The sequence below is a fragment of the Oncorhynchus tshawytscha genome, linkage group LG09 (genome assembly GCF_018296145.1).
Source record: "Oncorhynchus tshawytscha isolate Ot180627B linkage group LG09, Otsh_v2.0, whole genome shotgun sequence".
NCBI classification, from domain to species: domain Eukaryota; kingdom Metazoa; phylum Chordata; class Actinopteri; order Salmoniformes; family Salmonidae; genus Oncorhynchus; species Oncorhynchus tshawytscha.
The window spans coordinates 18,483,009-18,771,214 of NC_056437.1; the positions used below are offsets into that span (position 1 = coordinate 18,483,009).

Below are 288,206 nucleotides of genomic sequence, written 5' to 3' on the forward strand. Positions count from 1 at the left end.
TCATCCTTGAGATGTTTCTACAACTTGATTAGAGTCCACCTGTGGTAATTTCAATTGATTGGACATGATTTGAAAAGGCACATACCTGTCTATATAAGGTCCCACAGTTGACAGTGCATGTCAGAGCAAAAACCAAGCCATGAGGTCCAGAGCTCTTCTGTGGAGATGGTAGAACCTTCCAGAAGAACAATCATCTCTGCAGCACTCCACCATTCAGGCCTTTATGGTAGAGGGGCCAGATGGAAGCCACTCCTCAGTAAAAATCACATGACAGCCTGCTTGGAGTTTGCCAAAAGCCACCTAAAGGACTCTCAGACTGTGAGAAACAAGATTATCTGATCTGATGAAACCATGATTGAACTCTGTCCTGAATGCCAAGCGTCACGTCTGGAGGAAAACTGGCACCAACGGGGAAGCATTGTGGTGGAAGCATCATGTTGTGGGGATGTTATTCAGTGGCAGGGACTGGGAGACTAGTCAGGATCGAGGGAAAGATGAACTGAGCAAAGTACAGAGATCCTTGATGAAAACCTGCTCCAGAGCTCTCAGGACCTTAGACTGGGGTTCACCTTCAAACAGGACAACGACCCTAAACACACAGCCAAGACAACGCAGGAGTGGCTTTGGGACAAGTCTCTAAATTTCCTTGAGTGGCCCAACCAGAGCCATCATCTCTGGAGAGACTTGAAAATAGCTGTGCACCGACGCTCCCCATCCAACCTGACAGAACTTTAGAGCATCTGCAGAGAAGTATGAGAGAAACTCCCCAAATACAGTTTTGCCAAGTTTGTAGAGCCATACACAAGAAGACTTGAGGCTGTAATCATTGCAAAAGGTGCTTCAACAAAGTACTGAGTAAAGGTTCTAAATAGTTATGTAAATGTGATATTTCAGTGTTTTATTTTTTAATACATTTCTAAAATTTCTAAACGGTTTTTGCTTTGTCATTATGGGGTATTGTGTGTAGATTGATGAGGGGAAAAAACCATTTAGTACGTTTTAGAATAAGAGTGTAACGTAGCAAAATGTGGATAAAGTGAAGGGGTCTGAATATTTTCCGAATGCACTGTATATATAATGGTGTGTATAGACTATGGACAGTATATGAATAGAAAAGGTGTGTACAGCAGTAGTTTTTTAAGATGAGCCTTGACTAGAATACATGACTAGATACTCATAATGGATACCTGGCTACAGCTCCATGCTGTGATGTCCAGCATATTCAAAACATCCCAGTTCTCCCAGAAAGTAAGCTTCCTGGGAATACTGTAGAATAATTTGTGTAGAGGGATTTATTTTGGGATCTGTGAGGGATTCCACAGTGAGATTCCAGTTCTTTGTATTCCCACATCACAGCAGTGTACTGTAGGTTGTAATTATGGCTATTGTGTGAGCAGTTAGCGTTCAATGACTCCTGATTCTCATTCACCCCTGGCTGTGTTGCCACTGTTGTGGCGTAGTACCTCTGCATCCTGTCCCTGTCTGCTTCAGAAGGAATGCAATGACATTTTGATTTTAATTGATTTCCGTGAGGGTGTGATGATAATGATAATCGAGACAATGATGCATATTAAAATTCAAATGAAGCTTTCACAAAGTTTGTCTCCCTCTCAAGTCCCTCTTCTTTATGGCCTCTTTTTCCTTTTAATTAAAGTGGCTCCGACTCTTCCTCCCTGGATAATTCTCTGCCTGACTGAGCGGTGCTGTTCCACTGGCGTGGCAGTGTTTATCGCTGGGCTGTGTTGGCCAGAGTCAGACCTCCGTGTTTATGAACAGAGGGAATGTCTTCTCTTTTACAGTCTCTCTGTGCTAATCAGATGCTGTGTGCCAATACAGCATGTGGATACAGAGATGCTGTTCTAATGCCGATGAGAGGGTTGCTCCTACTAGTTACATTGCTTTGTGTTGTTGAGTCCTCAGACTCTGTCTGTTCGGTTAGTCCTTTGTGCTGGACTGGGATTCCTTGGTCACCTAAGGCCACCGCTCTCTGTTTCCCTGCTACTATATAGCCCTTTAATTGACTGTCCAGTGATCACAGGTATTTTACCTAGGAGGGAGACCCAGGAGTTATAGAGGAGATTATGGGAAAGTGAAAGTTCAGCGTAATTCACGAGGCTCTTACATATTTCCAAGGGGACTTTTTTTTAGGTGTTTAGGCTACATCTACAGTCTGTCAGGTGTAGTCTAGTTATTCGTGGATTATAATTACCTGGATCTCAGTTCCAGCTTGGCCATAAAAAGGGTGAGGACACCTGACCTTAATGTTAATATAAAAAACATGGTTTGAGAGAAACATTGAGTGAGTGCGTGAGAGAGCCTGTGCGTGATCTCTGTGCAAGATGCAAATAAGTGGGGCTACTGATTACCATGGTAATGATATTCTGTTCTGAGGATTCTCCTTCCTCATATACCATTCCACTTATAATTTCTGTTGTCAAAGCTGATAAAGAAATGAACGATTCAACTGGAATGGAATTAAAGGCTCGCTTTGCGAGAGATGAGCAAACTTCAAAATATGCAAAGCTTGCTGAGGTTTTGGTTGTGTATTTTATTGAGGTATGTGCCATTCATGTTGTAGTTAAAGAAGTCAGTTTGTGACACAGGTGATTCCATAGAGATTCTACTGCTCGGGGCCAGTGAGTGTTACTTTAACGCCCCTGAAGAGACTTGGCCTATATCTACAGTCAGTTCATCCTCAATGCTCTCACCTGTCTAGTTTAATTCCATATCCAGCTAATCTCTCCCTCTATACTTTGCTAAATAAATCAAGTAAATAGTAAATCACACTTGGTCCTTGAACTCATTCTGTTCGCTTAATATATTTCCCAGGCTTTTCTCTCCATCTCTAAGATCTGCTTGTTTTTGTTTCCTTAGTGATCTGTCTGTACAGTGGCTTCAGAAAGTATTCACACCCCTTGACTTTCTCCAAATATTTTGCTACAGCCTAAATTTCAAATTGATCAAGTGTATATTGTGTGTCACAGGCCTATACACAATACCCCATAATGTCAGTCAGTGGAATTGTTTTTTTAGAAATGTTTACTAATTTATTAAAAATTAAAAGCTGAAATGTCTTGAGTCGGTAAGTATTCTACTCCCTTTTTTATGGCAAGTTCATGAGTAAAGATGTGCTTACAAGTATACTAATAAGTTGCATGGACTCACTCTGTGTGCAGTAATAGTGTTTAACGTGCTTTTTTAATGACTACCTCATCTCTGTAATGCCACATACAGATGAAGTCGGAAGTTTACATACACCTTAGCCAAATACATTTAAACTCAGTTTTTCACAATTCCTGACATTTAATTCCAGTAAAAGTTCCCTGTCTTAGGTCAGTTAGGATCACCACTTTATTTTAAGAATGTGAATTGTCAGAATAATAGTAGAGAATGATCTATTTCAGCTTTTATTGCTTTCATCACATTCCCAGTGGGTCAGAAGTTTACATACTCTCAATTTCTATTTGGTAGCATTGCCTTTAAATTGTTTAACTTGGGTGAATCATTTCGGGTAGCCTTCCACAAGCTTCCCACAATAAGTTGGGTGAATTTTGGCCCATTCCTCCTGACAGAGCTGGTGTAACTGAGTCAGGTTTGTAGGCCTCCTTGCTCGCACACACTTTTTCAGTTCTGCCCACAAATTTCTATAGGTTTGAGGTCAGGGCATTGTGATGGCCACTCCAATATCTTGACTTTGTTGTCCTTAAGCCATTTTGCCACAACTTTGGAAGAATACTCGGGGTCATTGTCCATTTGGAAGACCCATTTGCGACCAAGCTTTAACTTCCTGACTGATGTCTTGAGATGTTGCTTCAATATATCCACATAATTTTCTTACCTCATGATGCCATCTATTTTGTGAAGTGCACCAGTCCCTCCTGCAGCAAAGCACCCTCACAACATGATGCTGCCACCCCTGTACTTCACGGTTGGGATGCTGTTCTTCGGCCTGCACGCCTCTTCCTTTTTCCTCCGAACATAACGATGTTCATTATGACCAAACAGTCCTATTTTTGTTTCATCAGACCAGAGGACATTTCTCCAAAAAGTATGATCTTTGTTCCCATGTGCAGTTGCAAACCGTAGTCTGGCTTTTTTATGGCGGTTTTGGAGCAGTGGCTTCTTCCTTGCTGAGTGGCCTTTCAGGTTATGTTGATATAGGACTCGTTTTACTGTGGATATTGATACTTTTGTACCTGTTTCCTCAAGCATCTTCACAAGGTCCTTTGCTATTGTTCTGGGATTGATTTGCAATTTGTGCACCAAATTACATTAATCTCTAGGAGACAGAATGCGTCTCCTTCCTGAGCGGTATGATTGCTGCGTAGTCCCATTGTGTTTATACTTGCATACTATTGCTTGTACAGATGAACGTGGTACCTTCAGGCATTTGGAAACTGCTCCCAAGGATGAACCAGACTTGTGGAGGTCTACCATTTGTTTTCTGAGGTCTTGGCTGATTTCTTTTGATTTTCCCATGATGTCAAGCAAAGAGGCACTGAGTTTGAAGGTTGGCCTTGAAATACATCCACAGGTACACCTCCAATTGATTCTAATGATGTCAATTAGCCTATCAGAAGCTTCTAAAGCCATGACACAATTTTCTGGAATTTTCCAAGCTGTTTAAAGGCACAGTCAAGTTAGTGTATGTAAACTTCCTACCCACCGGAATTGTGATACAGTGAAATAATCTGTCTGTATACAATTGTTGGAAAAATTACTTGTGTCATGCACAATGTAGATGTCCTAACCGACTTGCCAAAACTATAGTTGGTTAACAAGAAATTTGTGGAGTGGTTGAAAAACAAGTTTTAATGACTCCAACCTAAGTGTATGTAAACTTCCGACTTCAACTGTATACAATTATCTGTAACGTTCCTCATTCCAGCAGTACATTTCAAACACAGATTCAACCACAAGGACCAGTGAGGTTTTCCAATGCTTCGCAAAGAAGGGCACCTATTATTGGTAGAAGGGCACCTATTATTGGGTAAAAAAAGAAGGCATTGAATACCCCTTTGAGCATGGGGAAGTTATTAATTACACTTTGGATTGTGTATCAATACACCCAGTCATTACCAATATACAGGCGTCCTTCCTAACTCAGTTGCTGGAGAAGGAAACCGCTCAGGGATTTCATCGAGGCCAATGGTGACTTTAAAACAGTTAGAGTTGAATGGATGTGATAGGAGAAAACTGAGGATGGATAAACATTGTAGTTACTCCACAATACTAACCTAATTGACAGAGTGAAATGAAGGAAGCCTGTACATAATAAAAATACTCCAAAACATGCAATAAGGCACTAAAGTAAAACTGCATAAAGTATTCAAGAATCTGAATATAAGCACAGGCAAACTCATAGAGGAAAACCTGGTTCAGTCTGCTTTCCAACAGACACTAGGATACAAATTCACTGTCTATTTGGCCAAATATACACTGGAGTTGCATACCCAGATTACATTGAATGTTCTTGAGGGCCTAGTTAGTTTTGACTTAAGTTGGCATTAAAATCTATGATTACTTGAAAATGGCTGTCTAGCAATGATCAACAACCAATTTGGCAGAGCTTGAAGAATTTTCTAAAGAATAATGAGCAAATATTGTACAATCCAGGTGTGGAAAGCTCTTAGAGACTTACTCAGAAAGACTCACAGCTGTAATGGCTTCCAAAGGTGACTATAACATGTCTTGAATCAGGGCTGGGAACAGTTCTGCATAATTACTGACATTTCTGTATTTAATTTTCAATATTTTGAAAAATATCTATAAGCATGTTTTGATTTGGCATTATGGGGTATTGTGTGTGTAGATGTGGGAGAAAAAAAAAACATATTTAATCAATTTGAATTAAGGCTGTAACACAGCAAAATGTGGAGTAAGTCAAGGGCCATGAATACTTTCTGAAGTCACTGTATGTTAATGATCCCTGCCTCCGCCTCTTCGTCAGTCCACCTGCCTCGCCTCCATACCCCAGGGAAATAATTGAAGAGAAGCTTGTCCTTGGCTGCTCAAGTCTTCCATTTTCCATTTGTCATAAAATTCTGTCTTACTAGTTCATTCTTTTGTTGATGTAACGCTATATAATGGAATACTTAAGCGCTTGCCGAGCGGCACCGTTTGTCATCGGATTCTGTGTTGCTCTGCCTGTCTCTTTTTTTATTACTTTTTTTGCTGAATTCACACCGCAAAAAAGCAGCAAGGGGTTGTGATCGTCCTCAGATTCCTTCATGGCCTGAAACACAGAGTTTCTCCGTAAAATCTTTTGTCACATTTTGTTTATATAATGAGTATTGCAGCAGCCCGGGACAGAAAAGGCTCTTGGCAATGATGGGTTGATCAGGGAAATAGGAAATTGAGAATTCTCTGTCCCTGACCATGTGTCATCTTGCAGCAGTTTTAGGCTATTTCCATGGCTACTATAAGCAGGAGAAGTGTAGCAGTTAGGGTATGGTTACCATAACCCTTACCTAACCATAATGCTTACCTAACCATAACCCTAACGCTTACATAACCATAACATAACACTTTCATAACCCTTACCTAACCATACCCTTACCTAACCATAACCCTTACCAAACCATAACCCTTACCTAACCATAACCCTTACCTTAACCGTTTAAAATGTCAACTTCAATGGGGTGACGACATCAGAGTTGCGATCCCGTTTTCCAATGTGTCATCTTTCAGCAGTGTTAGGCTATTTCCATGGCTACTTTTAAGGAGGAGCAGTATAGGTGAAAATAGAGTGTGGTAAAGTAATGAATCCACTCTGGACCTGTGATAACAGCCATGTATGACCCTCTGCCCATAGATAAGCTTTTAATCTAGGGTACTGCTGTGTCTGCAGCACTGGTTATAATGAGTTGTTAGAAAGTAGGTTCTGGTTCAAGACATGAACAATAGGCCTAGTTGTTTTTGTATCATCCTATTTGTAGCAGGATGAATTAGATTACTTTAGGTGCGTCAGAACGTCAGAATGTCTTCTTTCCAAAGCTGTCAATTATATGCATAGTCTTGCATCTTTTCGTGACAAAATATCTTGTTTAAAACGGGAACGTTTTTCATCCAAAAATTAAAATAGCGCCCCCTAAATCCAACTGGTTAACAAAAGGTCTGAATACGGGGGATCACGTGACCCTTGAACGAGATAGCCGCATGAACTAAGAACTCCGCTCAAGTAGTTTCCCATTCTTAATCTTACCTCCACTTCAAGTTTAAACTCCTTTAACTTTAGTCAAAAAGTAATGGCGGCTACAAAAGGCGACATTACTGGTAACATTTTTACCCGGACTCGAGCATTAGCGGCAGAAATAGCCTCCAAGAAGTAACTAGCTTCAGAAAAAGCGAGCGCCAACAAATGCTAACCTCGCACTCTGAGCTGAGATCCCAATGTACAGAACTCAACATCAAATTAGATGGCATTAACTCTCAGCTCAGTGCGATAGGGGGCAAGGTGACAACCCTTGAAAATGCTTTGCCTGACATCAACAACAAGATGTCCAGGCTCCCCGCGTTGATGGTTAAGGCAGAGAGGCAAATCCTATCCATGGAAAACTTACTGACAGGCGCCATGGAAACAATAGTATATGCTAAAAAGAAAATAGAGTATCTGGAAGAGAAAACAAGAGGACCTAGAAAACGGGGGGCGAAGGAATAATTGTGTTCTATTAAATCTGGGGGAAACATGCCACTGATCCGCTACCTGCAAGACAAACTTCACGAGTGGCTCCACCTGTCCACCGACAGGCCCATAGAACTCGAGAGAGCTCACCGAGCACTGAGGCCCCCACCAGCAGCCAGACAACCACGAGCCCAATCACCATACGTTTCCTGAGATTCACCGACAAGGAACGAGTCCTACAGGCGGCGAAAATCAACACCATTACAGTGGGAAATGCCAAACTCCCTTTACAACAGGACCTGTCAGCTGGAAGGATCCGAAAGCGGCGAGAGATTGACGAGGTGAAGAAATACTCCATTGACAGAGGCATCTTTAGGGGATTCAAATACCCAAACGAGCTCAGGATTCTTCACCAAGGAGCCCTGTGACACTTCAAAACTCCCAAAGAGGAAAAACGTTTTTTGAAAGACAATCCTGGTCACTGAGAAATAGACGAATGACTAAAAGCGATTACTGTTATTACTAAAGAAGGTAAGACAACATATATCTACCATCCAAAGACCCACCCGCCCCGCTAAATGTCATTATAGCCGTCTAATCTATATTTATGTTCCTTTAGCTGAGAGGGATAGGTATATATAGCCTAACCTAGGCCTAACGTTTCAGCCTACTTTTATTTCCCTTTTTTTGTATTACTATTATTTGTAGTTATCATTTTCACATAGGCCTCCACCATTTATAGGCTGTCGATTACTTTATTATTCTTTTTTTTTCACCTTTATTTAACCAGGTATGCTAGTTGAGAACAAGTTCTCATTTGCAACTGCGACCTGGCCAAGATAAAGCATAGCAGTGTGAACAGACAACACCGAGTTACACATGGAGTAAACAATTAACAAGTCAATAACACAATAGAAAAAAAGGGGGAGTCTATATACATTGTGTGCAAAAGGCATGAGGAGGTAGGCGAATAATTACAATTTTGGAGATTAACACTGGAGTGATAAATGATCAGATGGTCATGTACAGGTAGAGATATTGGTGTGCAAAAGAGCAGAGAAGTAAATAAATAAAAACAGTATGGGGATGAGGTAGGTGAAAATGGGTGGGCTATTTACCGATAGACTATGTACAGCTGCAGCGATCGGATAGCTGCTCAGATAGCAGATGTTTGAAGTTGGTGAGGGAGATGAAAGTCTCCAACTTCAGCGATTTTTGCAATTCGTTCCAGTCACAGGCAGCAGAGAACTGGAACGAAAGGCGGCCAAATGAGGTGTTGGCTTTAGGGATGATCAGTGAGATACACCTGCTGGAGCGCGTGCTACGGATGGGTGTTGCCATCGTGACACATTACGGCACATTTGCAGACCTAACGAGAAGCTCAATGTGTCAATTTTATGCCTATGGCCTTATCCTGTTGATATTACGTTTTAATAAAAACAAACAACTTATCCTATAGATCCCTCTTAAGGATTTGCCCCAACATTTCTGTTTTATTTGGTCCAAACGATTAGCCCTATGTCCCTTGTGGGAGGTATATGTAGACTGGGCTATTGATTTTATTTTCTCCCCTTTTTTAATGTGGTCTGGACGGGGGCTACGTTGTCATTTACTTAATGCGGAGCGGAGAGGATGAGGCATTTCTTTGGTGGGGAGGGGGAGACGTTGTGCGTTGCTAACTGTTCCTGTTTTTTTTTTTTTTCGAAACACAATTGAGACTGAGCGGGGGGGTAATAGATCCAACGGGATGTGTTGAGTTGTTTGGGAGTTCAGCTGGAGTGTTCAGAGATAATTTTATGTACACCATTTATTTTTATTTTATGTGATCACAGCTGTAACTATTATCACCTTTACCCAGAGATGACTTGCGCTAGAGTTTGATTACGTTGACTAGTACCTTAAATCTATTGACATGGAACTGCCAGGGTCTAGGTCATGCGATAAAATGGAAAAAGATTCTATGTGCTCTAAAAAAGGAAAAAATATTGCCCTATTACAAGAGAGACACCTCTGTGATGCTGAACATGCCAAACTCCTCTAAGCTTGGGTGTGACTGGTGTATTTCTTTCAAATCAAACAGTAGAGGTACAGCCATACTTATCCATAAGAATGTTCCATTCATAATTGACAAACATATCTGATCCGGAGGGGAGATTTATTCTGATAACTGGGTCACTGTATGGGCAACCAATTACTATCTTAAACATATTTGCCCCTAACACTGATTAATACTCCTGCTTTCATGTCAAAAATGATAACCCTGTTCAATGAGCATTGTGTTTCCTTTGGAGTGGTGGCCGGAGATTTTAATTGTACATTCAACCAAACCCTGGACAAATCATCTCAAGTCCCCACCACAAACCCTCGATCTGCAAAGATGTTGATCTCTCTTACTAAAGAGATGGGACTGATAGTTATCTGGAGAGAGACTAATAGCTCATCTAGGGACTATACATACTACTCTAATGGCCATAACACCTACTCCCGTATAGATTACATTTTTATCCCAAAGGTTTTCATAAATTCAGCCACATGTACAATCGGACCCATAGCACTTTCAGATCACGCCTTTGTCCACCTCCGCTATGACCTCTGCAAAAACATTCCGAGGTCAAAGAGCTGGAAATTCAACACCTCCATGTTATCAAACAAAGCTTTCCATACATTGGTAACTACATGGATAGCTAACAACACACGAGACAACAAAGATTCTCCTGTTTCTCCGGCCACAATGTGGGACGCTGCTAAAGCCACACTAAGAGGCCATCTAATTGCATATGTTTCCTCTCAGAAAAAAGCAATGGAAGCACACAGGCTAGATCTTGAGGGGGAGCTGGAAAGCTGTGAAAAAGTACATAAACAATCCCCAGACAGCACCTCCTGGAGTCAACTTAAAGCAGCCAAAGCCAAACTGAATTTGGACTATACTCGGGAGATAAAAAAATACGTTTTCTTTACTAAACAGAAATACCATGAGTATAGCAATAGGCCTAGTAGATTGCTTGCTTGCCAATTTAAAAAAAGAGCAGCCAGAGCGTACAATCATGGCTTTCCGAACAGCAGAGGACAGGGTCACATATGACCCAAAAAAGATCAATTTAACTTTTCATGATTTTTACTGCAAACTATATACCTCTGAGAGAAAACACACAGAGGCAGAACTCCACTACTTCCTAGAGGGAATCTCGCTACCTAAACTATCAGAGACCGACCAAGAAGATCTCAACTCCCCCACTCCTGAGGAGATCCTGGAGGCAATTACCTCCATGCCACCTAATAAGTCCCCAGGCCCAGATGGATTCCCCAGAGAGTTCTACAAAGCTTTTTGGCCCCAGCTCAGCCCTATCTTCATGCCAATGCTGGAGGATTTTTGCGAAAACGGCGTTCTCCCAGACTCAATGCACACAGCTCGCATTACAGTGTTGCTCAAAAAAGACAAGGACCCGCTATCCTGCTCCTCCTTCCGGGCCCATAAGCTTGTTGGATTTCGACTATAAAATAATTACCACATTGCTTGCTGAAAGACTAAACACTCTTCTTCCCAAAAGAATAAAAGGGAACCAAACTGGATTATTAGAGACAGGTGCTCTTCTGATAACATCTGCCGTCTTCTTGATATTATTGATCAAGTAAACGCACAGAAGACCCCTGTCCTGCTGACTTCACTGGAAGCTGAGAAGGTGTTTGACAGGATGGAGTGGAGCTTTCTGTTCTCAGTCTTAGAAAAGTTCAATGTGGGCCCAAACTTTATTAAATGGTTGAAGTCCCTGTACTCTCATCCAAATGCCATGGTGACTATTAACGGACGGAACTCTGACAAATTCCCGTTGGGACGGGTCACAAGACAAGGGTGCTCGCTGTCCCCCCTGCTCTACTTGTTGGGGGCGGAGCCTCTGGCAGAGCTGATAAGGAGCAATCCATGTATTATGAGTGTTTCTGCAGGTGACCTGCAGCACAAGATTTCGCTCTACGCGGATGATGTCTTGCTCTACGTATCCAACCCTGAGAAATGCCTCCCATTTTAGACACAATTGCTCAGTATGGCAAATTTTCTGGATGGGGCAATAAAAAACCTAGGATCAAGTACTCCACTCTATCGAAACCTGAATCTAAGGGTGGTCTTGCCCTTCCCTCCCTTCAATTGTACTACTGGTCTGCCCAAATCCGCAACATGCTAACATGGATCACAAACAGGCAAGAGTCCACATGGATTCAGATAGAAGCCCAATCCTGTGGTTCATTGCCCCTAAGCTCAATTATATTCATTAATACCTTTAGTGAAGTGGGCAACATAGCCAAAACCTTTGTGCTTTACAGCACCATACTAGCGTGGAGAGGGACTGTAAGAAATACCTGGGCACCTCCTCCCAAATATGTTCTCACTCGCCTATAGTAGGCAACCCAGACTTGGCAAATGCCCAGAGGGTTGCCAACTTTAATCTTTGGCATACTCTAGGAATCAGGACCTTTTCAGACCTATTTCATCAGAAAACCACTACACTGAAATCCTTTCAACAGCTCTGCAGTGAATTCAATGTGCCAAGATCCCATTTATTTTTATATCTTCAAATTAGACATGTCATTTCGTCATTTACTTCCAAGAGGAGGTTTAGAACTCAGCTGAATGAAGTTGAAACCCTTCTTGCTACAGCACAATCCATTAAAGGTAAAATCTCCTATATCTATAGGCCCCTTTCTGAGGAGGCGGCTCCTCCTTTACTCCTTTGAAAATAATCTGGGAAAAGGACCTTGGTCTGACTATCAGTGATGAGTTATGGGCGGAGGTTTGCGACAGGGTATACTGCTTCTCTACTAATGTAAAAATGAAAGAATCTAATTACACATTTCTGTACAAATTTTATTACACTCCAATGAGACTCCATAGAATGAAAACAGAAATTTCTCCGAACTGTAAAAGATGTACCTCTGAAAGTGGAACCTATTTGCATGTATTTCGGAGCTGTAGAGAGATTTCCAGATTTTGGCAATCTATACATACTGCTGCACAGAAAATACTAGATGTACAGTTTGATATGACCCCATGTATCTATCTTCTTAATGGACTTTGTTCTTGATCCTGACAGAGAATATTTGTTTAGAACTATTACATACTTTGCTAAGAAATGTATTATTCTATTGTGGGCCTCTAATACTTCTCCAACATTAAAATGTGGATTTGACCAGATTGTTGACTTTCTCCCTCTTGATAAGGTCACTTATGACCTCCACAAGAGACAGCCCAAGTTTGATAGACTCTGGTCCCCACTACTCAACTATATTTCAAATTGGACAGAGTGAATGGGGAGATTAGGGAAATGAGCAGATGCATTTTGTGTAAGGTGCTGTAAAATGTAAAAACTAATTATTTGCTCGTCATCTCAGCTAAGGCTGGAATTTTTCATTATGTTTATTATATTTTTATTGTTATTTTATTTGTATTTCTTTTTTTAAGTCTGTCACATCTGTGAATGTGGAATGTGTTTTGTTGGTTGATTGAAAAACAAGAACTTAATAATAACTTTAAATTGAAAAAAGGTCTTATGTCTTAATACTTATGTAAATAAGGTATTTCTATTTTCTGCAAATTTGCAAACATTTCTAAAAACTTGTTTTCGCTTTATCATGGGATATTGTGTGTAGATTGGTGAGGAACATTTTTTGTTTAATCCATTTTAGAATAAGGCTGTAACGTAACAATGTGGAACACTGGCTTCTTAATTTACCTCAACAACCTGCTTCCAACCAGTCCCTTCAAGGCCCCTGGGAAAAGTGGGATGCGCTGAGGCTGAATGAACCGGTCCCGTCTCCAACCTCACCTTCTTTTCTGTGTCATCATGACCATCGTGGCTTTTCATAACCGTCATGACCATCAGGGCTTTTCATAAACGTCATGACCATCAGGGCTTTTCATAACCGTCATGACCATCGGCTTTTCATAAACGTGACCATCGTCAGGGACCATCAGGGCTTTTCATAAACGCGACCATCAGGGCTTTTCATAACCGACCATCAGGGCTTTTCATAACCGGCTCAGGGCTTTTCATAACCGTCATGACCATCGTGGCTTTTCATAACCGTCATGACCATCAGGGCTTTTCATAACCGTCATGACCATCAGGGCTTTTCATAACCGTCATGACCAAGGCTTTTCATAACTGTCATGAACATCAGGGCTTGTAATATTTTTTACTTTTTTATTTAAAAAACATTATTTAACCATTATTTAACTAGGCAAGTCAGTTAAGAACAAATTCTTATTTACAATGACTGCCAAACCCGGACGACGCTGGGCCACTTGTGAGTCCCATAGGGCGGCGCACAATCACGGCCGGATGTGATACAGCCTGGATTCGAACCAGGGACTCTAGTGACGCCACTTGACCGATGCCCCACTCGGGAGCCCATAACCATCAGAGACCTCATTTATAAACCATCTGTACCTACAAAATAGACCCCAAAACATGCGTGCGTCATTCTTCACGCAAAAGTTGATGTGAAAATGACGTGAAAATGTGCTCAACTTCTCACAAACTTTAGACCATACGTACACAGTTTCTAGTAGGTGAAATATTGCATTGCAAGAAGGCAAGTAGATTAGTATTTTGGGCAAATGGGGTATATGAGGGACACATTTATTCATAACAATAAACAGGTTAATAACAAGATGCAATTATTTGCCGTTAGTGAGAAACTAAATAGATTTTTTCTCTCGTCTTTGCATTTAAAAAAAAATTGAAATAGGCTTCTATTTCCTAGGATATTATTTAGTTAATTTTCATGATCTCTGCATAATACATTCCTCACCTTTTTCTGTAATGGTTTCGTACTCCTGAGGTAGCAAAGGCCCACAACAAGTATACCATTAGTCCCCGCTCTCATTTAATTGGACCCATTTCACAGTCGTAAATAGATAAGCTATTTCAAGTATTTTGCTCTCTACCTTCCGATCTGGAGCGCAGTTTATTACCGGGGGAACAGACGGTTGGAGGTGACTTCTGTAGCTTACGTCTGAATACTGCATTTTCAATTTTTGGGGGTAGACTATTGCATTTATACAGAATCCATCTGTTCTATAACCATTGCAGAATAAATTATTCACCTTTTCTGGCCGTGATTGGTTCATATTCCCTAAGTAGCCTACAACACATTACCATATGCATCACCTCATTTAATTGGGCTTATTAGATAGGCTATTTCAAGTATTTTGTTCTATGAATAAGATAGGGAACGTGGTTTATAACATACAGTAGAATTTAACAGGTGAACCGACTTTTGATCTTTTGCCTTGAAGTGTGTATGGCTACCACGGTAACTAGACAATATTTTAGAATTCGGGCAGTGCAGCGTATAGGTTTGAGGAAAAGTGAATGCAAAACATTAGGCCCTTTTTTAAATTCCAACTATCAGTTTACAGGTCCACATCAATTTGAAAATGTTGTTCTTTTCATAATCTTTTTGTGTCAGATAGCATAGGCCTACAACAAGTGTCACTGCAAAAGTGACATTTTACAAAGACATTTAATCAAGTCTGCTGTTTCCTTTAGAACTGCCTTGGCCTAGCTTCAGGATGGGGTTGATTTGTAACAGGGAACATGCATATATATATGTATGGCGTGTGCCAAGTAAAAAAATATAAATATATATTTTTGTACGTGCGGCCTTTTCAGAAATGGCGCACGTGGATATTTAGTGTGTAATTTATGCAACGGTTAGAAATGATGCCCCGGGGCTTGTCATAACCATCACACCCTCTGCATTCTGGGGCTGCCTTGGAAGTGACATCCTCCTCCGCATATTGTACCGCAGGGGGAATGATAGAGAGAGCGTCTAGAAGAAATGCTTTGGTTAAGTGGGCTTTAGAATTTAGATGGATGGATGAATCACTGAATGAGGATCTCTGCATGTCTCTGCGTGACACCAGCTGGACTACGCAGGCACACAGGCTCTTGTTACTGATTCAGTCAGTTAATCAACTGGTTTACGCTGTCCTATAAAATATGTTTGTCAGATTGTCATTTCTCTGATGGCACTTATGCTTCATACGTTACCCTAGCGGGGCATGCAGCCTGGCGGGGGATGCAGCCTAGCGGGGGATGCAGCCTAGCGGGGCATGCAGCCTAGCGGGGCATGCAGCCTAGCGGGGCATGCAGCCTAGCGGGGGATGCAGCCTGGCGGGGGATGCAGCCTAGCGGGGGATGCAGCCTGGCGGGGGATGCAGCCTAGCGGGGGATGCAGCCTGGCGGGGGATGCAGCCTAGCGGGGGATGCAGCCTAGCGGGGGATGCAGCCTAGCGGGGGGTGCAGCCTGGCGGGGGATGCAGCCTGGCGGGGGATGCAGCCTAGGGGGGATTTAGCCTGGCGGGGGATGCAGCCTGGCGGGGGATGCAGCCTGGCGGGGCATGCAGCCTGGCGGGGCATGCAGCCTGGCGGGGATGCAGCCTAGCGGGGCATGCAGCCTGGCGGGGCATGCAGCGGGGCATGCAGCCTAGCGGGGGATGCAGCCTGGCGGGGCATGCAGCCTGGCGGGGGATGCAGCCTGGCGGGGGATGCAGCCTGGCGGGGGATGCAGCCTGGGGGGCATGCAGCCTGGCGGGGGATGCAGCCTGGCGGGGGATGCAGCCTGCGGGGGATGCAGCCTGGCGGGGGATGCAGCCTGGCGGGGGATGCAGCCTGGCGGGGGATGCAGCCTGGCGGGGCATGCAGCCTGGCGGGGCATGCAGCCTAGCGGGGGATGCAGCCTGGCGGGGGCATGCAGCCTAGCGGGGCATGCAGCCTAGCGGGGCATGCATCCTAGCAGCCTAGCGGGGGATGCAGCCTGGCGGGGCATGCAGCCTGGCGGGGCATGCAGCCTGGCGGGTCATGCAGACTGGCGGGTCCTGCAGCCTAGCGGTGGATGCAGCCTGGCGGGGGATGCAGCCTAGCGGGGCATGCAGCCTAGCGGGGGATGCAGGGGGGGATGCAGCCTAGCGGGGGATGCAGCCTAGCGGGTCCTGCAGCCTAGCGGGGGATGCAGCCTAGCGGGTCCTGCAGCCTAGCGGGGGATGCAGCCTAGCGGGGCATGCAGCCTGGCGGGGGATGCAGCCTAGCGGGGCATGCAGCCTAGCGGGGGATTGGAATGTCACCAGTTTTACCGTGTAGATTGGAATGTCACCAGTTTTACTGTGTAGATTGGAATGTCACCAGTTTTACTGTGTAGATTGGAATGTCACCAGTTTTACTGTGTAGATTGGAATGTCACCAGTTTTACCATGTAGATTGGAATGTCACCAGTTTTACTGTGTAGATTGGAATGTCACCAGTTTTACCGTGTAGATTGGAATGTCACCAGTTTTACCGTGTAGATTGGAATGTCACCAGTTTTACTGTGTAGATTGGAATGTCACCAGTTTTACCGTGTAGATTGGAATGTCACCAGTTTTACTGTGTAGATTGGAATGTCACCAGTTTTACCATGTAGATTGGAATGTCACCAGTTTTACTGTGTAGATTGGAATGTCACCAGTTTTACTGTGTAGATTGGAATGTCACCAGTTTTACCGTGTAGATTGGAATGTCACCAGTTTTACCGTGTAGATTGGAATGTCACCAGTTTTACCATGTAGATTGGAATGTCACCAGTTTTACCGTGTAGATTGGAATGTCACCAGTTTTACCATGTAGATTGGAATGTCACCAGTTTTACCATGTAGATTGGAATGTCACCAGTTTTACCGTGTAGATTGGAATGTCACCAGTTTTACCGTGTAGATTGGAATGTCACCAGTTTTACCGTGTAGATTGGAATGTCACCAGTTTTACCGTGTAGATTGGAATGTCACCAGTTTTACTGTGTAGATTGGAATGTCACCAGTTTTACTGTCATATTTCACAACCACCATCAATACCTGTGGAGGGAGTAAGAATACAAAACCACCAGCCGAGGATCAATACTTCTGCCCGTAATTCACATCAAAGCTGAAAGGTGTGTGTGGACACGTTTTACAATACTTGTGAGTACCAGAAGACCTCACAAGAATAGTAAACCAACTACAATTCAGAGAAGTGAGGACATTTTGACAGTACTGACTTGTAAAAAGGCTTTTTTAGGCAGGTTCCTTCTCGACAAAGGATCAATACTGCTGCCCGTGATTCACATCAAAGCTGAAAGGAGAGTGTGTGTGTGTGGACACATTTTACTATACTTGTGTGTACCAAAAAGCCTCACTAGAATTGTAAACCAGAGGAGTAAGGACATTTTACCAGTCCTCACTTGTAAAAAGGCCTATTTTAGGGTTAGAATTAGGGTTAGGGGAAAATAGGATTTTGAATGGGAATCAATTGTTGGTCCCCAAAAAGTCCTCAAGTATACTAAAACATAGGTGTGCAAATCTTCAAAAGCAGTCTCCCTCATTACGCTATCCTGCCTGCTTTACCAGGATTTAATTTGGAAGTTTGGATTAAGAGAGAGCGTGTGTGTACGAGAGAGATGCTGAGTGCATGTATGTGTGTGAGGCAAGAGGCTGAGAGTGTGTGTTTGATTAGGAGCGATGGGTGCATGGTGTCGGGTGGGTCAGGATGATGGAGAGGCCAGGAGTGCAGGACGTTATTAACGCGGAACAGCTCAACGTGGCAGCTCGCTGGGGAGCATTAATAACACGGCTCTGCACGGCAGCTCGCTGGGGAGCATTAATAACACAGCTCTGCACGGCAGCTCGATGGGGAGCATTAATAACACGGCTCTGCACGGTAGCTCACTGGGGAGCATTAATAACACGGCTCTGCATGGCAGCTCGATGGGGAGCATTAATAACACGGCTCTGCACGGCAGCTCACTGGGGAGCATTAATAACACGGCTCTGCACGGCAGCTCGATGGGGAGCATTAATAACACGGCTCTGTACGGCAGCTCGATGGGGAGCATTAATAACACGGCTCTGTACGGCAGCTCACTGGGGAGCATTAATAACACGGCTCTGTACGGCAGCTCGATGGGGAGCATTAATAACACGGCTCTGCACGGCAGCTCGATGGGGAGCATTAATAACACGGCAAAGCTCGACGCGGCAGCTCGCTGGACAGCATTATCAAGATTCAAAAAGATTCAGATTCATCAAGATTCAGAAAAAATATCACTTATGGAGTTTTCACCACACCGCAGTGAATCAAACCTCAAATGTTTCACTGAGCCACAAATGTTTCCCCTTTTTATTTATTCCTCGTTCGTACGTTCTGAAAGAAAGAAGGAATGTGATAGAGTGCTAATGTAGTGGTATGTGTACTGCATGTCCTCCCTGAGACGGGGTCGTTAATATGGAGTTTTTTGACTCATTTGAACCATCTGCGAAAGTAGTCAGGCAAGCAAATGGAGGGTTGTTTTTGTTGTGGTTCATAGATAGTTGGTATCACCACTACTGATAAATAAAGTCCATCTTATTTTACTGAGCTGATTTTTCCAGCCATATAGTTTCCAATTAGTACACTCTGTACCAGGGGGAGACTATGCACTTCTCAGTTCTCTCTGTGTACTTTGTACAGACTGCCTGTTAGCATCCGACTCACTGAACATACATTTTCCTATTAACATTTTATCACAATAATTACCACTTCCACTCTGCTATCACATCAGCGCAGGTAGGCTCTGATTTTTCTGTTGTGGTAATATTTACTTGACATATGGCGTAAACATAAAGATTATATATAGCTGGTGTGAGTGTTAGAATTGGACTGGGAATAGTCTGCGGCCAAAGCTGAAAGTGTTATTTTCAACCCAATACACACTAGCAACTTGTTTTCTACTTGGGGATTCTGAAATTCTTTTGACATTTGTGTGGTTCAAATCAGGCACTGATGTCATCGAGCCTCCTCAAGATTCTAAAGAGCAGCTGCTCCGCAGGCGGATGTGATTTCTAGAGCTTCATTTCTGAAATGCTCTCAATCCATGTTTTGATCATATGATTTTGTAGCGAATTTAGACTGCCTGCTCAGCTCTCTCCGACTACTTCCTGGCCGTGTCTTCTGAGTCCAGCAGTAATGGGAATGGAAGGTGGCAGAGAAGTAGCGTCTGGCACAGCTAATTACAACATCAAAGACCTAAGGATTAGGGAGTCGCTGTGTAGCCGTCATCAAAGACCCTTGTTTAAATGTTGATCATATTTCCAGATCAAAAGCTGTCTTGGTGTGGGAAGACTACCTTCGCCCATGGTTAGAATGTCTCTGTCGGTTTACAATGGGAAAACTGACAGTTTTAATGTGGTTATATTATGTTGATGTTTTCTGAATATAAATGTATCACAATTCCAGTGGGTCAAAAGTTTACATACATACACTAAGTTGACTGCCTTTAAACAGCTTGGAAAATTCCAGAAAATGATGTCATGGCTTTAGAAGCTTCTGATAGGTGAATTGACATCATTTGAGTCAATTGGAGGTGTACCTGTGGATGTATTTCAAGGCCTACCTTCAAACTCAGTGCCTCTTTGCTTGACATCATGGGAAAATCAAAATAAATCAGCCAAGACCTCAGAAAACAAATTGTAGACCTCCACAAGTCTGGTTCATCCTTGGGAGCAATTTCCAAACGCCTGAAGGTACCACGTTCATCTGTACAAACAATAGTACGCAAGAATAAACACCATGGGACCACATAGCCGTCATACCGCTCAGGAAGTAGGCGCATTCTGTCTTCTCGAGATGAACGTACTTTGGTGTGAAAAGTGCAAATCAATCCCAGAACAGCAGCAAAGGACCTTGTGAAGATGCTGGAGGAAACCGGTACAAAAGTATCTATATCCACAGTAAAACGAGTCCTATATCGACATAACCTGAAAGGCCGCTCAGCAAGGAAGAAGCCACTGCTCCAAAACCGCCATAAAAATGCCAGACTATGGTGATACAGTGAATTTTAAGTGAAATAATCTGTCTGTAAACAATTATTGGAAAAATTACTTGTCATGCACAATGTAGATGTCCTAACCGAATGACTCCAACCTAAGTGTATGTAAACTTCCGACTTCAACTGTGTGTGTGTGTGTGTATGTATATATATATATATATATATATATATATATATATATATATATATATATATATATATATGGAGGCCCATTATCAGCAACCATCACTCATGTGTTTGCTAATCCAAGTTTATCATTTTAAAAGGCACTTTAATGTGCTTGTCCTCTTGCTCAGTTGTACTCCGGGGGCTCCCACTCCTCTTTCTATTCCAGTTAGAGCCAGTTTGCGCTGTTCTGTGAAGGGAGTAGTACACAGCGTTGTACGAGATCTTCGGTTTCTTGGCAATTTCTTGCATGAAATAGTCTTAATTTCTCAGAATTAGAATAGACTGACGAGTTTCAGAAGAAAGGTCTTTGTTTCTGGCCATTTTGAGCCTGTAATCGAACCCACAAATGCTGATTCTCCAGATACTCAACTCATCTAAAGGCCAATTTATTGCTTCTTTAATCAAAACAACAGTTTTCAGCTGTGCTAACATAATTGCAAAAGGGTATTCTAATGATCAATTAGCCTTTCAAAATTATAAACTTGGATTAGCTATCACAACGTGCCATTGGAACACAGGAGTGATGGTTTTATTTATTTTATTTTATTTTACCTTTATTTAACCAGGTAGGCAAGTTGAGAACAAGCTCTCATTTACAATTGCGACCTGGCCAAGATAAAGCAAAGCAGTTCGATAGATACAACGACACAGAGTTACACATGGAGTAAAACAAACATACAGTCAATAATACAGTATAAACAAGTCTATATACAATGTGAGCAAATGAGGTGAGAAGAGAGGTAAAGGCAAAAAAAGGCCATGGTGGCAAAGTAAATACAATATAGCAAGTAAAACACTGGAATGGTAGTTTTGCAATGGAAGAATGTGCAAAGTAGAAATAAAAATAATGGGGTGCAAAGGAGCAAAATAAATAAATTAAAATTAAATACAGTTGGGAAAGAGGTAGTTGTTTGGGCTAAATTATAGGTGGGCTATGTACAGGTGCAGTAATCTGTGAGCTGCTCTGACAGTTGGTGCTTAAAGCTAGTGAGGGAGATAAGTGTTTCCAGTTTCAGAGATTTTTGTAGTTCGTTCCAGTCATTGGCAGCAGAGAACTGGAAGGGGAGGCGGCCAAAGAAAGAATTGGTTTTGGGGGTGACTATAGATATAGAGATATACCTGCTGGAGCGTGTGCTACAGGTGGGAGATGCTATGGTGACCAGCGAGCTGAGATAAGGGGGGACTTTACCTAGCAGGGTCTTGTAGATGACATGGAGCCAGTGGGTTTGGCGACGAATATGAAGCGAGGGCCAGCCAACGAGAGCGTACAGGTCGCAATGGTGGGTAGTATAAGGGTCTTTAGTGACAAAACGGATTGCACTGTGATAGACTGCATCCAATTTGTTGAGTAGGGTATTGGAGGCTATTTTGTAAATGACATCGCCAAAGTCGAGGATTGGTAGGATGGTCAGTTTTACAAGGGTATGTTTGGCAGCATGAGTGAAGGATGCTTTGTTGCGAAATAGGAAGCCAATTCTAGATTGGTTGCTGATCATGGGCCTCTACGCCAATGTAGATATTGTATTAAAAATCTGCCTTTTCTAAGGGCACCCTAAACTTTTGAACGGTAGTGTATATATAGGCCTAGGTACCAAGGTGGATTCGTTGTGGCAACTGAAAACAGACAACAATCAAGACAATGAACTATAATGGTTGAGAAACACAGCAGCACAGTAAAGGTGTATGTAGCCTTTACTATGTAGAAGGCAGAAGAACACAGTCCATAGCAAGTATATAAAGGACGATACAAAACATTAGGAACACCTTTCTAATGGTGCTTCATTTGGGACTCAAAGTACAATCTGTTCGGGAACAGAGATACTAACGTGTTTTCGCAACGAAACATATTTCATTAAACTGTTAACAGCCCCTATGCGCGCTGGAGAAAGGAATGAAACGGAGCAAGAAGGAGATGGAAGCACATGGTTGTTAGATATTGTGTATAGCTAAATGTTGTGTCATCCAATTCATTATGAAAATATAATCAATTCCCTTTTACTAGGCTATTTAAAATCGCCCTGCATGATCGATGAACCAACTGCATGGCCTAGGGCTTTACGTTCTCTCCCAGTATCGTGGACAGATAGCATAAGATAACCAGTCCATCCAGTATGCATAATAATACAGTCCACACTCAATGGCAGTGACTCCAATTTGTTTCATTTTGGAGTATAGTCTAGACCAATTATGTACCAAAAATATCTTTAATCAGTTTAGTTTTTTTGCCATGCGTAATATGCAGTAGGTTATTTATGGTATAATGGCACAATCCTCATTTTAAATCAGGTTATTTTTGGGGCTTTATCTCATAAGCCTATGCATATGGGTGTTTTGAATAAATCATCACCTTAGAAAGCTGTCCATTTCGTTTGAAACATAATCCACAATGACAAACCTGCTGTTGAACTTCTTTCTTCAAACTGAGCATCACGTTGAGTTTTAAAAGCATGATACTGTTTTGTTTGATGGGATTTTCAATTGCATTTGGCATCAATGCCAGTGGTAGAGGCACACTAGAACCCTGACTACCAGGCCATTAGGACCTGATGGTTGTTAGCAAGTTGGGTACTACCAAAGCACATCCAACTGTTCCGTGGAATTTTACTGCAGTCATGACTCTTGACCGCCGGTGTGGCGGTAATACGGTCACCACAACAGCCCTAGTCAAAGCTTTCACCTGGAATCACCTGGTCAGGCTATCACGGACAGAGCAGGTGTTCCTAATGGTTTGTATACTCGTTGTGTATTGTGTGAGTCTTCTCTATGTATAGGGGTAGGTAGTGTTGTGTTCTGCCTCATTACCACAGTGTCCTGTGTATATGCAGTAGAAGCACCACCTCCCATAGGCCTAGAGTCACTGTAGTAATGCCCCTTTAAGGATGTTTACATACCTTGCACTGCTCATCCCAGATGTATATACTGTATTTTATACCATATATTGAATCCTATCTATGCCGGTCGGTCATGTCCCATCCATATATTTATATGTACATATTCTTTTTCCATCCCTTTACTTAGATTTGTGTATTAGGTAGTTTTGTGGAATTGTTAGATTACTTGTTAGATATTACCACACTGTCAGAACGAGAAGCACAAGCATTTCACTACTCTCGCAATAACATCTGCTATCCATGTGTATGTGACCAATACAATTTAATTTGTTTTAGAGTGAGGGCCTGGGCCGTATATCTCCCCCAGCAGTCAGCCGTCGGCAGAGGAGAGGCCTAATGTCCTATTGATCCAGCCCGCCTGCTGCCAGGCAGGGGAAGAGTGGGTTCTCCTCCGATTTGTTTGGCCAACGTTTGTGTTCACTCTCTTTCTCTCTGTTTGACCAACGTTTGTGTTCACTCTCTTTCTCTCTGTTTGACCAATGTTTGTGTTCACACTCTCTTTCTCTCTGTTTGACCAATGTTTGTGTTCACTCTCTCTTTCTCTCTGTTTGACCAACGTTTGTGTTCACTCTCTCTTTCTCTCTGTTTGACCAATGTTTGTGTTCACTCTCTTTCTCTCTGTTTGACCAATGTTTGTGTTCACTCTCTCTTTCTCTCTGTTTGACCAACGTTTGTGTTCACTCTCTCTTTCTCTCTGTTTGACCAATGTTTGTGTTCACACTCTCTTTCTCTCTGTTTGACCAATGTTTGTGTTCACTCTCTCTTTCTCTCTGTTTGACCAACGTTTGTGTTCACTCTCTTTCTCTCTGTTTGACCAACGTTTGTGTTCACTCTCTTTCTCTCTGTTTGACCAGCGTTTGTGTTCACTCTCTCTTTCTCTCTGTTTGACCAATGTTTGTGTTCACTCTCTTTCTCTCTGTTTGACCAACGTTTGTGTTCACTCTCTTTCTCTCTGTTTGACCAACGTTTGTGTTCACTCTCTTTCTCTGTTTGACCAACGTTTGTTTTCGCTCTCTCTTTCTCTCTGTTTGACCAACGTTTGTTTTCGCTCTCTCTTTCTCTCTGTTTGACCAACGTTTGTGTTCGCTCTCTCTTTCTCTCTGTTTGACCAACGTTTGTGTTCACTCTCTTTCTCTCTGTTTGACCAACGTTTGTGTTCACTCTCTTTCTCTCAGTTTGACCAACGTTTGTGTTCACTCTCTTTCTCTGTTTGACCAACGTTTGTGTTCACTCTCTCTTTCTCTCTGTTTGACCAACGTTTGTGTTCACTCTCTCTTTCTCTCTGTTTGACCAACGTTTGTGTTCACTCTCTCTTTCTCTCTGTTTGACCAACGTTTGTGTTCACTCTTTCTCTGTTTGACCAGCGTTTGTGTTCACTCTCTCTTTCTCTCTGTTTGACCAACGTTTGTGTTCACTCTCTTTCTCTCTGTTTGACCAGCGTTTGTGTTCACTCTCTCTTTCTCTCTGTTTGACCAATGTTTGTGTTCACTCTCTTTTCTCTCTGTTTGACCAACGTTTGTGTTCACTCTCTTTTCTCTCTGTTTGACCAACGTTTGTGTTCACTCTCTTTCTCTCTGTTTGACCAATGTTTGTGTTCACTCTCTTTCACTCTGTTTGACCAACGTTTGTTTTCACTCTCTTTCTCTCTGTTTGACCAACGTTTGTTTTCACTCTCTTTCTCTCTGTTTGACCAACGTTTGTTTTCACTCTCTTTCTCTCTGTTTGACCAACGTTTGTTTTCACTCTCTTTCTCTCTGTTTGACCAACGTTTGTGTTCACTCTCTTTCTCTCTGTTTGACCAACGTTTGTTTTCACTCTCTTTCTCTCTGTTTGACCAACGTTTGTTTTCACTCTCTTTCTCTCTGTTTGACCAACGTTTGTGTTCACTCTCTCTTTCTCTCTGTTTGACCAACGTTTGTGTTCACTCTCTTTCTCTCTGTTTGACCAACGTTTGTGTTCACTCTCTTTCTCTCTGTTTGACCAATGATTGTGTTCACTCTCTTTCTCTCTGTTTGACCAATGTTTGTGTTCACTCTCTTTCTCTCTGTTTGACCAACGTTTGTGTTCACTCTCTTTCTCTCTGTTTGACCAACATTTGTGTTCACTCTCTTTCTCTCTGTTTGACCAACGTTTGTGTTCACTCTCTTTCTCTCTGTTTGACCAACGTTTGTGTTCACTCTCTTTCTCTCTGTTTGACCAACATTTGTGTTCACTCTCTTTCTCTCTGTTTGACCAACATTTGTGTTCACTCTCTTTCTCTCTGTTTGACCAACGTTTGTGTTCACTCTCTTTCACTCTGTTTGACCAACGTTTGTGTTCACTCTCTTTCTCTCTGTTTGACCAACGTTTGTGTTCACTCTCTTTCACACTGTTTGACCAACGTTTGTGTTCACTCTCTTTCTCTCTGTTTGACCAATGTTTGTGTTCACTCTCTTTCACTCTGTTTGACCAACGTTTGTGTTCACTCTCTTTCTCTCTGTTTGACCAACGTTTGTGTTCACTCTCTTTCACACTGTTTGACCAGCGTTTGTGTTCACTCTCTTTCTCTCTGTTTGACCAACGTTTGTGTTCACTCTCTTTCTCTCAGTTTGACCAACGTTTGTGTTCACTCTCTTTCTCTGTTTGACCAACGTTTGTGTTCACTCTCTCTTTCTCTCTGTTTGACCAACGTTTGTGTTCACTCTCTCTTTCTCTCTGTTTGACCAACGTTTGTGTTCACTCTCTCTTTCTCTCTGTTTGACCAACGTTTGTGTTCACTCTCTCTTTCTCTCTGTTTGACCAACGTTTGTGTTCACTCTCTTTCTCTCTGTTTGACCAATGTTTGTGTTCACTCTCTTTCTCTCTGTTTGACCAATGTTTGTGTTCACTCTCTCTTTCTCTCTGTTTGGCCAATGTTTGTGTTCACTCTCTCTTTCTCTCTGTTTGACCAACGTTTGTGTTCACTCTTTCTCTGTTTGACCAGCGTTTGTGTTCACTCTCTCTTTCTCTCTGTTTGACCAACGTTTGTGTTCACTCTCTTTCTCTCTGTTTGACCAACGTTTGTGTTCACTCTCTTTCTCTCTCTGTTTGACCAATGTTTGTGTTCACTCTCTTTTCTCTCTGTTTGACCAATGTTTGTGTTCACTCTCTTTCTCTCTGTTTGACCAACGTTTGTGTTCACTCTCTTTCTCTCTGTTTGACCAACGTTTGTTTGTTTGACCAACGTTTGTTTTCGCTCTCTCTTTCTCTCTGTTTGACCAACGTTTGTTTTCGCTCTCTCTTTCTCTCTGTTTGACCAACGTTTGTGTTCACTCTCTTTTCTCTCTGTTTGACCAACGTTTGTGTTCACTCTCTTTCTCTCTGTTTGACCAACGTTTGTGTTCACTCTCTTTCTCTCAGTTTGACCAACGTTTGTGTTCACTCTCTTTCTCTGTTTGACCAACGTTTGTGTTCACTCTCTTTCTCTCTGTTTGACCAACGTTTGTGTTCACTCTCTCTTTCTCTCTGTTTGACCAACGTTTGTGTTCACTCTCTCTTTCTCTCTGTTTGACCAACGTTTGTGTTCACTCTCTTTCTCTGTTTGACCAACGTTTGTGTTCACTCTCTTTTTCTCTGTTTGACCAACGTTTGTGTTCACTCTCTTTCTCTCTGTTTGACCAACGTTTGTGTTCACTCTCTCTTTTGACTCTCTGTTTGACCAACGTTTGTGTTCACTCTCTCTTTCTCTCTGTTTGACCAACGTTTGTGTTCACTCTCTTTTCTCTCTGTTTGACCAACGTTTGTGTTCACTCTCTTTCTCTCTGTTTGACCAATGTTTGTGTTCACTCTCTTTCACTCTGTTTGACCAACGTTTGTTTTCACTCTCTTTCTCTCTGTTTGACCAACGTTTGTTTTCACTCTCTTTCTCTCTGTTTGACCAACGTTTGTTTTCACTCTCTTTCTCTCTGTTTGACCAACGTTTGTTTTCACTCTCTTTCTCTCTGTTTGACCAACGTTTGTGTTCACTCTCTTTCTCTCTGTTTGACCAACGTTTGTTTTCACTCTCTTTCTCTCTGTTTGACCAACGTTTGTTTTCACTCTCTTTCTCTCTGTTTGACCAACGTTTGTGTTCACTCTCTCTTTCTCTCTGTTTGACCAACGTTTGTGTTCACTCTCTTTCTCTCTGTTTGACCAACGTTTGTGTTCACTCTCTTTCTCTCTGTTTGACCAATGATTGTGTTCACTCTCTTTCTCTCTGTTTGACCAATGTTTGTGTTCACTCTCTTTCTCTCTGTTTGACCAATGTTTGTGTTCACTCTCTTTCTCTCTGTTTGACCAACATTTGTGTTCACTCTCTTTCTCTCTGTTTGACCAACATTTGTGTTCACTCTCTTTCTCTCTGTTTGACCAACGTTTGTGTTCACTCTCTTTCTCTCTGTTTGACCAACGTTTGTGTTCACTCTCTTTCTCTCTGTTTGACCAACGTTTGTGTTCACTCTCTTTCTCTCTGTTTGACCAATGTTTGTGTTCACTCTCTTTCACTCTGTTTGACCAACGTTTGTGTTCACTCTCTTTCTCTCTGTTTGACCAACGTTTGTGTTCACTCTCTTTCACACTGTTTGACCAACGTTTGTGTTCACTCTCTTTCTCTCTGTTTGACCAATGTTTGTGTTCACTCTCTTTCACTCTGTTTGACCAACGTTTGTGTTCACTCTCTTTCTCTCTGTTTGACCAACGTTTGTGTTCACTCTCTTTCACACTGTTTGACCAGCGTTTGTGTTCACTCTCTTTCTCTCTGTTTGACCAACGTTTGTGTTCACTCTCTTTCTCTCTGTTTGACCAACGTTTGTGTTCACTCTCTTTCTCTGTTTGACCAACGTTTGTGTTCACTCTCTTTCTCTCTGTTTGACCAACGTTTGTGTTCACTCTCTCTTTCTCTCTGTTTGACCAACGTTTGTGTTCACTCTCTCTTTCTCTCTGTTTGACCAACGTTTGTGTTCACTCTCTTTCTCTCTGTTTGACCAATGTTTGTGTTCACTCTCTTTCTCTCTGTTTGACCAATGTTTGTGTTCACTCTCTTTCACTCTGTTTGACCAACGTTTGTTTTCACTCTCTTTCTCTCTGTTTGACCAACGTTTGTTTTCACTCTCTTTCTCTCTGTTTGACCAACGTTTGTTTTCACTCTCTTTCTCTCTGTTTGACCAACGTTTGTGTTCACTCTCTTTCTCTCTGTTTGACCAACGTTTGTTTTCACTCTCTTTCTCTCTGTTTGACCAACGTTTGTGTTCACTCTCTTTCTCTCTGTTTGACCAACGTTTGTGTTCACTCTCTCTTTCTCTCTGTTTGACCAACGTTTGTGTTCACTCTCTTTCTCTCTGTTTGACCAACGTTTGTGTTCACTCTCTCTTTCTCTCTGTTTGACCAACGTTTGTGTTCACTCTCTCTTTCTCTCTGTTTGACCAACGTTTGTGTTCACTCTCTTTCTCTCTGTTTGACCAATGTTTGTGTTCACTCTCTTTCACTCTGTTTGACCAACGTTTGTTTTCACTCTCTTTCTCTCTGTTTGACCAACGTTTGTTTTCACTCTCTTTCTCTCTGTTTGACCAACGTTTGTTTTCACTCTCTTTCTCTCTGTTTGACCAACGTTTGTTTTCACTCTCTTTCTCTCTGTTTGACCAACGTTTGTGTTCACTCTCTTTCTCTCTGTTTGACCAATGATTGTGTTCACTCTCTTTCTCTCTGTTTGACCAACATTTGTTTTCACTCTCTTTCTCTCTGTTTGACCAACGTTTGTGTTCACTCTCTCTTTCTCTCTGTTTGACCAATGATTGTGTTCACTCTCTTTCTCTCTGTTTGACCAATGTTTGTGTTCACTCTCTTTCTCTCTGTTTGACCAACGTTTGTGTTCACTCTCTTTCTCTCTGTTTGACCAACATTTGTGTTCACTCTCTTTCTCTCTGTTTGACCAACGTTTGTGTTCACTCTCTTTCTCTCTGTTTGACCAATGATTGTGTTCACTCTCTTTCTCGGCATACAATGATTGTGTTCACTCTCTTTCTCGGCATACACATCACAGACAAACTGAATTGGTCCACTCACACAGACAGCATCGTGAGGAAGGCGCAGCAGCGCCTCTTCAACCTCAGGAGGCTGAAGAAATTCGGCTTGTCACCAAAAGCACTCTGTTCTGATGCACAATCGAGAGCATCCTGGCGGGCTGTATCACCGCCTGGTATGGCAACTGCACCGCCCTCAACCGTAAGGCTCTCCAGAGGGTAGTGAGGTCTGCACAACGCATCACCGGGGGCAAACTACCTGCCCTCCAGGACACCTACACCACCCGATGCTACAGGAAGGCCATAAAGATCATCAAGGACATCAACCACCCGAGCCACTGCCTGTTCACCCCGCTGTCATCCAGAAGGCGAGGTCAGTACAGGTGCATCAAAGCTGGGACCGAGAGACTGAAAAACAGCTTCTATCTCAAGGCCATCAGACTGTTAAACAGCCACCACTAACATTGAGTGGCTACTGCCAACACACTGTCAATGACACTGACTCTACTCCAGCCACTTTAATCATGGGAATTGATGGGAAATGATGTAAATATATCACTAGCCACTTTAAACAATGCTACCTTATATAATGTTACTTACCCTACATTGTTCATCTCATATGCATACGTTGATACTGTACTCTATATCATCGACTGCATCCTTATGTAATACATGTATCACTAGCCACTTTAACTATGCCACTTGGTTTACATACTTATCTCATATGTATATACTGTACTCGATATCATCTACTGTATCTTGCCTATGCTGCTCTGTACCATCACTCATTCATATATCCTTATGTACATATTCTTTATCCCCTTACACTGTGTATAAGACAGTAGTTTTTTTTGGAATTGTTAGTTAGATTACTTGCTCGTTATTACTGCATTGTCGGAACTAGAAGCACAAGCATTTCGCTACACTCGCATTAACATCTGCTAACCATGTGTATGTGACAAATAAAATTTGATTTGATTTGATTTGATTTGATTTGATTTGATCTCTGTTTGACCAATGTTTGTGTTCACTCTCTTTCTCTCTGTTTGACCAATGTTTGTGTTCACTCTCTTTCTCTCTGTTTGACCAACATTTGTGTTCACTCTCTTTCTCTCTGTTTGACCAACGTTTGTGTTCACTCTCTTTCTCTCTGTTTGACCAACGTTTGTGTTCACTCTCTTTCTCTCTGTTTGACCAACGTTTGTGTTCACTCTCTTTCTCTCTGTTTGACCAACGTTTGTGTTCACTCTCTTTCTCTCTGTTTGACCAATGTTTGTGTTCACTCTCTTTCTCTCTGTTTGACCAACGTTTGTGTTCACTCTCTTTCTCTCTGTTTGACCAACGTTTGTGTTCACTCTCTTTCACACTGTTTGACCAGCGTTTGTGTTCACTCTCTTTCTCTCTGTTTGACCAACGTTTGTGTTCACTCTCTTTCTCTCTGTTTGACCAACGTTTGTGTTCACTCTCTTTCACACTGTTTAACCAGCGTTTGTGTTCACTCTCTTTCTCTCTGTTTGACCAACGTTTGTGTTCACTCTCTTTCTCTCTGTTTGACCAACGTTTGTGTTCACTCTCTTTCACACTGTTTGACCAACGTTTGTGTTCACTCTCTTTCTCTCTGTTTGACCAACGTTTGTGTTCACTCTCTTTCTCTCTGTTTGACCAACGTTTGTGTTCACTCTCTTTCTCTCAGTTTGACCAACGTTTGTGTTCACTCTCTTTCTCTCTGTTTGACCAATGTTTGTGTTCACTCTCTTTCACTCTGTTTGACCAACGTTTGTGTTCACTCTCTTTCTCTCTGTTTGACCAATGTTTGTGTTCACTCTCTTTCACTCTGTTTGACCAACGTTTGTGTTCACTCTCTTTCTCTCTGTTTGACCAACGTTTGTGTTCACTCTCTTTCTCTCTGTTTGACCAACGTTTGTGTTCACTCTCTTTCTCTCAGTTTGACCAACGTTTGTGTTCACTCTCTTTCTCTCTGTTTGACCAACGTTTGTGTTCACTCTCTTTCTCTCTGTTTGACCAACGTTTGTGTTCACTCTCTTTCTCTCTGTTTGACCAACGTTTGTGTTCACTCTCTTTCTCTCAGTTTGACCAACGTTTGTGTTCACTCTCTTTCTCTCTGTTTGACCAACGTTTGTGTTCACTCTCTTTCTCTCTGTTTGACCAACGTTTGTGTTCACTCTCTTTCTCTCAGTTTGACCAACGTTTGTGTTCACTCTCTTTCTCTCTGTTTGACCAATGTTTGTGTTCACTCTCTTTCTCTCTGTTTGACCAACGTTTGTGTTCACTCTCTCTTTCTCTCTGTTTGGCCAATGTTTGTGTTCACTCTCTTTCTCTCTGTTTGGCCAATGTTTGTGTTCACTCTCTTTCTCTCTGTTTGACCAACGTTTGTGTTCACTCTCTCTTTCTCTCTGTTTGGCCAACGTTTGTGTTCACTCTCTCTTTCACTCTGTTTGACCAACGTTTGTGTTCACTCTCTTTCTCTCTGTTTGACCAACGTTTGTGTTCACTCTCTTTCTCTCAGTTTGACCAACGTTTGTGTTCACTCTCTCTTTCTCTCAGTTTGACCAATGTTTGTGTTCACTCTCTCTTTCTCTCAGTTTGACCAATGTTTGTGTTCGCCTGCCTCCCCTCGGACTAGGCTGTTTACTCTATCCAGGACATAAAGACAGTGTCCCTCCCAAGCAGGTGGTGTCCTCCCTCCCTGGGGTTAAGCCTAATGATGCATGGTTATATGAATGGAGAGAGAGGTTCACTCAGGAAAGCACAGTGCCTCGGCCAAACCTCCAACTGTACCGTTTTCATGGTAGTTATAGCATGCACTGCCGCCATGGCAACGACTTACCAGTCACTGTTGGCATGGTTACAGGTTACAATTCTGTGAAAGGAGAGTAAAAGGAATGGAGCTGCTAGGTGCTTACTAATGAAAGTAATATCATAAGTATGTAGTCAGAGCTTTCCTTCAACCCCAGTCCCTCCCCTCCCCTCTCACCCTCTCCTGTCTGACCCCCTCATCTCTCCTCTCACCCCCGTCCTCCCCTCCTCTCACCCCCGTCCTCCCCCTCCTCTCTCCGCTCACCCCAGTCCCCCCTCCTCTCTCCGCTCACCCCAGTCCCTCTCCCCTCCGTCCTCCCATCCGCTCACCCCAGTCCCTCTCCTCTCCGTCCTCCCATCCGCTCACTCCAGTCCCTCTTCTCCCCGCTCACTCCAGTCCCTCTTCTCCCCGCTCACTCCAGTCCCTCTTCTCCCCGCTCACTCCAGTCCCTCTTCTCCCCGCTCACCCCAGTCCCTCTCCCCTCTCACCCCCGCCCTCCTCTCACCCCCTCCCTCCTCCCCCTCACCCTAGTCCCTCCTCTCATCCCTCCCTCTCTCTCTCCCCCCCCTCCTCTCCTCTTCCCAGTCCCTCCTCTCCTCTTCCCTCTGTGAAGCTCTTTGTGACCCTGTGCTGTAGAGAGGTGTGTTTACAGGTGCCTGATGTAGTCACACATTACAGATACTTGCTGGTGATCTGAGACCTCCCAGTGTGCAGGAGGTGGACTAATTTAACCCTATCAGTCCTGAGACCCCAGCAAAAACCTGCTTTTCATTTACCTGCTTGTTCAGCCTTCCTATTTAGCCTCACAATGAAGTGTTTTACCATGTTGTTTTCAGGACAACCAGGGCTACAACACATAACTATTTGACATAAAGTTGCATTCATGAGTTGTATTGACAAATGTCAATGAAAAAAGGTCTGCCAGTGCAGAAACCCCTCTAAAAATGAATTTATATGAATGGTGTAAGTACAGTAATTGTTTGTCCGGTGGGAAATGAATATCCAACTAGTCAGTGACAGCAATTATGTGATCTTTATTACAGCATCAAAGCCACTGTCCTCGGATTACTGTGATCTTGTAATTAGGAGCAAAACATGTATGTGCTCATGAGTCATCTTTTCATAGAGAGATTTTAATAGTTTGAAGCTGAAACCATTCAGACGTTTTTGTAAAAAGACCCGGCCCCTTCGGGATCTGCCGTTAATCACAGACAAAATGGTTGGTACCAGAACAAATAGACTAATGAAAAGGTACAACCCAGACGTCTGTAGCTCATACACACCATTTTTAAAAGGGGTTAGAAGTCCAAATCATGCTGGCGAGGCGCTGGGGCTAACTGGGCTGACTGGGCTAACTGGGCTGACTGGACTAACTGGGCTAACTGGGCTGACTGGGCTAACTGGGCTGACTGCCAGGTAACAATTCAAAGGACATGGACATATAGTACACACAGATACGTATTCGCCAGGTAGCCTAGTGGTTAGAGCACTGTTCCCCGGGCGTCCAATACGTGGATGTTGATTATGGCAGCCCCCCGCACCTCTGATTCAGAGGGGTTGGGTTAAATGCAGAAGACACATTTCTGTTGAATGCATTCAGTTGTACAACTGACTAGGTATCCCCTTTCTAACCCAGCGGTTCCCAACCTTATTTCAACCGTGGCACGCCTTGATGGCATGATACATTCTGCCTCACACCTAAAATGTCCCCATTTATTTAGTGGTGGTGTCCTCCATCTGATCCATACTGCAAATCATCTGTTTTCTGTGACACATTTTTTTTTAGCTCCAGTAAAATAGGTTTTTTGTTTTTTTGTTTTGAACTGAGCTTGAGACGGGCGGTTTTCTGCATTGTAAAGGTGCAACCATGGACAGAAAGCTCTGTTGTTTTCCACGGCAGAGGCTGTGGTTCAGCTGAGCCTTATCAGACTTGCGTGTGCTAGTGGTTCTCACATGCAAAGTAAAATAATGCTAATTATTTTGCTCGCGTACTGGACGTGAAACAATGACACAGATGCAACCATGTGCCATCCAATGTATTATCTGAGCGCCACTGGTGCTGCCAATTCCATCTGCATTCCACAGGTCACGTTTATAAGTGAGTTTAAAAAAAAAATCAAGATTAGGAAAGGTTCCGCGGCACACTTGAAAATCTCTCTTCTCTCCCTGATTCACTACAGTACCCATCCCCAAGGGCTGGGAGACAAAAGGTCATCCTGCCACATCCATTTTCTCTCGCGCTCTCTCTTTATTTCTTTCTCCAGGTCTACTGGGAAATGGAACAGTGCTTTTATACCATCACAGATGTCCCCTTCAAACACTTAAGATTCGGTTTTAAAATGGAAATGCTCTGTGTTATCACAGTGGGGCCTCCGAGACAATATGCTCCAGCAGTTCCTCTAACTATCTGTATCACTTCAGTACATCATGTTCTGAATTCAAACGGTCCCCTATATCCGTAGGGGCAGTACATTATTTGAGGAAGGGAGAGGGTATTGAGTGGACTGTGGTAGTGGACTAGACTCTCTAAATGGAAGCCGGTTTATAATCATTTCCAGTCCGTTGTTTAACAGAGAGAAGCTTTGTGTCTGAAAGCAGATGGAACATTACCCTGTCTTGTCCATGAGCTATGTTAGTGATTGCAAAGGGAGCGAGAGGGACCAGTACCTAGTTATTTTTAACAGGATTTGTTATTGTTTATTTCGCAGTAGTGATTGGGTATAAAGCCGGTGGGATGCTCTATCTCTCACTAGGCTGACTCCCCCTCCTCCCTACCTCCCCCTCTCCTTATCTCCTCCTCCCCCTCTCCTTTCCTCCCGCCCCTCTGGGGTGACAGATTGATGGGCGGAGCCTAAGCGATTGAGCCCAACCTCAGCTACAGCTGTGTCGCCATGGCGATGCAGCCCTGTGCTGCATTGCATTTGTAATATTCCTGGGGCGAGACACACAACCCAATAAAAACAAACTGGCAGACAAGGGAAAACTGTTTGTGAATAATGCAGCTTTTAGTGCAGACGAAACAGAGTGAAAGAAAGCATTCTGTCAGCATGGTGTGTGAATCCTACCAACACGTTATAGATTAATGGCATGTTGTTACTGGGATAAATAGTCTCTGGTCAAGACAGTGGTATGGGATGCATGTCAAATACTCACATCATAAACTGTGTTTTGGGTGAATTTCAGTCAGTTTATTTTGTAGATAACTGTTTTGTTATCAGGCTTTCATATAATAGCTGATTTTTTTTCCCTTGTAAATTAAGGACGTGCCTGATACTGGTTTCCAGTTCTGAGGTTCTACAATGGCTTTTGTTGTTCTATAGCAGTTTTGTACTGAGATCCACAAAATGACTGTAAGCGTCTGGTAAAGGGCATATTAATACGAATGATTCACAGCTGTCATGTTGAAGAGAGGTCTAGTGTTGCATCCTATGATTACTAACATACAACAGCTCTGCTTTGCCACGTTTGACAGGGATTTGACAGCCCCCCTGGCCCAGCCCCCTTTCCTCCGTCCCATCCCAGCCCCCTGGCCCAGCCCCTTTCCTCCGTCCCATCCCAGCCCCCTGGCCCAGCCCCCTTTCCTCTGTCCCATCCCAGCCCCCTGTCCCAGCCCCCTGTCCCAGCCCCCTTTCCCCCCGTCCCATCCCAGCCCCCTGGCCCAGCCCCCTTTCCCCCGTCCCATCCCAGCCCCCTGTCCCAGCCCCCTTTCCCCCGTCCCATCCCAGCCCCCTGGCCCAGCCCCTTTCCTCCGTCCCATCCCAGCCCCCTGGCCCAGCCCCCTTTCCTCCGTCCCATCCCAGCCCCCTGGCCCAGCCCCTTTCCCCCGTCCCATCCCAGCCCCCTGGCCCAGCCCCCTTTCCCCCGTCCCATCCCAGCCCCCTGTCCCAGCCCCCTTTCCTCCGTCCCATCCCAGCCCCCTGGCCCGTCCGGCTCACGTAGCCTAGGTTATCTATCTGGGGGTAGAACAGAACAGGGCTGTCTGGTGCCCGGATGCCAGGCCCAACCTTCCCACTGCCCAAATGGGCTGGACCGAGTCTCCCTCCTTATATTGCTCAAATGTCATAGAAATGTTATGCTAATGTCAGTCTCCTGCACCTCTCACCTGACCTTCTGTCTCGAAAGGTTCTAGTGCAGACGCGCTGTTCTGTTCCCAACAACTTATTCAGATGATTAGAAACACCTAAAATAAAACACCTGCTCAATTGAATTTGACATTTTAGATTGAAATCTGCAATGACTTCTTCTAGCTTGGAATACCGACATGATGCTATCATTTTTGTGTTTTTGTGTTCCTTTTTTTTGTTCTGTTTTACTTGTGGTTCTGGCGACATTGTCTATCAGTCGACATCTCAAAAAATGCTGGTAAGTTATTTTCAAACAGCTCTAAGATTGATGCACTCCTTTTGATTACTTTTCTGGGGGATTTTGGTTTATCTTTTTTTTTTTTTTTTTAGCTGACTCCTTGTGCATATTTTGGGACCTTGGCCTTCTTGTTGGTCACATTTCATCCACCCACCAAACCTCACATTGCTGGGTTACGGTTATGATTTGGGGTGGAGGGGAGTTTGGGTCAGGATAAAGAACACTGGGATACGAACCCTCTTCTGTGGGTGTTCCTGATTTCACCTTATTGCCTGCTTATTACCGGGTCAACATACTTCCCCTATCTGCATCTGCTCCTGTAATGCCATACTATGACCTCACCCTGCCATCCTGTAGCTTGTCACACCTTTTATCCTTGTTTTGGACTTGGGTCATTGTCTACTTTTGCTGTTGTAATTATAATGTGCATGTTACGAAAGCTTTTTTTTTTTTTTTTTGCATTTTGGTACTATTGTCCAGACCAAATAAGAGTTGTAAATTATCTATGGGTGGACAATTTACACAGTTCCTTATTAATTGTGTAATCAGTGGAAAGCAGGAAAATCTTTGTTGTGCACTCTTCATTGGCACTTTTGTCCCGTTATTTTGTTCACTATTCTCCAGTCACATACTTTTTCCTCACCTAGAAAGTACATCTGAAAGGGGCTACGGTCCAGCCTTTTTCGTGCTACCTCTTTATTCACTGTCTGGCTGTGACAATTTGATTTAGTCTCTGATACCCACTCAACGCATGGTCGCTAGACTAACTCCTGTCTCTGAGTTACAGTGATGCTCCACTAGTCATCTGTGTGTTCTGTTGATACAACTCCACTGCTGCTGTCTCTTCCATGATGCTTCCTTTTCTTTTCAGCTCCTCCTTAGGTTTGTTGTTTTGTCTGCGTTTGCTCGAAATCAGTCACTGCCTCTTCACAACAAACGTAGCAAGCTAAATTTCATGATTTTCCAGAATCACAGTTGTAGGACATTCCAACAAACTGGCACCAAAGCACCAATTTCCTGTGTTGTGTTGGCAGCAGCCATTGTTCTAGCGCTTCACTACTTGACTGTTGACTAACGTGTCGAGCACTCTGCTCAAAGCAGAAACAGCTGAGAGAGGCTTTCACATGGCTGCTACGAGGGAAGCCATTGATTCACATTTTTGGTCCAGCTTGAGTTGGCAGTTCCCTAATTGCACTAATTATTTTAAATGAGGTGATGTAAGCTATTTGACTATTCAGTGGGAAGACAGAGTCTGGGAGATGAGATTAACATAATTTAGGTTATACCACACACACACACACACACACACACACACACACACACACACACACACACACACACACACACACACACAGCCTCCGTCTGGAAGACAATAACAAAAGACAAGCGAGTAGATGTGAAAGGATATGTAAGCAGTGCAGTCATATAGCCAAGGCTAGCCCGCTGGGGTTTCACCTGAAGTGTTAACTATAATGATCACAATGATATTTTCCTCCCAGATCAGCTCTTTGTATTGCTGATTCTGGTTCTGAGCTCATTGTAGTTCTGTTTCAGTGAACCACCTCCTGGTAAACGTTCCATCCTCCTGAGTCCATTCCTCCCTCTCTGAGATCTCCCATCAACCTCTCTCCCCAGAGACACACACTCATATATAGGCTACCACTGAGGAGCAGTGCTAACGCTCTAAAGGTGTGATCATGGGCATCCACCTCCTGCTCTTGCCCAGTGTTTTGTTAGGTAGAAAGTGTCGTCTCAGATTTCCTTGTCTTATTCTGATTATTCTCTCTCTCTTTTCTCCTCTGTAGTCCACCCCTCTCCACCTGGCTGCAGGGTACAACCGGGTCAGAATAGTCCAGCTCCTACTACAGCACGGTGCCGACGTACATGCAAAGGACAAAGGGTAAGTGTGTGTGTTGTTTGTTATGTGTCGTGTCCCCCCCAATGTTTTTGAAATGTTGAGTTCACACTTCATTGACCTCATTACCTAACTAACTGAGCTGTTCATTACACAGATATACAAAGTCTGTTTCGTATGTGAATGAATGTTGTCTATGTGTGCCTCTCACCCTCAGGGGTCTGGTTCCTCTCCATAATGCCTGTTCCTATGGTCACTACGAAGTGACAGAGCTGCTGCTGAAGGTAAGAAATGCAGCATTTCTACTCCCCTCTGCTGCTTTGTGTGTGTCCTGGCATGCTTGTTATGGTGTGGCTGTGGAACTCAGTTGGTAGAGCATGATGCTAGCAACGCCAGGACAGTGGGTTTGGTTCCTGGGACCACCCATACTTAAAATGTATGCACGCTTGACTGTAAGTTGCTTTGGATAAAAGCCTCTGTTAAATGGCATATATTATGAAAGTGCGAATCCTTTAGCTCAGAGGCTATAGAGCCCTCAAATTAAACTCTGGACCACGAAGCCAGTTCCACTGATTTTTTTCTCCATTGTTCCCCTCAAACCAGGGACTGATTTTAGCCCTCATAATCAGGTTGAACAGGAAACCAGCAGGCTCCGGACCTCGTAGGGTCAGAGTTGAATAGCTCTTGTATAGTGGGTCCTCAGAAAGACGTTATTTTATCAGGTGTTTTCAGAGGGATTCGTAGCAGCTCTGTCACTGTCTGAAAAACCTGTCTGGGTTCCTTTGACAGAACACTCAGACTTTTTTCACTTCTTGTCTGAGTTGGTCTTTAAGTCTCAAGACTGACTGGCTAGTCTACGGGAAGCCCTCATCACTCACCTGATGTTTGATGTCAGTGCTGCGGTAACACCTGAGCCGTAACGCCTCAATGAAAAGTTCAGCGAAATCTTTGCTCTTATTGGACTAGTTTCAAAAAACATTTTCACCTACCTGCCACTTTCTTTCCTTTACAATATCGATTGTGTCTAACACCCCTCTCTGTTTCCTGTAGCACGGAGCGTGTGTTAATGCCATGGACCTGTGGCAGTTCACCCCTCTCCACGAAGCTGCCTCGAAGAACCGCGTGGAGGTGTGTTCTCTGCTGCTGAGCCACGGGGCTGACCCCTCCCTGGTCAACTGTCACGGGAAGAGTGCTGTGGACATGGCCCCCACCCCAGAGCTCAAAGAGAGACTCACCTGTGAGAACAGCATCTTCTCTCACACACTAACACACAAACACACACACTGTCACACAGGCCCACACAATACACTCACATGCATACCAACATGGTCACACTGGTATTATAGTTTGTCCCTCCAATAAAATGTTTTGGGTTGTGTGTGTAACTGTTTGGATGACATCATCTTTCTCTCCGCCCTGTGTGTGTTCTGTAGATGAGTTTAAGGGTCACTCTCTGCTCCAGGCAGCGCGGGAGGCAGACATGGCCAAGGCCAAGAAGACCCTTGCTCTAGAGATTATCAACTTCAAACACCCACAGACCCACGAGACGGCACTGGTAAGACACACACACTACACACACTACACACACCACACAGGGCTACAGTGTTAAATGAACTCCTCTTGTGTTGCAGCACTGTTCAGTGGCCTCTCCTCACCCCAAGCGGAAGCAGGTCACAGAGCTGCTGTTACGTAAAGGTGCCAACGTCAACGAGAAGAACAAGGAGTGAGTGTCTTCCTGTTTACCTGACCTCTGTCTGACCTCATCCCCTAACCACTTATGTCATGACTACGTGGACTCAAACCTGTGGGTGCGTTTTGTCGCTGCAGCTTCATGACTCCTCTACATGTGGCTGCTGAGAGGGCACACAATGACATCATGGAGGTGTTGCAGAAACATGGAGCAAAGGTACAGTATTTACCTCACCCATCCATCCATCCATCCCTTCACCCATCCTCACCCATCTATCCATCCCTTCACCCATCCATCCCTTCACCCATCCTCATCCATCCCTTCACCCATCCTCACCCATCCATCCATCCCTTCACCCATCCTCACCCATCCATCCATCCCTTCACCCATCCTCACCCATCCATCCCTTCACCCATCCATCCATCCCTTCACCCATCCTCACCCATCCATCCATCCCTTCACCCATCCTCACCCATTCATCCATCCCTTCACCCATCCTCACCCATCCATCCATCCCTTCACCCATCCTCACCCATCCATCCATCCCTTCACCCATCCTCACCCATTCATCCATCCCTTCACCCATCCTCACCCATTCATCCATCCCTTCACCCATCCTCACCCATCCATCCACCCATCCTCACCCATCCATCCATCCCTTCACCCATCCTCACCCATCCATCCCTTCACCCATCCTCACCCATCCATCCCTTCACCCATCCTCACCCATCCATTCCTTCACCCATCCTCACCCATCCATCTCTTCACCCATCCTCACCCATCCATCCATCCCTTCGCCCATCCTCATCCATCCATCCCTTCGCCCATCCTCATCCATCCATCCCTTCACCCATCCTCACCCATCCCTTCACCCATCCTCAACCATCCCTTCACCCATCCTCACCCATCCATCCCTTCACCCAGACGGGCAGGTTCAATGGAAACACCTAATCCGAGTGTAAATCTGAGCCATTTGATTGAACCCAAACCCTGGGAGGCATGATGTTTCTCTAACTAACTACCCAAAGACAGAGAGTTTTGTCTTCCCAGTGTCGGGTGGCAATCTGAAGTCACCTGTTTTGGAGCTGAATCGCGTATAGTATTACTTAACGCACCAACAGTCCGGACAGTGGGAAAAGACTGTCTGGATCTGAGAGCTCCATCAGATAAGAATGACCTAATGGATGGAGTGTTCAGAGCCTGCCATTCCCCCTGAAGATCTCACCTTAACAGGCTGTCCTCTGATGCAGGCCTGGGGCAAGACACACACCAGGTGTACACTGTTTAAAGCCAGACAGCCACTAAAGAGAATCCTCTTGATATCTTTCCTTGATAGATTTATTTCAATAGTGTCAGTGTTGTATGTTTTCTATTGCTTTCTAAAGAAACACGGCCGAGACAGACATGAGAGGCTCTGTGGTGCTTTTGACAGCAGCGTTCGTTGAGCAGATATCCAGAAAAGAGAAGCCTCTACACACAGTGGTCCTTTAACTGTCATGTCTGGCTTGTCCTTCCAAAGTCATGAGTGCAGGTAGCTATCCCCCACAGAGACCCAGCACTAGTTAGCTGGGTAGGGAGCATGACAGAGGGAACAGACATCCAAAGTAAACAGTATTCACCTCAGCCATCCATCCCTTCAGCCACCCATCCTTAGCAATCCATCCCTTCAGCCACCCGTCCTTAGCAATCCAGCACTTCAGCCATCCATCCCTTCAGCCACCCATCCTTAGCAATCCAGCCCTTCAGCCATCCATCCCTTCAGCCATTCACCCATCCTCAGCCATCCATCCCTTCAGCCACCCATCCTTAGCAATCCAGCCCTTCAGCCATCCATCCCTTCAGCCACCCATCCTCAGCAATCCAGCCCTTCAGCCATCCATCCCTTCACCCATCCTCAGCCATACATCCCTTCAGCCATCCATCCCTTCAGCCATCCTCAGCCATACATACCTTCACCCATCCTCAGCCATACATCTTCACCCATCCTCAGCCATACATCCCTTCAGCCATCCATCCCTTCAGCCATCCTCAGCCATACATACCTTCACCCATCCTCAGCCATACATCCCAGCCATTCCCTTCAGCCATCCATCAGACCTTCACCCATCCTCAGCCCATCCCTTCAGCCATCCATCCCTTCACCCATCTTCAGCCATCCATCCCTTCAGCCATCCTCAGCCATACATCCTCAGCCATCCTCAGCCACCCATCTTCAGCCATCCTCAGCCATCCATCCCTTCAGCCATCCTCAGCCATACATCCTCAGCCATCCATAAACAGCAGCACGTGCCTGACTGCCTGCCTGGCTGGCTGAGCAGTTAACACAGTCAAGCAGTGCCTAGTATTGGAGTTTTGCTACTGTGCTCAGATCAGTGTGTCTGTGGGGAGCAGGGCTGTGCTGTGTTGTTCTAAGCAGAGCCTCCCCTTTCATTGGAGTTGAATCAAATGAGGACATCCCAGGAGCTAAGAGAAACGGAGATGGTGCTGAATAAATAAGTCTGTCAGGAAGCAAACTTAGACATGCATGCTCTTATAGACACATATACATTTTCATATGCAGTAGACCTCCCAAAAATGCTCACACACACACACACACAAAATGGATGTGCACGCAAACACACTCCCAGTTCCTGCTCGGGGCTGATAGTCTCTGAAGAGCTCTAGCAGCCTTAGGGCTCAGCTGGGGAAAATTCACTCACAGCACAGCTCAATCCCCACAACCCCTCTCCTCACTCATTCCCTGTCTCCCAGATGAATGCACTGGACACCCTGGGGCAGACAGCCCTGCACCGTGCTGCCATGGCAGGACATCTCCAGACCTGCAGACTGCTGCTGAGCTACGGCGCAGACGCCTCCATCCTCTCACTACAGGGATTCACCGCCTCACAGATGGGCAACGAGGCCGTGCAGCAGATACTCAGTGGTACGGAGAGACAACAGAGAGAGAAGGAGAGAGACAGCAAGAGAGAGAATATATGTGTGGGTCAGTGGAGGCTGCAGAGGGGAGGACGGCTCATAATAATGTCTGGAAAGGAACTAATGGAACGGCATCAAACACATAGAACCCACATGTTTGATGTATTTGATACCATTTCACTGATTTCTCCAGTCATTACCACTAGCCTGCCCTCCCCAATTATGGTGCCACCAACCTCCTGTGGTGTGGGTTTGTGTTTATTTACCTTTATCTCCTCTCCATTCTATTCAGGCAGTCTTTGTCGGTTCCATCGCTGTGTCTTCCATGGAAAGCGACTGTGCAGTGACAGAGTGACCTTTCTGCTGGCTGGGGTTGTGTTGTTACACTGAGACACTGGTTGGTGATTATGTGATGTTCTTTTTTCTTGCCCAGAAAATGTACCTGTGAGGAACTCTGATGTAGACTATCAACTCCTGGAGGCAGCTAAAGCTGGAGATCTGGACACTGTGAAGGTAGGATTTTCATTTAAGTGTGTGTGCGTGCGTCTGTGTGGTCCTTACTCGCTGGCATAGCTAGCTGACTCACAAGAAAAAGAAGGCTAATACATGACATGCACAGGACCCATTGATATGGAAACTGTTATTGGATTTCTACTACTCTTTCTCTTGGTATGTGAACTCACTGGACTGCATCACCTTCAACTCCCAACCTGCACTCAGGGGTAGACGTAACATAGTAAATGGACATCTGGGACACTCCATTAGTATATGTTATGTTTCTTATGGTATGTATTAATTTATGGATGTCCATCATTTCGTATATGTTAAGAATTGCCATTCGTACAATATGTTACAAATTATTTTGTATTTTATAAATTACAATTATTTTGATATGTTACAAATTATGTGGTATTTTACGAATTACAATTCTTATATGTTACGAATTGTAATTCATACAGCGAATTATATGTTACGAATCCAATTTGATGTGGCTAACAATAGCTTGGTGGCTAATGTTAGCTAGGCTAGGAGTTAGGATATATGGTTAGGGTTAAGAGTTAGGTTAAAGGGTTAAGGGAAGGGTTGGCTAACATGCTAAGTAGTTGCAATGTAGCTAAAAAGTAGTAAGTATTTGCATTAGCTTGAATGCTAATGTTGTCTGTGATTAAGTTTTGAACGCGCAAACTTTGGGTTGATACCCCACTTCTGTTTTTGCCTTAAGTAACCTTCAGTCATATGTAACCACACCAAACATAACATATGACTGTATCATACTAATTTGAGTGTCCCGGATTTATGTTTACCATGTTACGTCTAGTCTATGAGACCAGGCTGCAACTCAAGATATTGTGAGAATGTTTTGAAAACGTGCCATTTTCACCTCTGCTGCTTTTTCAGGTTTGATTTGATCTGCCTGTGCTGCTGTTAACTGAATGTTAGAATGGAAACGGAGTGTGTTTCTCTTTTTCCACTCTCACTCTCTCTGCAGACTGCTTTGCTGCTGTAATGTAAACGTTTCTCTCTCTCTCTCTCCTTGCAGTCATTGTGCTCTCCACAGAATGTGAATTGTCGGGACCTGGAGGGTCGTCACTCCACTCCACTGCACTTCGCCGCCGGCTACAACCGTGTGGCGGTGGTGGAGTACCTGCTGCATCATGGGGCCGACGTCCACGCTAAAGACAAGGGGTGAGTCTTTGGCTGACTTGATGGCTAGCTGGCTGACTGACTATCTGTCTGGCTGGTTGGCTGCCTGGCTGACTGACTATCTGTCTTGCTGGTTGGCTACCTGGCTGGCTTACTATGTGTCTGGATGGTGGTTGGCTGGCTATCGGTCTTTCTTTCTCCCTATCTGTCTGTGTGTCACTGTCTATTAGCTCAGAAATCTGCATGTGTCTGTCTATCTCCTATCTCTACAGTGCTTTCATCTTCTCTGCTCCACCACTCCCCTGATGATATAGAATGTTATGTCTGTCTATGGTAGAAAATGACAAGATTATGTTGTAAAATACTGTTTGTGCATCGAATAAGGATTCTCTGTACTCATCTTTGTCTGTGTGGACTGAGTTGGGCCTCTGGGGCTTGGCGCTGGAAATTGATTTATGTTGGCTTGGTGATAAAACCTACAGCCTGCATCCCATAGATTGAATTGGTATTTGTGTACTATGAGGTACCAGGGAGGAGATGTCTCTGGTCTGGATAGCTGATAACAATAACCTTGTCTTGGGGGCTAAACCCTGGTTTCTATACAATTAGAACAGTCTTCACTGCAGATACTATCTGATGTGAATTATTCATTTCTTTAATACAAATCCTAACCTTTTGACCCGTTCCACACATCTGTTGTTTGTCACGTATTCAGGAGCACGTGTCTTAACTATAAAATGCCGTGGCTCAGTTCTGCTCATTGGGTTCTCAGCGATCACCTCCGGGCGATTGTTGACCAGCTCCATTATTGCAATAATGAATCTCTCTCTCTCTCTCTCTCTCTCTCTCTCTCTCTCTCTCTCTCTCTCTCTCTCTCTCTCTCTCTCTCTCTCCGCCCCTTCTCTCTCTCTCTCTCTCTCCGCCCTTCTCTCTCTCTCTCTCTCTCCGCCCTTCTCTCTCTCTCTCTCTCTCCGCCCTTCTCTCTCTCTCTCTCTCTCTCGCCCTTCTCTCTCTCTCTCTCTCTCCGCCCTTCTCTCTCTCTCTCTCTCTCCCGCCCTTCTCTCTCTCTCTCTCTCTCCGCCCTTCTCTCTCTCTCTCTCCGCCCTTCTCTCTCTCTCTCCGCCCTTCTCTCTCTCTCTCTCTGCCTCCCCATCTGTCTCTCTCCATTGATGTATCTCTCTCCGTCTCTTTCATCCATCTCTTTCTCTGTCTCTCTCTACAGAGGTCTGGTGCCCCTGCACAACGCCTGTTCTTATGGTCACTATGAGGTAGCTGAGTTGCTGGTGAGACATGGGGCGTCGGTGAACGTGGCAGACCTATGGAAGTTCACTCCTCTCCACGAGGCTGCAGCCAAGGGCAAATACGAGATCTGCAAGCTGCTCCTCAAGGTACTGTACACAACTGAACTCAGGCCTGTGGGACTCTACAACAGAGTTTGTCATTCAAAATATCTCTGGAGGCTATCACGTGTTCTCAACCCCTGTCTCTGTCTCTCTCTCGGTCTCTCTGCGTCTGTGTCTCTCTTTTTTTGAGGGCTTTATTGGCATGGGAAACATAAGTTAACATTTCCTTTTCAAGTGAAGTAGATAATCAACAATACAAATTAACAGATAACATTGCACTCACAAAAGTTCCAAAAGAATAAAGACATTTCCAATGGCATTATGTTGAAATAGTTAAAGTACCAAAGGGAAAATATATAAACATAAATACGGGTTGTATTTACAATGGTGTTTGTTCTTCACTGGTTGACCTTTTCTTGTGGCAACAGGTCACAAATCTTGCTGCTGTGGTGGCACACTGTGGTATTTCATCCAATAGATATGGGAGTTTATCAAAATTGGGTTTGTTTTCAAATTCTTTATGGGTCTGTGTAATCTGAGGGAAATATGTGTCTCTAATATGGTCATACATTTGGCAGGAGGTTAGGAAGTGCTCAAATTTTATTTGTCACATACACATGGTTAGCAGATGTTAATGCGAGTGTAGCGAAATGCTTGTGCTTCTAGTTCCGACAATGCAGTAATAACGAGCAAGTAATCTAACTAACAATTCCAAAAAAAACTACTGTCATACACAGTGTAAGGGGATAAAGAATATGTACATAAGGATATATGAATATGATATCGAGTACAGTATATACATATGAGATAAGTATGTAAACCAAGTGGCATAGTTAAAGTGGCTAGTGATACATGTATTACATAAGGATGCAGTCGATGATATAGAGTACAGTATCAACGTATGCATATGAGATGAACAATGTAGGGTAAGTAACATTATATAAGGTAGCATTGTTTAAAGTGGCTAGTGATATATTTACATCATTTCCCATCAATTCCCATGATTAAAGTGGCTGGAGTAGAGTCAGTGTCATTGACAGTGTGTTGGCAGTAGCCACTCAATGTTAGTGGTGGCTGTTTAACAGTCTGATGGCCTTGAGATAGAAGCTGTTTTTCAGTCTCTCGGTCCCAGCTTTGATGCACCTGTACTGACCTCGCCTTCTGGATGGCAGCGGGGTGAACAGGCAGTGGCTCGGTGGTTGATGTCCTTGATGATCTTTATGGCCTTCCTGTAGCATCGGGTGGTGTAGGTGTCCTGAGGGCAGGTAGTTTGCCCCGGTGATGCGTTGTGCAGACCTCACTACCCTCTGGAGAGCCTTACGGTTGAGGGCGGTGCAGTTGCCATACCAGGCGGTGATACAGCCCGCCAGGATGCTCTCGATTGTGCATCTGTAGAAGTTTGTGAGTGCTTTTGGTGACAAGCCGAATTTCTTCAGCCTCCTGAGGTTGAAGAGGCGCTGCTGCGCCTTCCTCACGATGCTGTCTGTGTGAGTGGACCAATTCAGTTTGTCTGTGATGTGTATGCCGAGGAACTTAAAACTTGCTACCCTCTCCACTACTGTTCCATCGATGTGGATGGGGGTGTTCCCTCTGCTGTTTCCTGAAGTCCACAATCATCTCCTTAGTTTTGTTGACGTTGAGTGTGAGGTTATTTTCCTGACACCACACTCCGAGGGCCCTCACCTCCTCCCTGTAGGCCGTCTCGTCGTTGTTGGTAATCAAGCCTACCACTGTTGTGTCGTCCGCAAACTTGATGATTGAGTTGGAGGCGTGCATGGCCACGCAGTCGGGGTGAACAGGGAGTACAGGAGAGGGCTCAGAACGCACCCTTGTGGGGCCCCAGTGTTGAGGATCAGCGGGGAGGAGATGTTGTTGCCTACCCTCACCACCTGGGGCGGCCCGTCAGGAAGTCCAGTACCCAGTTGCACAGGGCGGGGTCGAGACCCAGGGTCTCGAGCTTGATGACGAGCTTGGAGGGTACTATGGTGTTGAATGCCGAGCTGTAGTCGATGAACAGCATTCTCACATAGGTATTCCTCTTGTCCAGATGGGTTAGGGCAGTGTGCAGTGTGGTTGAGATTGCATCGTCTGTGGACCTATTTGGGCGGTAAGCAAATTGGAGTGGGTCAAGGGTGTCAGGTAGGGTGGAGGTGATATGGTCCTTGACTAGTCTCTCAAAGCACTTCATGATGACGGATGTGAGTGCTACGGGGCGGTAGTCGCTTAGCTCAGTTACCTTAGCTTTCTTGGGAACAGGAACAATGGTGGCCCTCTTGAAGCATGTGGGAACAGCTGCATGCTCTGAGGGCGCGCGGCTGGGGATGCCGTCTGGGCCTGCAGCCTTGCGAGGGTTAACACGTTTAAATGTCTTACTCACTTCGGCTGCAGTGAAGGAGAGACCGCATGTTTCCGTTGCAGGCCGTGTCAGTGGCACTGTATTGTCCTCAAAGCGGGCAAAAAGTTATTTAGTCTGCCTGGGAGCAAGACATCCTGGTCCGTGACTGGGCTGGGTTTCTTCCTGTAGTCCGTGATTGACTGTAGACCCTGCCACATACCTCTTGTGTCTGAGCCGTTGAATTGAGATTCTAGCTTGCTTAAGGGGCAGTTCTCCAGGTTCATCTCTCTGTAGGTGATGACTTTGTTTTGGAAGGTTTGGGTTTCTCTCTCTCCTTAAATACCTTTTACAGAGGTACTGTAGAAAGTTTAGTAATTTAATTTTATCACATGCTGATGCCCATTGGTAGTTAAAGACTGTTTATTACGGCTGAATAATAGACAGGAAAAACACTTGTGTTTTATGGCTTATTTTCATTACACCTCTGGTCATGATTTGATCACTGGAGAGAGAGAGAATGGGGAGAGAGCAGGATGTGTTCCTTCTCATCGGCGTTAAGCAGGGCCAGTTTATGTCTTATCAAATATGTGAAACATGTGTATCTGGCTGTAAACTGAGGAGTTATTTTTGATCGCATTAGCATATAAAAATGCTAAGAGCTGCTGGAGCATCTAACTTCCCACCTCATAGTTAGTGTTCCATTAAACTTGATGCACATCACAAGAATAACCCTGCTGAATAAATCACTTTTTTTTAGATTCTGAGTTATTTCAGAAGTTCTTATCACACGCTTTCTCAACCCGTCTCCCTCTGTTTCTCACTTTGGCATTCAAGAAACCAGCAACCATGTGTTCACCAGCCCATATTCACTGCAGCAGCCAAGAGGCACAGATTTCCTAGGTTTCATGTCAATTAAAGCTATACTCACTGCTGTCTCTTAGCAATACATGACAAGCCCCTCTGCTGGTTCCCTCAGCATGGGGCAGACCCGACCAAGAAGAACCGTGATGGAAACACTCCTCTGGACATGGTGAAGGAGGGGGACACGGACATCCAGGACCTGCTGAGAGGAGACGCTGCCCTGCTGGATGCTGCGAAGAAGGGCTGTCTGGCCCGTGTCCAGAAGCTCTGCAGCCCAGAGAACATCAACTGTAGAGACACACAGGGACGCAACTCCACCCCCCTGCACCTTGCAGGTGAGACTGGTCACCAAGACATAGCCAGGGGTACATACAGACCCACCCAGTTTGACTTCTGTTTCTAAATATCAAGTTCTGTTAACAAATAACAGCTGGGTGAAAGGAACTAACAGTCACAGTAGGGAATAGGGAACAGCCCCAGCCTGGGACAACAGATGGGTGAAAGGAGCTAACAGTCACAGTAGGGAATAGGGAACAGCCCCAGCCTGGGACAACAGATGGGTGAAAGGAACTAACAGTCACAGTAGGGAATAGGGAACAGCCCCAGCCTGGGACAACAGATGGGTGAAAGGAACTAACAGTCACAGTAGGGAATAGGGAACAGCCCCAGCCTGGGACAACAGATGGGTGAAAGGAACTAACAGTCACAGTAGGGAATAGGGAACAGCCCCAGCCTGGGACAACAGATGGGTGAAAGGAACTAACAGTCACAGTAGGGAATAGGGAACAGCCCCAGCCTGGGACAACAGATGGGTGAAAGGAACTAACAGTCACAGTAGGGAATAGGGAACAGCCCCAGCCTGGGACAACAGATGGGTGAAAGCCCCAGCCTGGGAACAGATGGGTGAACAGTCACAGTAGGGAATAGGGAACAGCCCCAGCCTGGGACAACAGATGGGTGAAAGGAACTAACAGTCACAGTAGGGAATAGGGAACAGCCCCAGCCTGGGACAACAGATGACCTGACACCATGTTTTACTATAATATAAAGAAAAAGTGCCAGTGCTCTGTCAACAGCACTAAGTGCATATTATGGGATGTATTTGGTTACAAAATCCAACTTTTTAGATATAATGTTAATAATATGGTAGAGAAAGACCCCACGGAACGATTCAGAACATGAACGATCATATTTGTCTTGGTAAAATGTATTTTATAACAAAAGGATGAGATGTGAAAGTACGTCACTAAAGAGCGTTTTCACCCAGTCTGGGCAGAGTGGATGGACACCCTACAGTATGACCTCTCTAGGTGGCAGAGGAGCAGCATAGACTCCCCTCATCTCACACACACACAATCTATTTTTATTTATTTATTTCACCTTTATTTAACTAGGCAAGTCAGTTAAAAACTCATTCTTATTTACAATGATTGCCTACCCCGTCCAAACCCTCCCCTAACCTGGATGACGCTGGGCCAATTGTGAGCTGCCCCATGGGACTCCCGATCACGGCCGGGATCAAACTCGGGTCTGTAGTGACGCCTCTAGCAGTGCCTTAGACCGCTGCGCCACTCAATTTCTGCCACAGCTTGTTTTCATAGTTAACTTTCAGACAGCACAGGAGAAATGAAGATGGGATGTATGGTGACTCAGTGGTGGTTCCTGCTTGTATGGCTCCCTGCACAAACTCTCTTTTTTTATCCAGACATTTGGAACAACACATAAATAATCATAACATTTAAAACTCTATAAATATGAATACAAAAATAAGACTCATAAATATCAAAAAGAAGTAACAAAGACCAATAGAAACAAATTGTAGTATGTACAGTGCCTTGCGAAAGTATTCGGCCCCCTTGAACTTTGCGACCTTTTGCCAAATTTCAGGCTTCAAACATAAAGATATAAAACTGTATTTTTTTGTGAAGAATCAACAACAAGTGGGACACAATCATGAAGTGGAACGACATTCATTGGATATTTCAAACTTTTTTAACAAATCAAAAACTGAAAAATTGGGCGTGCAAAATTATTCAGCCCCTTTACTTTCAGTGCAGCAAACTCTCTCCAGAAGTTCAGTGAGGATCTCTGAATGATCCAATGTTGACCTAAATGACTAATGATGATAAATACAATCCACCTGTGTGTAATCAAGTCTCCGTATAAATGCACCTGCACTGTGATAGTCTCAGAGGTCCGTTAAAAGCGCAGAGAGCATCATGAAGAACAAGGAACACACCAGGCAGGTCCGAGATACTGTTGTGAAGAAGTTTAAAGCCGGATTTGGATACAAAAAGATTTCCCAAGCTTTAAACATCCCAAGGAGCACTGTGCAAGCGATAATATTGAAATGGAAGGAGTATCAGACCACTGCAAATCTACCAAGACCTGGCCGTCCCTCTAAACTTTCAGCTCATACAAGGAGAAGACTGATCAGAGATGCAGCCAAGAGGCCCATGATCACTCTGGATGAACTGCAGAGATCTACAGCTGAGGTGGGAGACTCTGTCCATAGGACAACAATCAGTCGTATATTGCACAAATCTGGCCTTTATGGAAGAGTGGCAAGAAGAAAGCCATTTCTTAAAGATATCCATAAAAAGTGTTGTTTAAAGTTTGCCACAAGCCACCTGGGAGACACACCAAACATGTGGAAGAAGGTGCTCTGGTCAGATGAAACCAAAATTGAACTTTTTGGCAACAATGCAAAACGTTATGTTTGGCGTAAAAGCAACACAGCTCATCACCCTGAACACACCATCCCCACTGTCAAACATGGTGGTGGCAGCATCATGGTTTGGGCCTGCTTTTCTTCAGCAGGGACAGGGAAGATGGTTCAAATTGATGGGAAGATGGATGGAGCCAAATACAGGACCATTCTGGAAGAAAACCTGATGGACTCTGCAAAAGACCTGAGACTGGGACGGAGATTTGTCTTCCAACAAGACAATGATCCAAAACATAAAGCAAAATCTACAATGGAATGGTTCAAAAATAAACATATCCAGGTGTTAGAATGGCCAAGTCAAAGTCCAGACCTGAATCTAATCGAGAATCTGTGGAAAGAACTGAAAACTGCTGTTCACAAATGCTCTCCATCCAACCTCACTGAGCTCGAGCTGTTTTGCAAGGAGGAATGGGAAAAAATGTCAGTCTCTCGATGTGCAAAACTGATAGAGACATACCCCAAGCGACTTACAGCTGTAATCGCAGCAAAAGGTGGCGCTACAAAGTATTAACTTAAGGGGGCTGAATAATTTTGCACGCCCAATTTTTCAGTTTTTGATTTGTTAAAAAAGTTTGAAATATCCAATAAATGTTGTTCCACTTCAGGATTGTGTCCCACTTGTTGTTGATTCTTGACAAAAAAATACAGTTTTATATCTTTATGTTTGAAGCCTGAAATGTGGCAAAAGGTCGCAAAGTTCAAGGGGGCCGAGAGGAGCAGTGCAGAGAGGAGCGGGGCAGAGAGGAGTTGAGCCGAGAGGAGCGGTGCAGAGAGGAGCGGTGCAGAGGGGCAGAGAGGAGCAGTGCAGAGGGGCAGAGAGGAGCAGTGCAGAGGGGCAGAGAGGAGCGGTGCAGAGGGGCAGAGAGGAGCGGGGCAGAGAGGAGTTGAGCAGAGAGGGGCGGTGCAGAAGGGGGCAGAGAGGAGCGGTGCAGAAGGGCAGAGAGGAGCGGTGCAGAGAGGAGCGGTGCAGAGAGGAGCGGTGCAGAGGGGCAGAGAGGAGCGGTGCAGAAGGGCAGAGAGGAGCGGTGCAGAAGGGCAGAGAGGAGCGGTGCAGAAGGGCAGAGGGGAGCGGTGCAGAAGGGCAGAGGGGAGCGGTGCAGAGGGGAGCGGTGCAGAGAGGACCCGGGAGGGGCAGAGGTGACCGGAGGGGCTCAGGGTGGAGAAGAGGCCTCATCACACAACGGCATCTCTATTTCTGCTCAATTTCTTACACAATAAATGACTGCAGTGGCATAGGGTCACTCTATGAAGCTGAGCTTGTTTAAGACCTTGAAAGAATAGTGAAAAGAAAAGAGGGAGAAAGAGGCAGAGAGGGATTGAGATGGAACACCAGCCATATGGTGCCACGCTATATTAGCCCATTGTGTGTTTGCTTCCACCCCCACCAGCTGGCTACAATAACCTGGAGGTAGCAGAATACCTGCTGGAGCATGGAGCTGATGTCAACGCCCAGGACAAGGGGGGTCTCATCCCCCTCCACAACGCTGCCTCTTATGGCGTGAGTAACTCTCTTCTCCATCCCATGGAGCCCAACAAGTATTGACTACTTTATTATTTCTAACGCCAGAATAGTTTACTGAGCCAATCAGAGCTCCTCTCTACTCCTGTTCCCCCACATAGCCTCTCTGTGCTTCCTCCTTATGACAAACACAATTTGTTGTGTTCCTGAGTGTGAGGCATTGTGGCGTGTGTGTAAATGGTGTGATGTAGAGGTCCCTCCAAGGCTGAAGGAGCTCATGAAATTTTCATGTAACACTACGTTTCATAGTTGATTTTGTAAGGAACCCTGGCGTCTCCTAGTGAGGGAGACTTAGTGGAAACACTGGCTGATATGGAGATGATACTGAGTGGTCACAAAGGAGTTGAGAGAGACAGAGCACAGCAGCACTGACAGTAAACACTATCTAGTCTACAGTAAATCAAATAGGCCAAGTAACTGTTCAAGCCACAACCAAGCCCTCTCCCAACCTAACCAAGCCCTCTCCCAACCTAACCAAGCCCTCTCCCAACCTAACCAAGCCCTCTCCCAACCTAACCAAGCCCTCTCCCAACCTGACCAAGCCCTCTCCCAACCTGACCAAGCCCTCTCCCAACCTGACCAAGCCCTCTCCCAACCTAACCAAGCCCTCTCCTAACCTGACCAAGCCCTCGTTCAACCTAACCAACTCCTCTCCTCTCCCAACCTAACCAAACCCTCTCCCAACCTAACCAAACCCTCTCCCAACCTAACCAAGCCCTCTCCCAACCTGACCAAGCCCTCGTCCAACCTAACCAACTCCTCTCCCAACCTGACCAAGCCCTCGTCCAACCTAACCAAGCCCTCGTCCAACCTAACCAACTCCTCTCCCAACCTAACCCAACCTGCTCCTCCTCCTCTTGCTGCTGCTGACATAACAGTCCTGGGTTCAGTCCAGCGCCCACCCTGCTGCCCCTTGGCATGGTTCCTGCTCCTCCTCCTCTTGCTGCTGACATAACAGTCCTGGGTTCAGTCCAGCGCCCACCCTGCTGCCCCTTGGCATGGTTCCTGCTCCTCCTCCTCTTGCTGCTGACATAACAGTCCTGGGTTCAGTCCAGCGCCCACCCTGCTGCCCCAACCTAACCAAACCTTCTCCCAACCCAACCAAGCCCTCTCCCAACCAAACCCTCTCCCAACCCGACCAAACCCTCTCCCAACCCGACCAAACCCTCTCCCAACCCAACCAAACCCTCTCCCAACCCAACCAAACCCTCTCCCAACCCGACCAAACCCTCTCCAACCCAAAAACCTCTCCCAACCCAACCAAGCCCTCTCCCAACCCAACCAAACCCTCTCCCAACCCGACCAAGCCCTCTCCCAACCCGACCAAGCCCTCTCCCAACCCGACCAAGCCCTCTTCCAACCCAACCAAACTCTCTCCCAACCCAACCAAACTCTCCCAATCAAACACAATCTCAGGGACAGTTCTGACCATTGAGACAACACAGATGGGAAACTGGGCCATTTGTTAAGCTAATAAGCATCAGGAATGGCCGTTGTTTGTTTTGTTTATGCCATTGTTTAGTCCAGCAGTGGTGTGTGGCCCCTGGGGGCATGATTAGTCCCAAACAGGAATCTCAGAGCAGGCTGCTGCTTACATAACAGTCCTGGGTTCAGTCCAGCACCCACCCTGCTGCCCCTTGGCATGGTTCCTGCTCCTCCTCCTCTTGCTGCTGACATAACAGTCCTGGGTTCAGTCCAGCGCCCACCCTGCTGCCCCTTGGCATGGTTCCTGCTCCTCCTCCTCTTGCTGCTGACATAACAGTCCTGGGTTCAGTCCAGCGCCCACCCTGCTGCCCCTTGGCATGGTTCCTGCTCCTCCTCCTCTTGCTGCTGCTTCAGCCCAAGTATCGGCCAATGTGCTGCTTTGACTGCCTGTGTGCCAGTGTGCTCTTAAGGCCCGTGGGTCGGCTGGGAGGTCTTGGCTGACCTTGACTGAGCCTTACCATCTGTATTCCGTAGGGTCACTGTGAGTGGTGATGAATGTCATTGGGCTCGGCTCATTACAACATAGTGTGTTGGAGGAGTGCGGAGCACAGAGGCCAGTCTGGCTAGCCGGCTGAGTGGGCCACGTCCACCCGGCTGAGTGGGCCACGTCCAGCCGGCTGAGTGGGCCACGTCCAGCCGGCTAGCTCAGTGAATTGTGACTCCTGAGAGTGAGTCAGAGCACAGCATATTGCTGCGATCTTAAAACGCATTGGCGCTTTCTGTAGAAACAAAATGCACTATAGTTGTCAGAATGATAGATGATATGGAGGGTTGATATGGAGGGATGATATGGAGGGATGATATGGAGGGATGATATGGAGGGATGATATGGAGGGATGATATGGAGGGATGATATGGAGGGATGATATGGAGGGTTGATATGGAGGGTTGATATGGAGGGTTGATATGGAGGGTTGATATGGAGGGATGATATGGAGGGATGATATGGAGGGATGATATGGAGGGATGTGTAAATTCTATGATTCTATGATAATATGATGAGCCATGGATTTAACTGATTCACTCTTTAGTTCATTGAATGACACATTTTTCATTCATACATTCAGATTTAGCCTAACACGTTCCTGTTTCTCCCTCAGCATGTGGATATAGCTGCTCTCCTGATCAAGTACAACACGTGTGTGAACGCTACAGATAAGTGGGCCTTCACCCCGCTCCACGAGGCGGCTCAGAAAGGCCGGACCCAGCTATGTGCTCTGCTACTGGCCCACGGAGCTGACCCTAGCATGAAGAACCAGGAGGGACAGGCGCCACTGGACCTGGCTACGGTATACACACACACACAGATATACACACACATGGATATACACACGGATGCACACTCACACATTTGTAATTACCTCAAGGAATGACCTCACTCTGCCATGTAATACTGTAATACACAACCATAGCTTGTTATGAGGTCCTCACTGATTTTAACCATGTTCTGATTATCAGAAGCTTCGGCGATTGACCTTCCATCTGATTAATGTGCTACAGTGCATTCGGAAAATATTCAAACCCCTTCACTTTTTATTACATTACAGTCTTATTCTAAAATGTTTTTATTTTAAACATGAATCAATCTACACACAGTACCCCATAATGACAAAGCAAAAACATATGAATTCAGACCCTTTACTCAATACATCTCCACAGAACAACTCTGAAGCTCTAGGAAGTCTTGGTGGTTCCAAACTTCTTCCATTTAAGAATGATGGAGGCCACTGGGTTCTTGGGGACCTTCAATGATGCAGACATTTTTTGGTACCCTTCCCCAGATCTGTCCCTCGACACAGTCCTGTCTCGGAGCTCTACAGATAATTCCTTCGACCTCATGGCTTGGTTTTTTTCTCTGACATGCACTGTCAACAGTGGGACCTTAGATAGACAGGTGTGTGCCTTTCCAAATCATGTCCAATCAATTTAATTTACCACAGGTGGACTCTAATCAAGTTGTTGAAACATCTCAAGGATGATCAATGGAAACAGGATGCACCTGAGTTCAATTTCGAGTCTCATAGCAAAGGGTCTTAATACTTATGCAAATAAGGTATTTCTGTTTTTTTTAAACCTCTTTTCGCTCTGTCATTATGGGGTATTGTGTGTAGATTGAGGGAAAAAATGTATTTCATCCATTTTGGAATAAGGCTGTAATGTAACAAAATGTGGAAAGAGTGAAGGGGTCTGAAAACATTCAGAATGGCCTGTATATGGATTACTGTGTAAATCAATGAATATCTTTACTATAGAATCCTCATTACATTGTGTCTGTTTCTTGTCTCCTCTGTCTCAGGCTGATGACATCAGAGCGCTGCTGATAGATGCCATGCCTCCAGACGCCCTGCCCAGCTGCTTCAAGCCTCAGGCCACGGTGGTCAGCGCCTCAGTGGTCAGTACAGCGGTCATCTCTCCAGCCTCCACGCCCTCCTGCTTGTCTGCAGCCAGCAGCATAGACAACCTGGCCGGGTCCCTCAGCGAGCTCACTGTGGCTGGAGCCACTGGGCCTGCAGATGGAGCCACCGGCTCCGACAGGAAGGACAAAGAGAGTACGTAAACCCTCCGACTTTTATATACAGTATATTATAATATTATACAACTTTGTCAAGCCAAGGATGGACATTTTTCTTTGACATCAACAATGATTAAAATGACCTCGCATCATACTCTTATACATATGAGAAACAGTTAGCCTGATTTGTCTCACGGTATTTAAGCAGTCTTGTCTGTTTTGTGTTTCATTCAACAGCTGTTGTAGACATGAACATCAGCCAGTTCCTGAAGAGCTTGGGGTTGGAGCACCTGCGTGACATCTTCCAGAGGGAACAGGTAAATGCACGTATCCTTGTGGTCCCTGTACGAGCCAATCACTTTCATGTTTACTGTTGCCCAATCGTACACCTCTTGTCACTCACGCCACAAACCTAAAAAGCTCAACTCTCAATCTACCTGTCATCCATGCTTTTCTGTCTACAGCTGGTCTTTTTACTGGAGCTTTCCACAGTCAGTCAGTAGTATTGACTGCCTGATCATCTCAGACTTTACCATGCTGCATGGCCAGACACTGAAATGACCCTCATCCTGTAGAGTAGACTGCCCCCACTCTTCTCTATCACCTGCTCTTCCTTTCCCTTCCTCCCTCCCCTCTCTGCATGTACCTGCAGCAGCTCCAAGTGCCCTGTATCTCCTTGTCTCCAGCAGGATAGTTTAGGCTGACCTCTTCATCCCACTGCTGATTGGTTTTAGGGGGAATGTTGGGTTCCACGCAGAGCGTTGAGAGTGTGGAGTTCCATGCCAGGTGAAAACAGGCTGGGGACACAGTAGGGATGCTGGGACGGAGAGGGCTTTCATTTTCACATAGATGAGCAGATGAATCCCTAGAGTGGGGAGCAGAGGGAGGAGGTCTGGAGAGCGGAAAAAATCAGACAGGTTTCTTTTCCTGATTGTTTAGACCGGGTCAATAGTTTGAGGCTCTTTGAGATAGCCAAGGAAAAAGATCAAATCAAATCAAATCAAATTTTATTTGACAGGTTTCTTTTTGTGCCTGATTGTTTAGACCGGGTCAGTTTGAGGCTCTTTGAGATAGTGAGGCTCTTTGGGTTTGTGAGAGAGAGATCAAATCAACATAGTTTGAGTTCCGACAATGCAGTAATAACGAGCTAATCTAACTAACAATTCCAAAAAAAAACTACTGTCTTATACACAGTGTAAGGGGATAAAGAATATGTACATTTGATACAGAGATGATATCGAGTACCATATGAGATAAGTATGTAAACCAAGTGGCATAGTTAAAGTGATACATGGGATGCAGTCTCAATGTAGGGTAAGTAACATTATATAAGGTAGCATTGTTTAAAGTGGCTAGTGATATATTTACATAATTTCCCATCAATTCCCATGATTAAAGTGGCTGGAGTAGAGTCAGTGTCATTGACAGTGTGTTGGCAGTAGCCACTCAATGTTAGTGGTGGCTGTTTAACAGTCTGATGGCCTTGAGATAGAAGCTGTTTTTCAGTCTCTCGGTCCCAGCTTTGATGCACCTGTACTGACCTCGCCTTCTGGATGACAACGGGGTGAACAGGCAGTGGCTCGGGTGGTTGATGTCCTTGATGATCTTTATGGCCTTCCTGTAGCATCGGGTGGTGTAGGTGTCCTGGAGGGCAGGTAGTTTGCCCCCGGTGATGCGTTGTGCAGACCTCACTACCCTCTGGAGAGCCTTACGGTTGAGGGCGGTGCAGTTGCCATACCAGGCGGTGATACAGCCCGCCAGGATGCTCTCGATTGTGCATCTGTAGAAGTTTGTGAGTGCTTTTGGTGACAAGCCGAATTTCTTCAGCCTCCTGAGGTTGAAGAGGCGCTGCTGCGCCTTCCTCACGATGCTGTCTGTGTGAGTGGACCAATTCAGTTTGTCTGTGATGTGTATGCCGAGGAACTTAAAACTTGCTACCCTCTCCACTACTGTTCCATCGATGTGGATGGGGGGTGTTCCCTCTGCTGTTTCAAGTCCACAATCATCTCCTTAGTTTTGTTGACGTTGAGTGTGAGGTTATTTTCCTGACACCACACTCCGAGGGCCCTCACCTCCTCCCTGTAGGCCGTCTCGTCGTTGTTGGTAATCAAGCCTACCACTGTTGTGTCGTCCGCAAACTTGATGATTGAGTTGGAGGTGAGTGTGGGTGAACAGGGAGTACAGGAGGGGGCTCAGAACGCACCCTTGTGGGGCCCCAGTGTTGAGGATCAGCGGGAGGAGATGTTGTTGCCTACCCTCACCACCTGGGGGCGGCCCGTCAGGAAGTCCAGTACCCAGTTGCACAGGGGGGGTCGAGACCCAGGGTCTCGAGCTTGATGACGAGCTTGGAGGGTACTATGGTGTTGAATGCCGAGCTGTAGTCGATGAACAGCATTCTCACATAGGTATTCCTCTTGTCCAGATGGGTTAGGGCAGTGTGCAGTGTGGTTGAGATTGCGTCTGTCTGTGGACCTATTTGGGCGGTAAGCAAATTGGAGTGGGTCAAGGGTGTTAGGGTGGAGGTGATATGGTCCTTGACTAGTCTCTCAAAGCACTTCATGATGACGGATGTGAGTGCTACGGGGCGGTAGTCGTTTAGCTCAGTTACCTTAGTTTCTTGGGAACAGGAACAATGGTGGCCCTCTTGAAGCATGTGGGAACAGCAGACTGGTATAGGGATTGGTTGAATATGTCCGTAAACACACCGGCCAGCTGGTCTGCGCATGCTCTGAGGCGGCTGGGGATGCCGTCTGGGCCTGCAGCCTTGCCGAGGTTTTAAATGTCTTACTCACTTCGCCGCATGATTCAGGCCGTGTCAGTGGCACTGTATTGTCCTCAAAGCGGGCAAAAAAGTTATTTAGTCTGCCTGGGAGCAAGACATCCTGGTCCGTGACTGGGCTGAAATTGTCCCTGCCACATACCTCTTGTGTCTTGAAAAAGCCTGTTTGGGTTGAAGGAGAGACCGCATTTCCGTTGCCTGTACACTGTTTGTCCTCAAAGCGGGCAAAAAAGTTATTTAGTCTGCCTGGGAGCAAGACATCCTGGTCCGTGACTGGGCTGTATTTGCTCAGTGACTGGCGCTTAAAAGGGAATAGCTGCACTGTTTGTATTCAATGTTACCAGACACCTTGCCCTCAGTGGTTCTGCCTTCAGTTTCACACAGTGCCACAATCCAAGGGAATGTTTTAATCATGGGAACACATCTTCCACGTTCTAATGAACTCGCACACTGAATCAGCGTATTCGTCAATGTTGTTGTCTGACCAATACGGTCCACGTGATGGAAGCAGTCTTGGAGTGTGGAGTCAGCTTGGTCGGACCAGCGTTGGACAGACCTCAGCGTGGGAGCTTCTTGTTTTTTTGTCAGGGGGATATTTGCTCAGTGAATAAAAAAATCAAGGGTCCTCCATACACAGTCACTAACACACCCCACACTCACACCACGGCCTCTACATACAGTCTCAACGTTATACTCTCTATATGCGATTGTGTGAGCGTTTGTTTATTTGTCCATATCTGAAGGTTTGTGTTTGTGTGTGGGCTGGATGATGATGATGATGATGATGATGCATGCTGCTGTGAAAAAGGATTCTCCAGTGTTGTTGATCAGTGAACATGCAGTTTAGTAGTAAATCCCTCTCTTCTCCCCATCGTCTTCTCCTCCACATGCTAAGTTTATCCCCTCAGTGGGTGGAGAGATTTGAAACAACTCACTGCAGTGTCCGGATGACTGAGGGTGGCCGAGAGAGAGGGAGAGCTCTGAACCTGACTCATGTCTTGGTACAATGGGTCATGGTAGGCTGCAAAAAGGGATAGAAGAAGGGCCCCAGCGACAAGGGTTGGAAACTTTCCGGTAAATTTCCAGAATTTTTCCGGACATTTTCCATGGGAAGTTAAGGCCGTGAATGTTGGGAATTTTGCTTAAATTCATCAAAAAGGATAGCTTATAACAGTGAACCTTTTTTGTGGGATATCGACATTTAAATGGTATTAATATTAATTTGCATATATTCCCGTTAATTCCCTCGGAAAGTTTCCACCCCAGAATATTCAGCCAAAATGCGCAACCCTACCAGCGACTACAATTTAATAAGAGATGAGAGAGAAATTAAAATGAAAAATAAATCCAAAATAGACATTTTTAATGGAATTTTAAGTGTTCTGATTTGTCATTCCAAATATCACATTAGCAGTAGACGGTGACTTGCTGTTCTCTGCACTGTTAGTGTCCCTTGGTTCTAATGATATTATGATTGGATGTGTTTGGACTGTCCGACTCCTCCCCCAATCTGATTGGCTATGTTTAGAGCAGGCTGTCCCCTGCCCCTACTCTGGTTGGCTGAATGTGCTCTGTTTCCATGTAGATTTCGCTGGATGTCCTGGCTGATATGGGCCACGAGGAGCTGAAGGAGATTGGGATCAACGCCTACGGTCACCGCCACAAACTCGTCAAAGGCGTGGAGAGACTCCTGAGAGGACAGCAAGGTCAGAGAGCCAGAGCTCAGCCAAGATTCTGCATGCTGGATCACATCCATATTCCATTCATCTTATTCCTTATTGATTTATTATTTAAGCACTTTCTTATAAAACTGCCTTATTGGCCACACTGGCTGAAGAGATTTGAATGTTTTTCAGGAGGACTGTTTTACCGCTTATGAAACAACAGATGACACTGCTGCTAACTCATACCTGATGTCTCTCAGCACAACCTCCTACTTATAGAACATCACTTGTTAGCGCTGTTACCATGGTTTCTCATTTGTTGTTATTGTGTTATTGTCTCTCTGCTCCAGGTGCTAACCCGTACCTGACGTTCCACTGTGCCAGTCAGGGTACGGTGCTCATAGACCTGGCCACGGACGATAAGGAGTTCCAGTCTGTAGAAGAGGAAGTATGTACTCTACATCATTATCTGTTTCTACAATGAAAACAATGTTGATCCACTGATGGGGCCAGCAGATTTTGGTCTTCAGACTGATCTAGGTGCCCTGTGCAGTACTCTCCTCTTTCTGACCCTAGCTGTGTGTATCTGCTTGCAGTTGCAAAGTACGATCCGAGAGCACCGGGACGGGGGCAACGCAGGTGGGGTCTTCAGCAGGTACAACATTCTAAAGGTGAGTCATAGGCACCTGGAGAGGAGACAACCTCCCAACATCTTTTTTGTCCTCAACAAACACCACTCTGTGAAAGATTTTAGTATATAGGTCATTCTATTGTCTCTGTATCTGTGAATGAGTCTGGCTGTGTGTGGTCTGTCTGTCTGTAGATCCAGAAGGTGGTGAATAAGAAGTTGAGGGAGAGATACTCACACAGACAGAAAGAGATCGCTGATGAAAACCACAACCATCACAACGAACGCATGCTCTTCCACGGTAAGATACCAGTACCTCTGCAGGCTTACCTGTCAATTCTGGTGAAGAAACACAGTGGGTTCTCTGTTATAACATCTATGCTGAATGAGAGTTGATTTTGACATCGATTTTCCTCTTCTCTTTCCTCCCCTTCTCTTCCTCTCCTCTGTCAGGTTCTCCATTCATCAACGCTATCATCCATAAGGGCTTTGACGAGCGGCATGCCTACATCGGAGGCATGTTCGGAGCAGGCATCTATTTTGCAGAGAACTCCTCCAAGAGTAACCAGTACGTGTACGGGATAGGAGGGGGCACAGGCTGCCCCACTCACAAAGACCGTTCCTGCTACCTCTGCCACAGGTCAGACTCACTCCAGACGTTCATAAATAATATGTGTGATGTATGCTGGTGTTATAATCTGTGTGGTGACGTTGTGTATTGCAAGCCGTTGTATATGGTGTTATGATTGAATTCAAGTTGCGTGTAGTATTCTGATGTGTGTTACTAGGTTGTTTATTACAGGTGTGTGTGTGTTGGGTTGTTGTGTGTTGCAGGCAGATGTTGTTCTGCAGAGTGACCCTGGGCAAGTCCTTCCTCCAGTTCAGTGCCATGAAGATGGCCCACGCCCCCCCTGGACACCACTCAGTAATCGGCCGGCCCAGCGTCAACGGACTGGCGTACGCAGAATATGTCATCTACAGAGGAGAACAGGTCAGTCTAAAAGGCCTCAGCATGCTTCAGTTCAGCTGGCGCTTAGCCAGCAAAACAACTGTTTGTCCATGTTGAGATGCTGTAGAACAGAATAGTCAGAATATATCTAAAATAACTCAAGAAGTCTGTCATTAATTGTTGTTTTTGTCGAGGAGATCTAATTCACGCAATTTTACATCTAAGATGGTGCAGTATTTCTCAAGTGAAAAAATGTGGGTGAAATTGATTCGTCGCTCGTTGAATGACAAATACTTAATTGAAGAATCCATACTGTTGACCAATCACTGACGAAGGGGCGTAGACTTCGGCTTGCCTCAAGAAAAATGTTGTGTGCACGAACAGCTGGAAAAACCCTTGCCAAAGACCAAAACTAACAAAAACGTCTCAAAATGTCGTCATAATATATGCACAAACTGTTCCAAGCTGTTTCGGATGCGAAGCCTGCAGACGCGCACACACACACCACAAACAGACCCATGACAATGACTCGTCTGTCCTGTCCCACTGTATTCCTCAGGCGTACCCAGAATACCTCATCACGTATCAGATCCTGAAACCAGAGAGCACACCCTCCCCCACAGCTGGAGCAGAACAGAAGACCTAATCCAGACTCAACCAGACTAACACACACCCACCTTTGCTGAGAGAGAACGAATCACAGAGACTGTTACCCAAATCACTACTTCACACATTCTGGGCTGAGCCGGGATGAACATCAGCCCCTTAAATGAACTCTACACCCCTGGAAGGATTTCCTCCACTACGTTTTTGTTCTATTTCACTCACTATAAATGACCGGTTCCTCATAACCACCACCATTTATTTTCCCAAATGTTTGGTTTTTATTTTTTCCTTCGTCCTTCTTTAGTGTTTACTTGAAAATGTTGCCTTCACTGGGAATTGTCTAATGTTGTCGCCTGTCTCAGAGCTCATGCTCCCGGGTCTCTCGCTCATGGTTGCCACTGGTGATTGTTGACACTGGTTACGGCCAAATAGAGAGAACCAAGCGGATAAAGTTCAGGTTAGGTTAGAGATGGGGACTCAAAGCTCATTGGTTAGCGGTAAGGCTCAGAGATAAGGACTCTTGCCAGTCTGCCTTTACCTGAATGATAGCTTCCCCAGTGAAGCATGGCTGAGACTCCTCTACTGTACCTATCACTCAGATGGATATGTAGGTAGAAATCAGGGTGGATGTACTAGTATGCAGTATACCAGCCTCAATCCCAGCCCTGTTTCTTCATCAAGCCTGGCAAGGGAAGATGTGGTACACAGACCCCAGACCCAGATCATGCGTGACTGAAAACAACCAATAACCTCTCCCTTTCCGTTGCAGCACACAAATATCAATTCTTTAGCTCATCAAACATTATACTTCATTTATCCTATTAGCTCTGTATTATTTTATTGTGATATTTCCATGATTGTTTTAAAAGATGATGTATAATGGGACCATGTCACAATGGGGACCAGACCTGGAGGTTTTTGACCCCTTTGTTTTTTTAAAGTTGAGATGATATAAGATATCCCTCTCTGGGACCATTAGGGGTTCCCTCTCTGGGACCATTAGGGGTTCCCTCTCTGGGACCATTAGGGGTTCCCTCTCTGGGACCAGTAGGGGTTCCCTCTCTGGGACCAGTAGGGGTTTCTTTTCTGTTACTGGAACTGATGGGAAATCCCTAAAGGTTTCAGATTGTGAAATTGAGTTATGTGAGAAAGTAAAGCAAGCTATGAGACATTACTATTATTAATATAACATTACTTTGCACAAGAAAACACTGAGCATCTGACTTTTCATTACCATTTCCCATCCAGTCAAACTCATCTTTTAATGGATTTGCACTTTTAAACGGGAATGATTTTTAAGTTATTTGAAAATGTAATTGAAAATAACGTTGAAAAAAAGATGTCCAGTATTGTAGTGTGTAGCAGACGATGCCTTTGTAAAGCTCACCATGTTGTTAACGGATGAAGAGTGGGCTGTATTAGTACTGTAAATTATTTTTTTGTTTTTTGGTGGGGATGAAAGGGATTTTTGTAGCTGTTTTTCCCGATCTCTTTCATGGTCACTTCCACATTCATCCCTCTACTCTGTATCCTCTTTGAGAAGTAAACAATAACTTGTCTTGCTTCCTACTGGTTTTGTCAATCATTCTCTGGGAAATAACAGTTTGAAGCAATGGCTGGTTTGATTGTCACATCCTGTAGTCTGTATTGGAGGACACTGTCTCCCTGTGTCTCCTCACTCTCACTAGCTGGGCTCTATCTGCATCTGCTGGTGTGGTACTCTGCCATCCTTGCTGTTTCAGATACCAGCTCCAGAACTGTCTGCGCTTTGACCGGGATGTTAACCTATCCATTTACTACAACCTGTGTAAGTCCCAAATACCACCCTATTCCCTATATAGTGCACTACTTTTGACGGGTTCCCTACTGGTCCTGGTCAAAAGTAATGCACTATATAGGGAATAGGGGGCTATTTGGGACTGAACCCTGGTCTTAAAGGAAAACACCACTCAAACTATATTTTGGTATTTGTTTCATTAGTCTGCTGTTGATAGTTTTGCATGTCAGCAATCAAGTTTTCAAGATATAGAACTTTCAAAATACAGAATGTGTCCCAGTATGAAGCGACTAATGAAACAGTACCAAAAGATAGTTTGAGTGGAATTTTCATTTAATCTCCACTCTTCTCTTCAGACCAACACCTGGAGAGAGCCTCGATGCCTCTTACTTACTTCCTACTACAGTTCTTATCTTGTTTTTTTCACTGTTTTATTTAGTTTTTCTGGTGCTGAAAAGATGCAGTAATGAATGAAACACTGACTATCATGTACCACAGCTGATTTGGAGACTAATGTAACACTCCTCAGTGTTGTAAAGAAGCATTAATAAAGTACATAACTGTCCAATGCCTCTTCCCTGCTACTTTTCTCACAATGAAAGTAGTTCACTGAAGATTGTTTTGTCTGAATGGCTTTTGTTGAAGTTAAATGTACATAATGTACAGTGCCTTGCGCAAGTATTCGGCCCCCTTGAACTTTGCGACCTTTTGCCACATTTCAGGCTTCAAACATAAAGATATAAAACTGTATTTTTTTGTGAAGAATCAACAAGTGGGACACACTCATGAAGTGGAACAACATTTATTGGATATTTCAAACATTTTAAACAAATCAAAAACTGAAAAATTGGGCGTGCAAAATTATTCAGCCCCTTTACTTTCAGTGCAGCAAACTCTCTCCAGAAGTTCGGTGAGGATCTCTGAATGATCTAATGTTGACCTAAATGACTAATGATGATAAATACAATCCACCTGTGTGTAATCAAGTCTCCGTATAAATGCACCTGCACTGTGATAGTCTCAGAGGTCCGTTAAAAGCGCAGAGAGCATCATGAAGAACAAGGAACACACCAGGCAGGTCCGAGATACTGTTGTGAAGAAGTTTAAAGCCGGATTTGGATACAAAAAGATTTCCCAAGCTTTAAACATCCCAAGGAGCACTGTTGCAAGCGATAATATTGAAATGGAAGGAGTATCAGACCACTGCAAATCTACCAAGACCTGGCCGTCCCTCTAAACTTTCAGCTCATACAAGGAGAAGACTGATCAGAGATGCAGCCAAGAGGCCCATGATCACTCTGGATGAACTGCAGAGATCTACAGCTGAGGTGGGAGACTCTGTCCATAGGACAACAATCAGTCGTATATTGCACAAATCTGGCCTTTATGGAAGAGTGGCAAGAAGAAAGCCATTTCTTAAAGATATCCATAAAAAGTGTTGTTTAAAGTTTGCCACAAGCCACCTGGGAGACACACCAAACATGTGGAAGAAGGTGCTCTGGTCAGATGAAACCAAAATTGAACTTTTTGGCAACAATGCAAAACGTTATGTTTGGCGTAAAAGCAACACAGCTCATCACCCTGAACACACCATCCCCACTGTCAAACATGGTGGTGGCAGCATCATGGTTTGGGCCTGCTTTTCTTCAGCAGGGACAGGGAAGATGGTTCAAATTGATGGGAAGATGGATGGAGCCAAATACAGGACCATTCTGGAAGAAAACCTGATGGAGTCTGCAAAAGACCTGAGACTGGGATGGAGATTTGTCTTCCAACAAGACAATGATCCAAAACATAAAGCAAAATCTACAATGGAATGGTTCAAAAATAAACATATCCAGGTGTTAGAATGGCCAAGTCAAAGTCCAGACCTGAATCCAATCGAGAATCTGTGGAAAGAACTGAAAACTGCTGTTCACAAATGCTCTCCATCCAACCTCACTGAGCTCGAGCTGTTTTGCAAGGAGGAATGGGAAAAAATTTCAGTCTCTCGATGTGCAAAACTGATAGAGACATACCCCAAGCAACTTACAGCTGTAATCGCAGCAAAAGGTGGCGCTACAAAGTATTAACTTAAGGGGGCTGAATAATTTTGCACGCCCAATTTTTCAGTTTTTGATTTTAAAAAGTTTGGAATATCCAATAAATGTCGTTCCACTTCATGATTGTGTCCCACTTGTTGTTGATTCTTCACAAAAAAAATACAGTTTTATATCTTTATGTTTGAAGCCTGAAATGTGGCAAAAGGTCGCAAAGTTCAAGGGGGCCGAATACTTTCGCAAGGCACTGTAAGTGTTCCTCAAAAGAAGCATGGCCTTGTATTGACTACAGCTCATTTTTCTTTCAACCCAACACTACATACTGATACTGTGCGGAACATTCATGGAAATGTCCAGAGGAAAAATGTACTCAACACTGTGAAATAGTATTGGCTGTGCTATGCTTTCCTGTAGAGGGGGAGATGAATAGCTGTGAGGACAGAGTTGACCATTACTTCAGCGATCACCAGCAGGAAAAGATGTCAGTCAAACTTCTCATTCAGGAAGCCGATTAGAAATTAGTTGATCAAAACAAACAATCTATCCACCTGTTTGTCACACAGAGCTATTGTGTTCTCTCCTAGATGATGTGGATGGCACTAGAATAGGGCCCAGTTTCCCGATAGCCATGGAATTTAGGCTTACGAGTGTTTAACGACGGACCTTTCCTACAATGGCCGAAGATGTAACATGCATTTCCCATTAGGCCTGGCTCGTAGTCGGCATTCCAATTCATCCAGAAGGTGTTTGATGGGGTTGAGGTCAGGACTCTGTGCAGGCCAGTCAAGTTCTTCCACACCGATCTCGACAAACCATTTCTGTATGGACCTCACTTTGTGCACGGGTCATTGTCATGCTGAAGCAGGAAAGGGCCTTCCCAAAGTTGGAAGCACAGAATTGTCTAGAATGTCATTGTATGCTGTAGCATTAAGATTTCCCTTCACTGGAACTAAGGGGCCTAGCCCGAACCATGAAAAAACAGCCCCAGACCATTATGCCTCCTCCACCAAACTTTATAGTTGGCACTATGTATTGGGGCAGGTAGCGTTCTCCTAGCATCCGCCAAACACAGATTCGTCCGTCGGACTGCCAGATGGTGAAGAGTGATTCATCACTCCAGAGAATGCATTTCCACTGCTCCAGAGTCCAATGGCGGCAAGCTTTACACCACTCCAGCCGACGCTTGGCATTGCGCATGGTGAGTTTTGGCTTGTGTGCAACTGCTCAGGCATGGAGACCCATTTCATGAAGCTCCTGACTAACAGTTATTGTGCTGATGTTGCTTCCAGAGGCAGTTTGGAACTCTGTAGTGAGTGTTGCAATCGAGGACAGAATTGTTATATGCCGTTAGTTCGTAGCCTAACTGTAGTCCTTCAGCACTCGGCGGTCTCGTTCTGTGAACTTGTGCGGCCTACCACTTCGCGGCTAAGCCGTTGTTGCTCCTAGATGTTGCCAATTCACAATAACAGTACTTACAGTTGACCGGGGAAGCTCTTGCAGGGCAGAAATTTGATTAACTGACTTGTTGGAAAGGTGCCATTCTATGACAGTGCTACGTTGAAAGTCACAGAGCACTTCAGTAAGGCCATTCTACTGCCAATGTTTCCTTTGGAGATTGCATGGTTGTAGGCTCGATTTTATACACCTGTAAGCAACGGGTGTGGCCGAAATAGCCGAATCCACTCATTTGAAGGGGTGTCCACATACTTTGGTATATATAGTGTATTACCATCTACGGCTGCAAAAATTGAGGAGGCTTATTCTAATGCTTACCCAATAAAAATGCACTAAAGCCTAGTGTCATCTTGGTTTTCTTTTGAAGCCAAATTGTATACTCGCTTGTTGTATCAAATGCAAAGACCTTGGCTATTTTGTATTTGTAGTCAACTTTGTTCTGAAGTTATAGGCAGTCGCAGAGAGATGGAAAAACCATGTGATTCTTCTATGTTAATAAGAAGCCGTGGTACGGCAAAAAGCAGGCGTCTCACATGCTGACTACACCCGGCACGGCACGCGTGTTCCATCCCGCGCGTGTTAATTTTGTCCATCCACACCAGTCGCGATCAGGACAAGCAGGTTGAAATATCAAAACAAACTCAGAATTAAGAGCGTTTTCAAGTGCAATGTTACAAACGATGGTTTTTGGAATGCTCCTACGAAGGTTCTGACGATGAATTTAACATTAAAATGTTTTTAATGTTGCCCTGGGGACATATACCAATGGTATGACAAAACGTTTGTTTTTTTCTGCTCTAATTACGTTGGTAACCAGTCTATAATAGCAATAAGGCACCTCGGGGGTTTGTGATATGTGGCCAATATACCATGGCTAAGGTCTGTATCAAGGCACTCCGCGTTGCGCATAAGAACAGCCGTTAAGCCATAGTATATTGGCCCTATACCACACCCCCTCGGGCCTTATTGCTTAATTATAAACTGGGTGGTTCGAGCCCTGAATGCTGATTGGCTGACGTGGTACCACGGTATGACAAAATATTTATTTTTACTGCTCTAATTACATTGGTAACCAGTTTAACAGCAATAAGGCACATCGGGTTTTGTGGTATATGGCCAATATACCACAGCAAAGGGCTGTATCCAGGCACTCCGCGTTGCGCAAAAGAACAGTATATTGGCCATATACCACACCTCCTCATGCCTTATTCCTTTCATTTAAACTAGAGCTTGCTGTAGCTCTTAAATGATTTCTGGCTATTCAGTCATCTTTTTTCATTCGTGTTTGTATTATATGTTTGCCATTAGGTATGCTCACTGTTTTCTCCTGCTTTTTTGAATGAAATGTTTGATTATGTTAATTCTGCATTTCTTCAGTTTGTAAACTGTGAGAAATAATAAATAATGTCAGTTGCTCGTTTTTTCGTTAGCTATAGAAAATATCAATGTGACCTAAAAATAGGATATGATGACAATGGTTTTCGTAATTGCTCAACAAATCAGTGTAGCCTAAAGGCAGGCAGGAATTGAGCTTCAAGTAGGCCTACAGATATTATGCAATTAAAAAATTTAAATAGGCTAATTAACCATGAAGTGGCAAATTAAGTGACGTTGCCATAGACCTAATATGTTGACCTTTATTCGTTAGGCTACAGTGAAATGCCTAAGATTTTAGATAATATAGCCTATAGGCCTAATAGATACGAAAATTGAAGCAGCTCAGATATAATGATCTAACCGGTTAATAATACTAGGTAGGTCTATCGATTGTACATAAATGAATGTTATGTTAATATTTTTGCCTAAATCGAACTATTATGTAATTCGGTTATCTCGGTTTTCTTTTCTTTAATGTATCCTTGATTCACTTGTTTATAATAACATTGCGAACCATATATTAAACTATGAAGTTTTCGGTGGTCAGAGAGACAGATAAACGTCTTGATCCTATGTTTAGCGGATATTTGATATCTAAAGTGACGCGGGTGGGCAGACGGTGATCTAACCACGCATTTAACTGTTCTTACTAGTGGTCTGAGGCAGGCGTTAGATTACGAGCGATTTCAAGTGCAACGTTAATAAAGTATTTTGGGAAAGGCTCAGAAATGTCAATATGCTCTTAGGTCCTTTTATGATGTTCTAACGATTCATTTAGCATTAGGATGATTTTGGGAAACAGGTCCCAAATGCTCTAGTTGCCGCCCTAATAATGATAAAGAAACGTCTTCAAAAATGGAAGGCAGTTGGGAGGAGGTGAGATCAGATGGAACCATTTTAGCCAATGAGAGGGCAGATATGCGTGTGAACAACAGGCACAACGGTTTCCACTAGTTACAACAAACGCAGTCAAAATTGTCTTCAAAATTAATGAAAACAAAAAATGGTTTTAATTTAAGGTTAGTATTAGGCATACGGTTAGCAGTGTGGTTAAGGTCGGGGATAGGTTTAAAATCACATTTTAAGAAGATCAATAGTATATGACTTTGTGGCTGTGGGAACTAGTGACGACCAGGGGAAACTCCGATTGATTTATTTCACCTTTATACTTATTGGGAGCGGATTTGCTCACGTCTGAAGTGGCATTTGATTAATACTTATAGTCTGACAGAATGGATAACAATAATGGAATCAATGTGTTATAGCTTGTTTTTTGTGTCATCTAAATAGCTAGGTTCCGGGTATAATCCTCGTGTCATAATTTTACCCAACAAACACCTACAATGTGATTTCTATGGAGAGAATAATGAGGACGTGGAGTATTAAAATCACCCACTAGGGGATGCTATAACCATACAGTTATGTTGTGATATGCAACCCAGCTCCTCGAGCCTTATTCTTGTCATTGCAGACAGGACCGGACCTACTGTATACCAGTGATGAACAGACCATCACAATCCAATAAACTTTGCGGCAAAGATCGCTGCATAGTCTAAAGCTGGCTACATCTAAAGACCAGCCTTTTACCTTAGTGTAATGACTTAGAAATAAGTAGGCCTTTGATTATTTTGACATCATGATCTGTGCTTGCATTTAGGAGTTTGTGATTAGAATTAACAACATTTTTTAAACCCAAGGTTGTATTTAACTAGGCAAGTCAGTTAAGAACAAATGTGTATTTACAACGACACCTACCCCGGACCAACCCTAACAACCCTGGGCCAATTGTGCGCCACCCTGTGGAACTCCCAGTCACGGCTGGTTGTGATTCAGCCATCTGTAATGACGCCTCTAGCACTGAGTTGCAGTGCCCTAGACTGCTGTGCCACTCGGGAGCCCCAAGAGCTTTGCACACCTGGATTGTACAGTATTTGCCCTTATTATTGAAAAAATTATTCAAGCTCTAACAAGTTGGTTATTGATCATTGCTAAACAGCAATTTTCATGTATTGCCATAGATTTTCAAGCTGATTTAAGTAAAAACACTCAGGAACATTCAATGTTGTCTTAGTAAGCAACTCCAGTGTAGATTTGGTCTTGTATTTTAGGTTATTTTCTTGCTGGAAGGTGAATTTGTCTCCCAGTGTCTGTTGGAAAGCAGACTGAACCAGGTTTTCTCCAGGATTTTTCCTGTTCTTAGATCTATTCTGTTTCTTTTTATTTAAAAAAATCCTCCCTAGTCCTTGCCAATGACAAGCATACCCATGACATTATGCAGCCACCACCATACTTGAAAATATCAAGAGTGGTACTCAGTGATTGTATTGGATTAGCCCCAAACATACCGCTTTGCATTCAGGAATAAAGTACATTTCTGTGCCACATTTTTTGCAGTTTTACTTTAGTGCCTTATTGCAAACAGGATGCCGGTTTGGAATGTCTTTATTCTGTACTGGCTTCCTTCTTTACCCTCTATTATTTCGGTTCGTATTGTGGAGTAACTACAATGTTGTTGATCCATCCTCAGTTTTCTCCTATCGCAGCCATTAAACTCTGTTTTAAAGTCACCATTGGCCATTTGTTTCCTTGCTCTCCGGCAACTGAGTTAGAAAGGACACCTGTATCTTTGTAGTGACTGGGTGCATTTATATACCATGCTTAAATGGATATTCAATGTCTGCTTTATTTTTAAATTTTTACCAATCTACCAATAGGTGCCCTTCTTTGTGAGGCATTGGAAAACCTCGCTGGTCTTTGTGTTTGAATTTGTTTTTGAAATTCACTGCTTGTTTGAAGAACCATACAGATAATTGTATGTGCGGGGTACAGTGATGAGGTAGTCATGTAAAAAAAATATGTTAAACTATTATTGTACACAGAGTGGATCCATGCAACCTATTATGTGACTTGTTAAGCAAATGTTTACTCCTGAACATATTTAGGCTTGCCATAACAAAAGGGTTTAAACACTTATTGACTCAAGACATTTCAGCTTTTCATTTTTTATTAATTTGTAAAACTCTCGAAAAACATAATTCCATGTCGACATTATAGGGTATTGTGTGTAGGCTGGGGTGTCTAGGGGTGTGAATCCTTTCTGTAGTCCCTCCCAGATACCATGTATGATGTTTCATGCAAGTAAGACAGAGATTTTCTTTTTTTAAGAACATTGTTGTATTTCACAATGGAATTTTAGGAATAAATAAAGCATATACAATTCAACAAAAACATAGGGAAAAGTTTTTTAAAAAGTCAACCTGATGAATGATATTGCCATGATGCGACAACAGCATTTCACTTGACACAGGTAGAAAGTATTGCATTGTTCAATGATTGTGGACCAGAGAACGCCTCTCATCTTCATATCATTTACATACATACCCTCGTTCAAGAACAAAAGCACATTATGGGTGTCATCAGTTACCACCTGGTATCATAGTAATAATAATGTGCAAATTAATTCAAAGTTATAATACGGTATTGCATCACTAAAAAGTGCTCTATAAAAGGTGCCAGCATTCTTCAAAAAGAGGAGGGGAGTAAAATCCTGTTTTCCCAAAAGCCTTTGCTCCTGGCTCTGATCGTCGCCTGGGCCAGCACTTCCAGGCAATATTTTCACTCAGAGAATGAAATGAGAAGAAAAACTAACCATTTCACATGAATCAGTTCAGTGGCAGCACACACTAGCAGTTTTCTACCATCTCATATATATTTTTTCCCAGTGATGTCAGACATTCCAGTGTGCCTGTTTTTTTTAGGGGTGTTTGTGCGTAGCCAGGAAATTGTCCCTTGGTTATTGTGCATTTGGCAAGTTTAGAAAGTAGTCTGGATCTACTAGACATTGGTGGAGTAACAGTGATAAGACAAAGAAACAAGCCATAGGTCTGTTCCCAACTAACTCCCTCCTCCAACAAGCATTAGACCAATCAGCATCCATGGTCTGAACAGAAATAGTACCTATGTAACAGACAACAATATGCCTCCATACAGGAATGAAAAATAACAACATTCTTATCTGGTGAATTAGAAAAAAATCATTATTGGTAAGGCAAACAGCACTTCTCAATGATCCGGTCTATCGATTAGTGAATACACACATATGAAGCTAAAAACATGATTATAAATACACAACACAATGTAGTACTTTGGTGGAAACTGGGAAGAGAGAGAAACGCATTATTGCTCTACTTGGGGGAGAGGAACGGATCGGATTACATTGTCTGTATTGCCGTGCTGACTTGAAATGGTTTGTTGTTGCTGTTTAGAGATTTGCCAGTTTATCTGCCACAGTCTGTTTGGAAAGAAAAGGCGCTGGGGCACTTGAGCACATCCAAAAGCGCTGGGAAAAACATCCTATACCTTCTCTGAACAAGGCACTGAACAAAAAAAACAGAAATGACTAGACCCCCTTTCCCCTCAAAAGCATATCTGTCCTTCCGACCGAGCTTATTACATGGAACACCAGGGGTTGCCCGGGTAGTGTAGCAGGGGTTCAGACGTTCATTTGGCACTGTCTCAGAAAGCTAGTCTCTCCATCTCAGCGGCCTCTCCTCCTCCGTAGGGGTGACTCTTTTATTCAGTCATTCATCAGCAGTCCTGCTCCAGAAGAGGAGGGGGCGTGTGGGAGAGAGGATGGGGATGTCAGGGACAGGAAGCCGGACAGGACGCTAGCAAGCACCTGTCACAACTGAAGAGCCTCCTGCGCTCCATCAGGAAGCCACTAAATGACTGAGCACTCTCTTTCTCCCCCCTCCCCTCTTTGCGCTTTCGTTTTCTCTGCATCTCTGCTCACGGCCATTCAGCCCTCTCAACAGGACCGGAGTGGCTTTGGAAAACTCCACAGGAAATGGAAAAGGTGGACAACAACTTAGAATTCTGCCGCCCCGTCCTTCCTGTGTCCACCTTCACACTAAAACACAGGAACTGCATCTGTTCTTTAGCCTGTTTTATGAAAGAGTGTATTTATTAGTCACCATATAGTGATGAAGGTGTACGTGTGAGTGCCATATTCTATACAGTCTTTTGTGTCAGGCAGCAGGATAGGCGCCCTCAGTTTTTCATTGTCAATGGACATTTCAGCTTATACCAGGTAGGAGAAGATAACCTCTCTCTCTCTGGTCTGGATAGTGAGAGGAATGGGGCAGTGGGTCTTTGTGGGGGCGGGGCATCAGCAGCTGGGTGAGGTTGTGATTGGACTTTGCAGGTAGGCCAGGCTGCTGGGCTGGCCATGTGCTACCACGGAGACGGGAAAGCTAAAGATGAAGGGCGACGTAGGGCTGGAGGAAGACTTGGGGCCCAGGCTGGCTGCCGAGGGGCTGGCAGCCTCCACCGCGCATGATGTGGCCAGCACCTGGGACTCGAACTGCAGCAGCTGACCCATGAAGCTGAAATTGGGGGAGATGATACTGCGGCGCTGCTTGACGAACTCAAAGGCTTCGTCTAGCCGAACACGCTTCTTCTTCATCAGGTATGCGAGGCAGATGGTGGCAGAGCGAGAGATGCCCGCCTGGCAGTGCACCAGCACACGTCTGTTGGAGTCTTTCACCGAGTCTGAAGAGAGAGACACAGAGAGATAGGGGGTCCAGAATTGACTCAGGGTATACTATAGATATGCACAGGATAGGTAATACATAGTGCTCAGGATCATCTGTAAGCTTTCTTGATAGACACGTATAACTTCACTGATTTGGCACACGACAGGTTCTTCCACGACAGGCTCTTACACCTCAGTGTCTCATAAGCAATATATTAGTCTTTAGCCCTATAAAATACAAACAGAAAAACTATGCGCCCCAAAGCAAAGACATGCAAATGTTGATCCTGCACCCAACACACCTACAGCCCTTTCCATACAGAAGCATTTTTCACCATGAGAAATAGCAACCACGGGGGAGTTGCCCTTATCACAGGGAGGCCATTATGAGTAGTGTCCACACAACAAAATGTGTGTCCTAATACCCAAATATTTATATGTGAGTAGAATGTCATAAATACTCATTAAAACACAGAAATGTAACATCCCATTCTATAGTGCAGTCGTATTCTCTGGTGTGAACATACACAGCTATTAAGGTAACTCCAACTAACGCAGCACCGCACCCAAGAACAGTGCATGAGTCATACTCTGGTCCCTAAGCAGCTAACTATGATGCATTCAAGCCCATAGATGCTTACAAACACACACACACACCCATCCAAACATATTGGGGTCTCCACACACCAGTGCAGCAGGCTTCCATGTGGAATATGACACTAGGCCCAGCCTATCCTCCCTCATGGTAATCCCTAACCATGGAAATCCTTAACCATGGAAATCCCTAACCATAATAATCACTAACCATGGAAATCCCTAACCATGATAATCTCTAACCATGGAAATCCCTAACCATGATAATCCCTAACCATGATAATCCCTAACCATGGAAATCCCTAACCATGATAATCCCTAACCATGATAATCCCTAACCATGGAAATCCCTAACCATGATAACCTCTAACCATGATAATCCCTAACCATGGAAATCCCTAACCATGATCATCTCTAACTATGATAATCTCTAACCATGATAATCTCTAACCATGGAACTCCCTAACCATGGAAATCCCTAACCATGATAATCCCTAACCATGATCATCTCTAACCATGATCATCTCTAACCATGGAAATCCCTAACCATGATAATCTCTAACCATGATAATCTCTAACCATGATCAGCTCTAACCATGATAATCTCTAACCATGATAATCTCTAACCATGAAATCTCTAACCATGATCATCTCTAACCATGATAATCTCTAACCATGATAATCTCTAACCATGATAATCTCTAACCATGATAATATCTAACCATGATCATCTCTAACCATGGAAATCCCTCTAACCATGATAATCTCTAACCATGGAAATCCCTAACCATGATAATCTCTAACCATGATCATCTCTAACCATGATCATCTCTAACCATGGAAATCCCTAACCATGATAATCTCTAACCATGATAATCTCTAACCATGATCATCTCTAACCATGATAATCTCTAACCATGGAAATCCCTAACCATGATAATCCCTAACCATGATCATCTCTAACTATGATAATCTCTAACCATGATAATCTCTAACCATGGAACTCCCTAACCATGGAACTCCCTAACCATGGAAATCCCTAACCATGATAATCCCTAACCATGATCATCTCTAACCATGATCATCTCTAACCATGGAAATCCCTAACCATGATAATCTCTAACCATGATAATCTCTAACCATGATCAGCTCTAACCATGATAATCTCTAACCATGGAAATCCCTAACCATGATAATCTCTAACCATGATCATCTCTAACCATGATCATCCCTAACCATGATCATCTCTAACCATGATAATATCTAACCATGATCATCTCTAACCATGGAAATCCCTAACCATGATAATCTCTAACCATGGAAATCTCTAACCATGATAATCTCTAACCATGATCATCTCTAACCATGATCATCTCTAACCATGGAAATCCCTAACCATGATAATCTCTAACCATGATAATCTCTAACCATGATCATCTCTAACCATGATAATCTCTAACCATGGAAATCCCTAACCATGATAATCTTTAACCATGATCATCTCTAACCATGATCATCTCTAACCATGATAATATCTAACCATGATCATCTCTAACCATGATAATCTCTAACCATGGAAATCCCTAACCATGATAATCTCTAACCATGATCATCTCTAACCATGATAATATCTAACCATGATCATCTCTAACCATGGAAATCCCTAACCATGATAATCTCTAACCATGGAAATCCCTAACCATGATAATCTCTAACCATGGAAATCCCTAACCATGGAAATCCCTAACCATGGAAATCCCTAACCATGATAATCTCTAACCATGGAAATCCCTAACTATGGAAATCTCTAACCATCGTAGGTCCACAATGACTATAATTGAACTCTCCTCTCCCTCCATCATCCATATCAACTGAGCACACTGAGCATGGGTAAACCTCACACTGAGATTCTGCATGAGCACACTATTTATTGTATATTTAATACCAATGATTTATTCTAAAATCTTCTCATTTCACTTAGGCTAGTACCTGACCAGGACTGAAAATGTTATCTTAAATACATTTTGTCACCGTGGTTAGAAAAATACTGCCACCCATTACTCATACACTCAGAGTAATCTTAAATACATTTTGTCACCGTGGTTAGAAAAATACTGCCACCCATTACTCATACACTCAGAGTAATTATCAAAAGAACCATATGTTTGTTCTTGAAGAGCAATCAATTGAAGTGACACTCTCTTCCCTGCAAAAAGAAGACCTTTAATCACATGATCAAATTAACATTCTACTAAACTATGCTGCAGCTACAGGGACCATCATAAACCATGTCATTCTCCTCCTGCTCATCATGATGATGATGATGTATTAGCCTAAGTCCCAAATTGCACCCTATTCCCTTTATAGTGCACTACAGGGTGTAATTTGGGACGCATCCCATGTATTCTTCTAAGAAAATGTAATTTACCGATAAACTCAATGGCTTCTATGAACCAGGAGCTGATGTCCTCTTTGTGGTTGTCCTCCACAGGAATGCACTTGTACTGGTAAACCCCCTCGAAGTGGTTGGGACAGTTAGAGGACACGTTGAGTAAGGCAGAGATGCCCATGCCGTCCAGCATGTCCTTTTTGGAGGCATGGAAGGCACTGCCAAGGTACAGGAAGGGAAGAATCTCCACTGGACCAGCCTGGAACATATAGAAGACAAAGTGGGCATTAATACAGAGTCAAAAGAGAATACAGGCAAATGTAGTCAGAATGTCTCTTTCAAACATCACAAAGTAACACAATTAAGAAGACTGGAGAAAGAGCCTATTTGCAATCTGCAATCAATAAAAAAAAGGTTCTGATAATAAAAATGTATGGTATGCACTTTCTTTTAATTTATTTAATTTTAAGTTAGCAGCAATATGGTCTGAAATTGGATCATAAAATATAGGCCAATGACAACTCAAGAAATTAATATACTGTATCTTCAGCCAGTTTGTTGATTTGTGCCCTGTTATGGCATTGCTGCTATGGGCCCGCTTCAAACAGCAGAAAAGTATCGATAACGCCTGCTTAAAACAGATAGTGAAGGAAGGCCGGGCAATGTTGGTCACACATGCCTACCCTACCACCCCCTGCACCAGTGAGAGAGATAAAAAGGAGTCACAACTGGTGCTCTTATCGAGACAAAAAACAACAGTAGGCCTAAACCTAGATAACTGGAATTTACGAGTCCCCTGGTATTTCACTCAATGCCACACATTCAGTCAAACTCGGTCACAACTCGGTCACCGATATAAACATGTCCCCTTCTTTACCTGGTCATGGTGGGAAGTCTGTGGAGTTCCACAGGAAGAACACGCGTCCAAGCTGGACTGGATAGAGAACGAAGATAACGTTTTGGTCTTCAAACAGAACTCGGGATACTCCGTGAAAAATCTGTCGTAGCCCCCTGTGAAAAAGGATTAACCTTAGACATTAGGATATTTTAATCACAGGCCACACTCAAGTCAAAACTGCTTAATTAATAGCTCACCATGTGCGTATATCATTTACACATTAGCCTACCTAGCGTAATACACATATTTTTCTCTATAAAAACGAAATAAAATATCTTTGAATATTTATATAAAACATTATAGAACAGCAATTATAATTTGATTTCCATTTAATAAAAAGAGGCTTATAATTTGGGCATGCTTAGTGGTTTTCGCCTAAATTAAATGTGACAATTGAAAAACCTAGTCAAATTTATGAGAAAAAAAATTGCATTTCCTCATATACTTATAATAATTTATTGAGAAATAGGGTATAGTCTTGTGATTATCTGGCAACACTTAATGTTTAAATGTTCAATGCCTGTATGTAATTTTGATCTCATAATAAGCAATTGGCAACAAAAGCCATTCTAAAATTACTTTTTTAAATTAATACATTTGCTGAAGTGAAATCTTGAAGATGATCCAATTGTTGGGGCTCACACAAGACACTCGCTGCACACATCCTCGTGCACCCAGACGTGGCTCTTCTGCATTACCTCATTGTTAGCGCCTAGTGCCTATTTGTGGGTTGAATTGTGCAGCAATACAAAACCGCACTAGATGTACCATTTTAAGCTGGTTAAGAAATACTTGTAATAATTCTGATAATAAAATTATAACATTGTAATAATACATTTGTCAGATATAATGAAAAGTATAAGCTATTAATTTATTATTCATGCTTTTGTGTTATTTATGCTTGTAAACAAAACTAATTGGGAATGTTTTTATTCTGATAACCTGTTAAGTGCATTGTGATCATTTACCTTTTAGTAGAAATATTTCAGTTCCAAATGTGTCTCTGTACACTGCATTGAGCACCAGAGTGATTGTGCTATCGTCTTTAACAGTGTCTATGTCGGGCGTCCTCTCGTCGTAGAGGATCACAGCGGAGTACAGTCCTGATTTCAGCCGGGCTTTGACCTCTTCATCACTCGACAGAATCTGGTCTAAACTCACCGAGCCCTTCGCTCGCCTTCTCACAATGGTGTTACAGCGAATATTCACTGCGCTCCGAATGTGTCCAGCGCTAAACGCCAAAAATGATCGGCAGTCCAGCACCAGGCATTTCGCACTGTCGTCCTTCAACAACCTTTTCAAAACGTTGCAATCCATTTCGCAAAGTTCATCCATAATAACCATATTTTCCTCCATAATGAAGGTAATTCTCTTTTTCCTGTTGAAGAACACGAAGAGTGCAGGATGTGTGTTAATGCTGAGCAGCTCCTGCGCAATGTTGTGCTCTTATTCTCCTGAGAGCATTACTATCACGAGCAGTCCGCCTCTTTCCGTTTTATGAATGGGGCCTCTGCCGCCAGACCCAATAAAAAGGGTGGTGGCGTCACGCTGGAGGTGACGTCAACCTCTAGTAAAATTCTCTTCTCTCTTTTCATTCATAAAAAGCCAACGATCAATGCCAACAGAATATGAGGTTGCCTCTGCCGAAGCTCGAAAATGTTGACTCTCTTGTTAATGACAAAGTCAAATGCAATACTATATTTATTTTCCCAAGGCAAATTTTCAGTAACAATATTAGTAGGCTATCATTCCTACTACTATTTTATATTCCTCCATAGGAAGATCAATTTGTCAAATGTTATGAATGTGTCATATGCTTATGTCATTCTTGATTGTCGATTCTAAGTAATATTCCTTTGAATGTGAATATGCTATGATCCCCCTCCCCAGTCCCTTTCTCTCATCTGGGTGCCAGAGGGTCGGGATACCTCTCTTGTTTGCTCACAAAGCCTTTACAGGATCCTACAGGATCAGGCCAACGATATGCCCTCCGTACTGTCCTCATCCCATCAAACATCACAAACAAGCTATTTAATACTAGCAATTGATGGAATTATGTAAACCTGGACAAATGTAGGCTACTGTTACTGTCCTCTGATAATGTTTTAGAAATATAGGTAGGTTTATCCTTTATTAGAATTTCTTAGAAAACTTGCATTATAGGCTTGCATCACTTATATGGATAAATTAACACATTTATTGTAGCCCATAGTAGAATAATAAATATATTGCAAGGAATTTCTGATACTTGTTTTTATCAACAGGATCAGAGTGTTGAAAGCAGGACATATACTATATATTTCCTCAGTTTCAGGCAATCACATTTTGTTGTTCCACTTCAGGTTTAACTGTCTTCTAGAACATTCACACATCATCATTAGGCTAAGGTAATGTCAAGCTCCAAAGAATGTTTTTAAATAATACAATGTTTCACAGTTTATTTTTACCTACAGTGGTTCACCATTGTCCATAACCTAAAACCCATTCTATATGAAGACCCTGCAAAATGTAGGCTAATAGTTCTAGTTCTTCGTAGACTGCTCCAGAGCCCACAAAATTGCAGCAAGCAAGTTTAGAGGATGTGCCTCAGTAATGGAGTGTTGTGCCAGAAACCCCAGAGTGTTTTCAATTGGTTTTGTTTTCCTATCCTATATAATAATAGCTTGCAGCATTGTTGCCCTCCCTATCAGTGAAAATCTCATTATAATCCGCCATTTTTTTTTTTACTGAAACCATTATTAATGATGTTTCAGTTTATTGTTATGGTGGAAAATGTAATCCCTCTTTTTTCTAAAAGTTATATTTCTGTCAAACATCACCACATTTGGTTACTTCACAGTCTTATTCTAAATTTGATTGATTTTGCTATTATATACAATATACACACAATACCCCATCATCACAAAGCAAAAACGTAGTTTTAGAAAATGCTGCTAATTTGTTAAAAATGAAAAAATTAAATATCACATTTATTTAAGTATTCAGACCCTTTACCCAGTACTTTGTTTAAGCGCCTTTGGTAGTGATTACAGCCTCAAGTCTTCTTGGGTATGACGCTACAAGCCTGACACACCTGTATTTGGGGAGTTTCTCCCATTCTTCTCTGCCGATTCTCTGAAGCTCTGTCAGGTTGCATGGGGAGCATCGCTGCACAGCAATTTTCAGGTCTCTCCAGAGATGTTCGATCAGGTTCATCCCGGGCTTTGGCTGGGCCATTCAAGGACATTCAGATACTTGTCCCGAAGCCACTCTTGCTTTGTCTTCGCTGTGTGCTTAGGGTCGTTGTTCTGTTGGAAGGTAAACCTTTGCCCCAGTCTGAGGTCCTCTGGAGCAGGTTTTCATCAAAGATCTCTCTGTACTTTGTTCAGTTCATCTTTCCCTCAATCCTGACTAGTCCACCAGTCCCTGCTGCTGAAAAACATCCCCACAGCATGATGCTGCATAGAGATGGTGCCAGGTTTCCTCCAGATGTGACACTTGGCATTCAGGCCAAAGAGTTCAATCTTGGTTTCATCAGACCAGAGAATCTTGTTTCTCATGGTCTGAGAGTCCTTTAGGTGCCTTTTTGCAAACTCCAAGCGGGCTGTCATGAGCCTTTTACTGAGGAGTGGCGTCCGCCTGGCCCCTCTACCATAAAGGCCTCATTGGTGGAGTGCTGCAGAGATGGTTGTCCTGGAAGCTTCCCCACAGAGGAACTCTGGAGCTCTGTCATAGTGACCATCGGGTTCTTGGTCACCTCCTGACCAAGGCCCTTCTTCCATGATTGCTCAGTTTGGATGTGCGACCAGCTCTAGGTAGAGTCTTGGTTGTTCCAAACTTCTTCCATTTAAGAATGATGGAGGCCACTGTGTTCTTGGGGACCTTCAATGCTGCAGACATTTTTTGGTACCCTTCCCTAGATCTGTGCCTCGACACAATCCTGTCTCTGAGCTCTACGGACAATTCCTTCGACCTCATGGCTTGGTTTTTGCTCTGACATGCACTGCCAACTGTGGGACCCTATATAGATATCAGGTATCAAGGTAAGACCCAGATGCAGACCGTGTCAAAGTAACAGTGTTTATTACAGCAACATGGGCAAAGGTACAGGACTGCGGGCAGGCTCAGGGTCTGATCAAGCAGAGGTCGGTAATCCAGAGGTGGGGCAAAGGTACAGGACCGCGGGCAGGCTCAGGGTCTGATCAAGCAGAGGTCGGTAATCCAGAGGTGGGGCAAAGGTACAGGACCGCAGGCAGGCGCAGGGTCAGGTCAAGCAGAGGTCGGTAATCCAGAGGTGGGGCAAAGGTACAGGACCGCAGGCAGGCGCAGGGTCAGGTCAAGCAGAGGTCGGTAATCCAGAGGTGGGGCAAAGGTACAGAACGGCGGGCAGGCTCAGGGTCTGATCAAGCAGAGGTCGGTAATCCAGAGGTGGGGCAAAGGTACAGGACCGCAGGCAGGCTCAGGGTCTGGTCAAGCAGAGGTCGGTAATCCAGAGGTGGGGCAAAGGTACAGGACCGCAGGCAGGCGCAGGGTCTGGTCAAGCAGAGGTCGGTAATCCAGAGGTGGGGCAAAGGTACAGAACGGCGGGCAGGCTCAGGGTCTGATCAAGCAGAGGTCGGTAATCCAGAGGTGGGGCAAAGGTACAGGACCGCAGGCAGGGTCAGGTCAAGCAGAGGTCGGTAATCCAGAGGTGGGGCAAAGGTACAGGACCGCAGGCAGGGTCAGGTCAAGCAGAGGTCGGTAGTCCAGAGGTGGGGCAAAGGTACAGGACGGTAGGCAGGCTCAAGGTCAGGGGCAGCCAGAGTGGTCAGGCAGGTGGGTACAGGGTCAGGACGGGTAAGGGTCAAAAACCAGGAGGTTGAGAAAAGAGAGACTGGGGAAAAGTAGGAGCTGACACAAAAAACGCTGGTTGGCTTGACAAACAAGACAAACTGAGAACACAGCTATAAATACACAGGGGAAGATGGGCGACACCTGGAGGGGGGTGGAGACAATCACAAAGACAGGTGAAACAGATCAGGGTGTGACAATAGACAGGTGTGTGCCTTTCAAATAATGTCAAATCGATTTAATTTATCCCAGGTGGACTCCATCAAGTTGAAGAAACATCTCTGTGGTCGACCGGTCTTCCAAGGCCGCCCAATTCATTCCTCTCCCCAAACTACCCTCGGCCAAGGAGACGTCCCAGCTCATGGTGCAGCACGTCATCCAGATCCATGGACTGCCCATGGACATGGTCTCTGTCCGAGGTCCTCAGTTCTCCTCCCAGTTCTGGAAGGCGTTCTGTATCCTCATTGGGTAACCGAAAGGTTGCAAGATTGAATCTGTCCTTCTGCCCCTGAACAAGGCAGTTAACCCACTGTTCCTAGGCCGTCATTGAAAATAAGAATTTGTTCTTAACTGACTTGCCTAGTTAAATAAAGGTAAAATTAAAAATTAAAAAATAAACTCTGTGCTGCCTTGTTTCTGCAAACCCCACCACCTGGAGCCAGCAGCTTGTGTGGGTGGAATACGCACGCAACACCCTTCCATGCTCTGCCATGGGCTTATCGCCCTTTGAGTGTTCCATGGGGTATCAACCCCTGCTCTTCCCAGAGCAGGAGGAAGAGGTCGGCGTACCTTCTGCCCAGATGTTTGACCGCCGCTGTCGTCATGCCTGGAGAAGAGCCCGGTCGGGCCTCCTCAAGACCACCTCCAGGTATCAACGACAAGCGGATTGCCATTGGACCCCGGCTCCCCGGTATAGTCTCGGGCAGAAGGTATGGCTATCCACACTGGATCTACCCCTCCGGGTGGATTCTCGCAAACTATGCCCCCAGTTTATTGGCCCGTTTCCCATCTCTAAAATGATTAGTCCCTCTGCTGTTCGTCTTCTGTTTCCCCGTACCCTTCGTATTCATCCTACATTCTATGTGTCTAAAATTAAGCCTGTGTCTCACATCCTTTGTCTTCTATTTTCAGGCCCACCCTGCCATCCATTGTACACGGTGAGACTCCTCCTGAGGGTTCGACCACAGGGCAGGGGAGGTGCTAGGTTCCCGCTAGAGACACCTGGACCCAGCCCACATCGCCGACTGTACCCACCCGCCTGACCACTCTGCCTGCTCCTGACCCTGCATGCAGTCCTGTACCTTTGCCCCACCCCTGGATTACCGACCTCTGCCTGACCTGACCCTGAGCCTGCCTGCCTTCCGTCCTGTACCTTTGCCCCTGTTGCTGTAATAAACATTGTTACTTCGACACGGTCTGCATCTGGGTGTTACCTTGATTCCTAATACTGTCTGTGATTAACTTACAATTCACGGCACACTTAACCAGCATAGCTACCACAGCATTCTGCAGCTATTCGCCGTCCCATCTGGTTTGTGCTTAGTGGGACTATCATTTGTTTTTCAACAGGACAATGACCCAAAACACACATCCAGGCTGTGTAAGGGCTGGGTCAAGGGTGTCACTCCAATTTGCTTACCGCCCAAATAGGTCCACAGATGATGAAATCTCAACCACACTGCACACTGCCCTAACCCATCTGGACAAGAGGAATACCTATGTGAGAATGCTGTTCATCGACTACAGCTCGGCATTCAACACCATAGTACCCTCCAAGCTCGTCATCAAGCTCGAGACCCTGGGTCTCGACCCCGCCCTGTGCAACTGGGTACTGGACTTCCTGACGGGCCGCCCCCAGGTGGTGAGGGTAGGCAACAACATCTCCTCCCCGCTGATCCTCAACACTGGGGCCCCACAAGGGTGCGTTCTGAGCCCTCTCCTGTACTCCCTGTTCACCCACGACTGCGTGGCCATGCACGCCTCCAACTCAATCATCAAGTTTGCGGACGACACAACAGTGGTAGGCTTGATTACCAACAACGACGAGACGGCCTACAGGGAGGAGGTGAGGGCCCTCGGAGTGTGGTGTCAGGAAAATAACCTCACACTCAACGTCAACAAAACTAAGGAGATGATTGTGGACTTCAGGAAACAGCAGAGGGAACACCCCCATCCACATCGATGGAACAGTAGTGGAGAGGGTAGCAAGTTTTAAGTTCCTCGGCATACACATCACAGACAAACTGAATTGGTCCACTCACACAGACAGCATCGTGAGGAAGGCGCAGCAGCGCCTCTTCAACCTCAGGAGGCTGAAGAAATTTGGCTTGTCACCAAAAGCACTCACAAACTTCTACAGATGCACAATCAAGAGCATCCTGGCGGGCTGTATCACCGCCTGGTATGGCAACTGCACCGCCCTCAACCGTAAGGCTCTCCAGAGGGTAGTGAGGTCTGCACAACGCATCACCGGGGGCAAACTACCTGCCCTCCAGGACACCTACACCACCCGATGCTACAGGAAGGCCATAAAGATCATCAAGGACATCAACCACCCGAGCCACTGCCTGTTCACCCCGCTGTCATCCAGAAGGCGAGGTCAGTACAGGTGCATCAAAGCTGGGACCGAGAGACTGAAAAACAGCTTCTATCTCAAGGCCATCAGACTGTTAAACAGCCACCACTAACATTGAGTGGCTACTGCCAACACACTGTCAATGACACTGACTCTACTCCAGCCACTTTAATCATGGGAATTGATGGGAAATTATGTAAATATATCACTAGCCACTTTAAACAATGCTACCTTATATAATGTTACTTACCCTACATTGTTCATCTCATATGCATACGTTGATACTGTACTCTATATCATCGACTGCATCCTTATGTAATACATGTATCACTAGCCACTTTAACTATGCCACTTGGTTTACATACTTATCTCATATGTATATACTGTACTCGATATCATCTACTGTATCTTGCCTATGCTGCTCTGTACCATCACTCATTCATATATCCTTATGTACATATTCTTTATCCCCTTACACTGTGTATAAGACAGTAGTTTTTTTGGAATTGTTAGTTAGATTACTTGTTCGTTATTACTGCATTGTCGGAACTAGAAGCACAAGCATTTCGCTACACTCACATTAACATCTGCTAACCATGTGTATGTGACAAATAAAATTTGATTTGATTTGATTTGATAAGGGCTATTTGACCAAGAAGGAGAGTGATGGAGTGCTGCATCAGATGACCTGGCTTCAACAATCACCCGACCTCAACCCAATTGAGATGGATTGGGACGAGTTGGACCGCAGAGTGAAGGAAAATCAGCCAACACTTGCTCAGCATATATGGGAACTCCTTCAATACTGTTGGAAAAGCATTACTCATGAAGCTGGTTGAGAGAATGCCAAGAGTTTGCAAAGCTGTCTTCAAGGCAAAGGGTGGCTACTTTGAAGAATCTCAAATATAAATATATTTTGATTTGTTTAACACATTTTTGCTTACTACAATGTTTCATATGTGTTATTTCATAGTTTTGATCCCTTCACTATTATTCTACAATGTAGAAAATAGTAAAAATAATGAAAAGCCCTTGAATGAGCAGGTGTGTCCAAACTTTTGACTGGTTCTGTAGGTCAAGGTAAAATTGTAGGTACAGTATCAGAAATAATGTCCATGTGACAGTAAGACAGCCTACCTGAAGACCAATAGTAAATAAGAATGAATTCCAATAGCTATCATTTTCTGTGAATTTCCTGTGTGTATCCGGAAGTATTTCATTCAAAGGGACTTTTAGTGTAGTGTGAAGGGAAAGTGTCAGGCGGACTGGCAGTGTTGCATTACGGTACCAGCTGAATAATGGAAGGAAGGCCTTCAATGTTTCAGAGCAGAGAAGAAGAAAGAGATAGAGGTGACAGGTGGTATGTGTGAGTGTGTGTGTCTAGTACGATGACATTCTGTGACTGAACACTCAGACCAGTGTGACAGCATGTGCGCAGTGGACAGCAGTGTCGGAATGGAATGACATGTGTCCTGCGGTCACCGTGGCTCCCAGCGCCAACCATGCATGCAGCAAAACAAAGCTTCAGCTCGCAGGGAGCTGCAATGATTCTCAGCCATCACGCCAATAATGGAGAGGTGCATGAGGAGGGTGTAGCGAGAGAACTGCATGCGGCTGTCGTTAGATGTGTGTGTGTGGCCATTTCCTGTTCTGAGTGTTTGACGTCATCATACCCCCCCCCCCAGTCCTCATCACATCACACCCCAGGAGAGGCCGCCCAAGCAGGCACACAATACTGGCTGGGATCCCTACCTCCACATCCTCCCAAACACACACTACTCCAAATTCAAGCTTAATTTCCCTCTCTCTCACACTCCTCGCGTGATCCCTCTCTCAATGCCATGATAAACAGCCAGAACTTTGCATGCCGGTGGTTGAAGCCATGGGAATAGACCTCACTCAGTTGCTCTCCTCTCTGCTCTCTCCTCTGCTCTCTCCTCTGCTCTCTCCTCTGCTCTCTCCTCTGCTCTCCTCTGCTCTCCTCTCCTCTCCTCTCCTCTCCTCTCCTCTCCTCTCCTCTCCTCTCCTCTCCTCTCCTCTCCTCTCCTCTCCTCTGCTCTGCTCTGCTCTGCTCTGCTCTGCTCTGCTCTGCTCTGCTCTGCTCTGCTCTGCTCTCAGGGTAGATGCATGTGTCTCCCTCCCTAACTCCAGCAGTATGTTTGTCTGCCTCAGTTCCACCGCTATCTCTCCTTCTCTCCCTCGCTTTACCCTGCACTCTACATCTTTTCTCCATAAACCCTTTTAATCCGGTATTTAAACTGAGAATGGTGTGTTTTTATGAACGCGTATGTGGTGTTTTGGTTTCTGTGTTTAGGTATGTCTCTATAGGACAGAAATAGAGATGGTTGAGAAGGTTGAATGTGTGCCCTATGGACAGGTTGCATACAGATGTAATTTGATCACCCTGTCGCAAGAGTACTTTCCTCTAATGCAGGAAATGTAAAACTAGTAGTGTGTTTGATGTTTAAAAAGACTTCTGAAGTTTGTAACTTCTGCTTAGAAATTTCAGACTTCATTTTCCCTTATATAAAATATAGAAACCAATACAAAAATCGACGTCGATGTCCACGGTCCCGCATAAATCTAATGAGCATAATAAACATTTCCCATCAAAATCTGTCTGTTTAAGCTTGAGATATGTTTTTTCATGGGCTGTGTCTCTATCCACCTCATCCACCATAATTCACATTTCATGTTGCTGCAGAATTATTGTCCTGTTGTATGTTTTTGTCACACAGCGTGCTATTTGTCACAGGCTTTAGATTAGATTGAAACTCCAGACAGCCTGATTTCTCCTAGGATTGCTGCACTGGGCTGAGGGAGCAGGGAGTTGACTCTATGTTTGGATCGAGAACCATTCAAAAAGCCCAGACGGTCAATTCATCTAAACCTCCTCAAGTGGAAAGACCTCAGGGTTTTGTTTGGGTCATAGAGGGGTTGCCCTCTCATCATGGCCAAATATGTATTAGCCAGGGTAGGGCGGCAGGGTAGCCTAGTGGTTAGATTGTTGGACTAGTAACCGGAAGGTTGCAAGTTCAAACCCCCGAGCTGACAAGGTACAAATCTGTTGTTCTGCAAATCTGTTCTGCCAATCTGTTGTTCTGCCCCTGAACAGGCAGTTAACCCACTGTTCCTAGGCCGTCATTGAAAATAAGAATTTGTTCTTAACTGACTTGCCTAGTTAAATAAAGAATAAATGTTCTCTAGATTAGGTTATGGAAAAGGAAGGAGATACCTAGTCAATTGCACAACTGAATGCTTTTAACCGAAATGTGTCGTCCACATTTAACCCCTCTGAATCAGAGTGGTGCAGGGGGCTGCCTTAATCGACACCAATGTTATCAGCGCCCAGGCAGCAGTTGTTGTTGGAGGTTAACTACCTTGGTCAAGGGTAGAACAGCAGATATTTCCACTTTGCCGGCTCAGGGATTAAAACTAGCAACCTTTTGGTTACAGTCCCAATGCTCTTAACAACTAGGCTACCTGCGGCTAGAAGTAGATTCAAATGAAACCCAACATTTGGGAATATTGTACACATCTAGTGTATGACCTTTAACGTCAATACACGACAGGAGCAGCAGTGGTGTAAAGTACTTATGTAAAAAGTAGTTTTTTGGGGTATCTGTATTTTTCTTTACTATTTATATTTTGACTACTTTTACTTTTACTTCACTACATTCCTAAAAAAAATGTTTTTACTTTTTACTCCATACATTTTCCCTGACTCCCAAAAGTAATCGTTACATTTTGAATGCTTTGCAGGACAGGAAAAGGGTCCAATTAACACGCTTATCATGGCAACATCCCTGGTCATCCCTACTGCCTCTGATCTGGTGGTCTCACTAAACACACATGCTTTGTTTGTAAATTATGTCTGAGTGTTTGGAGTGTGCCCCTGGCTTTCCGTGAATTTAAAAAAAATGTAACATGGCGCCATCTGGTTTGCTTAATATAAAGAATTTGAAATTATTTGTTCTTTTACTTTTGATACTTAAGTATATTTTAGCAATTACATTCACTTTTGATACTTAAGTATATTTAAAACCAAATACTTTTATACTTTTACTTAAGTATTATTTTACTGGGTGACTCACTTTTACTTGAGTCATTTTCTATTAAGGTATCTTTACTTTTACTCAAGTATGACAACTGGGCACTTTTTTCACCACTGCAGAGCAGCAAAATACTGTGTGTTTTTGGAAAGTCTGTGAGTTAATCAATGACAGTTTGTGTGTCAATAACCCCAACCCGTCTGTTGACTTCTCATCCATTTGCTGGTGCTGGATCTGTATAAGATAGTATTGGTTGGGCAGCAGGCTTAATTCCCGGCATGGAAAGTTCACCCTAGCCTCAGTGTTTGTTGACTTATTGAGGTTGTGACTCTGGAATCTACAGCTCCAGCTCTATTGTGGATGTTATGTGACTTGACAACTTCCATCTCTTTATGTACCATGCATTCATGCAGGTTTTGAATTGTTGAGGTACGTTCAATGCACAATAACAAGCAAAAATGGAATTCGCAACTCGCTGGTTTGAAAGAACATATTTTATGTGTCTGAGACCTTGAGATGAGTGTAAGAATAGAATAGGAAGGCAGGCATTGTGCTTCTATAGCCTGTAAAGGCAAGCCAGGGAACTCTCACTCTTGATGGAACCAGCTCAGACTCAGAGCAGAGGTCATTTCATTAAAATGGTGTATAAAGGGGATCGGAGCATGACAATTGAAGAGATCATGCATTCCCTACTCTGCTCAATGTCGAACAAATGTTGAGTCCTGTAGTATAGGGAGTCAGGACTATTTTCTTGTAAAGCTTTCCCCTATAGCTGTATTGCTCAGCCTCAGACATGCCAGTTGTGTTCTGCCCACAGATGCCAGGCATTGTGGTAGAGACACAATGAGAAACCGCAGGCTCAGTTAAGGCTGAGTAATATTTTCCTAATCAGTCATCTAGTCCTGAGGAACAGTCTCTCTTGTTCACTCTTATCCTCTCCAGTTATTCCTGATGGCCTGTATGTTTCTGCTGACTGTTACAACAATTACAGACAACACAGATTATTTGTGCTCAGGCTATTTATTCAAACTGAGGGTTTAAATAAATAAAACAGCCAAAGCCTTTGTCCAGCCTCTGTCCCTAGCTTTCTCCCCACAACCAAAGCCTTTGTCCAGCCTCTGTCCCTAGCTTTCTCCCCACAACCAAAGCCTTTGTCCAGCCTCTGTCCCTAGCTTTCTCCCCACAACCAAAGCCTTTGTCCTGCCTCTGTCCCTAGCTTTCTCCCCACAACCAAAGCCTTTGTCCAGCCTCTGTCCCTAGCTTTCTCCCCACAGCCAAAGCCTTTGTCCTGCCTCTGTCCCTAGCTTTCTCCCCACAACCAAAGCCTTTGTCCAGCCTCTGTCCCTAGCTTTCTCCCCACAACCAAAGCCTTTGTCCTGCCTCTGTCCCTAGCTTTCTCCCCACAACCAAAGCCTTTGTCCAGCCTCTGTCCCTAGCTTTCTCCCCACAGCCAAAGCCTTTGTCCTGCCTCTGTCCCTAGCTTTCTCCCCACAACCAAAGCCTTTGTCCAGCCTCTGTCCCTAGCTTTCTCCCCACAGCCAAAGCCTTTGTCCTGCCTCTGTCCCTAGCTTTCTCCCCACAACCAAAGCCTTTGTCCAGCCTCTGTCCCTAGCTTTCTCCCCACAGCCAAAGCCTTTGTCCTGCCTCTGTCCCTAGCTTTCTCCCCACAACCAAAGCCTTTGTCCAGCCTCTGTCCCTAGCTTTCTCCCCACAGCCAAAGCCATTCTGAGAAATGAATCCTGGGATCTTTGCCAAGTGGCTGTATTAACTGATAATGTCCAGACATGGTAAATATAAATGTTATCACAATGTTGCATTCTTTGATGGAGCACAAAAAGTTCAAGCTCATCTAGGTAGAATAGCGAAGCTGGTGGTTTATGATGTGATAGGTCACAGAACCACAGCCTCGTTGTATCCTCATTCAATTTCCCTGTTTCGAATAGTCAAATCTGTCAGAGCATATGGCAAGACCTGTTCGTGTCAGGCCACTGACAACATATAATTGGATGATATTACTGGATAAAGCTCTTGGATAAAACACGAACCAATTCATTCTTCAGTGATCTGTAACCATGGGAGATTGGAATGTTCACAGAGTGGATTGCAGAACCTCATACTTTACCTAATAAAGTTTATACAGCAATCCCCAACATAAATAGTGCTGTGTAGTTCAGTCTTCAGAGGATTCCAAGCAACTTTTCAAGACATCCAAAGACTGTGTCCAGTCTCTCTCCGTAACTTTCTCCCCACAGCCAAAGCCTTTGTCCAGCCTCTGTCCCTAGCTTTCTCCCCACACAGGTACATTCAATGCACAATAACAAATAAAAACAGTGTCCGCATCTAGCTGGTTTGAAAGAACATATTTATGTGGCTGAGACCAGCCTCTGTCCCTAACTTTCTTCCCACAGCCAAGGCCTTTGTCCATAATAAAGCGCTGTTCTGCCTTATTAACAGCATTATCAACAAGGCAGGTTCTACAGGCCCTAATTTTGTCGCACCTGGACTTCTGTTCAGTCGTGTTGTCAGGTGCCACAAAGAGGGACTTAGGATAATTGCAGTTGGCTGAGAACAGGGCAGTACGGCTGGCCAATGGATATACATAGAGAGCTAACATTAATAATATGCATGTCAATCTCTCCTGGCTCAAAATGGAGGAGAGATTGACTTCATCACTGCCTGTATTTGTGAGAGGTATCGACATGTTGAACGCACCGAGCTGTCTGTTTGAACTACTGGCACACAGCTCAGACACCCATGCATACCCTACAAGACATGCCACCAGAGGTCTCTTCACAGTCCCCAAGTCAAGAACAGACTATGGGACGTGCACAGTACTACATAGAGCCATGACTACATGGAATTATATTCTACATCAGATGCAAGCAGTAAGATTAGATTTAAAAAACAGATACAAATACACCTTATGGAAGACACAAACACATGCATACAAACACACACAATAACATATGCACTATACACACATGGATTTTGTGCGGTAGATATGTGGTAGTAGAGTAGGGGCCTCAGGGCACACACTTAATGTGTTGTTGTCTAGGCTGAGGCTCTCTTTCCTCTATCCCTCCATCTCTAGTCTGTCCAGATTCAGGCTGTCTGCTCTGCTGTGCTATGGGTGGATGAACAGGGATTATCCCCGGCCCCGACCAGCCCACCAGGTCAGCCAGAGTGGGAGGCATGGAGAGAAACAGTGCTAAAGATTGGCTGTGGCACATGGCAGGCGAGCGGGGCGAACACTCAGGGATTAGGGAGTGGAAAAATACTTATATCAAACAACATGTGTGAGAGCTGACCCCCCTGGATCCAGGAAGCTGTAGAGAGGCCAAGAACACGTGGGCTCCTCTGTCCAACACTGCTGCTGCTGCTGCTCAGGTTTTTCCATGCCCCTCTTTGACTCACTCCTGTGAGTAGGCTATGTCTGACGCTTACCACATACCCCACCCTCGGAGCAAAGGGGTGGTTGGATCAAGATGGTTATTTCAACTTGTTATGACCGTTATCATGTTGCATCAACATGGCCAGTTGGTTGAATTAGGTTTGGTTGGTATTGTCTTATGGCTCTCTCAACTAACATTTGTTTCCATGGTTACCCTGCAATTGCGTTTGCATACGTAGGCTACTAATATACTGCTCACTTTTAGATACCTCTTTCATATAACGTTTGACAAAATTATGCAGATTTCCTTTGAACAGTGAAGGCTGGTGGGGGGAGTTACAGAAGGACGGGCTCATTGTAATGGCTGGTATGGAATTAATGGAACTGAGTCAAACATGTGGTTTGATATAATTTGATACCGTTCCATTTATTCCATTCCAGCCATTACAATGAGCCTGTCCTCCTATAGCTCCTCCCACCACCCTCCACTGCCTTTGAAGCAGGGACAATGTGAGTGTGTGAGCATGTGTATGCTGTGTGCTTGTGTGCATGTACTGTGTGTCTTTCTTCAGATGTTCAGACTCATATAGGCTATTTTACAACACACAACAGTGACTTACATTGATTTGTTTTGATGAGAAATATTTCAGATTTATCTTTATACTGTGAGGGATCCTGTGCTCCTGGAAGTATTACATCTAATGTTGCATTTCCTGGGTAGAAGCTCTCAAGGGTGCTTAACAATAATATTTTATTCATACACATATTTATTTTCATAGCCAAGGTATCTTAACTAACAGGAAAGCAGGAAACTGACGTTAATCGCTAATGACATAGGCAGGAAGTGGGTTCTAACTAACAGCTCAGTACCTTGACCTTATCATATCTCTCTCTCTCTCTCTCTCTCTTTCTCTCCCTCCCTCCCTCCCTCTCTCTCTCTCTCTCTATTTCTCTCTCTCTCTCTCTTTCTCTCTCTCTTTCTCAGTGGATAAGGAGGTTACAGTACAGCACCCCATTCAGTCACGCCACAGCCATTTTCTCCATAATAAGCAGGATATTGGAAATGAAGAAGTTTGATTTGTTGCTAAGCAACTGGAGATCTATGCACCAGACTCACCTATCTCTGATGGTAAGTATCTTCAGAAGGGTGAGTGGCGAAGTTACAAAATGGCTTCAGCATCTCAGCAGAAAAAATGAATCATACCTTGATGAATACTGATTCTGCTACAATACAATCTTTGTACGTGTCAAAAGATGTCCTTCCAAATACAGGAAATTGTGTGCTTAGGACCCAAAGCCTCATAAAATTAGGTGGAATGTTTTGGACAGATACATTATAAAATTAAAGATGAATTGAAATAAAAATGAAATCTCCGCCCTTTAATGCTCTGGCTTGAATGTGTAGTACAGACACTCACAGAACCAGCACCCAGAGATGTGTCATGAATCACATGCATAATACTGTCTGGCTGTTTTCTAACATTGACATCCTTGCCTTCACCGTGACCATGGATGGGATTCTATACTGCTTCTGGGAGGGGTTAAGATATTACAGCACCTGTCATGTTTTCTATCTTTGCATTTTTTGAAATAGCTAGGAACACAGTAACCAAGGCGAAGCAGTCTGTCTGATGATGGCACATCCACTCCTACAGAAAATATGGTTAGCAACAGGAAATGATTAGAGATTATAATGAATGGATACATTTTTCATTAGGGCAAATCAAAATGGAAATTACAAACTTTAGAAGTTTTTTAATCCTCAAATACACAACAAGTTTGCATTTCCTTCTGGTAGGAAAATTATCTGTTATGAAAGAGTGATCAAATTAAGATCCTACATCTGTAGCTGCAACGCCTGCTTGTAGACTTTAGAAAAGCAAGCAATAACTAAATATACTGAATAAGACTCGCATTCCTTTCAATCTTTTACCCAGATTTTAGGAGAGATGCAGAGAAGCATATTTGGTTTTTAGAACCACCAGCCAGGTGGATACAGACAGCTCAAGAGGTATGCTTAGATATGTAGAAAAATATACTGATTTATTTTTTACGTAGAATTAAGCTTAATGATTATGGCTCTAGAATGCAGGAAAATGCAGTTACAGATGTTTGAAAAATGCTAAATTCTCCAACAACCCCCCCCCCAGCCATCCTCACATACTTTGTGATTCGTCAGATTTTTGGGGTGTATTATGCCCCTGCTCAAGATCTTGACACCTCCAGCACTACAGCACTAGGCATTCATATTTTAGAATAATGTCAAAGATAGATTATGCTCAGTATTCACTTGCACTGATATGCACTAAGGTGTCCTCCCTTTTATGCTTCACTAGACTACAAAGCGAGAATGGCCAGACACAGGAAGCCTCCCTCTCCTGTCAGTGAACGTTAGAAGGGAGGAGGCAGACTTCAACGTGCAGACTTTTGGCACCTGGTCCCCTCCCTAGCAGGCTGGGGGTGAGAGTGTGGACAGGAGGGGTGATAGAGAGGGAGGAGCAAAGGAGCTCTTGCCAATGTGACAGTGGTACTTCCAAGTGATTGAATTTCCTTTCCTCACTGTTAATTGATTGGCGGGCCAAGACAGCTAAACACTTTGGAATGAATAATCAAACACCTGGGTGTGTACTATTGGCCAATAATTAAATGACACTTATACAGTCAGCTGACATAAATCAAAATATGTTGTAATAGATTCCAAGGGAATATTAGCTCAGACACACCGGTAGGGTTGACAAACATTTGCCTGCCGACAGTACTTAGCACCTCTGAACAGATTGTCGGCAGTCAATCTCTTTTGTGTTCACACAGCGAAGACCTTGAAGTCGTCAGCCACTCAGCCTTGTTAAAATACTCCAAACCAGAAGGTGGCAGTAGCATTGTTTGGCAATGCATGTCTGTGTGTGTTGCTTAGTTTATGGTCTAGATTCCAATGTAAGCTAGCTAGTTAGCTGCTGTAATGTTGCTATTTTGTAGAAGGCTCTGGTTGATATTAGCCAAATGGCCACAGCTAGATAACTACCTAGCAAGATGAAACAATTTAATTCACTCTCCGTAATCACATACTGCCAGTTAGCATATTCGCTAGCTAGCACAACGTAGCTAGCTAGCTAAAGACACTGCACTAACTCTGCAGCTAACACAGGCAGCTGATTTATGATTTAATTAAAATGTCAATACTAGCTACAGTGGTTAGCTAGCTTGGAGGAAGTATTTTGTTTTGTGCATTGTCTGTGCACTTAGCTAACTACCATCCCATAGCCTACATTGCATATGAAGTGTGACTGGCTCATGACATTCAACCGTGATGTTATTGCCACTCATGTTGGCTCCCCACGTGGGGGTTCGTGCTCTCTAATTGGCTCAAAGTCAAGTTGTTGGCCACTGACATGATTTGCGATTCTACAAGTAGAAACGTCAGGTTTGTTACTATTGGGTCGGCACACAGCAGGTGCCGCTTTTGTTTTAGTAAGAGAAGGAACGGCCTCCCACTGTGACAAGTACCTATCGGCAGTCAATTAAATGTATTTATAAAAACCTGTTCCACCCAGCCAACACCAAAATGGGGCTGAACACAAAAGCTGGTAGCTGTGTGAGTGAGAACATTTTTCAGAATTTTTTTCTTACTTGTGAGCTATATTCCTCATTACTGGGTTGCATCCACTCAGCTGTGAATAGGGTGAATCATTCTCTGACCTTGTAGAGGTTTGACTTAACTAGCTAGGCCTACTGGGCTATGCTGCAAGTTTCACACAGAGGGAATCATTTTATGGTTTATATTTACCATGTCGGGATGATCCCCACTCACCCAGAATGAGTCAGGTAACTGACGACTGAGGAGTAATGAAAATGGAAGGAGACGTGCATGTAGGGTGTGTGCGTGCATGTGTGTGTGTGTGTATCTGTGAAGGGACTAGCTGTGACCTTGAGTGGCACTGTTTCACATGGGAAACGACAAGCTGCTAAAGCAAACACATCTGGCTCTGTTGGTCTAACTGCCACAGTGGGCTGAAACCGCTGTAAAAATGTGTGACAAATATCTGACAACCATCTGAGAACCTGGGAGTGTTGGATCAGGAAGGGACGGCAGGGGTTCTGGCCGACTGACAGTCAGGCAGTAGGTATAGGGACGATGCGATGTGTGATTCAAACCCACTCACACAGGGACCATGTGATCACATAGACCAGTGACCATCAACTAGATTCAGCCACGGGACAATTTGTTTCTTGAGCGGATGGTCAGAACATAATTACAAATAATTTGACTGCAAAATGACTTCAAGAATCCCAAACAGATATAATAGTAGACTAAAACGTAATAATTTCTAAACTCCTGGTGTTTTTACAGTCTTTAATGTAACATTTTTTAATTAAATTAAAAATGTTTTATTTATTTTGCTCAGACAACTTGGGGGACCAAATAAAACCACCTGGAGAAAAATTTGGCTCCGGGCCACCAGTTGGGGAACCCTGATATGGACACTTCCTCTACTGATGTGTGTATTGGGAAATAAAATAAAATAAAAACAAAAAGTAAAAGCAGCCAAATATTGGTGGAGGTGCCAATGTTCCTGTTCAAGCTTTATCTAGTCAGTACCCTTCACTGCCTCTTATTCATATAATTTTTAGGCTGTAGGCCCATGGATGAATCCATTGACTGTTAGAAAGATTGAAATTCAAATCTCTACAGAACAAATAGGACCATAGGACAGGGGTGTGGCTTGGTGGGATTTTAGAGAGAAGAGAGAGGTGATGCATCAAAGATGTCCGTTCTTGACAAGAAGACAAGTTGCTGTGGTAACACCTCAGTGGAAATGTGAATGCCCTGGCAATATGTTTGCAAGATAGACTAAATAAAGAATAAAATAACAAGTGAAGACAACAAATTCAGGGTACAATGTAGCCTTCAGAAGAGAGGTTCTCTTCATGCTGTATAATTACTTTTAATTACTGCATATACCTGTAATCACAATGCAGAGAGAAATGATGACCTCTACACAGAATCACCTTCATTCAGTCCTTTCATTTTCACTAACTATTCCTGTCCAGCTTGTCTGAAAGATTATAAAAGTTTGCAATATAATGTTCTTAGACTAATCTGGCTGGAATGAAGGGTAATTTGGAAGGTTAATATGCGGTGATCATTTCAAGTGAAGAATAGTGAAGTTGTTTGAGTGGGCTGTTCATGACCACATGACCATCTCTGTGTGGATCTATCTAGGCTATAATGGTACCTTGTGGGGAATGACAGTTACTCACAGTTTTCCAGGTGATATGCTGCCTATTTATACTGTTGAGGAAGGAAGAATAGGCAATTGCCTAACCATGACTCCAATATGTATTCTACTCAGGGATCACAGTAACCCACAAACTTCCCATGAAAGGCTTAATTATGCAAACAGCTCAACGTGAATTCCTAACTCGCCCACGCTACCAACTACTCAGATCGTACCATCAGGAAGCAAAATTCAAAATTCCCTGGTACTTTTCCCAACTCATACTTGGCTATACTTGTAGGCCTATTGCAACAAACTGCCTTTCACTTTACAAGAAAAATGCGAATATCCAAGGAGCCGTGTGAATGTTGTGCCACATGGTGTTAGTGGTACAGTCATGTTTGTAACAGGCAACCAATAACATTAATAGTCAAAATAATAAAAACTATTATTTTTGTTAATTTAACCTAATCACAAACTATGAGGTTTATAAGGACAAATACTAGCTTGGCAACTGACCTCCTTGATCTGAAAGGAACATCAGAAACGTGTCTGACCCCTTTAACTGTGCCCTGGTCTGGTCTGGCCTGCTGCAACGGTAAAAGCAAGGCCACAAAAACAAGTGGCCTTTTGTTGGGTCTTTCTCAGTGAGTGTTTATAAACCCTATTTCTCAACCAGGATAAAGATACTTATTTCCTGGGCCCTCTGACCCAATTAAGGTCATAATGAAGCTTTGGTATAAATGAAGTAGAACATACAGCAGAACAAACACATTGCAGAACACACAGTAGAACACACAGTAGAACAAAAAGTAGAACACACAGTAGAACAAACACACAGCTGAACACACAGTAGAACAAACACACAGTAAAACAAACACACAGTAGAACAAACACACAGTAAAACAAACACACAGTAAAACAAACACACAGTAGAACACACACACAGTAGAACAAACACACAGTAGAACACAAAGTAGAACACACAGTAGAACAAACACACAGTAAAACAAACACACAGTAGAACAAACACACAGCAAACACACAGAAAACAAACAACAGTAGAACACACAGTAGAACAAACACACAGTAGAACACAAAGTAGAACACACAGTAGAACAAACACACAGTAGAACAAACACACAGTAGAACACACAGTAGAACAAACACACAGTAGAACACACGGCAGACCAAACAGCAGAACACAAAGTAGAACACACAGTAGAACAAACACACAGTAGAACACAAAGTAGAACACACAGTAGAACAAACACACAGTAGAACAAACACACAGTAGAACACACAGTAGAACAAACACACAGTAGAATACACAGCAGAACACACAGTAGAACACACAGTAGTCTTCACCCTTATGAATGAGGCCAGCCATATGCTTTCTATTCTTGATTGGATAAGGCTGACAACTGTATAGTCAGTTCCAAATCAGATGATAATGACCATTGGTATAGACTAGGCTTCTGTTAGAAGTACTATTATGATATATATTATATTATGAAGTACTACTAGGCTGGAGAGTCTGATGCGTATGTTTGTCACATAGTTCCCTTTTAAATAGTTTGCCTGCTGATTCTGAGAACCCTTTGCTTCCGCAGAATCTGACCGAATCGGACGACCATTTATTATTTACATGTCTAATGGGGGGCAGGTAGACTAGCAGTTATAACATTGGGCCAGCAACCAAAATATCTGTTGATGTGCCCTTGAGGAAGACACTTACAGTGCCTTCAGAAAGTATTCACACCCCTTGACTTATGGTTTGGAGTTTTTTCTCTCAGCCATCTCCACACAATACCCCAATAATGACAAAGTGAAAACATGTTTTTAGACATGTTAGCACATTTTTTGAAAATGTAATACCGAAATATCTAATTTACATAGGTATTCATACCCCTGAGTCAATACTTTGAAAAAGCACCTTTGGCAGCGATTACAGCTGTGTCTTTCTGTGTAAGTCTCGAAGATGGGCGACATTGCCCATTATTTCTTCAAGCTCTGTCAAATTGGTTGTTGATCATTGCTAGATCATTGCTACAACCATTTTCAGGTTTTGCCATAGATTTCCAAGTAGATTTAAGTCAAAACTGTAACTCAGCCACTCAGGAACATTCACTGTCTTCTTGGTAAGCAACTTCAGTGTAGATTTGGAATGTTTTAGGTTATTGTCCCGCTGAAAGGTCAAATCAAATCAAATCAAATGGTATTAGTCACATGTGCCGAATACAACAGTGAAATGCTTACTTATGAGCCCCTAACCAACAATGCCGTTAAACAAATAAAAACGGATAAGAACAAGAAATAAAAGAAACAAGTAATTAAAGAGAAGCAGTAAAATAACAATAGCGAGACTATATACAGGGAGGTACCGGTACAGAGTCAATGTGTGGGGGTACCGGTTAGTTGAGGTAATTTGTACATATAGGTAGAGTTATTAAAGTAGGGGGAGGGGGGCAATGCAAATAGTCTGGGTAGCAATTTGATTAGATGTTCAGGAGTCTTATGGCTTGGGAGTAGAAGCTGTTAAGAAGCCTCTTGGACCTAGACTTGGCGCTCCGGTATCGCTTGACGTGCAGAGAGAACCGTCTATGACTGGGGTGGCTGGAGTCTTTGACAATTTTTAGGGCCTTCCTCTGACACCGCCTGGTATAAAGGTCCTGGATGGCAGGAAGCTTAGCCCCAGTGATGTACTGGGCTGTTCGCACTACCCTCTGTAGTGCCTTGCGGTTGGAGGCCGAGCAGTTGCCATATCAGGCAGTGATGCCACCAGTCAGGATGCTCTCAATGGTGCAGCTGTAGATCTTTTTGAGGATCTGGGGACCCATGTGTTTTGTCGTGCCCTCTTTACGACTGTCTTGGTGTGCTTGGACCATGTTAGTTTGTTGGTGATGTTGACACCAAGGAACCTGAAGCTCTCAACCTGCTCCACTGCAGCGCCGTCAATGTTAATGATGGAAACTTCCTCTCCCAGTGTCTGGTGTAAAGCAGACTGAATCCGTTTTTCCTCTGGGATTTTTGCTATTCTTAGCTACATTATGTTTCTTTTTTACCCTGAAAAACTCCCCAGTCCTTAATGATTACAAACATACCCATAACAGAGTTAAGAGTTATCACTTCAAATAAAGCTATTAGTCAACATATTATTAACATTGTGATGCAGATTTTACAAAGAGGGAAATAAAGGACATTTTGTCCCTGTTAGATGTAATCAGTTCAAACGGCCTTTATCACAGGAGGAAGGAGAAGAGTCTCTCTGGCAACATCACATGCTCAGAGGCCAGTCATCCAGGTGTGTCTTGGCTCCTGAGAAAGGATGAATCATTCTGTTTGATATGCTGCAGGGCTGTGGCCTGTTAGCTCACCTGTAGTGAGTCACCACAGAAACATAGCCCACTCCTCATCGCCCGGTCGGCTGCCTGCCTGCCACTGGAGATAGAGCTGATCAAATCACTGGAGGAGAGGAGAGGCATGTGACATGTAAATGTTGACACTCTGCTTCTTACTTTAAAAAGCTGCTTTGAAAAGTTATCCAGGTTTGTACAATTTTTTGGTAATATCCTCTACCTATATCGGGCCACGTTTAAAAAAAGATATATATTTCCAGGTTTTGTAGATTGACTATGAATTATTGTCTCTTCAGGATGTGTTTGTAACCTTGGTTCACCTAACCTACTTTTCTTCCCCTTTCCACAGGTGAAGACACAGTTCAAGTGTTGTTCCATGGTGTTGCAATTAACGACTAGTGTTGATTGAGGAGACAAGAGAGAGCTGTGACTCTTGGGATGAAAAGTGACACAATTAAAGAGACCCCAGTGAGTAATTGCCCATCTTCCTGCCAGCTCTGGAGATCCAGCCAGCCATGCAGGCAACCACACACAGCAGGGAGACAGGAGGTGTGTGTGTTGGTGTGTATCTATGTGTGTGCGTCTGTATGTGTGCGTGCGTGTGTACTTGAGCTGAGCTTGCTAGTGCAGAGAGAGACAGAAGATGTCAGTGCTGAGGGTCAATGAGGAGCAATCAGTAGAAGGAGCTGAGTGAGCAGGTGTGTATGTAAGTGTGTGTTTACCAGGCTTGATTTTACATGGCATAGGAGAGGTGCTGGGTATGGAAGTAGTAGTTTATCTCTCCTTCTCCTCCTTACCTGCCTGTGCAATACAACACAGTTCATGTTTGCTTGAAGGCTTGAATAGATTATTGGTATGAATCCACTTGTGGGTGTATCACTTGTCTCTGTGAATCCTAATGTTCTACTTTCTCACCCTCTCCCTTCCTGCCTAATGGAATGTGACAAGAAAGCCAGGAAAATAAAACCAAATGATCTCCTGTGCTCGGTGACAGTGAAAAATGTGTTGTTTCAGGCCGGTAATTGATTTATTGCAGATTCTGCCATAACATTAGTAGGCATGTAGTGCGCAATACTATACATGGCCTGCCTCTGCATGAGCTTCCAAGTGGCTGTAAATAGAGTACATGACTCAGCTGTGGGGGTGAATGGACTTCTTGCAGTATTCATTACTATTAGCATGAACAGTCATATGGAAGGGTAGAGATGGTCCCCGCTACCTCAGCTGTGTGTGTGTGTGTGTGTGTGTGTGTGTGTGTGTGTGTGTGTGTGTGTGTGTGTGTGTGTGTGTGTGTGTGTGTGTGTGTGTGTGTGTGTGTGTGTGTGTGTGTGTGTGTGTGTGTGTGTGTGTGTGTGTGTGGTGAGAGATGGTTATTAGTCACAGAGCTGCACAGGAAGCCAATTCTATCTGTGATAATGGAATTGACCTGACCCTGAGGGATGTGCTCTGACATGGTCCCTCCTGGGCCTCTCTGAGGGAGAAAAGGAGAGTTGGACAAAAGGATGTCGGGAGGGAGGAATGGACTTCTTCTCCCAGCACACAGAGGGAGGTTACTTAATTTACTGGAGCAGGTGAGTGAATGGGACATGGTGTGGCTTTGTAAACCCCCTTGTGGAAATCTACACGCTCACCACCCCTAAATGTAAAATAAACATTTCCCAATTTGGGATCAATAAAGTACTACTCTACTCTCTGAATGTAACCTGATTCATTGTGTATTGAAGTAATACAGTATATTGACCGTTGTTTTTATGTCCTATAAGGTTTATTGCACTAAATAGGTCTAAATGATCTATATCCAACAGCTCCATATCAATAGCTCTACGCAGGACAGAACATGCTCAACATGTTAAAGTCAAATAAGGACAAAGCAGATCAATTATAGAGTGGTGTCCATCCGTATACTACCCAGTTCCAGACCATGCAGGGGTGTATCCTGTGACCTCTTCCTCATCTGATTACCATGTGAAAGGTTGTCCTGTGAGGCTGAATGGCACACAGGCTCCTTGTAGCCACCATACTCTAATTAGGCATGGTAATTAAAAGAGAGTCTGTCCCTTTGTAGTGACATCTGGTTCCCCGTCCACCTCCTGTATCAGGGGTGGAGAAACAGGCCAAACAAAACTAAGTGGGCTATGACTTCCTCATCACCATGACAGGACAAGGGGTGAGAGGTCAGGGAGACAGGAAGAGCGACCACTGGATCTCGAGGTGCTAAAACGTGTTTATGTGTGTATGTGTGGTGGTATGTGTGTTTTTCTCTCCAGTGTCCAGAAGTCTGTACATATGTAAACTGATCTTGAAGGGCTCCTCTGTAAGTTTTCCGTTACAGCCGGACATGTGTGTTTCTAACCTGAGTGATATTATGTACGCATTCAAAGGCAGCTCATCTCAGGTTCATTCTTTCTGTTGACAGTGCTGAGTGCTAATACAGTACATGAGCCTTGGGCTCTGTAGGCGAAATGTATTGAGATATGTGCCCTCACTGGAGGCAGATGGCCTGCTATTCTATTTCGTCTGTGTAGGAGTTAGAGAAGGAGATAGGAGTCTGCCCTACAGTGTGCATCGAAATACAGAGCTATGTGTACACAATGTTACATTAATGCAACAGGATCAAAACAGCGGTCTGTGAGAAGGTAAACGGAAAGGGAAAAATATAGAACACACAGACCAGAATGTCGATACTACAGATGAAGGATCTTAATTTGACCCAGTTTTCTACAGCAGGCAAATAATCCTTTAGCAACAGGAAATGTGAATAATTATGTGATTATAATTAACAGACATTTTTTGTAGGGTGTAATACATTTTTCATTAGGGCAAATCAAGTCTGACATATTAAAGTGAAAATTACAGACTTTATAAGCCTTTTCAAGCCTTGAACACACTACAAGTGTGTATTTCCTGCATTTATATTCAATAAGAAACTTAAATGGAAAACAAGTGACTCATACATTACTACTATTGACACAAATAAGCTATTATTTACCTTCTGTCTCCAGCCTGTCTGTAATAGTGCAAGCAATGTCTAAAGTGTGTTCATGTGTGCTGACAACAGGTTTATGCAGTGTCCACATGTAGGATTTTAATTTGATCACCCTGTTCAAGGAGAACCTTCCTGAAATGCAGGAAATGTAAAACTTGTAGTGTATTTGAGGTTTAAAAAGGGTACTGAAATGTGTAATTTCCACTTTGAAATTTCAGACTAGATTTTCCCTTCATGAAAAATGTATCAACCCCTACACAAACCTTAATTAAAATCCACAAAATAATACAAAATTCCTGTTGCTGCAGGATTATTTTCCTGCTGTTGCAAACTGGCTCAAATTAAGATCCTACATCTGTAGCAGCGCTGGACAACAGTGTCCTGTAGACTTTATAGGAACATCATCCAGGATAAGCAGCATAACTTGCATTTAATAGATTTGTTCACTAACTAAGACTGAACTACTGTTGTGCTAGTGTTTTTCATAAGAAAGTGAGAGTTTCTACATTGAAATAGCTTGCATTCTTAGGGATTTACTACTTGTGATTGACAGAAAAACAGAGTGGAAACATTATTACCTACAAAATATCAGTACATAGTAAATGCATAATAAATATTTGATAGAACTTTTAAAATGAACATTACATTTTTTTTAAAGTATGACATCTGATGGAATTGTGTTTCCAGGTAATACAGAGGATATTACATGGCCTGAAGAAATAAGTTATTTGTATTATCACAATCTGTCTAATGAAAAAATAGCTCAATTACTATCGTAATGATCAGATACATAATCATCTTTTCACAGTTTATCATAATCTTTAATAAAGATGGATTCAAATATATTATACAGTGCTAATATTTAACCTTTAAGAGTAGTCTAGAATGGCTATCATTTCAGAGTAACTATTGAACAGAAAAAAATAAATAAAAAAACATGTACATTATGAGATATCCATTGACATATTCACATTCACCTAAAACAGCTTGCACTTCATTGCCATTCATAAGATATTTCCGTTCCCTCCGATATAATAAACAAAAGGTTTAATGTGAAGATGTCTGTCTGTGTGAGGGTGAGAGCTGCATGATAATAAGCAGCCAGACAATAACATGGGCTAGGTACCTCTGAGTAGCTAGGACGAACCGTTGCTAAGCACTTCTGGTTGCTAAGTGAGAGTGAGAGGGGGAACATTTCAGGAGCCCTTGGTGCAATGCTGAAATCCGAGGGCATTCCTTGACTTCTGGTGCTGCAGAACTGTTAAAACCCCTGTCATATGACAGGCTAACGGTGCAGTGATAGAGACAGTCCTAAAGCATCCAAAGTGTGATACAGTAGTTTTTTCCCAAGGTTAAATAAACACACATATAAACAACAATCTTAAAATAGGGCAACATCAACCTAATGTAGGCTGCAGTATGTACCTATATTGCAATCATTGGCAGCAACTAAGTTAAAAAAAATCAGCATAATTTATTTTATATAGTGCTTTTCATTACAAAGAGAATCTCACAGATGAATAAAAAACAAACAAAACAAATTATCTGGTAGTTCTTGGGCAATGTTCTTCCACAGCTTCAGATGATAATGTGTTGTTCAGCCTGGTAGTTCAGAAAGGCTGGGCAGTAGATTTAGCGGTGAAAGCTTCGATGACACAGAGGAAACAGCGACAATTATTTAGACATGCCCGGAGCTCTTCATCGGGTAGCTGTGTGCTTTTGAAGTGTAGTACATACCTGGGTACAGGGCCAGATCTAGCCTTTTGGGGGCCCTAATCGAGATTTGGGTGGCGGGGCTGCCCCTCCAAAAAAAATAAATTGTGTTCCCCCTCTCTTCCTGCAGTTCTACACATTTTGCCATGGAGCTTGGAGAGACATTTTAAATATTTTATAACCAATTTTATGCAATTCTACTAATTTAGCTTCGGGGCAGAGATCAATCAATGGGGGCCCAATGGGAAGTCAAGGCCACTGGGCATGTGCCCTGCTTTCCCAGTCGGTATTCGGCCATGATTAGCCTACTACTAGTTTAGAAAACTCGCTAAACTAACTTACCAATATAAAAAGTGTTAGCTGACATGGCTAATTGAGGTCAGGGGTCTCCTAGTGGCCAGGGGCCCTAAGTGACAGCTTATGTAACTTATGCCTGAAGCAGGCTCTGCCTGGGTGATTCCTCGGCAGCTAAAAGCGCTAGAAAGACCACCACACCTCGGCAGTAGCCAGGAAACAGTTTCCTACGAGGCTGACTCAAGAACAGAGATACAGTTGAAGTAGGAAGTTTACATACACTTAGGTTGGAGTCATTAAAACTAGTTTTTCAACCACTCCACAAATTTCTTGTTAACAAACTATACTTTTTCCAAGTCAGTTAGGACATCTACTTTGAGCATGACACAAGTAACTTTTCCAACAATTGTTTACAGACAGATTATTTCACTTATCGATTGTGCAACCAGGGCTGGTAAAACCTTTGATCATTGCTATTCTAACTTCCGCAACGCATATAAGGCCCTCCCCCGCCCTCCTTTCGGGAAAAGCTGACCACGACTCAATTTTGTTGCTCCCTGCCTTCAGACAGAAGCTAAAACAAGAAGCTCCCGCGCTCAGGTCTGTTCAACGCTGGTCCGACCAATCTGATTCCAGGCTCCAAGACTGCTTCCATCACGTGGACTGGGTTATGTTCCACACTGTGTCCAACAACAACATTGACGAATACGCTGATTCGGTGAGCGAGTTCATTAGAAAGTGCATTGAAGATGTCATTCCCATAGCAACGATTAAAACATTCCCAAACCAGAAACCGTGGATTGATGGCAGCATTCGCATGAAACTGAAAGCGCAAACCACTGCTTTTAACCAGGGCAAGGTGACAGGAAACATGACCGAATACAAAAGTGTAGCTTTTCCCTCCGCAAGGCAATCAAACAAGCTCAGCGTCAGTATAGAGACAAAGTAGTCACAATTCAACGTCTCAGACACAAGACGTATTGTGGCAGGGTCCACAGTCAATCACGGACAAAAAGAAAACCAGCCCTGTCACGGACCAGGATGTCTGGCTCCCAGGCAGACAAATCACTTTCTTGTCCACTTTGAGGACAATACAGTGCCACTGACACGGCCCGCAACCAAAACATGCGAACTCTCCTTCACTGCAGCCGACGTGAGAAAACATTTAAACGTGTTAACCCTCGCAAGGCTGCAGGCCCAGACGCGTCCTCAGAGCATGCGCAGACCAGCTGGCTGGTGTGTTTACGGACATATTCAATCAATCCTTATCCCAGTCTGCTGTTCCCACATGCTTCAAGAGGGCCACCATTGTCCCTGTTCCCAAGAAAGCTAAGGTAACTGAGCTAAACGACTAACGCCCCGTAGCACTCACTTCCGACATCATGAAGTGCTTTGAGAGACTAGTCAAGGACCATATCACCTCCACCCTACATGACACCCTAGACCCACTCCAATTTGCTTACCGCCCAAATAGGTCCACAGACGATGCAATATCAACCACACAGCACACTGCCCTAACCCACCTGGACAAATCAAATCAAATCAAATTTTATTTGTCACATACACATGGTTAGCAGATGTTAATGCGAGTGTAGCGAAATGCTTGTGCTTCTAGTTCCGACAATGCAGTAATAACGAGCAAGTAATCTAACTAACAATTCCAAAAAAACTACTGTCATACACAGTGTAAGGGGATAAAGAATATGTACATAAGGATATATGAATGAGTGATGGTACAGAGCAGCATAGGCAAGATACAGTAGATGATATCGAGTACAGTATATACATATGAGATAAGTATGTAAACCAAGTGGCATAGTTAAAGTGGCTAGTGATACATGTATTACATAAGGATGCAGTCGATGATATAGAGTACAGTATCAACGTATGCATATGAGATGAACAATGTAGGGTAAGTAACATTATATAAGGTAGCATTGTTTAAAGTGGCTAGTGATATATTTACATTTTCCCATCGATTCCCATGATTAAAGTGGCTGGAGTAGAGTCAGTGTCATTGACAGTGTGTTGGCAGTAGCCACTCAATGTTAGTGGTGGCTGTTTAACAGTCTGATGGCCTTGAGATAGAAGCTGTTTTTCAGTCTCTCGGTCCCAGCTTTGATGCACCTGTACTGACCTCGCCTTCTGGATGGCAGCGGGGTGAACAGGCAGTGGCTCGGGTGGTTGATGTCCTTGATGATCTTTATGGCCTTCCTGTAGCATCGGGTGGTGTAGGTGTCCTGGAGGGCAGGTAGTTTGCCCCCGGTGATGCGTTGTGCAGACCTCACTACCCTCTGGAGAGCCTTACGGTTGAGGGCGGTGCAGTTGCCATACCAGGCGGTGATACAGCCCGCCAGGATGCTCTCGATTGTGCATCTGTAGAAGTTTGTGAGTGCTTTTGGTGACAAGCCGAATTTCTTCAGCCTCCTGAGGTTGAAGAGGCGCTGCTGCGCCTTCCTCACGATGCTGTCTGTGTGAGTGGACCAATTCAGTTTGTCTGTGATGTGTATGCCGAGGAACTTAAAACTTGCTACCCTCTCCACTACTGTTCCATCGATGTGGATGGGGGGGTGTTCCCTCTGCTGTTTCCTGAAGTCCACAATCATCTCCTTAGTTTTGTTGACGTTGAGTGTGAGGTTATTTTCCTGACACCACACTCCGAGGGCCCTCACCAAGAGGAATACCTATGTGAGAATGCTGTTCATTGACTACAGCTCAGCATTTAACACCATAGTACCCTCCAAACTCGTCATCAAGCTCGAGACCCAGGGTCTCGACCCCGCCCTGTGCAAGTTGGTACTGCCCCCAACTTGGTACTGCCCCGCCGCCCCCAGGTGGTGAGGGTAGGTAACAACATCTCCACCCCGCTGATCCTCAACACTGGGGCCCCACAAGGGTGCGTTCTGAGCCCTCTCCTGTACTCCCTGTTCACCCACGACTGCGTGGCCATGCACGCCTCTAACTCAATCATCAAGTTTGTGGACGACACTACAGTGGTAGGCTTGATTACCAACAACGACGAGACGGCCGACAGGGAGGAGGTGAGGGCCCTCGGAGTGTGGTGTCAGGAAAATAACCTCACACTCAACGTCAACAAAACTAAGGAGATGATTGTGGACTTCAGGAAACAGCAGAGGGAGCACCCCCCTATCCACATCGATGGGACAGTAGTGGAGAGGGTAGCAAGTTTTAAGTTCCTCGGCATACACATCACAGACAAACTGAATTGGTCCACCAACACAGACAGCGTTGTGAAGAAGGCGCAGCAGCGCCTCTTCAACCTCAGGAGGCTGAAGAAATTTGGCTTGTCACCAAAAGCACTCACAAACTTCTACAGATGCACAATCGAGAGCATCCTGTCAGGGTGTATCACTGCCTGGTATGGCAACTGCTCCGCCCACAACCGTAAGGCTCTCCAGAGGGTAGTGAGGTCTGCACAACGCATCACCAGGGGCAAACTACCTGCCCTCCAGGACACCTATACCACCCAATGTCACAGGAAGGCCATAAAGATCATCAAGGACAACAACCACCCGAGCCACTGCCTGTTCACCCCGCTATCATCCAGAAGGCGAGGTCAGTACAGGTGCATCAAAGCAGGGACCGAGAGACTGAAAAACAGCTTCTATCTCAAGGCCATCAGACTGTTAAACAGCCACCACTAACATTGAGTGGCTGCTGCCAACACACTGACTCAACTCCAGCCACTTTAATAATGGGAATTGATGGAAATTGATGTAAAATATATCACTAGCCACTTTAAACAATGCTACTTAATATGTTTACATACCCTACATTACTCATCTCATATGTATATGTATATAATGTACTCTGTATCATCTACTGCATCTTTATGTAATACATGTATCACTAGCCACTTTAAACTATGCCACTTTGTTTACATACCCTACATTACTCATCTCATATGTATATACTCTACTCGATACCATCTACTGCATCTTGCCTCTGCCGTTCTGTACCATCACTCATTCATATATCTTTATGTACATATTCTTTATCTCTTTACACGTGTGTATAAGGTAGCAGTTTTGGAATTGTTAGGTTAGATTACTCGTTGGTTATTACTGCATTGTTGGAACTAGAAGCACAAGCATTTCGCTACACTCGCATTAACATCTGCTAACCATGTGTATGTGACAAATACATTTGATTTTTTATCATTCACTGTATCACAATTCCAGTGGGTCAGAGGTTTACATACACTAAGTTGACTGCCTTTAAACAGCTTGGAAAATTCCAGAAAATTATGTCATGGCTTTAGAAGCTTCTGATAGGCCAATTGACATCATTTGAGTCAATTGGAGGTGTACCTGTGGATGTATTTCAAGGCCAACCTTCAAACTCAGTGCCTCTTTGCTTGACATCATGGGAAAATCAAAAGAAATCAGCCAAGACCTCAGAAAACAAATGGTAGACTTGGGAGCCATTTCCAGACGCCTGAAGGTGCTACCTTCATTTGTACAAACAATATGGGACCACTCAGCCGTCATACTGCTCAGGAAGGAGACACGTTCTGTCTCCTAGAGACAAACGTAATTTGGTGCGATCAATCCCAGATGGAATGGAAAAATATGTGAATATATTGAACCAACATCTCAAGACATCAGTCAGGAAGTTAAAGCTTGGTTGCAAATGGGTCTTCCAAATGGACAATGACCTCAAGCATACTTCCAAAGTTGTGGCAAAAAGACTTAAGGACAACAAAGTCAAGGTATTGGAGTGGCCATCACAAAGCCCTGACCTCAAACCTATATAAAATGTGTGGGCAGAACTGAAAAAGCATGTGCGAGCAAGGAGGACTACAAACCTGACTCAGTTACACCAGCTCTGTCAGGAGGAATGGGCCAAAATTCACCCAACTTATTGTGGGAAGCTTGTGGAAGGCTACCCGAAATGATTCACCCAAACAATTTAAAGGCAATGCTACCAAATACTAATTGAGTGTATGTAAACTTCTGACCCACTGGGAATGTGTGAAAGAAATAAAAGCTGAAATAAATCACTCTACTATTTTTCGGACATTTCACATTCTTAAAATAAAGTGGTGATGGGAATTTTTACTCAGATTAAATGTCAGGAATTGTGAAAAACTGAGTTTAAATGTATTTGACTAAGGTGTATGTAAACTTCCGACTTCAACTGTATGACACTGTCACTGTTTTCAGTCCCGTTCTGGACAATATACAGTATCACTGCTACAGCGGGGCCTCTCCTCGTCCTATCCACCTGCCTCTCAGTGTCCATGCTTTGGTCTTTAGGGTGGACCATCAGGCAGGTCTGTGGCACTGCTCTCCAGCTCCAGCTCAGTAAAGCTCACCATTGGAGGGACAGTGGGCCGGGACACAGGCAACCATTTGTACTGGAGGTCCTGTGAGTAGGGGCTCAGGTCCCAATCATAGTGCTGGAGCAGGTACCCACACACTGCCTGAAACACAAATACAGATGTCTTTCTGGTGGCAATAGAGATGTACCATAAGACACAAACATTATGTCCCTTTAAGACGTAACACATTATGTCCCTTTAAGATGCAACACATTATGTCCCGGCAAGTTAGAGCGTTGGACTAGTAACCAAAAGGTTGCAAGTTCAAATCCCTGAGCATGAACAAATCTGTCGTTCTGCCCCTGAACAGGCAGTTAACCCACTGTTCCTAGGCCATCATTGAAAATAAGAATTTGTTCTTAACTGACTTGCCTAGTTAAATAAAGGTAAAAAAATATTATTATTATTATTTATTTTTTTTTTAATTAAAAAGACGCAACACATTATGTCCCTTTAAGACAACACATTAGGATACATGTACAATAGAGATGTCTATTTAAGACAACACATTAGGCTACATGTACAATAGAGATGTCTCTGTAAGACAACACATTAGGCTACATGAACAATAGAGATGTCTCTTTAAGACAACACATTAGGCTACATGTACAATAGAGATGTCCCTTTAAGACACAACACAATATGTCCATTTAAGACAACACATTAGGCTACATGTACAATAGAGATGTCTCTTTAAGACAACACATTAGGCTACATGTACAATAGAGATGTCTCTTTAAGACAACACATTAGGCTACATGTACAATAGAGATCTCTTTAAGACAACACATTAGGCTACATGTACAATAGAGATGTCCCTTTAAGACAACACATTAGGCTACATGTACAATAGAGATGTCCCTTTAAGACAACACATTATGTCCCTTTAAGACAACACATTAGGCTACATGTACAATAGAGATGTCTCTTTAAGACAACACATTATGTCCCTTTAAGACAACACATTAGGCTACATGTACAATAGAGATGTCCCTTTAAGACAACACATTAGGCTACATGTACAATAGAGATGTCCCTTTAAGACAACACATTAGGCTACATGTACAATAGAGATGTCTCTTTAAGACAACACATTAGGCTACATGTACAATAGAGATGTCCCTTTAAGACAACACATTAGGCTACATGTACAATAGAGATGTCTCTTTAAGACAACACATTAGGCTACATGAACAATAGAGTTGTCTCTTTAAGACAACACATTATGTCCCTTTTAGACAACACATTAGGCTACATGTACAATAGAGATGTCTCTTTAAGACAACACATTAGGCTACATGTACAATAGAGATGTCCCTTTAAGACAACACATTAGGTCCCTTTAAGACAACACATTAGGCTACATGTACAATAGAGATGTCCCTTTAAGACAACACATTAGGCTACATGTACAACAGAGATGTCTCTTTAAGACAACACATTAGGCTACATGTACAATAGAGATGTCTCTTTAAGACAACATATTAGGCTACATGAACAATCACTCTGGCCAATCTGGCTAATGAACGACAAATTACAGCGCTGCTTGTGTCGTAGAGTCTTGTTCGTCCACTGCAGAGTGGCATTTTGGCAGGATCTCTGAAGTGACCAGTTTGATGCTAACAGTACATGAGTGACAGATCGTCCTTGCCTCTCCTCTCTCTCCCGAGAGAGTGCCTTTGCCAGAGGCGGTAAGGGGGAGGGAAGGGGGAAAGATGACTCACAGCTTCTGACCTACATCCCACTGCTCTCCAGAGTCTCCTCGCTGGTCTCTGGTCACACCCAACCCATGCACTAGTCTGGCCAAAACAGAGACAACCATCCACCTCTCTAGTGATTGTGCCTCGGTAATGACCACACTGCTGCAGTTGGGATGGGCCAGGTAATAAATCACAAGGATAAGGACAGAGCATGTTCAGGACAGATTCCATCAGGCTATTATTCCAATGCATGTCATTTAAAAAGCTTTAAAAAATGTTGATGCGTGACACTAATTTAGTGTCACACTAACATGACACTAACCCCATTTCTCTTCTCGTAATCTATCCCTTCATGCTTAAAGGGAAATATATGATTGGCTTTACTTAGATATAATATATATCAACCCTTAGAGTATATCCATGAGTCTCACATCTTGTCACCTCTCATACCACTCTTATACAGTAGTAGTGTTCTTGGTTTTGCTGTAGAGAGAGAGCCCACTGGGAACAGATGTCAGTTCAAAACATGTCACCATCTCACTGGATTTAGATTAAAAGTGAAAAAAAATACAAAATTCACTTATGTTGATGACCATTTGCAAATGCAATCAGTTTTCCACGTTGATTCAACGCAATCACATCATTTTTTGTTGTTTAAATTGGCCCAGTGAGAAAGCACTGCTGATGTGTGTGTAGGTGTGGAGGCTGCCATGTGTAAAGGAGGATGACAAATGGACTGTCCCCTCAGGGGTGGCCTGAGTTTGGGGGACTGGCCACGCTGGATTTTACTAAGCCAAACAGTGATGCCTCATCTCTTCCATGACATGAAACCGCCCTGTCACCCCCGCTCCTCAGAATGGGTATGTCTGGGTGCAATGTTACCGTCACTGCCCACTGCAGCTTGTTAGCAGCCTTGACATGACAAGACAGTAGATCACTTCTTTATAATGCAATATCACCTAGGATTTGAACTTAAGCGTTGTGAATCTGTCGAGTACCACAATGGACACGTATAGGGCCTATACAGTATATACCATCAAAACCTGTTACTGGGTGTCTGTCCACAACAGGGAGGAATTGCATTCTAGTCAACATATGAGAGTAATATATTATTACTTTTACAAAACATCAACATTACTTTTATCGCTTAAGATTTTGACCTGACCTAGGTAAAGTGGCTGTTTTGATACAACAGGCTCAGTACAGCTCATCCTCTCAAACCACTGTATGTCTGTTGCCATGGTAACTATCTCAAAGATATGCTTTCTGCTCTGGCTCTGTCATCAAATATCAGTTACTCTGAGAGACACAATATCTCATATATGAGTTTGAGACCTATACAGTATTTTCCCAATAAACCTACCTACACCATAATTAAGCAATGACACAATTGATTCCATTCCAACAAACAAAACATCTAAGCCAGCTAACCAGTTCTTATAGCAGCCATATGGCCGCCTTTGTCAGTCAGCACATCTGTATGCAGCGTAAGTATAGTTCAGCATCAACTCTCCCATGATAAGATGATCAGGGTTGAGTCATCCCTCACTACAGCCTTGTCCGTCCGCCTGCACTAAATCATTGAACAGGAGAAGGGAGGGTGATTATTTTCTCCTAGAAAAAAAAAAGATGTATGGAAGTTGATGATGTCCGTAAGCACACACCAGCTCCTCCTGTTACAATGCTGTGCCTTTGGAGTCTCTTACTGCTGCATAGTTCTGAACATCTGCAATTCCCAGGGTGAATGATGGGCTGGATGAAGTACTGTGGTGGTACCTACCGTTTATTTGACTGACAGTATCTAGTTCTATTGGATAAAAAGCAATAGAGAGTGAGTCATACTCCCTGCTGAGTGGATGGTAATCTCCCAGATCCTTGTCTATCAGTGGGCATTAGAGAGCTCAGTACAGACACTCAGTTCAGTACGTCAGAGGAAGCAGGCTGATCTGGCAGGATAACGCTGCCTTCTAAATGGCACCTTATTCCCTATATCGTGCACTATTTTTGACCAGAGCCCCATGGGCGTTACTACAGTGTCCCTATGGGCCCTGGTCAAAAGTAGAATGCTAAAAAGGGAATACGGTGCCATTTGGGACGCAGCCAGGGTAGTAGGAACCCAACCTCCTCCCTCACCGCCCCGCAGAGGCCTGATATGATCTGCCGACCAGGCCAGGGTAGTAGGAACCCAACCTCCTCCCTCACCGCCCCAGCAGAGGGCCTGAACCCAACCTATGATCTGCCGACCAGGCCAGGGTAGTAGGAACCCAACCTCCTCCCTCACCGCCCCGCAGAGGCCTGATATGATCTGCCGACCAGGCCAGGGTAGTAGGAACCCAGCCTCCCTCACCGCCCCGCAGAGGCCTGATATGATCTGCCGACCAGGCCAGGGTAGTAGGACGTAGTGTGGTGTGTATGTGGGGGTTTTCGCAGCTGCTGTTGTTAAAACAATTCTTGCTGTGTTGGTTTTCAGAGTGCAATTACTGGACATCATGTGTCACCACCACCGGCCGACCCTGACTGCGAACAGCAAACATGGGACATCAATATCCCTGTCAACAGGGCCTGTCTCACATCTCTCTGTGCCATAGACAGATAAGCAGAGCGAGCTCTGGTGATCAGATGCTATGACTCCTGCCTCCTGCCCATCTAAGCCACTGCATATATACTGCCAGTACACACCACGTTATCATAGACACCAGAAACAGGAAGTGGATCCCCTCCCACCTTACTGTCATTATGGCCGCAGCACACCTGTCCTCTTTCTCACCTGCCTCCCACTGAGTGTTCCAGGTCTGGACAGGTCTGTAACCCAAATGGCACCCTATTCCCTTTGTAGTGCACTACGTTTGACCAGGGCCTCTGGTCAAAAGTAGAACACTATATAGGGAATAGGGTGCCATTTGGGACGCAGACAGACAGTCTCAGTCAGCGGTTGCTAGCCTGGTAATGACGCCACAGAGGGCCCTGCACAGCTGGCCTTTTCTTACAAGCAGCCAATAGAACATCCACAGCAAAACTTACCACCGTAACATTACCCCTTTAGCCAAGAGGAATCCCTACTGAAAATCCCTGTCTCCTGAGGGATGCTTTACTTTCTGGAGAAACTGTAGACTTCAGGCACTGCAGACAGACCAGTCCTATCTAAATGATCAGTAATGTAGGACTTTTTTTAATCAACAAATGTACATAGACCTTATAGTATTTACATTTAAAAGACATTGGTAGCGTCATGTTAAATCCATTAAAAAAAGATCAACGATAACTTTGGTGGAGAAAAATAAAATAAGAGTGATGAGAGGAGAGAAAAGTGATTAGAGTAGAAAGATGAGGGAGGAGAGGAAAGGAGAGGAGTCACCTTGAGAAAGACGTTGTTCAGCTGGACTCCGATGCAGTTCCTGGGGCCGTTGCCTAGGCTGCAGAGGAGGTGCTCCTGTCCTGCGTTTCTAAGACAGACAACAAAGCACAGCATAACCAATCATTACATAACAGTGTTCTCTTCCCACTCAGTTTCATTTCTCTGTCCTCATATGACTAGAGCCGAGACCTCGGGGTGCTGTGGTTTGTAGCTGTCATGTCCTGCCACGGTGCAGAGATGTGAGGTGACGACCCTGGTGATTAGGTCAGCAGCATCAGGGAGCCAACAGAACAGACAATGCTATCACTACATTTAGGAAGTAGAGCTTGCCTACCATGGAGTTCTATGTAAAGCCGTGCTATATATTCATTTCATACACAACAATGATTTGTGCCTATTCACAAATCCATACAATTGACATCATGTTATGTTGTCATAGTACAGTATATGTCCATATACAGGTGCAGGATATTAATTTGAGCCAGTTTGCTCCAGCAAGAAAAGAATCCTGCAGCAACAGGACATTTTAATTGTTATGTGGATTATAATTCATTTACATTTTTGTGGTGGTTGATACATTTTTTGCAAGGGAAATTAAGTCTGAAATTTCTACATGGAAATTACAAACTCCAGAAGCCTTTTAAAACCTCAAATACACTATACGTTTAAAATGTCCTGCATTGCAGGAAAGTTCTCCTCCAACAGGGTGATCAATTTAAGATCCTACATCTGTAGCTGTTGGACTGACAGCAGGAACTTACTTACTCGTCTCTGCACCACACACATTAACTAACATGTTTTTGATATAATTCTTTCTCCACTCGCATTACAGGAAGGAATTAAGTGGAGTGAGAGAGAAGAAACATATTGCCTTTGCTCTGAGACAGGATTATGGACTAATGCACTAAGTGGACAGAGATGAAGTGCAAGTTCTGAGTGGCTGGCTTCCAGAATCATGCAGAGCTGTGTTTCCCACCAGATCATCGGATCCTGTGGTCAGTTTCAACAATGTTATTCTATTGTGTGAAATGGTTTTCCATCCCCCTTGTTGTGCTTCCTGGGAGTAATGCAACTGTGATAATGTAAACCATTTTGAACAAACATACTTGCAACAGAGTGTAGGGAAATATATACAGTATGTTCATGTAAGTATTTTCTACACTCAAGCTGACATAAAGGCACCCAATAAATAAGTGTTGCCTCCCCTTCTCTATCACTGTGTACCAGGGAGTGTGCAGTCAGTCACTATGACGCAGGGAGGGGGTCCAACACTCTGCTATGAGTCACACCTGCAGATGACTGACATATCAATCACCTCAGGGGTCAAGCATATCACAGTCTCCAGAAAGCAATATAGAAGAGGTTAAAAACCCACACAAACAATAACTGAATGTATAAAACCATCATTGTTCAGTCAGAATGACTACTGTTTAGAGTGTCTGAGTCTTTAGAATGTATGCTAGTTCAAAATGTCTGCATGTTTAGTTACAGTAGAATGTCTGATTGTGTACATGCGTTTAGATCAGTATGTTTATCGTCGTTATTAAGGTCAGAGTAAAAAAGATGCTTCCGGGGCAGGACGTGCATACTGCATGTGGCGTAGACAGGCACATAACGCGATTCCTGCACCTGGTGATCTAGCCTCGTTACATAATGGTGACCAATGTTCAAAGCCACAGTAATATCAGACATGCACATTTCCTAAATTAAACAATGTCATGATTAATACATATCTGTAGCAGTGACCCACTCTGTGACTCACTGTGTGCTCAGAGAGGAAGGGCAGCTTTTGAGTCCTCTGAGCTCAATGTTCAAATTGGTTTATACATATGGTATATGGTGTCCCCATCTGAATAACATGCTGATTACGATGACATGATGAATAAAAAATAGATAAATGCACAATATTCTTTGTTAAACTATATATTGTCATATCTAATCAAATCTTGTTGGTCACGTACACACACACACACACACATATATATATATACACACATATACACATACATCTATATATATATACATACATACACATATATACATACACATATATACATACACATATATACATACATACAGTGGGGCAAAAAAGTATTTAGTTCTCCCACTCATTTTGTCTGTCAACTATGACAGACAAAATGAGAAAAAAAAATCCAGAAAATCACATTGTAGGATTTTTTATGAATTTATTTGCAAATTATGGTGGAAAATAAGTATTTGGTCAATAACAAAAGTTTCTCAATACTTTGTTATATACCCTTTGTTGGCAATGACAGAGGTCAAACGTTTTCTGTAAGTCTTCACAAGGTTTTCACTCACTGTTGCTGGTATTTTGGCCCATTCCTCCATGCAGATCTCCTCTAGAGCAGTGATGTTTTGGGGCTGTTGCTGGGCAACATGGACTTTCAACTCCCTCCAAAGATTTTCTATGGGGTTGAGATCTGGAGACTGGCTAGGCCACTCCAGGACCTTGAAATGCTTCTTACGAAGCCACTCCTTCGTTGCCCGGGCGGTGTGTTTGGGATCATTGTCATGCCGAAAGACCCAGCCATGTTTAATCTTCAATGCCCTTGCTGATGGAAGGAGGTTTTCACTCAAAATCTCACGATACATGGCCCCATTCATTCTTTCCTTTACACGGATCAGTCGTCCTGGTCCCTTTGCAGAAAAACAGCCCCAAAGCATGATGTTTCCACCCCCATGCTTCACAGTAGGTATGGTGTTCTTTGGATGCAACTTAACACACTTTGTCCTCCAAACACGACGAGTTGAGTTTTTACCAAAAAGTTATATTTTGGTTTCATCTGACCATATGACATTCTCCCAATCTTCTTCTGGATCATCCAAATGCTCTCTAGCAAACTTCAGACGGGCCTGGACATGTACTGGTTTAAGCAGGGGGACACGTCTGGCACTGCAGGATTTGAGTCCCTGGCGGCGTAGTGTGTTACTGATGGTAGGCTTTGTTACTTTGGTCCCAGCTCTCTGCAGGTCATTCACTAGGTCCCCCCGTGTGGTTCTGGGATTTCTGCTCACCGTTCTTGTGATCATTTTGATCCCACGGGGTGAGATCTTGCGTGGAGCCCCAGATCGAGGGAGATTATGAAGGTAGCGGAGTGAACATGCCGTGGCTCAGGTCCTTGATGATCTTCTTGGACTTCCTGTGACAGCGGGTGCTGTCGATGTCCTGGAGGGTGTTGGGCTGACCGCACCTCCTTCTGGAGAGCCCTGCGGTTGCAGGCATTGCAATTGCCTTCCCAGTTGGTGATACAGCCCGACAGGATGTTCTCAGTGGTGCATCTGTAGAAGTTTGTGACTTCGGGACTAAGCTGAATTTCTTCAGCTGTTGCGCCACTTCACTGTTGTGTTGTCAGCAAACTTGATGATTTAGTTGGAGACGTACATGACCAAGCAGTCATTGGTGAACAGAGAGTACAGCAGGGGGCTGATTAAACATCCTTGTGGGGCCCCCGTGTTGAGGATTAGCGTGGCGGGGGTGTTATTGCCTACCTTCACCACCTGGGGTTGGCCAGTCAGGAAGTCCAGGACCCAGTTGCATAGGGCGAGGTTCAGATCCAGGGCCCCGAGCTTTGTGATGAGCTTGGAGGGCAGTATTGTGTTGAACGTCATATCAAATGTTGTAAATATCATATTAAGAATACACAATGAATCACACCGCCCATGTATCTTGTTTTTGGGAAGTTTGATGCTTCTGATGTAACTCAACAGATTAAAGCAACATTGTAAAGTGCAATAATTTTCAAATACAAAATACATAATTTCTACTTCCATGTGAAACGGTGGATGAGAGTACGTAAGATTTCTCTCAAGCATGAAGGACATTGCACTGACGTTCAACATGAATTGGGCTCATACTGAATGTCAAGGGTTTAGTGTTCTAGGGCTCCACACTTCTCTCTTCCTGCACAGCACACATTATCAATGACTAGCCAGGTGTGAATGAGCTCCAGCAGGACATCTCGCTGTCATCCTTCTTCAGGCCAATGCATTGTCACACTCGGGCAAGCATCCCCACTCGGGCAAGCATCCCCACTCGGGCAAGCATCCCCACTCGGGCAAGCATCCCCACTCAGACTTGTCCAGTCGCTACAACCCTCTGTATGGTATCACAGCCGACGTTTCCACAGCTGCAAGTTATTTATTTATCCGTTATTTTACCAGGTAAGTTGACTGAGAACACATTCTCATTTACAGCAACGGCCTGGGGAATAGTTACAGGGGAGAGGAGGGGGGTGAATGAGCCAATCGTAAACTGGGGATCATTAGGTGACCGTGATGGTTTGAGGGCCAGATTGGGAATTTAGCCAGGACACCGGGGTTAACACCCCTACTCTTACGATAGGTGCCATGGGATCTTTAATGACCTCAGAGAGTCAGGACACCCGTTTAACGTCCCATCTGAAAGACGGCACCCTACACAGGGCAGTGTGCCCAATCACTGCCCTGGGGCATTGGGATATTTTTTAGACCAGAGGAAAGAGTGCCTCCTACTGGCCCTCCAACACCACTTCCAGCTGGCCAGAGTTATATCTCTTTCCACAGGATTTAGTGGAAATGACCATAAATTATAATTGATGACTTGAGTGAGATTTGAGCACACTGCCTGCCTGCGGAGATCAGGGTTGTGGTCCATGCATAACATCTCATAACAGGACTGCACAGTCATTAGTGCTGCTTAGACAGCTGATCCAGCCTTAGAGCTGACTGAAACCCAGCACACTGCTTTCTCCATCTGATGTCCACTGAGGAGACAGAGACAGTCAGAAGAGACAGGGACTAAGAGAGGAGAGAAGAAAAAGGGGAGAGATGAGAAAACAGAATATAGAAAGAACCCAATGATGGGAAGAGAGCAATGGATACCATTAAAAAGAGGTAGGGCATTACTCTTCCTTCTGCATTAATTGAGCACGACGAGGCCCAGAAGAGGAGTGCGACAACAACCAGGACAAGAGGGAGGGAACACCAGCCTGGAGTAAAGGTGTAAAGGCAGGGCCGGCTCGAGGCATAAGCAACCTCTGCGGTTGCTTAGGGCCCCGGGAATCAGTCAAAAATCAAAATACATTTTATTGGTCACATATACATGGTTAGCAGACATTAATGTGAGTGTAGCGAAATGCTTGTGCTTCTAGTTCCGACAGTGCAGTAATATCTAACAAGTAGTCTAACAAGTTCACACACATGTAACCTTATACACAAATGTAAAGGGATGAATAAGAATATTGTACATAGAAATATATGGATGAGCCAAGGCCGTGCAGCATAGGCAAGATGCAGTAGATGGTATAGAATACAGTGTATACATATGAGATGAGTAATGGATATGGATATGTAAACATTATTAAAGTGGTGTTTTTTAAAGTGACTAGTGATAAATTGAATAAATGGATTTAATAAAGGTATTAAAGTGGCAAGAGATTTGAGTCTGTATGTTGGCAGCAGCCACTCGATGTTAGTGATGGCCTGATGGCTCTGATGGCCTTGAGACAGAAGCTGTTTTTCAGTCTCTGTCCCAGTTTTATGCACCTGTACTGACCTCGCCTTCTGGATGATAGTGGGGTGAACAGGCAGTGCCTGGGTGGTTGTTGTCCTTGATGATCTTTTAGGCCTTCCTGTGACATCTGGTGCTGTAGGTGTCCTGGAGGGCAGGTAGTTTGCCTCCGGTGATGCGTTGTGCAGAACGCACTACCCTCTGGAGAGCCTTGTGGTTGTGGGCGGAGCAGTTGCCGTTCCAGGCGGGGATACAGTCCGACAGGATGCTCTAGATCTGTAAAAGTTTGTGACTGTTTTAGGTGACAAGCCAAATTTCTTCAGCCTCCTGAGGTTGAAGAGGTGCTGTTCGGCCTTCTTCACCACGCTGTCTATGTGGGTGGACCATTTCAGTTTGTCTGTGATGTGTACACCGAGGAACATAAAACTTTCCACCTTCTCCACTACTGTCCCGTCGTGGATGGGGGATGCTCCCTCTGCTGTTTTCTGAAGTCCACGATCATCTCCTTTGTTTTGTTGACATTGAGTGGGAGGTTATTTTCCTGACACCACACTCCGACGGCCCTCACCTCCTCCCTGTAGGTCGTCTCATCGTTGTTGGTAATCAAGGCTATCACTGTAGTGTCGTCTGCAAACTTGATGATTGAGTTGGAGGCGTGCATGGCCATGCAGTCGTGGGTGAAAAGAGAGTACAGGAGAGGCCTGAGAATGCACCCTTGTGGGGCCCCAGTGTTGAGGATCAATGGGGTGGAGATGTTGTTTCCTACAACTGGGGGCGGCCTGTCAGAAAGTCCAGGACCCAGTTGCACAGGGCGTGGTCGAGACCCAGGGTCTCAGGATGTATGGTTTCCAGTTTACATAGAGTCCAGTGAAGTTCTTTCAGGGTCGTCGAGGTATTTGCTTGGGGGATATACACGGCTGTGACTATAATCGAAGAGAATTCTCTTGGTAGATAATGCGGTCGGCATTTGATTGTAAGGAATTCTAGGTCAGGTGAACAAGTTCCTGTATGTTATGATCACATGAGTCGTTAATCATAGGCATACACCCCCGCCCTTCTTCTTACCAGAGAGTTGTTTGTTTGTAGGCGCGATGCGTGAAGAAACCAGGTGGCTGTACCGACTGACAACACATCCCGAGCCATATTTCCGTGAAACAGAGAATGTTAAAATCTCTGATGTCTCTCTGGAAGGCAACTCGTGCCCTAATTTCATCACCTTGTTGTCTAGAGACTGGACATCGTCGAGTAATATGCTGGGAAGTGGTATATGGTGTGCTCGCCTTCTATGTCTGACCAGTAGGCCGCTCCGTCTGCCTCTCCTGCGGCGAACGCGTTGTTTTGGGTCGGCCTCTGGGATAAGATCCCATGTCCAGGGTGGAGGTCTGAACAAAGGATCCGCTTCAGGAAAGTCGTATTCCTGGTCGTAATGTTGGGAAGTTGACGTCGCTTTTATATCCAGTAGTTCTTCCCGACTGTATGTAATAACACTTGAGATTTTCTGGACTAACAATGTAGGAAATAATACATTTTTAAAAAACGAATTACTGCATAGTTTCCTAAGGACCTGAAGTAAGGCGACCATCTCTGTCGGCACCATCACATACATTTCGGGGTGTCAACTTATTGTTGAGAGTTACAATAGTTGAATACACAAGGTGCGAGCGCATCAGCAGTTCTCTCTTGTTTTGTCAGTCACTGACAGTCACTCAATTAACAATGTCAGCTAACAATTTTTGGAATGGTAACTTAGTATTCGTCCATGATAACTGGCTAGACTGACAGGGCACGCCTCTACCCAGACGCCCTGGCCTTGGTAACTTAGTCTAGCCAGTTATCATGGACGAATACAGACAGGGCACGCCTCTACCCAGACGCCCTGACCTTGGTAACTTAGTCTAGCCAGTTATCATGGACGAATACAGACAGGGCACGCCTCTATCCAGGCGCCCTGACCTCCAGGGAGCCCCCATTGATTTTGTTAGTCACTCTCACTCATATCATTAACATGGCATAAGTCATTGCAAAATGTGTAGAATTGCAGGAAATTTGCTTTGAAACTGCAAATATTTCTCTACACCACATGGCAAAATAGGAAGAATTGCATGATATGTTCTATCAAATGTTCTCTTCACCTATGGCAGAAGTGCAGAAAACTAACTTTAAAACGTACATTTTTCTCTCCGCTGTCAATAGCACTTAAACATTTTGCCAGCTTAGTGATGGTGGGGGGGGCAATCTTGCTTAGGGCCCACAAAAGGCTACAGACGGCCCCGTGTAAAGGGTTATTGTACTCTGTATGCTGATGAAAAACACTACAGTGTCAGAGATTTTATGCAGATGAAGAGGGTGAAGAGGGTTTATGCAGATGAAGAAGGATGTTGGTCTTCGAAGAGCGAGCGGATTGATTTGAAGAGGCAGTTGATAAGGAGAGTAGGAGAGGGTCTGACGGCCTCCCAAATTATGCACTAGAGCACTACTTTTGACCAGGCACGATATACGGAATAGTGTGTCCTTTGGGACAGTCTCTGAAATATTCATCACGCAGAGCGAAACAGAAGCTTGGCTTGTGGCCAGCGTATTGACTGACTTGATCCTGTGTCTCTCCCCCAAATCTTAAGGGTGTTACTTTCTAGGAAGGAAACCCAACTCAGAGGTCATTAGTCTGTGTGATGATGAGTCCCTGTGTCTCTGTGTCCTTCACCTCACCGCAGAAAGAGCAGCTGTAGAGAAGAGAGGAGCCTCATCCATCCCCCTTCTGTAGCTAAGGCAGGGGGGCAGAGGGATGCTCTGCTCTGACTCACTTCTGAATCATCCTCCTCCCCAGGGCTTCATACAAGAGAGAAGCATCCCTCTCTCTCAACTCACAAACACACACTTGGACGCTAACACACACACACACACACAGAGACACACAGTTTTCCCACAAACAAACACACCAGTGCACACACACAGAGACACATACCAATGGACATTGCATGGATGCAAATGGATGTATCGATAAAGAGACATGCAAGAAATATGAAGACTTCATTCATAAGGCTAATACAACATAAGAATGGAGTCCCAGCCATATGCATAGGGGAATCCCCATTGGTACAGACACAGGCAGGTTACCAGTTGCCATGGCAACAGTCATCTACTGCGTGTGGAGAGAGAGACACCCACATTTGATATGGTACAAATCTGACATGATAAAGGAAAACAATTCACCGTTTTAAGATCATTTACAATAACCTATTGCCACTACAATACATTAATTTTGATGGAAGGCAGATATCCCCTTCAGAGAGTGACGAGTAAATATATTTAATTATATGAATAAATGACAGAAGCTTTATGTAGCCATTATCACATCCCATATCCATTAACCTCTGTTTCATCATAATTCGAGTGCACCTTGAGAAATGACATAATCACTATTATTGAGGGACTTAAGGGTGGAGCCTGGACCTAATGTGCTGCAATAACGATCAACAGGAGCATTAAAGCATTTAACCTACAAATCTCGCACAGTATGAATTTCAGTGGATTTTTCTTATTATGTGGAGTGAGCTGGTGTCACAGGAGGGCTCGTAAATCTAATTCATGACTTCACGACTCACTCAGAGAATAATGAAGCAGCGGGCTAAACCAGCAGGACCTGCCATCAGCCTCTCTCTTTACCTGGTTCTGATCAGGACCTCCTGCCTATTGAGAACTACCAATGCTAGTAAGAGCCATACAAATAATTCATATCAGGGAGGAGGAGTGTTTTCTTCCTTTAAATGCATGGTAACAAGACTATTAATTTCCATTAATTATCTTGTGATGTGGGAGATTTTATAGACTATAGCTTAAATAACCTTGGGAATGGTGACAAGTTTATTCTTGTTTGTTTTTACTCCCTTACAATGTTGTCACAGTCAATGCGTATGTACTGAGCTATCAGTGAAACAGAAGCTGTCCTTGAGTTACTTAGTGAAATGAAAACCCAGACATATGTCTGAGACTAACCTAAACCACTTGATGTCTTGATGTGGCGTCCTTCAACAATGGCTGTAATGGATGTATCCAAATGTCTTCAGGCTGCTAACTATTTTTTGGTCAGTTTCAGTTACACTGGGGCTGTCTGCTAAGACAAACTACGCTTACTGCTCTGCCCAACACACATACACACACATGCACACAGCTGCACACAACATCTGTAGCACAGCTGCACTGAAACCACAGCAACAGCAGCCAAAAGGACCATCCTGTCTCGTCCGAGGAGGAAATTATTATGATTATTTATTAAATGACAGAGTAGCAGACACAGCAGGTACCCTCCGTTACCCCAGATCAACATCCTGTCTAGATGGAGAGATGGAATCTATGTCTGGCAAAACAAGAATAGTCAAGTAAAAGTCAAATGGTTTATTAGGTTGTTTATTAGCTTGCTTCTATTCTTGGAGGTGCTAGAGAGAGCAGTACTAAGCAGTTGAGCATTGTTGATAACCCCCTCTCTCCCACACTGTCCTCCCTACAAACTGTCACATCCCTGTCTGCCAGTCCTGATAATGGTGCCATGCTACAGTGAAAAATGGGAACTAGATTGTCATTTTCCATTAATAAAAATGATGTGACTTGCTTCAGCTCTTTGAAAGTATTTATGTGGCAGTGGATAGGATAGCCTGAACATGTGAAAGTTGGTTTGGTGTCTCTATCTTGAATGGTACAAGAGTTATTGTTGATAGGTTCAAAGTTGGTTTGGTGTCTCCAGCTTTTTTAAATGTTCTTTTCTCCCCAATTTCGTGGTATCCAATTGTTTTTAGTAGCTACGATCTTGTCTCATCGCTACAACTCCCGTACGGGCTCGGGAGAGACGAAGGTTGAAAGTCATGCATCCTCCGATACACAACCCAACCAAGCCACACTGCTTCTTAACACAGCGCCATCCAACCCGGAAGCCAGCCGCACCAATGTGTCAGAGAAACACCGTGCACCTGGCAACCTTGGTTAGCGCGCACTGCACCCGGCCTGCCACAGGAGTCGCTGGTGCGCTATGAGACAAGGACATCCCTACCGGCCAAGCCCTCCCTAACCCGTATGATGCTAGGCCAATTGTGCGTTGCTCCATGGACCTCCCGGTCGCGGCCGGTTACGACAGAGCCTGGGCGCGAACCCAGAGTCTCTGATGGCACAGCTGGCACTGCGCCACCCGGGAGGCCCTGGTGTCTCCAGCTTAAACAGTTCATTAGTTACTGTTAGTGAGTTATTTTAGGCTAGTTGTAGCAAATTGATATAGTTATATTTGATAAAAGTTTTTTAAAATTGAAATTAAGACAGCCTGAATATGTGAAAGTTGATTTGGTGTCTCTAGCTTGAATGGTTCAAGAGTTACTGTTGGCGAGTTATTTTATATGATCAGACCAAAACATGTGATCAGAACTGATCGCGTGAAATATGAAGGAAGACGATGTGTATCTGCTTTCTTGGTGTTCACAATTCTTCATCATCATAAAATATGTTGTTTTAAATTCAATCACCCTCTTCAATATTTTTTTGCCTGCGCTGCCCATGTGCTCCTCTGCATGTGTGAGTATCCATAGCAACGGCTCTGTTTGGGCTGCTCAATGACGACATGAGAGAGCTGTTAGCTGGCAATATCTAGCTACTTTCACCACTATAAACTCAGAAGAAAAAAAAGCTGTAACTTTTGATTGGTGCCAGATAATCCTGTTCTGATTCCAGATTTGAATAGCAGAGAAGTATATCAATGTGTCTGGAAAAGCGGTTTGGAAAACGTAAGGGAACATTTTGTTGATGTGGTTACTTAATCAGCAGGTGTAACATTTGATCGATGCTAGATAATTCTGTTCTGATTTCAGATTTGAATTGCAGGGCAGTAGACCTTTTTGGGAAGTAGTCAAAGTATCTGATTTGTATCAGAAGTTGCATTGTTGCATTCACAGTGAATGGAAGGTTGGAAATGATGTCACAATGGAAGCTTCAGAATGTTGAAGAAATCCCATGAAAGTGGATCCCGTGAAATCCCATGAAAGTTTAATAAGTTTAACTTCTTGATGACAGGGGGGCAGTATTGAGTAGCTTGGATGAATAAGGTGCCCAGAGTAAACGGCCTGCTACTCTGTCCCAGATGCTAAGCAGTTACATATTGTCAAAGTTACATTTCGTAAAATAATTGGTCTGATTACTTTGATAAACTACTGTATCAACATTATTACTTTGAATTATGGGTTAGATTTAAAAAAAAGTATAAACTACAGTTTTTGCATGTGAAAACTGAAAGAAGACATAGGACAAGAAAATGGGAATAAAAGGTAGGATCATGTGGACAGCACTTTTAGGAAAGCAAAGCAACTCTGAATCATTCATGCTGTGGGTTTCAGATAAATAGATGTATGATTTACTTTTGTAAAACGTTCAGTGTAAATTAAGTTTCATTTTAATTTAATGATGATGTAATGATTGGAAAGTTTTAGGCTATTATTTGGGGAGAGAAATATAATGGTGCATCTAGTGATGACAGCGCTTTAAAATTATTTTTGTGGTAGTTGAAGAACTACTGATAGCTAGCTTTAGTTCTATCTAATAAATAAACTATTTAGGCTAACATCTAATGCACATTGCCATGTAATGCACATTTCCCTTGAAGAATGGCTGTAAGGGACCATATATGGCATGTGGTCAAATGGTGTCTCCCGCAGAAAACCTTGCGTAAAATACTGAGGTAGCCATTTTTCCAATCGCTTCTTATGAGAAACCAACTTCCTCGACGGATATATTATCGAATATATTTGTTAAAAAAACCTTGAGGATGGATCCTAAACAACGTTTGCCGTGTTTCTGTCGATATTATGTTTGGCGTTATAGTTGCAGCATTTTTCGGTCGATTTCTCAGCCAAGCATGGTGAAGAAACGGGAGCTTTTTCGCCTACAAAAATAATCTTTTTGGAAAAAATGAACATTTGCTATCTAACTGGGAGTCTCCTGAGTGAAAGAATCCGAAGTTCTTCAAAGGTAAATGATTTAATTTGGTTACCTTTCTTATTTTTGTGAAAATGTTGCCTGCTGCCAGCAGAGCCTAGCATAGCATTATGCCATGATAAACTTACACAAATGCTTGTCTAGCGTTGGCTGTAACGCATATTTTGAAAATCTGAGATGACAGTGTTGTTAACAAAAGGCTAAGCTCGTGTTTGAATATATTTATTTAATTTCATATGCGATTTTCATGAATAGGAAAAGTTTCTAGGGGTATTTATGTCCGTTGCGTTATGCTAATGCTTTTGAGGCTAATGATTATGCTCCCGGATACGGGTTTGCTCGTCGCAAGAAGTTAACGGGATAATTGTCATCAACAACCGCTGAATTGCATAGCGCTACATTCAATGAATATCACTAAAAATATTAATATTCATGAAATCACAAGTGCAATTATAGGAAAACACAGCTTAGCCTTTTGTTAATCCACCTGTCGTGTCAGATTTTGAAAATGTGCTTTACAGCGAAAGCAATCCAAGCGTTTGTGTAAGTTAATCGATCGCTCAACAAAACATTAAGTACACTTAGCATCAGGTAGCTTGGTCACGAAAATCAGAAAAGCAATCAAATTAATTGTTTACCTTTGATGATCTTCGGATGTTTTCACTCACGAGACACCCAGTTACACAATAAATGTTTATTTTGTTCCATAAATATTATTTTTGTATCCAAAATACCTCCGTTTGTTTGGCGCGTTACGTTCAGAAATTCACAGGAAAGAGCGGTCACGACAACGCAGACAAATTCCAAATAGTTTCCGTAATGTCCACAGAAACATGTCAAACGTTTTTTTAATAATCAATCCTCAGGTTGTTTTAAAAATATATAATCATAATAATAATAATATGCATATATTAGCAACTGAGACTGAGGAGCTGGCCGTTTACAATGGGCACCTTTTCATCCAAGCTACTCAATACGGTCCCTGCAGCCATAAGAAGTTAAGGAGCAGTTGTCTCTCTGTGGGTCTAACCCCAAAAAGTTCTGGAAAACGATTAAAGACCTGGAGAATAAACCCTCCTCCTCACAGCTGCCCATGTCCCTTAACATTGATGATGTGGTTGTTACTGACAAGAAGCACATGGCTGAGCTCTTTAAATCACCAATTCAATAAGTCAGGATGCCTATTTGACTCAGCCATGCTCCCTTGCCCGTCCAACATTTCCTCATCTCTCACCTCTTCTAATGCGACTAGCCCTGATGCTCCTCCCTCTTTTTCCCCTGCCCCGCTACAATGTTTCTCCCTGCAGGCGGTGACTTAGTCTGAGGTGCTAAAGGAGCTCCTTAAACTTGACCCCAAAAAAACATCTGGGTCAGATAGTTTAGACCCTTTCTTTAATGTTGCTACCCCTATCATCACCAAGCCTATCTCTAACCTTTTTAACCAGTCTCTCCTTTCTGGGGAGGATCCCATTGCTTGGAAGGCAGCCACGGCAAATCCTTTATTTAAAGGGGGAGATCAAGTTGATCCTAACTGTTATAGGCTTATTTCTATTTTGCCCTGTTTATCAAAAGTGTTGCAAAAACTTGTCAATAATCAACTGACTGGCTTTCTTCTATAGTATTCTCTCTGGCATGCAATCTGGTTAATGCTCAGGTTATGGATGTGTCACTGCAACCTTAAAGGTCCTCAATGATGTCACCATTTCCTTTGATTCTACGCAATGTTATGCGGCTATTTTTATTGATTTGGCCAAAGCTTTTGATACAGTAGACCATTCCATACTTGTGGGACAGCTAAGGAGTATTGCTGTCTCTGAGGGGTCATTGGCTTGGTTTGCTAACTACCTCTCTCAAAGAGTGTATAAAGTCAGAACTTCTGCTGTCTCATCCATCGCCTCTCACCAAGGGAGTACCCCAAGGCTCTATCCTAGGCCCCACGCTCTTCTCAATTTACATCAACAACATAGCTCAGGCGGTAGGAAGCTCTCTCATCCATTTATATGGAGATGATACAGTCTTGTACTCAGCTGGCCCCTCCCCGGATTTTTGTGTTAAAACACTCTACAACAAAGCTTTCTTAGTGTCCAACAAGCTTTCTCTGCCATTAACCTCGTTCTGAACACCTCCTAAACAAAGGTCATGTGGTTTGATAAGAATTATGCCCCTCTCCCCACAGGTGTGATTACTACCTCTGATGGATTAGAGCTTGAGGTAGTCACCTCATACAAGTATTTGGGAGTATGGCTACACGGTACACTGTCCTTATCTCTGCACATATCAAAGCTGCAGGCTAAAGTTAAATCTACACTTGGCTTCCTCTATCGTAATCGCTCCTCTTTCACGCCAGCTGCCAAACTAACCCTGATTCAGATGACCATCCTACCCAGGGTAGATTACAGAAACATAATTTATAGATCAGCAGGTAAGGATGCTCTCGAGCGGCTAGATGTTCTTTACCATTCGGCCATCCGATTTGCCACCAATCCTCTTTATAGGACACATCACTGCACTCTATACTCCTCTGTAAACTGGTCATTTCTGTATACCCATCGCAAGACACACTGGTTGATGCTTATTTATAAAACCCTCTTAGGCCTCACTCCCCCCTATCTGAGATATCTACTGCAGCCCTCATCCTCCATATATAACACACATTCTGATAAAGGTCCCCAAAGCACACACATCCCTGGGTTGCTCCTCTTTTCAGTTTGTTGCAGCTAGCGACTCGAACGAGCTGCAACAAACACTCAAACTGGACAGTTTTATCTCAATCTCTTCATTCAAAGACTATATCATGGACTCTCTTACTGACAGTTGTGGCTGCTTTGCGTGATATATTGTTGACTCTACCTTCTTGCCCCTTGTGCTGTTGTCTGTGCCCAATAAGTTTTGTATCTTGTTTTGTGCTGCTAACATGTGCTGCTGCCATGTTGTGTTGCTACCATGCTGTTGTCATGTTGTGTTGCTACCATGCTGTGTTGTCATGTGTTGCTGCCATGGTCTCTCTTCATGTAGTGTTGTCGTGATGTGTGTTTTGTCCTATATTTCTTTATTTGAAATGTATTTTTAATCCTAGTCCCTATCCCCGTAGGAGGCCTTTTGGTAGGCCGTCATTGTAAATAAGAATTTGTTCTTGACTGACTTGCCTAGTTAAACAAAGATTAAATAACAAACAAATACAATAAAAAAGATCACTGAAAAGTACATTTCTGAATAAAATGTGGTGTGCTTGTTTTAAAATATGCATGGTTTTGAAACAAGTTATAGTTGTAGTAGTGTCTGTAGTACTAATGTTGGTGACTGGTTATAGCTGAAAAAGTAAATGGGCGGTAATTTAGAATGCATCAGATACTGTATTTACGATAGCACAGCTTCTCCCTGTGTCCCTCAGTCTTCCCGCTCTTTCACTCAAACCCAGCCCTTTTCCTTTGTGTAACAAGCTGTCATTTCTGTTCCGCCCACTAGGGACGTTTTCCTGTATGACGTCATTTGTAATAAAGTTATGATTTAATTATGTGTAATTCTGTGTGATTAGTTAGGTATTTAGTAAATAAACAATTAACCCAATTTTGTATTGCTGATTCAAATTGTTAGCTAGGGTTCCTGCAGATAACCAAGAATTTACAACTTTCAGATGAGACTGAATTAAGACGACGATTGATATTGACTGCTATTGAAGTAAAATATTACTAGATCTTTAAGAGCTATTCGGAAGATAACAGCTCTATAAATATTATTTTGTGGTGCCCGAATCTCTAGTTAATTACATTTACATGATTAGCTCAATCAGGTGATATTAATTACGGATAAATTATTTTATAGAATAGCATGTCATATCACTTAATCCTGCAAAGCCAAAGACATAGCCATCCTCAGGCCTCTCTCCTCTCACTGAGCACTGCTACCCCCATCCCCTGCCATCCTCAGGCCTCTCTCCTCTTACTGAGCACTGCTACCCCCATCCCCTGCCATCCTCAGGCCTCTCACTGAGCACTGCTACCCCAATCCCCTACTATCCTCAGGCCATCCTCAGGCCTCTCTCCTCTCACTGAGAACTGCTACCCCCATACCCTGCCATTCTCAGGCCATCCTCAGGCCTCTCTCCTCTCACTGAGCACTGTAACCCCCATGCCCTGCCATCCTCAGGCCTCTCTCCTCTCACTGAACTCTGCTGCCCCCATCCCCTGCCATCCTCAGGCCTCTCTCCTCTCACTGAGAACTGCTACCCCCATCCCCTGCAATCCCCAGGCCTCTCTCCTCTCACTGAGCACTGCTACCCCCATCCCCTGCCATCCTCAGGTCTCTCTCCTCTTACTGAGCTCTGCTACCCCCATCCCCAGTCCATCCTCAGGCCTCTCCCCTCTCACTGAGCACTGCTACCCCATCCCCTGCCATCCTCAGGCCATCATCAGGACTCTCTCCTCTCACTGAGCTCTGCTACCCCCATCCCCTGCCATCCTCAGGCCTCTCCCCTCTCAATGAGCACTGCTACCCCCATACCCTGCCATCCTCAGGCCATCCTCAGGACTCTCTCCTCTCACTGAGCTCTGCTACCCCCATCCCCTGCCATCCTCAGGCCTCTCTCCTCTCACTGAGAACTGCTACCCCCATCCCCTGCCATCCTCAGGCCTCTCTCCTCTCACTGAGCACTGCTACCCCAATCCCCTACTATCCTCAGGCCATCCTCAGGACTCTCGCCTCTCACTGAGCACTGCTACCCCCATCCCCTGAGATCCTCAGGCCTCTCTCCTCTCACTGAGCACTGCTACCCCCATCCCCTGCCATCCTCAGGCCTCTCTCCTCTTACTGAGCTCTGCTACCCCCATCCCCTGCCATCCTCAGGCCTCTCTCCTCTTACTGAGCACTGCTACCCCCATCCCCTGCCATCCTCAGGCCATCCTCAGGACTCTCTCCTCTCACTGAGCACTGCTACCCCCATCCCCTGAGATCCTCAGGCCTCTCTCCTCTCACTGAGCACTGCTAACCCCATCCCCTGCCATTCTCAGGCCTCTCTCCTATTACTGAGCACTGCTACCCCCATCCCCTGCCATCCTCAGGCCTCTCTCCTCTCACTGAGCACTGCTTCCCCCATCCCCTGCCATCCTCAGGCCTCTCTCCTATTACTGAGCTCTGCTACCCCCATCCCCTGCCATCCTCAGGCCTCTCACTGAGCACTGCTACCCCAATCCCCTACTATCCTCAGGCCATCCTCAGGCCTCTCTCCTCTCACTGAGAACTGCTACCCCCATACCCTGCCATCCTCAGGCCATCCTCAGGCCTCTCTCCTCTCACTGAGCACTGTAACCCCATACCCTGCCATCCTCAGGCCTCTCTCCTCTCACTGAGAACTGCTACCCCCATCCCCTGCCATCCTCAGGCCTCTCTCCTCTCACTGAGAACTGCTACCCCCATCCCCTGCCATCCTCAGGCCTCTCTACTCTCACTGAGCACTGCTACCCCCATCAACCGAGATCCTCAGGCCTCTCTCCTCTCACTGAGCACTGCTACCCCCATCCCCTGCCATCCTCAGGCCTCTCTCCTCTTACTGAGCTCTGCTACCCCCATCCCCTGCCATCCTCAGGCCTCTCTCCTCTTACTGAGCACTGCTAACCCCATCCCCTGCCATTCTCAGGCCATCCTCAGGACTCTCTCCTCTCACTGAGCTCTGCTACCCCCATCCCCTGCCATCCTCAGGCCTCTCTCCTCTCACTGAGAACTGCTACCCCCATCCCCTGCCATCCTCAGGCCTCTCTCCTCTCACTGAGCACTGCTACCCCCATCCCCTGAGATCCTCAGGCCTCTCTCCTCTCACTGAGCACTGCTAACCCCATCCCCTGCCATTCTCAGGCCTCTCTCCTATTACTGAGCACTGCTAACCCCATCCCCTGCCATTCTCAGGCCTCTCTCCTCTCACTGAGCACTGCTACCCCCATCCCCTGCCATCCTCAGGCCTCTCTCCTATTACTGAGCTCTGCTACCCCCATCCCCTGCCATCCTCAGGCCTCTCACTGAGCACTGCTACCCCAATCCCCTACTATCCTCAGGCCATCCTCAGGCCTCTCTCCTCTCACTGAGAACTGCTACCCCCATACCCTGCCATCCTCAGGCCATCCTCAGGCCTCTCTCCTCTCACTGAGCACTGTAACCCCCATCCCTGCCATCCTCAGGCCTCTTTCCTCTCACTGAGAACTGCTACCCCCATCCCCTGCCATCCTCAGGCCTCTCTCCTCTCACTGAGAACTGCTACCCCCATCCCCTGCCATCCTCAGGCCTCTCTCCTCTCACTGAGCACTGCTACCCCCATCCCCTGAGATCCTCAGGCCTCTCTCCTCTCACTGAGCACTGCTACCCCCATCCCCTGAGATCCTCAGGCCTCTCTCCTCTCACTGAGCACTGCTACCCCCATCCCCTGCCATTCTCAGGCCTCTCTCCTCTTACTGAGCACTGCTACCCCCATCCCCTGCCATCCTCAGGCCTCTCTCCTCTCACTAACCTCTGCTACCCCCATCCCCTGCCATCCTCAGGCCATCCTCAGGCCTCTCTCCTCTTACTGAGCACTGCTACCCCCATCCCCTGCCATCCTCAGGCCTCTCTCCTCTCACTGAGTTCTGCTACCCCCATCCCATGCCATCCTCAGGCCTCTCTCCTCTTACTGAGCACTGCTACCCCCATCCCCTGCCATCCTCAGGCCTCTCTCCTCTCACTGAGTTCTGCTACCCCCATCCCATGCCATCCTCAGGCCATCCTCAGGCCTCTCTCCCCTCTTACTGAGCTCTGCTACCCCCATCCCCTGCCATCCTCAGGACTCTCTCCTCACTGAGCACTGCTACCCCCATCCCCTGAGATCCTCAGGCCTTTCTCCTCTCACTGAGCACTGCTACCCCCATCCGCTGAGATCCTCAGGCCTTTCTCCTCTCACTGAGCACTGCTACCCCAATCCCCTACCATCCTCAGGCCATCCTCAGGCCTCTCTCCTCTCACTGAGAACTGCTACCCACATCCCCTGCCATCCTCAGGCCTCTCTCCTCCTACTGAGCACTGCTACCCCCATCCCCTGCCATCCTCAGGCCTCTCTCCTCCTACTGAGCACTGCTACCCCCATCCCCTGCCATCCTCAGGCCTCTCTCCTCTCACTGAGAACTGCTACCCCCCATACCCTGCCATCCTCAAGCCATCCTCAGGCCTCTCTCTTCTCACTGAGCACTGCTACCCCCATCCCCTGAGATCCTCAGGCCTTTCTCCTCTCACTGAGCACTGCTACCCCAATCCCCTACCATCCTCAGGCCTCTCTCCTCTCACTGAGAACTGCTACCCCCATCCCCTGCCATCCTCAGGCCTCTCTCCTCTCACTGAGCACTGCTACCCCCATACCCTGCCATCCTCAGGCCTCTCTCCTCTCACTGAGCTCTGCTACCCCCCAACCCCCAGTAGTCTGAAGCCCTACCCTCATCAGAGGACGTCACAGCTGGTGAGATAGGAACCGGAAGTGAACCACCACTCACTGTGACCTCATACACGGTGAACAAGCCAGGTCCCATGGATCATGCCATGCAGCAGTGGGCAGCATCTGTGTGCATCCAAATGACAATTAGGCCAGTAGGATTCACCGTCTCCACCTTTCTAACAGTCTTACTATTTTTCTCTCTCTCGCTCTCTCTCTCTCTCTCTCTCTGTGACCCCCCCCCCATCAGAGCACCTACCCTGAACATTGTTTATTGATTCATCAGTCATGGTCAGTCATCAGTCAATTTCACACATTGTTATAATGCACTTATCAGACATTATCACAGTTTTAACACAGCATTTCACTGTAACACTATAACTGTATGACTCATTTTGTCTCTTGCCAGATCTTTGGGCGCTAAGCATTGACAGCCTTAGCAACAGTATCTCTGATACTCAGTTGTTCTCATGATCAGCCTCTCCCATAGAATAGAGATAAAGATAAATCCCATATATATTAATGTATCTATTTCTATGGTAAATCCTTCAGAACAGGACAAGATGAGCTCACAATATAGAAGTCCCTCCTTTAGAACCACAGGCAACACCAGATGGTAACTCCATTGAATAGATTAATCATCAGCATATTTAAAATGTTCATCTCAAGCTCATCATCCAATAATGGCAAAAATATAAAATCCTTACATTACATGGGCTATATTCTAAATGTATTAGACAAAATAGAGTACATTTGTGGATATGTTATTGGAAATTTGAGAGTATGTGAGAGTTGTCCTGAGACCTTATTAATTGGCTGTTTTTCCAGCCTGGGCTCTGTGATGCACTCAGAGGACACACTCTCTAATGATTCAAGGGAACTCATGAACACTGGAGTAAAGAGTTCAACCTAATGTATACACACACAAACACAGGAAGCTTCAAAGCAAAAGAAAGCAAGTAAGTAAGAAAGAGGGACGACGAGAGAATACATAACATGTTCTCAGCACAGAGGGTGTTATTTTTAAACCGGAGCCCCAGGTGTCTGTGAAGTGAGCTGGAGAATGCAAGGGGTCACCCAGGTCACGGTAAAGAAAAGAGGGAGAATAATACCAGAATAAATCCCTGCAGAGAGAGAGAAAGCTGTTAGACAAAAAAAAGCTGAGAGAGAGAAATAGAGAGAAGGAAAGAGAGAGAAAGAGACAACACTGATAAAACTGCTTAACTCCAGCTGCAGCCTGGCTACCGGCATGGACAGAGGCACACACACAGAGACAGGACAAGGTCAGAACAAAACATTCCTTTGGTAAACTGTTTAACACTGAGGCACAGCTGTGTGCTCAGACAGAAGATCTTAGTATAGGTGGAGGTTGGCCTGTTTGAGCAAAGAAGTGAACGATGCTACTGTAAAAGCAAAAAGAGAAGGGTTTCTGTGTAAAGTCCTCACCTTCCACACCACCTCTCTGGCAGGAAGTCCTCTGGCTGGTGGAACACTTCCGGGTCGCGGTGGATGGCGTGGCTGATGTACATGGCAGCGTAAGCCTTGGGAATGTGGAAGCCTCCCAGAGTAGTGTCCTTTGGAGTGAATAAAACAGTAGGAGACTGGAATTGAGTTGTAAGGGCAGTCATTTGATAATAACTCAACGTGGTATAAATACTATAGTAGTGTTTTTGCAGACTTGACTGAGGTATTCACTGTAGTATTTACTGTAGTATACTGTAGTATTTACAGTTAACTATAGTATAAATACTGTGGTAAAATAAAACTGTAGTATACACTCAATTAGTATTTGGTAGAATTACCTTTAAATTGTTTAACTTGGGTCAAACATTTCTGGTAGCCTTCCACAAGCTTCCTACAATAAGTTGGGTGAATTTTGGCCCATTCCTCCTGACAGAGGTGGTGTAACTGAGTCAGGTTTGTGTGCCTCCTTGTCCGCACATGCTTTTTCAGTTCTGCCCACAAATTTGCTATAGAATTGAGGTCAGGGCTTTGCGATGGCCACTCCAATACCTTGACTTTGTTGTCCTTAAGCCATTTTGCCACAACTTTGGAAGTATGCTTGGGGTCATTGTCCATTTGGAAGACCCATTTGCGACCAAGCTTCAACTTCCTGACTGATGTCTTGAGATGTTGCTTCAATATATCCTCATAATTTTCTTACCTCATGATGCCATCTATTTTGTGAAGTGCACCAGTCCCTCCTGCAGCAAAGAACCCCCACAATGTGATGCTCTCACCCCTGTGCTTCACGGTTGGGATGGTGTTCTTCAGCTTGCAAGCCTCCCCCTTTTTTCCTCCAAACATAACGATGGTCATTATGGCTAAACAGTTCTATTTTTGTTTCATCAGATCAGAGGAAAAAGTACGATCTTTGTCCCCATGTGCAGTTGCAAACCGTAGTCTGGCTTTTTTAATGGCGGTTTTGGAGCAGTGGCTTCTTCCTTGCTGAGAGGCCTTTCAGGTTATGTCGATATGGGACTCGTTTTACTGTGGATATAGATAGTTTTGTACCTGTTTCCTCCAGCATCTTCACAAGGTCCTTTGCTGTTATTCTGGGATTGATTTGCACTTTTCGCACCAAAGTACGTTAATCTCTAGGAAACAGAACGCGTCTCCTTCCTGAGCAGTATGACGGCTGTGTAGTCCCATGGTGTTTATACTTGCGTACTATTTTTTTGTACAGATGAATGTGGTACCTTCAGGTGTTTGGAAATTGCTCCCAAGGAGGAACCAGACTTGTGGAGGTCCACAATTTGTTTTCTGAGGTCTTGGCTGATTTCTTTTGATTTTCCCATGATGTCAAGCAAAGAGGCACTGAGTTTGAAGGTAGGTCTTGAAATACATCCACAGGTACACCTCCAATTGACCCAAATGGTGTCAATTAGCCTATCGTAAGCTTCTAAAGCCATGATATCATTTTCTGGAATTTTCCAAGCTGTTTAAAGGCACAGTTAACTTAGTGTATGTAAACTTCTGACCCACTGGAATTGTGATACAGTGAAATATAAGTCAAATATCTGTCTGTAAACAATTGTTGGAAAAATTACTTGTGTCATGCACAAAGTAGATGTCTTAACTGACTTGACAAAACTATAATTTGTTAATAAGACATTTGTGGACTTATTGACTTCAACCTAAGTGTATGTAAACTGACTTCAACTGTATATGCAAATGAAATACTGTAGTGTTAACTATAGTACAAAAAGTGTAGTGTTTCTGCTGACTGTAGTGTTTTTGCGAACATTAGTGTTATTTTTGCGGATAATACTGTAGTATTTACCATAGCATTTTACAGTATACTACAACAGTATAGTAAGTACTACACATGATCAAGGGATACTACAGTCTGTAGTATAGTATTCTACATTATAAACTGGGTAGTTAGAGCCCTGAATGCTGATTGGCTGACAGCCGTATACCACGGGTATGAGAAAACATTTATTTTTACTGCTCTAATTATATTGATAACCAGTTTATAATAGCAATAAGGCACCTCAGGGGTGTGATGCGTCGTGCCTAAGAACAGCCCTTAGCCATGGTATATTGGCCATAAACCACACTCCCTCGTGCCTTATTGCTTAAGTATACTGCAGTTTACTAGAAACATACATTTTGTATATAATTAGTAATCACTATTTACTTACTGAATATATTTAGACTGGCAAAAAACGTAGAGAGGGAATCCAGAGGAATAATTAATTCTTCATCTCTCTCGCTCTGTTTGTTAAAGCATTTACTCAGTTAGAGGCAGTGGCGTGTTTGTTAAGGCATTAACTCAATTTGAGGCAGTGGGGTGTTTGTTAAAACATGAACTCAGTTAGGGGGCGGCAGGGTAGCCTAGTGGTTAGAGCGTTGGACTAGTAACTGAAAGGTTGCAAGTTCAAATCCCCGAGCTGACAAGATACAAATCTGTCGTTCTGCCCCTGAACAGGCAGTTAACCCACTCTTCCTAGCCTGTCATTGAAAATAAGAATTTGTTCTTAACTGACTTGCCTAGTTAAATAAAGGTTAAAAAAAACATTTAGAGGCAGTGGGGTGTTTGTTAAGGCATTAACTCATTTAGAGGCAGTGGGGTGTTTGTTAAGGCATTAACTCATTTAGAGGCAGTGGGGTGTTTGTTAAGGCATTAACTCATTTAGAGGCAGTGGGGTGTTAAGGCATTAACTCATTTAGAGGCAGTGGGGTGTTTGTTAAGGCATTAACTCATTTAGAGGCAGTGGGGTGTTTGTTAAGGCATTAACTCATTTAGAGGCAGTGGGGTGTTTGTTAAGGCATTAAGTCCATCACAGAGAAGCACTGAGATGTCATTATTGAAAAGCTGCTTCCTGTTTATCAAGGGCAGACAGAGAGCCTCCTCTCAGAGCAGAGCAGAGATCACTCTCACACACACACGGTTCACACTCACGCAGGGATGAGCACACACACAAACACACAAAAACACACACACGGGCTCTGAAAAACACTGCTTAATGTGTCTCCACACTCTGCAGAGTGCTAGACAAAACACTTCTCGGAATACTGATCATTGTTTTTTTTAAAGGAACACTGATCATTGTACAGTAGCAGAGATTCTGGGGAAATAAGATTCTATGAAAACTATTTAAAAACTGGGAAAAGAGATATCACATATTTAGGATGTCTGTATTCATGATCCCTGGCTTTTAAAGAGGGCTGATTGAAGCTGAGGAGCTACAGTAATGTATCACAGGTCCCCAGTAGACTACAGCCCCTCATCAGGCCTGGTCCTTATTCCCAGTGACATGCACATCCTTCTATCAGGAAGCCAGGCAGGCAGTTGGCCAGATGAGAATGTTTTATGTATAACCCCATTAGCAGGCAGCATATGGGCCCACCTGGGCTAGGCTGGCTGGGGCTCTGGGTTCTGAGGGAAAGAAACACAACATGGGCAGAGATGGGTCTGGATTTCAGGAGTTGCTGTCTGGACCTTCTCTGATCATAGGCTGACACAAAGGGGATGCTGCGGCTGACGTGAAACATAAAGCCTTTCATGAGCTCCAGAATAAAGTGCGTGAGTCCAAGAGTGATTGTTGCAGAGGACTTTACAGAGGCAAAGTGTGCTGATGTCCAAGAGTCCAGGGCTAAGTCAATGAACGCAGTGGCCTAGCTAGAGCAGGAAGGAAGAGGCGATGGTCTGTCAGTGTTTCCTCATTATTTCTGACTGTCCAGAGTGGAAACATCTCATCTCCCGTCAGTCCATTGTAGAGAACAGTGAGACTCACTGACCTCAGTTAATATTCCACCAGCAAGCAACAACAGGACATGCTCAAAATGCTGCTGCACACCCCCCCGTTCCATTTGAGAGGATTACTCACGTCTTTCCGAAAGCTCAGGAATCTTAATCCGCAACCTTAATGATGCCATGTAAGGCCTGGCACCTCTGATGACTTGAATAGCTAATCAATGGCTACCCAGATTATCTGTATGGACTTTCTGCAGTGACTCTACCTGCACTGGCGATATGCACACTCACAGGCCTCTATCCACACACACACACACACACACACACACACACACACACACACACACACACACACACACACACTGTGCCTACAGTGACATTTACAATCCCCAGCCCTTAACAATTACAAGCATACCCATAACATGATGCCCCAAACAGAACACTTTGATTTCAGAACATTTTTTTTGCAGTATTACTTTAGTACCTTGATACAAACAGGATGCATGTTTTAGAATATTTGTATTCTGTACAGGCTTCCTTCTTTTCACTCTGTCAATTAGGTTAGTATTGTGGAGTAACTATAATCAAATCAAATTGTATTTGTCACATGCACCAAATACAACAGGTGTTGACCTTACCGTGAAATGCATACTTGCAAACCCTTATCCAACAATGCAGTTCAAGAAATCGAGTTAAGAAAAGATTAACTACATAAACTAAAGTAAAAAATGTAATAAAAGTTACACAATAAAATAACAATAACAAGGCTATATACAGGGGGTACCGGTACAGAGTCAATGTGCGGTGGTACAGGTTAGTCGAGGTAATTTGTACATGTAGGTAGGAATAAAGTGACTATGCATAGATAATAAACAGTGAGTAGCAGCAGTGTAAAAACAAAGGGCAAGGGGGGAGGGTGTCAATGTAAATAGTCCGGTGGCCATTTGATTAATTGTTCAGCAGTCTTATGGCTTGGGGTTAGAAGCTGTTAAGGATCCTTTTGGACCTAGATTTGGCGCTCCGGTACCTATGACTTGGGTGACTGGAGTATTTGACCATTTTTTGGGCCTCCCTCTGACACCACCTAGTACATAGGTCCTGGATGGCAAGAAGCTTGGCCCCAGTGATGTACTGGGCCATATGCACAACCCTCTGTTGCGCCTTACGATCGGACGCCGAGCAATTTCCATACCAGGCGGTGATGCAACTGGTCAGGATGCTCTCGATGGTGCAGCTGTAGAAACTTTTGAGGATCTGGGGACCCATGACAAATCTTTTCAGTCTCCTGAGGGGGAAAAGGTGTTGTCGTGCTCTCTTCACAACTGTCTTGGTGAGTTTGTTTGTAGTCCACAATCAGCTCCTTTGTCTTGCTCACATTGAGGGAGAGGTTGTTGTCCTGGCACCACACTGCCAGGTCTCTGACCTCCTCTCTATAGGCTGTCTCATCGTTGCCGGTCATCAGCAAACTTAATGATAGTGTTAGAGTCATGCTTGGCCATGCATTCTTGGGTGAACAGGGAGTACAGGAGAGGACTAAGCTTGCACCCATGAAGTGCCACCGTGTTGAGGATCAGCGTGGCAGATGTGTTGTTGCCTACCCTTACCACCTGGGGCGGCCCATCAGGAAGTCCAGGATCCAGTTGCAGAGGGAGGTGTTTAGTCCCAGGGTCCTTAGCTTAGTGATGAGCTTTGTAGGCACTATGGTGTTGAATGCTGAGCTCTAGTCAATGGGAAAGGGCTGTGTGGAGTGCAATTGAGATTGCGCCATCTGTGGATCTGTTGGGGCAGTATGTAAATTGGAATGGGTCTAGGGTTTCCGGGATGATGGCATTGATGTGAGCAATGACTAGCCTTTCAAAGCACTTCATGGCTATGGTAGTCATTTAGGCAGATTACCTTCGCTTTCTTGGGCACAGGGACTATGGTGGTCTGCTTGAAACATGTAGTTATTACAGACTCGGTCAGGGAGAGGTCTAAAATGTCAGTGAAGACACTTGGCAGTTGGTCCGTGCACTCTCTGAGTACAGGTCCTGGTAATCCGTCTGGCCCCGCGGCCTTGTGAATGTTGATCTGTTTTAAAGATCTTACTCACATCGGCTACAGAGAGCGTTTTCACACAGTCGTCCGGAACAGCTGGTGCTCTCATACATGCTTCAGTGTTTCTTGCCTCGAAGCGAGCATAAAAGGCATTTAAGCTCGTCTGGTAGGCTTGCGTCACCGGGCAGCTCGCGGCTGGGTTTCACTTTGTAGTCCGTAATAGTTTGCAAGCCTTGCCACATCCGACGAGCGTTAGAGCCGGTGTAGTAGGGTTACATTTTAGTCCTGTATTGACGCTATGCCTGTTTGATGCTCCATCTGATTTCTTATAAGCTTCTGGATTTGTGTCCTGCTCTTTGAAAGCTGCAGCTCTAGCCTATAGCTCGGTGCGGATGTTGCCTGTAATCCATGGCTTCTGGTTGGGATACAGTCACTGTGGGGACGACGTTGTCGCTGCACTTATTGATGAATCCGGTGACTGAGGTGGTATACTCCTCAATGCCACTGGATGAATCCCGGAACATATTCCAGTCTGTGCTAGAAAAACAGTCCTGTAGCGTAGCATCCTCGTCATCTGACCACTTCTGTATTGAGTGAGTCACTGGTACGTCCTGCTTTAGTTTTTGCTTGTAAGCAGGAATCAGGAGGAGAGAATTATGGTCAGATTTGCCAAATGGAGGGCGAGGGAGAGCTTTGTATGTGTCTGTGTGTGGAGTAAAGCAGGTCTAGTTTTTCTCTCCTCTAGTTGCATATGTGACATGTTGGTAGAAATTAGGTAAAACAGTTATAAGTTTGGCTGCATTAAAGTCACCGACCACTAGGAGCGGCGTTTCTGAATGATAATTTTATTTTTTGCTTATGGCCTTATACAGCTTGTTGAGGGTGGTCTTAGTGCCAGCATCGGTTTGTGGTGGTAAATGGCTACGAAAAATATAGACTCACTTGGTAGATAGTGTGGTCTACAGCTTATCATGAGGTACTCTACCACAGGCGAGCAATACCTCAAGACTTCCTCAATATTAGACATCACGAACCAGCTGTTATTGACAATTAGACACACACTCCCACCCCTCGTCTTACCAGACATAGCTGTTCTGTCCTGCCGATGCACGGAAAACCCAGCCAACTGTATATTATCTGTGTCGTTGTTCAGCCACGACTTGGTGAAACATAAGATATTACAGTTTTTAATGTCCCGTTGGTAGGATAGTCTCGAACGGAGATCATCCAGTATATTCTCCAGTGATTGCACATTGGCCAATGGAGCGGAGTTTGCACATAGTCCAGTGTAGTTCCATGAGAGCCGTCGTGGTGTCTGCTTGGGGGGAATGTACACGGCAGTGATGATGAGCGAAGAAAATTATCCCGGGAGGTAATTTTTCCAAACCGCATATCTGGACCGCAATTCGACGTCAAGGACACCAGATAATTAAGGATTAAAAAGGGAAAGCCAGCCAGCCACTGATGCCTTCGTTGCCGACGTAAGTCATTTAAGCGTGTTAACTCTCAGAAAGCTGTCGGCCTAGACAGCATCCCAAGCCGCGTCCTCAGAGCATGTGCAGACCAGTTAGCTGGAGTGTTTATGGAAATATCCAAGTTCATATCCCTGTCATGTTCGTGAGAGTCTCATCTTTCCATAGAGTGGTCATATTAGTTAGTAAGCCAAAACTTTCAGACACTACAGACATTTTTGTGAGAAGACCGATTTTCGGGATGTCTCCTGGTCTGACAAACAGCGCTGTAGCTCTGTCACTTTCCACCGCAGATGCTGAATGTAGACACAGTCGGTTGCAGTGGGGTTGAGACACAGTCCGAGCAAAAAAATATTATGATGTAAATTTGATTGTCTATTGACACAAACGTGTGTCAGTCATCACTAGCCATACCCTGCCCTGAACCTTAGTCACTGTTACTAGCCATTCTTGCCTCAGCCTCCTCCTGTGATATGTACATACAGTATCTACCTCAACCTTTTCTGTTTTTTACGACCCATGATCTTGGCTGTCTAACTGATGACAGAGTCGGAGCAGGTCACTTTGCTGATGCCGTGTTTGACTTTGAACATGAGTTTGCATAACCTCAGCTCAGCCTATAAGAAAACCAGGCCGGCACATCTTGGTAGGGGGGCTGGCCATTACCCACTGATCAGCCAAAGGCTCATTATAGATTATTGTAACTGCGAAATTGCACAAATATATATATAAAAAAACATCTTAACAGGCCCTTTTTAAATTGTTTTATTTCTAAAAATATATATTTTTGTGTGTATCAATTTCAACCAGCCCACCAAACAAAAAAAATGGTCCAGCCCCCTTCCCCTCTCTCTCTCTCTCATTGTGGAGGAGCTGCTTTACCCCAGGTGATGGGAGGGCGTGACGAACCCCCCTCCACCCATGACAATCTCCCTCCCTCCCTCGCTCCCCCTCCGCTCCTCCACTGTAACATCAGTGTTTACCGCCTCAATCAATTACCCATCATAACCTGGGCGTGTGGGTATCCATTATTCATCCAACCAGCCGGGATAGAGGGAGGGAGAAAGGAAGGAGGGGGAGCCCTGAGAGCACATGACAAGGAAAGTGTCCCAAATGGCACCCTATTTGTCACTACTAGGGCTCTGGTAAAAATAGGGTTCCATTTGGGATGCACATGTAACTGATGTGAAATAGCTAGCTAGTTAGCGGTGGTGCGCGCTAATATCGTTTCAATCGGTGACATCACTCGCTCTGAGACCTGAAGTAGTTGCTCCCCTTGCTCCGCAAGGGCCGCGGCTTTTGTGGAGTGATGGGTAACGATGCTTTGTGGGTGACTGTTGTTGATGTGTGCAAAGGGTCCCTGGTTCGAGCCCGGGTCGGGCGAGGGGACGGAAGCAATACTGTTACATTGATGCTGTTGACCCGGATCACTGGTTGCTGCGTAAAAAAAGGAGGAGGTCAAAAGGGGGGTGAGTGTAACCGATGTGAAATGGCTGGCTAGTTAGCGATGGTGCGCGCTAATAGTGTTTCAATCGGTGACGTCACTCGCTCTGAGACCTGAAGTAGTTGTTCACCTTTCTTCACAGGGGCCATGGCTTTTGTGGCGTGATGGGTAACGATGCTTCGTGGGTGTCAGTTGTCTGTGTGTGCAGAGGGTCCCTCTCACTTGCTCTCCCTGGTTCGAGCCCGGGTACGGACGGAAGCTATACTGTTACACACACATGGTGCCTCCCCCCTCCTTCCACCTCCATGATGAATAGGTAACACCCATTCACACACCTTTCTGTTACCAAAGTGACATTAACACTCACAGGCAAACAGGAACCAAACATCCCAATCTACATGTGAGACTGTGGGCATAACCACAGTTCACTGACTACCATCGATGGAGTGGGAGGAGGGTGAGTCACAAAATTTTCCTTTTCCCGACAACCCTGGAGAAAATTAAACGTGCAGTACAGAGTGTTTGGCAATGTTAATTAATTCACGACTAAAAATATTCTGATATGAAAATGTGTGTTAGTGACTTTGTGTGTGTGTTGCTATGGCCCAAAGGCAGAAGAGGCCCAGCTGTATTTCCCTGTGGCTGCTAGGTCTACTGGGAGCTGGGCTCTGAGGCAAGACGACCAGAAACTCAGGGCTCCTCTCCCTTCCTCCTTCTCCATCCCTCCCTCCTCCCCTATCCCTCTCTATCATCCTCTCCCTCTCCATCCTCCCCGTCCCCAACACTCTGTCACCCTGACAGTTCACTCTGCACAACAGATTCATATTCATGAACTATTTTGATTAAATATGCATCTATAACCACCTGTTTGGGCCTGAATAATCTCAATACTTGTTTTTCTGCTCCTAGTTGTGTCAACACCTCACCGGCTGGTTGAAGTCCAAAATCACTTATTATTAACAACCTCTCCAGGCCAGGACTCACACAGGGAGATATCTCTACATCAGACCAATTGAAGAATTTTCCTAATAAAAAATAAAAGTTCAAAGATTATGCTAACTATACTCACTCCGTGTTAAAAAAGGTGAAAAATATATTACACAACATACTAGCTAGTAAACAATTTAAGCCATTGCAAATGCTATTACTTTTTCCACTCATAAAGCAAACACAGCCCTTGGGTAAGAGGGTCAATCAATTTGAGCCCAATCAATTCCCCTCATGGGCTGTTGTTGTTGCGAGAAGAGGCATGAGGTCACACTATTCCAAGATGGACGTCATCAACTGGACCATTTTCATTACAAATCCAGCCAGTGAACAATGAAGAGATGACAATCACAGTAAGCCAATAATCTAATGGCTGACAGCTCTATTACTAAAAACAACCATTATACAATATTCAATAGCTTATTTTTTGTCACACAATGCATTCATTTCTGCATCATAAACATTGACTTGGATGTAGGAGGCCTGTTTTAATTAATAGCCTTCCTGTTATCAGACATAGAATACAATGAGATGAACAGAGTCGATAGCTGTATACTCGATAACTGTATGCTTGGGCTGCTCATGCAATATTTCAGAAAGATAATCATTCATAGAGGATATCAACTGGGGAACATACTTGTCATTCATCATTTTAAACAACTTAGAAAGAAGTTAATTGTCACTGCGTGCCGCAGGGAGATCACAGTTGGCTATCATAAGTCTAGGAAAATACATGATGTTCCCTTTACAAGCAGACTTATTTAGAGATCTATTTGTGGGCATGCTACTCCCCCTTGAGCTCAGATCATGAATGGACAGAGTGAGGGAAGATATCAGATCAAATGTTATTGATAACAAGCAACTACAAACACAATGTAGTGGACTCACTTGATTGGCTATTCTCCTTCCACCAATGAACGGAGGCCAAAGTCTCTGTACTTCCAGGAGGACGTAGTAAAGGTAATCAGGGTCTGCCCTCGCACGATTCCTAATTTCCTTCTGACAAAAAAAATGAAGCGTTAGTGTTCGTACAGGATTGCCGCAGTACTACACTAATCCAAAGCTGTGTAGTTGTTACTACAATGTAAGGTCAACATGATTTAAAGTACGTTCCCGTGCTCTGAAGGTTTAGTAAGAGAACCGGGCCGTCTCACCTTGCCTGCGCCACTCAGAACCAGGGTGAAGGAGGTGAGTAAGGATGCCAGGGCTTTGGGGATCAGAGCAGAGATGAACAACAGCAGATGCTGGGAGGCACAACTGGCATCAGGGAGAGGTAGATCACGGAGATAACCTACAAACCTACAGAGCGATAGAGAGAGAAAGAGATAGTAAATGAGAAAGCATTAATAAGAGAAAGTGACAATGTGACCACAAGGTTGTGTGTCTATGACAACATATTTATGGACTCACCCCTGTCTCTGACACTCCAGCTTGTCTTTAATGATGTCCATGAGCTTGTCTTTAGCCTCCAGCGCTGTGCAAAAGCCAGAGGACCACAGAGGAACCTTCACACTGATTGGAGTTGAGATGATCCCTGTAGGGGAAGTACAGGTCAAAGGTCACACTCTGACAAAATATATGTTTCTATCTCTATGTTTACATCAACCTGAAAAGGGGCCTATGTCTACCTATAGAAAAGAACCCACTACAGTTTGATTAGCCTAATATCCCCTTTTGAAAAGTATATTGGCCCCACAATTACCACATTAACATGCTATGTTAATGTAATAGTTATTGACACCTAATGGGTTTCCCCCGAGATGCCTGAGGCAGTGTTGTCAATGAAGGTGTTGAGATCTAATTACCACTGTCGCGCAGCTAATGCACAGATCTGTGTGTCTATTCCACTCCCTTTGAAAACAGGGCTCCTTTAATGCAGAGCAGTCTGTTTTGTCAGACATCGATCTGGCTATACATATATTCACCACCTTCAGGGGTCAGTAAGTTCTTTGAAAGAAAGTGAGACTAAAGTGTTTCTTCAGTTGCTGGTATGCTGAAATTGTAGTTGTGATTGTTCATTGAGGCCCAGTGTGGGCGGCATGCCTTCCATTGTAAGAGGGGAAAACCTACAGGTGGCAGAGACTGATCTCACCGTGCCAGTATAGGGTACCGAGCCTGTAATCTCACTGTGCCAGTGTAGGGTACCGAGCCTGTAATCTCACTGTGCCAGTGTAGGGTACCGAGCATGTAATCTCACTGTGCCAGTGTAGGGTACCGAGCATGTAATCTCACTGTGCCAGTGTAGGGTACCGAGCCTGTAATCTCACTGTGCCAGTGTAGGGTACCGAGCCTGTAATCTCACTGTGCCAGTGTAGGGTACCGAGCCTGTAATCTCACTGTGCCAGTGTAGGGTACCGAGCCTGTAATCTCACTGTGCCAGTGTAGGGTACCGAGCCTGTAATCTCACCGTGCCAGTGTAGGGTACAGAGCATGTAATCTCACCATGCCAGTGTAGGGTACAGAGCACGTAGTCTCACCATGCCAGTGTAGGGTACAGAGCATGTAATCTCACCATGCCAGTGTAGGGTACAGAGCATGTAATCTCACCATGCCAGTGTAGGGTACAGAGCATGTAATCTCACCATGCCAGTGTAGGGTACAGAGCATGTAATCTCACCATGCCAGTGTAGGGTACAGAGCACGTAATCTCACCATGCCAGTGTAGGGTACAGAGCATGTAAACTCACCATGCCAGTGTAGGGTACAGAGCATGTAAACTCACCATGCCAGTGTAGGGTACAAAGTGCTGTAATTTCCTGGAAAAGCTCTGGTGTCTCATCTGGGTTCACATTCAGGAACAGCCCCAACACCAGTTCTGTTCCCAGTCGTTTAAACAGAGGGTACACCGACACGGGCTCCCCACTACACAAGAAGTGGTAATCAGAGAAGTGAACAGGACATACATGGAAATACAGTGCCTTCAGAAAGTATTCACACCCCTTGACTTTTTCCACATTTTGTTGTGTTACAGCCTGAATTTAAAATAGATTAAATAGAGATTTTGTGACACTGGCCTACACACAATACCCCATGGACTCCCTCTGTGTGCAATAATAGTGTTTATCATGATTTTTGAATGACTACCTCATCTCTGTAACCCACACACACAATTATCTATAAGGTCCCTCGGTCGAGCAGTGAATTTCAAACAGAGATTCAATGACTAAGACCAGGGAGGTTTTCCAATGCCTGCAAAGAAGGGCACCTATTGGTAGATAGGTAAAAAAAACAGACATTGAATATCCCTTTAAGCATGGTGAAGTTATTAATTACACTTTGAATGGTGTATCAATACACCCAGTCATAGCCACGGGAAATAGGGGTGCTGAATCACCCCCTGATAAATAATTTAAAAATATATATTTTTTAAATAAGGAAACATTTCAACACAACACATCACTGAGTACCATGCGTCATATTTTCAATCAGTGGAGGCTGGTGGGAAGAGTTATAGAAGGACGAGCTAATTGTAATGGCTGTAATGGAATAAATTGAATGGTATCAAACACATCAAACATATGGAAACCACGTGTGACTCCGTTCCATTAATTCCATTCCAGCCATTACAATGATCCCGTTGTAATGGCTCCTCACACCAGCCCCCACTGTTTTCAATCATGGTGGTGGCTGCATCATGTTATGGGTATGCTTGTCATCGGCAAGGACTATGGATTTTTTGGAGTGGATAAAAAGACACGGAATAGACCTAAGCATAGGCAAAATCCTACAGGAAAACCTTGTTCAGTCTGTCTTCCAGCAGACAAATTTACCTTTCAGCATGACAATAACATCAAACACAAGGCCAAATATACACTGGAATTGCTTACCAAGTTGACATGAAATGTTCCTGAGTGGCTTAGTTACAGTTTTGACTTAAATCCGCTTGAAAATCTATGGCAAGACTTGAAAATGGCGGTCTAGCAATGATCAACAACCAACTTGACAGAACTTGAAGAATTTTGTGCAAATATTATACAATCCAGGTGTGAAAAATTCTTAGAGACTCACCCAGAAAGAATCACAGCTGTAATAGCTGCCAAAGGTGATTCTAACATGTCTTGACTCAAGGGTGTGAATGAGAAATGTCTGTATTCATCTTAAATAAAATGTGCAAAAATGTCTAAAAACATGTTTTCACTTTGTCATTATGGGGTGTTGTGTGTAGATACTGTAGGAGAGAATTCTTTATTTTTTGTTTTAATTTTGAATTCAGGCTGTAACACAACAAAATGTGGAATAAGTCAAGGGTTATGAATGCTTTCTGAAGGCAGTGTAGGTGAAACATTTCTGGTATGGTCCTGCTAGTGTATATTGAGTAAGACAGAAGTGCATGAAGTGGGGATTTCAAGGGTTCTTACGTTGCAGAAAGGTTCTTCAAGCACCGTTCAGAAACACTGTGCAGGAAAGAAAAACAGAGAAACAAGCATTGTTATCCTTAATGAAGGTATATTTATGACATTTGGTCACCCTGTCATACTCAATAAATGAAACCAGTCTTTACCTGTTAATGAGGTCAGAGCCTGAGGCCAGACACTTTCCTGTGAAAAGGTTGGTGAGAGACAGACGCAGCAAGCAGGCTTCCTCGCCTGGATGAACCATATAGAATAGCATTATGGAGTTGCTCATAGCAGAAATAAAGAAAAAATGTGCAATGACTCCATCTATTGGTCTAAATAACAAATATTCTGTTTGTATGTTTTTCAACTTCGGATAAATTAATAAAACAAGCAAATAGTGTGAAGGCCTAAAGCAGCTTTACCCTGTGAACATGTACAATAAAATATGTTTTTGTAAAGGCCAGAGGAGGTGTAGGCTCTCTAATACAACCCCTATACCCTTATAAGCAAATTGCATGCAAGTTGCACCCTATGGACATTTGGGACATCAACTCACCATTAGCAGTCACTATGTTGTCTCCATACATGTTGTGCATTACATCAGTGGGGTCTTTCAGGAACACAGATGACTTCTCTGAAATACAGTCATGATCACATAAATTGCAATGTCCTCTTTCAATGGGGAAACACACAATTCTCACCCCTACCCAAAGTCACAGGTCCATCTCTTAACATGGTCAGTTACCAAGCCATGTCTAATCAATGGACAAATCATATATATTTTTAAAAAATGTATTTTTAATTTAACCAGGCAAATCAGTTAAGAACAAATTATTATTTAAAATGACGGCTGACACCGGCCAAACCCTGACGACGCTAGGCTGATTGTGCGCTGCCCTATGGGACTCCCAATCACGGCCAGGTGTGATACAGCCTGGATTCGAACCAGGGTGACGCCTCTCGCACTGAGATGCAGTGCGCCACTCGGGAGCCCATCGTTGATGTAATCATATCACTTCCTACTAATGCGTTAAAAATTGAAATTGACTCTAAACTGATATGTGGACCGAAAAGCAAAAACTATGAATGTATAAAATGTTGGCCTATTAGTCAAAACTTGTTACCGTTGAATTTATTAGATTATTGTGACACACACGCACATACACACGAATACGTGGCTTTACCGCAAAGTAATTCCTTCATCCCTTCCACCGAACAGACGAAGGAAGTTGGTTTGTTCAGAAGTCTTGATTGAAATATCCGTGTCCCATGCTTTTCAATACGTTGTTCACAAAAAGCCACTGGATCTCGGTAAAACTCCAAAGATTTGTCGCCCAACACAGAGACCCCCGCAGTGCCCACTAGTTTCGACATTATTTAAAATGAGTTTAATGCTGGAGTTAGTTCAGTGGTAAATTAAACCACACAGTTGTTGGATTAGACAACGCTTATTCTGCATATACTATTGATCCATTCTGCAACAAGGTTGACGATACACATGGCTATTTGTCTAACTATGCCATGAAAACAAACTCCGAAAAAAAACTCAGGATTAACGTTACGAAATGTGTTTAGTTTTTTCTAAAAAGTGGCATATTGTATTACACAGAACTATCACATTACTGCTATCTCATCATGATATCTCGATGGCAACTGAAAGTATTCAGCAAAACGCTTCCTGGATGGACTTCAGTTAGTCCCACCCCCACCACTTCATCAGGCGCAGTGCCTGCAGTTCGAGCCTCCTGTAGCAGATTGGCACACGTTTGTCTTCATCTTCGATGAGGTTTAACAGCGGTTGGCATCGAATGAATGTTGCAATACCGCCACCTACTAGACTGGAGTATAAATCCCTCATCCTTTGATAGATTTATTTATTTAAATAAACAAATACACTACCATCTAACACTACACTCACAAAAAATAAACAAGAAAATAAAATAACACCCTATTCCATTATTTAAATATATTTACTCCTACTCCAGGCCAACAGTCTGAAAGGATGGGACACCACCACTTAACACACCCTGTAACTCTTTTGACGTCAAGACTCACACACCCAAATACCTCCCTGCACACTCTTACGTTCCCTCCCTGCACTAAATGCTAAATATCCAATCGTACTGAAACATATATCACTTCTTGGTTTATTCTCACGCCACTCCTCTCAGGACCCCTCCCCCATAACCCATTTTCCTCTACTTTCTTCACTGCCTCAGCATATGACAACTTCTGCACTACTCTAAACCTGGAAACCCCAACCGACCTCTCTAGCACGGGACATTTCTGATCCCCAGCCCCATTGGCACCCCTACAATTAACACATGCCACTACTTTCCCCAGTGCTACACATTCCTTTGTCTCATGCCTTTCTGCACTTCTCACACCTAGGAACCTCCCTCCTACACACTGCTGCCACATGTCCATAAGCTTGACACCTGTAACAATTTAAGGTATTCAGCACAAAAGCTTGTACAGGCTAACTTATATATCCTAACATCATATATCATAACAAAGACTCAACATCAAAACTCAAAAGAACAAACTCTTCTGTTTCACCACTCACACCACCCTATCTGTGTCCCACCAAACGACGAGCATCACAAATACCGGGAATCTTCCCTTTCAGTTGGTCAACGTTCCCATTTACAGCTACTCCAGTAATCATTCCTTTCAATGGTGCCCTTTTCTTGAGAGCAAAACAATTCACATCTCTTCCCCCCATTAATTTAACGTGGAGCGCCTGCTCCCTCTGACCAGCAGAAACACAAACAATTATCACAAGACCACTTCTGGCTACCCTCACCGATTCCACAGCGCCCAACTTGCACCAAGGGTCAGGATGAACAGAGTTGGGCGCTGTGGAATCGGTGAGGGCAACCAGAAGTGGTCTTGTGATAATTGTTTGTGTTTCTGCTGGTCAGAGGGAGCAGGCGCTCCACGTTAAATTAATGGGGGGGAAGAGATGTGAATTGTGGTTTCAGGGTGGGTCAAAACAGAGTTGGGTACTGTGGAATCTGGTGATGAAGGGATCAGCTAAAAGGCAAGGGTCCACCTTTTCCAAAAAAGTAACTCCTACTGTCACAGAATCATCTTCATCCTGACCATTGGTGCAAGCCTCAGGCTCCGAGAACTTCACCACATCTACCACCTCCGATACTTCACCCTCATTCACTTCCAATTCTCCTCCTGTCTTCAGCTCACTCTGCTTACACTTTATACCATTCAAGTTTAAACAAACCATCTCCCTTTCCCCCACCCTTTTTAACCGACTCAAGCTCACCCTCTTCCTCCCTCTCTCTCTTAGATCTCCTCTGCCTCTCTTTTCCCCTCCATTCCTCCTCCGTATTACAAGTATACGTCTGCTTATGATAATACTGCACTTCTCCTTACATGATTATTGTTCTTGCCTTCGCAAGTGATTTCATTTAACCAGCTGTCACAATATCTGTGCAATCAGCACAAAAACAATCTAAATAAAGGCACACGTTTGTTGAAAGCAAGATTCATTGTGTATTGTTCCAAAATAATCCTCTTTCGCTATGTCTTGGATTAATACTGTTTGAACATCTACTTTGTTTTCATTTGACATTTTTACTTGAAGCTGCAGACCAATGCAGATTCTGAGGCAAGCAGAATGTCAGTGTTGGCCATCAAAGTAACAGTTGTCCTGCCAAAACAAAAATTAAACAAAGTTTATCTAGCATTTGACACAATAAAAGCTGGTACAGACAGAGCCATCGATATGGAGATATGTGGTCTGGTGTCTCCCTATTGGCACCCCACGGGGGCGTCATAGTCAACCCTTTCTTTCATCTGGGAGAAGCGGGCTTTGAAAGAGGATTTCCCATCTACAGCCCAACTCGCCAATTTAGTTCGTTTGCAAACTGTGATCGCGGCTCAATCATCTGTTCTCCTGCACATCGCCTTGCGCACCATGGTATCTCATTTACCCGCACCTATGGCACTCAATGGTCATTGCTTGATGTGTGTAATCTGTGACAAAATACCAATGGAATATGAGAGTCCATAGCAACACAGGGCTGTTCGAACCCGTAAACCGAGGCGCCGAGCCCACAGGTGAGGAAAACTTTAAGATCAAATTCGGAACCTCTCAGCAGCGTTGTGTTTTGTTTTTAAGTTATTCAGACATTGAAAATGAATGGGTTACGTCGAAAATAATATAGCTAGGGATATTCTAGGGATATTCTGCATGGGCGATATAGTTGTGTGTAACACAATTACGTACGAGAATTTAGCAAATTGACTGGTATATCCGACTATGATTAACTGACGCATTATTAGAATTATGTTATAGACATACACAGCCCCCATACAAACCCTGAATTGTACAGTGGTGTAAAGTACTTAAGTAAAATACTATAAAGTACTACTTCGTTTTTTTGGGGGGTATCTTTTACTTTTACTTCACTACATTCCTATAGAAAATAATGTACCTTTTATTCCACACATTTTCCCTGACACCCAGAAGTATTCGTTACATTTTGAATGGTTAGCAGGACAGAAAATTGTCCAGTTCGCACACTTCTCAAGGGATCATGACTGGTCCTTACTGCCTCTGATCTGGCGGACTCACTTAACACAAATGCTTGGTTTTTAAATGATGTCTGTGTTGGAGTGTGACCTTGGCTATCCGTAAATTAAAAAACAACTAGGAAATTGTGGATTCTGGTTTGCTTAATATAAGGAATTTTAAATTATTAGTACTTTTACTTTTGATACTTAAATATATTTTTGCAATTACATTTACTTTTGATACTTAAGCATATTTTAAACCAAATACTTTTAGACTTTTACTCAAGTAGTATTTTAATGGGTGACTTTCACTTTCACTTGAGTCATTTTCTATTAAGGTATCTTAACTTTTACACAAGTATGAAAATCGAGTACTTTTTCCACCACTTGAATTGTATATGCTAATTATTTATTTTTATTACTAATTCATGCATGTTATAATCGAGATAGCACTTATCTAGCCATTATTATTATGAGTTCATGGTTATGATAGTGTAGCTAATTTGATTGTGAACAGAGTAGTGTTGGGGAGTAGAGAAATCAGTGGTGGAAAAAGTACCCCATTTTCATACTTGAGTATAAGTAAAGAAACCTTAATAGAACATGACTCAAGTCAAATTGAACGTCTCCCAGTAAAATACTTCTTGAGTAAAAGTCTAAAAGTACTTGGTTTTTAAAGTATCTTTAGTTAAGTAAACTTATATTTTTCTTAAGGGTAGCTTTAGTGTAGATTAACTTCTTCCAGTGTAAAGTAATTGGTAGCTTGGTAAACTATATTTTCAGAGTAACTTCCCCAAAACTTGAACAGAGCTGTATCATATTAAACTTGCTCTTTTTGTGCATATTTTTGTCTATTCTAGTGCACTATTTTAACACAGTTTTCGTACTTAACTGGCAAAGAACAGTTTATTGTCCATAGTTTAAATTACAGTTGATTGCTTGATGGTGATATGACATTGGCAAATCTAAGTGCTTATAGGCTATATCAAAATAACAGTAGGCTTATAAATTGTAATAATATTAATAGAAGTCTTTCAGAACCAAAGAGCACTTTTTAATCTAAATAATGTTTTTCGAAATGAATATTCCATTAACATCAGATATGAATTCTTCCTCCCTTTAGAAACAGTAGCCTATCACACACGGGGTTGGTTTATTGTCTAACATCTTGTTGGGTTTTATAGTGTAACACCTTGTGGATTTCATTAGAGCAGAGATCAGGTTGGCTGTCCACAGTTCAACTAACACCGCTGTTCTAAATGGAGGTAAAAAGAGACGAGAAAGTACGGAACATCCATTTAACAGCACAGAGTACACACGCTCTCTCTATCACACACACATTTTTTTTTAAACATTTGAGTCATTTAGCAGACACTCTTATCCAGAGTGATTTACAGAAACAATTAGGGTTAAGTGCCTTGCTCAAGGGCAGATGGACCGATTTTCACCTTGTAAGCTCGAGGATTCAAACCATCGACCTTTCGGTTACTTAGCCCTGGACGAACACTCTAAGCGCTAGGCTACCTGCCACCCCTACACACGTATGCACGTGCACACCCCCCCTTTCACTGCTCTCTCTGGGTCAGATTATCATCTCCTGCCCCTTTGAAATATATTACCAAAACAGATATCAGCTGCTACCAGGTCTACAGTTTGTTTAGGAGAGCTCCAGTGATTATGTAACGTTACCCTCCAGGAGGAATGCTTATCCTGTAGCCAATCCTGTTTCATTTAATTTCATTCATTTCCAAGGCATCATGTATAGCCTTGCTGAAATACTTTCAAGAGGATGTTTGCATGTGTAGGTACAGTTTTCTCATTAGGAACTTTGCTCTTTCTCTTAATTAAGGCACCAGCAGACATAATCAGGACGATAGTAACTCGGCTATAGATATAGCATGGTGCCTTCCAGGTGGCTGCACACAGTGTTATGAGTCTGTCTCTGCTACTGCCCCAGTGTAGCCTACCACACCCATAGGATTCTGCTGCGACTTTCCTTTGGTTTCCTTCTGTTTCAGGTTGCTTCCAAGCTCCACTTTTGACAAAGTGAAATTCTCCTATCTCCCTTATAGGGAAAACCACATGATTTAACATGTGGAAAATCACACGTTACACTTGACATTGCTTTAGTCACAGTCAATAGCTCAAGCATCTAGAAATCATTGATATTGACAGTGCTACCATATGGTGCATTGAGAGAATGGAGATTCAGTCAGTTCCCACCAAATAAAGGGAAAACCACATCCACAGCAGCCTGATGGTAGCAAATAGCTGTTTTATTCCATGGTGCCTGGTGTGTCTATGTTCATTCTCTGTTTACCCCCATCACAGACTGTCACAACTCCTCTGAGTGTCCCTGCATGGTCAAGTAGCTCAATTCATGAAATATACTTCTTTGCACTGAACGAATGTCCGGGTTTGCGTCTTGTCCCTGTCGTTGGTGTGCATCGCGTGTGAAATTGTCTCCCTGAGCACATGGGAAAGTTAAAGTCGTCTTAATAATGTTGTTTATGGAGAAATTGAGAGCCTTTGAAATGCTCGCCATGTGAATTTGAAAAGATGACACCATAGTGTTACTGTAGAGAAGTACAATTAGTCAGCAATTAGAGGAATAGTCCCAAAGCATACTTAGAACGTATGGTACATAGAACACACTATCCAACCTACTGTTACAGTTTCTATCAACCCACGGTTACAGTTGCTATCAGTCTACTGTTACAGTTACTATCAACCCACTGTTACAGTTACTAACAACCTACTGTTACAGTTACTATCAACCCACAGTTACAGTTACTATCAACCCACAGTTACAGTTACTATCAACCCACTGTTACAGTTACTATCAACCCACAGTTACAGTTACTATCAATCCACTGTTACAGTTACGATCAACCTACTGTTAAAGTTACTATCAATCTACTGTTACAGTTATTCTCAACCAACTGTTACAGTTTCTATCAACCCACTGTTACAGTTACTATCAACCCACTGTTACAGTTACTATCAACCTACTGTTACAGGTACTATCAACCTACTGTTACAGTTACTAATAACCTACTGTTACAGTTACTATCAACCCACTGTTACAGTTACTATCAACCTACTGTTACAGTTACTATCAACCCACTGTTACAGTTACTATCAACCTACTGTTACAGGTACTATCAACCCACTGTTACAGTTACTATCAATCTACTGTTACAGTTACTATCAACCCACTGTTACAGTTACTATCAATCTACTGTTACAGTTACTATCAACCCACTGTTACAGTTACTATCAACCTACTGTTACAGTTACTATCAACCTACTCTTACAGTTACTATCAATCTACTGTTACAGTTACTATCAACCTACTGTTACGGTTACTATCAGCCCACAGTTACAGTTACTATCAACCCACAGTTAGAGTTACTATCAATCTACTGTTACAGTTACTATCAACCCATTGTTACAGTTACTATCAACCCACTGTTACAGTTACTATCAACCTACTGTTACAGTTACTATCAATCTACTGTTACAGTTACTATCAATCTCCTGTTATAGTTACTATCAACCTACTGTTACAGTTACTATCAACCCACAGTTACAGTTACTGTCAACCCACAGTTACAGTTACTATCAACCTACTGTTACAGTTACTATCAACCTACTGTTACAGTTACTATCAACCTACTGTTACAGTTACTATCAACCCACAGTTACAGTTACTATCAACCCACTGTTACAGTTACTATCAACCCACTGTTACAGTTACTATCAACCCACTGTTACAGTTACTATCAACCTACTGTTACAGGTACTATCAACCTACTGTTACAGTTACTATCAACCTAATGTTACAGTTACTATCAACCCACTGTTACAGTTACTATCAACCTACTGTTACAGTTACTATCAACCCACTGTTACAGTTACTATCAACCTACTGTTACAGTTACTATCAACACACAGTTACAGTTACTATCAACCCACAGTTACAGTTACTATCAACCCACAGTTACAGTTACTATCAACCTACTGTTACAGTTACTATCAATCTACTGTTACAGTTACTATCAACCCACTGTTACAGTTACTATCAACCCACTGTTACAGTTACTATCAACCTACTGTTACAGTTACTATCAATCTACTGTTACAGTTACTATCAACCCACTGTTACAGTTACTATCAACCTACTGTTACAGTTACTATAAATCTACTGTTACAGTTACTCTCAACCCACTGTTACAGTTACTATCAACCTACTGTTACAGTTACTATCAATCTACTGTTACAGTTACTATCAACCTACTGTTACAGTTACTATCAATCTACTGTTACAGTTACTATCAATCTACTGTTACAGTTACTATCAACCCACAGTTACAGTTACTGTCAATCTACTGTTACAGTTTCTTACTCTTTTTGTAATAAACTACTGTGGCTGAGATTATATTATAGCTACATTATATATTCTATCATTAAAATAAAATAAATTAAACAAATTGTGGCATGTGGTCAGTGGAGGTGCATCGAAAATGAATCAGTTTGCCTGTTGAAGAGCCACACGGTAAAGACAGCTAGTGTGGGAAGGTGTCAGATCTGATTATGCGAGCAGAATTTGTCAGAACTGTTTGTTATTCCTCCACTAATGTTGTGTAATGTACTGTACTGTGATTCAATTAATCTGTTTTAGTCCTTCTCAATAACTCAGAATTGTGATGGTGGCAGGTTTTTAACATATCAGGGATCTCTGATTTAGTTATTTTGATTCTCTAGGAGCTCATATATATTGGTTCTTGAACAAACTTTGTAAGTATGCTATTTCTAAAATTCCCTTCAATTTCTCTTCAGGCATGTCTGTCTGAGTTAAACTCGGCTCCTTGGCTGAATTTGTTGGGACAAAAGTATGCCCTGAACACACTGGAAAGTGAATTGCCCAGATTTGAAATCCTTTATTTTTATTCTGGGACCACGGATGAAAATGAACAAAGGCAACAAGTGTTATTGTCATGGATTTTAGTAGTAAACAATTGTATTTTATTTATCCAATACCAGTTGAACTACACTGAGTGCACTAAACATTAAGAACACCTGCTCTTTCCATGACATAGACTGACCAGGTGAATCCAGGTGAAAGATATGATCCCTTATTGATGTCACTTGTTAAATTCACTTCAATCAGTGTCGATAAAGCAAATCATTATTCGGAAGGTGTTCCTAATGTTTGGTATACTCAGTGTATATTACAATTTTCAAAGACAAGCAACGTGCTTTTCAATAAAATGTCTTTTAGTGTTTTCTGGAATGTATTGGTTGTGGATGTGATAGGAGGAACCTCGCCCATTGAGCAACGAGAGCACTGCAGTGGTGTCATGGAGGAGTCCAAGCTGCCAGTGGCCAGATTTGACCCTCCTCCTCCTCGCATGTAAATCCACAGCATGCCAGACCTCTTAAAGCAAGATTTTTGAAATTATGTGTGAAGTTGTTTTGGAGTATCTACTTGCTAATTATTTATATGGAGGCACTGGTAAATGAATTGGGATTCATTCAAGGCTTTTACAGTAAGTTGTATTTGTATTCATGGCATAATCATCTGCAAATATCTTGGTTCTTGTAATTGCAAGGATGGCAGTTATTTCACAGGATTGCAGAGCTTTGGATACATTATGCTTGACATTCCTGTTCTAAACTATTGTAGTGCTTGCTGAGGACTTGACTCTGACAAGCTATTCATTTCAATGGCTTCAGACTGTTTTTATGCTCAAACATGACTGTGTTTCTTTGCCTCAAAGCCTTGGAATGAGAAGTTAATATACTTCTCTGAAGTATTTGAACACAAAAGAAAAGCCTTACATGAATAAAATTCCCAGAGAGAGTGTTTCGAAGGACTCAATGTGAGCATTGTGAAATAGACTGTGATGCCATCGCCAAGTCAAGTGTTTATGTTCCTGGAATGCGTCTTCTCTTTGTAAGATGTGTACTTTATGTTCCAGTTTAGGATTAAGGATAACTAGATCTCAAACTGTGATTTGTGAAGACAGTGTCAAATGATTGTATATTTATTTACCTACATTTTTTTAATACAACTCTTGGAATGCTATAGAATGACAGTCATTCCAATGTGATTACATGCTTATAAATGTAACTTGTGAGGATATAATTGCTCTGGTATGGTCCTTCATTACATCAGAAGCTGTCGGACTGTCATCCCACTCTGAGGCTGCAAAATTCATGGAGTACTGAAGCCTGGCAGATTATGGAGAAATCCAATATGGGAGGCATGCCTTTGTTTTGAAGAGCTGTGCTTAAGAGTGTGATCTCCATTGGAATGAGGAGTCTTCTAGAATAGCATACACCTCAGTCCTCTCATGTATTTACCCACTTGGATCTCAGCATACTCCCACCTCACTCTCACTCTCCACATGTATTTATCCAGCAGGGGCTCCAGGCAGAGCACTCCTGTGTGATTTGGACCCACTGCTCCCTCTCCGGAGGCTGAGGTGTGATTTGGCCACAGAGGACTCCATGTTCATAATAATGTGCCAAAACCCTTCTCCCTTCCTCATGTTGTGTAAGGAAATCTTCCTGTTCAACTCAACTCCCTGTCTAACAAATGACACATTTATGATCGGAAAATCTAGGGAAATACTGGGTCAAAGAAAATAGTGCCATTGTCTGAACTTTCTCTGCTCTCTTTTATGCCGTTGACATACAGATATGGCAAATATTGTCTCATTCCACAGGCTGTGTGGGTTGTGTTTGTTCTGTAAGGTGTGTGTGTGGGTGCACAGTGCGCACGTGTGCTTGTGTGTGTATGTGTGCTGTCATGCCCCTAAGCTTTGTGTGGAGGGGAGATTTGTGGGTCATAAGCACGCTGTGCAGATACATGCAACCACTGCCCTCTGTTTGCTCTTTCACTATTGTTTTGTTAAAGTCTGAGGGATCCAGACCCTGGATTCAAGCCCTTATCAGACTGTACTGGTTATCTATTGTAGCTGTCCTATCTCAAGTCTGCTTCAAGGAAGTTTACTTGTGGTAAGAAAACTGTTGGCCAAACGTTGACCATAGACGGCGATTCTCAACTATGTTGACATAGGGACCATGATACTGTAACATGAGGTAAACCTCACACACTTTAGATATGGTGGGTTATGACAGGAACTTTGTAACTGTTTGCTATAAGACAACACCACTTTCCTGGACTTCTGAGTTAATAATATTCAAAACTGATAAAGAAGTCCTCTAAACAGCCATTGTTACATGCGTACAAGACAGGTTTAGAGTGGGTAACATTACCATCATACAGGATTAGAGCTGTAGACTTGAATAATTCACAGTGTTTGTATTGGAGCTGTGATGAATGGGCCTGGTTGTGTTTGTCCTCAGGGCCACAGCATTTTGTGTGGAGGACTCTCCTCTAGCGAACTCCATGCAGATGAACAGTGATGGCCACAGAATCACACCCACGTGAACAGTAAGAACACACAGTGGAACATGTGATGATCAACATTAAACATCTAAAGGCCACTCAGAAAATTATATATTTTTCTATGAAAGGTCTTCATTTATACATGTGTTATGATTGAGTTGTGCTTGTATCTAATGCATTACTGTATTCATTAGTCACATTTGAAATTATGTGATGATGATGATGAACTCAATAACCATCATTGTTTGATTGTGTAGTTCAGTCGATGAAGTGCCAAACACGGAGCAAGTGCTGAACTCGCTGCAGAAGATCATTCTCACCATCTTCCTCACCATCATCATCATCATGACTGTTCTGGGGAACCTGCTGGTGATGGTGGCGCTCTGCAAGGACAGACAACTGCGGTAAGCACACTTCCTGTTTACATGTAAGTCACATTCTGTCAAATAAAAGTTGTCAGAGGAAAAAATGTGACCTCTTTAGAGTGTGGTTTTTCATCCAATTGACAATAGATTTTCATGCAAATATTCTAAAATCAGGATAAAAACATGCGCATTTTCCCACCAGAGATGTTTCCATCAAATTGACTTATTGCAGATACATTTTATTTAAATTTTATTGAACCTTTATTTAACTAGGCAAGTCAGTTAAGAACAAATTCTTATTTACAATGACGGCCTACCCCAGTCGAACCTTAACCCGGACGACGCTGGGCCAATTGTGCGCCACCTTATGGGACTCCCAATCATGGCCGGTTGTGATACTGCCCAGGATCGAACCAGGGTCTGAAGTGACGCTTATAGCACTGAGATGCAGTGCCTTAGACCGCTGCGCCACTCGGGATCAAGAAAGGCTGTGCGTGATGATGTAGTGCACATAAAAATACTGTTAAATTCCCATGTACCGGATAAAAAATACAAGTTAAATGTCATTTTCAACTTTACTGATAGGGTAGGGGTGGTATACAGAAGATATCCCTATTTGGTAAAAGACCAAGTCCATATTATGGCAAGAACAACTCAAATAAGCAAAGGGAAATGACAGTCCATCATTACTTTATAGGACATGAAGGTCAGTCAATATGGAAAATTTCAAGAACTTTCTTCAAGTGCAGTCACAAAAACCATCAAGTGTTATGATGAAACTGTCTCTCATGAAGACTGCCACAGGAACGGAAGACCCAGAGTTACTTTTGCTGCAGGGGATAAGTTCATTAGAGTTACCAGCTCCAGATATCGTCAATTAACGGTACCTCAGTTTGCAGCCCAAATAAATGCTTCACAGAGTTCAAGTAACAAACACATCTTAACATCAACTGTTCAGAGGGGACTGCTTGAATCAGGCCGTCATGGTTGAATTGCTGAAAATAAACCACTACTAAAGGACACCAATAAGAAGAAGAGACTTGCTTGGGCCAAGAAATACAAGCAATGACCCAAAACACACCTACAGGCTGTGTAAGGGCTATTTGACCAAGAAGGAGAGTGATGGAGTGCTGCATCAGATGACCTGGCCTCCACAATCACCCAACCTCAACCCAATTGAGATGGTTTGGGATGAGTTGGACAGCAGAGTGAAGGAAAAGCAGCCAACAAGTGCTCAGCATATGTGGGAACTTCTTCAAGACTGTTGGAAAAGCATTTCAGGTGACTACCTCATGAAGCTGGTTGAGAGAATGCCAAGCATGTGCAAAGCTTCCAAAGGGTGGCTACTTTGAAGAAGTAGAATGATTTGTTTAACACTTCTTTGGTTACAACATGATTCCATATGTGTTATTTCATAGTTTTGATGTCTTCACTATTATTCTACAATATAGAAAATAGTTAAAAATAAATCCTTGAATGATTAGGTGTGTCCAAACTTTTGACTGGTTCTGTATATGAAATGATGTACCAAAAGATGATTGATCAGAATTCAATTGAAGTAGGGCGTGTGATGGACACTTCCTAGCTATTTGGAGACAAACTAAGTAGCTGTTTTTACATCCGGCACTGGCATCCTTTCTGTCATGTTTTATGTTTAGCTATATGGTATTAAAGGGTAATTAGAGAGAAAAAAGGTTTGTTCTGTCTTGTGCAGATCAGTTGACAATTCTAACAGATAACAAAAATATAATTATCTTTACATTCAACTCATGTGCCTTTCTGGAAATAAATCAAAATGTTTTTGTTCCTCGTCTCCCTCTAGGAAAAAGAAGACCAATTACTTCATAGTGTCTTTAGCGTTTGCAGACCTCCTGGTTGCTGTGGTTGTCATGCCGTTTGCAGCCATTGAGTTGACCACAAGTCAGTGGCGGTACGGGGAGATATTCTGTCTGGTTCGGACCTCACTGGACGTGCTGCTGACCACTGCATCTATCCTACACCTGTGCTGCATAGCACTGGACAGGTGAGCAATGAATATAGTGAAAAACATACCTTTACTCATGTAAACATTTGTAAATATGTCAGCCAGCTATTGCAAACTTTTTCCACGCGCCTATCCCATTCACCTTGATGCATCCGTTCGGCCTAATAGCCGTACGCCTCTGTTAGCACCCAGCTGTATTAGAATTAGCATGTGCATGTGCATTGGATGGCCCTCGAGCACCTCTTTGTCCTTTGTCCATAGCATATGGCAGCCTGTCATGGCTGAGAGATGAGCAGCTATGTTGTCTTGTCCTGCACCATACAGTGAAAAGCCACTGCAGTGAGTCACCTGCTAGCTCAGCCCCTCACTCCAAACACAAATATGATTTCTGCTTCTCCACAGGACCAATCATTCTTTTAGCTTCCCTGGGTGGAAATATGAGACATGAGTCGTGACAAGAGGCCTGATTGGTCGTTAGAATTATACTTATATTTTTTAAAGTAGCGTATGAAGTGATGAGTCACTGCTTGTGAATCCAGGTGAAAGCTATGATCCCTTATTGATGTCACTTATTAAATCCACTTCAATCAGCGTAGATGAAGGGGAGGAGACAGGTAAAAAATATATATTTATAAGCCTTGAGACAATTGAGACATGGATTGTGTATGTGTGCCATTCAGAGGGTGAATGGGCAAGACAAAAGATTTAAGTACCTTTGAACAGGATATGGTAGTAGGTGCAAGCCGCACCGGATTGAGTGTGTCAAGAACTGCAATGCTTTTCACGCTCAACAGTTTCTCGTGTGTATCAAAAATGGTCCACCACCCAAAGGACATCCAGCAAACTTGACACAACTGTGGAAGTGTTGGAGTCAACATGGGCCAGCATCCCTGTGTAACACTTTCGACACCTTGTAGAGTCCATGCCCTGACGAATTGAGACTGTTCTGAGGACAAAAGTGGGTGCAACTCAATATTTGGAAGGTGTTGCTAATATTTTGGACACTATTGTCCACAAATATCTACCTAATATGTACATACCAAAATATGTACTAAGGGCTAAAGCCACCATACATGGTGAATTCAATAGTATGTGAATTTTGCTTATTATTTGGTTATGCAAATCATGAGATTATTTTAAAGAATACGGAATTAGGAATGAGTCACCACTGGCAATATTTAGGTATGTACATATTAGGTAGATATTTGTGGCCTGTAGATAGAATTCAGAAAAACACCATCAATAGATTATGTTTTTTTACCTCAGTTGAATCTATGATGTTGTGGATGTTGTTATAATGTTGTTATATTCTATTGATAGGTACTATGCAATCTGCTGCCAACCGCTGGTGTACCGGAATAAAATGACGCCTTTGAGAGTGGCCCTGATGCTGGGAGGATGCTGGGTCATCCCCTCCTTCATCTCCTTCCTTCCCATCATGCAAAGTTGGCACACCATCGGCATAGAGGACATTGTAAGTCTATAAGCAGCTATGTTCTTCCTGTCTGTCTGATGGTTTTACTACAGACAGTGGCTTGCTCTTTAGTCTTATTCATTACATCTAAATCCTTTTTATACTAAATACTAAATATTGTTGATCCTTGAAAATGTGAACAGGACACATGTTAAGTGAAGGACACATGGTTAAACCAACAAGCCTAACATATTTCAAATTCATGGGATGGGGATGTAGTAGTCAGTTCAAGCATCATGTTCTTTGGGGAGAGCAAACTTACGCAAGCCCCTTTCTAGTTCAAAAAACAGCACTATGACTCATTGTTTCACTTTTGACACCTGAAAAAACTTCCCTCTGTCAAATGGAGGCCTTCTCCATGCACTCAATACTCATAAGACTAAAGCTACTAATACCATTTACATAGACAGACATAAACACCAGGCATACAGCCTCTTGCTCTGAGTCCTACTGTAAGTCAGTGCTGAGCACAATCCACAGCTACCAGTTTATGAACACAAATAATACCTGTTCGAAGTTTGTTAAGAGAGTCAGGAAATGGGCATTAGGCAGTCAGTCATTGCACTCTATTTATATACTGTTGGTTGAATGAGAAACATGTGTGTAACTATTGCATATGTGGATGTGGATACTACAGAACGTGCATGTCTCTTCCTGTATGTGGATCGGCTTGTTAATGGATGGTTCTCTCTGCACGCTGCCTTCAGATAGAGCAGAGGAAGTTTAGCGGCAACAGCAACGAGACCAACTGTGTATTCGTGGTGAACCGTCCGTATGCTCTCATCTGCTCCGCCGTGGCCTTCTACGTTCCCCTGAGCCTCATGGTCCTGGCCTACCAGCGCATCTACGTCACTGCCATGGGCCACGTGCGGCAGATTGGCACGCTGCAGCGGGCAGGCTCCGCCCCCTACTCGGCGCCCCCCCAGCACTACCTCAGCTCCGAGCAGCAGGGCTCCAGTCGAATGCGCATAGAGACCAAGGCTGCCAAGACCCTGGCTGTCATCATGGGCTGCTTCTGTCTCTGCTGGGCCCCCTTCTTCATCACCAACGTGGTTGACCCTTTCATCCACTACAGTGTGCCCTGGCAGATGTGGACCGCCTGGCTGTGGCTTGGCTATATTAACTCTGGCCTTAACCCCTTTCTCTATGCCTTCCTGAACCGGGCCTTCAGACGGGCCTTCCTCATGATACTGTGTTGTGGTGATGAGAGATACGTACGCCAGGGGAGCTATGGCCCCACCAGACACTACTCTGGATCTGTCAACGGGACCTCCATCGCGCTCAGGTAAGGAACTGATACTGGACCACCCACCCATGTCCTCCCTTTTATCAACTAGCCCTGAATTAAGATAATTCTCTCTCAGGTACAGGTGCATCATCTTCTCTCAGGTAGGTGGGTTATGCGGAATCTCTGTTGTCTAATCTTACTTAAAATACATTTTTAAACATCTAAGATGAGACATTGCCAAAAACGTTTGGAAAAATCTGGTTATTCTCCAACTCCCATCAGGGTAATCAAATAATTTATATTTAGATCAGATTTCAAGATGTTGAATATTAAATGTGTTGAATGTCTGTGTTATTTTAACATTTTTCTTAGTTATCCGTGGTTCAGCACTGTTAGGAGGTGTTTTTATTGTCAGAAGCGGAGTGTAGCTGGTGCATGAAGTCAGGCGCAGGAGAGCAAAATGAGTGAGCAACGTACTTTACTCAAACAATAAAAGCACAAGGTAAACAAATACACTTGACCAAAAACCAACGGTAATAATTACGCACCGGTGAACACAGCAACTTGTCGAAAAACCAGCCATCATGAACCAAACTGAACATAGAAATAATCACGCATAACAAACATGGGGGAAACAGAGGGTTAAGTACAAGAACATGTAATTGGATAATGAAAACCAGGTGTGTAGAAAATCAAGACAAAACCAATGGAAAATGAAAGATGGATCAGCGATGGCAAGAAGACTGGTGACGTCGACCACCGAATGCCGCCCGTACAAGGAAGTCGTGACATTTATAGACAAACAGCCTCATCTTTTCCCCTCATATTTCAGTACACATAACACATTTAGCTCTGCTCTGAATGAGGGAAGGAAGAAAACATTAGGAAAGCCTTGAAGCAGTACATACAGTACCAGTCAAAAGTTTGGACACACCTACTCATTCAAGGGTTTTTCTTTATTTTGACTATTTCTACATTGTAGGAGAATAGTGAAGACATCAAAACTATGAAATAACACATGAAATCATGTAGTAACCAAAAAAGTGTTAAACAAATCAAAATATATTTTAGTAGCCACCCTTTGCCTTGATGACAGCTTTGCATACTCTTGGCATTCTCTCAACCAGCTTCACCTGGAATGCTTTTCCAACAGGAGTTCCTACATATGCTGAGCACTTGTTGGCTGCTCATCCCAAACCATCTCAATTGGGTTGAGGTTGATTTTTAAATTGAATTGAACCTGTATTTTTATTTATTTATTTTATTTATTATTTATTTTTACCTTTTTTTCCCATAGGCAAGTCAGTTAAGAACAAATTCTTATTTACAGTGATGGCCTACCAGGGAACTACCTTGTTCAGGGAAAGAACGACAGATTTATTTGACCTTGTTAGCTCAGGGATTCGATCCAGCAACCTTTCGGTTACTGGCCCAACGCTCTAACCACTAGGAGGTCAGGTCATCTGATGCAGCACTCCATCACTCCCCTTCTTGGTCAAAGAGCCCTTACACAGCCTGGAGGTGTGATGGGTCATTGTCCGGGTGAAAAACAAATGATAGTCCCACTATACGTAAACCAGATGGGATGGCGCATTGTTGCAGAATGCAGTGGTAGCCATGCTGGTTAGGTGTGCCTTGAATTCTAAATAAATCACTGACAGTGTCACCAGCAAAGCACCCCCACACCATCACACCTCCTCCTCCATGCTTAACGGTGGGAACCACACATGTGGATATCATCCGTTTACCTACTCTGCGTCTCACAAAGACTCATCAGTTAGAACCAAACATTTCAAATTTGGACTCATCAAACCAAAGGACAGATTTCCACCAGTCTAATGTTCATTGCTCATGTTTCTTGGCCAAAGCAAGTCTCCTCTTCTAATTGGTGTCCTTTAGTAGTGTTTTCTTTGCAGCAATTCGACCATGAAGGCCTGATCCACGCAGTCTCCTCTGAACAGTTGATGTTGAGATGTTGTCTGTTACTTGAACTCTGTGAAGCATTTATTTGGGCTGCAATTTCTGAGGCTGGTAACTCTAATGAACTTATCCTCTGCAGCAAAGGTAACTCTGGGTCTTCCTTTCCTGTGGCGGTCCTCATGAGAACCAGTTTCAGTGCTTGATGGTTTTTGCGACTGCAGTTGAAGAAACGTTCAAAGTTCTTGAAATTTTCCGGATTGATTGAGCTTCATGTCTTTAAGTAATGATGGACTGTCATTTCTTTTTGCTTATTTGAGTTGTTCTGGACGTAATGTGGACTTGGTCTTTTTCCAAATAGGGCTGTCTTCTGTATACCATCCCTGCCATGTCACAACACAACTGGCTTAAATGCATTAAGAAGGAAAGAAATTCCACAAATTAACTTTTAACAAGGCACACCTGTTCATTTAAATGCATTCCAGGTGACTACCTCATGAATCTGGTTGAGAGAATACTGGGGCGGCAGGGTAGCCTAGTGGTTAGAGCGTTGGACTAGTAACCGGAAGATTGCGAGTTCAAACCCCTGAGCTGACAAGGTACAAATCTGTCGTTCTGCACCTGAACAGGCAGTTAACCCACTGTTCCCAGGCCGTCATTGAAAATAAGAATTTGTTCTTAACTGACTTGCCTGGTTAAATAAAGGTACAATTTAAAAAAAATAAAATAAAATACCAAGAGTGTGCAAAGATTTCATCAAGGCAAAGGGTGGTTACTTTGAAGAATGTCAAATTAAACATATATTTTGATTTGCTTAATGCTTTTTTTTGTTAATACATGATTACATATGTGTTATTTCATAGTTTTGATGTATTCACTATTATTATACAATGTAGAAAATAGTAAAAATGAATAGAAACCCTTTAATTAGTAGGTATGTCCAAACTTTTGACTGGTACTGTATACAATATGGTAAAGAATACACATGTTCATGTGGAAAAGCAGAGGACGTTATCTTCAAGTGAAGATAAGTGAAGGATGGGGCATCATTAGGGAGATTTAGATCTGCTCCTATACCCTGATTTTTCCATACTCAATTTGGTTGGGCTCATTGAACAGTGCTGTACTCTTCTGACAGTCAGAGGCTCATGGGTAAGGAAGGCACTTTACGCCCCTCAGCCCGGCGCCACAAGCAGCACGCATCTACATGAATTCAACAGTACTAGTTACACAGAGGGGGAAAAAGAAAATGGACCTGACTCTATCGTGGAATGTCAGAGATAGAGAGACAGAGAGTCAGAGACATAGGCAGAAACAGAAAGAGAGAGAGAGAGAGAGAGAGAGAGAGAGAGAGAGAGAGAGAGAGACAGCCAGGGAGACAGCGAGAGAGAGAGACAGAGAGAGAGAGAGGGAGAGAGAGCGAGAGAGAGAGAGACAGAGAGTCAGAGACATAGGCAGAAACAGAGAGAGAGAGCGAGAGAGAGAGAGACAGCCAGAGAGACAGCGAGAGAGAGAGACAGAGAGAGAGAGAGAGAGACAGCCAGAGAGAGAGCGAGAGAGAGAGACAGAGAGTCAGAGACATAGGCAGAAACAGAGAGAGAGAGAGAGAGAGCGAGAGAGAGAGAGAGAGAGAGACAGCCAGAGAGACAGCGAGAGAGAGAGACAGAGAGAGAGAGAGAGAGAGAGAGAGACGGCCAGAGAGAGAGCGAGAGAGACAGAGAGTCAGAGACATAGGCAGAAACAGAGAGAGAGAGAGGGAGAGAGAGCGAGAGAGAGAGACAGAGACAGAGAGCAGTTGCTGGTTTTACATACAGGGTGTGACTTAGCCTCTTGTTATTGTTCCATTTTTTTGTGGGTTTTTCACATATAATGATTATGACTTTGTTTCCATGCAAAGTGTTACAAGTCTACCATCCATGTGTTTCTATTTTATTCAGTTGTGGAAAAGAACATTTCATGTTTAGCTGGTAACTCTGCGGCTGTATTCACAGATGTAGAGGTTACTCCTCAGATTCATTTAGTAGGCAGAAAAACAAACAGTATTAATGTCTGTCTATTAAAAAGTGTCTGAGACACAAAGCAGATGTCTCTTTTTTTCCGCTCAGAATCAAATTACTGCAACTAGAATAGAAGCTGTTGGAAAGTAATTCCGGATTTTGAGTAAGATACTTTTTCTTCCAGCATTAAAGTGGTCAGCGCTGTTAATTTGGATACAGTTCCACGTGCACTAGTGCAGCCATGTGATTTTTGTGACGTTTCTATATTCATTACACATCAATAATATACATTTATTAGTCAAATGTTTTCAATCACAAGAGCTATTTCTGCTTGCAACTGTTTTGCTCCCTAGCAGTCATACAACGCATCAATGCTGACTATAGCCCTTACATTGGCTGCTAATCCCATGATTATTCAGGGCAGTGGGTTAGAGAGAGTACTATAGCCCTTACATTGGCTACTAATCCCATGATTATTCAGGACAGTGGGTTAGAGAGAGTACTATAGCCCTTACATTGGCTACTAATCCCATGATTATTCAGGACAGTGGGTTAGAGAGAGTACTATAGCCCTTACATTGGCTACTAATCCCATGATTATTCAGGACAGTGGGTTAGAGAGAGTACTATAGCCCTTACATTGGCTACTAATCCCATGATTATTCAGGGCAGTGGGTTAGAGAGAGTACTATAGCCCTTACATTGGCTACTAATCCCATGATTATTCAGGACAGTGGGTTAGAGAGAGTACTATAGCCCTTACATTGGCTACTAATCCCATGATTATTCAGGACAGTGGGTTAGAGAGAGTACTATAGCCCTTACATTGGCTGCTAATCCCATGATTATTCAGGACAGTGGGTTAGAGAGAGTACTATAGCCCTTACATTGGCTGCTAATCCCATGATTATTCAGGGCAGTGGGTTAGAGAGGATCAGCGGGGAGGAGATGTTGTTGCCTGCCCCCAGGTGGTGAGGGTAGGCAACAACATCTCCTCCCCGCTGATCCTCAACACTGGGGCCCCACAAGGGTGCGTTCTGAGCCCTCTCCTGTACTCCCTGTTCACCCACGACTGCGTGGCCACGCACGCCTCCAACTCAATCATCAAGTTTGCGGACGACACAACAGTGGTAGGCTTGATTACCAACAACGACGAGACGGCCTACAGGGAGGAGGTGAGGGCCCTCGGAGTGTGGTGTCAGGAAAATAACCTCACACTCAACGTCAACAAAACTAAGGAGATGATTGTGGACTTCAGGAAACAGCAGAGGGAACACCCCCATCCACATCGATGGAACAGTAGTGGAGAGGGTAGCAAGTTTTAAGTTCCTCGGCATACACATCACAGACAAACTGAATTGGTCCACTCACACAGACAGCATCGTGAGGAAGGCGCAGCAGCGCCTCTTCAACCTCAGGAGGCTGAAGAAATTCGGCTTGTCACCAAAAGCACTCACAAACTTCTACAGATGCACAATCGAGAGGATCCTGGCGGGCTGTATCACCGCCTGGTATGGCAACTGCACCGCCCTCAACCGTAAGGCTCTCCAGAGGGTAGTGAGGTCTGCACAACGCATCACCGGGGCAAACTACCTGCCCTCCAGGACACCTACACCACCGATGCTACAGGAAGGCCATAAAGATCATCAAGGACATCAACCACCCGAGCCACTGCCTGTTCACCCCGCTGTCATCCAGAAGGCGAGGTCAGTACAGGTGCATCAAAGCTGGGACCGAGAGACTGAAAAACAGCTTCTATCTCAAGGCCATCAGACTGTTAAACAGCCACCACTAACATTGAGTGGCTACTGCCAACACACTGTCAATGACACTGACTCTACTCCAGCCATTTTAATAATGGGAATTGATGGGAAATGATGTAAATATATCACTAGCCACTTTAAACAATGCTACCTTATATAATGTTACTTACCCTACATTATTCATCTCATATGCATACGTAGAGACTGTACTATATCATCGACTGCATCCTTATGTAATACATGTATCACTAGCCACTTTAACTATGCCACTTGGTTTACATACTCATCTCATATGTATATACTGTACTCGATATCATCTACTGTATCTTGCCTATGCTGCTCTGTACCATCACTCATTCATATATCCTTATGTACATATTCTTTATCCCCTTACACTGTGTATAAGACAGTAGTTTTTTGGAATTGTTAGTTAGATTACTTGTTCGTTATTACTACATTGTCGGAACTAGAAGCACAAGCATTTCGCTACACTCGCATTAACATCTGCTAACCATGTGTATGTGACAAATAAAATTTGATTTGATTTGATTTGAGAGAGTACTACAGCCCTTACATTGGCTGCTAATCCCATGATTATTCAGGGCAGTGGGTTAGAGAGAGTACTACAGCCCTTACATTGGCTGCTAATCCCATGATTATTCAGGACAGTGGGTTAGAGAGAGTACTAGCCCTTACATTGGCTGCTAATCCCATGATTATTCAGGGCAGTGGGTTAGAGAGAGTACTATAGCCCTTACTTTGGCTACTAATCCCATGATTATTCAGGACAGTGGGTTAGAGAGAGTACTATAGCCCTTACATTGGCTACTAATCCCATGATTATTCAGGACAGTGGGTTAGAGAGAGTACTATAGCCGTGCTGTTAGGTTATTGGTTCAAATGTTCACTCTTCACCATGTGACTGACTATAGCAAATCATAGATTTACTATACAGAGAAATTCACTGTCAGCTCTGTGTCTTTATCTAGCCTATCTGTATTATACTGTGGCAGATCAAATGAGCACCTGGCTTGACTGGGGGTCGGGGGTTGAACTCAACGTCCCACACAGGGTCCCAGTTGTCCTTCCATGAGGTTGTAGGATGTTGAATAACACTTTGATAGTTAGGTTATAATGCTTACATAGGATGGTCAAATCCATTGTTTTCAGTGTTTTTTATGGATATCATTATAGACAAACATTTCCTTTTTTTTCAGCGACTTTAGCAGCTTTAGTCTGTGTTTTCACTATAAAGCTGCTTTCAGCATCAGAACAAAGTGTGGATTCATAGTGTGTGTTTAGTAATCTGAAGGAAAAAGGCATAAGCACATTACACGTCAAAAACCAAGCCTTGTGTAACAAGTGTAGTCATAATGCAGAGAGAGAATGGAGTTCCTGTGGCTGAAAAGCAGGTTTAGCCTTGGTTCACACAGACCATGCCCTCTGCTGCACTCAGCTCTCACCTTGCTTCACACATGAATAATCCTTGGTTCATTCAATGGTTTTATTCACATAGCAAGTAGTGAAGGATTCAAAAGCAGACGCCGATGCACAGAATGATGGTTATTCATTTTTTCCCCCTTCTAACCATGTCTCTGGTGTTCTATTCAGGTGAAGTGTGTCATCAATCTTGTTCGAGCTGTTAGGTAAAATTGGTAAGAATGTTAATTATATTAACAGATATTGCATGTGCCTGGAAAGAGCTGGAATATCTTCCCTTCCAAGTACTTTGGACTTCTTATTTTTGCGATGTTGTGAATGTTCTTAACTTTCACATAAACCCTAAGATTGTAATCCAGGAATGCCAAATGCAGAAACATGTCCCAATGGTGCTGATCTGTTGGCAGGGATGTACTGAGTTGTTTTTTTTTCCAGGGATATTTTAGAGGATTGTGTCAGGCTCTAGCAGCCACACACCCCTTCAGCCTCTCTTTCTGTGTTTACACAGGCAGACCAATGCTAAACTTTGTCCCACTAATTGGCATTTTGACCAATCACATTAGATCTTCTCACATCAGATCTTTTTCAGAGCTGACCTAATTGGTCAAAAGAACCATTAGTGGGGAAAAAAGTCTGAGAATGAGTGCATTTACTTTCCAAATGAGAGTTCAGGTAGGCCTCCGCGCTACTGCAAACAATGAAAAGTGGGAGGGGTGCTCGACAACAATGACCAAAATCCATCTAAGGGGCTTACCAAGAAAAACTTCCAAAAGGACTAATTTGAGGCAAAATGTTGTGTTAAATTGGAGCACTCATTTGCTCCATTTAATCCTTTGTTCAGGATGACTACAGGTGATTTACTCAACCTGACCAATGGATTAAAGTGAGAAAATAATTTTTAGCCTTTTTTGTTGAGTGCTCCAACTCTTTTCTGCCTTGAATGAATCCTTTTGGGAAGTTTTTCTTGTTACGCCTCTTTCATTAATTTACAAATGTTTTGCTCTCAACCTTTATGGTCAATAGGTATATACTGTATCCTATACTATTCTACTGTATCTTATTCTGTGCCTTCTCAGACTTTGCTCGTCCATACATTTTCATATTCTTAATTCCATTCCTTTACTAGATTTATGTGTATTGGGTTTATGTTGAGTAATTGTTAGATATTACAGCACTGTCGGAGCTAGAAGCACAAGCTTTTCGCTACATCCGCAATAACACCTGCTAAACAGGTGTATGTGACCAATAAAATTTGATTTGAAGATTCAGAGAGTACACATTTGTATACTGACCCTGATTTCCTCGCGGAATTCCCAGTCTGGCCATGTTCCATTGGTTGTATTGACTCGTCATCTTGCCACCAAAATAGTTCATACATAGGATGATGGGTGTCCTGGTGCAAAATGGCCACTGTACATCACTTAGATATAGACATTTCAGGTCAAACATACAGTTGAAGTCAGAAGTTTACATACACCTTAGCCAAATACATTTAAACTCAGTTTTTAACAATTCCTGACAATTAAGCCGAGTAAAAAATCACTGTCTTAGGTCAGTTAGGATCACCACTTTATTTTAAGAATGTGAAATATCAGAATAATAGTAGAGAGAATGATTTATTTATTTCAGCTTTTATTTCTTTCATCACATTCCCAGTGGGTCAGAAGTTTACATACACTCAATTAGTATTTGGTAGCATTGCCTTGAAATTGTTTAACTTGAGTCAAACATTTCGGGTAGCCTTCCACAAGCTTCCCACAATAAGTTGGGTGAATTTTGGCCCATTTCTCCTGACAGAGCTGGTTTAACTGAGTCAGGTTTGTAGGCCTCCTTGAGCGCACATGCTTTTTCAGTTCTGCCCACAAAATTTCTATAGGATTGAGGTCAGGGCTTTGTGATGGCCACTCCAATTCCTTGACTTTGTTGTCCTTAAGCAATTTTGCCGCAACTTTGCTTGCAAGTATGCTTGGGGTCATTGTCCACTTGGAAGACCCATTTGCGACCAAGCTTAAACTTCCTGACTGATGTCTTGAGATGTTCCTTCAATATATCCACATCATTTTCTTACCTCATGATGCCATCTATTTTGTGAAGTGCACTAGTCCCTCCTGCAGCAAAGCACCCCCACAACATAATGCTGCCACACCCATGCTTCACGGTTAGGATGGTGTTCTTTGACTTGCAAGCCTCCCCCTTTTCCTCCAAACATAACGATGGCCATTATGGCTAAACAGTTCTATTTTTGTTTCATCAGACCATAGGACATTTCTCCAAAAAGTACGATTTTTGTCCCCATGTGCAGTTGCAAACCGTAGTCTGGCTTTTTTTAATGGTGGTTTCGGAGCAGTGGCTTCCTCCTTGCTGAGCTGCCTTTCAGGTTATGTCGATATAGGACTCGTTTTTACTGAGGTTGTAGATACTTTTTTACCTGTTTCCTCCAGCATCTTCACAAGGTCCTTTGCTGTTGTTCTGGGATTGATTTGCACTTTTCGCACCAAGTACGTTCATCTCTAGGAGACAGAACGCATCTCCTTCCGGAGCGGTATGACGGCAGCGTGGTCCCATGGTGTTTATACTTGCGTACTATTGTTTGTACAGATGAAGGTGGTACCTTCAGGCGTTTGGAAACTGCTCCCAAGGATGAACCAGACTACAAATTGTTTTCTGAGATCTTGGCTGATTTCTTTTGATTTTCAAGCATGATGTCAAGCAAAGAGGCACTGAGTTTGAAGGTAGGCCTTGAAATACATCCACAGGTACACCTCCAATTGACTCAAATTATGTCAATTAGCCTATCGGAAGCTTCTAAAGCCATGACATCATCTTCTGGAATTTACAGAAATAACTCATCACAAATGTTGATGAAAATACAAGTGTTATACATGGAATTAGAGATATACTTCTCCTTAATGCAACTGCTGTGTCAGATTTTTTTTTAAACGTTACGGAAAAAGCAAACCATGCAATAATCTGAGTACAACTTTCGGACAACAAAGCAGCCAAAAAGATATCCGCCATATTGTGTAGTCAACATTAGTCAGAAATAGCATTATAAATATTCACTTACCTTTGATGATCTTCATCAGAATGCACTCCCAGGAATCGCAGTTCCACAATAAATGTTTTATTTGTTTGATAAAGTTTATCATTTATGTTCAAATAGCTTCTTTTGTTAGGGCGTTTGGTAAACAAATCCAAACGCACGTTCAGGTCCAGCCGAACGTCGGACGAAAAGTTAAAAAAGTTATATTACAGGTCGTAGAAACTTGTCAAACTAAGTATAGAATCAATCTTTAGGATGTTTTTATCATAAATCTTCAATAATGTTCCAACCGGAGAATTCCATTGTCTGTAGAAAAGCAATGGAACGAGACCGCGCCTCACGAGCCTGTGGCACTCTGCCAGACACCTGGCTTTATCCCCTCTCATTCGCCTCCACTTCACAGTAGAAGCCTCAAACAAAGTTCTATAAAGACTGTTGACATCTAGTGTAAGCCGTAGGAAGTGCAATATGACCCCATTTACACTGTATATTGGAATGGCAAAGAGTTGAAAAACTACAAACCTCAGATTTCCCACTTCCTGGTTGGATTTTTCTCAGGTTTTCACCTGCCATATGAGTTCTGTTATGCTCACAGACATCATTCAAACAGTTTTAGAAACTTCAGAGTGTGTTCTATCCAATACGACTAATAATATGCATATATTAGCATCTGGGACAGAGTAGAAGGCAGTTTACTCTGGGCACCTTATTCATCCAAGCTACTCAATACTGCCCCCTCTGTCACCAATAAGTTAATGACTCCAACCTAAGTGTATGTAAACTTCCGACTTCAACTGTATTGCATCCATGCATTTATCTTGGATGCAGCATTGATGGCTCTAGTACGCTACTTCTGGCAAGAAGATGGAATCCTTTTACGGTAGTAGAGCATTGTGTTGGCTGTTATCTCAAGGCAGACTTGAATGAAATTAAATAAAATCCTATTTTATTAATCACGGACATAGTTTACAGCAGGTCCAAGGTGCAGTGAAATGCTTACATGACATACACATGGTTAGCAGATGTTAATGCGAGTGTAGCGAAATGCTTGTCGGAACTAGAAGCACAAGCATTTCGCTACACTCGCATTAACATCTGCTAACCATGTGTATGTGACAAATAAAATTTGATTTGATTTGATTTGATTTGATTTGCTAGCTCCCTGAACATTGCGATACAATATCGATATCAATAATAATCCAAATGGAAAGTATATAATAGAACAGTAGCGTGTGGGTGTGTGGGTGTGTGGGTGTGTGTGTGTTTTCCTACATTATCAGGAACCCAATGTCCTGACATTTCACCCAAATGTCCTGAAAAGGTCGGAAAACAAGAACTGTTTTGAAAAGTCAGGACTTTTTTCAGGTCCTGAATTTGTTAAAATGCTATTTTAAGCTTAAGGGTTAGGTTTAGGGTTTTGGGGTTAAGGTAAGGGTTAGGTTTAGGGATTTGGGTGTAAGGTTAGGGCTTAGGGAAAATAGGATTTTTAATGGTCAAACATATTTACATTCCAAAAAGTCCTGACATTTTACCAAAACAAAGCTGTTTGTGGTTGTATGTGTCTGTGCTTGTGTGTAAGGGTTGGATGTGTGGAGAGTCGGTGTAAACAGTCTCGGTGGTGCAGATAGTCTTGGTGGTGCAGGTCTGAGCAGTTATACAGCTAGGGTCTAGCTGTTCAACAGTCTGATAGCCTGAGGGTAGAAACTGTCTCAGTGCCTGTTGGTCCAAGACACGATCCTCCAATACCATTTGCCAGATGGTAACAGATTGAATATTCCATGGCTCGGGTGACTGGAGTCCTTGACGATCTCCCTGGACTTCCTCAGACAAGAGAGCTCACCCTCAGTAATGTATTGGGCTGTCCGCACCACCATCTGTAAAACTTTGTGGTCGAGGCCAGTGCAGTTGCCATACCAGGCGGTGATGCAGCCGGTCAAGATCCTCTCGATGGTGCACCTGTATAACTTCTTGAGGATCTGAGGGCACATGCCACATTTCTTCAGTCTGCTGAGGTTGAAGAGGCGCTGTGGTGCCTTCTTCACCACAGTGTCAGTGTGATTGGTCCATGTCAGTTCCTCTGTGATGTCCACTGCAGCCCCGTCGATGCAGATGGGGGTGTGCTCCTCCCCCATTTCCTGGATTTCATGATCAGCTCCTTGGTTTTATTGACGTTGAGGGAGGTGCTGTTCCCCAGGCACCCCTTTGCCAAGGCTCTAACCTCCTCCCTGTAGGCTGTCTTGTCACCGTCAGCAATAAGGCCCACCCCCGTCTTGTCGCTGGCAAACTTAATGATGGTGTTAGAGTCGTGCATGGCCACACAGTCGTGAGTGTACATGGAGTACAGGAGGGGGCTGAGCACACATCCCGTTGAGCACCGGGGGCCCTCATAGGAGGATCGCTGTTGTTTACCTCGAAGAAAGCGTAAAAGGTGTTTAGCTCGTCTGGGAGAGAGGCATCTGTGTTTGCCACACAGCTGGTTTTCCCTTTATAAAGGCGGTGATATTGCTTTATTAGTCTGTATGCAATGATGGGGAAGTGTGGTTATTGCATGTTGTAAAAGCCCAGGTAGCTACAGTATAGTTCTGGTAAAATGTTCAACTACATAGTGAGAGTTTAATGACCTTAAGCTCAAACAGCCCTGGGCCCGTATCCAAAAAGCTTCTCAGAGTAGGAGTGCTGATCTAGGAGTCTAAGTCTAATAAATCCTTGTAATATAGCCTACACCATCACAATAAATCCATTCTGTATTTTAGACAGGTCTAAAGAAACATTATATGAAGAAAATGTGGTTTATTTCAGAAGAACAGAATTGCATAATCTGAGTTGTCCTTATGTTTGGCAGTATGTATGTTTGACAGTATGAATAATACAATTGAACATAACTGAATAAAATAGAAGGGGTATTTTCTCCAAATGTTTTGAGGGAGTGCACACATGCGTCTATTCTGTGTTGAGAGGTTAACAAAGGAACAGGTACTTCTATATGCTAAATTTAGAGTTATTTATGAAACTTTAGTTGTGATACAAATGTTGAGCTATATGTTTCAGATTTTTTATATATTCTAAGGCTGCATGAAACTACTCTAACAATGATTTGAAAAAAGTTGCATGAAAGACATGAGATCTGCTTTGTTTTTTGCGAAGGCTGTACACACTTCATCAGTCTCTCATTAATAATTTGACAAGGACTGGATAATGCCTACATTTTCCCGGCTGCATATTGGAAGAACTGTCCACATTTACTTTTAGTTAGCCAACAAGATGAGTAGGCCTAACGAACAGCAAAAGCACTAGCCTATGTCAATCTACTATCCCCCATAATACAAAAGTTGACCTATTCTGTTCTGTGTGAGAAATAGATATTAAATAGATAGTCTGGGACAGTTGTGGGATGCAATAGATCCCAAATTAATATAACCACTAGCATCAAAAAATATGTTTTAAAAGCAATGAGCCTAACGCAACAGATGAGAACGTTTAGCTTAAAATGATGATAAACTATTAGGCTATTTCTTCACATTATAAGTTCAGCAATGCGCACATGGCAGTAGACCATAAGTGCAAATGTTTCATTTGCAAGAAAACACCATTCTCAAAAGTGATGACAAATGCGATTATGCATGTAATGCTTTTATTATAAAAGTGCATTTTTATGGTGATAATTTGCTTCCCCAAGCTTGAAACTCACTTGCTGCGTATGTACAGTACCAGTCAAAAGTTTGGACACGCCTACTCATTCAAGGGTTTTTCTTTATTTTTACTATTTTCTATATTGTAAAATAATAGTGAAGAGATCAATACTATGAAATATCACATATGGCTGGGAATAATAACAAATCAAATTTGAGAAAAATGCTAAAGAGGAACTACCAACACATTGACTGTAGCACTCGCTTTGAGAAAACATTAGACCACTGCTACTCAGCTTTTCGAAATGCCTACAAGGCCATCCCCAGCCCTCACTTTGGCAAATCTGATCATGACTCCATTTTGCTCCTCCCTTCCTATAGGCAGAAACTCAAACAGGAAGTACCCGTGCAAAGGACTATTCAACGTTGAGGTGACCAATTGGAATCCAGACTTCAAGATTGTTTTGAACACGCAGACTGGGATATGTTCCACGTTGCCTCTGAGAATAACATTGACAAATACACGGATACGGTGACTGAGTTTATCAGGAAGTGTATAGGAGATGTTGTACCCACTGTGACTATTAAAGCCTACCCTAACCAGAAACCGTGGATAGATGGCAGGATTTGCTCAAATCTGAAAGCGCAAACCACCGCTTTTAACCATGGCAAGGTAACTGGGAATACGGCCAAATACAAACAGTGTAGTTATTCCCTCAGTAAGGTTCTCAAACAGGCAAAATGTCAGTATAAAGGCAAAGTGGAGTCGCAAATCAACGCCTCATACATGAGACGTATGTGGCAGGATCTACAGACAATCACCTACTACAAAGGGAAAACCAGCCACGTCATGGAGACCGACGTCTTGCTTCCGGACAAGCTAAACATCTTCTTCGGCCACTTAGAGGATAACACAGTGCCATTGACGCGGCACGCTTCCAAGGACTGTGGGCTTTCCTTTCCTTCTTCCTTCTTACGTGAGTAAGACATTTAAGCGTGTTAACCCTCGCTTGTGCAGACCAGCTGGCTGGAGTGTTTACGGACATATTCAATCTCTCCCTAGCCCAGTCTGCTGTGCCCACTTGCATCAAGATGTCCACCATTGTTACTGTACCCAAGAAAGCAGAGATAACTGAAATAAATCACTATTGCCCCGTAACACTCACTTCTGTCATCATTAATTGCTTTGAGAGGCTAGTTAAGGATCATATCACCTCTACCTTACCTGACACCTTAGATACACTTCAATTTGCTTACCGCCCCAATAGATCCACAGACGATGCAATCGCCATCGCACTGCACACTGCCCTATCCCATATGGACCGGAGGAATACCTACACTACCATTCAAAGGTTTGGGGTCACTTAGAAATGTCCTTGTTTTTGAAAGAAAATTTAAAAAATTGTCCATTAAAATAACATCAAATTAATCAGAAATACAGTGTAGCCATTGTTAATGTTGTAAATGATTAGTGTAGCTGGAAATGGCAGATTTGTTTATGGAATATCTACATAGGCGTACAGAGGTCCATTATCAGCAACCATCACTCCTGTGTTCCACATGGCACGTTGTGTTAGCTAATCCAAGTTTAGAATTTTAAAGGCTAATTGATCAATAGAAAACCATTTTGAGCCTCCCGGGTGGGGCAGTGGTTAAGGGCGCTGTACTGCAGCGCCAGCTGTGCCACCAGAGACCCTGGGTTCGCGCCCAGGCTGTCGCAACCGGCTGCGACCGGGAGGTCCGTGGGGCGACGCACAATTGGCCTAGCGTCGTCCGGGTTAGGGAGGGCTTGACCGGTAGGGATATCCTTGTCTCATCGCGCACCAGTGACTCCTGTGGCGGGCCGGGCGCAGTGCACGCTAACCAAGGTTGCCAGGTGCACGGTGTTTCCTCCGACACATTGGTGCGGCTGGCTTCTGGGTTGGATGCGCGCTGTGTTAAGAAGCAGTGCGGCTTGGTTGGGTTGTGTATCGGAGGACGCATGACTTTCAACCTTCGTCTCTCCCGAGCCCGTACGGGAGTTGTAGCGATGAGACAAGATAGTAGCTACTAAAACAATTGGATACCACAAAATTGGGGAGAAAAAGGGGTAAAATAAAAAATTAAGATTTTTTTTTTAAAGAAAACCATTTTGCAAGTATGTTTGCACAACTGAAAACTATTGTGCTGATTAAAGAAGCAATAAAACTGTCCTTCTTTAGAATAGTTGAGAATCTGGAGCATCAACATTTGTGGGTATGATTACAAGCTCAAAATGGCCAGAAACAAAGACCTTTCTTCTGGAATTCGTCAGTCTATTCTTGTTCTAAGAAATTAAGGCTATTCCATGTGAGAAATTGCCAAGAAACTGAAGATCTGGTACAACGCTGTGTGCTACACCCTTCAAAGAACAGCGCAAACTGGCTCTAACCCGAATAGAAAGAGGAGTGGGAGGCCCTGGTGCACAACTGAGCAAGAGGACAAGTACATTAGTGTCTAGTTTGAGAAACAGACACCTCACAAGTCCTCAACTGGCAGCTTCGTTAAATAGTACCCACAAAACACCAGTCTCAACGTCAACAGTGAAGAGGCGACTCCGGGATACTGGCCTTCTAGGCAGAGTTCCTCTGTCCGTTGTCTTTGTTCTTTAGCCCATCTTAATCTTTTCTTTTTATTGGCCAGTCTGAGATATGGCTTTTTCTTTGCAACTCAGCCTTAAAGGCCAGCATACCGGAGTCGCCTCTTCACTGTTGACTTTGAGACTGGTGTTTTGCGGATACTATTTTATGAAGCTGCATTTCGCTACAACCGCAATAACATCTGCTAAATGTAACCTTTATTTAACTAGGCAAGTCAGTTAAAAACAAATTCTTATTTACAATGACGGCCTACCGGGGAAGAGTGGGTTAACTGCCTTGTTCAGGGGCAGAACGACAGATTTTGACCTTGTTAGCTGAGGGATTTGATCCAGCAACCTTTCGGTTACTGGCCCAGCGCTCTAACCAATAGGCTACTTGCCACATAAACATGTGTATATGTTCAATAACATTTTATTTTATTTGCTTTTGATATGGAATCATGTAGTAACTAAAAAAGTGTTAAACAAATCAAAATATATTTTATATTTGAGATTCACTCTGCGGTCCAACTCATCCCAGTTCATCTCAATTGGGTTGAGGTCAGGTGATTGTGGAGGCCAAGTCATCTGATGCAGCACTCCATCACTCTCCTTCTTGGTCAAATAGCCCTTACACAGCCTGGCCTGGCCTCCTAGTAATTAGAGCGTTGGGCCAGTAACTAAAAGGTTGCTGGATCAAATCCCTAACCTGATAAGGTAAAATAAATCTGTCGTTCTGCCCCTGAACAAGGCAGTTAACCCACTGTTCCCCGGTAAGCCGTCATTGCAAAAACGAATTTGTTATTAACTGACTTGCCTAGTTAAATCACCCAACCTCAACCCAATTGAGATGGTTTGGGATGAGGTGGACCACAGACTGAAGGAAAAGTAGCAAACAAGTGCACAGCATATATGGGAACTCTTTCAAGACTGTTGGAAAATCATTCCAGGTGAAGCTGGTTGAGAGAATGCCAAGCGTGCGCAAAGCTGTCATCAAGGCAAAGGGTGGCTACTTTGAAGAATCTCAAAGCTCAAATATATTTTGATTTGAACACTTTTTTGATTCCATGTGTTATTTCATAGTTTTGATGTCTTCACTATTATTCTGCAATGTAGAAAATAGTCCAAATAAAGACAAACCCTTGAATGAAGAGGAAGAGGACTGGCTACCCCACATAGGTTCCTAGGTTTTGGCCTTTCTAGGGAGTTTTTCCTAGCCACCGTGCTTCTACACCTGCATTGCTTGCTGTTTGGGGTTTTAGGCTGGTTTTCTGTACAGCACTTTGAGATATCAGCTGATGTACGAAGGGCTACATAAATAAATTTGATTTGATTGAGTAGGTGTGTCCAAACTTTTGACTGGTACTGTATACCAAATAATATATGTGTGAAATTTGTTTTATTTAGAATGGACCATTTTCATGATGTCTGAAACAGGTGAAAATAATACATGTCATCTATGTACTTAAATAGAGAATGGAGTGTGCTTTTCCCGTGGTTCATTTTCATGCCAGCTAGGTGGCCTATACTCCTGTTGTAATGATAAGCAATGTGCTTAATATTAGGAAAGTTTAGAAATAAAAATATAAGGCCTAGTCTATAGAAAGCTAATGGGATCCTCCTATTTTTAATAGAGGCCATCACTCTGTTTTCTCACACATTTGCAATCTATAGAAAAGCTCATGGGTTCTCATGAAGTGTTTGATTTGATTTTCGATCACATTTGCATTGATGTCAGAGTGATTAGATGGACAATAGAGTGCTGAGTACCAGGCAGTTAGCAAGTTTGGTAGGCTACTAACGACCATCAGCAACATCAGAGCTTGGAGAAGCCTTATTACCGTGACTAAATGGTCACGTGGAATTTGACTGCCGTCATGACTCGTGACCTCCGGTGTGGCAGTAATACGGCCACTGTAACAGCCCTAGTGGTCACCCTTTGGTTTTCTGTTTACTGTGTAGAAAGTCTGTGCTCTGTAGAAACTGATGTGATGTAGTCTCTATTCATTCTGCCAATGTGAACCACCAACAGCTGTACTTTGTAGACCTGAACAGCTAAATATATTTTATTTTTATGGAAGTGGAATTAAGCTGCATCAAGAGGGTAGGTTGCCTCCTTGAATCACATTGTCCTGTTTTATTCCAATAGTGACTTGACATACAGTGTCTTCAGAAAGTATTCATATCCCTTGACTTATTCAACATTTTGTGTTACAGCCTGAATTCAAAATGTATTAAATATATTTTTTTCTTACCCATCTACCCACAATAACCCCACAATGACTAAGTGAAAATTAAAAACGATGAGACACCACAACACTACATAAAGATAGACCTAAGACAACAACATAGCATGGCAGCAACACATGAAAACACAGCATGGTAGCAACACAACATCACAACAACATGGTAGCAACACAACATGGCAGCAGCACAACATGGTAGCAGCACAAACCATGGTACAAACATTATTGGGCACAGACAACAGAACAGGCGGCAAGAAGGTAGAGACAACAATACATCACACAAAGCAGCCACAATTGTCAGTAAGAATGTCCATGATGTAGTCTTTGAATGAAGAGATTGAGATAAAAAGGTCCAGTTTCAGTGTTTTTTGCAGCTTGTTCCAGTCGCTAGCTGCAGCGAACTGAAAAGAGGAGCGACCCAGGGATGTGTGTGATTTGGGGATCTTTAACAGATTGTGACTGGCAGAATAGGTGGAGGATGAGGGCTGCAGTAGGTATCTCAGATAGGGGAAAGTGAGGCCTAAGAGGGTTTTATAAATAAGCATCAACCAGTGGGTCTTGTGACGGGTATACAGAGATGACCAGTTTACAAAGGAGTATAGAGTGCAATGATGTGTCCTATAAGGAGCATTGGTGGCAAATCTGATAGCCGAATGGTAAAGAACATCTAGCCGCTCGAGAGCACCCTTACCTGCCGATCTATAAATTACGTCTCCGTAGTCTAGTATGGGTAGGATGGTCATTTGAATAGTATTTGTATGAGGTAACTACCTCAAGCTCTAAGGATAGACAGGTTAAAAAGTTCAGAGATAGGCTTTGCGATGATAGGGGCAGCAACCTTAAAGAAGAAAGGGTCTAAACCATCTGACCCAGATGTTTTTTGGGGGTCAAGTTTAAGGAGTTCCTTTAGCACCTCAAGCTCATTGACCGCCTGCAGTGGGAAACTTCCATTTCCATTTATTTTTAACACCCATAACATGATGCAGCCAACACTATGCTTGAAAATATGAAGAGTGATACTCCCTGGTCTTTATGGTTGAATCTGTGTTTGAAATTCACTGCTCGACTGAGGGACCGTACAGATAATTGTATGTGTGGGGTACAGAGATGAGGGAGTCATTCAAAAATCATAAACACTATTATTGCACATGCAACTTATTATGTGACTTGTTAAGCCCATTTTACTCCTGAATTTAGTTTTGCCCTAACAAAGGGGTTGAATACTTATTGACTCAAGACATTTCAGATTTTTTTATACATTTGTACAAATTTCTAAAAACATAATTCCACTTTAACGTTATGTGTGTAGGCCAGTGACACAAAATCTCAATTTAATCCTGTGAGTGTGACATATCTAGGTAAATATACAATCCCCCCTTACAGTCAACTGCACTGTTGGTAGTGAGATCAACGTTTTTGATTTACTGCTAGAATGAATCAAATCCTCTTTTTACTGAAATCACAGAAAATAATTGATGCGGATAATGATAGTGGATTGAGTGAGGCTGTGCTGTAGATTTGTCTCACAATTATTAGGCTTTCTATAAGTGTTTATCACCATGGTGACTATTATCAAGAGAATAACCCTTGTGTGCCAATTTCTCCAGCTGCAGTAAGCATTTAGTAAAACCTCATTTCTAAGCAATTACCTAGAAGTATATGTCCATATTTGGTCAAACCAAGGAAAATGTTTTTCTCTAAAGCACCAAATCAACCCATCTCAGGTTGATGGCCAGCCCTGTCAGTCTTTGGGCTACAGCGTCAGTCAATCACATTGATTAGCCATTGAAAACAATGCTTTCTTTATCAGGTTCGCCTCTTATGTCTGTCAAATACAGCATCCTGAAATATCTTGCTAATGTAGTTGTTTTAACATCCAGAAGAGCAGCTTTCCTAATTGTGGTAGATTTGTATTTCATGATCTCAGTAATCATCATCGTAACCTGTGTAACCTGGAAACGGTTGCGGAATGATTTCTGTTGTAAACTGTTATACTGGTTCCAGTGTAGATTTCAGGGAGTCTCTTCTTCAGCTTGCATGACTAATTTGACAATAAATGACAATTTTACAATAAATAAATAGTATCAGGTATTTTCAGAATGATACTAACAACCAAAGAGGTTGTTTCCCATCCTGATTGATTGTATATTAACAGCAAAACATCTAGCACATCATCTCATGTGTATCGTCTGATGTCCGTGTACAAATCCAGCCGAGTTGTTGATTCTGCCAGATCTGTCCAAAACTATCATTTTGATGAGTCTTTCTGGACCCAATTCAAGACAGGCATTTGGCAGGATCTGCGTTTGGAGGATTTTGCTTTTAAGCAATTGCCAGTATAAATATGCACTGTTCTATTTCACACTGAGCTTTTCAGTGGTTTCTGTTAGCAGTGTGCTTGGATTAGTGGCGTAGATGAAGCCTGGATTTGATCAGTCCGCAGTAACCTCTGGAGATTCAGCGGTGTTCAGTACAAATGCTGGAATTGTTTACATACCGTATCACCTCTTGGCTTTGATTAAATTGGATTAAGAGATTATTAAAGGTTTATTTACATTGGTTAGCCTTGATATGACCATTCCAAATCAACGTGTTGGCTTTGACAGTTGTTGATACAGCATTGCTAATTGGTTTTGTGATTTTTTTTTAAGGCAAGCTCTCCTCCACATTATGCAGCAAAACAATTAAATTAACTTTGGACAAACACCTTCACACTCACATGCCTAAAGAATTCTCAATGAACTTGCAAACAATAAAATGTATATGCAAAGAGTGCCATTTTGTGTTTGTTCAATAACAACCACCCTAAGCACTGGTTGTATAAGGAAGCATATTCATGATGTTACATGACAGGCCTGAGTGATCACCTGTAGAAGACAGTAATGGATAAGAAAGACAGAGAGAGGTCACTAGTCATTCACTGTGTCTTACGCGAAACATTGTCTTACTCTATAGGCTAGCAGTAATGTGCTTATTAATACATGGGCTGAGATGGCCCAATGACACTGGTGGTAAATCATGTTTTACTATGATGCTTGCGGCTAGATATATAGTCAGGGGAAAAGTTCTTCATAAAGGAAAACCACAATAAATCAGCCTAGACAAATCTTTATGTCTCTGAAACTGATGATAAAAAGCCACGGATTCTGATATCAGCAAATACATTTAAGAAAAAGTAGAATTTCAGGAATTATTGTTTTTAACTTTGATGAAATGAGAGATCAAAGATACAGTGCATTCGGGTAAGTATTCAGACAGCCTTCACTTTTTCCACATTTTGTTACATTACTGCCTCATTCTAAAATTGATTAAAACATTTTTTCCCCCTCATCAACATACACACAATACCCCAAAATGACAAAGCAAAAAGAGTTTTTTCAACATTTTTTAAACTGAAATATGACATTTACATAAGTATTTAGACCCTTTACTCAGTACTTTGTTGAAGACCCTTTGCCAGCAATTACAGACTTGAGTCTTCTTGGGTATGACACTACAAGCTTGGCACACCTGTATTTGGGGAGTCCGCCATTCTTCTCTGCAAATCCTCTCAAACTCTGTCAGGTTGGATGGGGAGTGTCGCTGTGCAGCTATTTTCAGGTCTCTCCAGAGATGTTCGATCGGGTTCAAGAGTTTTCAGCTATACTTTTCGTGGCTGTTTATCTACCACCACAGACAGATGCTGGCACTAAGACCGCACTCATTCAGCTGTATAAGGAAAGAAGCAAACAGGAAACCACTCACCCAGAGGTGGCGCTCCTAGTGGCCGGAGACTTTAATGCAGGGAAACTAAAATCAGTTCTATCAAATTTCTATCAACATGTTAAATGTGCAACCAGAGGAAAAACAATTCTAGATCATCTGTACTCCACACACAGAGACGCGTACAAAGCTCTCCCTCCCCTCCATTTGGTAAATCCGACCACAACTCTATCCTTCTGATTCCTGCTTACAAGAAAAAATTAAAGCAGGAAGCACCAGTGACTCGGTCTATAAAAAAGTGGTCAGATGAAGTAGATGCTAAACTACAGGACTGTTTTGCTATCACAGACTGGAACATGTTCCGGGATTCTTCCGATGGCATTGAGGAGTACACCACATCAGTCACTGGCTTTATCAATAAGTGCATCGAGTACGTCATCCCCGCAGTGACTGTACGTACATACCCCAACCAGAAGCCATGGATTACAGGCAACATTCGCACTGAGCTAAAGGGTAGAGCTGCCGCTTTCAAGGTGCGGGACGCTAACCCGGAAGCTTACAAGAAATCCTGCTATGCCCTGCGACGAACCATCAAACAGGCAAAGGGTCAATACAGGGTTAAGATTGAATCATACTACACCAGCTCTGACACTCGTCTTATGTGACAGGGCTTGCAAACTATTACAGACTACAAAGGGAAGCACAACCGCGAGCTGCCCAGTGACACGAGCATAATCACTGAGGCATGCATGAGAGCATCAGCTGTTCCGGACGACTGTGTGATCACGCTCTCCATAGCCGACGTGAGTAAGACCTTTAAACAGGTCAACATACACAAGGCTGTGGGGCCAGACGGATTACCAGGACGTGTGCTCCGGGCATGTGCTGACCAACTGTGCCCAAGAACACAAAGGCAACCTGCCTAAATGACTACAGACCCGTAGCATGCACATCCGTAGCCATGAAGTGCTTTGAAAGGTTGGTAATGGCTCACATCAACACCATTATCCCAGAAACCCTAGACCTACTCACATTTTCAAGACAATGCTAGACCTCATGTGGCTGAAGTGTGTCAGCAGTTCCTGCAAGAGGAAGGCATTGATGCTATGGACTGGCCCGCCCGTTCCCCAGACCTGAATCCAATTGAGCACATCTGGGACATCATGTCTCATCCACCAACGCCACGTTGCACCACAGACTGTCCAGGAGTTGGCGGATGCTTTAGTCCAGGTATGCGAGGAGATCCCTCAGGAGACCATCCACCACCTCATCAGGAGCATGCCCAGGCGTTGTAGGGAGGTCATACAGGCACGAGGAGGCCACACACACTACTGAGCCTCATTTTGACTTGCTTTAAGGACATTACATCAAAGTTGGATCCGCCTGTAGTGTGGTTTTCCACTTTAATTTTGAGTGTCACTCCAAATCCAGACCTCCATGGGTTGATAAATTTGATTTCCATTGATCATTTTTGTGTGATTTTGTTGTCAGTCAACTATGTAAATACAAAAAGTATTTAATAAGAATATTTAATTCATTCAGATCTAGGACGTGTTATTTTAGTGTTCCCTTTATTTTTTTGAGCAGTGTACATGCATAGTCACTTTAACCATATCTACATGTACATACTACCTCAATCAGCCTGACTAACCGGTGTCTGTATGTAGCCTCGCTACTGTTATAGCCTCGCTACTGTATATAGCCTCTCTTTTACTATTGTTTTATTTCTTTACTTACCTATTGTTCACCTAACACCTTTTTTGCACAATTGGTTAGAGCCTGTAAGTAAGCATTTCACTGTAAGCTCTACCTACACCTGTTGTATTCGGCGCATGTGACAAATAAACTTTTATTTGATTTTATTTGATTTGAAGTCTGTTCTCTGGCTCGGCCACTTAAGGGAATTCAGAGACTTGTCTCGAAGCCACTCCTATGTCATCTTGGCTGTGTGCTTTGGGTCGTTGTCCTGATGGAAGGTGAACCTTCACCCCAGTCTGAGGTCCTGAGCACTCTGGAGCAGGTTTTTATCAAGGATCTCTCTATACTTTGTTTTGTTCATCTTCCCCTCGATCCTGACTTGTCTCCCAGTCCCTGCAGCTGAAAAACATCCATACTGTATGATGCTGCCACCACCATTCTTCACTGTAGGGATGGTCCCAGGTTTCCTCCAGATGTGACGTTCTGTCAGAGTGACCATCGGGTTCTTGATCACCTCCCTGACCAAAGCCCTTCTCCCCCGATTGCTTAGTTTGGCTGGCAGTCAGCTTTAGGAAGAATCTTGGTAGTTCCAAACTTCTTCCATTTAAGAATGATGATGTTCTTTGGGACCTTCAATGCTGCAGAAATGTTTTGGTACCCTTCCCCAGATCTGTGCCTTGACACAATTCTGTCTCGGATCACTACAGACAATTCCTTCGTCCTCATGGTTTGGTTTTTGTTCTAACATGCACTGTCAACTATGAGGTCTTATATAGACAGGTGTGTGCCTTTCCAAATCATGTCCAATCAATTGAATTTACTACAGGTGGACTCCAATCAAGTTGTAGAAATATCTCAAGGATGATCAATGGAAACAGGATGCACCTGTGCTCAATTTTGAGTCTCATAGCAAAGGGTCTGAATACTTATGTAAATAAGGTATTTGCAAAAATGTCTAAAAAACTGTTTTCGCTTTGTCCTCATGGGGTACTCTGTGTAGTTTGCTGAGGATTTTTTTTATTGCATCCATTTTAGAATAAGGCTGTAACGTAACAAAATGTGGAAAAAGTCAAGGGGTCTGAATACTTTCCTAAGGCACAGGATGATCAAAAGAAGGCAGGTTTTTATGAAATCGTTTTCATTTTCTTCAAAGAAAACAAACTTACAGAGCAAGACAGTTTTTTAAAACTTGGAAAAACAAGCCAGGTCCAGGCTGTTTCAATTGTGGGAATCTACTCTCAGTTATTAGGCACACCCATATGGTACAGAGTCGGACCCCTTTGTCTCCAGAACAGACTGAATTTTTTGGGGAATGTAAGCATTGCTCAATTGGTATCAAGGGACCTAACATGAAAACATTCTCCACACCATTACACCACCGCCACCAGCCTGTACCATTGACACCAGGCAAATCCTGATTCTGCCATCAGCATGACGCAACAGGAACCGGGATTCGTCAGACCAGGCAATGTATTTCCATTTCCATATTATCCAGTGTTGGTTATCGCGTGCCCATTGGAGCCGCTTCTTCTTGTTTTTAGCTGATAGGAGTGGAACCTAGAGCAGTCATCTGCTGCAATAACCTATTCGTGAAAGGGACCGACGAGGTGTGGGTTCTGAGGTGCCGTTCTGCACACCACTATTGTACTGTGCCATTATATGCCTGTTTGTGGCATGCCTGTTAGCCTATACGATTCTTGCCATTCTCCTTTGACCTCTCATCAACTAGCTGTTTTCACCCTCAGGACTGCCGCTGACTGGATGGTTTTTGTTTTGTCACACCACTCTTAATAAACTCTAGACATGCGTGAAAAGATCAGGAGGCCAGCTGTTTCTGAGATACCGACGATTATATCACCCTCAAAGTCACTTAGGTCACTAGTTTTTCCCATTATAACATTCAATCGAACAGTAACTGAATGCCTCGATGCTTGTCTGCCTGCTGTAGGGCAGCAGGTAGCCTAGTGGCTAGAGCATTGGGCCAGCAACCGAAAGGTTGCTGGATTGAATCCCCGAGCTGACAAGGTCAAATCTGTCGTTCTGCCCCTGAACAAGGCAGTTAACCCACTGTTCCCCGGTAGGTCGTCATTGTAAATAAGAATTTGTTCTTAACCGACTTGCCTAGTTAAATAATAAAATATATATAGCAAGCCACGGCCACGTGACTCACTAGTAGCGAACCATTTTCGTGAACAGGGTTGTGTACCTAATAAACTGGCCGCGGAGTGTATTTTGGTACAGTGTACTGAGTGTATTATTGGAGACTGGATTTTAATATAGCTCATAAATACAGCAGGAACTCAACTGATGTGGATGTCTGATTCTATCTCTTCCTGCCTTGTCTTGTGGTCCTTGCACTGCCAGGGTTGTGGGTTCGATTCCCGGGACCATCCATATGTAAAATGCATGCACACATGACTGTAAGTCACGTCTGCTAAATGGCACATATTATTACTATTATTATTATGTCTTGATGTAATAGTGAAAGACTGTGGAAAAATGGGGGGGAAATGACTTCATGACCTGGGGGCAACTGATCTGTTCCAGTTTAATAACAAAGCTTCCAGTACTTTCTTTGACGTCAACAAGTTGTAATACACATAGTTCACCATGTTATATTGTATTACAAATGTACTGTGAATTTCACGATTATATTATGTTATATAAATTGTTTACTACTTCTCACAATATCATGCAAATATGGTTGATTCAAACCAAATAAACATGGTTGAGTCAAACCATATAATTTAATATAATTTTAACTGTACTAAACTCACAACTCAGCCCCTCTAGGTTCTGCAGACTTTAGTCAAACCAGGTGTTTGTTTACTGCACAGAATAGATTTATGATGGACTCAACGGAAGCTTTTATGAGCACTACATGTTCATGTGTAATTAATATGCATGTTTTGAAACTTGAACAGTAATGTTCATTTGACTTTTTCAGATAAAACAGTTAAAACAGATACAAGGTTTGTGTTGTTTATTTTACCAGAGCTGGTTTGATGCTTGACAGATCCCTTCAGTGATCTAACCTGTGGAGATTTGGCTACCTGCTGAGATAGCAGGGCTCAGATAGCAGCGCTGAGATAGCAGGGTTGAGATAGCAGGGCTCAGATAGCAGGGCTCAGATAGCAGGGCTCAGATAGCAGGGCTCAGATAGCAGGGCTGAGATAGCAGGGTTGAGATAGCAGGGCTCAGATAGCAGTGCTCAGATAGCAGGGCTGAGATAGCAGGGCTCAGATAGCAGAGCTCAGATAGCAGGGTTGAGATAACATGACTCAGATAGCAGGGCTCAGATAGCAGGGCTGAGATAGCAGGGCTCAGATAGCAGGGCTCAGATAGCAGGGCTCAGATAGCAGGGCTCAGATAACAGGACTCAGATAGCAGGGCTCAGATAGCAGGGCTCAGATAGCAGGGCTCAGATAGCAGGCTTGAGATAACAGGACTTAGATAGCAGGGCTCAGATATCAGGGCTCAGATAGAAGGGCTGAGATAGCAAGGCTCAGATAGCAGGGCTCAGATAGCAGGGCTGAGATAGCAAGGCTCAGATAGCAGGGCTCAGATAGAAGGGCTCAGATAGCAGGGTCTCTAACACACAGCCCCTTTCACTCCTGTCCTGCCCTGACCATACTGGTGGTCATCTGGTTATGATCAAAGGTTTGAGTTTAGGACCACAGGATTGGATAATTTAACAGTGTGTCTCAGCCTCAATCCAATAAACCCCATACAAACTGAAACTAGTAACATCCACATACCAGGATTGGGGAATTTAACAGTGTGTCTCAGCCTCAATCCAATAATCCCCATACAAACTGAAACTAGTAACGTCCACATACCAGGGATCAGAGGAGCTGATCCGGATGGCAATTTCAGTTGTCGTCAGTGACTGCAAATGGATTTATGCAGTGCAAGATGAATGGATGAATAGGTATAAAAAGATGTTTTCATCTATTATATAGATGTTTTCAAATATCAGAATAGTATATTATAGACCTACTATACCGGTGGCATAATGCCTTGGATAATGGTCACGTGATCTGAAAGTCAGTGTTTTAATTTCCTTTGGGGAATGTACTGCTGTTCTGCCCTCTTCAATAGAAAGACATGTTATTTTTAGTCTGGGAATAAACAGTTGTAAAATGTACCATGACTACATTTGAGCAAATACTGCACCATAGATGGGATTTGGTTGTAATTCATTTGAGACTGACTGGGACTTAGGGATTTGATAGAGCTGCAAAAATGCAATTTATTTGTTTTCAGGGGCAGAACAAATTCTTCGTAACATGTTTTGGCAGTAAGAAATTCAGGGTAGTCAGGTACCCAAGGGACTCAAGCCATTTTCTGTTTTCTGACCCTGTGAAATAAGGTCGAAGTGTCTGAGAGATATACTGTAGATCAGGAGGTGGGATTTAAAAATTCAGCAGAGGGCTTCACAGATTTTTTTTGTTGGAACGATTTGTTTGTCAAAAGAAATTTCAGAAAAAGGGCAGGTATTTGAAAATATATAGGTCCATTTTCATTTCTACATAATTTCTATCTAGTTGAAGACATTCAAGAGTGGCCTGGAGTGATTTTTATTTTATTCTTACTCAAACCTCCCGCGGGCCAGATTGAATGGGCTCATGGGCCGGAACTGGCCCACCCCAGTTGTAGCTCTATTTCTACATTCCTTGATGTCATGTCAGAAGAAAATCACATCATTATTAAGCTAATCAACATGCAATCCCCATGGCTCCTGGTGTCTGCCAGGGCAAGGTCTGAGGTCCTGTATTTTGGTTTCATTTCCACCCAGAGTCCTCCAGGATTCAGAGTTTATAGTTTAAGACTGATCACATATGTTGATAAAAAGAACCATGTGTACCAGCGCCCGAGGAATTAAGACTAAATTAAACAGAAACAACCTTCCCCTGGAGACGTTCAACTGGTCTCCCTTCGTCTCTGTTGATGACAGTGCATTCGGAAAGTATTCAGACCCCTTCCCTTTTCCACATTTTGTTGTGTTAAAGCCTTATTCTAAAATGTATTAAATTACCTTTTTCTTCAATCAACAGACAATACCCCATAACGACAAAGCGAAAACAGGTTTTTCAAAACTCAAAATTGAGCTCAGGTGCATACTGTTTCCATTGATCATCCTTGAGATGTTTCTACAACTTGATTGGAGCCTAGCTGTGGTACATTCAATTGATTGGACGTAATTTGGAAAGGCACACACCTGTCTATATAAGGTCCCACAATTGACAGTGCATGTCAGAGCAAAAAACAAATCATGAGATCGAAGGAATTGTCCGTCGAGCTCCGAGACAGGATTGTGTCGAGGCTCAGATCTGTAGAAGGATACCAATAAATGTCATCAGCACTGAAGGTCCCCAGGAACACAGTTTAGAACCACCAAGACTCGTCCTAGAGCTGGCTGCTCAGACAAACAAGGGCAATCGGGGAAGAAGGGCCTTGGTCAGGGAGGTGACCAAGAACCTGATGGTCACTCTGACAGAGCTCCAGAGATCCTCTGTGGAGATGGGAGAAGGACAACCTTCCAGAAGGACAACCATCTCTGCAGCACTACACCAATCAGGTCTTTATGGTCATGGCCTGATGGAAGCCATTCCTCAGTAAAAGGCACATGACAGCCTGCTCGGATTTTGCCAAAAGGCACCTAAAGACACTCAGACCATGAGAAACAAGATTCTCTGGTTTGATGAAACCAAGATTGAACTCTTTGGCCTGAATGCTAAGCATCAAGTCTGGAAGAAACCTGGCTCCATACCTACAGTGAAGGATGGTGGTGGCAGCACCATGCTGTGGGGATGTTATTCAGCGGCAGGGACTGGGAGACTAGTCAGGATCGAGGAAAAGATGAACGGATCAATGTAGAGGGAGATCCTTGATGAAAACCTGCTCCAGAGCGCTCAGGACCTCAGACTGGGGCGAAGGTTCACCTTCCAACAGGGCAACGACCCAAAGCACACAGCCAAGACAACATAGGAGTGGCTTCGGGACAAGTCTCTGAATGTTCTTGAGGTGCCCAGCCAGAGCACGGACTTGAACCCGATCGAACATCTCTGGAGAGACCTAAAAATTGTGCAGCGACGCTCCCCATCCAAACTGACAGAGCTTGAGAGGATCTGCAGAAAATGTGATTTACTCCCCAAATACAGGTGTGCCAAGCTTGTAGTGTCATATCCAAGAAGACTCAAAGCTGTAATTGCTGCCAAAAGTGCTTCAACAAAGTACTTAGCAAAGGGTCAGAAAACTTATGTAAATGTGATATTTCCATTTTCTTTTGCTTTGTCATTATGGGGTATTGTGTGTAGATTGATGAGAGAAAAAAACAATTGCATTCATTTTAGAATAAGGCTGTAACGTAACAAAATGTGAAAAAAGTCAAGGGGTCTGAATGCTTTCCAAATGCACTGTATACAGTTGAAGTCAGAAGTTTACATACACCTTGGCCAAATACATTTAAACTCAGTTTTTCACAATTCCTGACATTTAATCCTAGTAAAAATTCCCTGTTTTAGGTCAGTTAGGATCCCCACTTTATTTTAAGAATGTGAAATGTCAGAACAACAGTAGAGAGAATGATTTATTTATTTCAGCTTTTATTTGTTTCATCACATTCCCAGTGGGTCAGAAGTTTACATACACTCAATTAGTATTTGGTAGCATTGCCTTTAAATTGTTTAACTTAGGTCAAATGTTTCGGGTAGCCTTCCACAAGCTTCCCACAATAAGTTGGGTGAATTTTGGCCCATTCCTCCTGACAGAGCTGGTGTAACTGAGTCAGGTTTGTAGGCCTCCTTGAGCGGACATGCTTTTTCAGTTCTGCCCACACATTTTCTATAGGATTGAGGTCAGGGCTTTGGACAGAGGAACTCCTAGAAGGTCACCATCCCGGAGTCGACTCTTCACTGTTGACGTTGAGACTGGTGTTTTGCCAGTTGAGGACTTGGGAGACGTCTGTTTCTCAAACTAGACACTCTAATGTACTTGTCCTCTTGCTCAGTTGTGCGACAGATTTTTTATGGAATATCTACATAGGCCAGAGGCCCATTAGAGGCCCATTATCAGCAACCATCACTCCTGTGTTCCAATGGCACATTGTTAGCTAATCCAAGTTTATAATTTTAAAAGGCACTCTAATGTACTTGTCCTCTTGCTCAATTGTGAACTGGGGCCTCCCACTCCTATTTCTATTCTGGTTAGAGCCCGTTTGCGCTGTTCTGTGAAGGGAGTAGTACACAGCGTTGTGAGATCTTTAGTTTCTTGGCAATTTCTCGCATGGAATAGCCTTAATTTCTCAGAACAAGAATAGACTGACGAGTTTCAGAAGAAAGCTCTTTGTTCCTGGCCATTTTGAGCCTGTAATCGAACCCACAAATGCTGATTCTCCAGACACTCAACTAGTCTAAAGAAGGCCAGTTTTATTGCTTCTTTAATCAGCACAACCATTTTCAGCTGATTGCAACTGTTTTCAGCATAATTGCAAAAGGGTTTTCTAATGATCAATTAGCCTTTTAAAATGATACAGTTGGATTAGCAAAACACAAAGTGCCAATGGAACACAGGTGTGATGGTTGCTGATAATGAACACCCATGTACACCCATGTACAGTAGATACTCCATAAAATAAATCTGCCGTTTCTACAATAGTCATTGACAACATTAACAATGTTGACACTGTATTTCTGATCAATTTGTTATTTTAATGGACAAAAAAATGTGCAAGGATATTTCTAAGTGACCCCAAGATTTTGAACAGTAGTTTACGTAGACTTGAAATCACTAGCCACTTTAATAATGGAACGCTAGTCACAATAATAATGTTACATATTTTTGCTTTACTCATCTCATATGTATATACTGTATTCTATTCTACTGTATTTAGTTTATGCCACTCCAACATTGCTCATCCTAATATTTATATGTTCTTTAATTCCATTCTTTTACTTTTAGGTTGTGTGTATTGTTGTGAATTGTTAGATATTACTGCATTGTTGGAGCTAGAAAAACAAGCATTTCACCACACCTGCAATAACATCTGCTAAACATGTGTATGTGACAAATAAAATTTGCTTTAATTTTTATTTGATGAGGGTTTGATTATTTGATATACCCCCAAAAATATTGCCATGAAATGGAGCATAGAAAACGGCAGAAGGGGTTGTGTTCCCTCTTCACTTGCCTAAATATTGTATTAAGTGACAACGATCTAAGCTAATAAACCAAATTGGCTTTCTCATGCTCACTACACATTCTCTTTCGAGGAGTTGTATAGAGTTGGAGAGCTGTTGGAAAGTTTAGGCCAAATTGGACATGCATTGAATGGTATCTATATAGTTATAGTGCTTCTTTTGATACAGTATGTTTATGTTGAGTGCTTGGCCTCATGTGGGTTTATTTTGGCACTTGTTCTTTCAAAACAGTACATCCTGGCTGGACGTCACCCTTATTTAAAAAATGTGGACAACACATTTTTTTCTTGTAATGAAGTTTGCACTACAGCCAAAGATATCAGTTGGATCTACTGCTTAGTGTAAGAGATAGGGTGACATCTCTGCCAAAGCATTTGCATGATGCGAAATACAGTTCAAGGTTCAGGGTTCACAATGTGGAGCACGGTTTTTATAGATCCCATTGTGGTCAAACGTGGGAATGTCCATTATGGAGATCTATTTTAGTTCTTTAACCATAAACATCTTAAGCTAAATCACATGGCATGTAGGTGAAATGAACCATATAAGGGTGGTGCTCTAGAAATGTTTCATCAGCATTCAAAATGTCTAATTCCTGCAAAATGCCTTTGGTTCTCAGTGGATAGCACAACTGTCTGATTCCATGGATGCAGCCCTCAGGTTTGAGCTGGCGCTAGTCTAGAGTGCATAACATTAATAATCTAGAAATAACATTGAACATGTCTTGTGTATTTTGTCAATCAGGAACGCATGTTATGAGGTACCTTTGTCGACCCTGCAGGAAGTGCTGAAACATAACTGCAGTGAACAAGTCCAGTGCCACAGGATGCCATAGGTACAGAGTGATTCTGTTACTGTGTGTGGCGTGATGCCACATTGTGCCATCGTGATTCATTCCATTTAAGTGGCATCATTACACTGACAAAATACCCGGCATAGAATAGGCACTGTAGCATTATATATAGCTGTGCATTATGGCAGCTTTAATGGCCGTTTAGCAGTGTAAATATGAACTAAGGCAATTGCAGTAGGCTATTTATAATCCATTTGTCATTCCTGACAGAAAATGTATGTTTGAAACATCAGTGTAGGAGTGATATGTCCAAGTTTGATGGATGTCCTGGTGACATTTTCATGTTGTCAAGTTGATCATGACAATGCCTGAAATGACATTCTGTGGAGGCTTAGACAAATAGCATCTGACATTGTTCATATGGGTATGATAAGTACTTGTTTGATAAATAGAGATTGAGAGCTCTATTTTGACAGTAAACAGTCTTCTGCGAGAACAGAGTGCATTTGGAGGTTGATTTGATTGAATTTAGACCATTTTTAAATACATACATAAGGGCGCTCCAGCCAGTGACGCCTCCACAAACAATTTAAGAAAATCATTAATGATAACACAAAGCTTAAAAGCTTATTTTCATTGTGCTCCTTTTGGAGGGGAAGGGGGATGCAGCAAGGTTTGACAGCAATAGTAGTGACAAGACAAAGACAGACAAAACTATGGACAGGTACATCTCCCTTGTCTCACATGGAGGAACATTGTAATTAAGAATTCATGTCTTGAGGCGTGAGAGATGCGTCTATTCTACAGTTAGCGTAGCTGGTTGTGTAACACTGTCTGGTATCTGCCCTGCCTGCTAGGAGCCTTCATTTGTCAAGAACTGTCTTTTTTCAGATTCACTTTCCATTGGATATCATCGGTCTTTTACTTGGACCCTCATCAGCTCATAACTCTTAAAAAAAAAATTGTTTTTATTATTTTACCCCTTTCTACTCTCCAATTTCTTGGTATCCAATTGGTAGTTACAGTCTTGTCTCATCGCTGCAACTCCCGTACAGAGACTCGGGAGAGGCGAAGGTCGAGAGCCGTGCGTCCTCCAAAACACAACCCAACCAAGCCGCACTGTTTCTTGACACAATGCCCACTTAACCGGGAAGCCAGCCACACCAATGTGTTGGAGGAAACCCCGTACACCTGGCGACCGTGTCAGCATGCATGCGCCCGGCCCAGGAGTCGTTAGAGCGCGATGGGACAAGGACATCCCTACCGGCCAAACCCTCCCCTAAACCGGACGACGCTGGGCCAATTGTGCACCGCCCCATGGGTCTCCCGGTCGCGGCCGGCTGAGCTCATAACTAACAACATTCTTTTCATTTCCCCCTTCTAGACTATCCTTCCTTCCCAACGGAAGCTACAGTGACAACAGCAGGAGGATTTTATCCAATGAGCTGGAATCTCAGGACTCCATGGGTGGACTGTCTATAGCCCAGAGATAATGACCTAAACCTGTTTATGTCTTACACAAGTTCAACAAGTGAAATACAGTATGTATTAATGGGGACGTATGGTCACCACAATGAGATTCTGGTCTGAAGGACTACAGTCTGATAGTGAAGAAGTCAATCATTTGATTATTGAATTACCAGATCATGGTTTATGAATTTACTGCGTAAAAGCGCTGTCCAGAGTTTTTTTTCCCCAGGTGAAGACAATCAGACAATGAAGATGCATGAAGAGATCAAAAGCCAGTTAGTGTCTGTGGAATGACTTGAGCATTACGCCAAGATGATTGTTGGTGATTAATATTCTACGGGTCCCTATGAAGTTAAAAGCTATTGTTGGCTCACCAGTTTTGTCAGTGTTTCCCCTATGCATTTTACAAGCGTCACACCGCCGCTGCTAAATCATGGCCGCCATTGAAAAAATATATATATATTTTCGGGATGGTAAAATATTTTAAATTTAAACTTCAACAACTAAAACCATATATAAGGAATGTAGAAAAGAGAATGGAGCAATATATATATATACACTTAACATTAAAAAAAAAAAATCATATGAGGAACTAACAACCACCACAATAAAAACTAGTCAGGGAGAATCTGAAATTCCAAAAATGTCATGGCATTTAATTTAGTTATGTTTGAGCTACTCAGCATAAGAACAATTGTAGGAAACTAGCTTTAAAACTGTAAAATTCTCTGCCCTATGGCAAAACGTGTAGAATTGTCAAGAGTGCTTCTAAAACCGCTCCATTGGCCATGCCTACCACCCCATGCTTTACTTGCCACCGCTGCTGAAAAAATACCTGGGGGAAACACTGGATGAAAGAGTCTCATTCCTGGTAGTGACCCGTGTATGTTAAAAACAACTGTATTTAATTATGTCAATCAACTTAGCATTTACTATTTATATTCAGTTTTGACTCTGACAACTATTTCATGTACATTTTAATCTGAAGAGAACTGATGGTATAAAATAGACATTACTAAATTGTATTTATTTCGGCTTCAGAAAATAAGGAGCAATGTCTTGTTACTATGTGACAACTTTTTAGTCAGATTTCTTTTGCATTGTTGGATATTATTTGTCATAAATAAATGTGTAACTTCACAATTTTATGTGCCAAGAACTAACAAAATTGCTTTTGAATTGCTGTCTAATCTAGCCTTGTACTTCTGATCATGCAGGCCAGAAAAATTGATGGGCTTCAATGAAGACCGCTGAATAGTAAACAGCTTTAATTGTGTAATACTGGGTTGCCTTGAAAGCATTTAAAACATGTTTGACCATTATGCTATTATTTCAGTGAGGCAATTAGACAGCAAAAATCCCTCTTCTCCCTTTTCATAAATGACTAACTTGATTATCCATGATAATTACATGGTTTCTACAATCCCACTCATTGGTCAAGGGTAGAGGAGTGTTTTACCTCAAGGTCAACGATACAATCCAGGGTTGATGGCGCAGAAGATGAAATCATATTCTCTATAACCACTCAAGTTTACAGGGCCTGGTTCAATTTAAGGACTTTGGCTCTAATCGAACACTCCTCCATATGATTAAAGCCAAACTCTTGTTTCATGTGTATTATGATATACCATAGATTAAAAAATAAACTCAAAAGATGTCATTGAAATATATATATTTATTAATTAAGTCAAAAAATATAAAATAGAAAAAGGCACATGTTGACAAGACAACGCACACGTCAAGACAAAACACATTGTCAATACCGTATGTGCAATAAGAAAAGTATATTTTCAAGAGAGCAATATTTACATACAGAAAGAGCTGCATGTTGTTCTGCTGGAAGGTCTATCTAAACACGATGCTTCCTCCGGTGGAGCCTGGCCATTTATAAACAAGTCAAATATCAAAAGGAATATCAAAAGTACTGCATGTAACATCTAAGGGGCTCTACCGTATCAAACTTGTGATTCATTTCCCTGGACTGCACAGTATTAATAACTGGAAAACATGGCTTTATGATGTTTCATCCACACCTGACACATACCGAGTCCCTTTAGACCTATTCACTTCCATACAGGGTGACCAAAAATAAGCATTACAAAAAGGCAAAATCGGTCACATCTCAAAGTAACAGCAACACCAAGTACAAAAAATGATTTACATCAAGATAACAAAGACTTGAAATGACCTGAAATGCTCACTGACCATTACAAACACCAGCCATATATACACACACGAGAGGAGTGCCAAGTGGACACAACCTGTGCACAACCTGTGCAAATTGTCCACACGCACATCTTAAAACGTGGGGACCATCATGAGAAAATCAGAAAAGGTCCTTTGCTGTCGAATTGAAAACAGCATCATTTGTCTTTTTGGACAGGTCACCCTGGGGGGAATGAAAGACACATATTTTAGTAACTGATATACCCCTCCCCACCCCCATTTAAAAAAAGCAATCTAGAGGAGTAAGCAGAATGCAAAAAAAAAAAAAAAAATGTCAATCTTTGCTTTAAATTCATGTGTCTGGTATGGATTATTGAAGTAAACATTGAGGTGGCAGCATATAAGGCTGGTCTTACAGTGAAGTTAACTGGTCGATAAAGCCTTATGGGCCTATTATTATTTTTTATTCAGCTTGTGCTGCTGGCGGTAGGTGCACTTGATTCAGAAGCCCTGCGCGCCAGATAATCAAAGTACTCCCATTTTGAACCATTTCATTTGTCTGAAGGAACAAACTCTGCCTACCCGGCAGACCCGAGAGAGCTAAATCAAGTGCACTGGCCTATTGAATAGCTCAAATCACCATGCCTACAGCTTCCACAACCCCTAAACTACATGAGATCTAATCACTTTAAAACCCATGACCAGAGAGACTTAAAGAACACAGCAAAGAGCTGCTGCTTTCATGAGTGAGTTCATACTTCAGTTTAATTCAGCACTGTTTTTATTCAACACTTTTACAAAACATAAAAATGCGCTTCACCCTACTTCTACTCCCGCTACAACCAGAACTGTAGCTGCAATGAATGAGTAGCCAAAAGTATCGACAGCCCTGCGTTATAATTATAAGCAGCTCGTCGTGTCTATTTTAATATGGAGGTCATGAATTTGTACTCCATTACTCTAATGTACTTGTCCTCTTGCTCAGTTGTGTACCAGGGCCTCCCACTCCTCCTATTCTGGTTAGAGCCAGTTTGTGCTGTTCTGTGAAGGGAGTAGTACACAGCGTTGTACCAGATCTTCAGTTTCTTGGCAATTTCTCACGTGGAATAGCCTTCATTTCTCAGAACAAGAATATACTGAGTTTCAGAAGAAAGTGCTTGGTTTCTGGCCATTTTGAGCCTGTTATCGAACCCACAAATGCTAAGGCTCCAGATACTCAACTAGTCTAAAGGCCAGTTTTATTGCGTCTTTAAAATCAGAACAGTTTTCAGCTGTGCTAACAATTGCAAAAGGGTTTTCTAATGATCAATTAGTCTTAAAAAAATGATACACTTGGATTAGCTAACAACGTACCATTGGAACACAGGAGCGATGGTTGCTGATAATGGGCCTCTGTACGCCTATGTAGATATTCCATTAAAGAAAAAAAAAGCAGTTTCCAGCTACAATAGTCATTTACAACATTAACAATGTCTACACTGTATTTCTGATCAATTTGATGTCATTCTAATTGACAAAAAAAAAAGTGCATTTCTTTCAAAACAAGGACATTTCTAAGTGTCCCCAAACGTTTGAATGGCAGTGTGTGGTCTGACAAGAACAAGATTGGCAGTATGCTGTGGTAATATATTGGGCATACAGCACAAACCTCATTCCTACAGAACTGGTTTATTTAGATTAATGTTGCATAGGCCTCGATTCATGTCATGCTTTTAATCAATTCTGTGAGGTAGATCTCGGCTTGCTTTTTGACTCCGAAAGTGATCTTGACTCAGAAAAGGTTGGTGACCGCTGAGTTAGAGTATAGTTTAAAAAGTCTGGTCTTACAGTGAAGTCAGAGTAGCTGATGTCAACAGGTTTGTTCTCCTCTGTACCGTTGTACTCCTGCAGGGGTGTTCTCTGACTACTGCTGCTGTTGCTTCTCTCAAGAGACTTGGTTTTCTGCTTAGCCAATGAATGGACAAACAAACAGCACATCAGTCAACAAACTGAGCATGCAACACACTTCCTTCCCAGCAGTCTCTGCTAATCCATTTGAAGTATTCAATTTCTGCATCTTTACCAGAATGATTGACCTTGGAAAGAGGTTAGATTCTAAAGACAAGTTTTGATTTTGTTGTCAATATTCTTTCACAAGCTAAGTTGTCTGTGGCCGAATGGTTTACTGCTTGAATAAGAACAATTATATCACAGCATCACCTAGTGGTTGTTTTAATAGTTGTCCAGCAATATAAAAGGAAGATGTTGAACATTCAATTCAGATATACGTGTGCAAGCACAAGAACCAATGATGGGCCACAGTTTGGAGTGAGTGCTGTGTGTGTGTGTACCTGCATCTGAATCTGGGAGAGAGGAGGCTTGCTGCTAGGCACACTGATGAAGGTGCTGGATGAGTTGCAGCTGTAGGAGCGCACCATGATAGGCTGTGTAGGAGTCTGCAGAAAGGACAGTCATGGTGGTCAAGGTCAATTGGCCCAGTGTCGTCTGGGTTTGGCTGGTGTAGGCAGTCATTGTTAATAAGAAAGTTAAGAACAGACTTGCCTAGTTAAATAAATAAAAAAGTTACCACAATAGTAAAGTGGCCAGTTGGTTTTGGAGGGGAGTGAACTAGCCCTGTGGACCACTGCTAGTTACTGTACCTTCCTGATCTTGTTGGGGGTGAGGGTGTTCATCCCGCCATGGGCCCTCTTCGTGGGAGTTTTGAAGAGAGTTGTCATTTCCCCCTTCTTTGAGGTCTGCAACACCGAGACAAACAAAGCCTCAGTCACAGACCAGTCAATAACAAACAGACCATTCTGCTGGGGACAGAATGGTCAAATCCCTGTTTCCCACCATTCAACAGTTACACATGCTGACCACCATATGGTGTACAAGTCTATTTCAATCCAAGTTCAGCACAGTACGTTTTAGAATTGGCCTTTTGCACATGGGAACAGGGAGATCAGGTTTGTTGATAGTTTTTAAAGACAAATAGCAAACCCCCACCCAAAGCCTCTATGGACCAGTATTGGGCTGACTGGGGAACACTGCTGGGTCAATGTGAGAGCATTATGAGGGGCTGGACTTACAGTGGCACGTTCACTCTTCTCCTTGCTCCTCAGCTGTTTGTGCTCCTCCCATTGGGTGGAGATGTAGGTCATGACTCTCTGGCCCTGGACCAGGAAGGCAGTACCCTGGTCCTTCTCCCAGCTCTCAACACCAGTCCTCAGCTCTTCCTCCAACTAGTCACATCACATAACAGGGAGGATCAACATCACTTTTCCTTTGTCAAAATCCTTTATATACACACACACACACACACACACACTTCACTGGCATTTAAACTGTATACATCATTGGCATTTTACGTAAGGTCACAACCTCACTGACACCATCATATACCCATCATACAGTGGGGCGAGATTTGACATTGAATGAAGGAGGCGGTGATCTTTTGATTACCATCAACCATTGCTGCCACTTTTCAGACATTACATTTTAAATGTACATTATATTTTAAAAAATATATACACTGAACAAAAATATGAATGCAACATGTAAAGTGTTGGTCCCATGTTTAATGAGCTGAAATAAAAGATCCCAGAAACTTTCCACAAACAAAAAGCTTATTTCTCTCAAATTATGAAGAAATTTGTTTACCTCCCTGTTAGGGAGCATTTCTCCTTTGCCAAGCTATTCCATCCACTTGACAGGTGAGGCATACCAAGAAGCTGATTAAACAGCATGATCATTACCACAGGTGCACATTGTGCTGGGGACAATAAAAGTTTCCTGACTGCAAGAATCTTTTAGAGAATTTGGCAGTACGTCCAACCAGTCTCAACCGCAGTCGTGTGGGCGAGCGGTTTGCTGACGTTGACATTGTGAACAGAGTGCCACATGGTGGCAGTGGGGTTATGGTATGGACAGGTATAACCTACAGAGAATGAACACAATTGCATTTTATTGATGGCAATTTGAATGCAGTGATACCGTGACGAGATCTGAGGCCCGTTGTGGTGCCATTCATCCACCACTTCATGTCCAGCATGATAATGCACGGCTCAATATCGCAAGGATCTGTACACAATTCCTGGAAGCTGAAAATGTCCCAGTTCTTCCATTCTCAGACATGTCACCCATTGCGCATGATTGGGATGCTCTAGACCAACATGTACAACAGCCCTACTTTAAAAACAAAGAATATATACATTCTTTTTCTCTCCTCCAACTGCCAAATAAAGTTAGAGGGACATATTGAGGAGTCAAATCCAGCCTTACCTTTGGCAACATCTTCTGAACTTTGACCTTCTCTTTGGCCTCTTTGAGAAGGGCTCCTCCTCTGTTGGAGAAGCGGTTTGGATCATTGGCCTTTTTCTGCAAAGAGGTTTGAAAATTAGATATGTTTCTATGTCAAGTGGAACAAAAACAATTCTGCACCACACTGAACATATATCAGAAACAAGAGCAGCTGGTATCTACTGTGGATATTTTTGATTGAAAACCATTACATGCATCAAGTGGTACACAATTAAAAATACATATTTGCAATTTATTTCACAAACATAGCTTGACCGCAAATTCCAGCATTACCTCAAAGTCCTGGAAGAGGGCCCAGTACTTCTCCCATTTATGCAGAACCTCCAGTAAGGGTTTAGCCTGGTCATAGTAATTCTTCACCTTCAATAGCTCAGCATCATGCAGTGCCAACAATTCCTCTGTGAAGTCATCTAGGGAAAGACGGATCGGTTCGATCAGTATGTATGCGTTTTGTGTATGAGTGAGAGGAAGTATTTCCATTATTGTTCTACCTACCGTCACAGATGTGGGCGTTGAAGGGTTCACGCTGCTCAGTGCCCTGGTTGCACTTGTCCCAGAGAGCCACTAGTTCCTGTCGGACCTTGTCAATCACATCCTCCAACATGGCTTTCTGCAGGACTGTCAGACGATCAACCTCCCCCTGCCACTGGAAGGGCAACAAGGTCAGGTTCAGTAGGAGTAAAAATACATCTCTGAAACAGCAACATGAGGAGGTACCATCTTAACTCGTTCCTTAAGAAATACTAATGTACATTTTCCGTATGCCCTAATGCAGTGTTTCTCAACTCCAGTCCTCAAGTACCTCCAACAGCACATGTTTTTGTTGTAGCCCCAGACAAACTCACCTGATTCAACTCATTGAGGGCTTGATCATTAGTTGACAAGTTGAATCAGGTGTGCTTGTCTGGGACTAAAAATGTGTACTGTTGAAGGTACTGGAGTTAGGAAACACTGCCCTAATGATACAGGACTGTCAAACACTGATGTTCTAGCACCATTGTAAAGGTATTCTCTGTTCCCTTGTTAGTCAATTCTGGGGAACCTTAATAGTTATGGTGCCATGTTTACTGTTTATCAGTGGTATGTCAGTGAAGCTTTGTCCAACACAGTGGTGTATGGTATGCCAGTGAAGCTTTGTCCAACACAGTGGTGTATGGTATGCCAGTGAAGCTTTGTCCAACACAGTGGTGTATGGTATGCCAGTGAAGCTTTGTCCAACAGTGGTGTATGGTATGCCAGTGAAGCTTTGTCCAACACAGTGGTGTATGGTATGTCAGTGAAGCTTTGTCCAACACAGTGGTGTATGGTATGTCAGTGAAGCTTTGTCCAACACAGTGGTGTATGGTATGTGAAGTATGCCAGTGGTGTAAGCTTTGTCCAACACAGTGGTGTATGGTATGCCAGTGAAGCTTTGTCCAACACAGTGGTGTATGGTATGCCAGTGAAGCTTTGTCCAACACAGTGGTGTATGGTATGCCAGTGAAGCTTTGTCCAACACAGTGGTGTATGGTATGCCAGTGAAGCTTTGTCCAACACAGTGGTATGCCAGTGAAGCTTTGTCCAACACAGTGGTGTATGGTATGCCGGTGAAGCTTTGTCCAACACAGTGGTGTATGGTATGTCAGTGAAGCTTTGTCCAACACAGTGGTGTATGGTATGTCAGTGAAGCTTTGTCCAACACAGTGGTGTATGGTATGTCAGTGAAGCTTTGTCCATGGTGTATGGTATGTCAGTGAAGCTTTGTCCAACACAGTGGTGTATGGTATGTCAGTGAAGCTTTGTCCAACACAGTGGTGTAATGCTTTTGTCCAACACAGTGGTGTATGGTATGCCAGTGAAGCTTTGTCCAACACAGTGGTGTATGGTATGCCAGTGAAGCTTTGTCCAACACAGTGGTGTATGGTATGCCAGTGAAGCTTTGTCCAACACAGTGGTGTATGGTATGCCAGTGAAGCTTGTCCAACACAGTGGTGTATGGTATGCCAGTGTGAACACAGTGGTGTATGGTATGCCTTTGTCCAACTCAGTGGTGTATGGTATGCCGGTGAAGCTTTGTCCAACACAGTGGTGTATGGTATGCCGGTGAAGCTTTGTCCAACACAGTGGTGTATGGTATGCCAGTGAAGCTTTGTCCAACACAGTGGTGTATGGTATGCCAGTGAAGCTTTGTCCAACACAGTGGTGTATGGTATGCCAGTGAAGCTTTGTCCAACACAGTGGTGTATGGTATGCCAGTGAAGCTTTGTCCAACACAGTGGTGTATGGTATGCCAGTGAAGCTTTGTCCAACACAGTGGTGTATGGTATGCCAGTGAAGCTTTGTCCAACACAGTGGTGTATGGTATGCCGGTGAAGCTTTGTCCAACACAGTGGTGTATGGTATGCCGGTGAAGCTTTGTCCAACACAGTGGTGTATGGTATGCCGGTGAAGCTTTGTCCAACTCAGTGGTGAAGGGAGATGTATGAAGAGGGAGTTCCAACCTGTGTGATTTGGTCAGAAAGGGTACCCTGCACACTCTCCTGGAACGCAGTGCGATCTTGCTCCAGCGCTTCCAGACGATTCCACAGGCACATAGCTCGTTCTTTCAGCTCAGCCAGTGTATTCATCAGGGATTCCTTCTTGACCTTCATCTAAACAAAAATATACTAATATAAATTGGTCAAAAGTCCTAGAACCAAAACAACAAAAATCTTTGAGTAATCATTAGTAAGTTTTATCAAATTATTTTAAGTACCTGGGACAACAGCAGTTGGAGGGCTTTGATGTTTTCATGCGTGAGCAGGAATATCTCCTCACCATGACACACTGACTCTTTCTCCAGACTGGTTTCTGGTTTCTGACCCATGTCCTCCATGAGCTTCCTGATGTCCTCACGCAGCCCTGAGAACACCTTTGCACGACTCTTCTACAGAACGGGGGAAGGGAGGGACAAGAGACGAGATGCTTCCAACAAAAGACAAACATCACAAGACCACAAAAGAGACTTAAAAAATAAGAAATTAATAATAGTGTTCTTAGTAATACTTGAGTCAGGTATTCATAACATTCACACTAAAGTCTTGCCATCCTGGCAGCTGTTGCAATACCTTTTCTTCACTGAGGGTCTTGAGGTGCTCCCGGAACTCCTGCAACTGAGTGCGTGAGGGTATGCTGCCTGTGGGAACATAATAGGGAATGACGCACAGCTCCAAGCACAGTTCCTTATCCTGCTGCTGCAGTCCGTGTAACTCCTTCAAACGGTCCCCCTTCTCCTTGGTCAGAACCTCCACACGCAGACGCAGGTTCTTCTCGATCTGGAGGACTGTCAGGCCCTCCTCCAACTGATAGGTGGACAAGATGGAGACAGGAGGTTAGCACAATGAAAGGAAAAGAGTCAAGGGGTGGAACCAGCTAAACTATTGAGACACAGAACCTTTAAAGACCAACCTTTACTGTTGTTGTTGTTACACCTGAAGAAATAACCACTTACTTTGTATGGATCCATTGACATTTCCAGACACAAGGTATCCAACTGTTTTTCAAAAGTAATGACATTTGTTCGGATGCGGTGCTTCAAAGCTTCCTCCTCAGTGATCATGTCATTCAAAAGGCCCTTTAGATTAGGAATGTCAAGTCAGTCTGTTAATTAGTTACTTGACAAGGCTTCCGTTTAATTTTCAGTTCATCTACATTTCCTGTTTTCTGAAGCCTCACCTCAATGTGTTTCTTCACAGTCTCCATCCGCTCTACCCTCTGCTCCTCCATGATGCCCATGCTGTCCCAGATGTCCACCAGCTTGGCCATGGCATGGTTTATACCCGTCACTAGAGAGAAAGCCAGGGCTTCACTGCAGAGATGAGTGACATGACCATCACATTTGGTAACTTCAGCTGGCTAAGTAGCAAACACATTGCCTATCAAATCTGAATAGGATACCAATTATTGGTATACAGTTTGAAACCAAGCACTGCAAAAACAATATTTTTTTAGGGGGTAGATCGGCTTTAATATTGCAGATTGACAGAATCTATGGAATTGTCTGCATTTCCAATGCCTATTTTTTAATTAAATCAAATTTAAAAAAAATGTATACATAGTACCAGTCAAAAGTTGACACACCTACTCATGCAAGGGTTTTTCTTTATTTTTACTATTTTCTACAATAGAAAAATGTCACTGTAGAGCCTCTAGCACTGCTCAACACGCCTCGGCTAACAATTTAGTTTCACCCCCCAAACATGCAGTGACATCACCTGGTTTAAATGCTATTTTTAAAGAAAATGTCTCTCATTATCACTATATGCACAGGTTTACCCCCACTGTATTCACATCCTACTATACTTTTGTCTGTACATTATGCCTTGAATATATTCTACCGTGCCCAGAAATCTGCTCCTTTTACTCTGTTCTGAACGTACTAGGCGTCCAGTTCTGTTATCCTTTAGCCGTACCCTTATCCTACTCCTCCTCTGGCGATGTAGAGGTTAATCCAGGCCCTGCAGTGTCTACCTCCACTCCCATCCCCCAGGCTCTCTCATTTGTTGACTTCTGCAACCGTAAAAGCCTTGGTTTCATGCATGTTAACATTAGAAGCCTCCTCCCTAAGTTTGTTTTATTCACTGCCCTAGCACACTCCACCAATCCGGATGTCCTAGCCGTGTCTGAATCCTGGCTTAGGAAGACCACCAAAAACCGTGAAATTTCCATTCCTAACTATAACATTTTCCGACAAGATAGAACTGCCAAAGGGGGCGGTGTTGCAATTTACTGCAAAGAAAACCTGCAGAGTTCTGTCTTACTATCCAGGTCTGTACCCAAACAATTTTAGCTTCTACTTCTAAAAATGAACCTTTCCAGAAACAAGTCTCTCACCATTGCTGCTTGCTATAGACCACCCTCTGCCCCCAGCAGACCACCCTCTGCCCCCAACACCATATGTGATTTGATTGCCCCCCCCCATCTATCTTCTGAGCTCGTGACCTAAACTGGGACATGCTTAACACCCCGGCCATCCTGAAATCTAAGCTTGATGCCCTCAATCTCACACAACTTATCAATGAACCTACCAGATATAACCCCAAATCCGTAAACACGGGCACCCTCATAGATATCATCCTAACTAACTCACCCTCCAAATACACCTCTGCTGTTATCAACCAAGATCTCAGCGATCACTGCCTGCATCCGTAATGGGTCTGCGAGCAAACGATCACCCCTCATCACTGTCAAACGCTCCCGAAAACACTTCTGCGAGCAGGCCTTTCTAATCGACCTGGCCGGAGTATCCTGGAACGCCATTGACCTCATCCAGACAGTGGAGGATGCCTGGTTATTCTTTAAAAGTTCCTTCCTCACCATCTTAAATAGGCATGCCCCATTCAAAAAAATGTAGAACCAGGAATAGATATAGCCCTTGGTTCACTCCAGACCTGCACAAAAACATCCTGTGGCATTCTGCATTAGCATCAAATAGCCCCGTGATATGCAACTTTTCAGGGAAGTTAGGAACCTTGGCCAGGTCGCAGTTGCAAATGAGAACTTGTTCTCAACTAGCTTACCTGGTTAAATAAATAGAAAGAAAAATAAATTTAAAAAAGACATCAAAACTATAAAATCATGTAGTAACAAAAAGAAGAAAAAAGTCAACCAAATCAATATATATTTCATTATTCAAAGTAGCCACCCTTTGCCTTGACAGCTTTGCATACTCTTGGCATTCTCTCAACCAGCTACAACTGGAATGCTTTTCCAACAGTCTTGAAGGAGTTCCCACATATGCTGAGCACTTGTTGGCTGCTTTTCCATCACTCTGAGGTCCAACTTATCCCAAACCATCACAATTGGGTTGAGGTCAGGTGAATGTGGAGGCCAGATCATCTGATGCAGAACTCCATCACTCTCCTTCTTGGTCAAATAGCCCTTACCTAACCTGGAGGCGTGTTGGGTCATTGTCCTGTTGAAAAACAAATGATAGTCCCTCTAAGCGCAAACCAGATGGGATAGCGTATCACTGCCGAATGCTGTGGTAGGCATGCTGGTTAAGTTTGCCTTGAATCCTAAATAAATATCAGACAATGTCACCAGCAAAGCACACCTCAATGCTTCACGGTGGGAACCACACATGCGGAGATAATACGTTCACTTACTCTGCATTTCACAAAGATACGGCAGTTGGAACCAAAAAAATAAAAAATAAATCACAAATTTGGACTCATCAGACCAAAGGGAAGATTTCTACCGGTCTAATGTCCATCGCTCATATTTCTTGGCCCAAGCAAGTATCTTCTTGGTGTCCTTTAGTAGTGTTTTTTTGCAGCAATTCAACCATGCAGTCTCCTCTGAACAGTTGATGTTGAGATGTGTCTGTTAGTTGAACTCTGAAGCATTTATTTGGGCTGCAATCTGAGGTGCTGTTAATTTCTGATTTCTGAGGCCGTTAACTAATGAACTTATTTGCAGCAGAGGTACCCCTGGGTCTTCCTTTCCAGTGGCGGTCCTTATGAGAGCCAGTTTCATCATAGCGCTTGATGGCTTTTGCACTTGAACTGCACTTGAAGAAACGTTCAAAGTTCTTGAAATGTTCCGGATTGACTGACCTTAAAGTGTTGATGTACTGTCGTTTCTCTTTGCTTTTACTAAATAGAGCCATCTTCTGTATACCAACCCTACCTTGTCACAACACAAGTGATTGGATCAAACGCATTAAGGAAAGAAATTCCACAAATTAACTTAACAACCTGTTAATTGAAATGCATTCTAGGTGACTACCTCATGAAGCTGGTTGAGAGAATGCGAAGAGTGAGCAACGCTGTCATCACGGCAAAGGGTGGCTACTTTGAAGAATCTCAAATATATTTAGATTATTATAAAAAAAATGGTTTTACACTTGTTTTGTTTACTCCATGATTCCATGTGTGTAATTTCATAGTTTTAATGTCTTCAATATTACTCTATGTAGAAAATAGTAAAAAATAAAGAAAAACCCTTGAATGAGTAGGTGTCCAAACGTTTGACTGGTACTGTATAAAAAAAGATCTATATTATTTTTCCCCAACCCTACCATCCCTCCCCTAATTGGAGTAAACTAATGGACAACACTCAGGCTTCTACATCCAGCTCATACATACATTTTACAGACAGTATATTTAAGCAGTAAGGCATGGGGGGGGTGGTATATGGCCAATATACCATGGCCAAGGGCTGTTCTTAGGCATGAGGCAACTGGTTACCAACTTAACCTCTTGAGTGTAGGGGGTGTATTTTGATGTTTGGACGAAAAACTTACCCAAATGAAACTGCCTATTTCTCAGGCCCAGAATATGCATATAATTGTCAGATTAGGATAGAAAACACTAACGTTTCCAAAACTGTCAAAATATTGTCAGTGAGATTAACAGAACTGATATTGCAGGCGAAAACCTAAGGAAAATCCAACCAGGAAGTGCTGTTTTTCCAGAAACCTCTGTTCCATTGCATGCCTTCCTTTCATTTAAAGAAATATCAACCAGATTCCTTTCTCTATGGCTTAAACATGGTGTGAACAGTCTTTACACAGTTTCAGGCTTTTATTCTGAAAAATTAGCGAGAAGGATCACATCGCGTCATTGGATGACTGGGTGCCAGCAGAGTTTTGCATGCGCAACAGCTTGGAGCAGACATTTTCTCTCTCTCCTATTGAAAAAGCTACGGTCCTGTTGAAATATTATCGATTATTTATTGTAAAAACAACCTGAGGATTTATTATAAAAAACGTTTGACATGTTTCTACGAACTTTACGGATACTATTTGGAATTTGCATCTGCCCTGTCGTGACCGCTCGAGCCTGTGGATTTCTGAACAAACGCGCCAACCAAATGGAGGTATTTTGGATATAAAAATAATCTTTATGGAACAAAAGGAACATTTATTGTGTAACTGGGAGTCTTGTGAGTGCAAACATCCGAAGATCAAAGGTAAGCGATTCATTTTATGGCTTCTCTGACTTTCGTGACCAATCTACTTTGCTGCTAGCTGTTTGTAATATTTTGTCTGCTGAGAGAGATGTCCTAACATAAACGCTTGGATAGCTTTTGCTGTAAAGCTTTTTTGAAATCTGACACGCCAGGTGGATTAACAAACTAAACTGTTTTGCTATATTGCACTTGTTATTTCATGAAAATTAAATCCTTTTCGTAATTTAATTTGGCGCTCTGCAATTCAGCGGATGTTGACGAAAATGATCCCGCTAACGAGATGGGTGCGCCAAGAAGTTAATTAGAGCAGTAAAAATACATGTCAAGACCGTGGTGTACGGGCTGATATACCACGGCTGTCAGCCAATCAGCATTCAGGGCTCAAACTACCCAGTTTATAATTTACAATAGTTATTTTTTTGTTTGTTTTTAATCCCATACCTCAGCCTCATTCGCAAACACATTACTTAATAAATGGGATATGATACCAATTATTGGTATACAGTCAAACCAAGCACTGCAAAAACTTGGAAAGTTTCCTTACAAGCCAGAATCTTGTATAAAATTACATGTGCACTTACTCTACTGGTTGTCTGTGCGGTTGGTCCTTCAGCTGGTCAAAATATCCACAGGAAAGTGTTGTCTTCCTGAATTATTAGAGCGCAGGTACTGGCATTGTTATATCTGTCACATGCTTACACCATGTAAACGCCTTCAAGACTTTTGTTGTATCCTATCCATGTACTTCTGTCTTGTGCACGTGTCTTAGCCGATGACCAAACAAGTATTGACTGCCACACAGAGACCCGCATTTTGAAGTCTGTTTAATACTATTTTCCTGTGGATATTGTCTCTCAAACACAGACTATTCTGATTGAAATGGAAATCATACAATTCAAATTAACTACAACTTCTGTTTAAGAACCCAACCGCTTTTACGTCACGTTGAACAGACAAAACATTTTGCAACAGACTTGGCTTAATGAATACACCCCTGGCCCGGGCAAAAGTAGTTTGCATCAGGTGAAGAATGATTGCATTCGTTGGCAAAATTCACTCAAAACGAAAGTGAGGTAGATTAAGGATGTGGAGTAATGAGTACGATTCTGTGTTCACATGCAAAAGTGATTGCTTTTGATAAACGCTCTGCCTTTCCAATGAAATATAGTATGAAAATTTGAATATATACTTTATGGAAAGGAGATGTTGTATGTTTCTTAATGGATCATGTTGCCGAACGGTGCAGATTGGGTTTTCACCGGGTTGTCACTAGTTACCACAGCCAAAAATTGGCTAAATCGTAAAAATACATGAAAACAACAACGTGCTTTCCTTTCTGGTCTTTAAGGTTAGGCATAAGGTTAGCAGTGTGGTTAAAAGCAGATACATTTTAGAAATAGCCAGGGTTTAGCCATAATTATGACTTTGTGGATGTGGCATTGAGATAGAGGACTCGTCATTGTATCGGTGCCATTATATTTAGTGTCTGTGACAGCATGGGCAGCGCCATCACAGATAGTAAAATGAGCCAGATAGTTGATCGGAAGTATACATGTGAAGCATCTCATTGGTGTTTTCCTCTCACTACCAAATATGGTGATGACAGTCACTAATAAAAAATGTGTGATGTGGGGATGATTTAACGATAAAGCGCGTTGAAGACTCCTCTTGCCCCACGGGTCTATTCATTGCGCCAATTCTGCAAAACGTTCCTTAAAACGGAAGCAAACGAAACTATGAGAGACCTGCATTTGTCCAAAAACGAGTTTAGTTCTGTTTGGTTATTAAACTGAACGTGTTCTGTAATGAATACTCCCGAGCTAGAAAACAACGTGTGTTTAACTATTGGTGCGTTAAAGACACCTGGGAACACTAAAAATGACGGTCAAATCATGGACGTCTGATCTTCAGGTCGGAAAGTTAGAGTTCTAGAAATAGGCCCGAGTTCTTGAGTTGGAACTCCGAGTTAGATGACCATTAAACGATTTTTTTTCCGCAAGGCGGGTTCCCAATTGTCTTAAACTCACAAGTCCGATATATACGAGTTACCAGTTGTTTTGAACGCGGAATAACTTAATTTAGCTAACCGACTATAGTCATTGTCAGAATAAGAGTAGTCTAGTATGAAACGTTCCCCTATCCCAGAAATGGCATTGGCTTTTGCATTGTGGTAGCTACTTCTAATTTAATTCTCACATTGCTGCAGCAAACTTAACTAGAGATACTCCTAAGTATAGCTAACGTTAACTCCTTACTAATCTGGTTAATTATAGTCACTTTAGCTAGCAAACCAAGTCAACTTACCTCCTCTGGCTTGACATAACGTTAGCTGCTCTGAAAACTAGGTAGCTATTGACGAATATAAATGTTTTACATTAAATTAAAAAGACGTGTGGCTGGCTGGTTTGAATTGTCATTATAGCCGCGACGAAGCAATGGTGCTATTCACTAATGACACTCCCCTTTTCTCGTTTTGGTCAGAGAGGCTCTCTGCCTCCGTCAAGTGGATAGTAAGCTACATTACATTTTCACTTCAGTACTGAACGTTGTCAGTCAAAATACTGTAGCCAGCTATTGCTGATTAGATGGACACGTTAGACAGTGCATTCAATACATTTTCAATAAACAGTTAGATGAATGTCTGTAATAGTCTGGACATATGTTTGAACCTGTAATAGGAAAAGTCACCGTAATACATGCCACTTGGGGGCACCCAATCGGTCATCGGTCTAAGGTACTGCATCTCAGTGCTAGTGGCAGCACTACAGACCCTGGTTCGATCCAAGCCTGTATCACAACCGGCTGTGATTGGGAGTCCCATAGGGCGGGTCACAATTTGCCCAGCGTCGTCCGGGTTAGAGTTTGGCCGGGGTAGGCCGTCATTGTAAATAAGAATTTGTTCCTAACTGACTTGACTAGTTAAATAAATGGTAAATAAACATTTTTAAAATGTCATACCGATGGAACAAATTATGAAATGATCAAACAAAGTAGTAGGCCTAGGCTGTATATGGCTGAGCACAGATGAAGTGTTGTCCAATGCTCCATGTTTGCCAGTTAATAATTGACACACTGCGTGCTGAAAATGGCATTCATTATAACTTCACAGTTTCAAAATCATTAGTCATTTAAATTACACAATGTATTGTAATAGTTTATTAAACCATGGATTTCCAGATACTGTATAAATATACAAAATTATTGTTTATTTTGGTAACTCAAATGTACAGAATTTAAGCTATATTAAATGGGAATTTAATTATTTGATGAGATTCCAAACTTCAAAAGTTAATCTGAAAAGTCAACTAATATTGTACATCTTGAGGTAACATATTGGATTAGTAACCATAGGTTGTGTTTTAGAAAATAAATTGTGAAGTCGAAATGTACTATGTTACGGTGAATCTGTCCTGGCCAAACTCAAAATGTAACATAAAATATATTGATACTCCCTTGATTATTAATTGGATGGTCAATCATAAATCCCCTATAAAACATCCAGCGCATTAACAGTATCACTGACACATGGTCATCACTGTACAAAAGCTTGCTTGTCTTATAATTCAAGTATAACATTAAGGGAATATTTTGTTGTTGAAAAGTTCAATAGGTTCCTATACTGTTAACTGTAGCTGTATGTTATGTATTGATTGAGGAGTCAAGTAAAATCTCCCTCCAAACACTTCCCTTTTGGCATTATTCCATTTGAGGATTCTTAATCAGCATATTCATCTATTAAAATGTAAAACATTATGTATTGATGCCTCTAAGTGAGGAGCAAAATTACCAGTGATGCTGTTTGCTCACTTTATCTTTCATAATCTTGCATACATACACTATTTAACTCTTCAACTACTCATTCTCCCTCACATTAAAAAAACCTTGTTCTTCTGTCTCAGTCTACACCAGAGCCATTTATTTCCATTTCCATTTATTTGGATATATATGGCTCTAGTCTAGTGGAGGTTGTGGAGGGGAGGATGGCTCATAATAATGCCCGGAACGCAACAAATGGAATGGCATCAAATACATGGAAACTATGTGTTTGATGTATTTGGTCGCATTCCACTGATTCCGCTCCAGACATTACCACGAGCCTGTCCTCCCCAATGAAGGTGCCTCCAACCTTTCTGTGCGTCACCAATGGATGTACATCGGGGTTCTCCAAATCTGTTCCTAGAGATCTAGCCTCCTGTAGGTTTTTACTCCAACCCCAGTTTTAACTAACTTGACTCAGTTTATCAACTAACAACTGTGCTAGATTAGGGTTGGATCGAAAACCTACAGGACGGTAGCTCTCGAGGAACAGGGTTGGAGAGCTCTGATGTAGAAGCTGCCCTGTCATTGGCAAATCGAACTGCAGCATGTACAGTGTAAAATGACAAGTTTTCCATGTCTTTGTCAGCCTTCCCAAAGAAAGAGCCTTGACTGAGAGAATCTATGACCGTGGTGTTGCAGCTCGCTAGCAGCACCGTGACACCCACCTCCTTATAGTCTTTAAGGATCCCTTTGAAGGTTTGCATTCCTGTTGAGTCTATGAAGGGCATGGCAGAGCAGTCTAAGATGATCGTATGTAAGTCAAGTTCTCTGGAACCCAGCCCTACCTTTACCTCTCCATTAGTCTTGTGGGCTCTCCCAGCCTCCTTCGCTGCCAGTGTTTCCCCTTTTTTCTCTGCTTTCCTCCTCCTGGTCATCTCCAGGAAGGGTGCCAAGCCCACGGCTTTGTACAGGGACTTCAGGAAGAAGTCATTGTTTGCATAGTACAGCGGGGCCTGGAAACGGAAGATCTTTACTTTAGAGAGAGACATGAGGTTTTCATACTCCTCCATATCCTCGTAGTGGGCAGTGTCATGGATCTGTCCCAGCAGAGAAACCTTGGGCTTCTGGGTCTGGACGATGATACAGAGCATAGAGAAAACTACCCCAACCACCAGCCCCATCTCCACACTGATCAGAGCTGAGGCACTCATCGTCACCATCCAGACAACAGCGTCCATCTTACTGATGCGCCACTTACTGGGCACGTCTCTGAATTTACGGAGCGCACCCCTCAGGCTGACGATGATGATACAGGCCAGGACGCACTTCTGGAGGGAGTAAAAGAGGGGGGCAAAGAAGAGTAGGACCAGGAGAACGACAAAGGCACTCACAATGCTGGAGACCTGAGTCTGGCAGCCCGTGGAGTCTTTCACCATAGTCTTAGCCAGGGCAGCGCTGGTGGTAAAACAGTGGAAGAAAGAAGGGATGATGTTACAGAAAGCAATGGCCAACATCTCCTGGTTGGGGCGAACGGTGTAGCCGTTCTTCTTGGCAAACATCTCAGAGAGGGAAACCGTGAAGGCAAAGCTGATCACAGCCAGTGGGATGGCGTCGAAGGCCACCCTGGGCATCAACCCAAAACTGGGCACCTTAGGGGGGATGAAGCCTGTGGGGATAGCCCCAGAGACATTGGAGTCGTACCGTCTATGAAAGTCTCCAAAGTGGGACGCCAGTGTAGCGATCGCCACCACCACCAGCTCTGTGGGCAGGGGGATTTTAAGACGGTCCTTGAAGCGCTCTTGGAGCTCCTTCCCCGCCACCAGGACGGAGATGCAGATGGCACTGGTGATCAGGTCACAGTAGTTGGTATTCTGGATGTTGCTTAAGATGTTGATCCAGGTGACCACCACTGTTCCATACCCCTGGTGGCGAGGGATCTTGAGCCCCAGGAGGTACTTGGCTTGGACGGTGAGGATGGTGAACGAGGCGCCAGTGGCGAAGCCGTCCAGCATGGGGGCAGAGAGATAGACAGAGACAAAGCCCAGTCTAAACACAGCCATCAATACCTGGAAGGAGACAACCATTTTTATCAGATAGTTCATTTAATCTATTCTGAAGGTCAATATATTCAGCACAGTCATCTTTGATGTACAGATGTAGGATCTTCATTTGATCACTCGTTTATTGGCGAGAACTTTCCTGTACAGCAGGAAATGGAAACTTGTACCGTATTCAAGGCTTAAAAAGGCTTCTAAAGTTTGTAATTTCCCCTTAAAAATGTCAGACGTGATTTGCCCTAATGATAAATGTATCAACACCTACAATAAATTCCCATGAATTATAATCTACATAATTTCCTGTTGCTGCAGGAGTTATTTTCTGCTGTAGAAATATGGTTCATATTAAGATCCTACATCTGTAGGGGATCTACAATGTTTATGACATCAGTGTTTAATCAAGTAAAATCATTTCAGGAGTAATTGTTACATCTTTTTCACAAAATCTTCAAAGCAGTTTTGAGAGTGATGAATCAGAGTGGTTGAGTTGAAAATGTACCTGGTAAATCCCAACCAAAAATGTCATGGCTGCTGCGATACTGATGGCATAACATTCTTTCCCACATTCCATGCCGAAGGCCCCCATGGTCAGGTTGACGGCTGAGCTGTCTGAGTCAACTGTCACATTCAAGATTCCATCTGCTTTGGTGTCATCCAAATCGAACCCTGCCATATACACCTCTCTGTCCACCACTTGGCCCACCATAAGGCTCATCAGACTGAATATGCCCACAGACACATGCCTGGAGGTCCCCATGAAGAAGTAGATGATGTTGGCGAAGAAGGAAGTGTAGAGGCCATAGATGGGGTCTACTCCGGCCAGCAGACAGTAGGCGATGGCCTGAGGGACCAGGATGATGCCTATGACGAGGCCCGACATTAGATCACCCCAGATATACTCTTTCAGCTTGTACTTGGGCAGCCAGAGCACCACAGGGAATAATCCAGTCAGGGTTGTCTTGACCCTGGGCATGGAGCAGGACAGGCTACGGCTCAGCTTGGTCTTCAGGATGGCCATGGGCTCTTTCCGCTTCCTGACCCTCCGCTCCAGGTGGGGAACTTCTGTGACCTTGGCTTCCTCCATGGCCTCCGGAAGGGGTAGGCTGTGGTGGTGGTCTTGGTGTGGCGCTTAGCCGTGCTCCTGGAATGAATCAGACAGAGAACCTTCACTCATCATGATACTCTTTGATCATTAGATAGTGTTTCCTCCCTGAAAGGAAACAATGATTAAACACAGCAACTTCCAAGCTAGCATTGGAATTCAAGGGGTGTTACATCACTCACATAGTCTGCTAGTTAAACTTTGATGGGTAGTGTAGACCGATGAAATTGTAAGTGATTTAGTAAAAATAGCTTCACTGTATGGATAACATGAATACATTGAAAAGCAATAAACATGTCATTATATATGAGAGATAAGTTAGACTATTCTCATAGAGCCTGCTGTTGATGTGCTCTCACATCCAGTTCAATATTGCACAGCGATGTTCAGCACAGTGGCAATGGAAAAACTTACTCAAGGACCATATCTGTCAACTCATCTCAGATTGCCCCTCAATCCAAAGACAAACACAGACAATGTATTGACAGTCCATATACAGTGCCACGAATGAATATTTCCACTTTCTGATTTTCTGGACTTTGACTAGGCCGTTCCAAAACTTTAAATGTGTTGCTTTTCAGACATTCTGATGTAGTCTAGCTTGTGTGTTTTGTATCATTATCTTGCAGCTTGACCCAGCTGCGCTTTAGTTTCAGCTTACTGACGGATGGCCTGACATTGTCCTTTAGAATTCTCTGATACAGAGCAGAATTCATGGTTCCTTCAATGGTGGCAAGTCGTCCAGGTCCTGAGGCAGCAAAGCATCCCCAAATTAAATAAATGAAATACGTATCAAAATGTTGTGTTTGTTGTTCATTCAGGTTCCCTTTATCTAATATTAGTTGTTTTTTTAAAGATGACAACGTTCAGTGTAAAAATATGCAAAAATAGAGAAAACCTGAAAGGGGAAAAATACATTTTCACAGCACTGTATGTATTTTTGCATTTGCTTATTTTAATGTGTGATTGTATTACTTTTTATCCTGCTGATTAGCTTGTGTATGTAAAGTGACTGGGGGTCTTGAAAAGGGTTCAAAATCAAATATGTTATTATAATAATTATTATTATCATATAAAATCCCAATATATCTTAAATGGGACCTAACCGGAAAGTATCAAAGCATGCCTCTAATGATATCAGTGAAAAAAACAAAAAATGACTCCATTTCCCGCTGTGGACAGTCTGAACATCCCTAGATTGAGATGAATGGGTAATACAGACATTCACCATAGAGCCGTTCATGTCTCATCATGTCTTCAGAAGCACTAAACGATGCAGTATATGATAACTAGGATGATAATCCCTTACAGTAGCAGTACACAGAAGATCAAGTCATCATTATGTCTCATCCTAACCTCATTACAACTGTCTAATGGGCTTTAATTCCTGCTTTTACTTTGTGTTGCCGAAGTCAACACCCACCCCCCATGTACAGCAATAACTGCACTAAGGGGACTCAAATAGTAAGAGAAATTTTAGGTAAAAAATCTAACTGGTAGACACTCCAGATTTGAACACTATTTTTAACACTCTCTCCTCTAAATGATATTTTATACCTGTATTAAAACATCTAAATGCATGATATGGCATGCATACTGTAGGTTACAAAGTTAGGCTACTTGTTATTTTAGCAACATTCAGGCTGAGGTAAAACAATAACTCACCCACACTGTGTTCTGCCAACCCAAAGAGGAATGCAAACTGGGTGTCTTAGTTTTATAGTCAGGTACATGTATCTTCAGGTATAACTGAAAATAATCACCGCTATCTGTACTGTCCCTAACACTTAAAGCCAACGTGTCACATGCTCGCTCGCTCTCTCTCTCTCTACTTTTGTCTCCCCCGTCTCCACTGTCTCTCTGGCAGTGTCATACATGCACCTCGCTCACTTCCCCCGAGGAGACTGACAAACCGGTTTCTGTGGCAAATTTATGTTGGATGAGAATGAAGATAAGGGCAACCCTTGGCCTGACACTGATCATTATCATGGGGAGGGGGGCACTGTCTCATCGAGTCAAGATCAGGGCAATAGGGTAACATAAGTCAATCGTTTACTGGCTGGTGTGGCTTATCTTCCACAGTGTTACTATTCAGACTTAACCTGGGATCTGGTTGTCCAACTGAAATTGAAGAAGGGTCACAAATTGCAAAATCCAAACTGTTCACATAGTTCCAGTTGATACCGTAGCCTGGTATGGATGCCTTACCACAGATTGGGGCTTCATTCACTATTGAATGGACACCAGGTTACCGATCCCTGCTCTCAGTTTATCAATGTATTGCATTCATTTACATAATATACAGTGCCTTGCGAAAGTATTCGGCCCCCTTGAACTTTGCGACCTTTTGCCACATTTCAGGCTTCAAACATAAAGATATAAAACTGTATTTTTTTGTGAAGAATCAACAACAAGTGGGACACAATCATGAAGTGGAACGACATTTATTGGATATTTCAAACTTTTTTAACAAATCAAAAACTGAAAAATTGGGCGTGCCCCTTTACTTTCAGTGCAGCAAACTCTCTCCAGAAGTTCAGTGAGGATCTCTGAATGATCCAATGTTGACCTAAATGACTAATGATGATAAATACAATCCACCTGTGTGTAATCAAGTCTCCGTATAAATGCACCTGCACTGTGATAGTCTCAGAGGTCCGTTAAAAGCGCAGAGAGCATCATGAAGAACAAGGAACACACCAGGCAGGTCCGAGATACTGTTGTGAGGAAGTTTTAAGCCGGATTTGGATACAAAAAGATTTCCCAAGCTTTAAACATCCCAAGGAGCACTGTGCAAGCGATAATATTGAAATGGAAGGAGTATCAGACCACTGCAAATCTACCAAGACCTGGCCGTCCCTCTAAACTTTCAGCTCATACAAGGAGAAGACTGATCAGAGATTCAGCCAAGAGGCCCATGATCACTCTGGATGAACTGCAGAGATCTACAGCTGAGGTGGGAGACTCTGTCCACAGGACAACAATCAGTCGTATATTGCACAAATCTGGCCTTTATGGAAGAGTGGCATGAAGAAAGCCATTTCTTAAAGATATCCATAAAAAGTGTTGTTTAAAGTTTGCCACAAGCCACCTGGGAGGCACACCAAACATGTGGAAGAAGGTGCTCTGGTCAGATGAAACCAAAATTGAACTTTTTGGCAACAATGCAAAACGTTATGTTTGGCGTAAAAGCAACACAGCTCATCACCCTGAACACACCATCCCCACTGTCAAACATGGTGGTGGCAGCATCATGGTTTGGGCCTGCTTTTCTTCAGCAGGGACAGGGAAGATGGTTAAAATTGATGGGAAGATGGATGGAGCCAAATACAGAACCATTCTGGAAGAAAACCTGATGGAGTCTGCAAAAGACCTGAGACTGGGACGGAGATTTGTCTTCCAACAAGACAATGATCCAAAACATAAAGCAAAATCTACAATGGAATGGTTCAAAAATAAACATATTCATGTGTTAGAATGGCCAAGTCAAAGTCCAGACCTGAATCCAATTGAGAATCTGTGGAAAGAACTGAAAACTGCTGTTCACAAATGCTCTCCATCCAACCTCACTGAGCTCGAGCTGTTTTGCAAGGAGGAATGGGAAAAAATTTCAGTCTCTCGATGTGCAAAACTGATAGAGACATACCCCAAGCGACTTACAGCTGTAATCTCAGCAAAAGGTGGCGCTACAAAGTATTAACTTAAGGGGGCTGAATAATTTTGCACGCCCAATTTTTCAGTTTTTGATTTGTTAAAAAAGTTTGAAATATCCAATAAATGTCGTTCCACTTCATGATTGTGTCCCACTTGTTGTTGATTATTCACAAAAAAATACAGTTTTATATCTTTATTTTTGAAGCCTGAAATGTGGCAAAAGGTCGCAAAGTTCAAGGGGGCCGAATACTTTCGCAAGGCACTCTATGTGACAAATATGGAAATGAAAAAACAAATGCACATGCTTTTCAGAACCAGACTTTTTTAATTAGACAGAATGTCCTGTTTCCAGAAGCCTAGGGAAAGGGGGATACCTAGTCAGTTGCTGAATGACTTCAACTGAAATGTGTCTTCCGCATTTAACCCTACCACACTGAATCAGAAAGATGCGCTTACTTCGTAAGGTCTGTGTTCACGTACATTATTTTTTACTTCTTCTTTGCATATTAGTCATCATTGATGGACTACTAAAATATGTGTTGTGTTTCTGGTTTATAGCTATGTCAAAGACTTAACCAGTGCAGTCAAAATTCAGTTGTTCCTTTGTTTTGTATCATATTGTACAACAGCTGAGGAAACTAATGCTGTAAAAGTGTGAACAAATTTGATCAGTGTTATTTCCTGACAGTTGCTGGTTGAAAATGAAATCTACATAGGACCTTCTAATCAGCAGGTTTGCATGGGCGGGAGTTTCGGCTTGCCTGGTGACATCACCAGGGGGTAAATTGGTTAATTGACCAAAAACAAAGAGAGTTCCGAACCTCTTTGCAAATAACAGCTAGTTTTCAGTTTTCCCCTCCCAACTCCGACTACTCACAGACAGTCCTAGCAAAATCCTTTATTGCGGAATATTTTTTAGCAAAAAGCTATTTTTGTCTGTTTGTTTACATTTTTTATTATTACATACAACACATACTGTATAACACAAAACAAAAAAACTCAATGAAATGAAAGGAACTATAGAAAACATTCAAATGTGTCTGGTTTATGTTTGATTTTGTAATGTCTAATGGGATGTAGTTAGATAGTTCAGTCCTCTAGTTTGTTATTAAGGGCGGATATGAGGCTTTCTAATTGATGGCTCAATTTTTTTCTCTCCAGCAATTCGATATCTGTGACCAAGGGTTCCCCCCAATTTCTTCCTTTAGATCTGTTTCCCGTTTTTTCCTTTTAGGTTCTGAGAGTTTCAAACAACCCTTGAAAAACTTGGCAATCAACTTCTTTGGCATAGCAGCCTCTTTCAGTATTTTTTCTATGTAAGATGCCTTAGGTTCATAGGTTCTTCAAATAGCCACCCTTTGCCTTGATGACAGCTTTGCACACTCTTGACATTCTCTCAACCAGCTTCACCTGGAATACTTTTCCAACAGTCTTGAAGGAGTTCCCAGATATGCTGGGCACTTGTTGGCTTCTTTTCCTTCACTCTGAGGTCCAACATAATTTTTTTTATTTCCCCTTTATTTAACCAGGTAGGCCAGTTGAGACAAAGTTCTCATTTACAACTGCGACCTGGCCAAGATAAAGCAAAGCAGTGCGACAAAAACAACACAGATTTATATATGGGATAAACAAACATATAGTCAATAACACAATAGAAAAATCTGTATACTGTGTGTGCAAATGAAGAAGGAGGTAAGGCAATAAATAGGCCAATAGTGGCGAAGTAATTACAATTTAGCAATCTACACTGGAGTGATATATGTGCTGATGAGGATGTGCAAGTAGAAATACTGGTGTGCAAAAGAGCAGAAAAACAAAACCAAATATGGGGATGAGGTAGCTAGTTGGTTGGATGGGCTATTTACAGATGGGCTGTGTACAGCTGCAGCGATCGGTAAGCTGCTCTGACAGCTGGCATTTAAAGTTAGTGAGGGAGATATAAGTCACCAACTTCAGTTATTTTTGCAATTCGTTCCAGTCATTGGAAGCAGAGAACTGGAAGGAAAGGCGGCCAAAAGAGGTGTTGGCTTTGGGGATGACAAGTGAAATATACCTACTGGAGCGCGTGCTACGGGTGGGTGCTGCTATTGTAACCAGTGAGCTGAGATAAGGTGGAGCTTTACCTAGCAAAGACTTGTAGATGACCTGGAGCCAGTGGGTTTGGTGACAAATATGTAGCGAGGACCAGCCAACGAGAGCAAACAGGTTGCAGTGGTGGGTAGTATATGGGGCTTTGGTAACAAAACGGATGGCACTGTGATAGACTGCATCCAATTTGCTGAGTAGAGTGTTGGAGGCTATTTTGTAAATTACATCGCCGAAGTCAAGGATCGGTAGGACGGTCAGTTTTACGAGGGTATGTTTGGCAGCATGAGTGAAGGAGGCTTAGTTGCGAAAAAGGAAGCCAATTCTAGATTTAACTTTGGATTGGAGATGCTTAATGTGAGTCTGGAAGGAGAGTTTACAGTCTAGCCAGACACCTAGGTATTTATAGTTGTCCACATATTCTAAGTCAGAACCGTCCAGAGTAGTGATGCTAGTCGGGCGGGTGGGTGTGGGCAGCGATCGGTTGAAGAGCATGCATTTCGTTTTACTAGCATTTAAGAGCAGTTGGAGGCCACGGAAGGAGTGTTGTATGGTGTTGAAGCTCGTTTGGAAGTTTGTTAAAACAGTGTCCAAAGAAGGGCCAGATGTATAAAGAATGGGGTCATCTGCATAGAGGTGGATAAAACAATCACCCGGCAGCAAGAGCGACATCATTGATATATACAGAGAAAAGAGTCAGCCCGAGAATTGAACCCTGTGGCACCCCCATAGAGACTGCCAGGGGTCCGGACAACAGGCCCTCTGATTTAACACTCTGAACTCTATCTGGGAAGTAGTTAATTAACCAGGCGAGGCAGTCATTAGAGAAACCAAGACTGTTGAGTCTGCCGATAAGAATACTGTGATTGACAGAGACGAAAGCCTTGGCCAGGTCGAAGAAGGCGGCTGCACAGTACTGTCTTTTATTGATGGCGGATATGATATTGTTTCGGACCCTGAGCGTGGCTGAGGTGCACCTGTGACCAGCTCGGAAACCAGATTGCATAGCGAAGAAGGTATGGTGGGATTCGAACTGATCTCTGTTTGATTCGAACTGATTGATCTTTGTTAACTTGGCTTTCAAAGACTTTAGAAAGGCAGGGCAGGATGGATATAGGTCTGTAACAGTTTGGGTCTAGAGTGTCTCCCCCTTTGAAGAGGGGGATGACCACGGCCACTTTCCAATCTTTAGGAAGCTCAGAAAGAGAGGTTGAACAGACTAGTAATAGGGGTTTCAACAATGGTGGCAGATCATTTTAGGAAGAGAGGGTCCAGATTGTCTGGCCCAGCTGATATGTAGGGATCCAGATTTTTCATTTTTCAGCTCTTTCAGGACATCAGCTGTCTGGATTTGGGTGATGGAGAAGCTGGTCGGGGTTGGGGTAGCCAGGTCGAAAGCATGGCCAGCCGTAGAGAAATGCTTATTATCGTGGATTTATCAGTGGTGACAGTGTTTCCTAGTCTATGTGCAGTGGGAAGCTGGGAGGAGGTACTCTTATTCTCCATGGACTTTACAGTGTCAGGGTGTTTTTGTGCTGGTCAAGCGCAGTCAAGTCTGGAGTGAACCAAGGGCTATATCTGTTCTTAATTTTTTTTAAATTGAAAGGGGCATGTTTATTTAAGATGGTGAGGAAAGCACTTTTAAAGAAGAACCAGGCATCCTCTACTGACTGGATGAGGTCAATATCCTTCCACGATACCCGGGCCGGGTCGATTAAAAGGGGCTGCTCGCAGAAGTGTTTTAGGGAGCGTTTGACAGTAATGAGGGGTGGTCGTTTGACCGCGGACCCATAACGGACGCAGGCAATGAGGCAGTGATTACTGAGATCCTGGTTGAAAACAGCAGAGGTGTATTTAGAAGGCAAGTTAGTCAGGATGATATCTATGAGGGTGCCCATGTTTACGGATTTGGGGTTGTACCTGGTAGGTTCCTTGATAATTTGGGTGAGATTGAGGGCATCTAGCTTAGATTGTAGGACGGCCGGGGTGTTAAGCATATCCCAATTTAGGTCACCAAGCAGTACGAACATCTGACGATGGATGGGGGGCAATCAATTCACATATGGTGTCCAGGGTACAGCTGGGAACTGAGGGGGGTCTATAACAAGCGACAACAGTAAGGAACTTATTTCTAGAGAGATGGATCTTTAAAAGTAGAAGCTCGAACTGTTTGGGCATAGACCTGGATAGTATGACAGAACTCTGCAGGCTATCTCTACAGTAGATTGTAATTCCACCCCCTTCAGCAGTTCTGTCTTGACGGAAAATGTTGTAATTTGGGATGGAAATTTTCGCATTTTTGGTTTCCTTCCAAAACCTCATCCCAAACCATCTCAGTTTGGTTGAGGTCGGGGGATTGTGGAGGCCAGGTCATCTGATGCAGCACTCCAACACTCTCCTTCTTGGTAAATTTGTGTTTCTTGGCCAAAGCAAGTCTCTTCTTCCTATTGGTGTCCTTTAGTTGTGGCTTCTTTGCAGCAATTCAACCATGATGGCCTGATTCACACGGTCTCCTCTGAACAGTTGATGTTGAGATGCGTCTGTTACTTGAACTCTGTGAAGCATTTATTTGGGCTGCGAATTCGGAGGCTGGTAACTCTAATGAACTTATCCTCTGCAGCAGAGGTAACTCTGGGTCTTCCATTCCTGTGGCGGTCCTCACGAGAGCCAGTTTCATCATAGCGCTGACGGTTTTTGCGACTGCACTTGAAGAAACTTTCAAAGTTCTTGAAATGTTACGTATTGACTGACCTTTATGTCTTAAAGTAATGATGGACTGTTGTTTCTCTTTGCTTATTTGAGCTGTTCTTGCCATAATGTGGACTTGGTCTTTTACCTAATAAGGCTGTCTTATGTATACCACCCTACCTTGTCACAACACAACTGATTGGCTTTACTGCATTAAGAAGGAAAGCAATTCCACAAAATAACTTTTAACAAGGCACACCTGTTAATTGAAATGCATTCCAGGTGACGACCTCATGAAGATGGTTGAGAGAATGCCAAGATTGTGTCATCAAGGTAAAGTGTGGCTATTTGAAGAATCTCAAATATAAAACATTTTTTGATTTGTTGAACACTTTTTTGGTTACTCCATGTTTCCATATGTTTTATTTCATAGTTTTGATGTCTTCACTATTATTCTACAAGGTTGAAAATAGTAAAAATAAAGAAAAACCCTTGCGTGAGTAGGTGTGTCCAAACTTTTGACCGGTATGTTGTAGTGTAAGGATGTTTATATGATGTACTGTTTCATCTTTTGTTTTATATGTAATGTAAGTGTTTTAATATGTTTGGACCCAAGGAAGAATGGGAATCCCTAATAAGTACAAATATAAATACAAATAAGATTTCTGAGTTGTAAGAACGTAAAGAAATCGGCCTTGGACAATCCAAATCTTTCTTGTAATTGAATGAATGACAATAGAGATCCATCATAGGACACGTGTTCAAAATGAATGATGCCACTTTGGAACCAGGACTTAAGGGTGTTATCATTAAATGCTGGAGGGAAGGTGGGGTTATTCCAAATAGGGGTGCTTGGTGATATTGGTTCTTTCCACCTCATGAATTTATATACATTTTCCCAAATATAAATGGAATTGAGAGTCATTGGATTGTCTGTTTTTTCCTTCAGTGCCTTGGTCCCGTAGTAGTAACAATTGCTTTGTGTGACATGTGTTTCATAGTGAATGGCACTAATGTTGGTGGGCTGAAGAAGTGGCATTCAACAGACCCCTCTCCAACAGAGTAACGGGCTTCAGTAGAGTAATGGTACTAAATTACTGTAATCTGTAAAGGGAGGGGTCGCTCATTGTTGTTTAAGTGTGACAATGTGCAACACAATACAGTTCATCATCAGTTTATATACAATGCATTCCAGACAGTATATACCTCTTGAAAAACCTGTATATGTGAAAAACATGCAGAGAGGAATACACCATGCTGCTGAAACATTTACCTTTCAAGTTAATATTGAAATGAGGACGTTATTATAAAACACATAAATAAATAAGGCAATACCTTGTTTTGTAAATGTGTAAGTATATACTGTAGAAGGCGCACTATACGTAACAGATCTGAGAGGATTAAAGCTCTGTCTCTGCAAATACACTAGAGTCGGGATGTTCTCTGATGTACTATTCATTCTCAGTCTAGACATGTATCTGTTTTAGCTACAAAGCCCCTCTGCAGGGGTCCATCTGTGGCTGCACAGAGACAGAGCCAACATTGTGAACAAGGAAAGGAGACTCACCCTGACATAAGGAATGTGAAGGCTTGTGAGAGGACACAGTAGCCATGCCTCCTCTTCTGAGATCTTCACTGTGCGCACACCCACAGGCCTGATTCCGTACAACCGGATGGAGCAAAGCATGATGGGAATAGCAGCCTCATTCTCATCCAGGCACCACTCATCTAATCCTCCAATCACAGAGCGAGAGAGGAGGGGACAGGGGATGGGTTGTGTGGGATGGGTTGTTACCATGGAGACTGAGGCATCCATTCACTGATGGGACTGAGAGTCTGTGTGAGGGGGTGGAGGGAATGAACAGTCACTCTCGAAGACACAGACTGATCATGAACTGTGTTGTACGTGTTATATAGGTTGCCAAATATATAATGCTTTCTCTAGGACATTGTCACATCACTAGCACTGTTACTTTGTAAAATGTGTCACTGCCAAGTGCTTTATTATCTCCCCGGGTAGCCTACCTCAGCAACAATATGTAGGTGTTCTATTATATTCTATTGTTGGGTTCTTTTTGCAGTACTGGCTGGAGAGAGAGGACTTTTTGTTGTGCCAGTTCAGTCTTACATACATGGAACATCTTGTGTAAGTAAGGTTGCAATATTCTGGGCTTTTAATAAATTCCCTGGTTTTCCAGAAATCCTGGTTGAAGGTTAACGGATTTCCTGCTTATTCCCTCCTGATTCCGGCAATCCTACAGCCGGTATTTTGGCAAAAGGTTTTGAACGTACCCAGAATTTTTGCAACCCTAGGTGTGAGAGTAATTAAAGGTCCTTTACACATTAACTTCCTTTGAAGAGAGTAAACAGTGTTTTGTATCAACATGTAAATGTTTGAATAGGATTAGTCAGCGAGCTTGGAAAAGTGACCTATTGTTCACCATCTCATCCATCTGAACATCCAGGTTCACAGCAGATACACTCTTGACCTTGAGATCCACTCTAACTAATACCCCTTACATACCAAGATGTTTAGCCACAAATTTTACCATGCCGCCAACTTTTCGCTGCCTTTTCTATATATCTGAAAGATATTGCCGGTAACAAAGCCTGTAGTCTACTTTTATTTCCAGCAACGAAGGTAGTCATGAATGCGATAGAATTCTGCCTATGGCTTAGAATGAGTAGAATCAGAGCTTAGCTTGAGCAGCAATGTTGAACATTCCCCCTTTGATCCTGACAAGACGGATGGTTTCAAAATAATAAGAGCAATATGTAGTTGCAAAACATACTTTGGCTTGCTTAAAATGACATTTTCTAAAAGGCAATTTGTGTCATGAAAAAGTAAGCTTTGTTTCCAGATCAAAGTTCCCCAGTCATTGTTGTCTAGTTATTGTTGTTGTAAAGTCCTTTGGGTTATATTGTAACCATAGAATAATGTGTTTTTACATCTAAAACCTTAGGTCTGGCTATAATGCTGAGTCACACTAAGTTTACTATAAAGTCCATAAGTTTTTTGTTTCTTAATCGGTCACCAATTACTTTCTGTTTTTGTCTTTTTAGGACAGGGGCGAACAGTTGTTGAGGGAAAAATAATGCATACCATATAGATTTGAGGTGCCATAAAGATACAAATAAATCCATAATCATTGCATAATCATCACTCTTCCTCATGAGTGTGGTAGTACTAATGATGGTGGATAAATAAGATAGTTTACTCTGGCTGTTTACCATAGAAAAAATGATCTGTGTAAGTGGGCGTTCCCTCTAGTGTGTCAGCATGCTCTCCTCATGAGCTCACGGTTCCTCCAGAATATCTGGCATGCTCAAGCGAGGAAGGGAACAGCTTGCTCTGGTCAACTGTGTCCCCACAGATTATCCATTATATTGACCAGATACTCAAGTGGCCGCTCGAACAATTATTCAAAAATGGAAGGCGATGGGAGGAGGCAAGATCAGGTGGGTCATTCTAGCGTGTGTGAACAACAGGCACTACTCCTGTATGAAGTGTTTTTTCTTAAAGTTTCTGGGACTTATATCAGTACACTCGTAACAACCTAAGCATTAAGAAAAGTATAATAAATCAAATAAGCGATCAGAAAAAATGTGGGTTAAGGTTGAGTGTCTTGCTTTTTCTTCTGTCTCTGTTAGGCCAAATTAAAAATACCATGTGCCACTAGAGGGAACAGTCTCCTATCTTGAGTTCTCACCATGCCACAATCACCACTGTCGAATAGTACAGAAAGGAAGTTAGAAAAGGCAATGGAAACTGCATGGCAATGCAAAAAGCCTGTTCTCATAGACTAGACATAACATAGTAAATGTAAATCCAGGACACTCAAATTAATATGACACATACATTTCATATGGTATGTTTTCATTTGTGAATGTTCATCATACATCTTGTATGATATGATACAAATTACAATAACATACAAATATGTTATACATTTCAGGTTAATAGGCAGTTGGTCGGGGTGGATGGTAGCGTGTTAACGTGAATGTCTAAGCAACCCAAAGTTTGCGTGATAAAACGTCATCACAGACAACATTACAATTTTCGCTAATTAGCAATTTTGCAACTACTTAGCATGATAGCTAACACTCTAACCCTAACCTTAACCCTTTGACCTAACTCCTAACCCTAGCCTTAACCTTAACCCTGACCTTAACCCTAGCCCTAACCTTAATGCTTAACCCTAATTCCTAGCCTAGCTAACATTAGACACATAGCTACAAATTTGCTGCATATAATGTTTTGCAAATTCGTAACACATCATACGAATTGTAATTCGTAACATTTAATACTAAATGGAAAATGGACACTCACAAATAAATACATACCATATGAAATGTAACATATCATAATAATTTGAGTGTGCCAGATTTACATTTACTGAAATTAAAAAGTCAGCCCAGGCAGGGAAGTTAAGAACTTGCCAATGCCATGATTACTGTATATCTGTGATAACCTTTGTATGCTTGCAATGCGCAATGACTGAAAAGTACTGGGTAAATGGAGATGTACTGCTTTTGTTCCCTGGCTGAGAATGGTCTGAACCTGTTGATTGTCACCCAGGCTCAAGGCCGAGATAGCAGAGTGAGAAACCACAGTCTAGACATGTTTTACTCATCTTAGATACTTTGTATCCAATGTTAAGGTATGATTGACGGTAGGTTGTTCACACCACTAGTATAAGGAGCTTTGTCTCCTGTTTCGCCACACAGATCTTTACTATAGACTACTGAGGTACTCTGTATGTGAATCTCTGTCTGCAATTGCATTTTATTACTAAAGAGTTTTATACCAAGGTTCTGTGTCTGTCTATCTGGAAGACTGATTGTTAAAGGAAACTTACATCACCCCATGCAAAGGACCACCCAACAGGAGAAAACAGTTCCTGAATAACTAGCTTGATAAGCCTATTGCAACTCCGCTATTCTGTTAATACACAAAGTCACATTTTGTGTGGGCCATATTCAGATGGGGACTTTCCGGGTAAAGGCTTTGAAGGCTCACACAAAGAATTACATATTAGAACTAACTTGATAATTTAATAGGATATCTGTGGTCTCATGATTCAGGAGTTGAGGCCGTTGAGCTGGTGTGAGAGAGAACTGACTTACAGAACTGTCCTAGACTGGACCTAGTCTGGACCTAGCTGGACCTAGTCTGGACCTAGCCTAGTCTGGACTAGCTGGACCTAGTGTGGACCTAGTGTGGACCTAGCTGGACCTAGTGTGGACCTAGTCTGGACCTAGCTGGATCTAGTCTGGACCTTGTCTGGACCTAGCTGGACCTAGTCTGGACCTAGCTGGACCTAGTCTGGACCTAGCTGGACCTAGTCTGGACCTAGTCTGAACCTAGCTGGACCTAGTCTGGACCTAGCTGGACCTAGACGGGACCTAGTCTGGACCTAGCTGGACCTAGTGTGGACCTAGTGTGGACCTAGCTGGACCTAGTCTGGACCTAGTCTGAACCTAGTCTGGACCTAGTGTGGACCTAGTTAGACCTAGTCTGGACCTAGTCTGAACCTAGCTGTACCTAGTGTGGACAGAGCTGGACCTAGTGTGGACCTAGCTGTACCTAGTGTGGACCTAGTCTGGACCTAGCATTACCTAATCTGGACCTAACTGGACCTGGACCAGTGGAGTCTCTGTCTGCCAGTATTCACAGTACACAGACTACAGGAGAACAACTGAGCAGGTAAATCCACTTATATTATTAACTATGGCTCTTACAAAGAGGTTCTGTGAGGAGAAGCTTTAATTAGCAATCTGGCGTCTGAGGGACTGGTGAGTGGGACCATCTGGACCAGTGGAATACAAAACAACAACACAATAGACTCAAAACAAACTAGCTACACTGTTATTAAAAAGGCCAGCTCTTTGAAACTACTTAGCATGTTAGCTAATCCTTACCTTAACCCTTTAACCTAACTCCTAATCCTAACAATAACCCTAAACTGAAATCTTTAACCTAACACTTAACCCTAAAGCTAACCCTTTAACATAATTCCTAACCTTAACCATAACCATAACCTTAACCTCTAACACTAAGCCCTAGCCTTGCTAAACATGAAGTTTAACCACCTAGCCACCGAGCTACAAATTGTAGTTTGTTACATATCATACATTTTTCAAATTCATAACATATTGTAAGAAATTGCCGTTAGTGACATATTGCTCTAACTGAAATTCATATCATATGAATTGTAATTCGTAACATATCATACAAGATGTATGATGGACAGTCACAAATGAATACATACCATATGAAATGTAACATATCATACTAATTTGAGTGTCTCGGATTTACATTTATTATGTTACATCTACCCCTGAGTCCAGTTTTATGCAACATGTGTTTGTGAATGTTTACTTTATCTATATACAGTGTCTTCAGAAAGTATTCATATCCCTTGACTTATTCCACATTTTGTTGTGTTACAGTCTAAATTCAAAATTGATAAAATATTTTTTACCACCCATTTACACACAATACCCCATAATGACTGTGAAAATATATTTTTCGAAAAGTTAGCAAATGTACTGAAAATTAAATACAGAAATGTATCATCTACATAAGTAGTTACCGCTGAGTCAATACATTTTAAAATCACATTTGGCAGCAATTACAGCTGCAAGTCTTTCTGGGTACGTCTCTAACAGCTTTGCACACTTGTCCTGGATTGTACAATATTCACACATGATTATTTTTAAAATTCTTCAAGCTCTGTCAAGTTGGTTGCTGATCATTGCTAGACAGCCATTTTCAAGCCGTGCCGTAGATTTTAAAGCTGATTAAGTCAAAACTTGGCCCCTCAGGAACATTCAATTTCATCTTAGTAAGCAACTCCAGTGTATATTTGGCCTTGTGTTTTAGGTTATTGTCCTGCTGAAAGGTGAATTTGTCTCCCAGTGTCTGTTGGAAAGCAGACTGAACCAGGATTTCCTCTTGGAGTTTGCCAGTGCTTGACGCTATTCTGTTTCTTTTGATCATAAAAAACGTAGTCCTTGCCGATGACAAACATACCCATAACATGACGCAGCCACCACCATGCTTGGATATGAAGAGTGGTACTCAGTGACGTGTTGCGTTGGATTTGTCCCAAACATAACACTTTGTATTTAGGACATAAAGTGCCTACGGAAAGTATTCAGACCCCTTGACTTTTTCCACATTTTGTTACGCTACAGCCTTATTCTAAAATGTATTTAAAAAATAATTAAATCAGCCACACAGAATACCCCATAATGACAAAGCAAAAACAGGTTATTAGAAATGTTTGCAAATGTATTAAAGATTAAAAAAAATAGAAATACATTATTTACGTAAGTTTTCTGACCCTTTGCTATGAGACTCAAAATTGAGTTCAGGTGCATCCTGTTTCGAATGATCATCCTTGAAATGTTTCTGCAACTTAAGTTCCTTCAGCGTACACATCATGGACAAACTGAAATGGTCCACCCACACAGACAGTGTGGTCAAGACCTCAGGAGGCTGAAGAAATGTGGCTTGTCACCTAAAACCCTCACAACAGACACACAATTGAGAGCATCCTGTCGAGCTGTGTCACCGCCTGGTAAGGCAATTGCACTGCCCTCAACCGCAAGGCTCTCCAGAGGGTGGTGCGGTCTGCATAATGCATCACCGGGGGGTAAACTACCTGCCCTCCAGGACACACCTACAGCACCCGATGTCACAGGAAGGCCAAAAAGATCATCAAGCACAACAACCACCTGAGCCACTGCCTGTTCACCCCGCTACCATCCAGAAGACGAGGGCAGTACAAGTGCATCAAAGCTGGGACCGAGAGACTGAAAAACTGCTTCTATCTCAAGGTCATCAGACTGTTAAATACATTTATACATCTTCTTCAGGATCGGTGGGTCCCCTGCGGGACGGTTGAGCTAATCTAGGTTGATGAGATTAGCATGAGGTTATACGTAACAAGAAAATATCCCGGGACATAGGCATATCTGATATTGGCAGAAAGCTTAAATTCTTGTTAATCTAACTGCACTGTCCAATTTGCAGTAGCTATTATAGTGAAAGAATACCATGCTATTGTTTGAGGAGAGTACACTGTTTTGAACATGAAAAGTTATTAATAAACAGATTGGGCACATTTGGGCAGTCTCGATTCAAAGTTTTGAATAGAAATGCAATGGTTCTTTGGATCATTCTAAAACTTTGCACATACACAGCTGCCACCTAGTGGTCAAAATCTAAATTGCACCTAGGCTGGAATAGTACAGTATAGCCTTTCTCTTGCATTTCAAAGAAAATAAGAAAATAATTTGTATTTATTATTTTACCAGATCTAATGTGTAATATTATCCTACACTCCTTTCACATTTCCACAAACTTCAAAGTGTTTCTTTTCAAATGGTATCAATAAAATACATATCCTTGCTTCAGGGCCTGAGCTATAGGCAGTTAGATTTGGGTATGCCATTTATTTAATGCCAACATAGACTAAAATCATTAGCCACTTTAATAAATGGATCACTAGTCACTTTTACAAAATGCCACTTGGGTTTGCGATCATACACCTTCCACCCCATATGTAACATGGTTATATTGGTGATTCCCCTTGTCACTTTATTGTTAAGCCAATGGGTTTTTGGTTTTATTTTTGTCTTGCCTTCACCTACTCAACATGGCAGCTTATTGGCTGGTTTGTGTAGCTTGCTTACGAGGGAGGATGTTTCAGTTAAAATCATCACAGTGACCTACCTCCACCTGCTTTTTTCAATTTTTACTAACAACATGCCACTGACTTGACTGAAATTATTGCAGCACTCATCAAAGAGCTGCAGTTAGTTTCAGATGGATGTACACAGAGAGCTAATATTAATAATATGCATGTCAATCTCTCCTGGTTGAAAGTGGAGGAGAGATTGATTTCATCACTATTTTGAAATCTGTGAATGTATTGTAATGTTTTACATTTGTATAAACTGCCTTCATTTTGCTGGACCCCAGGAAGAGTAGTTGCTGCGTTGGCAGCAGCTAATGGGGATCCATTTCTGGAAGCTTGCTTCAGAGCTCGGGTATTTTATGTATACCAGGAAGCTAGTTTCTTATGGCAAATGTTTTTTTGTTTTTAGGGTTGCGACTGCATCTGGGGTATTGCGCAAGGTAAAATTGAGTTCCTCAGTTAGGTGGTTAACTGATTTTTGTACTCTGAGACTTTTGATTTAACCAAGGATCATCAAAAGTCATGCTATAAATGCTCGGACAACCCAAAGATTCCTAGATGCCCTTCCAGACTCCCTCTGCCTACCCCAAAATCAGTTAACCACCTAACTGAGGAACTCAATTTAAACTTGCGCAATACCCTAGATGCAGTCGCACCCCAAACAACAAATAACATTTGTCATAAGAAACTAGCTCCCTGGTATACAGAAAATACCTGAGCTCTGAAGCAAGCTTCCAGAAAATTGTAGCGGAAATGGCGCCACACCAAACTGGAAGTCTTCCAACTAGCTTGGAAAGACAGTACCGTGCAGTATCGAAGAGCCCTCACTGCTGCTCGATCATCCTATTTTTCCAACTTAATTGAGGAAAATAAGAACAATCCAAAATGTATTTTTGATACTGTCGCAAAGCTAACTAAAAAGCAGCATTCCCCAAGAGAGGATGGCTTTCACTTCAGCAGTGATACATTCATAAACTTCTTTGAAGGAAAGATCATGATCATTAGAAAGCAAATTACGGACTCCTCTTTAAATCTGCCGATTCCTCCAAAGCTCAGTTGTCCCTGAGTCTGCACAACTCTGCCAGGACCTAGGATCAAGAGAGACACTCAAGTGTTTTAGTACTATGTCTCTTGACACAATGTTGAAAATAATCATGCCCTCTAAACCTTCAAGCTGCATACTGGACCCTATTCCAACTAAACTGCTGAAAGAGATGCTTCCTGTGCTTGGCCATCCTATGCTGAACATAATAAACGGCTCTCTATCCACCGGATGTGTACCAAACTCACTAAAAGTGGCAGGAATAAAGCCTCTCGTGAAAAAGCCAAACCATGGCCCAGAAAATATAAAAAACTAGTGGCCTATATCGAATCTCCCATTCCTCTCAATTTAAAAAAAAAAAGCTGTTGCGCAGTATCTCACTGCCTTCCTGAAGACAAACAATCTATACGAAACGCTTCAGTCTGGTTTTAGACCCCATCATAGCACTGAGACTGCACTTGTGAAGGTGGTAAATTACCTTTTAATGGCGTCAGACCGAGGCTCTGCATCTGTCCTCATGCTCCTAGACCTTAGTGCTGCTTTTGATACCATTGATCACCACATTCTTTTGGAGAGATTGGAAACCCAAATTGGTCTACACGGACAAGTTCTGGCCTGGTTTAGATATTTTCTGTCGATGTTTTGTCCTCTGACAAATCAACTGTAAATTTCGGTGTTCCTCAAGGTTCCGTTTTAGGAACACTATTGTTTTCACTATATATCTTATATCTCTTATATCTCTTGGTGATGTCATTCGGAAACATAATGTTAACTTTCACTGCTATGCGGATGACAAACAGCTCTACATTTCGATGAAACATGGTGAAGCCCCAAACTTGCACTCCCTGGAAGCCTGTGTTTCAGACTTAACGAAGTGGATGGCTGCAAATGTTCAACTTCTAAACTTGGACAAAACAGAGATGATTGTTCTAGGACCCAAGAAACAAACAAATCTTTTGTTGAATCTGACAATTGATCTTGAAGTTGTACAGTTGTCTCAAATAAAACTGTGAAGGACCTCGGCGTTACTCTGAACCCTGATCTCTCTTTTGACGAACATATCAAGACTGTTTCAAGGACAGCTTTTTTCCATCTACGTAACATTGCACGAGTCAGAAACTTTCTGTCCAAAAATGATGCAGAAAAATGTATCCATGCTTTTGTCACTTCTAGGTTAGACTACTGCAATGCTCTACTTTTCGGCTACCCGGATAAAGCACTAAATAAACTTCAGTTAGTGCTAAACACGACTGATAGAATCTTGACTAGAAAAATTTGATCATATTACTCCAGTGCTAGCCTCTCTACACTTGCTTCCTGTTAAGGCAAGGGCTGATTTCAAGGTTTTACTGCTAACCTACAAAGCATTACATTGGCGTGCTCCTACCTATCTTTCTGATTTGGTCCTGCCATACATACCTACACGTACGCTACAGTCACAAGACGCAGGCCTCCTAACTACCCCTAGAATTTCTAAGCAAACAGCTGGAGGCAGGGCTTTCTCCTATAGAGCTCCATTTTTATGGAATGGTCTGCCTACCCATGTGAGAGACGCAGACTCGGTCTCAACCTTTAAGTCTTCATTGAAGACTCATCTCTTCAGTAGGTAGTCTGACCCAGGAGTGTGTGAACGGAAAGGCACTGGAGCAACGAACCGTGCTTGCTGTCTCTGCCTGGCCGGTTCCCCTCTCTCCACTGGGATTCTCTGCCTCTAACCCTATTACAGGGGCTGAGTCACTGGCTTACTGATGCTCTTCCATGCCGTCCCTAGGAGGGTTGCGTCACTTGAGTGGGTTGAGTCACTGACGTGATCTCCCTGTCTGGGTTGGCACCCCCCCTTGGGTTGTGCCATGGTGAAGATCTTTGTGGGCTATACTCGGCCTTGTCTGAGGATGGTAAGTTGTGGTTGAAGATATCCCTCTAGTGGTGTGGGGCTGTGCTTTGGCAAAGTGGGTGGGGTTATATCCTGCCTGTTTGTCCCTGTCCGGGGGTATCGTCAGATGGGGCCACAGTGTCTCCCGACCCCTCCTTTCTCAGCCTCCAGTATTTATGCTGCAGTAGTTTGTGTCGGGGGGCTAGGGTCAGTCTGTTATATCTGGAGTATTTCTCCTGTCTAATCCGGTGTTCTGTGTGAATTTAAGTATGCTCTTTTTAATTTTCTCTTTTTTTCTCTTTCTCTCTTTCTTTCTCTCTCTCGGAGGACCTGAGCCTTAGGACCATGCCTCAGGACTACCTGGCCTGATGACTCCTTGCTGTCCCCAGTCCACCTGGCCGTGCTGCTGCTCCAATTTCAACTGTTCTGCCTGCGCCTATGGAACCCTGACCTTTTCACCGGATGTGCTACCTGTCCCAGACCTGCTGTTTTCAACTCTCTAGAGACAGCAGGAGTGGCAGAGATACTCTGAATGATCGGCTATGAAATGCTAACTGACATTTACTCCTGAGGTGCTGAGCTGTTGCACCCTCGACAACCACTGTGATTATTATTATTTGACCCTGCTGGTCATCTATGAACATTTGAACATCTTGGCCACCCGGCACAGCCAGAAGAGGAATGGCCACCCCTCATAGCCTGGTTACTCTCTATGTTTCTTCCTAGGTTCAGTCCTTTCTAGGGAGTTTTTCCTGGCCATCGTGCTTCTACACCTGCGTTGCTTGCTGTTTGGGGTTTTAGGCTGGGTTTCTGTACAGTACTTTGAAATATCAGCTGATGTAAGAAGGGCTTTATAAATACATTTGATTTGATCCATAATAAATACAAATACCTCCATCTCTACCTCCTCCTCCATCTCTACCCCCACCTCCACCTCTATCTCCACCTACTCCTCCGCCTTCATCTCTACCTCCACCCCAACCTCCACCTCTATCTCTATCTCCATCGCCACTTCTCTCTACCTCCTCCTCCATCTCTACCCCCACCTCCACCTCTATCTCCACCTACTCCTCTGCCTTCATCTCTACCTCCACCCCAACCTCCACCTTTATCTCTATCTCCATCGCCACTTCTCTCTACCTCCCTCTATCTCTATCTCCACCTCTCTCTACCTCTACCGCCACCTCGATCTCTATCTCTACCTCCACCTCTATCTCTACCTCCACCTCTATCTCCACCTCCACCTCTATGTCCACCTCTGTCTCTACCTCTCCCCAGTGGCGCAGTGGTCTAAGACACTGCATCTCAGTGCAAGAGGTGTCACTGCAGTACCTGATTTGAATCCAGGCTGCATCACATCCTGCCGTGATTGGGAATCTGAAAGGGTGGTGCACAATTGGCCCAGCGTCATCCAGGGTAGGCCGTCATTGTAAATAATAATTTATTCTTAACTGACTTGATTAGTTAAATAAAAAATACCTCTACTCCCACCTCAAACTCTACCTCTCTCTGTCAAGTTTGCTTCCGTTGTTCGCCAAACATAGGAGTACTCACCTGTGGTCTTTTTATCCATACCAAAGGTCTGATTGCAAAGTGAACATTTATGCAATCACTGTTTGCACATGTGAAGAGAGAAAGTGATCAATTGATAATTCAGCTTAGCTTGTTGAACAGTGTTGCTTTTCATTTGCACACAATAGATTTTAGTTGTGAAGGTTGTGCCAAAGGTAGAGAATTGTGTGTTGTGTTTTGCCAAATGTTTGTTGAGGTAGGAAAATTATGTGGATATATTGAAGAAACATCTCAAGACATCAGTCAGGAAGTTAAAGCTTGGTCGTAAATGGGTCTTCCAAATGGACAATGACCCCAAGCATACTTCCAAAGTTGTGGTAAAATGGCTTAAGGACAACAAAGTCAAGGTATTGGAGTGGCCATCACAAAGCCCTGACCTCAATCCTATAGAAAATGTGTGGGCAGAACTGAAAAAGCGTGTGCAAGCAAGGAGGCCTACAAACCTGACTCAGTTACACCAGCTCTGTCAGGAGGAATGGGCCAATATTAACTGAACTTATTGTGGGAAGCTTGTGGAAGGCTACCCGAAATGATTGACCCAAGTTAAACAATTTAAAGGCAATGCTACCAAATAAATCAAATCAAATCAAATCAAATCAAATCAAATTTTATTTGTCACATACACATGGTTAGCAGATGTTAATGCGAGTGTAGCGAAATGCTTGTGCTTCTAGTTCCGACAATGCAGTAATAACGAACAAGTAATCTAACAATTCCCCCAAAAAACTACTGTCTTATACACAGTGTAAGGGGATAAAGAATATGTACATAAGGATATATGAATGAGTGATGGTACAGAGCAGCATAGGCAAGATACAGTAGATGATATCGAGTACAGTATATACATATGAGATGAGTATGTAAACCAAGTGGCATAGTTAAAGTGGCTAGTGATACATGTATTACATAAGGATGCAGTCAATGATATAGAGTACAGTATCTACGTATGCATATGAGATGAATAATGTAGGGTAAGTAACATTATATAAGGTAGCATTGTTTAAAGTGGCTAGTGATATATTTACATCATTTCCCATCAATTCCCATTATTAAAGTGGCTGGAGTAGAGTCAGTGTCATTGACAGTGTGTTGGCAGTAGCCACTCAATGTTAGTGGTGGCTGTTTAACAGTCTGATGGCCTTGAGATAGAAGCTGTTTTTCAGTCTCTCGGTCCCAGCTTTGATGCACCTGTACTGACCTCGCCTTCTGGATGACAGCAGGGTGAACAGGCAGTGGCTCGGGTGGTTGATGTCCTTGATGATCTTTATGGCCTTCCTGTAGCATCGGGTGGTGTAGGTGTCCTGGAGGGCAGGTAGTTTGCCCCCGGTGATGCGTTGTGCAGACCTCACTACCCTCTGGAGAGCCTTACGGTTGAGGGCAGTGCAGTTGCCATACCAGGCGGTGATACAGCCCGCCAGGATGCTCTCGATTGTGCATCTGTAGAAGTTTGTGAGTGCTTTTGGTGACAAGCCGAATTTCTTCAGCCTCCTGAGGTTGAAGAGGCGCTGCTGCGCCTTCCTCACGATGCTGTCTGTGTGAGTGGACCAATTCAGTTTGTCTGTGATGTGTATGCCGAGGAACTTAAAACTTGCTACCCTCTCCACTACTGTTCCATCGATGTGGATGGGGGGGTGTTCCCTCTGCTGTTTCCTGAAGTCCACAATCATCTCCTTAGTTTTGTTGACGTTGAGTGTGAGGTTATTTTCCTGACACCACACTCCGAGGGCCCTCACCTCCGAAATACTAATTGAGTGTATGTAAACTTCTGACCCACTGGGAATGTGATGACAGAAATAAAATCTGAAATAAATAATTCTCTCTACTATGATTCTGATGTTTCACATTCTGAAAATAAAGTGGTGATCCTAACTGACCTAAGACAGGGAATTTTTCTTGGAATTAAATGTCAGGAATTGTGAAAAACTGAGTTTAAATGTACTTGGCTAAGGTGTATGTAAACTTCCTACTTCAACTGTATCCACCTCACTCTCAGAGAAAATAAATAGTACTGCTAGGCTTTGCGCTGTCGAATAGGGGGGGTGTTAGGTATGTGTGCCCCTGCTTGGTATACTCAGTGTAATATTCATGTCCAGATAGATTTGGTTGAATTTGCTGGACTAAAAATACAATAACTAAAAACTAAAAGTGATAATGCGCGGCTCCATGTCGCAAGGATTTGTACACAATTCCTGAATGCTGAAAATATCTGATCTTTGTTTTAAAGTATCTTTGACTAAAAGATGCGTATCTGTATTCCCAGTGATGTGAAAAACATAGATTAACTGTGAACTCAGTAAAATCTTTGAAATTGTTGAGTGTTGTGTTTATATTTTTGTTCAGGGTAACTTTGAGGTTTGTTGTGGTGCTTTGTCTCAGTGTTGGTCTCAAATGTACCTCAGGTATCTCTCTTTATAAACTGGGTGGTTTGCGCCTTTAATGCTGATTGGCTGAAAGCCATAGCATATCAGACCAGATACCAAGGGTATGACAAAGCATTTATTTTTACTGCTCTAATTACATTGGTAACCAGTTCATAATAGCAAAAAGGCTGCTCGGGGGTTTGTGATGTATGGCCATTTACCATGGCTAAGGTCTGTATCAAGGCACTCCGCATTGCGTCGTGTATTAGAACAGCCCTTAGCCATGGTATATTGGCCACATACCACACACACTCAGGCCTTTTTGCTTAAATGCAGTCTTGATCAAACATGGATGCAACTCAGAGATTTGTTGAAAAAAAGAAGATACATTTTAACACATGCACTTGACTTGACAGAACACACCAACCTAATTGAGCAACCCTTCCCTTGAGACAATGGGTGGCTGAGGTGGGCTTTTTCCCTCCCGCCTCGCAACACGGTCTATTCATTTCTACAGCGCTGCTATGGATGCATCCATCGGCCCTGGAGGCCTCTTCTCATGCCAGCATGTTTAAGGAATTGAGCACAGGGTGTGCTGCCAACTTAGCAAGCTCCTGTAGATGAAAGAGAAAAATAAGTTAGGTTAGGGAGCATGAATAAGTTATCTTCCTAAGGTTGTGAATAGTTTTTTTATTGTATTTTAACTACAACTCTAAGCTCCCGTTTATCTTTCATTCATTAATCAGGATGCTCTGGATAAATGCTCTCATTGCAATTATCCAGATGGGATCTCATTTTTCTCACCGGACTGCAGGACAGGCTCGAACTGGCCAGCCATGCAGATCTCCTCCTGTTTCCCACGGACAATGCGCTGGATGGCTGGGGGTAGGCCACGTGGATTACGGGAGAAGATCAGGGAGTAACCATCCTCGCAGCTTCCATCCTCCTTCAGTGTACGGCAGGCGTAGGTGATGGCATAGTTGTCATAGTCGGTGTCAATCACCCAGTAGTTGTCACCTCCACTGGACAGGTAGCTGGCCAGCCCCTGGTAGTTCATAAACATCTTGCCAGGGGTGGTGGGGTTAGGCACACTGTACTGGGCAGCCATGTCAGCACACACAACCCAGAACCTGTCATCACAACAACACACACTCATCAGCACACAATCCAGAACAAACTCAAACTCATATTAGCTCTCGCAAAACAGAACCGGAGGTCAAATACAAACGCAACATTATTGCGATCCATAACATACACTGTAAACTGTTGTCTATATTTCCTGTCCACAAAATCTTGTTGTCTAACAGACAAATTGTTTAGATTAATGTTCGGATATCAAACCACATTCTTCTGTACAATTAGACAATTAGTTTAGACTCTATGCTTTATATGCTAGTTTTTCCAAGTTGATATAGACCTACTCACCCGAAGAGAGTGACACGTCCCTTGGAGGAGGCTGTCATAGTGCCGTCATCATCGATGGTGTACTCAGCGGAGATGTTGTCCTGGAGGAATAGTCCCTCGGGGTCCTTCTTCTGAAGGGCATACCACTTCCCTGCATACTGCCACAGAGAGAAACAGAACAAAACCAGAAAGGTGAGAAATGCTCACACATACCGTAGACAGTGATGGAGATGAGGGTGGAAGTCCAGAGCACTAAATGTATATATGGAGACGTAAGACTTAATCAGTAGATCATTGTAATAATCTCATATTCATTTACGTTAAACATTCTCGTACAGCCATGTTTATCCAATCATGTTTAGAACTGACATCATTTGCTTGTTTTTGTCTGTCTAGGGATGTGACCCATAATGTATGTACTGTAGCAAAGCTCACCCTCTTCGGTTCAAAGTCCTCCTTGACTGTGAAGCTGTCAACCACGCAGGAGGCAGACCAGGTGTGTTCCACGCAGGCCATCAGGACCATGAGGAGAGTCAGCTTTGAGGATCCCATGCTGCACAGCAGAGAGAGAGGGAGAGAGAGATAGAGAGAGAGAGAGAGAGAGAGAGAGGGAGAGTAAGAGAGAGAGAGAGAAAGAGAGAAAGAGAGAGAATGGGGATGAACTGACCACACTAGACAAAATAGACACTAGATCAGGAGAGAGAGCCTCAGATGAAGTTAGTAAACACACTAGTAGTTGTAATAAAAATACATAAACATTTTTTTTTAGGAACGATGGTCATTCTGTTACATGTTCATAGGGTCCTGAGGTAGAAATGAGCTGTCCCAATCCCATATTTCGCATGCACATATATACAAAAGCACAACTCATTCTTAGCTAACTAGTATCTTCCAAAATAAATTCATACTGTATTCAAGAACAATATTTACGTTTTCAGTAAGATAATCCAGTTATCTTATATCCATGGCTCCTCTTTACCAAGTGGCTGGACCTTACCTTTCTTTGTAAAGATGAGCAGCAAGTAGAACTCAGTGATCTCTGTTTTGTGGTTGTCCGTTAGGTTGTGGAGTCTCTTGTGTTTGGAGTCCTTTATATACACGAACACAGACAAGCTTAATGATTATTTTCACTTCTTGTAAGTAAATAAGGTGATTAAATCGCGGGTTAATCCGGTTGGTGAAATTCCGACTATAATCTGGCTTCACCTCTGAACCCACCCATGCCTCCCGTAAAAACAATTAGGGCTTTATGTAACTGTGAAGAAACACACACACAAACACACACACACAAACACACACACACTTACAATGGGAAAATGTATTCTACAAACACAGAGGACCAGCAAGATTAGAGAAAACAGAGCCAGCAGTAATGAGCATTAGTTGTTGTGTTCCAGCACATAAATCATTACTATGCTGATGGAATACTAGTGTCGTTCCACAAAATAAGTGTATTTTGCGTCATCCTTGATATTTTAAGTAGAAATTTTGCACCAAATAGAATTTTAAAAGCTGTTATATTAATGTAAGTTCGCTTTAATATAGACCAAACAGAGAATACAATAAATCAGTGCCAAAATTCAGCCTATTGACATGTTCATTTCTGAGACTTACAGAAAGATTTTAACCCACCTAACCCAGGTTTAAGATTTCACTCTGATTGTACAGAGCGACTTGCAGTAATGAGCTCATACATTTTTGTTCTGGTCCCCAGTGGAAATCAAACCCAGAACACCGGGCATTGCAAGTGCCATGCACTACCAACTGAGCCACGCGGGATTTACTCTCATTTTAAAATGTTAAAACCATATTTCTTTTTTTTTTAACATCTAGTAGTCAAATCATAGTTTAAAGCAGGTGAGCTGGTTCTATGCTTTTTGACAATTTTCTGGTGTTTTGTGGTGAAAAACTGACCGGGTTGAGCATAACACGTCAAGCCTGTTACCCATAAAAAGACAGGCAAAAAAAGAAGAATAAAAAAGCATTTTATTTTGTGAAGCTTCCATTCCTGCTGTCACAATGGGATTTATGGCTAATTGAAAATGAAATTGTCAACCCTGTAACTTTATTTGGCACTTAACAGGCACTTACATGTATTTTATTTAACTTCTTGAGATGTGCTATTTACGTGACAGAATGTATATCTAAAAAATCAATAAAAATCACCCACTGCCAGCAGCACTGCTCAGTTGTAGACCTTGACACTAGTTTGGAGATCCTGAAGTATGATAAAACAGCTAGCTGGCTAAAAGTCTCAATATTGTAGTCTCATCCATCAGCTGAATCTCTCTGTCAAGCTATTGCTATCTGGTAGCAATTAGCCTGGGGACAAGGTGTGCTGTGTGAGCTAGTGTTTTTATAGATAGGCTTTGTTTGACTCTGATCCATGTATATGTGATGTACATAACTGGCATAGCTTTAAGGTTATGTTTGTAACGTAACACTTGTGTTCTATGGAGACTCAGTGTATGAACTCAGCTGGAAACAACATGATACAATAAACACTAACGCTTCTGTTGTGTCACATACACATGAACGCACTCACACATGCACACAAAAACTCTCTCTCACACACACACACACACACACACACACACACACACACACACACACACACACACACACACACACACACACACACACACACACACACACACACAATTTCCATTTTGAGCCTGCAGGGTGAGGCTGAAATGTCCTAGATTGCTCTCTTCATCTGGGGAGATTCACCCTGATCAGGTAACTTTAATAATATTGTGTAACAAGTGCCATGTGAGATGACCTCACCAGGATCTTAGTATAGTTGCATGATCGTAGTTATTTAAGAAGACCTATTTTTTTTACATGACATGCCTATTTTTACCACAAGCATGTACTGTGTCAATGGAGTCTATTCTCTGCTGAGGCTTTTCTCATCCACCGGCACTGGTGTAAAGTACTTCAGTAAAAATACCTTAAAGTACTACTTAAGTCGTTTTCTGGAGTAGCTGTACTTTACTATTTTTGACAACTTTTCCTTTTACTTCACTACATTCCTAAAGAAAATAATGTACTTTTCACTCCATATATTTCCCCGGAGAACAACCCTGGTCATCCCTATTGACTCTGATCTGGCGGACTCACTTAACACAAACACTTTGTTGGAGTGTGCCCCTAGCTATCTGTAAAAATTATGAAAATAGTGCCGTCTGGTTTTCTTAATATAAGGAATGTGAAATTATTCATACTTTTACTTTTGATACTTAAATACATTTAAAACCAAATACTTTTAGACTTTTACTGGGTGACTTTCACTTTTACTTGAGTCATTTTCTGTGAAGGTATCTTTACTTTTACTCAAGTATTACAATTAGGTACTTTTCCCACCACTGTCCACCTGTTACCAGTATAAGAGTGTAATCCCAGTACCTGGAGCCTCCTGCCAGGATCTGTCTGGAGTTCTCTGGGGACATTTTGTTCTGAGGAGTGGACACAGAGGATGATGGCAAAGGGCATGAATGATTGGCTAACGGGCTCTGCAGAGGAGTGGCACCACCCCTCTTCATTCAATCTTCATTAATTTAACTAAAGGCACTTCCATTAGTTAGAGCATTGTGTACTGTAATCTTTCTCAACATTACTTTGAGGCATTACACCCAGTGTTATTGTCTATTTCTGGGATAGCTCTTTGGGCATTAGTAGTTCTTTAGTTGTTATGTAGTTCTTTAGTTGTTCTGTAGTTCTTTAGTAGTTCTGTAGTTCTTTAGTTGGTCTGTAGTTTGGTAGTTCTTTAGATGTTATACAGTTGTTGGATGGATGTCTATTGACAATATCATATGATATTGTACTGCGTTAGACAACGGACAGCTTTTTCTGTACAGGCGTTCAATGTTGGTATTTTTGTTACCAGGTTACTGTAATCATTTAGACCAGTGGAAAGTAAGTCTAGGCGTGTTGTTGCTTTTTATTCATTCAACCTTTGGGATAGAGGCTGAGAGGGAGCATACATTTGCTGACTATATCTGGCATATCAAATTAATTGAACTGACATTGAAGAATTATAGTGCCAATAGAAAATAACAGAAGGAGTATGACAAACAAGCAACAGTACTAATATGTACTGGTTAAACAAAATCTCTTGAATACAATTATTTTGATGACTTGAATCTTAATGGCATGGTCAGCCTCAGTAGCAATGATTAACAGTACAAGCACAATTAGCTTGGTCCTTAGTATGAGCCGGCTGCCATCTTGTGTTGTAACACTGTATCTCTAGGTTCAAATGTGGCCCATGCACCAGGGACCACAAAGGGGCAACAGTTCATTGGTGACGAACAGGTAATGTAGAGGCCTGCAATGGTTGGATTAATATTACATCTAGTATCCTTGGATGTGTACATGTGTTAAATCCCTCATCTCCATCTGTAGAGAGTATCTCAGATGAATATAATGCCTTGGGATCAACAGTTCCTCTGCTGTCAGTCTGTCAGTTCCCCTTGCTGCATGCATACAGTATGTAATGACTGACCCCATTAGTTTCAGAGGTTTATACTGTAATTGTGATTAAAAGAACTGTTGAATCAATTGTATATTTATTATAAAATAATAGTAGTTATATCCAACATAATACTGAGTAACAAAAAATACAGACCAAATTATTTTATACACACTCATAAGCAAATGCCCGTAAGCATATACCCTCATAAACGAGGACAGACACGCGCAGGTTCATATGAACGAAACATATGACTATGACACACCTCCCTCGCCAGCCTCGTCTCACTCACAGGTAGCAGATCTGATAGTATGAATCTATTCATGTGGAGATTATCCAGCTGACCTTTTGTATAAGATGGTTAAGGAACCTTAATATAGCCGGGGTGGAAAGATTATTACCATTTTATCATCAGGCTTGTCTTATTATCTCATAGACCCCCATACATCTCAGTGATAGGACTGGACTGGGATGGCCTCCTTCATAGTGATCACCTGATCAGTTTTGCATGAGCAGATCCTGGTTCACCTTCAACACTATTAAGAGAAAAGCTTGCTGATGACAATGGGATTGGACTCAGCCCTCCCTCCCCTGTCATTGCAGGTGTATCCTCTGTTCACAGCAGGACCTAACTAATGTGCCTAACCTGCCTGCCCTCTTTATTCAGGGTGTTTTGGGATAACATGGAGTGAATGTGTCTACTTTTTTATTTGCCAGTAATCAATAGGTAATTGGTTTTGTAGTATTTTTAGGGACCATTGGTTTGAATACTGGAACTGGGGTAGAACCAGTACATCCCTAACCCAAGATGAGTGCGACAAAGGAAGATGTTGAGAAGTTCCTGGATGGGAACCCGGCTTTCGCCCAGGGCTACTTCAACAAGAAGCTCACACCAGGGGCCCTCTCTGTGATGGCGGGGATCCCGGAGTCCAAGGTGGATTTTGGGATGTTACAGGAGCTGAGCCAGATAGAGGAAGGCCAGATCCTATTCGACCTGATCAAAGAAATGCAGGAGAATGTGAACATGGAGAAAGTGGTGTTCAAGATCCTGAAGAGGATCGTCGCCCTGATCCAAGCTGACCGCTGCAGCCTGTTCATGTACCGGGAGAGGAACGGCATCGCGGAGCTAGCCACGCGTCTTTTCAACATCACCACAGAGTCTGAGCTGGATGACTGTGTGGTTCACCCTGACCACGAGATAGTCTTCCCCCTGGACCTTGGGGTGGTGGGAAATGTGGCCCAGACCAAGAAACACATCAATTTGAAAGATGCCAATGAGGTAAGAGTCAGATTGTGGAAATGAAACATAAACGTACGTTGTGGTAGTGATTTGGACAGACAGACAGTGTCCCAGAGGTTAGGACATAAACGTTATGGTAGTGATGGGGACAGGCAGACAGTATCCCAGAGGTTAGGACATAAACGTTGTGGTAGTGGTTGGGACAGACAGACAGTGTCCCAGAGGTTAGGACATAAACGTTGTGGTAGTGATTGGGACAGACAGACAGTGTCCCAGAGGTTAGGACATAAACGTTGTGGTAGTGATGGGGACAGACAGACAGTGTCCCAGAGGTTAGAACATAAACATTGTGGTAGTGGTTGGGACAGACAGACAGTGTCCCAGAGGTTAGGACATAAACGTTGTGGTAGTGATTGGGACAGACAGACAGTGTCCTAGAGGTTAGGGACAGAAGACAGTGTCCCAGAGGTTAGGACATAAACGTTGTGGTAGTTATTGACATAAATGTGGTAGTGGTTGGAAACAGACAGACAGTGTCCTAGAGAATAGGAGCCAGAGGTAGTGATGGGGACAGACAGACAGTGTCCCAGAGGTTAGGACATAAATGTTGTGGTAGTGGTTGGGACAGACAGACAGTGTCCCAGAGGTTAGGACATAAACGTTGTGGTAGTGATTGGGACAGACAGACAGTGTCCCAGAGGTTAGGACATAAACGTTGTGGTAGTGATGGGGACAGACAGACAGTGTCCCAGAGGTTAGGACATAAACGTTGTGGTAGTGGTTGGGACAGACAGACAGTGTCCCAGAGGTTAGGACATAAACGTTGTGGTAGTGATTGGGACAGACAGACAGTGTCCTAGAGGTTAGGACATAAATGTTGTGGTAGTGGTTGGAAACAGACAGACAGTGTCCTAGAGAATAGGAGCCAGAGGTAGTGATGGGGACAGACAGACAGTGTCCCAGAGGTTAGGACATAAATGTTGTGGTAGTGGTTGGGACAGACAGACAGTGTCCCAGAGGTTAGGACATAAACGTTGTGGTAGTGATGGGGACAGACAGACAGTGTCCCAGAGGTTAGGACATAAACGTTGTGGTAGTGGTTGGGGCAGACAGACAGTGTCCCAGAGGTTAGGACATAAACGTTGTGGTAGTTATGGGGACAGACAGACAGTGTCCCAGAGGTTAGGACATAAACGTTGTGGTAGTGGTTGGGACAGACAGACAGTATCACAGAGGTTAGGACATAAACGTTGTGGTAGTTATGGGGACAGACAGACAGTGTCCCAGAGGTTAGGACATAAACGTTGTGTTAGTGGTTGGAAACAGACAGACAGTGTCCTAGAGAATAGGAGCCAGTGGTAGTGATGGGGACAGACAGACAGTGTCCCAGAGGTTAGGACATAAACGTTGTGGTAGTGATTGGGACAGACAGACAATGTCCTAGAGAATAGGAGCCAGAGGTAGTGATGGGGACAGACAGACAGACAGACAGACAGTGTCCCAGAGGTTAGGACATAAACGTTGTGGTAGTGATGGGGACAGACAGACAGTGTCCCAGAGTCTCGGAGCCAGTGGCTTCAGTGTGATTGTGTCAATAACCTTTTTCAGGGGCCTTGTCACACACTCCCACATGATAATATATTTTAGCTGTACATACTGCCACAAATAACAAACACATACAAAATAGATAGATGCATCAAGTTCATATTCAGCCAGACAAACAAGTGAATAGTTATTTATTCCGTGACTATTTTAACATACACATAGTTTTCACATTTTTGTTAAAACATAGTGCCACATAAAGTAGTACGGCAACTATACTGTTCTGTGGGGAGCTTCTAAATGTATATCTGTAGACAATATAAATCCTCTCGACAGCCATAATCCAGTTATTATATATCCCATTACCCCCTGCTGTATCTGGGATTATGGCACCTGTCTTGGGGCGTTTACATTGGGGTCAGCATGAAGCTATTTATAAATGTATAAATGTATATTTCACATTGCCCAAATTTACATTCACTCTTGATATTGAAGTGTATTTCTGAACAGAATAGCTACATATATCCCTTTTATACATGGTCTTTTATCTTGAATTTGCCAGAGGTTAACATGTATTAATCTGTGGTCTATAATGATATGTAAACTGAAAAAGGCTCCACACCAAGCCTATGTATTGATTTATAGACCCCTCTTAACACATCCACGTGTGATCTCTGATGTCAGTGATTTGTTTGGTTTTCTGCCATACAGAGCAGTCACTTCAGCTCGTTTGTTGATGACCTGACAGAGTACAAAACCAGGAACATATTAGCCTCGCCTATCATGAACGGAGAGGATGTGGTGGCTGTGATCATGGCCCTGAACAAGACCACTGGACCCCACTTCACCACTGAGGATGAGGATGTGAGTACTGAGGATTAAGTGAGTCGCTGAGAATATGATCCACACATCTCTATGTGTCAGCAGGGAAATCCCACACAGTCACAATGGAAATACTATGATGAGGTCATTACTGGTCACCATAGCAGCACCCACCCGTAGCACACGCTCCAGCAGGTATATTTCACTGGTCACCCCCAAAGCCTAATCGTCCTTTGGCAGCCTTTCCTTCCAGTTCTCTGCTGCCAATGATTGGAACAAATTGCAAGAATCACTGAAGCTGGAGACTCATATCTCCCTCACTAACTTTAAGCATCAGCAGTCGGAGCAGCTCACAGATCACTACACCTGTACATAGCCCATCTGTAAATAGCCCATCCAACTACCTCATCCCCATATTGTTATTTATTTATTATTATTTTTTTGCTCCTTTGCACCCCAGTATCTGCACACTCCAGTGTTAAATTGCTAAACTGTAATAACTTCACCACTACGGCCTACTTATTATCTTACCTCCCTAATCTTACCTCATTTGCACACACTGTATATAGATTTTTTTATATTGTGTCACTGACTGTACGTTTGTTTATTCCATGTGTAACTCTGTGTTGTTGTTTGTGTCGCAATGCTTTGCTTTATCTTGGCCAGGTCACGGTTGTAAATGAGAACTTGTTCTCAACTGGCCTACCTGGTTAAATAAAGGTGAAATAAAATTTAAAAAAATAAATTACATGACGTTAGAGCCTGAATTAGTTGGGGATGGGAGGCAGGTAGCCTAGCGATTAAGAGTGTTGGGCCAGTAACCGAAAGGTTGCTCAAGTGAAGGCACTTAACTCTAATTGCTCCTGTAAATTGCTCTGGATAAGAGCATCTGCTAAATTACTAAAAAGGTAATCAAGAGGCCTTCCCCAATCCCAAAGTTTGTTCACTGAAAGTATATGCAGCATACAAACACTGAATGCTGTTGTAGAACACAAACATGTCCAACAAGGAACGCGTACAAACTGTATTGCCTTTATGAAGAGGATGGTCACATTTACACCTGTTTCCACATACAGTACATGTGTTCATTCTTCTTGCCTTCCCTCTACCACCTTAATTACACATCAATGTATGTCACTCACTCTAAGAATAATTCAGATTTTCTGTCTCCCAGCTTTTTCTGAAGTATCTCAGAATAGCCTCTTTGAACCTGAAGATTTACCAGCTGAACTACCTGTACAACTGTGAGACTCGAAAAGGACAGGTGAGTCTGCTGTCTGCACTGATATTCAGAGGAAGGAATAGTTGTCAATGACAACATGGTGCAAACACAAAAAAGGCTCTTATTTAGCTTTCACACATTTATGGATATAGCAACCAACTGATTTTGAACTAATCCTTTGTGGTTGTTCATTTCTGTCGGGTATAGGTCCTGTTGTGGTCCGCCAACAAGGTGTTTGAGGAGCTGACAGACATTGAGAGACAGTTCCATAAAGCCCTGTATACAGTGCGGGCATACCTGAACTGTGACAGGTACTCTGTGGGCCTACTGGATATGACAAAGGAGAAGGTGATGCTCTGTCTGCATGTATCCGGGTCATTCTTCAATTGCGGTGACATTTCGGCATGGCATTTTGGGAAAAAATGACTTCATTTGTCTAAAATGTGTTTTGTTTAAATGTATTTGGGCACATCCTCCTATTCTAAATCAACTAATATGGCAGTTGAATGATTTTAATTTGTAGAATTTGTATCATTATGATTACATTCTGCCACCAGTAGGAGTAGCAACACCGTTGACGGTAACACAATGACACACTTTAAATTAAGATTTACTTAAATGGTCACAGATGCTCAAATCGAAGGTCAAAAACCCCTTAAAAATAATTTATTCAAGTGATATAATTAATCATGTTGCACACAACGTAATTTCCCTGCATTTAAATTGAGTAACACCAATTACACTTTTGATTTAGACACACCAAATGTTCAATGGACTCCTCAAGCCTTATGACATACTAAAAGGGTGTGATTGTAACGGGTGTCGTCGTCGGATGAGGAGGAATCGGACCAAAGCGCAGCGTGGTGAGTGTTCATGACTTTTATTGAAACTGAACACTTAAACAAAAATAACAAAGAGAATACACGAAACCGAAGCGGTCCTGTCATGTGAAGAACACTAAACAGAAAACAACTACCCACAATACATAGGAGGAAAAAAGCTACCTACGATAGTCAGCTGTCCCTGATTCAGAACCATACCCGGCCAAAACAAAGAAATACAAAACATAGAAAAATAACATAGAATGCCCACCCCAAATCACACCCTGACCAAACCAAAATAGAGACATAAAAAGCTCTCTAAGGCCAGGGTGTGACAGTGATAAGCAAATCATTTTCTTTAATATAGACCCCTCCCCCGATAACAGTTTGCCACTGGAGGGAATGCTCAATGCAATGAGTGATTTTCAAGGCAGTAACACCAATGAAATAAAACTTAGGGACACATATTGTATTTGTAAACATTTTAAAATAAAGGTATTTTAATAGCCTTCGTTTTTATTGGTCTATACAATACATGGAATACTTTAGATTACTTTCTTGCATTAAAAATAATAGATATCTCCAAATCCCAAAACATGTCACTACAACTCTGCTCATCACAACTGGGACCAGTCCATTTGCTTGCCCCAAGTAAATGGATGCACAAACATAAGGTTTTGCAGTATAAAGTACTTGCATTATGTTTTATCATTGATAATCAGTCAAATATAAACAAAAATATGTATGATATGTAACTATTTGTCATGTTGAAGTGTTTTTTCATGGTTGCAAAGGTGAGGGACATAAATGCCACCGCAATTCAAGAATGACCAAGACATTTAGTCATCATAAAGAAGTTATTATGGGTCCTCTGGTAATACTGTAGCCTACATGACATATCTCATATGGCACTATACAGTATATTATTAATATGCTGTGTGTGACAATCCATCTGCGTCATTGCTTTGTTGCTATAGGAGTTCTTTGACATCTGGCCAGTGTTGATGGGAGATCAGCCCCCCTACGCTGGACCTGTTACTCCGGATGGCAGAGTAAGTGTTCATATCTATCTACTTATTACCACATTACCACAGCTCTTTACCGTTTTGCCTTTGTTCTGCAAATTCTCATTTGTGATTTTTTTGGGGGGTTATCTGTGATTGCAGGAAGTCATATTCTACAAAGTCATTGATTATATTTTGCATGGAAAAGAGGATATCAAAGTTATCGCGTAGGTTTCTCTCACCTTTCTCTGAACATTTATGTATAGTTGAAGTAGTTATACAACCCTGTATGACACTGTATAGAGGGATAATCAATGTGTTTTGTCTGACTGTCTCCTGTCAACAGGACTCCCACTCTAGAACACTGGGTGTTGTGTACTGGATTGCCCACATATGTGGCCGAAACTGGTCTTGTAAGTTCCCCCTATTATTCCAGTAGTGTTTGAAATGCTTTCAGAATTTGGAATTGACTTAAAATGCGAGAACATTCAAATTGCCACGATTTGCATGTGTTGTTGATGCTGTACTGTTTATTATTAATATCTAGATATGTAACATCATGAATCCCACAACAGAGGAGATGTTCAAGTTTCAGGTACATTTTGCTTCATTATATAATCAGGTTTCCTTATATGTAGTTTTGGCAAAAAGTTGAGCAACTTGCCTAATTCCTGTTGAGCATTTACTTTGTGTCTTCCCATGATGCAGTCAGAGCCCTTGGATGACAGTGGTTGGACCATAAAGAATGTGCTGTCCATGCCAATTGTCAACATGATGGAAGAGATTGTGGGCGTGGCTACATTCTACAACAGGAAAGATGGGAAGCCATTCGACCAGCAGGATGAGGAGCTAATGGAGGTACTTTACTATACTACAGCACTCAGTTGATTTCTCAACTCCTTCTGTCTTCACAGAGAAGTGGTCAAGTAAAGTGACTCGAGAAAGCCTTCTTCTGCTCCTGCTTTGTGTAGACCACATTGATTTTAGTGAACTTACTCAAAATGATATTGTGACTGTCTGTCTCCCAATGTTTCAAATACAATTAAATCAAAGTGTATTGGTCGCGTACACAGATTTGCAGATGTTATCGCAGGTGCAGCAAAAGGCTTGTGTTTCTAGCTCCAATAGTTCAGTAATACCTAGCAATAAAAAAAATAACAATACACAATCCAGAAATATATTTCAATGAAGAGATATTAGAATGTGAGACCAGAATATATATATATAGTTACTTCGGAAAGTATTTAGTCCCCTTAACTTTTTCATTATTTTGTTATTCAAAAATGGATGAAATAAAACAATAGTGGTCCTAAATCGAAGCCTTGAGGAACACCGAAATGTACAGTTGAATTGTCAGAGGACAAACCATCCACAGAGACAAACTGTTATCTTTCCGACATATAAGATCTAAACCAGGTCAGAACTTGTCCGTGTAGACCAATTTGGGTTTCCAATCTCTCCAAAAGAATGTGGTGTGTTCGATGTATTGAAAGCAGCACTAAGATCTAGTAGCACGAGGACAGATGCAGATCCTCGGTCTGACGCCATTAAAAGGTCATTTACTACCTTCACAAGTTCAGTCTCAGTGCTATGATGGGGTCCAAAACCAGACGGAAGCGTTTCGCATACATTGTTTGTCTTCAGGATGGCAGTGAGTTGCTGTACAACAGCTTTTTCTAAAATATCAGCGTGCACTGCGCCCAGCCTGCCACAGGAGTCACTAGTGAGCGATGGGACAAGGACATCCAGCCAAACCCTCCCGTAACCCGGACCATGCTGGGCCAATTGTGCACCACTCCATGGGTCTCCCGGTCGCGGCCGGCTGTGACAGAGCTTGGAATTGACCTCAGAATCTCTAGTGGCACAGCTAGCATTGCGATGCAGTGCCTTAGACCAGGGCTCCATCATTCTTAAATGGAAGAACTTTGGAACCACCAAGACTCTTCCTAGAGCTGGCCGCCAAACTGAGCAATCGGGGGAGAATGGCTTTGGTCAGGGAGGTGACCAAGAACCCGATGGTCACTTTGACAGAGCTCTAGAATTCCTTTGTGGAGATGGGAGGACCTTCCAAAAGGACAACCATCTCTGCAGCACTCCACCAATCAGGCCTTTATGGTAGAGTGGCCAGACAGAAGCCACTCTTCAGTAAAAGGCACATGACAGCCTGCTTGGAGTTTGCCAAAAGGCACCTAAAGACTCTCAGACCATGAGAAACAAGATTGTCCAGTCTGATGAAACCAAAATTGAACTCTTTGGCCTGAATGTCAAGCGCCATATCTGGAGGAAACCTGGCACCATCCCTACGGTGAAGCATGGTGGTGGTGGCAGCATCATGCTGTGGGGATTTTTTCAGCAGCAGGGACAGGGAGACTAGTCAGGATCGAGGCAAAGATGAACGGAGCAAGTACGGAGAGATCCTTGATGAAACACCCATCTCAACGTCAACAGTGAAGAGGCAACTCCGGGATGCTGGCCTTCTAGGCAGAGTTCCAAAGAAAAAGCCATATCTCAGACTGGCCAATAAAAAGAAAAGATTAAGATGGGCAAAAGAACACAGACACTGGACAGAACTCTGCCTGGAAGGTTAGAATCTCAGAGTCGCCTCTTCACTGTTGACGTTGAGACTGGTGTTTTGCGGGTACTATTTAATGAAGCTGCCAGTTGAGGACTTGTGAGGCAACTGTTTCTCAAACTAGACACTTATGTACTTGTCCTCTTGCTCAGTTGTGTACCGGGGCCTCCCACTCCTCTTTCTATTCCGGTTAGAGACAGTTTGCGCAATTTCTCGCATGGAATAGCCTTCATTTCTCAGAACAAGAATAGACTGACGAGTTACAGAAGAAAAGCCTTTGTTTCTGGCCCTTTTGAGCCTGTAATCAAACCCACAAATGCTGATGCTCCAGATACTCAACCAGTCTAGAAGGACAGTTTTATTGCTTCTTTAATCAGAACAAAAAATGTTCAGCTGTGCTAATATAATTGCAAAAGGGTTTTCTAATGATCAATTACCCTTTTAAAATGATAAAGTTGGATTAGCTAACACAACGTGCCATTGGAACACAGGAGTGATGGTTGCTGATAATGGGCCTCTGCACGACTATGTAGACATTCCATCCAATGTCTACACTGTATTTCTGATCAATTTGATGTTATTTTGAAGGACAATTTTTTTTGATTTTCTTTCAAAAACAAGGACATTTCTAAGTGACCCCAAACTTTTGAATGGTAGCGTGTATATATATGGGTAAAATGGGTAAAACAGTATGTAAACATGAATAAAGTGACCAGTTCTCAGTGTAAATTGGACAGCAGTCTCAAAGGTTAAAGGTAGAGTACTGGGTGGAAGCCGGCTAGAACATTGATTAAAGTTCAGGGCAGAGTGAATTCCAATAATTTATATTTTATTTGTTAGATATTTTAGATATTTTATTTGTTTGTTATTAGAATACGTGGACAACTACAAATACTTAGGTGTCTGGTTAGACTGTAAACTCTCCTTCCAGACCCATATCAAACATCTCCAATCCAAAGTTAAATCTAGAATTGGCTTCCTATTTCGCAACAAAGCATCCTTCACTCATGCTGCCAAACATACCCTTGTAAAACTGACCATCCTACCAATCCTCGACTTTGGCGATGTCATTTACAAAATAGCCTCTAATACCCTACTCAACAAATTGGATGCAGTCTATCACAGTGCAATCCATTTTGTCACCAAAGCCCCATATACTACCCACCATTGCGACCTGTACGCTCTCATTGGCTGGCCCTCGCTTCATACTCGTCGCCAAACCCACTGCCTCCATGTCATCTACAAGACCCTGCTAGGTAAAGTCCCCCCTTATCTCAGCTCGCTGGTCACCATAGCATCTCCCACCTGTAGCACACGCTCCAGCAGGTATATCTCTCTAGTCACCCCCAAAACCAATTCTTTCTTTGGCCACCTCTCCTTCCAGTTCTCTGCTGCCAATGACTGGAACGAACTACAAAAATCTCTGAAACTGGAAACACTTATCTCCCTCACTAGCTTTAAGCACCAACTGTTAGAGCAGCTCACAGATTACTGCACCTGTACATAGCCCACCTATAATTTAGCCCAAACAACTAACTCTTTCCCAACTGTATTTAATTTTAATTAATTAATTAATTTTGCTCCTTTGCACCCCATTATTTTTATTTCTACTTTGTACATTCTTCCATTGCAAAACTACCATTCCAGTGTTTTACTTGCTATATTGTATTTACTTTGCCACCATGGCCTTTTTTGCTTTTACCTCCCTTCTCACCTCATTTGCTCACATTGTATATAGACTTGTTTATACTGTGTTATTGACTGTATGTTTGTTTTACTCCATGTCTAACTCTGTGTCGTTGTATCTGTCAAACTGCTTTGCTTTATCTTGGCCAGGTCGCAATTGTAAATGAGAACTTGTTCTCAACTTGCCTACCTGGTTAAATAAAGCTTAAATAAATAAATAAATAAATATTTTATTTGTATTATTTGCATGGTCTGGAGATAGAAGCTGTTTCTCAGTCTCAGCTTTGTTGCACCTGTACTGTCTCCGCCTTCTAGATGGTAGCGGGGTGAACAAGCCGTGGCTTGGGTGGCTGAGGTCCTTGATGATATTCTTAGCGTTCCTGTGACACCGGGTGCTGTAGATATCCTGCAGGGTAGGCAGTGATGTGTTGGGCAGATTGCAGCACCCTCTGGAGAGCCCTGCGGTTGTGGGAAGTGCAAGTGCCATACCAGGCAGGTGGTACAGGCCGACAATGCTCTCAGTGGTGCATCTGTAGAAGTTTGTAAGGGTCTTAGGGGCCAAGCCAAATTTTGTCAACCTCCTGAGGTTAAAGAGGCGCTGTCGCACCATCTTCACCTTGTTGTCTGTGTGAAGGGACCCTTTCAAGTTGTCAGTATTGTGCACGCCGAGGAACTTTTGCTTTTGACCCTCTGCACTACGGCCCCGTCGATGTGGAGGGGGGTGTGCTCACTCTGCTGTCTCCTGTAGTCCACGATCAGCTCCTTCATTTTGTTGACTTGGAGGGAGTCATGGGTGAACATGGAGTACAGGAGGGTGCTGAGCACGCTCCCCTATGGGGCCCCTGTATTGAGGACCAGTGTGGCGGAGGTGTTGTTGCCCACCTTCCCCACTTGTCTTCATCAGGACTTTCAAGTCTTCACCAAGTTTTACCATGTTGGCTACTGAATAAACCAACTCTGAATGACATTGTTTCTGTCTGTCTCCCCAGGCTATGACTAACTTCCTGGGCTGGTCCCACCTCAACACAGACACTAATGACAGGATGAAAATGATGGAGAACCGGAAAGACATAGCCCAGGACATGGTTCTCTACCACGTCAAGTGCCGTGATGACGAAATACAGACAATCCTGGTGAAGACTTGCTCAAAGATATTGTACACACCAAAGATCTAACCCCCTTTATACGAGAAGTATTGTTTTAATGTTTGACACTCATTGTTGTTTCATGTATGTTAGAAAACCAGGCAGTATTTCAACAGAGAGCCCTGTGACTGTGAAGAGGATGAGTTTCTGCAGATTCTGGTATTACCACGTTATATTTGTAGAATAACAGTTTGGTCATCATCTGGTTCCAGATTAACTGGAACAGTAGGCCTGCATTTGAAACCTCTACATTCATATGACCATATGTTTAGTTTGCTGTTAATAATGCCATAACAATCATGCATTGTAATACAGAAAAAAGAGCTACCCGGCCCCAAGAAGTTTGAGATCTACGAGTTTGGGTTCTCTGACTTTGACTGCACAGAGCTGGAGCTGGTGATGTGTGGGATCCAGATGTACTATGAGGTCGGAGTGGTCAAGAAGTTCCAGGTTCCACAGGAGGTAACGTTACTGTACAATCATGATCTGTACTGCAACAACTTTCAATGCTGGGGAAGTGTCAATTTGAGCAAATACTCTGAAAAAACTGTATATATGAACATGTAGGTATGCTGTTAGTCAATTTATTGCTCTCCCATAATATCTGTTTATGTTCTAATTCTCTACTTCCAAATCCCATGAAAATCATCAGGTTCTGGTGCGTTTCCTGTTCTCTATCAGCAAAGGCTACAGGAAAATCACCTATCACAACTGGCGCCACGGTTTCAATGTTGGGCAGACTATGTTCACACTGTTGACGGTAGGAGTGCTTAAGCCTCAGTAGTAATGTACTTTATTTTGTCTCACAGAAAATAAAAGGCATATTTTCTTACAGATATCCTAATTTGACTAGATACTCACATTAGGAAAATAATCCCGCAGCAACATGGGTTGATATGCTTTTTGTTAGGACAAATCAAGTCTGACATTTCAAAGTGGGTATTACGAACTTTAGAAGCCTTTTTAAACCTCAAATATACTACAATTGGCATTTTCTGCTGCACAGGAATATTCTCTGCGACAACAATTTGTATTTGCCCAAAAACTTAACTGAAAGACATAATTAAAAGTCATCTCTAATTCTTAATGTCAAACTGCTGTGTTTTTTTTGTGTCAAGACAGGGAACCTGAAAAGGTACTACACAGATCTGGAGGTGATGGCCATGATCACATCTGCTTTTCTCCATGATATCGACCACAGGGGGACAAACAACCTCTACCAGGTGAAGTGAGTACTCCTCAGAATCTCTGCTCTCTGAGAGTTGGTACAACAAGCTCTTCATATATCTCTAGGTCTCTTCTTTTACTATCTCTCTCGTTGCAACTGTAAATGTAGAGAAGCACTTAGATTAGCTTTGTGTGATGAATGGCTTATGATGAGCTCCCTGTACAGTGAGTGGTCTGGTCCCTCCTCATCGACAGATCTGGTAACCCACTAGCCAAGCTTCACGGCTCGTCTGTCCTGGAGAGGCATCATCTAGAATTTAGCAAGTTCCTTCTGGCAGACGAGGTACGTAAGGCTTTTGAATCTCAACTACTGCAGTAGCACCTTTGATGTCAATTATTTATTTATTGGTACACTTTACTTCCATGTTGATCACATGACGCTTTCGTCTAACTCCTCCTCCCTCCCACCAGTCCTTGAATATCTACCAGAACCTCAACAGAAGACAGAACGAGCATGCCATCCACCTCCTGGACATTGCCATCATTGCAACAGACTTGCAACTCTATTTCAAGTGAGTAATGGCATTTTATTTGTCACATGCTTCGTAAACAACAGGTGTAGACTAGTGAAATGCTTACTTACGGCTCTTTTTCCAACAATGCAGAGTTAAATATAAAAACACACTGAACAAAGAAAATACACTAAACATGAAACAATTTCAAAGATTTTACTGAGTTACAATTCATATAAGGAAATAATCTATGGATTTCACATGGCTGGGAATACAGATATGCATCTGTTGGTCACAGATACCTTCAAAAAAGGTAGGGGCGTGGATCAGACCACCATTCTCCTCATGCATCTCCTTCGCATAGAAATGATCAGGCTGCTGATTGTGGCTTGTGGAATGTTGTCCCAATCCTCTTCAATAGCTGTGCAAAGTTGCTGGATGTTGGCGGGAACTGGAACACACTGTAGTACACGTCATTCCAGAGCATCCCAAACATGCTCAATGGGTGACATGTCTGGTGAGTATGCAGGCCATGGAAGAACTGTAACATTTTCAGCTTCCAGGAATTGTGTACAGATCCTTGCGACACGGGGCTGTGCATTATCATGCTGAAACATGAGGTGATGGCGGTGGATGAATGACACGATAAAATGCAATTGTGTTTGTTGTCCGTAGCTTATGCCTGCCCATACCATAACTCCACCGCCACCATGGGGCACTCTGTTCACAACCTTGACAACACCAAACCGCTCGCCCACACGACACCATACACGCTGTCATCGGCCCGGTAGTTGAAACCCCGGGATTCATCTGTTAAGAGCACATTTCTCCAGCGTGCCAGTGGCCATAGAAGGTGAGCATTTTCCGACGCCTAACTGCAGTTAGGTCAAGACCCTGGTGAGGACAATGAGCATGCAGATGAGCTTCCCTGAGATGGTTTCTGACAATTTGTGCAGAAATTCTTTGGTTGTGCAAACCCACAGCTTCATCAGCTGTCCGGGTGGCTGGTCTCAGACAATCCCGCAGGTGAAGAAGCCAGATGTGGAGGTCCTGGGTTGGCGTGGTCACACATGGTCTGCGGTTGTGAGGCCAGCTAGACATACTGCCAAATTCTCTAAAATGACATTGGAGGCGACTTATGGTAGAGAAATTAACAGTCAATTTTCTGGCAACAGCTTGGGTGGACATTCCTGTAGTAGGCATGCCAACTGCACGCTCCTTCAAAACTTGAGACATACAGTGCCTTGCGAAAGTATTCGGCCTCCTTGAACTTTGCGACCTTTTGTCACATTTCAGGCTTCAAACATAATGATATAAAACTGTATTTTTTTGTGAAGAATCAACAACAAGTGGGACACAATCATGAAGTGGAACGACATTTATTGGATATTTCAAACTTTTTTAACAAATCAAAAACTGAAAAATTGGGCGTGCAAAATTATTCAGCCCCTTTACTTTCAGTGCAGCAAACTCTCTCCAGAAGTTCAGTGAGGATCTCTGAATGATCCAATGTTGACCTAAATGACTAATGATGATAAATACAATCCACCTGTGTGTAATCAAGTCTCCGTATAAATGCACCTGCACTGTGATAGTCTCAGAGGTCCGTTAAAAGCGCAGAGAGCATCATGAAGAACAAGGAACACACCAGGCAGGTCCGAGATACTGTTGTGAAGAAGTTTAAAGCCAGATTTGGATACAAAAAGATTTCCCAAGCTTTAAACATCCCAAGGAGCACTGTGCAAGCGATAATATTGAAATGGAAGGAGTATCAGACCACTGCAAATCTACCAAGACCTGGCCATCCCTTTAAACTTTCAGCTCATACAAGGAGAAGACTGATCAGAGATGCAGCCAAGAGGCCCATAATCACTCTGGATGAACTGCAGAGATCTACAGCTGAGGTGGGAGACTCTGTCCATAAGACAACAATCAGTCGTATATTGCACAAATCTGGCCTTTATGGAAGAGTGGCAAGAAGAAAGCCATTTCTTAAAGATAAACATAAAAAGTGTAATTTAAAGTTTGCCACAAGCCACCTGGGAGACACAACAAACATGTGGAAGAAGGTGCTCTGGTCAGATTAAACCAAAATTGAACTTTTTGGCAACAATGCAAAACGTTATGTTTGGCGTAAAAGCAACACAGCTCATCACCCTGAACACACCATCCCCACTGTCAAACATGGTGGTGGCAGCATCATGGTTTGGGCCTGCTTTTCTTCAGCAGGGACAGGGAAGATGGTTAAAATTGATGGGAAGATGGATGGAGCCAAATATAGGACCATTCTGGAAGAAAACCTGATGGAGTCTGCAAAAGACCTGAGACTGGGACGGAGATTTGTCTTCCAACAAGACAATGATCCAAAACATAAAGCAAAATCTACAATGGAATGGTTCAAAAGTAAATATATCCAGGTGTTAGAATGGCCAAGTCGAAGTCCAGACCTGAATCCAATCGAGAATCTGTGGAAAAAACTGAAAACTGCTGTTCACAAATGCTCTCCATCCAACCTCACTGAGCTCGAGCTGTTTTGCAAGGAGGAATGGGAAAAAATTTCAGTCTCTCGATGTGCAAAACTGATAGAGACATACCCCAAGCGACTTACAGCTGTAATCACAGCAAAAGGTGGCGCTACAAAGTATTAACTTAAGGGGGCTGAATAATTTTGCACGCCCAATTTTTTAGTTTTTGATTTGTTAAAAAAGTTTGAAATATCCAATAAATGTCGTTCCACTTCATGATTGTGTCCCACTTGTTGTTGATTCTTCACAAAAAAATACAGTTTTATATCTTTATGTTTGAAGCCTGAAATGTGGCAAAAGGTCGCAAAGTTCAAGGGGGCCGAATACTTTCGCAAGGCACTGTATTTGGCATTGTGTTGTGTGACAAAACTGCACATTTTAGAGTGGCCTTTTACGGTCCCCAGCACAAGGTGCACACATATTCTTTAATCAGCTTCTTGATATGCCACACCTGTCAGATGGATGGATTATCTAGGCAAAGGAGAAATGCTCACTAACAGGGATGTAAACAAATTTGTTAAGCATTTTAAGAGAAATAAGCTTTTTTGTGCTTATGGCAAATGTCTGTGATCTTTTATTTCAACTTATGAAACATGGGACCAACACTTTACATGTTTCGTTTATATTTTTGATCAGTATATATTTTTAGTCCAGCACATTCACCCAAATCTATCTGGACATGAATAATACACTGAGTACACCAAACAGTGGTACACCTACCTAATATTAGGTTGAATATAAAACATGGACCAACACATTCTTCCTTCAGCTGTTCAGTGTAATAATAGAAACAGTAACACAAGGAATAAATACACAGTGAATAACAATAAGGAGTAAAAATAGCGTGGCTATACAGTATACAAGGAGTACCGAGAAGTGTGCAGGGTTCAAGGTGATTGAGGTAGCTATGTACACACACATAGGGGTTAAATAAACATTAAATAAAAACAATTTCAAAAATGGGTAAAGTCACTAGGCAACAGAATAGATCATAGACAGTAGTGGCAGCGCATGTGATGAGTGTGAAAGTGTGTGCGTGTGTTATGTGTGTGTGCACGTACAGTTGAAGTCGGAAGTTTACATATACTTAGGTTGGAGTCATTAAAACTCGTTATTCAACCACTCCACAAATGTCTTTTTAAACAAACTATAGTTTTGGCAAGTCGATTAGGACATCTACTTTGTGCATGACACAAGTAATTTTTCCAGCAATTGTTTACAGACAGATTATTTCACATATAATTCACTGTATCACAATTCCAGTGGGTCAGAAGTTTACATACACTAAGTTGACTGTGTCTTTAAACAGCTTGGAAAATTCCCCCAAATTATGTCATTGCTTTAGAAGCTTCTGACAGGCTAATTAACATCATTTGAGTCAATTGGAGGTGTACCTGTGAATGTATTTCAAGGCCTACGTTCAAACTCAGTGCCTCTTTGCTTTACATCATGGGAAATCAAAAGAAATCAGCCAAGACCTCAGAAAAACAATTGTAGACCTCCACAAGTCTGGGTCATCCTTGGGAGCAGCCGTCATAGCCGTCATACCGCTCAGGAAGGAGACTCGTTCTGTCTCCTCGAGATTAACGTACTTTGGTGCGAAAATTGTAAATCAATCCTAGAACAGTGCCTTGCGAAAGTATTCGGCCTCCTTGAACTTTGCGACCTTTTGTCACATTTCAGGCTTCAAACATAATGATATAAAACTGTATTTTTTGTGAAGAATCAACAACAAGTGGGACACAATCATGAAGTGGAACGACATTTATTGGATATTTCAAACTTTTTAACAAATCAAAAACTGAAAAATTGGGCGTGCAAAATTATTCAGCCCCTTTACTTTCAGTGCAGCAAACTCTCTCCAGAAGTTCAGTGAGGATCTCTGAATGATCCAATGTTGACCTAAATGACTAATGATGATAAATACAATCCACCTGTGTGTAATCAAGTCTCCGTATAAATGCACCTGCACTGTGATAGTCTCAGAGGTCCGTTAAAAGCGCAGAGAGCATCATGAAGAACAAGGAACACACCAGGCAGGTCCGAGATACTGTTGTGAAGAAGTTTAAAGCCAGATTTGGATACAAAAAGATTTCCCAAGCTTTAAACATCCCAAGGAGCACTGTGCAAGCGATAATATTGAAATGGAAGGAGTATCAGACCACTGCAAATCTACCAAGACCTGGCCATCCCTTTAAACTTTCAGCTCATACAAGGAGAAGACTGATCAGAGATGCAGCCAAGAGGCCCATAATCACTCTGGATGAACTGCAGAGATCTACAGCTGAGGTGGGAGAAAATTGTAAATCAATCCTAGAACAGCAGCAAACGACCTTGTGAAGATGCTGGAGGAAACCAGTACAAAAGTATCTATATCACAGTGAAACAAGTCCTATATCGACACAACCTGAAAGGCCGCTCAGCAAGGAAGAAGCCACTGCTCTAAAACCGCCATAAAAAAGCCACACTACGGTTTGCAACTGCACATGGGGACAAAGTTGTACTTTTTGGAGAAATGTCCTCAGGTCTGATGAAAAAAAAATAGAACTGTTTGGCCATAATGACCATCGTTATGTTTGGAGGAAAAAGGGGGAGGCTTGCAAGCCGAAAAACACCATCCCAACCGTGAAACACGGGTGTGGCAGCATCATGTTGTGGAGGTGCTTTGCTGCAGGAGGGTCTGGTGCACTTCACAAAATAGATGGCATCATGAGGATGGAAAATTATGTGGATATATTGAAGAAACATCTCAAGACATCAGTCAGGAAGTTAAAGCTTGGTTGCAAATGGGTCCTCCAAATGGACAATGACCCCAAGCATACTTCCAAAGTTGTGGTAAAATGGCTTAAGGACAACAAAGTCAAGATATTGGAGTGGCCATCACAAACCCCTGACCTAAATCCTACAGAAAATGCGTGGGCCGAACTGAAAAAGCATGTGCGAGCAGGGAGTCCTTCAAACCTGACTCAGTTACACCAGCTCTGTCAGGAGGAATGGGCCAAAATTCACCAAACTTATTGTGGGAAGCTTGTGGAAGGCTACCCAAAATGTTTGACACAAGTTAAACAATTTAAAGGGAATGCTACCAAATATTAATTGAGGTGCCACTTCTGACCCACTGGGAATGTGATGAAAGAAATAAAAGCTGAAATAAATCATTATCTCTACTAATTCTCTCTACTCTCTCTACTATTCTGACATTTCACATTCTGAAAATAAAGTGGTGATCCTAACTGACCTAAGACAAGGAATTTTTACTCTGATTAAATGTCAGCAATTGTCTAAACTGAGTTTAAATATATTTGGCTAAGGTGTATAAACTTCTGACTTCAACATGTAATTGTGTGTACTGTATGTGTGTGTTGGGGTCCAGTGTGTTTGCTGAGGTTGCAGGAGTGTTAATGCCCAAATGGGAACTACAAATGTGGCTCATGCGCACAGTGTAATAGCACTATAAAAACATCTTTCTTCATACATTCATATACAGCTTGAAAGATCCCTGTTAGGGGTATCATCTCATGCAAGACCAAGGGAGTAATCTCATCACCTGTTCATGTGGAAAAGCCCACGTAAGACAAACGAAAAGACAATTAAAACAATGCATTCCTGAACACCGCAGCTCAATCAGGTGTAAGAACATTGATTATCCAGTAAGCTCACTTTGTTGAAGCTAACCATCCAATCCCCTCCCTCAAATACACAGGCATTGAGCATGTTGCTCTACCAAGGAGAGGAGGTAACATCGAGATCCTACTACTACAAAGGGAGGCTTACTGGATATCCTATCTAATAACATTGACCCCTAGTTGCCTGAATATTGACTTTGATCTCAGGCCCTTCTTATGAACATATTTTTCCTTTATGAACAAGTCTTATAAATTGATATATTATTTCTACAGCTTATTAGCGTACAACTAATATGTTCCCCCTGTTGATGATGCTCATTATACATTCAGGTTGAACTAAAAGATTACATGTAACAAATATGAAATTATGTGAAATTGAATGAAACAATAATGTATGTTGATGCTAATATGATGTACAATATTCCATTATGTTTCTATATGATAGCAATAGTGTAATATATTTAATATGCCATATAATATTTTTTAACAGTTTAACTAATTAATTTTAATTAACTTAATCATCATGAAACACCCCTCACTATTGTCATTGGTTGCACTAATTGCACTGTTTGTCTACACAACCTGGTTCAAATCTTAGGAAGAATGTATTGTTGTTAATGTGGACTCTTTCTCTGCATATTGAAGCACTGTTAATCCAAATGTTTGCTTTTCACAGCTTTAGCTGCAACGATCATGCCTACTTAGCCCTGTAAAGTTGTGGAAAACAAGATTTCACATTGCACAGCTTATAACTTTAACAGAATGTATAAATCTCTGTTTTTCCCAATGTCACCAGGAAGCGAACTATGTTCCAGAAGATTGTTGACCTATCAAAGACCTACGAAGATGAGAAGAAGTGGGTGGACTGGATGTCACTGGAGACGACCAGGAAAGAGATTGTCTTGTGAGTGCAGTTCATGGTAGGGGGAGGATTGTAGTGATAGTGGGATATTTAGGATTATAACATGCACATTGGATGGTATCTTAGCACTTCTACTTTGCTCTGATACCTCCAATAATTCTCCTCAAAGGGCCATGATGATGACAGCATGTGACCTGTCAGCCATCACTAAACCATGGGAGGTGCAAAGCAAGGTGAGGAGATCCTCAGATTATAGCCTAATTATATACCTTGAAGACATTTTAGCAGAAGCTTTTGTGTTTCTGTAAATCAATAAAGATGTCCAACATAGTGAAATACTCGGGACTGTCTGGCTTCATCCAGGTGGCGCTGTTTGAAGCAGCTGAGTTCTGGGAGCAGGGTGACTTGGAAAGGGAAGTTCTTGAAAAACAACCCATTGTGAGTATATTCATTGTGTGTGTGTGTGTGTGTGTGTGTGTGTGTGTGTGTGTGTTTAATCATGTTTTTCTCCCTCCTTTCCTCCAGACTATGATGGACAGAAACTGCGCTGGCCAACTGCCCAAGCTGCAGTGTGGTTTCATTGACTTTGTCTGCACATTCATCTACAAGGTACAGTATGTACCACCACTTTTTCAGACTAGCTACATCTCTCAGTTTCACATCTATTGCTAAGCACAAAGTAAACCATGAATCATACATTCTATTGGATGTATAGAATAACCAAATGCACAACTGTCATTCAAACAAGCATTATTTAGCTGGCTTGACTGTCAGAAATAGAGCTCGCTAGTTTATGTTTAGTTTATTTTTCCATCAGGAATTCTCCCGCTTCCATCCGGCCATCCAGCCGATGTATGATGGCCTCCTAAACAACAGGAAGGAGTGGAAGGCCAAGCAGGAAGAGTACGAGGCCAAGCAGGCCATCCTGGAAGCCCAGTCAGGTCAGAGTGGAGGATATATTGCATTATTGCTCTGTAGTTTAGAGAGTATTTTGTCTGCAGTAAAAGTAACACAGATGATCCTTAACACGTACTTTAGTTTCTATTCTTGTAATGTACAGGGTCCAAGACGTGCTCAGTGTGCTAGAGCCCGTTTTGGAGGTAGATCACTCCAGGATACATCACAGCCACACAGTCTTGCTGCCGGCCGGGGCAGGGCCAGCCTCACCTCAGAGCAGCTGTGGAAAGACAGCCTGCACTCACAGCATCAGAGCCTTGGAGAAGAGCCAGAGGGACTATTTAGCAGCCACGCAGAAAAGCCATTGGACCTGCTGGTTACAGACCCATGTTGGCACATTATGGACACAACAGTCAAGTTTCTTCCTTCAGTTGAAGGGTAGTTGTCATTAGTTGCATTGGCAAATCCACATTTTAGAAGTTACCCCTGTCAATATGTTTCACGACCTTCGGAGGAATCCTGCAAGTAGACGTGTGGAGAGTATGCGTCTTATGTACACTAAGTTCCTGAAGGTCTTTATCAACCAATTTAAGGAACAAGAAATCACTAAATTCTGAAATATTTGTTTCTAAACATGTGGAATGTCCTATGAATATAACATTAATATGCATTGCTTCTCATTTGACCCTTTTCATACAGAATACTGTTAAATAATAAATTTTTAACAGTATTCTGTATTTTTTTAAACATTTATTTTACCTTTATTTAACTAGGCAAGTCAGTTAAGAACAAATTCTTATTTTCAATGACGGCCTAGGAACAGTGGGTTAACTGGTCTAGGAACAGTGGGTTAACTGCCTTATTCAGGGGCAGTTATTATACAAAACCTTGGTGGATTCATCAAGAATCCAATATTACATCAACAGTGTAATTACAGTGGCTTATGTTGTTCTTCATACCTTACAGTCAGTCATCATTTACATGAGAGAATGTGTTTACCCTAATGGTAATCAAAAGTAGATTATGCAATAGTTAGGTTAGCGTCCTGATACGCCATGGTGGTAGCTAGACGAGCGGTTAGATCGAAAAAAAAAATGAATATGTAACTGTTCACTGTCTATTTTAGAATATTTGAATAAGACATACTTTTAAGGTAAAAACAAGATACAATATGTCTCAAATGATGTGTGTGTATGATCTATAACAATATGTCTCAAATGATGTGTGTGTATGATCTATAACAATATGGATGGATTTCCAAATGGTCCACTGAGGATAATGGTCAAAGTCCCAAACCCTCGGTAGTTATTGAATCCAGTGGCCTTGATTCTGATACGAGCCGACTCAGTGGATCCATAGAATCTCCTAGTACTCGTTATGAACAAAGAATAATCATGTTCTTGTAGCAGCCCCACTCTCTATGGGGTATCTATGCTTTGATAGATGTAATCAATTGTAAATAGTCTCCTGCTGTAAATATATTTCAATTATAGTATATTTTTTCAGATGATTAATAGGTAATACATAGATTTTCTATGAACGTCAGTGCAACATTACTGTTATGCTCTGTGCCGACATTAAACTAAATATCAAGTACCCATTTATTAGAAGCAGCAATTATTTTTGCATAACCATACCATTAAAAATTGCAACTAACATTTTATTCCCCAATTTGTTGTTACAAATATTTGCATGTAAACATGACCAGAATTCTGTATGTGCTATCTACAATAACCAAAATAAAGTAAATTAATTTTTAAAGGATGCATTTTGTCTAATGGTATCTTAGTTTTATATAACAGGAAAACTCATTTGTAAAATATACTATTGTTTGTATGCATATGGCCAGAGGTTGGGTCAAAGTATCGAAGTTACCCCTGGCCCAGCAGCATACAGATAGAAATGCAAGAACAAGTTACAACAAAATGAATTCAGATTATAGAAAAAGTATGTGCATATCAAATATTCATGAATGTAATCACAAATTGGCCAGGTAGATGAGTATTCTGTGTTAAACTGTGTTTCGGCACTAGAGTCCTCAATTGATCTCCATTTAATATATATATTTTTTAACCTTTATTTAACTAGGCAAGTCAGTTAAGAACAAATTCTTATTTTCAATGACGGCCTAGGAACAGTGGGTTAACTGCCTGTTCAGGGGCAGAACGACAGATTTGTACCATGTCAGCTCGGGGATTTGAACGTGCAACCTTCCAGTTACTCTCTAACCACTAGGCTACCCTGCCGCCCCTAAAATCTCCATGGTTGAACCTAGGCAGAAGAGTGGGTGGCAGTAGTGTTCACTCAGCACTTTCTTAGATTGGCCTATGACCTGAATCCTGGGATTTATGCTAAACTGGGCCTGGATTACAACCTAGTCCTTCCTCCTAACATTGAAGGGCAGGGTGACAGTCCCAGACATACAGTATACACCTGGGAACCAGACAGTTAGCTTTACTATTTATTCCTATCCATTTAGTCAGTAGAATACACAAGGGTATAGACAAATGTTTTCTGATTTGAGATTAAAATTATACAAAATGTTACAGAGTAAATTTGTGAAACATCTGGGTAAAAGAAATTCAACATCTGGTTGAATTTGGATGTCAAAACACATTTTGGATGTGTTTTGAGAGTACTGGAAGTTATTAGTATTATACTAATAATTGTAAGCACATTACCATCTAAACAGATACACCAGAGAATAATTCTGTAATACATTCAAATAATTATGTTTATCATGCATTTCTTCTTCTTCTTCTAACATGACAGAGTAGATCCATAAGTTCATTTCAGGATGGTGTCTTCAGAGGCTGTGGAGGAGAAAATAAAAAACATGCTTCACACTCCATGCTCAAATCAAACATTTCTTCACTTACGTCTTCACAGGATCCTCTAGCTGGTGGTATCATTGAGTTCTTATGCTGAGATAACAGTTGATCTCAGCAGCTGTATAGGCATAGCAGGAGATTTTTCAAATAACCTTTCCTTGGCGACCCTTTCTTCGTTCTCGATTAGGAGAGACACCGTTGCCTTATACACTTCCGTGTCCAGTTGCAGGTGGTACTCCAAAAACCAGACAATATTTTAGAAAAACATGAAATCTACTTTTGCACCACGTGAAGAGGTTCCTCATCATCGAAGCTACCGCACATCTCGCATTTTCCAGCATCTTTGCAGGAACTAGTCATTTATATGCGACGTCGCCAAGTGTAAAGGTAGACGACAGTGCGTCTCAGTGTGACCAAAACAAAGACTTACACACTTAAAATAAAGGTCCAATAAATTTAAAAAAAATCTCACTTGATTAATATTGTTCTGAATATTCTGTTTTTTTGGAGTACCACCTGTAACTGGACACACAAGTTTATAACTCGCCTAATCGAGGACAAAGAAAGTATCGCAAAGAAAAGGTTGGTCGAAAAATCTGCTATGCCTATACAGCTGCCTGAGATCAACAGTTATCCCAGCATGATAAGACCTGTATGATACCATCAGCTATTCATCTCCCCTAACATTCGGATGGGTTTACTATTTACCTTCCACAAGTGCTTTGGCTATTTTTTCCTGTTCCTCTCGTATCTTCTTCTCCGCTTCCTCAACACGCCTCTCTTCCTCAGCTCTTGGCTTCAGATAGTCTAACGGAAATGCAGAGATGACATTCAGTAACATTGCAATTATGAACATTCAAAATACCCTCAGGTGACATTAACACAATATTATATCTTGTAGGGAGGCAGGTAGCCTAGCGGTGTTGGGCCAGTAAACATAAGGTCACTGGATTGAATCCCCGAGCAGACTAGGTGAAAAATCTGTTGATGTGCCCTTGAGCAAGGCACTTAACCCTAATTAATTTTGTTTGTCGCTCTGGATAATGCTTATGCTAAATAAAATAAAAACGTAATTTTACTTACCATATCTCTGTTTGCCATAGAACATGCCAATGAGCAAGAATGACCACCTTGCTGTCTGAAATAAAGGAAAATTGAGTTGATTTAACTTTACCCAGTTTAAAAGTATTGACCTCTGTCTAAACTGGTTGACTTTCAATCGTCTTTTGGCATAATAATTAATTAAAGGGCGCGTTTGTAAATTAGCTCTGGTTATCAGTCCTCGACTTTGGCGATGTCATTTACAAAATAGCCTCCAATACCCTACTCAACAAATTGGATGCAGTCTATCACAGTGCAATCCGTTTTATCACCAAAGCCCCATATACTACCCACCATTGCGACCTGTACGCTCTCGTTGGCTGGCCCTCGCTTCATACTCGTCGCCAAACCCACTGGCTCCATGTCATCTACAAGACCCTGCTAGGTAAAGTCCCCCTTATCTCAGCTCGCTGGTCACCATAGCATCTCCCACCTGTAGCACACGCTCCAGCAGGTATATCTCTCTAGTCACCCCCAAAACCAATTCTTTCTTTGGCCGCCTTTCCTTCCAGTTCTCTGCTGCCAATGACTGGAACGAACTACAAAAATCTCTGAAACTGGAAACACTTATCTCCCTCACTAGCTTTAAGCACCAACTGTCAGAGCAGCTCACAGATTACTGCACCTGTACATAGCCCACCTATAATTTAGCCCAAACAACTACCTCTTTCCCAACTGTATTTAATTTAATTTATTTATTTATTTTGCTCCTTTGCACCGCATTATTTTTATTTCTACTTTGCACATTCTTCCATTGCAAAACTACCATTCCAGTGTTTTACTTGCTATATTGTATTTACTTTGCCACCATGGCCTTTTTTGCCTTTACCTCCCTTCTCACCTCATTTGCTCACATTGTATATAGACTTGTTTATACTGTATTATTGACTGTATGTTTGTTTTACTCCATGTGTAACTCTGTGTCGTTGTATCTGTCGAACTGCTTTGCTTTATCTTGGCCAGGTCGCAATTGTAAATGAGAACTTGTTCTCAACTTGCCTACCTGGTTAAATAAAGGTAAAATAAAATAAATTTTAAAAAATCTACTCCGATTTCAGAGCGCTCTCGTCTGAGCGTGACCGAGCGCAAAATAATATGAATTTGCAAATGCTCAACACCCTTTGTCACCCACACCAGACACGATCAGAACACATGGGTTGAAATATCAAAACAAACTCTGAACCAATTATATTAATTTGGGGACAGGTCAAAACGCATTAAACATTTATGGCAATTTAGCTAGCTTGCTGTTGCTAGATAATTTGTCCTGGGATATAAACGTTGGGTTGTTATTTTACCTGAAATGTACAAGGTCCTCTACTCCAACAATTAATCCACAGATAAAACGGTAAATTCCTTCAGGCTTCTTTTTTCTTCTTTGGACTTTAAATGGCGGTTGGCAACCACCTTTACGGTGCATTACCATAAAGATGAACCGAGTGTGGACCTTAGTTCAGCTTTCAAACACTCACGTGGGTACATACACGCCTAAAAGCCAATGAGGAGATGGGAGCGCTTGAGCATCACAAAAAGAACCAAGTTCTATTTTAGCGGCTGGCCACACAGAAACTCAATTATGCACGAGCAGTGTGGGTGCAATGATTGAATAACATGTATGTGTAAATGTATTTTGCAATGCTCGCGTATGCGGTGTGGTCAGCATGTTACAGTCACCAACGCTCTGGATAACATGAAAACAGCCTAACCAGCTCTGCTAGGGCGAGTTAAATGGTCAGAGTGAAGTGTTCTCTCGTGTGTCTGGATGTAGCTAATCAGCAAGCTACCCAATCAGCAAGCTAACCAACGTTAGCCAGTTAGCTTGGGTGCTTGACTGGCAAAGCGTCCAGTATGCGCTCTGAACGCTCCGAGAGCGAAACTCTGAATTTACAAACGGACAATCTGACAACGCTCTACAATTACGAACACCCATAGTGAATTTACGAACACACCCAAAGTTAGAGTCTGACACGCTAGCAAGACTAACGTTTCGTCTTAGATGAATTAGAACGCCCCCAGTTAGCCGTGCAAGTCTATAAATTAGCCCGTTATCAATAATTATTACAGGTCAATGAACTAAATTACTATAAACATTGATTTTGGTTTGGCCGGATTATTTAGTTACGTTTGGCTAGTTTTATGGCAGGCATATCGTTAGTCAACGTTAGCTAGCTAGCTGGCTAACCCTCATTGGATTTAACCAGTCAATGTCATATGAAAGTTCACGTTAGTAAGCTTTCTAACGGCCCAGACATCTGATTTTAACATGCCATAACAATAACATGTTATATTCATCATATGATTTCAACGGAGTTAGTTATACAACACAATTTAATCAAATAAATATAGATTTACCTTGATGACAGGCGACACTACAACTGGAGGTACCATATTGCTGTTGTAAAATTGAGGAAATGCGCATGCCAGGGAAGAGTGTTGATAGCAGATCAAGTCGATTATTCGGAACAGTAATTCTTACTTTTATTTATTTGTTATTATGTGATTCAATGTTATTTCTATAGCATGGGCTTTATATACAATCAAGACATTTGTTGTCTCGCGCTTTCAACCAGACAGGTTAGGGCTATGTCATACAATGTAATGTGGTCATGGACTAGTGATGGGAAGTTCGGCTCATTTTACCGACTCGGATCTTTACGATTCATTCAGTCAAAGAAACGAATATTTCGACTCATTTCTTTCATTTGAGGCAGTAATGCCCAGAGCTACGGAACATACAGAGCATGCTGGACCCTCTACTGGCGAACAGAACTCGTGATTCTACAAGCCTCTCGTTCACCATAAGGGGCTTATTGGAGCTGTCATTTTTGACTGTGACTTGTAAACGTGTGCTCTAAATAATGTGCATTGGTTAATTGCTAGGCATACAAATACGATGATTTCTTGATAGACTTATATTTGAAACGAGGTCTAGTTGTGGCCTCAAACGGACTAGATTGTGAATGACTTGGCGGAATGCATTGTTACTGACGCGACACATGGGACTACTAGAACTTCGAGAGCTGGTGTAAACCAAACTATAAGCACTGTGTCGTTCGCGAACTGCAGACCCCCAAATTATGAATGTTCTAGTTGTTGAGCAGAGGCTGTGTAAGTTTTGTTTCTACAAAGCTGTGACCATAACATTAAATAATCAATTAATTGCATTCATTCTTGCACCATGCAAAAAATTCTCAGTTCTAAACATGTATTTTTCTTCTCTATACTCATGATTGCACATATACCAGACAATTATTTTAGTTGGTGGTTGGGGTACATCTCTGGAGGCACTGAGCTGGAGGAGCATGTATTTATCCTGCTGTAGGGCTCATTCTTATAGAGTTCCACAGTATGAGTCATAATAACCATAAAATCTAGCATTCAAACAAGGAAATTGCTCTGACCAGGTTGCTGCCTGCAGGTTGTCTGCATGAGGTTCCTTGATTGGTGAAGCGTGTAGAGTTGATACATAGTTCGGGGAATAGGAAATGGCGGCGAGTAGTGCGGGCTAAATGGAGAAAAAGTTGGTGAAGCAACAGCTGTGTTGGAATAAGAAACATTATGGGTATCAGTTCTGATTGTATGGAATGGGAGGATGACGGTCAAGGACCAGAATGGTCGGTAGTGGAAAGACAGGAAGAAGAGAGATCATGATACAGAAAGCAGTGGAGCGTCTAGTAAAGAAAGCATAAAGAGGGCCAAGGTTTGAATCAAGAGTAGTGATGTGTTGGAGTGGAAAGTGGTGATAGTGTTTGATGAGACCACAGGGCCTCACTTACACCCTATCCGACTAACTAATGCTTTAGAGAAAGAGGTAGGTGAAATGAAATTAGCTTGGTTAATTGGAAATGGCAGATTGTTAGTATTGTGTGGTATCCAGGCTCACCAAGAGAAGATTTAGAAAATAGAAAAGCTTAATGGGAAGAAGATTAAAAGCCATGTCCCTGGGGTCTCAATATCTATGTCCACAGATGATATTAAAATGTGAGTGGAGGCAGACTTATTGAGGCCAAAAGGTTGATCAGTAGGAAAGAGGGTCAAAGAAGTGAAAGCTTATCAGTGATGCTGAGGTTTGAGAAAGTATTGCTGGGAAAAGCACAGATAGGATTCCTCAGTGTCAATGTCAGAGAATGTGTCCCGTATGCACTGCAGTGTTTTAAATGCCAAAGAAAGGGACATGTAGCTGCTCAGTGTAAAGGAAAGAAAAGATGTGCCAAGTGTGGAGGGGCACATGATTATGGTGAATGTGGAAGCAGTGTGAAGGGTAAGTGCTGTAATTGTGGGGGAGAACACAGTGCAGCATTTGGTGGATGTTAGCTACAGAGAGAGGCTCAGAGATATAAGATCAGTCATGATGTATCATAGGCAGAGGCCTTAAAACACGTTGGGTGAACTACAGTGCGGACTGATGGAGCTTACATGGATGTACCTGTAGTAAGTGGACCTACTGTCTGGTCTGGTGCTTCTGCTGGTCCTGGCATGGTTTGGAGGCCTGTTCAGAAATCTTGTGCTCATGAATGTGCAGTGTCAAAGGACACTTTGATAATGAATGAAGTTGACTTCATAGCGGTTATTGATAAGGTTATCAATACGACTCAGGTTGTGGAAAGCAGAAATGCCAGGTTGAAGGTTGTTGTGGAGACAGCATATGTTACAAATGGTTGTTGACATACTGAACAATCCTAAGGGTGGAGTGTTTCAGCATGATAGCATGATACAGATCAAGAATAGTGGGGTTGAGGGGGGAGGGGGTTGCTAGAAAAAATTGGAACCATTTCCTCCATTTGTTTTTCCCATATGGGATTTTATAAACACTTAAAATTAGGGCTGTGTTTCGTGTAGGCTTACCATGGCGTGATGTTTTGATAATCATGTCAATCTCTCAATATTTTCACCTGTATTTCCCCCAAAATGAAATGCTAATTAGATGTTCATGTAGCTATCATAAAGAACTACAAATGCCATTATGATCTGGACGAGACTGCCGACTCGAGACAAAAGTAAGAATCTCTGGATTAACTATCTAATGTTAGCTAAATGTGGTAATACATAAATAGGCTACATTTCTTTGAATTGACAATTCTGTGAACTGTCTTGTGCAGGTTTTAAATTTAATCAATACCTGTTAGCAAAGGTGTTAGTTAAAGATGACATGCAAGAGGGTTTTGTAGTCTTGCATGATGCCTACTTTGATGTTAATTATCATTTTTGAATCTGAATAAATGGAGCCAAATATATTGATGAAAGTCACCTGGTTAGAGATTTACATGGTGATCAAAATGTCACACCCTTATTTTAAGTGTTTCTACAATTCCCTATGGGAAAAATTACTGGTGGAGAAGCGATAGGAACCATTTCTCTGTTTGACAGCTGGGTATCATGACGCCTCCACTGTGGGCCTCTATTATTATCTCTGTGGTAGGATACAGTGGTAGGATACATTG

At 42.9% G+C, this 288,206-nt stretch overlaps 8 protein-coding genes across 18 annotated transcripts in view; 3 read left to right on the top strand and 5 right to left on the bottom strand.

Annotated features, from left to right (window-relative positions):
- Positions 1-66,603, top strand: part of tnksa (tankyrase, TRF1-interacting ankyrin-related ADP-ribose polymerase a) — a 158,061-nt gene extending 91,458 nt beyond the window's left edge. The window contains exons 6-27 of the mRNA XM_024431113.2: positions 38,553-38,647; positions 38,820-38,886; positions 39,653-39,839; positions 40,036-40,157; positions 40,234-40,325; positions 40,430-40,508; positions 43,044-43,215; positions 43,642-43,721; positions 44,749-44,894; positions 46,075-46,240; positions 49,507-49,726; positions 53,508-53,617; positions 56,224-56,412; positions 57,420-57,672; positions 57,873-57,952; positions 62,000-62,120; positions 62,429-62,526; positions 62,675-62,749; positions 62,902-63,007; positions 63,160-63,346; positions 63,541-63,697; positions 64,215-66,603. Of these exons, the coding sequence (XP_024286881.2) occupies positions 38,553-38,647; positions 38,820-38,886; positions 39,653-39,839; positions 40,036-40,157; positions 40,234-40,325; positions 40,430-40,508; positions 43,044-43,215; positions 43,642-43,721; positions 44,749-44,894; positions 46,075-46,240; positions 49,507-49,726; positions 53,508-53,617; positions 56,224-56,412; positions 57,420-57,672; positions 57,873-57,952; positions 62,000-62,120; positions 62,429-62,526; positions 62,675-62,749; positions 62,902-63,007; positions 63,160-63,346; positions 63,541-63,697; positions 64,215-64,301 (2,889 nt within the window). The 3' untranslated portion in view covers positions 64,302-66,603. The remainder of the gene's footprint in view (positions 1-38,552; positions 38,648-38,819; positions 38,887-39,652; positions 39,840-40,035; positions 40,158-40,233; positions 40,326-40,429; positions 40,509-43,043; positions 43,216-43,641; positions 43,722-44,748; positions 44,895-46,074; positions 46,241-49,506; positions 49,727-53,507; positions 53,618-56,223; positions 56,413-57,419; positions 57,673-57,872; positions 57,953-61,999; positions 62,121-62,428; positions 62,527-62,674; positions 62,750-62,901; positions 63,008-63,159; positions 63,347-63,540; positions 63,698-64,214) is intronic.
- A 7,296-nt stretch (positions 66,604-73,899) lies between these two features.
- On the bottom strand, positions 73,900-81,790 carry LOC112257503 (dual specificity protein phosphatase 4). The gene is made up of 4 exons (XM_024431116.2): positions 81,292-81,790; positions 80,303-80,436; positions 79,465-79,684; positions 73,900-76,459 (listed from the first exon to the last, which is right to left on the bottom strand). The coding sequence occupies exons 1-4, from the start codon at positions 81,677-81,679 to the stop codon at positions 76,077-76,079; spliced, it is 1,125 nt and encodes a 374-aa protein (XP_024286884.1). The 5' UTR covers positions 81,680-81,790; the 3' UTR covers positions 73,900-76,076.
- Positions 81,791-113,765: 31,975 nt separating this feature from the next.
- LOC112257504 (putative cytochrome P450 120) lies at positions 113,766-156,206 on the bottom strand. 3 transcript variants are annotated; one of them, XM_042326654.1, is made up of 11 exons: positions 155,698-156,206; positions 155,070-155,147; positions 154,678-154,762; positions 154,535-154,570; positions 152,899-153,038; positions 151,587-151,710; positions 151,331-151,475; positions 151,065-151,172; positions 140,480-140,607; positions 119,118-119,205; positions 113,766-114,164 (listed from the first exon to the last, which is right to left on the bottom strand). In XM_042326654.1, exons 1-11 carry the CDS (start codon positions 155,885-155,887, stop codon positions 113,994-113,996), a joined length of 1,293 nt encoding a protein of 430 aa, XP_042182588.1. In that variant the 5' UTR covers positions 155,888-156,206; the 3' UTR covers positions 113,766-113,993. The 3 variants fall into 3 exon arrangements, 2 of the variants coding, with proteins under 2 accessions (XP_042182588.1, XP_024286885.1); XM_024431117.2 differs by having other exon boundaries at positions 113,767-114,164; positions 151,065-151,175; XR_006084046.1 differs by lacking the exon at positions 113,766-114,164 and adding an exon at positions 114,427-117,952 and having other exon boundaries at positions 118,032-119,205; positions 151,065-151,175.
- Positions 156,207-158,397: 2,191 nt separating this feature from the next.
- On the top strand, positions 158,398-207,158 carry si:dkey-247m21.3 (5-hydroxytryptamine receptor 4). 2 transcript variants are annotated; one of them, XM_024431118.2, is made up of 8 exons: positions 164,500-164,601; positions 165,477-165,611; positions 166,427-166,514; positions 166,727-166,873; positions 168,657-168,857; positions 170,139-170,292; positions 171,000-171,577; positions 205,930-207,158. In XM_024431118.2, exons 3-8 carry the CDS (start codon positions 166,486-166,488, stop codon positions 206,036-206,038), a joined length of 1,218 nt encoding a protein of 405 aa, XP_024286886.1. In that variant the 5' UTR covers positions 164,500-164,601; positions 165,477-165,611; positions 166,427-166,485; the 3' UTR covers positions 206,039-207,158. The 2 variants fall into 2 exon arrangements, with proteins under 2 accessions (XP_042182589.1, XP_024286886.1); XM_042326655.1 differs by lacking the exons at positions 164,500-164,601; positions 165,477-165,611 and adding an exon at positions 158,398-158,593.
- A 517-nt stretch (positions 207,159-207,675) lies between these two features.
- Positions 207,676-222,874, bottom strand: zgc:86764 (uncharacterized protein LOC797431 homolog). 4 transcript variants are annotated; one of them, XM_024431119.2, is made up of 15 exons: positions 222,717-222,874; positions 216,174-216,306; positions 215,950-216,072; positions 215,567-215,800; positions 215,215-215,385; positions 214,961-215,110; positions 212,976-213,126; positions 212,754-212,890; positions 212,442-212,537; positions 211,250-211,402; positions 210,821-210,916; positions 210,512-210,616; positions 210,009-210,122; positions 209,535-209,581; positions 207,676-208,404 (listed from the first exon to the last, which is right to left on the bottom strand). In XM_024431119.2, the coding sequence occupies exons 1-15, from the start codon at positions 222,731-222,733 to the stop codon at positions 208,314-208,316; spliced, it is 1,818 nt and encodes a 605-aa protein (XP_024286887.1). In that variant the 5' UTR covers positions 222,734-222,874; the 3' UTR covers positions 207,676-208,313. The 4 variants fall into 4 exon arrangements, with proteins under 4 accessions (XP_024286887.1, XP_024286888.1, XP_024286890.1 ...); XM_024431120.2 differs by lacking the exon at positions 222,717-222,874 and adding an exon at positions 220,994-221,069; XM_024431122.2 differs by lacking the exon at positions 214,961-215,110.
- Positions 222,875-223,545: 671 nt separating this feature from the next.
- On the bottom strand, positions 223,546-237,416 carry LOC112257508 (sulfate transporter). Of its 2 annotated transcripts, none has more exons than XM_024431125.2 (3): positions 237,325-237,416; positions 226,728-227,369; positions 223,546-226,237 (listed from the first exon to the last, which is right to left on the bottom strand). In XM_024431125.2, the coding sequence occupies exons 2-3, from the start codon at positions 227,310-227,312 to the stop codon at positions 224,675-224,677; spliced, it is 2,148 nt and encodes a 715-aa protein (XP_024286893.1). In that variant the 5' UTR covers positions 227,313-227,369; positions 237,325-237,416; the 3' UTR covers positions 223,546-224,674. The 2 variants fall into 2 exon arrangements, with proteins under 2 accessions (XP_024286893.1, XP_024286892.1); XM_024431124.2 differs by lacking the exon at positions 237,325-237,416 and adding an exon at positions 228,996-229,273.
- Positions 237,417-251,435: 14,019 nt separating this feature from the next.
- On the bottom strand, positions 251,436-253,818 carry rbp4l (retinol binding protein 4, like). The gene is made up of 5 exons (XM_024434029.2): positions 253,714-253,818; positions 253,152-253,269; positions 252,738-252,874; positions 252,117-252,442; positions 251,436-251,926 (listed from the first exon to the last, which is right to left on the bottom strand). Exons 2-5 carry the CDS (start codon positions 253,266-253,268, stop codon positions 251,916-251,918), a joined length of 591 nt encoding a protein of 196 aa, XP_024289797.1. The 5' UTR covers position 253,269; positions 253,714-253,818; the 3' UTR covers positions 251,436-251,915.
- A 3,892-nt stretch (positions 253,819-257,710) lies between these two features.
- On the top strand, positions 257,711-280,598 carry LOC112257509 (rod cGMP-specific 3',5'-cyclic phosphodiesterase subunit beta-like). Of its 4 annotated transcripts, none has more exons than XR_002954586.2 (22): positions 257,711-258,469; positions 260,684-260,836; positions 261,969-262,058; positions 262,224-262,364; positions 263,815-263,889; positions 264,004-264,068; positions 264,188-264,254; positions 264,389-264,436; positions 264,550-264,699; positions 269,089-269,232; positions 269,338-269,403; positions 269,560-269,706; positions 269,897-270,004; positions 270,363-270,472; positions 270,667-270,754; positions 270,883-270,983; positions 277,871-277,978; positions 278,106-278,169; positions 278,300-278,374; positions 278,462-278,550; positions 278,754-278,877; positions 278,997-279,087. XR_002954586.2 is itself a non-coding variant. In XM_024431127.2 (22 exons), exons 1-22 carry the CDS (start codon positions 257,999-258,001, stop codon positions 279,020-279,022), a joined length of 2,505 nt encoding a protein of 834 aa, XP_024286895.1. In that variant the 5' UTR covers positions 257,719-257,998; the 3' UTR covers positions 279,023-279,109. The 4 variants fall into 4 exon arrangements, 3 of the variants coding, with proteins under 3 accessions (XP_024286896.1, XP_024286894.1, XP_024286895.1); XM_024431127.2 differs by having other exon boundaries at positions 257,719-258,469; positions 278,462-278,545; positions 278,997-279,109; XM_024431128.2 differs by lacking the exon at positions 278,997-279,087 and having other exon boundaries at positions 278,754-278,900.
- The last annotated feature ends 7,608 nt before the right edge of the window (positions 280,599-288,206 follow it).

What these genes read in the sequence shown, in the direction of transcription:
- zgc:86764 (XM_024431119.2), bottom strand. An exon ending in AGACCCTCAGTGAAGAAAAG is followed by an intron (nt 215,386 to 215,566) that starts GTATTGCAACAG and finishes CCCGTTCTGTAG; the next exon opens with AAGAGTCGTGCAAAGGTGTT. An exon ending in TTCAGAAGATGTTGCCAAAG is followed by an intron (nt 211,403 to 212,441) that starts GTAAGGCTGGAT and finishes TGATGTGACTAG; the next exon opens with TTGGAGGAAGAGCTGAGGAC.
- LOC112257509 (XM_024431126.2), top strand. Translation starts at nt 257,999, where the DNA reads ATGAGTGCGACAAAGGAAGATGTTGAGAAGTTCCTGGATGGGAACCCG. An exon ending in AGGATGAGGAGCTAATGGAG is followed by an intron (nt 264,700 to 269,088) that starts GTACTTTACTAT and finishes CTGTCTCCCCAG; the next exon opens with GCTATGACTAACTTCCTGGG. An exon ending in ACGAAATACAGACAATCCTG is followed by an intron (nt 269,233 to 269,337) that starts GTGAAGACTTGC and finishes CATGTATGTTAG; the next exon opens with AAAACCAGGCAGTATTTCAA.
- rbp4l (XM_024434029.2), bottom strand. Translation starts at nt 253,268, where the DNA reads ATGGGATCCTCAAAGCTGACTCTCCTCATGGTCCTGATGGCCTGCGTG. An exon ending in AGGACTTTGAACCGAAGAGG is followed by an intron (nt 252,875 to 253,151) that starts GTGAGCTTTGCT and finishes TCTCTGTGGCAG; the next exon opens with TATGCAGGGAAGTGGTATGC. An exon ending in GGACGTGTCACTCTCTTCGG is followed by an intron (nt 252,443 to 252,737) that starts GTGAGTAGGTCT and finishes TTGTGATGACAG; the next exon opens with GTTCTGGGTTGTGTGTGCTG.
- LOC112257504 (XM_024431117.2), bottom strand. Translation starts at nt 155,887, where the DNA reads ATGTCGAAACTAGTGGGCACTGCGGGGGTCTCTGTGTTGGGCGACAAA. An exon ending in GGCTCTGACCTCATTAACAG is followed by an intron (nt 154,571 to 154,677) that starts GTAAAGACTGGT and finishes TTTCCTGCACAG; the next exon opens with TGTTTCTGAACGGTGCTTGA. An exon ending in GAAGGAGAATAGCCAATCAA is followed by an intron (nt 140,608 to 151,064) that starts GTGAGTCCACTA and finishes TTCACTCCAAAG; the next exon opens with GACACTACTCTGGGAGGCTT.
- si:dkey-247m21.3 (XM_042326655.1), top strand. Translation starts at nt 166,486, where the DNA reads ATGGCCACAGAATCACACCCACGTGAACA. An exon ending in TGCTGCATAGCACTGGACAG is followed by an intron (nt 168,858 to 170,138) that starts GTGAGCAATGAA and finishes TTCTATTGATAG; the next exon opens with GTACTATGCAATCTGCTGCC. An exon ending in CCATCGGCATAGAGGACATT is followed by an intron (nt 170,293 to 170,999) that starts GTAAGTCTATAA and finishes CGCTGCCTTCAG; the next exon opens with ATAGAGCAGAGGAAGTTTAG.
- LOC112257508 (XM_024431125.2), bottom strand. Translation starts at nt 227,312, where the DNA reads ATGGAGGAAGCCAAGGTCACAGAAGTTCCCCACCTGGAGCGGAGGGTC. An exon ending in TTTTGGTTGGGATTTACCAG is followed by an intron (nt 226,238 to 226,727) that starts GTACATTTTCAA and finishes GTCTCCTTCCAG; the next exon opens with GTATTGATGGCTGTGTTTAG.
- LOC112257503 (XM_024431116.2), bottom strand. Translation starts at nt 81,679, where the DNA reads ATGGAGGAAAATATGGTTATTATGGATGAACTTTGCGAAATGGATTGC. An exon ending in AGACTTCCCACCATGACCAG is followed by an intron (nt 79,685 to 80,302) that starts GTAAAGAAGGGG and finishes TATATGTTCCAG; the next exon opens with GCTGGTCCAGTGGAGATTCT. An exon ending in AGAAGCCATTGAGTTTATCG is followed by an intron (nt 76,460 to 79,464) that starts GTAAATTACATT and finishes CTCTCTCTTCAG; the next exon opens with ACTCGGTGAAAGACTCCAAC.